Source organism: Hippopotamus amphibius, chromosome 7, assembly GCF_030028045.1.
Source record: "Hippopotamus amphibius kiboko isolate mHipAmp2 chromosome 7, mHipAmp2.hap2, whole genome shotgun sequence".
Lineage (NCBI taxonomy): Eukaryota > Metazoa > Chordata > Mammalia > Artiodactyla > Hippopotamidae > Hippopotamus > Hippopotamus amphibius.
In genome coordinates this window covers 17,996,058-18,263,883 of record NC_080192.1, presented here as the reverse complement: position 1 = coordinate 18,263,883, position 267,826 = coordinate 17,996,058, and the positions used below count along the sequence as shown (strand labels likewise).

Sequence of the window (267,826 nt, the reverse complement as noted above, 5' to 3'; positions counted from 1 at the left end):
ATCTCCTGCCCCGGATCCGCTCAGTTTCCCTCAGGAGGCTGCAAAAGATCAAAAGTTGTCAAGAGGTCACTTATAGAACGTGAATAACCTGGAGCATGTTTCCTGTTGAGACATAGAACAGAAACTCACTGTAGGATTCCGTGGATAGATGAATGAGAAGATCCCAGGTAGGTGGCCCTTAAATCAAGTGATCTGTACAAATAGCCCACGGCCTCCATCGTGACTTGATGACAGGAGTCACTTACCAATAATTGACCTGCTGGATATTTGAAAATAAGAATATTAGAATTTTTTAAAATTACTCCTGGCTTCACACATTTAAAAGAGAAGGATAAAAAAAAATTTTATAAAAGGTGTCATTGGAACATCACCTGTTGTAGTATTCCCGCCAAAAACACTTAACCTGAGCCTATCAGAAAACAGACAGATACACATTGAAGGACGTTGGGGCAGGGAAGGTAGAAACTGACCTAGGCTTTTCAAAAATGTCAATGTCATGAAAGACAAAACAAGCCTTACTTAAATGTTCTAGACTAAAGGAGACAATCAAATGCAAATGAAAGATCCTCAACAGGATCTGGGTCACTAAGTAAACAGCTATAAAGAACATCTCCTGGGACACTTGGGAGCATTTGCATGTGGACTGTGCATTAGGTAACAGTTTTATGTAACAGTTAAACTTTCTGGATTTGACAATCATACTGTGGTTATGTAGGGGAATGTCCTGTTTTCAGAAGACACATGCCGAAGTATTTAGAGGTGTCACATCTGCAATTAACTTTCAAATAGTCCAGAAAAATATAGACGTGTCTGTGTGTATATATGAAAGAAAGAACACAGTATGACCAAAATGTTAGCAACTGGTGACTACAGATAAAGGGTATATAGGTGTTCATTATACAATGCCATGTGCCATTGTCAATAATTTAATGTAATTCTCTAAAATGTGTGAAAGTAAAAAAAAAAAAAATTACAGTCAATTTGCAAGTGACACTCATTTGTTCATTTTACCCATTTATAAGACTGCTTTTAAGGGGCTAAATTTATACTGTCGATTAGAGACACAATGTAAGGCTGGTGCATTTCAGGCATCAATCTGGATGTGTGATAAGAGACTGCTGAGTATTTAAGGGTAAAAAACACTGACAAATGACCCAGCCAGCACTCCTGTATTAATATTAATAATAATAAACAATGCAATTTACATAAGTAACATCTATCAGGCCTGTGTTATCCTGTAAGGTATAAGCTATCATCACTTGTGCTTTTTTTGTCATTTATTCTTTTTAATAGGACACACATCCACATGATTCAAAAATGAAAATGTGTAAAGCTATGAAGTGAAAAGTGTCTCTCCCGTCTTGGTCTTCATCTGTGCAGTCTTCTCCTAAAACCTGTATCCTTCCAGCAAATTTTTTGTGTACATTCATTGACTTTTTTTTTTTATTTTATTTATTTATTATTTTGGGGGGGGTACACCAAGTTCAATCATCTGTTTTTATACACATATCCCCGTATTCCCTCCCTCCCTCGATTCCTCCCCCACCCTCCCCATCCCAGTCCTCTAAGGCATCATCCATCCTCGAGTTGAACTCCCTTTGTTATACAGCACCTTCCCACTGGCTATCTATTTTACAGTTGGTAGTATATATATGTTTATGCTACTCTCTCACTTCGTCTCAGCTTCCCCTTCACCCCTGGCACCCCCAAACCTCAAGTTCTCCAGTCCATTCTCTGCATCTGCGTCCTTGTTCTTCTCTTCTCACTGAGTACATCAGTACCATTTTTAGATTCCGTATATGTGAGTTAGCATACAATCTTTGTCTTTCTCTTTCTGACTTACTTCACTCTGTATGACAGACTCTAGGTCTATCCACCTCATTACATATAGCTCCATCTCATCCCTTTTTATTTTTATTTTTTTTAATTTTTTTAATTTTTTTTTATTTTTTGGGGGGTACACCAGGTTCAATTATCTGTTTTTATACACATATCCCCATTTTCCCTACCTTCCTTGACTCCCCCCCTCGAGTTCCCCCCACCCACCCTGCCCCAGTCCTCTAAGGCATCTTCCATCCTCGAGTTGGACTCCCTTTGTTATACAACAACTTCCCACTGATTATTTTACAGTTGGTAGTATATATGTGTCTGTGCTACTCTCTCGCTTTGTCTCAGTTTCCCCTTCACCCCCCGCCCCCTCCCATACCTCGAGTTCTCCAGTCCATTCTCTGTATCTGCATCCTTATTCTTGTCACTGAGTTCATCAGTACCATTTTTAGATTCCGTATATGTGAGTTAGCATACAATATTTGTCCTTCTCTTTCTGACTTACTTCACTATGTATGACAGATTGTAGTTCTATCCACCTCATTACATATAGCTCCATCTCATCCCTTTTTATAGCTAAGTAATATTCCATTGTATATATATGCCACATCTTCTGTATCCATTCATTTGTTGATGGGCATTTAGGTTGCTTCCATGTCCTGGCTATTGTAAATAGTGCTGCAATAAGCATTATGGTACATGTTTCTTTTGGGGTTATGGTTTTCTTTGGGTATATGCCCAGGAGTGGGATTACTAGATCATAAAGTTCTATTTTTAGTTTTTTAAGGAACCTCCAAACTGTTTTCCATAGTGGCTGTACCAACTTACATTCCCACCAACAGTGCAGGAGAGTTCCCTTTTCTCCACACCCTCTCCAACATTTGCGGTTTCCAGATTTTGTGATGATGGCCATTCTGATCAGTGTGAGGTGATACCTCATTGTGGCTTTGACTTGCATTTCTCTGATGATGAGTGATGTTGAGCATCTTTTCATGTGTTTGTTGGCCATCTATATGTCTTCTTTGGAGAAATGTCTATTTAGGTCTTCTGCCCATTTGTGGATTGGATTATTTGCTTTTCTGGCATTAAGCTTCACGAGCTGCTTGTATATTTTGGAGGTTAATCCTTTGTCCATTGTTTCATAGGCAACTATTTTTTCCCATTCTGAGGGTTGCCTTCTAGTCTTGTTTATGGTTTCTTTCGCTGTGCAAAAGCTTTTAAGTTTCATGAGGTCCCATTTGTTTATTCTTGATTTTATTTCCATGATTCTAGGAGGTGGGTCAAAAAGGATGTTGCTTTGATGTATGTCATAGAGTGTTCTGCCTATGTTTTCCTCTAGGAGTTTCATAGTGTCTGGCCTTACATGTAGGTCTTTAATCCATTTGGAGTGTATTTTTGTGTATGGTGTTAGGAAGTGTTCTAATTTCATTCTTTGACATGTAGCTGTCCAGTTTTCCCAGCACCACTTATTGAAGAGGCTGTCTTTTTCCCATTATATATTTGTGCCTCCTTTGTCAAAGATAAGGTGCCCATATGTGTTTGGGCTTACTTCTGAGTTCTCTATTCTATTCCATTGATCTTCCTTTCTATTTTTGTGCCAGTACCATACTGTCTTGATCACTATGGCCTTGTAGTATAGTTTGAAGTCAGGAAGCCTGATTCCACCAACTCCATTTTTCCTTCTCAAGATTGCTTTGGCTATTCGGGGTCTTTTGCATTTCCATACAAATAGTAAGATTTCTCGCTCTAGTTCTGTGAAAAATGCCATTGGTAATTTGATCGGGATTGCATTGAATCTGTAAATTGCTTTGGGTAGTAGAGTCATTTTCACAATGTTGATTCTTCCAATCCAGGAACATGGTATGTCCCTCCATCTGTTTGTGTCATCTTTGATTTCTTTCAGCAATGTCTTGAAGTTTTCTGCATACAGATCTTTTGCCTCCTTAGGCAGGTTTATTCCTAGGTATTTTATTCTTTTTGTTGCAATGGTGAATGGGAGAGTTTCCTTAATTTCTCTTTCTGCTCTTCCGTTGTTAGTGTATAGGAATGCAAGAGATTTCTGTGCATTACTTTTGTATCCTGCTACTTTACTAAACACATCAATTAGTGCTAGCAGTTTTCTGGTAGAGTCTTTAGGGTTTTCTATATATAATATCATGTCATCTGCAAAGAGGGACAATTTTACTTCTTCTTTTCCAATTTGGATTCCTTTGATTTCTTTTTCTTCTCTGATTGCTGTAGCTAAAACTTCCAAAACTATGTTGAATACTAATGGTGAGAGTAGACACCCTTGTCTTGTTCCTGTTCTTAGAGGGAATTCTTTCAGTTTTTCCCCATTTAGAATGATGTTGGCTTTTGGTTTCTCATATATGGCTTTTATTATGTTGAGGTAATTTCCTTCTATGCCCATTTTCTGGAGAGCTTTTATCATAAATGGATGTTGAACTTTGTCAAAAGCTTTTTCTGCATCTATTGAGATGATCATATGGTTTTTATCCTTCAGTTTGTTGATATGATGTATCACGTTGATTGATTTGCATATATTGAAGAATCCTTGCATCCCGGGGATTAACCCCACTTGATCGTGGTGTATGATTTTTTTAATGTGCTGTTGCAGTCTGTTAGCTAGTATTTTGTTGAGGATTTTTGCATCTATATTCATCGGTGATATTGGTCTTTAATTTTCTTTTTTTGTGACATCTTTGCCTGGTTTTGGTATCAGGGTGATGGTGGCCTCATAGAATGAGTTTGGGAGTGTTCCTCCTTCTGCAATATTTTGGAAGAGTTTGAGAAGGATAGGTGTTAGCTCTTCTCTAAATGTTTGATAGAATTCGCCCATGAACCCACCTGGCCCTGGGCTTTTGTTTGTTGGGAGATTTTTAATAACATTCTCAATTTCCATACTTGTGATTGGTCTGTTCATGGTTTCTATTTCTTCCTGGTTCAGTCTTGGAAGATTGTATTTTTCTAAGAATGTATCCATTTCTTCCAGGTTATCCAACTTATTGGCATATAGTTGCTTGTAGTAGTCTCTCATGATGTTTTGTACTTCTGTGGTGTCTGTTGTTACTTCTCCTTTTTCGTTTCTAATTCTGTTGATTTGCATCTTCTCCCTTTTTTTCTTGATAAGTCTGGCTAATGGTTTATCAATTTTGTTAATCTCCTCAAAGAACCAGCTTTTAGTTTTATTAATTTTTGCTATTGCTTCCTTCCTTTCTTTTTCATTTATTTCTGATCTGATCTTTATGATTTCTTTCCTTTTGCTCACTTTGGGGTTTTTTGGTTCTTCTTTTTCTAATTTTTTTAGGTGTAAGGTTAGGTTGTTTATTCAATCATTTTCTTGTTTCTTAAGGTAGGACTGTATTGCTGTAAACTTCCCTCTTAGAACTGCTTTTGCTGCATCCCATAGGTTTGGGTTGTTGTATTTTCATTGTTGTTTGTTTCTAGATATTTTTTAATTTCCTCTTTGATTTCTTTAGTGATTTCTTGGTTGTTTAATACTGAATTGTTAGCCTCCATGTGTTTGTATTTTTTGCAGTTTTTTTCCTGTAATTGATATCTAGTCTCATGGCGTTGTGGTCTGAGAAGATGCTTGATGTGATTTCAATTTTCTTGAATTTGCCGAGGTTTGATTTGTGACCCAAGATGTGATCTATCCTGGAAAATGTTCCATGTGCACTTGAGAAGAAAGTGTATACTGTCGTTTTTGGATGGAATGTCCTATAAATATTAATTAAGTCGAGCTGGTCTAATGTGTCATTCAAAGGTTGTGTGTCTATTTATTTTCTGTTTGGATGATCTGTCCATTGATGTAAGTGGGCTGTTCAAGTCTCCCACTATTATTGTGTTACTGTCGATTTCCCCTTTTATGGCTGTTAGCATTTGCCTTATGTATTGAGGTGCTCCTATGTTGGGGGCATAGATATTTACCATTGTGATATGTTCTTCTTGGATGAATCCCTTGATCATTATGTAGTGTCCTTGCTTGTCTCTTCTAATAGTCTTTACTTTCAAGTCTAATTTGTCTGATATGAGTATTGCTACTCCAGCTTTCTTTTGACTTCCATTTGCATGGAATATCTTTTTCCATCCCTTTACCTTCAGTCTATATGTATCCCTTGGTCTGAAGTGGGTTTCTTGTAGGCAGCATATAGAAGGGTCTTGTTTTTGTATCCATTCAGCCAATCTGTGTCTTTTGGTTGGAGCATTTAATCCATTTACATTTAAGGTTATTATTGACATGTGTGTTCCAATTACCATTTTCTTAATTGTTTTGGGTTTGTATTTGTAGGTGTTTTCCTTTTCTTGTGTTTCCTACTTAGAGAAGTTCCTTTAGCACTTGTTGTAAGGCTGAATTTGGTGGTGCTGAATTCTCTTAACTTTTGCTTGTCTGTAAAGCTTTTGATTTCTCCCTCAAATCTGAATGAGATTCTTGCTGGGTAGAGTATTCTTGGCTGTAGGTTTCTCTCTTTCAGGACTTTCAGTATATCCTGCCATTCCCTTCTGGCCTGCAGAGTTTCTGTAGAAAGGTCAGCTGTTATCCTTATGGGTTTTCCTTTATATGGTATTTGTTGCTTTTTTCTTGCTGCTTTTAATATTTTTTCTTTGTGTTTAATTGTCGTTAGTTTGATTAATATGTGCCTTGGTGTATTTCTCCTTGGGTTTATTCTGTATGGGACTCTCTGTGCTTCTTGGACTTGGTTAATTATTTCCTTTCCCATGTTGGAGAAGTTTTCCACTATAACCTCTTCAAATATTTTCTCAGACTCTTTCTTTTTTTCTTTTTCTTCAGGGATGCCTATAATTCAAATGTTGGTATGCTTAATGTTATCACTGAGGTCTCTGAGACTGTCTTCTGTTCTTTTTATTCTTTTTCCTGCTCTGTGGCAGTTATTTCCCCCATTCTATCTTCCAACTCACTTATTCATTCTTCTGCCTCAGTCATTCTGCTGGTTATACCATCTAGAGTATTTTTAATTTCAGTTATTTTGTTATCCATTGCTGTTTGTTTTTCTGAGTTCTTATGAACTGTTTCTTGTACTTTCTCTATTTTGTTATCCAGATTTTGCATCATTTTTACTATCATTACTCTGAATTCTTTTTCAGGCATTTTTCCTATTTCCTCCTCATTTATTTGGTCTTGTGGGTTTTTTTCCTGCTCCTTTGCCTGCATGGTATTTCTTTGTTTCCTCATGGTTGTCCAAACTTTTGGGGTTGCTTGTCCCGGCGATAGAGGTGTTTATAGAAGACTGTCCAAGCCTCAGACTAATGTCCGAATGTTGGGTTAAACAAATACTAAGTCTAGGAAACACATACATGTATAAGACACACAATTACTGAATCCATTAGGACATAAGGCTCTGGAAAGACCTGACAGAAGAACCCCAGTATGCTATCAGATATTCAAAGAGAAACCCAACAGAAATTGACAACCAAAACAGAAAAAATCAGAAACAAAAGCAAAAACAAACAAACAAATAACACCTTACACATACAAACACTAATCCAGGGAGATTTTGTAAGCTAGGATCACATATAAAAAAGAGCTAGAGTACCACCAGACAGAATGGAGATTCTCAGAATGAAATTAGACAATTGTACTAAGAACTAAGATAAAGACAAAAACCGAATATTAAATACCAAGGCAGTGCATCATCTGGAGAATAGAGCAAGGAGTCTGAGCAGATTGATAGTGTTGCTTATAAGTGTGTTAAGATAAAATAAACTAAAAATGTATGGAAGAAAGGGGAACAGAAGAGCACAGTGTGATTGGAAATTTGCAAATAAAAAGAAAGGAATAGAAATGTATAAAAGATAGGGATGAAAGGAAGGTAAGAGAGATATATTGTCCATACTACCAAAAACTTAGCTAGAAATAGAAGTATATAAAAAGGCCAAAAAATAAAAATAGAATAAAAAATAGAAAAAAATATGTTATAGAACTTGTAGATCCCTTAGGACTAAGATTGTAATAATAAAGGAAAAAAAAAATCCAGAACTTATCCCAGAATGGACCAGTTCAATAGGATTGATACTAATATTTCTGTTTCCTTAGAGCCTCAGCTGTAAGTGTTCTTCTACTCGCCTTGGGTTTTTTTTGCATTATTTTGTGGCCAGCAGAGCTTCCTTTATTGTTCTGTAAGCATTGGTGTGTGGGGAGGGAGAGGGTACAATAGTGGCTCCTTCCCCTGGGAGTGAGTGAGCAGTGGCGCACTGTTGTTTCAGTCGGACTTGGAGGTGCCTGTTGCAGAGGGACGCTGGTGGCTCAGGTGTAAACAGAAAGTCTCAGAGTTGGGCCTCTCTCAGGTTTTATTTTTTTTCTCAGCAGCCTCCCTGCTGCCGGAGTTCCAAGGGGTTTTAATATAGCCCTGCCTGAGTGCCTGAGAGTGCTTGTTATCCCTGAGCACCTTAGGTGGCCCACAGGGCGTCTCTCCACTGCCTGTTGTAGAGGTGCAGAAAGAGAGAGAGAGGCTATGCACACGGCTCCTCCCCCCCATCCGTGAGCCCGCAGCCTCCAGCCGCCATCATGGCCGGGCAGCTCTCAGGGCCGGGCACTCCTCGCCGCGGCCCTCTTCCCTCCTGTCCTCTCGGTCCGTCACCTTACTGGCAACGATGTTTCTCACCCTGAACCAGCTCTCCGGTTCCCACGCTCCCGCTCCTGGACCCTCTGTTCAGCTGTGAATCGATGTCTCATGGGAACACTGAGCTGCAGTGTGGACCCTCCGTGTGTTTCTCACTCCCTCCTGTCTGCCACAGCTCTGCTGCTTCACCCTCTTTGAGCCGTCGTAGGTGCCTCCCTACCGGTTATGTCGGGATCCTTGCGGTCCTTTCTGGTGTCCGAGGTCGTCTGCTGGTGTTCAGCTGGTTCTCTGTGGGAATTATTGCGTCCTTCGGTGCATTCCCAACGCATCTGTGGAGGAGGATGCATTCCACGTCCCTCTACTTCGCCGCCATCTTTTTCTCCCATTCATTGACTTTTAAAGATGAAGAAACTGAAAGAGGTCAAGTAACTCGCTCCAGTTTGTGGCAGAATGATCTGGGGTCAGCCTCATCCACAAGCCATGCCCTTGACTGCTACGCTATGCTGCCTCTTCACCCCATACTGGATTGTCCTCCTGAGTATCCGCGCTATGGCTTCTGTCTGCAGAGATGTTCTCAGTCTGCAGCTCTGTTCATGGGTCATAGCACAGATCTCACACTGCCCACAGCTTCTGCTGAAAATCTGATGGGGAGTTTCAGCTGTTGGCTCCACTTCTCAATCATTGGCTACTTGCCTTCTTTTTGAATTATCTTCATGACTTCCTATAAGGTTCTCAGTTGCCCCAACATAGCTCAGCAGATAGCACTTGTGAATTACCCTGCTCAGGATGGCCACAGTGTATTGGCCTTAACAGGCCTTAAAAGGTAAAGTGGAAAAGAACAGAGTCAGAATGTCTCAGGTGCTGGCTGAGCAAGAACTCATTCTCAGAGTTCCTTTGGATGCCAATAACCAGGCCCGCAGACTGTTCATTCTGCCCGAAGGCCCTTTGAGGCTCCGACTTGCTGGGAGACTGAGACTGTCACCCAGACCAGCTGCTGATGCCCCTGACACACACTATTTCAAGCTTGTGCTCCCCATACTCCCTCTTGGCCACATACCTTGATTCCTCGGGCCCCTCTGCTCTCATGACCCATTCTGGACCTATACTGATAGCTTTGACCTTAAACACAACCTGACTACCTCTTTCTGGCAGTAAGCACAGTAGTTGCCAGAAAAGGACATTCTCAGCTCAGGCTCAACCCCAGTCCACCCTGTCTTCCCTCAGGGTGGGTACCAGCTGGACAGTGCTATCCAGCCCCGTCAGTCCTTTCAACCTAGGCATGAGGAAAGACCAGGATGAGTTCATTTCCATAGGAAAGAGGTTACTGAACCTCCTTCTCACTTCAACTCTGCATTCTGGACGAGGCAGGAACCTAACATTTAATTACAGACACTGTTGGTTGTTTTGCATACAGCTAATCTCATTAAATCTTCAGAATAACCCTTTAGGCAGAGATTATTATCTCTTTTCAGCTACTAAGAAAACTGAGACTCAGAGAGTTTATGTCCACAAGCCCAGAAAATAGCAGAACTGAGATTTAAATCCAGGTCCCTAGATCCAAGGACCATAACTTCTAGAACCAGGAAAAGAGAACACTATTCTCCCTCTTACATGGTTTCCTTAGGAGATTTTCTATAAAACCACAGCTAGACAGGAACCATAAGTTATGTTTTCCATTTTCTACATCTGGACAGCCATACCTATCCTACTTCCAAGGGAGTGTGAATTGGGGATGAGAATAAGGGGAAGGTCCCACTAACTTCCTTGAAAAATCTGTTCTCAGATTTTAAATGGTAAGTTTTCCTAGTTTCCCCCTTTTTTTTTTCAGTGCTTAGTATTAAAAAATAAAGTAGTATGTTTATTATTTCCCCTGGAAAAAGAAAGCGAGATATTTTATCCAAAGACAGTCCTCTGTCCTTTTAAGTACTCTTCTAAAGTACAACTTTTTCTAACCTTTCTTCTACTGAAGTTTAAGCCTGTCCCTCTTGCTTCATATTATATTTGCTGTCACCTAGCAGGTGGGTTTCTACAGTGCCAGTCCTGTGCTCATTTCTTCCCCGGGGCCCACGACTGTAACTCAGCTTGTTGTCACCAGGCACCAAGGAAAATCGCAGGTGTTGGTGGAGAACCTCAGGAAATTTCCCTGAATGAGTTCAGACTCTGTGGACACTGCCCAACAATGAGCTTCCCCCCATGCTGGGAGTGAATGGGTTAAGACGTGGAGACCATCACAGCCTACATCCTCCATCCAGAAGACAGGCTGCCAGCGTGTAATGAGGAAGGAGGATTATGCAGCTTAAAGGTTCTTTGTTGAAAGTTTCTCTTTGTCTGATGAGCGCGCTATGTCTAAAGTTTGTCAGAAGTCCTTCAGTTTGAGAAATTAAGCTTGCTTGCCCGTTCCTTCCCTAAACCTGTGTCTATAAACAGACTGGGGAGGGGGGAAGTTTTCGATCATTGTCCCAAATGAAGTAAAAGGTTGCAATGGGATGTTCCCATGCGCCTGCAATTTCTGCCCTACAGAAAACAAAAGGTTATGGGGGTGTGGAATGGGGGAGGGGGGTGGCTCTTTCTTTTCTCCCCTTTCACTGAGACCATTGGCTAGTCTGCTTAGAGGGACCTGGCTGCAGATGGCAGTGAACTCTGTCTTCTGCCCCCAGTACTGCATGAGCTCACTCTACCAATTCAAGGGGCAGAGCTCTGCACTCCATCTTTGGGTAGAGAGAACAGATTCATCATTCTCTCTAACACAGCCTTTTGTCCCTAAGATTCCACCAAAATAATGACCGTTATGTTGCTAAATGCAATGGTCTGCTCTAGATCTGGTGGTCAGCTTTCAGCCCTCTCCTCTCTTGGCTGCAATGATTTTACTGATTCTCTGCCTATCTCTAGAGCCATTTCTCTCCTCTTGCTACAACTCTTTCCTCTGCCCATCACTTAAATACAGCATTCTCCCAAGTCCTATCTCCTGCCATCTTCTTGTTTTATATTATTCTTGGCTCTTTCAACTATTCTACAGGGTTGGGCCACCAACTGTGTACTAAGGACTCCCGAATGTTTCTCTCCAGTTCAGTCTTCTAGCTCCTAAGCACCAGACTCACGTATTCTTCTGCCTACAGCATTACTTTTTTTTTTTTTTTTTTTTTGGCACACGGGCTTAGTTGCTCCGCGGCATGTGGGATCTTCCTGGAGCTGGGATCAAACCCGTGACCTCTGCATTGGCAGGCGGATCCTTAACCACTGCGCCACCTAGGAAGCCCTCTTCTGCCTACTGAACGTCTCCACTCAGATAAGAGATTCAAATTCAACAGGCCCCAGATTAGCTCATCGTGGCCCCCATCCCACCTCTCAACCTGTGCTTCTTGGCGACAGCTCCGTCCACCCGGTCACACTGGCCGTGCATACAGCCATAAACTGGGGAAAGCCTCTGATTATTCCTTTTCCCTCACCTGATGTATCCAATCACGCACTGAGCCCTGTCAGATTTACCTACTTTCTCTCCGCTTCTACTGTCCCTCTGTGAGTTAACACAGGATAGTCTCCAATCTCCCCTCGACCAATTCCATCCTCTATTCAGCAAGAGAGTGTTGGATCTAAAATCCAAAACTACTCATGGCCTTAGTGCTGGAAATCCTGCAGCACCTCCCCTGACGAACCCTTCACCACGGTAGACAAGATGTGCCATGCCCTAAACCTTGCTGACTTCTCCAGTATCACTTCCCAACCCTCCACATTCCAGAGGTTCACACCACCGTGCCTCACCCTCCCTTGCCTTTGTTCACGCTATTCTTTCTTTTTGAAATGCTCTTCCTCACCTTCTTTACCAGACAAATGCCTGTCAGGACTCACAGCAAGGGAAGTCTTACTTGTTGCCTCTTTTATATGCTCCCCCCACACCCTCTACCAATGTCTGTCACCACACATACCACATTGGACTTCTGTTCTCTTTTATGTGCTTATCTTCCCAACAAGACCACAAACTCCCAGAGCACACAAATAATGGAAAGAGAACAGGATTTAGGGTCAGAGAACTGGGTTCCAAATCATAAGTCTAATACTTACTAGCTGCAAAGTTTTGGAATGTCACTTGGTCTTTCTGAGCCTCGATGATTCTAATATCTAACTGATAGGATTCTCTTAGCTGTACTGGGCTAAGTCATATGACATATCTGCTATTTCCCCAGCTTTAAAATAGCTGAGGGACTTCCCTGGTGGTGCAATGGTTAAGAATTCGCCTGCCCACTATTGACAATAACCAGGTCATGGAAGCAACCTAAATGCCCATCAACAGATGAATGGATACAGAAGATGGCACATGTATACAGTGGAATATTACTCAGCCATAAGAAGGAATGAAATTGAGTTATTTGTAGTGAGATGGATGGACCTAGAGTCTGTTATACAGAGTGAAGTAAGTCAGAAAGAGAAACACAAATACTGTATGCTAACACATATATATGGAATTAAAAAAAAAAAAAAAAGACAAAAAAACCCCCAAAACTGGTACTGATGAACCTAGAGGCAGGACAAAAATAAAGACATAGATGTAGAGGATGGTCTTGAGGACTGGGGGGCGGGGGGTGGGGAGGGGAAGCTGGGATGAAGTGAGAGAGTAGCATAGACATATATACACTACCAAATGTAAAATAGATAGCTAGTGGGAAGCAGCTACATAACATAGCAAGATCAACTCGATGCTTGGTGATGACATAGAGGGGTGGGATAGGTAGGGTGGGAGGGAGGCTCAAGAGGGAGGCGATACGGAGATATATCTGTAAATACTGCCGATGCACTTTGTTGTACAGCAGAAACTGCACAACACTGTAAAACAATTATACTCCAGTAAGGATCTGCCAATACAGGGGACATGGATTCAATCCCTGCTCCAGGAAGATCCCACATGCCATGCAGCAACCAAGCCCGTGCACCATAACTACAGAGCCTGCACTCTAGAACCTGCGAACCACAACTACTGAGCCCACGTGCGATAACTACTGAAGCCCAAGTGCCTACAGCCCATGCTCAGCAACAAGAGAAGCCACTGTAATAAGAAGCCCACACACCACAGCGTAGAGTAGTCCCCACTCGCCACAACTAGAGAAAGCCTGCGTGCAGCAATGAAGACCCGATGCAGCCAAAAATAAATTAAAAACAAAAAAAGCTGAGTAATCTCTAAAATCCCTTCCAGGTTTAAAATTTTTCTAAGCTTATAAGGGATATTTGAGATTTTCCTGCAACCAAAAGCATTTACAAATTTATCCTGTTAAAAATTATTAAACATTACACAACAAGTAAAAAGGAAAGTCTGCTAACAGACATAAACTAGACTGCTGGATTAACCTGGGTTCCCTATTTCCTCTGCAAAACTTCCTACCTGATGCCCAGTGCACACTAAATGCCTGCAGCTAGCAGGTTCATCCCCACTGTGCTGGCATACTTCTGCTCCTAACTATTAGGTTCTAGCATGACCAAGAGTCAACTGAATTTGTCAGTCTAATTTTGGTAATTGAATTAAGTATGGTACCGACTAGTAAGATACAAGGGTGAAATGAAAGAGTTGTTTCCTATGAAAAACAGGCTGAATGCTCTGGAATTCTTTCAAATTGTGAGTGAACAAGAAAACCGTAAAAGATTGACGGCAGAAAAAGGTAGCAATCTAAAGGATCCTGCCCAGAAGTATCACAATTGCCTAAGCTCTTACCCTACAGAAACCAAAACTAGAAATGGTGGGTGACGCATTTTGAGAAAGATGACATCCAATTCCAATCAAAGGACCCCTTAAAAACAAAGAACTTAACCCCAAATTTTAAAGTTTAGGTAAGGAACTGCATGCATATGTTTAAGTTAAAATGAAAATGTAAAGTTAGACTGTATCACTCACCTGACTTTTTGGATTAAGGGACCCCCTGCTATAGAGAAGAGGACTCTGGCTGAGCCAAGCATTTAAAAATCAAATGAGGAAAAAAGGACTGACTCACCCCACTGAAAGTCAGCGACTAGAGCCTTTGTTTAATTTCTTCTGTAAAATAATCCCAGGGAGAGGGAAGTAACATAATGTTCACCTACCATACTTCATCCAAAATAAACAGTTCCGTGTAGAACACTCAGCTTGATAGAATGGAATATGAAAAGCCACATTTCTGTGTTTTCCTCCCACTGTAATAATTTCTCAGTAGGCATATTTAAACACAGAGAAAGAGAACAAAAAAAAAGATTGGTCTGTGTCAGAGGTAGCAGAGAACATACCTCACAAAAACCCTCTTTTTACGTCAGGATTAGTACTAAAATCTCTAGAATAAGCAGTTTTATGAGGTTAAGATTTGTTCTTGAAACTGGATCGAAGTTGAGAGGAAACGAGCTGTAAAGGAAATACTGAACAGAAAGAGATTTCAATTTTGAATGAGTGTCTCATGAAAATGTGATTAGAAGAAGAAACAAATTTTAGGATTATCATCCACCATTTTACTATGTGCTTAGTATAATCTCATGCATTCAAATGTTGTGAGTTTAATTAAAACCTGAATGATTATTGCTGGAAGCCCACTATTTTTATACCCCTTGGAAGTTTATACCGTATTCTATACATTGAATACATGTAATAATAAAAGACTAAGGAAGGTGTAAGTGCCAAGACTCTCAAGCTGGCAATTACCATCATTAGTCTGTAATCCAAACTGATATCTAAAAAGCCACCTAAAGATTATTGTTCTCAATAGGCTAAAATACAATTTGGGTCACTTCTTTCAATGTTGTTAGCCTAGAGCAGAGCCATCACTTCTGTTGGAAAGCCAGGCAAATTGTGTAACCCCTCAGAAAGAACCTGTTTATCCACTTACCTCACCCTTCCTGCATTGACAGAGCACTTACCTACAGCTAGCACTCTGTGATGCTTTGAAGATACAAAGAATAAATGACAAGTCCTCTGCCTCTAGGAGTTCACAGTCTGTTTGAGAGGTCAAAATACTCACAATAAAAAGAAATAGAAATGAGGTCAAAAGAGGGTTCTTTGAGCCCCTTCATGACCCTGGATATACAAGATGATTTTAGCACGCTCTGTGAGAAATCTCTTGTGATGATGCTGCTGGAGGAATGAAGGACCCTACGTTCCTAACACTCCCTTGCTTTGTAAAAACCTTGCTCTGGCTTTCAACTGCTCTTTTTTAAAAATTTTTATTGGAGTATAATTGATTTACAAGGTTGTGTTAATTTCAGGTGTACAGCAAAGTGAATCTGTCATACAAATACATTTACCCACTCTTTTTCAGATTTTTTTCCCATATTGGCCATCACAGAGTATTGAGTAGAGTTCCCTGTGGTATACAGTAGGTCGTCATTAGTCATCTATTTTATATATAGTAGTGTGTATGTGTCAGTTGCTCTTAAGGTAACATCCCAAATCCCTGACTAGGCCTCAGAGCCTGTGACACCTCTCTGACATCCTCCTCGTGCACCCTCTCCCCCAACATTGGTCTCTGCATCCTAGGCCCACTGGCCCTTTTTGTTCCTTCCAGACACATAAATTCTGTCCTCACTGCCTAGAAGACTCCTTTCCCTCCCCACCACCTTATTTAAGAAGCAAATCCTCCTCTTTCAGATTCAGATTCAGCATTATTTCCTCAGAAGCACCCAATGCATCCCTCTCCGTCTAACAGATCAAGGTTCCCTGTTAGCACTTGTATTTCGCTACGATAGCACTTTGCACAATTGTGGTTCAGCCATTGTGTGTTTAGTTGTCCAGCCACCATCCCTATAGTGGCATTTTCCACAATTGCAGCTAAACAGTCTTGTATTTAATTGTCTGAGGGCTGCTGGTCTCAATGTGAGCTCAGTGAAGGCAGTGTGGGTCTCTGCCTGTCCTGCTCACTGCAATATCCCCAGGAACTAAAACAGAGACCATCACGCGACAAAGATTCTCTCACTGACCAAACTCTACTCAGGCTCTCTGAGCTCTTCTTCAACTAGGCTTGACTTTTGGGCTTCTATGCCTATCTCTACATAGTCCAATTTTAGCAAGAATCCTGCTAAGTGAGTTTAGCCCTCCTCAATACCTGATCACCCTCAAGTTTCTCACCCTCCACCATCCCCCAGGTGACATCTGATCACCCTGGCCTGCCTTCATAAGAATCCTGTTAGGTCCATTTATCCAGAATTCCCTTTATCCTTGGTGTTGCTTCTTAGTAATTTTCTACCCACTGACCCCCACCCTACTCCTTGGCTACAAATTCCCGCTTGCCTATGCTATATTTGAAACTGAACCCAATTCTGTACTAATGTCTCTTTCCCCCTATTGCAATAGTCCTGAATAAAAATCTGTTTTTACTGTTTTAAGGTGCAGTAAATATTTGTTGAATGAATTAATGAATAAATTATAATATAGGTAATTAACATTAAAATACCCTTAATAATAAATACTTGCTTTTCTAAAGTGGAAGGGTAAATCTGAATTAACTAAGACATTTCTTCCATTATACGTTCATTCACTTGGTAAATTTTTATTGAGCATCTACTATGTGCTAGCCACTATTCCAGAGGCTGGACATACAATGGTGGAAAGAAAAATCAAGTTCCTACTTTTTAACAAGAAAGGCAGATTTTTAAAAAACTAATAAGAACTAAATAGACATTTCTCCAAAGAAGACATACAGAAGACCAACATCGCTAAGTATTAGAGAAATGCAAATCAAAGCTACAATGAGATATCATCTCACACCAGTCAGAATAGCCATCATCCAAAAGTCTACAAATAATAGATGCTGGAGAGAGTGTAGAGAAAAAGGAACCCTCCTACGTTATTGGTGGGAATGTAAATTGGTGCAACTACTATGGAAAATAGCATGGACGTTTCTTAAAAAACTAAAAACAGAGTTATATGATCGAGCAATCCCACTCCTGATAAACCATTATGGAGAATTGTATATATATATATTCATATTTAGATAAGTGAATCACTTTGCTGTATACCTGAAACATTATGAATCAACTATACTTCAGTTTTTTTAATGGCAGTAAAAACTAATAAACAAATACATAATTTTACGTAGTCCTATGTGCTATGAAGAAAAATAGAGCTGAGTGAAGAGGTAATGAGGGTGGGGGTTCACTTACATAGGATGGACAGGGAATTCACTTCACTCTGAAATTGTAGGCAGACTTTAGACAGCTTTGCTGAGTTCTCAATAATTCTAAATAGTTTCCAAAACAATCTCCTAAATAGAATAAGCCCATGAGAGGGTCACTGGTCCCCAAGCCTTCTTCAGTCTTAAATCTCCACTCACCCATGGACAGAACTGCCTTCAAATCAGTGCACTGCCTCGATTCTCCCACCACTGCCTGTTTTCTTACCTCTTCACCTCCCATCCCACCCTTTCTCAAAGGCCCCCTGCCAATTGGTCTTCTTCACATCTTTGCTTATTCCTACCTCTGTTCATGCAGATTCCCTGCCTGGCCAGGCTCCCCCCTCTGCCAACTCACACCCCCCCATCTCCCTTAGGCATCCTTCCCAAGAGGCCCTCCCTGGAACACCTCCCACCACTGATCACTGTCTCCTTTAAATGTAAACATGGAATAGTAGCTCTGCAGAGAGCCTCAAAGAACTCTACACCCTTAGTTACAGATGGAGCCCAGAGACAGACCTGGGCCAGAGCACTCATGACTTGGCAAAGGCCACATAACTGACTATAGGCAGGCAAAAACTAAGACCCAGTTCAGTCTCCTCCAACAAGGCTGTGCTTTAAATCTTCCATGTGTTATGTATTTTGTAATAGGTTTGTTTTGCCTCCTAACAAAACAAGAACTTGCTTGAAGGCAGAAATTAACTTCGTTTGTTTTTGGAACCCCCAGGTACAAAACTTAGGATGGCTCTTTGAGAACAGAGACCTAGTTCCCACCTGTCCCATCCCATTTGTCTGTTTGTCTGTTACCGCATCCAGAAAAGACCAAGACAGACGGTCATTTGGATTGAAATACAGGCCATATGGCATTCATAAAATTCATGTTGGAGGACCTGGGGGACCATTTCAAAGTGGTAAGCAGCCCCTGCAGAGCACCCGAGGAAGTGCCCCCACAAGGAGAAAAACTGCAGACAAATCCAGAGTCACAAAGGCAGATGCAAGCAATGACCTGCGACTGGGTGAATGGGCTGCCACTCACATGGGCAGCTTCAGGCAGAGTGTTGGGGGGTGAGGGGTGCACAGTAGGAGGCTTGTTTACCTTAATAGGGTGAATGAACCTCCAAACCACCCCTGACCTACCAACCAGCTGGATTAAGATAACACATCGTTATAATTCCATCATGCATTACCATGTATAAAGCATTTAAAACAAATCCTTACTGAACAGATACAGTGTAAGCGTCATACACCATTGTTCTTTTCTTCCCTGAATGCAAAAATCCTTTAAGAGGATCGCTTTGATGACTAATGTTCAGGAACACTTTTACTACGGAGGCCCCAAGACTTCTTTACAAATGCCCGATGATGAGTCCCAGCTTCACGTGGTTCCAGCTTCCTTCTTATTTTATGGAGTCCCTCAGGTACATTCCACGTAGATAGACATTTTCCATTAAAGGTAGATAAAGGGGATCACGGTATGTCACCCCAAAGCAGGCCACGCTGACCTTAGAATTATTACAAGCCGAGGCATTTGAGTTCCTGAGATCCCTTATGTGCCTAAAAGCAGAGCCTCCCAAAAGGACTCGAGTGTTATAAGTCCCCTCTCCCAGGGGAAAGGAAGACAACACCACACTCAGACAGACACGGTCACAAACTGCCAGATCATCTGTTCTCCTAAGGGCTTGTTTATCCTTCCAAAGAGTCATTTGCTTTTCCATGAGTGCTCTTTCTCCCCCTCCCCCTCCCCTGCTAAGTTAGTATATAGACCCAAGCTCAAGCCACCCCTTGGAGTCGCTCATCTCTGAGTAGGTGTGTAAGTGTGATGCATACATGAGTAAATTTCTGTTTAACTTGTCTTTTGCTAATCAATCTTTTCTCACGCTAATTTTACAGGACACCAGCAGAAGAACCTAGTTTTGGTGACAAAAGTGGGATTCTATCATCTAGGACTCCTTGCTTGCTCCAGAAGCTGCTGTTAAGAGATCCTGGGCCTCTAACAAAAGCTGCAGGAGATAAGATTTCTTACCCAAGACAGCCTCTCAAATTTCTGCCTGCGGGGTCAGGTGGAATGAGGGAGGTGAAAGTCTGTCTTTTCAATTTAATTTTCAGGCTCAGCCAGGGACCCTAAGAGGACGGAGGAAAAGTTTTTCTGCCCCTACACAGGAAAATTAAAAATATGTCAAAGGACAGTTGATCCCGAGGTCTCCATAGACTTAGTCTACTTTTCTCTCCCAAGGCTCTGTACCCATCTTTCTGTACTGAAGATACCCATCAGCTCTCACCACCAGAGACTGAAACAAAAGCACAAGAATTGACAGCGTGACAGCTGACCTAACCACCCACGATGTTCCCGTGAACCTGGAGCGGGACTTATATGAAATGAATCAACTTCAATCACCACAGGGAGAGAAAAACAATAAAATGATGGCAAGAAAGTGCTCCTTACAGAAAAACACTTGATCGTAACCACACTGAAAACTGACGGCAAAATTGAAACCTATCATAAAGACTGATTTAAGAAGTCACCAAAACACAGTGGTTGCCAGAGGTCCTCTTACTGGAAAGTAAATGAATCTGTTATTCTTTCATCACAGACAAGCCACCAAAGCTGGGAACAAAAAATTAGGCAAAGCAACCAGATCAGGTAAACTAGTTCCTTTTTCCATAAACATTCTCTAGATTGCCTCTGCAATTTCTGTTTACAAACAAAATCTTTCATGCACTCAGCCTCAACACCCTTACTGGAGAAAAAAAATTCACACACACACACACACACAAACACACACACACTCCTAAATCTACAGAGTGAAAATAGAAAATATTCTTTCCCTGCAGACATCAAGTATTTTAAGCATTTTTCGTCAGCAAATGACTAGGCTGGAAGCAATCCTGTTTTACTGTAATACGGATGACAAATACACATGCTGGGGAAAGTGGTTGCTTTAGGTCCGGATTTCTTAGTCTCAGAGCTATTGACATTTTAGGCTCGATAATTTTTCATTGTGGGAGGTGATAAATGGAATATTTGTAAATGGAACGGAATATTTATAAATGGAATATTTCCTCTCATATCAATAAACAAAGGATGTCAGTCATCAATGATTGCAGCCCTCCACGGTGAGCCCTGAAGAAACTCAGGATATGAAAATACAGGATACTGGCCCCAGATAACTGAGGTGCATATCAAAGAAATGATTTCAGTGAGCCCAGACTCTTGCATCTTCCCATACATAGAAAAGCGCTAAATTCCTTAACTTGAGATACCTGGTTTTCTTTCATTAACAACAATCTTTTGACGTTCTGACTACATGCCCTTTGTTGCAAAACTCCATATATCCTGGCTTCTCCCCTCACCTCCTCGGAGCAGTTTCTCAGAGTTAACTGAAACCCTATCTCCTGGGCTGCAGTCTTGCATTTTTTTTTAAGTCAACAGGAGCTTTCCTGGGCATTGTAAGATGTTTAGCAGCCTCCCAGACATCCACCCACTAAATGACAGGAGCACTCCCCACCCCAAGCCGTGACAAGCAAGTTTCTCCAGGCTTGTTCTGAGGGTCAAAATCAGCCCGGGTTGAAAACGACTCTTTTAAGGCTGAAGTAGATTGTGCCCTGTGGCAATGAGATTTCAGGAGCCCTGACAGTGTCTCAAAATTTTTCTAGCTGTGGCATTTACAGAAAACAAGATTTCTAGTGTAGCCTACTGGAAGAAATAAACAAAGCTGCCCAAGGGCTGAGAGGCCTGTGTTTGACCCTCACTGAACCCTCACTTGATTTGAACCCACTCATTGGAGGCACAAAGGTTGGGAAGTGCTGTCTGGGAATCAATTCCTGACCACCCCCACCCACACCCCCCAGCTGTGGCCCATCCCCCGCTTCCTATCCAAGCATTATTTGCAGCCTCCAATTCAGCTTTCATTCTCCTCAATTCCCAAGTTTGGCAATGATGCTCCAGGCAAATGACTGGATGAATTCATCATGTGGCAACTATTTGCAGAACAAGCTAATGGGCTGCTGAGTCAAATAAGTACTGAGGCAGTAAAAGGTGTGGTCCTGCTATCCTGGTCCCTGGCAATAGCAGAGCCTGGAAAGCAGGACCCTTCCCTCAGAGGCCTCTGAGTTCTTCAACAGTGACTCTGGAGGACCACCCCTAAAATGTCAGTAAAGTCCACTTAACCAAGCTAGTACCAGGGATGAAGAGACTCAACAGTCACTATAAACCACAGGTAATAATACCAACATTCTGGTGGAAGAAACTCAGAGAAAGAATCAGAACTCCCCATGAAGGAACGAATCAGTCATAACAGAAGCAACGGGGAGCAAGAGGAACCAAAGGACCCAACTCCAATCCCTCCAAGTAAGACTGAAGGCCAAATTTTTAATTTCAATTTTTTAACTTTTCATTTTAAGTTTTAAATGTTTATCTTCAATCAGGAAATGCCTTTAAATCTCTATGCCAGATCTGAGGCACTGAGTCCTATAAGTAAAATCAAAGGTGGACCCATCTTGTTATTTCTGGTCACGTGTTACTTTAGTGACACAGGAGTAACTGTGAAAAGGCTCATGCTATACAAACAGCATCTTAAAACAGAACTGGAAGGAAGAGGGAACTTACACTGACAGGGGTGTGGTTGGACACAGTGCTCTGCCCACAAAAGAATGAGAAATGGGAGGGAAAAGACTTTGAAGAGATATCTTTCTGTTATGGACAGAATGTTTACGCCCCTTAAAATTCTTATGTTGAAATCCTAACCCCTGAGAGATGGTATTAGGGGGTGGGACCTTTGAGAGGTGATAAGGCCATGAGGGTGAAGCCCTCATGAATGGGATGAGTGCCCTTATAAAAGAGACCCCAGAGAGCTCTTAGCCCCTTGCTTCGATTGTGTGAGGACACAGTGAGAAAACAGCTGTCTTTGAACCAGGAGATGGGCCCTCATCAAATCTGTTGGCACCTTCATCTTGGACTTCCCAGGCTCCAGAACTGTGAGAAACAAAATTCTGTTGTTTAACCCACACATTCTATTCTGTTATAGCAACAGACTAAGACACTTACCTAATAAGGGAAGGTAAATAAGCAGAAAAAAAAAAGAGTTGAAAGTATGTAGAACAGGCATTGCTTGCTTCAAAAATGAAGACTTTTTTAAAATAAGCGAAGTATGCAGGTGAAACCGAGGTAAGTCATCTGCTTCTAACAGAAATACATCAAAGCAATTACCTAATTTACACAAGGTATCGCTTAGGCTAATGCTCAGCTGCTTCCTGATGAGCAAGGATTTGGCCAGAGTGCCTGCATTTTCCTTATTTTTATCACTTGTTTATAATATTCAATTACTTGCTTCCTTTGGAACCTAGAAAAGAGAAATTTAATTAAAGTTTTGCATCCAAGAAGCATGGCTTTCATCCATTTGTCCAACAAACATTCATGGAATGCTGGCGCTGGGGCTGAGATACAAAGATGACGAAGACTAGCCCTTGCCCTCAGAGAATTTCCTGAGGTAGGAGGAGAGATTGGAGAGTGAAATGGAGGACTGACCCCTTGTGAAGGGCACTGAGTGTAAACCTAAGGGTTTTGGACTTTAATATTGAAGAGTTTTCATTAAGAGAGTGATGTGATCCAATTTGCATTTTAGAAAATTCACCTGGGTGCAAGTGCAGAGGATAAACTGAAGCAGGTGAGGCTACGGGCGGGGAGACCAGTTGGTCCAGAGGAAGAATGATGGGGGTCTGAGCTAATGCAGTGGCCACAGATGTGACAGGAGACCGGCTAAGTCTTGGCATCACACGGAATGTGGTGGTCCTGGTGCTGGGAGCACTGGTACCTGCATGTGCAGCAGGATGACGAACTCGGAGGCAAGGCGGGCCTAGTAGTGACGCAGCGGTTAGGCACCAAGGCTCTGCAATCAGACTCCCCCAGCGCTAATCCTGGTTCTACCACTTGAAAGCTGGGCAAGCACCCTAATTTCCTAAACCTCGGTCTTCTCAACTTCAAGATGAGGATAACAGAGCTGTTGTGAGGATTAAGTGAGAAAGTGTATGGAGTGGGTTTAGCATGTTGACTGATAATAAATATCATGAAGATGTATTGTTAGATGGTGTCTGTACTGGGTGAGACAGGAGAAGATGTGTTTGGTCAGGGAGAGGGGTGAGTGTGTTCAGTCTTGAGAACATTGACTCTGAACTGCCGGAAGACTTTGGATACTCAAACAGAGATGCCCAATAGGCAGATGGATGCACACGTGTGCAGCTGATAATGCAGGTGAGAAAGAGATGGAGACGAGAAGCCATTGCCTTAGAGACTGACCGCTGAATCCCTAGGCACAGGTGAGGTTGTGGCATTATGAATGAAATGTGCAGGGTCCAAGAACTGAACCCAAGAGAACACCATCATCTGGATGAGTCAGGGAGAGAAAGAAGAAACCCAGGAAAGAAACCGAGAAGGCGTCATCAGAGAAGATGGCCATGAGGGTGGGTAGCTCAGAAACCAGGAGAGCGTATTTCAGGAAGGGAGCTATTGACATCATCAAATACTCCAGCAGCAGAGGACCAGCAAGATCCAAGTGCAAAGAGGCACAACAAGGATGTTCCTGATGATGTTCACAGGAGTAGACAAAATGGAGTTGGGTGGAGGGAGAAGGCGAGTGACATCAACGGGAAGTGAGGCAGCCGAGACACTTGTCTGTGGAGGGGATGCTGATGAAAGGACAGCTGCTGATGAATGGATACAAAGTTGAGAGAGAGAGCAATGACATTCGGTGATTTTACTGAGAACATATCCCTATTTCTCTTAAGACAGTTTGCTCATTCTTCTCTGTCCTGGGGGAAATGGGGGGAGGGTTACTTTTAATTTTGTAATTTGAACGGATGTATCCATCCCTACCTGTCCCCACCCTCCAAGGCCCTCAGGACCTTCAGATCATTTCTGTAGTGTGTGAGAGCCACCTCGAGTGAGGGCCTCTGGCCACCAGGACAAAGGATCTCCACATGTTTGAGAGGTGATTTCAGTCACAGCAAAATATCTCTGGGTTACCCTGAGAAAACCATAATCCAAAAAGAAACATGTACCACAATGTTCACTGCAGCACTGTTTACAATAGTCAGGACATGAAAGCAACCTAAATACCCATCAACAGATGAATGGATAAAGAAGATGTGGCATATATATACAATGGAATATTACTCAGCCATAAAAAGGAATGAAATTGAGTTATTTGTAGTGAGGTGGATGGACCTAGAGTCAGTCATACAGAGCGAAGTAAGCCAGAAAGAAAAAAACAAATACCGTATGCTAACTCATATATATGGAATCTAAAAAACTGGTACTGATAAACCCAGTGACAGGGCAAGAATAAAGATGCAGATGTAGAGAATGGACTTGAGGACATGGGGTGGGGGCGAAGGGGAAGCTGGGATGAAGTGAGAGAGTAGCAGTAACATATATACACTACCAAATGTAAAAATAGCTAGCTAGTGGGAAGCTGCTGTATAACACAGGGAGATCAACTCAATGATGGGTGATGACTTAGAGTGCTGGGATAAGGAAGGTGGGAAGGAGTCACGGGAGGGAGGGTATATGGGGACATATGTATAAATACAGTTAATTCACTTTGTTGTACAGCAGAAACTGACACAACAGTGTAAAGCAATGATACTCCAATAAAGAGCTTAAAAAAATATATCTCTAGGTCTTAACCAATGTGGAAGATGTGGGCACCTAAGGACAACCTTCAATGAAGAAAAAGGTTTCTCAGTCATTTCAGAAGGTTGACCGTTGACAATGAGGCCTGGGAAGAAGGCTGCCAAGTATGGTCAGCTCCTGCGACACAGAGGCCATGCACGTGGAATGGCAACAGTGTCGTGTCTCATGAGTCACATACTGCCAGCCCTGGGTTCGTGGTGGAGCCACCCGGGCCGTAGCGATGACTCAGTCAGTAAGCTACGTGTTTAGATTTCTCTTTTAGGAGGCAATGGTTCTACTGTCAAGCTTTTGGCTTCTCTAGAGAAAGTCCTGTTCTCTGCTCACAGTGCTGGTCTTAAGAGGAAAAAAAAGGAGGCTTCTGTGGTGTCAAGTGCCTCACAAATTCCCTACTGGGGAGCAAAATAATAACACTAAGAACTCAATTTATCAATTCAGTGTGCCAGGCATTCTCCTAAGCACTTTACATAGAGGATCTCTCCGTTCTCTCACCGCCATCCTGCGAAGAAGATACTATCACCACTCTCATTTTACCAACAAGACACCGACGCGTTAAGTATGCGCCCAGGTTCTCACTGTTACCGAGTGGCAGAGACAAAATTTGAACCCAGATAACTGGACCCCAGAGCCCCACATCTCAGCACTACTATAGAGTACCGGTAACTTTAACCTTAGAAACTCCTTTATTGGGACTACTCTTTTCAAGGTACATACTCTTGGTAAGGGTTAATACTGATCTGCAGGCCAGTGTTAGAGATGACTCACTCACATCACATTCTTCTTGGGAGCAAAAGCCAGAAGAGGTTACCTCCCTAGTGAGAGGAAAATTTTCTCAAGGATGGTAGAAAGTGGAAAGTGAAAGGCAGGACAGGGAATTGGGCGGGGAGAGGGAAGAGCTACGAAAACAAAACTGGGGGCTTCCCTGGTGATGCAGCAGTTAAGAATCCGCCTGCCAATACAGGGGACACGGGTTCCAGCCCTGGTCTGGGAAGATCCCACGTACCTCGGAGCAACTAAGCCCGTGCACCACAACTACTGAGCCCGTGAGCCACAACTACTGAGCCCACATGCTGCAACTACTGAAGCCCACGTGCCTAGAGCCCATGTTCTGCAACAAGAGAAGCCTCCGCAACTACAGAAAGCCTGTGCACAGCAACAGACCCAATGCAGCCAATAAATAAAAAATAAAATAAAATAAATTTTTTTAAGAAGTACTATACCCAGTTTCTGAAGATTTCTCCAAAACACAGTATCTGATTTCATCATGGTGTTTACAGGAACTGATGATTTTGCCTTAAATTTCCTGTATGAAGAACTGATACCTTCAACTTTTCCCACTAAAATTCTTAAACTATTAGTAGTTATAAAAAGTGAATGCTCACATAATGTGGTTTTGGGTAGGCGTGAGTAAGGATTAAAAGAAAATCTAGAGTATTATCTATTAGACCTGTGCTATGTGCTACACTGTTCAAACATTTTTGGTTATGAAATTCACTCATTTATAAAATGGGTAATTCCTGGACTATTTTCATCAAAAATTGATAATTCTGGGGAATAGAACTATTTATTTATTTGAAAAAGGTTCTACCTGTTTGATGGCCTTGTGAATGAAAAGGAATCATATTTCCAAGTTTGAATGACTATAGCATTAGAAAAAATGCTGTTGGTAGTTGTTCATATGAAAGCTCTGCCTTTATTTGGGTACTTGTGCATTTTGGAGAGGTAAGATGGGAGAGAAAAGGAATTCTGTGTTCTTCATTGTGAAAGCATGTATGCTTAGATGTTGCTAATTCCCTCAATAAGGAAATTGATTGGGAAAAAAACACAGACGCTGACCGTCTCTCCTGACCACACTCGCCTTGGGCTCTTCCAAGCAGTTTTCAGCTAGGCCTTAGCTTTCGGACTTCTGTGTTCAGCTCTGCATTGTCCGGCCCACAAGAATCCTGCTCGGTCAGTTTAGCCGTCCTGGATATCCGATCACTGTCCACATCTACTCAGGTTCCTCACCCCCACCCTCCCCCAGGTGACCTCTGATCACCCTGGCCTGCCTTCGGCAAGAATCCTGTTAGGTCTGTTTAGCCAGAGTCCACCCATCCGTACTCCTGCTGTTTCCTCTTAGTAACTTTCCGTCCACGGACACCGCCCCCCACCCCGCTGCTTCTCCTTGTATTGGGAGCTGGGTCCCATCTGTCTCCTCCGCTGCAGAACCCCACTGCAGGGGTCCCTACAGCTATTGTGAAGGGCCTGAATAAAGTCTGTCTCACCAATCTTCAACAAGTGCCACGATACTTTTTTCTTTAACGGCTTTAGCAATGCCTTGGGTGGGGAGCTGAGGAAACCCCCACACGTGGCAAGAGAGTGAGAGGTCTTCCCAAGAGAGGAGGGGTGGCAGGAAAGCACAGCCTGAGGCAGCAGGCCCTGGCCTAGGTCTTGCAGAAGATAGACCAGTGGATGTGGTACCAGAGACACACATTCCACAGAGGCCCGACGTACATACATCTTCCTCACAAGGCCCATGAGTGATACTGGGAGATGCTCACAATGGCATCATACTCCATTTTACTTTTCCTCCTGCCAAAACCTCTACATGGTTTGTGGGCTATGAGCTCCTTGCAAATACCTGATGGTCAGTGTCCTGACAAATAGGTCAGGGCAGAACTCTCAGGCATGCTGAGTCCCTCATTTTCTGCTCAAGGCTGGAGCCAAAGAAGTGAGACGCTCTGATGAGTGACCCCCGATCTCCCTGCCACTAGTGGGTTGTTTTTTTTTCTTTTTTGGGGGGTGGCTGTGGGAAAAGGTGACACATTACTTGAAACATTTCATAAAAACTTACCTTTCACTATGTCTCAGTGGGAAAAACAGTAAATCTGCTAAAAATTCCATAATTTCTCCAACTAGGATGTTTTTCTCACCAAACAATCTTCTCCTGATATTTAAGCATTCTTGAAGTTTCATTTTTGCAAGAGAAGTGTTTCCAGCAGCAAATCTGAAAATAAAATGCACGTGTAGGACTTGCTGGCACGATATGTGTTGGCTACCTTCACTGTGCTTTCAAAAACAATTTTCATCATGTCCTTTATTCTATATGTGAATATACAAAACAGCAGAGCTTTATATTAGCAGAGATTTGAGACTTTCAAAGTGATTGATAAAATGTGCGTACATCTTTATAAGAAACTAGGGCACTATTCTCAACCGCAGAACTATTGACAGGTGGGACTGGATAGTTTGTTGTGGAGGGTCCTGTGCAGTGTATAAGGTTTGCTATCACCCCTGGCCTGTACCCACTACATGCCAATAGCAACACCCCCAGTCATGACAGGTTAACATGTCTCCAGACATTGCCAAAGGCTCTGTGGGGGGCAAGATTGCCCCTGGCTGAGAACCACTGAACCAGAGGATAGAAATGCTAAAATTCAGCCTTTCTTAACCCAATCAGTTATGTGGGAAATGGATTAGCAAGTGTTGGTTAAGTATATTAATCATAAAAATAACAGCTAGTACAGAGAACGAGACATTTTCAAGCAAAAATACATGTTTACATCAGAACACCTTTGGTGTATTTCATGGCAGCCTGGTCGCAGGGGTTGTTGTCCAGTAAGCTGGAAATTTCAGTAGCACACTGCAAATATGATTTTCTTTCAAGTACTCCTCAGATGCTGACTTTGCCAGGTTGTTCAGCGCTCTGCCTGTGGGGAATAAATTTTGGCAAAGATGACGCTCAAGGCTCTTTTCCACAGAAGAGTTAAGACGTCACTAGGCAGAGCATTTAACCTCATCTCTTCATTGCTGTCATTAGCCGGTTTTTTTCTTAATAAATCAATTACTGACCTACATTGCGTGGGAGTTGGTTTTTCTATAATGAATTTGTGTATGTGCAGCAGTTATAGAGCCAAGGAGCTAAGACAATAGATTGAAACCAAATCCAAGCCTGTTTTGCAAATGAACAGGTCAGAAATAGAGTGAGAATATGGATGTAGGGAAACCAGCTATCACCATGGTCACTAAGTCCTACAGAAGGCAGAGCCTTACAATAAGAAACAGTAAAATGGGACAGCCTTACAACAAGAAACACGTGAAGAAGCCCCATAAACCTAATTGATAAGTAATGGGCTGTACCTAGATACACACTACCTTGGGAATGTACTCTTTGCAAAGGCCTAACATTTTGCTAGTTATTGAGAATTAGATAGTCTAACAATAATAGACTTCTAAAAAGTAGAAAGTTTTATGATTTTTCAAGCCATACTTTGTTATGGAAGGAGATAAAAACCATAATTATATTTCCAGAAAGTGTTATTAGAGCATTATTAGCAGTAAACAAAGCAGATTTAACTCCCTGTGCTAAGGAATTCAGTATTAATTATAAAGGGTTACCATTAAATTATCCTTCCCATCATCAATAGCACCCCCTCACTGACCATCACCCACTCCACCCCGACCCCCAACCAGGGCCTCAGGCCTGGCATCTGCACGTCAGGAAGGGAGAGCTGTGTACCTGGTCTCCCTACGTCCTCTCTTAGCCAGCCCATAATCCATTCTCCACACAGCAGCAAATGTGATCTCAAAACAGAAATCAGGTGATGTCATCCCCAGTCTAACTCCTGCAAGGCTTCCCCTCGCACTGATAATAAACTCCAAATGTTTCCTGGGGCCGAGGCCCTGTAGGATGTGAGGCCAGCTGCCTTCACAAAGCCTTCTTCTTTTTCTTTTTTTTAATTTTCTTATTTAAGTATAACTGATTTACAATGTTGTGTTAGCTTCTGGTGTACAGTAAAGTGATTCAATTTTATGTGTGTGTGTGTGTACTTTTTCAGATTCTTTTCCATTATAGGTTATTACAAGATAGCAAATGTTCCTGGTGCTAGACAGCAGATCACAAAGACCTCTTTTCAGCACTAGGAAAGCCAAGCCAAGCCAAGCCATTTCCCAGCTCAGGGCTCTGCACACAACATCCCCTCTGCCAGGAATGTCCCCCACTCTCACTACATGTGGCTCCTGCAGTCTGTTGAATCTCAGCTTAAACGTCCCCTCCCAGAGAGGCCCCTTGACCACCCTTTCACAGGGTCCCTCCCCCTGCTCACACTCTACCTTCATCTCTTGTTTGAGTCTCTCACTGCATTTAGTACAACCTGTGATTATTGCATTTTTCAGCTCCCTTGAGTGTTGTGTGTCACCTCCTTTAGGGGGCAGCATTGGTGACTCCGTCCTGTTCACACTGCTGGACTCAGCACACGCCTGGTGCACAACAGGTGCTCAGTAAACAGTGTTTGAACATGTGAGCCCTGGTCAGGCTGGAATCACGCCCCTCCCCTTTATCTGCTTGCCTAGGCCCTGAATCCCCACCTGACCCTTGTCACGAGGCTGGAAGAACAGTGTGCTCCCATCAAAGCTGTTGCCAGTGACACTTATCTACCTCTGAGCAAGTCTGTTCAACAGGACCCCAGCCCACCTGCCGAATTAGCCTCCTCGGAGAACCACGCTTGTCTATATCGAGCCAAGGTCTGCCGAATTCCTTGGAACTGTGTGCTCTGGACGGCCCAGCTGGCTCTAGAAGGCCAGTCCCAGAACCCACAGACGTGTCCCTAGTCCCACACTGGTTTCCTCTGCTCACCAAGGGCCCAGCACGGCCACGACCAGCCCTGCCTGCATTAGGATGAAGGCTGAGAAGCCGGTCTCTGTGTATGGAGGATCAGAGCTTCATAAACGCCAGTGCTAGAAGAGATGCTGCACAGCAAGGAGCTGTGCAGACAGGCTCTAGGGTCAGACAGGCCTAGCTCGGACTCCCAGCTCCAGAGGTACTAGCTCTGGGAGCTGATGTAGTTTATTTCAACTCTCCGACCTTCAGTTTCCTCATTTGTAAAGTGAGGGTAACAATATACACCACATGAGATCTATGCGAAGACAAAAGAGCTGGTGAGCAGAAAGTACATTGCACAAAGTAAGCAGGAAACAAGAGAGAACTATTACTATGAAAGTGGAATTACAGGTGAAATGCAGAGAGGGTAAGTAGATCGCCCAAGGTGACCTTTGATCTTACAGCCATGGTGGTAGACTATAAAAAAGCTGTAATTCTCCACACCAACCTGTACCCGACTCCCCTTTGCAATCCCACTCTGTACCTCCTCCCATCCAGAGGTCAGAATCTCTTCCTCCGTGCTGGAATGAAGCCCGGTGACTTGCTGTGACCAATCGAATTCAGTGGAAGAGGGTGTTGTGCCAGTTCTGAGCCGAGGCGTAGGCCTGCGCTCTCCCTGTTGGAATTCTGCGAGCCACCAGCTGAGCAGGCCCGGGCTGTCTTCCCGAAGGATGAGGAGCACGTGCCCAGCACCCTGTCCCCCAGCCAGACAACCACCAGACATCTGAGTGAGGTCCTCTGAGACCAGCCAGCCACTGGCCCTGCCAGCTGATCGCAGATGTTTGCCTGAGCCCAGCCAGATCTGCTGAGCCCACCCCAGACCAGCAGGGTCCCCTAGTGGCCCACAGACATGGGCAATAATACGTGGCCGTGGGTGTTACTTTATTTTATTATGTTTTTGCGTGTGGTTGAGATTTATTCTAAACCTGGTCATCTACATCCACCTAATTTGTTCCTTGTGACAATAATATGAGGTGACAACCAGTAGCATCTTCATTTTGGAGTTAAAGAAATAAACTGAGGTGCAGGGAGTGACATTACCTCGCCATGGGTCATGACCATGCAGCTAGGAAGTGGTAGACACTCAGGTCTCTCTGTCCTAAAGACTGAGCTCTACGCACCCATGAGTTAACTGGTCACGGAAAACTTCCGTCAGACACATATTCGTCTAGATAATGCGGCTGTTGGACTAGACGATCCCTTGCTTATAGTTCAAAAAGAGTAGGACTGTAGTTCAGAAAGAGTGTGATTCTTTGTTGGCTGTTGGTTTTAATCTGCTGAGTTTTGGGGTGGTTTGTTATGCAACATAAGATAATTGACTCAGCCGTTTAAATATGACCTAAGTCTAAAGTCCTTAATTTAGTCTGTCAATCAGTGAGTCGAAAATGCTTAGTATCTGTATTCACTGAAGGTGCTTTGTTCTGTGAGTGGTGTCATAGCAGCATCGGGCTTCAGATACTGGAGAATAAAACAACGGGCTACCACGAATGCCCGGCACCGTTGTGTGTGCCTCACAGTCTCCCACGCACACTTCTAGTCTCATAACAACATGCAATGTTGATTCTATTTTTATTCCTTCCTTGCAAATATGACAACTGTGACCCAGAAAGGCTAAGTCTTGTGTCTAAAAGCAAAGAGGCAAAAAAAAATAATCATAAATACATAAAAAAAAGAAAATTTTAAAATAAATAAATAAATAAAAGCAAAGAGCCAGTAAGTGGAGAGGCGGGATCTGAACCCAGAAAGGCTGGCTTCACGGTCGAGCTCTGAGTGGCCCCCTTCTGGCTCAAAGCAGTGAGGTGCATCACAACAGCCTTCGACTTTCTAAAAGGATGGTCTGTCACAGGAGGAGTGCTCATGGTCAACCCTCACACGCCCAGCACCCAGCAGAAAAATCAAGCGAACAAAGCACCCACGCCCGTTTCCCTTTCTTCACAGGTGGGAAGAGCCCAGGAGTCTGGCTCTGAAACACAAGAGGTTATGCCCTCTGCACGTGCCCACCCTACCTTTTTGCTTCACTAAGTCCTGGCTGTCATTTAAGTCGCTGGATGAAAATTTCATCAGGTTGGACCACGCTTTCTGGAAATACCGGAAGCCTTCCTGAGTCATCCCTATTTCCAGATAGAGCTCCCCGATAGCATTCTGTACTTTGGGAAGCATTTCTGTCATGGACCGACTCCATACAAAATGAGAGAGGACACATTCCTGAGGGGACCAGGCACAGCCACCGCACACCCACCCAAGAAAGGCTCATTTCATAATGAACTTGCAAAAGATTGCATGCTTTATAGCATGTCTCAGGGAATTCTAAACACATAAAATAACGCTTATAGTGAAACATTTATGGAGAGACACTGCAAACCAAAAATAAATTTTGGAATATGTTTTCACAGGTTGCTAGTTAATGGTAATAAAATTCTTTGAAAGTAAAAATAACACGATGATGTTTTGCACCTGTTAAAACTCCCAGAGGAGGGATTATCTAAAATCCAAGTGAACATCTAAAAACACCGTGTATATGGCCCTTGAATTCAAATGTGACCAGAGACCTGCTAACATTACGTTTGATTCATTTTTGTTTAGAGACTTGAATTTCAATTCCCTTTTCTGGTTTAGCATGTTTATTTCAGGGGTACTTAAATTTCATTACCTTAAGTCACGCCTCTATCAAAACCTTATCAATGTATAAGAATACACTAGTTGGTTATAATCTTTTAAATGAGAGCAAGTGATGAGTTATTATTAGTATCTCATTTCAGAAAACAACATTAACAAGACTATATGTGAATATGTTTGGTAACTAAGAAGGCCCTATTCAAATGGACAGTATTACCATCAGCACGGGTTATGTAGTACTTTACTCTGTACCGAAACGTTAGCCCAGGATAGGACTGACCAAGCCTGGCTCCCTGGCGGGAATTCTTTCTGCTCTCCTACACCTACTGAAAGTAACGGTCTGTGGCTTAACCCAGAGCTTTCCAATAAGTGTCTTGCAAACAGGTTACACCTACCCTGAGATACTGATCTCAGCCCTGGAGGCGGCAGGATGCGGTGTGGAATCCCTGGCCCCATACGCCCGCCGGTAGTCTTTTACACTCCCTCACAGGTATCTCTCTTGGCAGTCATCCTAGGTCTCAGCCCCAGTGCTCACACTTCCCATCCTCCACTTGAAGATGGCCTGCGTGCTGACTTCACTGAGATTAAACCTACTCTGAAAGATTGCCCTCAGGTATTAGGATCACAACTGGCTGCAAATAACAGAAAACCCATACTAACAGAGGCCTGATTTCTCTCGCATGCAAAAGTCAGGAAGTGGATGACCCAGGGCTATAGACACACCACAGTGTCAGAGACACAGTTCCTCTTATTGCACTGTTTGACCTTGCCTGACCTCCATTTCCAAGGACACCTCTTGGTCTAAAATGGCTGTTCCATCACCAGCCATCACATCTACAATCCAACCAGTGGAAAGGAGGAAAGAAGAGAGGGAGGGCACACCTTTCACTTCATGGAAACTTCTCAGAAGTTATCCACAGCACCTCCATTTACCTCCCATCAGCCAAAATTTAGGCATGTGCTCATATCTAGTTAGCTTCAAGGAAAGCTTGGAAATGTAGTCTTCTTTCCAAACAGTCATTTGCTGAGCTAAATATCCAGGAGGGGTTGGGGACATTACCTGCTATGAGAGGGACTAGATATTGGGAAATTATAGTCTCTGGTATACCTCACTTACCCTTTTCTTTTAAATATCAAATCAGCAGTGTTTTCATCCATTTTCTCCCCTCCTGCCTATCCCAGAGGAAGGGATGTCCAACCTCCTTACCAAGGACTGGCCCCTTTCCAAGCTCTTGGAGTCCTGTCTTCCTCACAGAGTCCCCACCAGCATCTTCAACCCGCTTCTCTCCCTGGCTCATTTCCTGCTCCACACAAACACATAAATCCTGGACCAACCCTAACTTGAACCTGATACTATCTTGGCTTTTTATCTTTCTCCTTTTACTGATACACTGCTCATATTCCATACTACATATTCCATACTACACATGTTAACATACATGCTTCCCCATTTTATTATCACACACTCACCTCTTAAAGCCCTACAGTTTGGTTCCTCCCACATATACTTAGGGGTTACCACTGACCTTCGCTCACCAGACCCAGGGGCCTTCTTTCAGTCCTCACTTGTCCAGACCTCTAAGCAGCAATTGATGCTGTTAGCCACTCCCTCTCTGAATGGGGAAACTAGGATATCCTGATGCTCTTCCAATCTCTCACTCCTGTACAGGTTCTTTTCCTCTGCTCCTTTTAAGGATAAGTAATGTCCCAATAACCAATTCCTATTGTCATTCAGAGATCTTGTTTCCTCTTGTGGTTTCAGGATTCACGTGTATGTAGATGTCTCTCCAGTCTCTTTCCAGATTTCCAACCCCGCATTTCCCCAGCTGACTGGGTATTCCACTTGGATATTTTTCTTGAGCTGCAAACTCAGGAGTTTAAATGTTAAAAATTCATCACCCTCCCCCCAAATTCAGGTTCCTCTTTGAATTTCCCCCACTTCCATCAACCAGACACAAATCCTCAGGGTTTCCTTGATTTCTCCCCATGCCATGGCCACATTTCCAATCAGTCTGAGTGAGACAGAATCCCCTGACACGGGGAGGATGACAGCTCTCAACCCACCACCGGGCCACAGTGGTCCTTTGACCCTTGAGTCTCTCTGCCCACATTGCCAGGAATACTAATCGGCATGTCAAATGCAGCCATATAGAGTCAGCAACCTCCCTACGAAGACATCTTTTATTCCCCTCTTACTCCAGACCGTCTGCTTCTTGAGGGCAGAGACCCCATGATCCAAGCACTGAGCTCTGTGCTTCATAGGTATTCAGTAAATATTTGTTCATATGCTCAGTGATTGTGAAACATTCTTAGGTCATGGTCTGGCCACCACCTATGGGGCCCCGACCAAGCCAAGCTCTTATCATGCGTGACCTCAATGGATATTTACAGAAGCCCTAGGAAACAGGAATTATTACTCCTCTATTGTAGGCGGGGACCCGGGCTCAGTGAGGTTAAATCAATCACCCAAGCTCACACGGCTAGCAAGTAGGAGAATAAGGGTCTCCAACCCAGACTGGCCTATCTCCAAAGCTCTGCTCTGCACATTTTCTTAACAAGTGAGCCTCTGATGCACAAACAGAGGCCCCTTCACAAAACTGTCCTTTGGTTTCTTGTAGCCTGGTGCACGTACTGTGAAATGTTAGGGGAATAGCCATGAGGCTCTTTTTTTCTTAACCAGCATACTTACTACTTTAAATCAGCGTTTCTCAGCCTCAGCGCCACTGACTTCTGTGCCATGTAACACTTCGATGTGTGTATGGAGGGTGGGGGGGAGAGGCTGGCCTGTACAATGGAGGATGCTTAGAGCATCCCTGGCCTCTACCCGCCAGAGGCCATTAGCGACGCCCCTCAAGGTATGACAACCGAAAATGTCCCTCAAGTTGTGACAACCAAAAATGCCCAAGTTGTCATAACCAAAAATGTCTCTAACATTGCTACACATTGCTTGAGAAACAAAATTGCCTCCCAGTTGAAAACCACTGCACCAAAATTTTAAAATAACCTAATCTGAAGAAATCACAAAAGTGGTTTGGTACAGAATGTATATAGCACAAATAATAAGCTCTTTCCCCTCAAGAATGTTCAGTACGTATTTCAAACAAGTGGTTATTGCCCAAAATAGTTTTAGAACGTCTCTTTTGGAAGTGCCTTCAGAGCCTAAAAGAATTCTTTTAATAGTCTCCATGGTGGCTAGTCCCAAAGAACTGCTGCAAAAATATTTGGAGAATAAAATCATGAGATTGATGCCCCCAGAAGGAGTGCTCGGAAGTGGGAGATCCTCCCTGGACGTCTCATCTTCGTCGTGCCGCCTGCGCAGCCACCTTCTCCCTCCAGCCTGCCCGCTCCACCGGTTACACGTCATCACTGACGGAGATGCCGCCAGAGGCCTCCAGCTAGACTGCGAGCTCCATGAGGGTGGACACTGTGCCTGCCTCCCCTGCTGCTGTCACCCCAACTCCCAGCACAGAGCGCAGCCTGGGCAAGGCCCCCGGTGAATGTTGGCTGAGTGAAAGACCGAGTGGATGGCTGAGTGACTGAGTGAATGAGTGAATGGCTGAGTGACTGGATGAGTGACTAGATGATGAATGAATGAATGAGGAAATGAGTGAGTTAATGAGTGAATGAGTGAGTTAATGAGTGAATGAGTGAGTTGTGTGAAAAATGAGTGGCTGAATAAGTGAATGAATGATTGAATGCTTCGTGAATGAATGCATGGGTGAATGAGTGAGTACATGAATGAGTGAATGGATGTGAGTGAATGTGAATGAGTGAATGGATGAGGGAATGACTGAGTGAGTGAATGAATGAATGAGTGATCGCCTAGGTGAATGGCTGAAATCAGGCACTCAGTGATAACCTAATAAAATAATTGGTGCTTTCCAGAAAGACACATGTCAGTGATGAAACTCTAGACCTCATGGAGAAAAAAAAAATATTGGGTGCAGGGGGAAATGCCATAATCATAATAAGATACCAGAGAATCACTGGACTCTGCTCTCTGAAACTGCAAGAGTGATCAAAATGGCTTAACTCAAACTCTAACCTAGGCCTCAGTTACTTTTCACCATGGACGGTAATAACAAAAGAGCTGAAGATCGCACCATGTGCCACGCCTTGTGTGAAATGCTTTGCGCAACCTGCTCACTTCACCCTGTTAACAGCCCCGTGAGACAGATCTCAGAAGCTTCAACAATGAGAACTCTGAGTCAGAGGCTCAAATTCTTGCCAAAGTTGCACAGCAGTAAGTGCCAAAGCTCTTTAAATCTGGGTCAGTCTGTAAATAGCCCAGGCTCATGCACTACTCCATACTACCTTCTAAGGACACAAAGTATTTGCAAATTCAATTGATTCATTGATTCACTTGTCACATTTACTAAGCACCCAAAGGTTGTAATACACCATGGAAGATACAAAAATTGGTAAATAAGCATGGCCTCTGCAATAAAGGGACTTACAGACCTTGAGTCTTATAAATCTCTTTAGAAAGAATTCCTTCTAGAAAGATGTACGTTGATGGCGCAGAGACAGAGCTTTATGAAAATGTGAAGGCCTTTGTTTTAAAACAAAAATAGCTTTGTCTTGGGTTATGCTATCCTTGGTCCATAAACTACTACAATCGGTAAAAATGTATAATTTTTTAAAGGGCAGTTAAAGGCCATCCTAAGAATAGTTACAGTTGTATGCTATGAGTGAAAGTTTCGTTGTATTCAACAAACCCAAAAGTTTATATTTCAGGAAAAGTAAATAAATAGAGGGACAAGATAACCAACCTTCCCCAACATCACTACAAAAATTATAACCAACTCATTAATCAGTCTTTTATTAGCTTATTTCAATCCACTACTCTCTTTCCCACTTTGTTTTTTGAACATTCCTTCCCCCCTCCCCCACAAAAACAATGACACCTATTGGTACCCGTGCATTCGTGACTCCCATCTATTTACTGCTTGTGTCACTAACATACAGTTTGGGGCAAGGATTAAAATCAAAGCTTCCTCACCGATGAACATAAGTAATGACTGTTTATTATTCATTAGTTCCTCCATTTGCGGACTAAATTATAAATGAACAAAGGTAAATGATATCTGAAAACACATAACACAGATTGAATAACATGTGAAGGATTTAAAAAATTATTTCCCAATTTACCTGCGCTAATATGTTCTCAACACTCAAGAATAACTCTTCTGCTTCATTCGTCTTGCCCAGAAGCTTGAGAAATCTTGCAATAAAGAACATTAATCGGCACTTGTCAGTGGCAGTAATCTCAAAAAGCCTGCATTCCAGCACTAGAATGGAAAGAAAAGTAAATAATCCTAAAACATATTTGGAAAGGAACAAAGAGTACCTATCCCTTAATCTTGATACAAGAGTTAAATATTAAATACATTATCTGTGTTTCACTCTCTATCTCAAAGGATCAGCACTTCGCTTTTATTAGTGTACATATATTACCAAGTATCTTCAATTACCACATGAAAGATAAGTCAAGGCTTTTAACTAATCCTCATATGTAAATTTTGAAAACCAGAGAGTCGAAAAGAGTGTTTCTATAGCTCAATCCATATATTGTTGTCATTTGTATTTGGGAGCGATTTTCAGGCAAGAAATAAAAGGTGTTTAAATTTCTTACACAATTCTGCCCTCTGCTGCGACTGTCTTGAATTGCTGGCTTTAGCAGAAAACAAAACCGGGAGCACTGGGGATACAGCCGTGAACGCTGGAGGTAGAGGCCTGCTCTCAACGAGCTTCCATTCCAGCAGCTGGGAGAGTCAGAGTCAGGGCAGGCGGGAGCAGAGACAGAGGATTAAAAAAGGAAGCAAGACAAAGTCTGGTGGCAGTAAAAGCTCTGCCAAGAATGAAAACATGTTAATGTAACAGAGGATGACTAAGTACGTTAGATTGGGAGGTCACCCTGCGAGGGTGGCGAGGTCTAAATAACCAGAAAGAACGGGTACTACAATGAGTGGGAAGAACATTTCTGGCAGAGGGAGCAGCTGGTGCCAAGGCCCAAAGGCAGAAAGTACCTGAAGGCACAAAGAAGGCCAGGGTGGCTGGCATCCAGAGGCCAAGAGGAAGAATCCTACAGAATGATGCTACCCAGGCATGCAGGGGCGAGACTATATAAGGCATTGCAGGCTAAACTGCGGAATTTAGATTTAGTAGAAGTGCCACGGCAGGCCAGTGGGGTTGTCAGTCTGTGAAGTGACACGATCTGGTTTGCATTCTTGAAAACTCATCTTGGGACATCCCTGGTGGCACAAGTGGGTAAGAATCTGCCTGCCAATGCAGGGCATACGGGTTCCAGCCCTGGTCCAGGAAGAGTCCACATGCTGCGGAGCTACCAAGCCCGTGCACCACAACTACTGAGCCTGCTCTCTGGAACCCGCGAGCGACAACTATCGAGCTCACGTGCCACAACTACTGAAGCTTGCGTGTCTAGAGCCTGTGCTTCGCAACAAGAGAAGCCACAGCAATGAGAAGCCCGCACACTGCAACGAAGAGCAGCCCCTGCTCACCACAACTAGAGAAAGCCCGTGTGCAGCAACAAAGACCCAATGCAGCCAGAGATAAAATAAAATTTAAAAAATAAATTTAAAAAACCCCTCATCTTGGCTACAGTGCAGACAGTGGACTCTGTAGGGACAAAGAAGGGAGTAGGAAGACCAGTTAGGAGGCTGTCACACGAGGCCCCGGGAGAAGCCGTGGTGGCCAGGGCTCACCAGAGTGATGCTGGCAAAAAGCTGACGCTAGTATGACCCCTCTAACCACCCCTCCTCACCATCAACCTGGGAGTCCAAGCTGCTGCGACAAGACAGGCAAAGTAAATAAAAGGTATACAGATTGGGGAGGGAGGAACAAAACAGCCTTTCTTCACAAATGATACGATTGTCTATGTAGAAAACCAAATAAATAAATGAATAAACAAAAAACTCCTGGAACTAATAAGCAGTTATAGCAGAGATACAGGATACAAGGTTACTATTCAACAGCCAATTGCTCTCCTAGGTACCAGCAATGAACAATTGGAATTAGAGACTTAAAACAAAATACTATTTGTAATAGCACACCAAAAATGAAGTACTGATACTTAGGCATAAATCTAACAAAATATGTATATGATCTACATGCATAACACTACCAAACTCTGATGAAAGATATCACAGAAGATTTAAGTAAATAGTACACCACATTGATGGACCGGAATACTCAACACTGTTAAGATGCTTGACCTATAGATTCAATGCAATCCCCCAAAAATCTACAGACGTCCAACTGGCTTTTGACAAAGCAGCAAAGACAGTTCAATGGAGATAGTCTAATTAACAAATGGTGCTGGAATAACTGGACATCCATGTGTAAAAAAATTAACCAGACAGACATACTTTTCACAAAAAGTTACTCAAAATGGATAATAGACCTAACTATAAAATGAAATACTATAAAATTTTTAGAAGGAAATGCAGAAGAAAAGCTACATAATCTTGGATTTGGTGATGAGTTATTAAATATAATACCAAAAGCACAATTCATGAAAAAATATTAAGTTAGACTTTATTAAAATTTAAAACTTCTGCTCTGTGAAAGTCACTATTAAAAGAATGAGAAGACAAGCCACAGATTGGGAGAAAATATTTGTAAAATATACATCTGATAAGGAACTTATATCCAAAATATACAAAGAACTCTTAAAACTCAACAATAAGATATGTAAAGATGCTCAACATTATTTGTCATTAGGGAACTGCAAATTAAAACAACAATAAGATATCACCACACACCTGTTAGACTGGCTAAATTTTTTTTTTAAATGACAATACTAAATGCTAACAAGCATGCAGAACAACAGAAACTCTCATTTATTGCTTGTGGGAATGCAAAATGGTACAGTCCCTTCAGAAGACAGTTTGGCAGATTCTTACAAAGCTAAATACACCCTCTTACCATGCCATCCAGCAACTGTGTTCCTAGGTATCTACTCAACTGATTTGAAAACTTGCATGCAAATGTTTGTCCTTCAATAGGTAAACTGTGGTACATTTATACCTTGGAATATTATTCAGCATTAAAAAGAAATGAGATTTCAAGCCATGAAAAGACATGGAGGACTCTTAAATGCATATTCTAATCACAGCTGTGTATAGCATCCCTGACTGCTTAGAGAAGGGCAGTGGTGGTGGAGGTGGACGTGTTTGAGAAGCATTTAGGAAGCAAAGATGCCAGGACTCAGTGACGAAATGTATTTGGGGAGGGGGTAAAGGAGAGAACAGTATCAAGGACTACTCCAAGGTAGTAAATTGACGGTCCCTGGAAAAGACCTTGTTTTGGAGGGATGTTCATGAGTTCAGTTTTAGATGTGCTGGGTTTGAGGAGCTTTGAAGACATCACTCAAGTGGAGAGTTAAGTAGCTAGTTGGGTATGTGACTCTTGGGCTCAGAGGATAAGTGTGGCTGGGAAAGTAAATGTGTGAATCATGTGCACGTGAACAGTCACTAAAACCTTGGACATAGATAATATTCTTACAGTGAAATTAATGCATGACAGGAGAGGAGCGTTAAGGAATTCTAACACTTAGAAGCCAGATAGAAGAGGAGGAACTAACAAAAGAGACAGAAAAGCTGCAGCCAGAGAGAGATGAAAGATGAATCAGGAGATTATATACCAGTAAAACTGAGACCAGAATGTTTACAAGAGGAGGGCCAGGTCAAAAATATTCATTGATACTAGGAAGTAAAGTCAGACAAGGACTGAAAACGTTCTTTGGATGACCTAGGCATGATCTTGCCTATTTTTATTGAAGTGTTCATCATTTTCTCATTGATTTTTTTTTTAAAGGAGAATCCCTTTTTTTTATTTTTTTATTTTTTTATTTTTGGCTGCGTTGGGTCTTCATTGCTGCATGCAGGCTTTCTCTAGTTGCGGTGAGCAGGAGCTACTCTTCGTTGCAGTGCACATGCTTCTCATTTCAGTGGCTTCCCTTGTTGCAAAGCATGGGCTCAAGATGTGCAGGCTTCAGTAGTTGCGGCACATGGGCTCAGTAGTTGTGGCCCACAGGCTTAGTTGTAGCGCACGGGCTTAGTGGCATGTGGGATCTTCCCAGATCAGGGATCAAACCCGTGTCCCCTGCATTGGCAAGCGGATTCTTTTTTTTTTTTTTAACTCTTTATTGGAATATATTTGCTTTACACTCTTGTACCTGTCTCTGAGGTACACCAAAGTGAATCAGCTGCATCTACACACATATCCCCATATCCCCTCCCTCCCGCAACTCCCACCCACCCTCCCCGTCCTGGTCCTCCAAGGCATCTCCCATGAAGTTGATTTCCTTTTGTTATACAGCAACTTCCCACTAGCTATCTATTTTACAGCTGGTAGTGTAAATATGTCTATGCTACTCTCTCACCTCGTCCCAACTTCCCCTTCGCCCCTCACCCCAGCCCCGTGTCCTCAGGTCCATTCTCTACTTCTGTATCTCCACTCTTGCCTGTCACTGGTTTCATCAGTACCATTTCTTCAGATTCCATATATATGTGTTAGCATACAGTATTTGTTTTTCTCTTTCTGGCTTACTTCACTCTGTATAACAGTATCCACCTCATTACAGATAGTTCAATTTCATTCCTTTTTATGGCTGAGTGACATTCCATTGTATATATGTGCCACATCTTCTTTATCCATTCATCTGTTGATGGGCATTTTGGTTGCTTCCATGTCCCGGCTATTGTAAATAGTGCTGCAATGAACATTATGCTACTTGTTTCTTTTTGGATCATGGTTTTCTCTGGGTATATGCCCAGTAGTGGGATTACTGGGTCATCTGGTAGTTCTATTTTTAGTTTTTTAAGGAACCTCCAAACTGTTTTCCATAGTGGCTATACCAGCTTACATTCCCACCAACAGTGCAGGAGAGTTCCCTTTTCTCCACACCCTCTTCAACATTTATTGTCTCTAGATTTTTTGATGATGGCCATTCTGACTGGTGTGAGGTGATACCTCATTGTGGCTTTGACTTGCATTTCTCTAATAATTAGTGATGCTGAGCATCTTTTCATGTGTTTGTTGGCCTTCTGTATGTCTTCGTTGGAGAAATGTCTATTTAGGTCTTCTGCCCATTTGTGGATTGGGTTATTTGCTTTTTTGGTATTAAGCTGCATGAGCTGCTTGTATATTTTGGAGATTAATCCTTTGTCCACTGCTTCATTGGCAAGTATTTTCTCCCATTCTGAGGGTTGTCTTCTTGTCTTGTTTATGGATTCTTTCGCTGTGCAAAAGCTTTTAAGTTTCATGAGGTCCCATTTGTTTATTCTTGATTTTATTTCCCTGATTCTAGGAGGTGGGTCAAAAAGGATCTTGCTTTGATGGATGTCATAGAGTGTTCTGCCTATGTTTTCCTCTAGGAGTTTTATAGTGTCTGGCCTTACATGTAGGTCTTTAATCCATTTGGAGTTTATTTTTGTGTATGGTGTTAGGAAGTGTTCTAATTTCATTCTTTTACATGTAGCTGTCCAATTTTCCCAGCACCACTTATTGAAGAGGCTGTCTTTTTTCCATTGTATATTCTTGCCTCCTTTGTCAAAGATAAGCTGGCAGGTGGATTCTTAACCACTGTGCCACCAGGGAAGTCCCCTTTCTTATTGATTTTAAGAGCATTTTTATATATTAGAAATATTAACCCTTTGTCTGTTGTGTATGTTACAAATATTTTTCCAGTTATGACTTGCCTTGTAGTTGTGTTTCTGACTTTCTCAGCTGATTTGTGTTATTTTACTTTACACATAGAAATTTCATGTATTTAGTTAAATTTATCAATTATCTTCTCTTTCATGATTTACTCTTTTGCTTTCTTGCATAGACTCATCTAGATTTTCTTATAGTTTTCTTTATATACAATCTCACTTTCTTGTATTTAACTGTAATCCTCCTGGAATTTATTTTGGTGCAACGTTTCAGGTAACAACTATTTTTACCAAATAGTGTATCATTATCACAGCACTATTTATCCCATAATTCATCTAATTTGAAAAGCTTCTATCATTTACTAATTTCTTATATCTGTACCTGAGTCTGTCTGAACATTCTATTTTGTTCTACTAAGCTATTTTTGCTCCCAGTAGTATTTCTAAAATTATTATTGCTTCACAATATTTTAAAATAACTTGACATTCAAATTGCTCTCATTATTTTAAACTCTTATTCTCACATATTTTTTCTCCAAGAACTTTGGAATCATTTTGAAAATTTAGAAATGTTTTTCTCCCGTTGGGGTTTCCGTTAGAATTGTCTTACATACGTCTATAAGCCAACGGGGGAAGAACTGACAGCTTTATAACACTGAGTGGCCCCATCCTAGGATACAGTATGTCTCCCTACACACTGAAATCTTATTTCCCGTAATTCTGAAGCTTTTTTATAAAAAGTAGAGTATGCACATTTCTTATTAACTTTATTCTTAGATATTTCATATTTTCTGTGGCCATAGCAAAATGTGTCTTTTATTCTTTTAATTTTTCCTTAGAGATATTTTGTCCCATTTACCCAAAATATTTTGAGATTCTGAAGGTATCAAAGGTAAAGCTTCATACATTAATCAGGAAAAGCTGGTGTTTTCCCATTTACTACAACCTTCTGACAAGATCCTGTAATCTAATGCCTTTACCCTTTGCCCTAATAAGAAAGGCTGCCCTTAAAAACAAGATGATTCTCCTCACCCCACCAAATCCACCACCTGGAGGGCACCCATCTGTCAAGATGCAGCCAGGCTGGGCCTTATACCTCTGCCACATCTTCTTCTCGCCTTTGACACTGTCTAAACACGGGGTGGCAGCCAGAAATGGGTTTTCTTCACGTTGATGTGACCCAGGGCTCCAGTCAAAACCAAAAGTATCGTGTCGAAGAGAACCTATAAAAACTGACCTGACCATAAAAGTTGTCTTCTTGACTGAAAGACCTCTCTACTGGCCCATCAATCAGAGATGCAGCTTCCCCAGCGCGCGCTGCGGGCAGGGTAGGGGGGTCAGGAAGCATCAACCAAACAGTGAGCTCCAAACTCAGAAGTGCGCGTCATTCCATCAAGCCAAGCCAGTAGGCTGCTTGTTCGCGTCGAAGCCACCAGGGGGAGCCAAACCACAGAGTTGGGAGGGAGAGCTAAGAAGCCGGGCACGTGCTCCTTACCAGCGCAGCAGACTGGTGGAGCCAGGAGAGATGTGACACTGTCTTCCACCTCCAATCAAACTAATGCCACTGGGCACTCTTAGAAAACTCTGGCTTTTTAAGGAACCTACCAGAAGCAGGTAGGGATCAAAAGTACAAGCAGCCTATTTACCTTTCTGAACAGAATGGAGGTAAGGAAGGATGAACTTCAAAAAGAGAATTCTTAATCAGCTCCCGCATGGGGAGGGAAGCTAGGCACTGCGGTTGGGAGGATGCTCTGGTGGTCCCCATGAAATCGAGGCTTTCTTGCTACTTGGAAGTGTGCCTACCTAGAAAGCTCCTCTCCACCCAGCAGCAGGATCTGGCCCTTCCTTCCTCAGGTCACTTCTCCCCACTGGGGGATTTGAGGAAAGGAATTTCTGTCCTACATCCACTTCCCAGCCCAGACAGTCCTGCTTCTCCAGTCATGCCTGGCTCTACCCATGCTCTTGGCCCTAAACTCCTGCTCCCACCAGGGCCCCTCATCCCACCTGGGCTTGCGCTTCTGGAAGGCGGTGGCTTCCCGAGGACGCTTGCTCTCTGCTCTCTGACCCATACTACCCTAAATGTGGAACACAATGGGTTCTCCTGCATGTCCCCAAACAGTTTGTAACAGACTTGCTAAAAATGTAGGGGCATCAGAGGAGGGTTTCAACATGGTGCAGAGAAGAAAATCATTTAAAATGGAATATGAGACACTGAATTAAATGCATTTAATTGATACCCACCCTCGCTGTGGGAATCTCTAACTCCCCAGCCTCCTGGTTCTCCCGCTGTCCCGGTATGCCCCCCTTCTCTTCTCCTCGCTGCATCCTCCTCTTCTGCTCACCCTCGGAGCTTTGTCCAAGGCCCACCTCCCTTCTTCCCGTCCCTGGATGCCCTCATCCTCTCTCCTGGCTTCAATGCCCACAATACACATGTATTCCTGGCCTAGCTGTCTTTCTCTGAGCTCAGAGAATATCTCTTCCCGGCATTCTACAGTCACTCCAAACTCAACACGGATCCCACCCCCTAGAGCTGCTCCTTTGCGAGTGTTTCCTGTTTGGGTCGATGGCCACGTCACCCTCCCAGTCGTCAAGTCAGAACCCTGGGAGTCATCTTTGACTCCTCCACCTCCTGTGCTCACCTGATGATCAAGTCCTGTGGATTCTACGTCCCAACCTTCCGCGGTGTCCCCATCGCCACCCCCTCGTCCGAGCCAACGTCGCCTCTCACCTGGGTCATTACCGCTATCAGATGTCCTGGAAGCCATGCTTGTCCCTTTTGCATTTCATTCTTTACACCACACCCAGAGTGACCTTTCAGAACCAAACCTGGCACCATCTTGCTTAAATCTCCGATGGCTTCCCACTGCGTTTAGGATCAGGGCCAGATCCCTAGCTTGACGCCCCGTACTTGGGTGCCCGCCTGCCTCTGCAGCCCCCAGGCTCCCTTCATGCCCACCCTCTCGTGTACCCATACAGGACTTGCTCAGTCCTTCACACTCACTCACTCTTCACACTCACATCCTCTCAGCTCTGGATGGCTGTTCCCACCGCCCTTTGTCCAGTTAGCTCTCACTCATCCTCCAAGTTTCAAATGAAATATCACTACTTCAGGGTGACATCTACTGTCCCCGAGACCAGGTCACACCTCCCCGCTCTAGGCTCTGTGCCACCACTGTGTACCACTCCCCTTAGGCTGAATTGCTCTGCAGTGTCTATCTTTTACATGCCACCCAAAGCTCCATTAAGGCAGGAACCGCATCTGTCGTACCCATCTCTGTATCCCTGGCATCTAGCATCATGCTTGGCATAACAGAGGTGCTCAGCAAATACTGTTGAATTAAGTTGGAGGAGTGGTAGCGCTTGCCCAGACCTTTTTATAAAGAGGGCAGCTCTCCTGAGATCGCAGACTATAAAACAGGATTTCTCGAAAACCTCTTTGAAAGAATATTCCAGTTAGGGACCTTACCTCCAGCAGAACCTGGTAGGGTAGATTGACTCAAGGTTGTGTGTGGCTGCATAACCACGGCAGAGAAACAAATGTCTGAGGGGGCCCAGACAGCCAAGCAGACCACTGTAACGCCTCCCGCGTCTATTACACAGGCCTCCTGCTGTAAGTAAACCTTGTTCTGACGAATCTAACACATCTTCTATTGCTTAGGTGATGATACTTGGCCTTGTGACTTGTACTTTTAGCAACCCCAAAAGGAGAAAAGGAGCCTACACAGTCCTGGAGGGACTCCAAGGAGCCCCCACCCCACCCCTAAATACACACACGGCCTTGCGCTGACTCTGCCATCCAGGGTGGGAGGTGAGACCCGAAGCTGGAGAACTACAACACGCAGTGACTTAATCACAGCTTTGCTTTAAGAAGATTGGCCAGAGGGGGGAATGAGGACCAGGTAGGGAAGAGAGAATGCACGTAAGAGGCTCTGTGGAAGTAAAATCTAAGGACTTGGCCTTGATTGAACACAAGGGGTGAGGAAGACGGTAGGTATCAAAGTCAGTGATGGAGTCCAGGACTCCCTGCTGAGCAAGCCCTGGGGGCCAGGTAACACAGAGATTAACCAGCAGCATCTTAGATGATTGTATAGACAACATCGTGCTTGCAGAATCACCAGACGAGCCCTGTGTATGGCTCCAGCCTACTTCAAAGGGACACATTCTGAACTAGGTCCATTTACATCCTGAAAATCCTCACACACAGAAATGTTAGGCTATTCCCTCCCACTTTCAACCTAGCCCCCAGCCCCTTCCATCACCATGACAACCATGGGATGACAAGCAGTTGTACCATTATCAGGAAGGACTTCTACCTCACCTTGAAGACCTGATCTTCCCCTAGCTAGCATCCAGCTTCCTATGATGCACAGAACTCCCCCACGCCCTCTCTCACCTCCTATCTCCTTCCCCAACCCTACGTCCCTAAGCACTGACACATTTCCTGATGGACTCCAGCTTTATTCAACACGCTGGTATCCCTATGAGTATCACTTGGGTCCTTCCATGTGGAGGATGAGTGTATCAGACAAATTCCAAAATTACATAAATCATACATGGACATAAGAATACACGTAAAGCCTAGAGGTCTAAGCACAAAAAGGGATGGAGGTACGGTATCGCCGAAATCCATGCCCAACTATCTGAGAAACCTTGGGCGACTTACCTCACTTCTCTAAGATTCAGTTCCCTTAATTTCAATAAAAATATTAATAGCATTACAGAGGTCTTAAAATATTAAATATTAAAATAATTCATATTAAGTACTTAACTTAGAGCCTGGAGTATGACAAATGCTCAAAATCTGTTATTGTGATCACTAGATGATAAACCCCATGGGTTTTTTTTAGAGCAGGGATTACTTTTTGAACTAGTTTTGAACTAGTTTGCCTAGTTCATTGCTATATCAGCAATGCCCAGTGAGTCCATGTCCCAGGGAAGGTGCACAGTTACTATTTGTTGAAAGAATGAATGAAGGTTATTACTGTTTAATAAGCAAGGAAATAAAGGATGAAAGAGGGAGAGAAAGAGAGAGGGGCAAGGGGATCTACTATGGAGAGCAAAGAGCAGAAAATTAACCAAAGTGTTAATTGCATGTTTCCAGCACTGAGTAATGGAGGGAGTTAGTGGCACCATCAGTAGACAGAGGGGCTATAGAATGAAGAACAAGCTTGGGATGGGTGGATGTGAAACAATTTAGGTTTTGCATCTGTTTAATTTGAAGTGCTCACTCAGGAAAGACGTTGATCAAGCAATAATACTAATAGTAGCTCTCGTGAAGTGGGCCATGGACCCTGATACTCCAAAAAGAAGTCAAGGCTGCAAACACAGATAAAGAAGGAAGATATCAGGGGTGTGACCGAGGCCATGAGAAAGTAAAGAGAACGAACACTATTGACGCTTGTGAAGCAGCCACCACAAGATGACAAAGAGCCCTTTAAAATTAATACTAACACTGCCTGTCTTCAGAAATTGTCGGTTTAAGTGGTGGAAAGGAGGACTCCGAGGTCTGGTGGACTAATCAGAATGTGTGGAAACAGAATAGTAACCTTGGGCCACTCCACATCCCAGCAGAATGGACTATTGAGACATTGCTACTCACTGTACCTGAGAGTGTACATCTCTTCCTCATTTTCTGGCGCTGATCTGCTTTGATCTTGGCCACTGTGAGCAAATAGGCCTTGGTAGCATCATATCCAACTTTTGATAATACATTCCAGTAGTGGAGGAGGTGCAGCCTTGTCCAGAAGCTCCGGCTTTGGGTCTTTGTTATAAAGTCTGTGATACTTGTAACACAATGTATTAATGGAAGTCATTTTAGTATTTCATGCCTTGAAGGCAGCTATTCTATTTACCACATCCCATTAGCCACTTCATAAACTTCTTCACTAATGTGACTTTAGTAGGTCACCAGATAAATACGAACCTGTCACTCTTCAGCTGTCAAAGCCAATGCCATTCCTCTGGCCAGGAGGTCCCTCCTCAAGGGCCAGGCTCCCTGGATCTGCCAGGCTGAGCCAGCCCCTCCCTCTTCTGAGCCAACCCAGGTCTGTGCCGTTGCTCTAGTGAAGCGTCTACCACCATGGAGAGCAATTCTCTGGCTCCACGGCTTCCCTACTAGAGGGAAAGCACCTAAGGCTTGGGGCCATAGCTCATTCACTTCTGCATCCCCAGGGCCTGGAAAAGCATAGGAGACAGAGTTTCCATCCAATGAGAGACGTTTGCTGAATGATTGCACAAGAGGACAAGAAGGAAAGGGAAGGAAGGGAAGGGAGAGGGGTGGAGGGGAAGGAAAGGAAAGAAGGAAGAGAAGGATGTAGGAGGGTCTAGCAGGAGGACACGGCCACTCCTTCATCCTTGCTCAACCATGAGTCCTCCTCTCCCCAAATGCCTCTTAACTTTGAGAGGAATCCAGTGGGAGTCAGGAAAGGAAAGAATGCTCTGCAGAGCCAGATGATCAAGTGGAGCAACCCCAGGGACCCATCAGCCATAGAAGTTGATGTCAAGTGATGGTCCAAATGAATGAACCAGTGGTTGAACGGATATATGAATGGATGTGTCTTGCTCAAGGGAACCATGGATATCTCAATGCAGCGCTTAGCAGAAGGAAAAGCGAAGTCTGCCAAACAGGACATAAAAACAATGAGACTTACCTAGGACTTGAGAGGAAGCTACACAAATCCTCCCAGCAGCCACTCATCTTCATGTGCCAAGGCAGCTCCTGATATACTCTCCAGAAAGCTGTTTGCCTTTGGAAGTATTTGACCAAGATCCAGTGGAAATATGTTTTCTTGTGATTCGTTGGGTCCTGAGAAGTGTATGGACCGCTCTCTCTGACAGGAGTGATTACACCTATTTAAAAATCACTTGCAGAGTCATTTTGCTGTACAGCAGAAATTAATAAAACATTGCGAACCAACTATGCTTCAATAAAAAAATTTTTTTAATAAAACAAAAAATCAGTTACAGTAGAATGCATCTGACTTTTTAGCCTACGAAAACACTATAACAAACAGATAACAGCTCAGTGGCCATAATTAGAGACAATAAAAGTCAAAGTAGCTGGAAAAAAAAACTGAAATATTAAAAATGTATCCTCTTATAAGGCAGGCAGAATTTATCAAAGAATTAGTTACAGCTATGATCACTAACCTAGATTTTGAGAAACTCTGTGAGCATGTTGACTTTTCATGTTGAGTCCTCCCCTCCCCCAAGGAATATTTGTAACCTACTTTTCTGTCTTAAATACAAGCCCTGGTTACTGCTTAAACAAGCACTTTGAAATATTTGAGGGCACGCATTTTGGAGAAGCATTTCTCTGAGATGCTGCCTGCATCTCATATAGGGCAAGGGGCAGCCGAGCAAATTAACAGCAAATTGGATGTTGGAGCCTATACTGTGTTTCCAAAGAGAAATGGTTCCAGTAGATCATACTACCCAGAAACAAGCTTCTCAGAAACAAAAGGGTTTTGTTTAATTCAATCTTGGTGATATATATCCTTGAAAACTGAAATAGAAGTATTTTTAATTTCCTGCTTGACACTTTTTCTTGCAAGATGAATGGGACGCACAGCTGGATGACACACCAAGCCCAGCTCTTCAGAAGAAATATAACAGAAAGGGAGCCCATTGTTCAAATTACCATTCTGCATTTCTGCTGAAATGGATTCTAGGTCATCTACCCACTTGGAGAGGCGCCCAACTAGATGGTCTAAAACGTGCAGATTTGCCCAGATGGCATGTGGGGTGCTTAAGAGATCCCTGGAAGACAACTCCGCTCCCCCACTGGGTGCAGCAAAGGCATTTTTGTGGGTAGTAAATTGGTAAAGTGGGTGGGGAATGAGACAAAAAGAGAACTGGGACAAATATTACTCTGAGTCTAGGACTGGGAGTGTTAAACACAAGTCTTAAAGTGGACAAAAACATTTTCGTATCAAACACTGCATTTAATTTTATCTTTTTTACAAAATAACCTCTTGAGAAGAATACAGAAACCCCTGTGCTGGTTAATTTTACATGTTCACTGACGGGGCTAAGGGGGGCGGGGGCAGATAGCTGGTAAACTTTTTCTCTGGGTGTGTCTGTGAGGGTGTTTCTGGAAGAGATTAGCATTTGAATTGACAGACCGAATAAAAAAGATCGCTAGCCCTCACCAGAGCAAGTGGGATAAGGGCCTGAATAGAAAAACAAAAACAGAAACAAAAAAAGAAAAGAAAGGAAAAAGCAGAGGACAGGCAAATTTGCTCTCTGCTTGAGCTGAAACATTTATCTTCTTCTGCCTTCAGGCATCAGCACTTCTGGTTCTTGGACCTTCACTCTTAGGCTGGGATTTATACCACTGGCTCCCCTGGTTCTCAAGCCTTTGGACTTGGACTGTAACTGTATACAACGTGGGCTTTCCTGGGCCTCCAGCTTGCAGACGTCAGACCACAGGACTTCTCAGCCTCCATAATGACATGAGCTAAGCCCCCACGCTGAATCTCTCTCTATAAATCTATGTGTCTCTGTATCGTCAACAACAAATTGCCACTCGCGGTTGGCTCTTGCCATCTCCCTCTACGAGGATGGAATCCTGTGCTGCTGCAGCTGCTGACCATCCACACCCCCTGAAAGGAGCTCGGGGTGGAGAGCAGGAATGAGGCCCTCTGTGCCCTGGGAAAAACTGGCAGAACAGGTCTGCAGATAGTTAGATATTTTCAGACCCGATTTTATGAGCCCAACTCTTGTATCTCCTCATATCTAGAAAAGCACTGAAATCCCTTATGGTGACGTCTGCTCCTCAGCACTAGCAGTGACCTTCTAACCATGAAAAATACATGCTTGGTTGCATGTACTCCCCCTTCACCAAAAGCACATACATACTGACCCTTCCCCCCTACCTCTCTGGAGCAGTTTCTCAGAGCTATCTCAAATGCTATCTCCCAGGCTATAGTCCTCATTTTGCCCCAAACAAAACTTGTAACTCTCATGTTGTTCATTTTTTTTTAAGTCAACAGTTTCACGGCAACCACAAAGAGACCCGGAGTGGACTTCTCTCCTTTGCTTGAACTTTACTAGGAACTGGAGCCTTGGTACCAGCAGAGGTCCCTTGCACCCAACCACCTCCTCGGAGAGTCCAGACTAATTTGGGTAAGTCTCTCCTGGTTCTCAAATCTCCCACGTTGATTGATGATCCTGAGTTTTATTGGCAGTGTATAGCAGTACCTGCCTCCTCCAAGTTGAAAGATACTGGGGGTTGGGAGGGGAGGCTGGTTGAAAGATACCAGGGTTTGCTCAGTTGTAGGAGACAGAGTGGTCTGCGCTGAGTGGTTAGGTAAGAGGCTGATCTGATGCTTTTCCTCAAATTGGCTGCCTTAACAGAATTTGTCAGGATAAAACTGAAGATATTACATGACAGCTTTGCTCCAAAGAAAAGGGACAAGACTCCTCCTGGCCAGTTATGGCTTTCTCAGGTGACTGAGAAATTTACAAGAGTGGTGGAGACAGAATCCTCATACCATGCAGTGGTCCCATAGGGAAACCCACTCATTAATTAAAACACTTGCTCATCCGGGGGTCACAGGATAAGAATTGGCCTTTCAGTGATCCAAGCACCCGAGGTGGTCTTAGATTATTGAAGGGAGAAACTAAGACACATAAGAGGGCTGAAACGACTCTAGAGTGATGCCTAGAGGAGTTAAGCTCACAAGCAGCACATTGGCCTGCCACACAAATTCATTAGTAAGTTTTATCCCTGACAAATTCAACTTTAAAGTGGGAAATAGAGCCTCTCAAACACAGAAATAAGGGGCGTCAGAAAGCCAGCGTCTGACTAACACTTCAGCGAGGTTTATACTTGCAAGTACTTACTTAATTGGGGAAATTATACTAAAGGAGATCTCAACCTAAAATGGCCAAACTGGGGTTCTTCTGATATTCCAAAATTGCTGTTTTTGTGCACACAGTTGGAAAAAGCTGGCTGTAAGATCAAACAGACCGAATGGAATGCTTACTTTGATTGGTATCTAGAAGCTTCTAAACTAAAAAGGCTGCTAACACTCTATCCCTGACTCTGTCTCTCCCTCTGCTCCTCCCACGTATCCTCTTCTGTCTGAATTGCCTGGCCCAGATGCTATCTTCTTTTTTCTTCTAACCCTTCTGCCTCCTGCTCCTCCCTCTTCCCCAGTAAAAGAAAAAAAAAATCAGAAGTGATTATAGCTCCCTTTAAGGAGAAACCTATTACAGGGAGAGGTGAAACGTCCTCGGTGTTTACATACACACCCTGAACCTGAGCAGAACTTAGGACCTTGGCTAAGGAATTTCCTGAACCAAGTCAGGATCCATTGGGATTCACTAAGGAATTTGAACTAACCATCCAGGCCTATGAGCCCAGGTTTTCAGACCTATATCAATTAATACAACTATTAGTTTCTGAAAGCAAAGCAAGGGAATGTATAGAGAAGGCAGAATGGAAATGCCCCTTAATGGATTTTGAATCACATAGTCCAGAGGCTTACACCAAATGCAAGGAATTAGCTCAGAAATTACTTGAACTTAACCCAGAGCTTTTTCCAAAAACCACAGACTGGGCAGAGATTCAACAGTGCAAGCAAAGATCAGATGAACAAATTCTGGACTATTATGAAAGGTTTGAAATAAAAAAAACTTTTAAGCAATATTCTGGCTCGACACCTGAATCATTCTCTAGCCACCAAAATGATCCTTTGCTTAACTCCACCTTTTTAGAAGGCTTAGATGAGGATTTGGCTACTCTATTCAAAAGACACAATCTAGGGTGGTCCACGTTACATAAAAACACCCTTGTTACATTGGCTGACCAACTTTCCAAGACCATTAAAAAAAAGGAAAAAAAGGAGAGGTATCTATGAAAATTATGACCCTTCAATTGTGCCAGTTGAGCACACAATGCCTGTTAACTGACCCCCATTTAGTTTCCAACTGGTAGAGAAAGCTAGCTTGAAAGATATATATATGTATCTTCAGAATTCTGACCCTGAGGGAACAAGTCCTACTAGGAGAACCTGATTTTCTCTCCCTGTGCCTTGAGACCAGAGCTCTCAGGACCACTTCTCTTATCTAGGTCATCTCTAATTCCTGAGATTGAGAAAGAAAAAAAAAATAGGGACAGAAGAAAATTCCTTATTCCAATTGTTATTTACAACTAGTGAGTCTTATATTGTGATATCTGATTCATGACTAAGTTTAGAAATATAAAGCTATGAGATTTCTCATTGTGTCTGTCTGGATATATGTATGTCTCAGTATGTGTCTGTCTTGGATAATATTACTGAAGTTAATTTGTAAATGAGCTCTATTTAATTGACTTGAAAAGTAAGCACTTACAAATCAAACAATTCTAAATACAAGAGAAATTAAGCTAAATGATTTTCAGGTTCACATGAGCTGAGAAATAGTCAGTATTAAATTACTACCTGGTATTAATATTTGTTTGCTGATTTAATTAATATAGACATGTCTTTAGCATCATCAACATTAAGTATAATACTTTTATTGTGCCTAGGTTAAATATAAGCTAAATAAAATCTTGTTATATTTGTTCCAAATTTGTCAGCAAGGAAAGTAACTTGATGTGAGAAAGCTTTAGGAAAGACAATGTAAGTGAGATAAGAGCTTTTAGATAAACTCTATCCAGAATAGTTTTGGTTTAGGAATGTATATCTAAAATAGTCTCTCCAGAGTAGCACTGACATATATATACTACCAAATGTAAAATAGATAGCTAGTGGGAAGCTGCTGCATAGCACAGGGAGATCAGCTTGGTGCTTTGTGATGACATAGAAGGTTGGGATACGGAGGGTGGGAGAGAGGTTCAAGAGGGAGGGGATATGGGGATATATGTACACATATAGCTGATTCACTTTGCTATACAGCAGAAACTAACACAACATTATAAAGCAATTATACTCCAATAAAGGTGTATAAAAAATGCCAAAAAACAAAATAAAATAGTCTCTCCAGGTTCTGGTAACTTGAAATTCTAGAGCTGTGCTAAACTAAGTCATGGAAGCTTTTTGAATAGCTATGTCATTCCCAAATAAAATAAGATGCTGAAACATTAATTACTGAACATTGGCTTCCTTTTCAGAGAAACAAAAGGTATTCAGGACTGTTAATGAATATGTTTGGTGCCACATCTTCTAAAGAAAGCAAATGTTTTTAGAAAATGTCACTAGTATTTATGCTTACCAATCTACAGAATGGTAATGTAAAGGACAATTCATAATTGCTTACTTCTTAGTTTTCACAAGAAATTGAGGTTTTAAGAGCTGAGGGTTCTAATTTAAGCATGTAATTAAAGCTAACAGAAATAATAAAGGAAACATTTCAGTACACAGTAGGAAAGTAGGATGTGTGTTTTCAGTAAAGGAGGTATGAGGAATGGAATTACATTTTATTAAGGGAAAAGGAAGTAGGTCTGACTTACAGGCGGCTTTTTCTGAATGGGAAAATAAAGTGATGGATACAGAAAGTGAGGAAAGGTTTGTGGAAAGTGGACCCCAAGAAAAGAGTTTTGTGCATGGTTAGGATTGACTAAGGTTAAAATAACTTTAACTGAGAAAAGGAATTTTAAAAGTAAGCTGGTGCAAATTTTGAATCTGACTTTTCTCTTGTTAAGAGGACAAGTTTTCTTAAGATGTTGACCTGCCTTTGATAACAGATTTTAAATTCTTTACATTTTAAGTGATCTGTTCTGTATTTGTCTTTGAAATCTTATATTTTTACTTTGGCTATGTGAATAACTGTTGTTTCACAGTGACCTATGATCCTACCTGACTGAGTGTTCTAAATCCTTTTGATATTTTTTGTTTGTTTGTTTGTTTTTATATTTTTTTAAATTATTTTTTTGGGGGGTACACCAAGTTCAATCATCTGTTTTTATACACATATCCCCGTATTCCCTCCCTCCCTGGACTCCCCCCCACCCTCCCCATCCCAGTCCTCTAAGGCATCTTCCATCCTCGAGTTGATGGCAAAACTTCCTAAATCAAATTCTAATGAAGTCCTCTTGACCTCTAGCTAACCTTGGGATGCTTCAAAGGGCCCCTGAAACATACCAAAGAGAGATATTAAACTAATTAGGTTAATTTGTTATATTAAATTACATGGGAAGTATTGTCAAATGAGTAATAAATCTTCTTAGGTTATATTGTATGGTAGTTGTCACTAATATAGATATCCTAGGAATTTTATGGAATTCCTAAAATTCTGGTATGTCCTGGTAAAATGTTATCAGTCATAATTCTCGTCATTATCTTAAAGTGTTGTATGTCACAGTAGTAACCAAGTTTCTTAGTCAATTGCATTGTAATCAGATTTTAAACATGGCTTCTTAAGTCTTTTGTCATTACAGACAGTTATGGTTTTATTTTGATGCCTTTGCAAAAAAATGCTTCCTCTTCAAGGTTTATAAAAAAGACTTTTGCATAAATACAAGTTTCTGACTTTCACACCATAATGCTGAACTGGGTAAGAAATTAAAGAATCCTAATGAGAAACCTGATGGCTTCAGAAACTGTTAACAAAAAGAGTTAGTTACACGAGACTGAGTGAACTGGTGAATACGGTTCTAATTTTTATGGTTTCTTTCTGAAAAGTTACTGGTTTAGATCTGTGTTTTCCAGGTATAAAGAAACATTTACCTCAAACTAATTATGACTTACAGTAATTTGGTAAATTATACCTTTGCAAGCAGAATTGAAACATTTATCTATTTTCTCTATCTGCTCCCTCCAGAGATTGTAAACTCTTAGATTCCCAGCAGCTTTATCAGATAAATTAGGAAGGCCACTCATTAACAGGTACAGAAAGCTCAAGGTATTTTGCGGACCTTAAAAAGGGAGAAATTCACCTAGACCTGTTAGGTGAAATCTGTGATAAGCCCTTGGTATGACTTTCCTAGCCCTGAGAGGTCTTTTAAAAGTACAGTCTGAGACTCCTTATAAAAGTTTCAGCAAAGCAAAAAGCCTATATGATCAATTATAATTATATAAGTGATCCGGCCAAGTTTTTGAGACCAGACTTATTTTGCAAACAAATTAGTCTTAATTTGGTTATATTTGGTAGAAATGAGGGTAATTTTAGAAAAAAAAAAAGATATTTCAATGAATGGTAAATCCCAGTCTTGTTAATGGAGGTTTGTATTTACCAAGACTCACTTCCTGGGTAGTTCCTTGCTGTCATGTTATATTAATATAAAGTCTAATTGAATTATTAAAAGGACACTCTAAGTTTGTTTCTGAAGCTTATCTCAGTAATCTATCTTTGGATGAAGATTGGATGCCCCATGACCTGCAACCAGGGGATTATGCATACTGGAAGAGACGAAACTTAAAAGACTATCTCCAACCTAGATGGAAAGACCCTTATCAGGTATTCTTAACTAGCTCATGCACAGCGAAACTGAAAGCAATTGACTCTTAGATTAATTCCCAATTATAAAGGGCCCCTGCACCAGACTGGTCTATAGAGAGGACTGCTGACCTCAAACTCACCTTAAAACAATGCTCAAACAGAGGAAACTTCACTCACACCAGGACAAGAAGAAGATGGTATCAGAAGTAGATAGCTTAACCAAGATGCTGGACCTGCTTTATCTGGTCCTTTATAATGTTTTCTTGACTTCTTGACTTCAGAATGTTTCTCTACCATGAACACGATCCTATGCTAGTTTTAAAAATCAATCCAATTATTGGGTTTGTGGCCAATTACCTGTGTCTAGTACTTCTGGATTACCTAGCTGGATTTCTCCACTCTTATTGGATGGTCCTTAGGACATTTATTTTAGAGGAAAGAAAGTTCAGTCCTGTTCAGGCTACTCTTGATATTACCAGATGGCATCCCCTCACCCCGCCAATTAATAATACCTGCTCCAACCCTGGCCATAAAAATGAATTTTCCTCTAAAGTTACTCAAGCTCAGTCAGAGCAACAAGCAAAATTTCAGCCAAGGAAAAAAACCTCCCACAATTATGGGATGGATTTCTGTGGTTAACACCAGGCTGTGGTCATTTAAGTTTTAAGGCCCCCCTTTACCTTGGGAACAATTAAATTATACTAAGGATAACCAGCCTAGTAACACTAGGAAATTGGGCTAGGAGCCTTATGGACAGTGCCAATATATCATTTCCCTGAAAGATAAGGATTGGTACAGAATAAACTAAGTCAGATGACCTGAGAGTATACTGGGCTGCACCTAATGGAAGTTCTTGGCTTAATCTTACTTATGACTTTAAGAATACTGCTAGCTATGTTATTTATATTTTGCCCATTTTACAAGATTGTTGTTTCTTGCATTACCAAATGTGTGACTGAACCTCTGACAAAAATATATAGTTTTATATAAGATCAATGATTGCAATAGTGTAGCTCTAGAAACGGTAAGATACAACAAAAGGGAATTTTCCTGAACCAAAGCAGATTAGTAAGACAGGTGATCCAGAGTCCTTAGCTACTGTTAAAAGACCTAGTGCAGTAATAGCACATTGAGTGGCCTATCAGCGAAATCTTCACCAGACCTAGGAATGAGCCTTCCTATCATCGTGGGATGAAATGGTCATGGAATGCCTCCCAAAGCATGGTCGAATTTATGGCCATGAGGGAGCCCTGTCAAAAATAAATTGGCTCTTGCCATCTACCTCTACAAGGATGAAATCCTGTGCTGCTGCAGCTGCTGACCATCCACACCCCCTGAAAGGAGTTCAGGGTGGAGAGCAGGAATGAGGCCCTCTGTGCTCTGGGAAAAACTGGCAGAACAGGTCTTTCAGATAGTTAAGATATTTTCAGAAGCCGATTATATGAGCCCGATTCTCACCTCTCCCCATATCTAGGAAAGCACTAAAATCCTTCAGTGTGACGTCTGCTCCTCGTGACTAGCAGTGACCTTCTGCAAAAGATATGGACTTGACTGCATGGACTCCCCCTTCACCAAAATCCCGTATGTATTGACCTCCCCCCTACCTCTTTGGAGCAGTTTCTCAGAGCTCTCTAAAATGCTGTCTCCTGGGCTATGGTTTTCATTTTGCCCCAAATAAAACTTAACTCATAATTCTCATGTTGTGCATTTTTTAAAGTCAACAGTATCTATCTATCTATCTATCTATCTATCTATCTATCTATCTATCTATCTATTTATCCATCTCCTATAGGTTCCATTTCTCTGGAGAACCCTCCTAAGACAATCCCCATATAACAAACAAAAACTACTTAAAATCAGAGACATCAAATGGCTTGTCCCTGGTCAGCACATGACCTGTGTGAAATAAAATTCATATTTTATGGCAAGACAAGAAAAATTTAAACATAAAAATTCTCCTCTGCCCCTTGGCCTCCTCTCTCCCCCTACTGTGCATTGTGTATCTGCATTATGCATTGACCAGACCTCCCCCACCAGCAGGAATACCTGCTCAACCATAAACAGCAACATTCTCCTGGCATCAACAAGACAACTCCTTACAAGACAGCATTCCTTCTTGATCTTATAAGGCGTCACACGACCCACCACGATGGCACTTAGATCTGGATTATGTAAACTGTCAATAATACGTCACTTGATGTACAGCCCTCTGTCTCAAAAAACTTATATAACCATGTCTTGACTTTGAATGGGTGGAACAGTTCTCAAAGATTTCTGAGATGCTCTTCCCAGGTTATAATCCTCAAATTTGGCTCGAACAAAATTTTCCAGTTCTTTCTTAGATCAACTAATTTTTCGTCATTACCTCTAACTGTAGAAGCAGGATTCAAACCTTCTGGTTTAATTCCAGTACTCCTCCGATTACATGTGGGGATGTGAGGAATGGCTTGACCATAGCATCATCTGTGCTACACAGTTCAGCGTAGTTCTCATGGACAGACTTACTGTCTGATATTTACATAGTGCTATTATCTCTCACGACAGGCTAGATTTCACTGTGTGGATGAAAAAACCCCAAGTCTCAGTGGCTTAAAACAGCAAAGGTTTATCATGTCCATCACGTGTTGGCTAGAGCTCCAAATCCAGGTCCCCTCACCCCAGGACTGACGGAACAGCCGCCATCCTGAACACGGCCAGTCACCACTCACAACTCGTTGGACAGAACTAGTCACAAGGCATCACCCAACAATGGGACAGAGTATTAATTTCAAAGGAAAGAAGCATGCAGATGTATGTGGCTAAGAGACCAGTTTGACTCAAAATGACTGATATAACATCTGGACAAAAAAATGTCAAAAAGTAGCCCTTTACCAAAATATCATAGCAGGCAAATCCTATAGCCCTAGCTTTGCAATATTTTTCATCCTTTAGGAATAGGCTTGCTTCTCATGCCAAGGCCACATGGAAGTGAATTATTGCAACTGCAATTCCTGGTGTCTCTAGCAAAGATTGGTATTCACAGCTTGATTCTGTAGCAGGAAAATTTTTTTTTCCCTGACAATAGTGAACATTACCAGCAGTGCTTTATTTGGGGGCTCATGTTACAAAGAAGGTGCACAGCATGAACCTAGAATTTTAACAGCGGCACCATGACCCTTTAATCCCTGCACCTCCAAGTGTTACTGTTCTTGGAAAAATGGAGAAATTGAGTGCATTGCAACTTATCCTAGACTAAGTGAACAGAAAAGCTATTACATTCAAGAACACCCTCATTCCTCACCCTGCTCTTCTCTGCACTGTATAACTTTAGAGATGGTGCGAATCTTTTCAATGTAGGATAGAAATAGTGAAAAGGATTTGTCTTAAAAAAAAAAAGTAGAAGAGAACTCAGTAAACTTAAATTCACACAGAGCTTAGAATCTTCCCAGAGGCTGTGACTAAAAGGTTTTTAGAGTCTTTAGGCCTGAAGTCTTCCGTGTGAGTAATTTTCAGGGAGTGCTCTGATTCCAGGTCAGGTGCCTGCGATTGCCATAGTTTCTCAGATTTAGACCTGCAGTTCTTTTCAGGAGGGGATAAGAATTTAATTTTAGAACTAGGGCAGAGATTGCTAATTCCTATCCAAAATCCATTTCCCTTACTTTTGTTTGTGGCAAATTCATGCCTTGGTTTAGGAGAGCGACACACCCCAGCTGAAACCTCTATTCCCCAAATTCCCTTGTAACTAGCTGTGGCCAAATGACAAAGTTCTGGGTCAAAGAGACATAAGTGAAAATGTTGGAAAACTTCTGGAAAATCGCCTTAAAAGGAAATGCAAGCCTTTCTCCCTCCCTTCTTCCTTCCTGTTGCCTGAAATGTGATGGCTGGAGCTCCAGCAGCCATGCTGTTTCCAGTAGTCATGAACATGAGGTAACCTTAAGAATGCAAACCAGTGTAGCAGATCAGGGACATTGAAGCAGACCAGATGACTCTGTGGAGCCAACAGAGCAGCCCTGGACTGCCAACCTCCAGAAGTCTTTCATATGAGAGAATAAACCTTGAGATGTTAAGCCACTGAAATCAGGTCTCTGTTACAGCCAGGTATAAGAGTTACTTTATAGAGCCATTTTTATACATATTTATAGACTCATTTCTACTTGAGAAATCCCACCAACAAACTTTCCCTTGAATGAGACTCTCACCTCCCCTTAACCAGCAGGTGTATGCACAGATTCAAGCCTTACCAAGCAGCTTGTGCTCCACAGCACTTCGCAGGGACTAGTGCCGGAAGTACAGGAGGCCGTTGGGCTTCTCCTGGATCCACTGCTCGGTGGCATTGCGGAAGGCAGCCCAGTGCGATGTGGTCACTTTGCAACGACCCTTGTATCCCAGCATGTCCAAAAGCTGGAGTATCTCGTCCTCGGCCAACCCACAATGTGAGATGCTCAACAAGCACAGGGTGTCGGCCACCCAGCCGTCCAGCCCTGTGCAGACAACACAGCGACGATGATGACAAAGGAGGGCTCACACATGCCAGGCCTTGTTCTAAATGTTTTATACAACGAACCAACTTGCTTTTTTCAGTCATCCTCTAGGTAGATACTGTAACTGCCCCGCCTTACAAATGAGAAAAATGAAGCACAGAGAAGTTAAAATACTTACCCCACATCACACAGAAATCAGTGCAGAAATGGGATTTGAACGCACACTGTGGCTACGGAATCAGTACTCTTGACCGTTAAGTTATGTCAGCAACAAACTGGCTCTTGCCGTCTCCCTCTACGAGGATGGAATCCTGTGCTGCTGCAGCTGCTGACCATCCACACCCCCTGAAAGGTGCTCAGGGTGGAGAGCAGAATGAGGCCCTCTGTGCCCCGGGAAAAACTGGCAGAACAGGTCTGCAGATAGACGTTTTCAGGAGCTGATTATATGAGCCCGATTCTTGTCTCTCCTCTTATCTAGGAAAGCACTGAAATCCTTCATGGTGACGTGGGCTTCTCATGACTAGCAGTGACCTTCTAACCATGAAAAATACATGCTTGGTTGCATGTACTCCCCCTTCACCAAAAGCACATACATACTGACCTTCCCCCCCTACCTCTTTGGAGCAGTTTCTCAGAGCTATCTCAAATGCTGTCTTCCTGGCTATGGTCCTCTTTTTGCCTCAGATAAAACTTAACTCGCAACTCTCATGTTATGCATTTTTTTTAAGTTGACAGTTATCACCTGCATTGTCACAACTAATGCATCCAGGTCAGCTATGGTTACAAACTGGCAAGCTTGCTAGTCCTGACACTTCGCATTTCTGCTGAGCAGTCTTTATTAAGATTTGCAGCATCAGATTTGCACGTATGGGTGTGAGAAGGTTTTCTCTCTGGTTGCTGTCCTGCCACACACACCATAGGAACCGGACACTCATTACTCACCTGACCCTCAGAGTTTTCCACCACAGCTGGATTTCCCACTGGATCAACCAACTCGAAAGAGACCTCCTTAAGACCATGGAGAGAAATGACAGCAAGGGCTACCATTCGAAACTGATTTCCTCTGCTAGGACTGGGGAACGAGCCCCCGTACCTGTGATCGTTCAGCAGAGGCAGCCTATCAGACCCAGCTGCACAAGTTTCCTGCGAGGTTTACCCCAGTTTAACCAAGCTCTTTCTGTAACTGTGGCTGAGCTCCCTGGGCCTGTTGAGGGGGAGGGGGTCAGTGGGCAGCACCGGGAGGAGGAAAGTCACCTGGAAAAGGAGCAGTCCCTAGGGGAGGAGGACCTGGCCTTTCCTGCACAATCCTGGAGACGTGGGGATAGCCAAGGGCCCAGCCGCAGGTGGTTCTGCCTGAATGATTCTTCCTGGGGCACAGAGACCTTGTTTCCACCCCCTTGCAGGTAGGGGAGGGCACAGTAAACTTGAAGTTAACTTTCTTTGCAGAAATGCAAACTCTAGAGCAAAAAATGGGACAGGACAATATGCTGAAGCACTGAACAATGTGTCTTTCATTCCCCGTATCTTCTGCTTCTCTCTCCACAGCCCCACTCCCAATTCCTGCTCCATTCTAATTCACTTAGAAGAATGTCATTACAGGAACTTCCCTGGTGGTGCAATGGTTAAGAATCTGCCTGCCAATGCAGGGGATCCGTGTTCAAAGATCCCACATGCTGCGAAGCAACTAAGCCCGTGCACCACAACTGCTGAGCCTGCACTCTAGAGCCCGTGAGCCACAACTGTTGAGCCCATGTGCCACAACTATGGGAGCCTGCGTGCCTAGGGCCCATGGTCCACAAGAGAAGCCACTGTAATGAGAAGCCCGCATACCACGACGAAGGGTAGCCTGCGCTTGCCATAACTATAGAAAGCCCACCCGCGTGCAGCAACAAAGACCCAACTCAGCCAATAAATAAATAAATAAATAAATTTATTTTTAAAAAAGAAGAAGAAGAATGTCATTACAGCAGAATTGAAGAGAGAAAAACTCACATTTCAGGAGACTTTTGAAGCTCAGAGTAGAGCCAATGATTTGCTAGAACAAACCTGGGCTCTCGAAAGCCTGATTGTTGAATATCAAAAGACATATTCCTGGCCAACTCCTGGAATAATTTTTTTTTTAACCACAAACAACAGACAATTACAGGAAGATCTAAAGAGGACTTTTGTCCCCCACCCAGGAAGAAAAGAGGTTTTGCTGAATTCAGACAGGTGTTAAAAAGAGACACAGAGGGACTTCTCTGGTGGTTCAGTGGTTAAGAATCCACTTTCCAATGCAAGGGATGCAGGTTCGATCCCTGGTCGGGGAACTAAGATCCCACATGCCACAGGGTAACTAAACCGGAGAGCCACAACTAGAGAGAAGCCCAAGCACCACAACGAAGATCCCACATGCCGCAACTAAGTCCCGACGCAGCCAAATTAATTAACCAATTTTAAAAAAAGTAACCCAGGTCGAGGCAACCTAGGATACTGAAGATAATCAGATTTAAAAAAAAAACAAAAAACAAAAAAAAAAACGAGAGAGAGAGAGACAGAGACACAGAGAAAGAGAGAGAGAAAGCAATGAAATTGCTCAAGTGGGTTTCTGAGAAGGGGCCTGTGCCCCGCCCCCCGAAGCCAAGCTAGCTTAGAGCAGGGAGAGATGGGCCTCTGGATGCATCTGAGACCTGATACTTCGGAGGACCTGAGCTCTGCTTCCCATCGGAAGCCTGGAAGGCGGCAGCTTTGCAGATTTCCCAAGGCCACCAGGAAGAACCAGAGAGGAGAAACGGCTGCGGGGACACTGGGGGAGGCTCGGGCCTCCGAGTGGTGCAGTGAGCGGCAACATTCTCTGTCAGGAGGGTTGAGTACCTACAAGGCTGCAGGCTCAGGAAGAGTCTGAAGTGAGCTGAGGGGTGCACGTGAGGCTGAGGGAACGTGGCAGCAGATGGCAGCAGAGATGGGACAACCTGAGAACAGATGGGAACACAGGCATCCCCAAGGATGCCAAAAATGGGGGCACATCAGGGTCTGTGGACCATCTGGAGCCATGACCACCTCAGGAGAAGGCAGCAGGGACAGATGACACCCAAGGACACCCAGCAGCAAGGCCCTCAGAGCTAAGCCCAACCCAACGGGGACACAACAAGGACACAGATCCTCACGACTGAAAAGAATCCTGAATTGACTGAAAACAAACTAAACTGACGAGATTAACCTGAATTAACCGAGTTTCTGCCATCAGTGGGACTGTAGGCTCAAAAGAGAGATATTCAATTGAATTATAGAAATAATAAAGGCTCATTCCTTAGACCCCTGGGAAATGTGACTGAAATTCGTGCTTAACACATTTCTCCTTACAAGCAACACACAGAGCTCCCTAGATAGGGCTGCCAGATTTAGCAAATAAAAATATAGAGCCTCAAGCTAAATCTGAATTTCAGGTAAACAAAACAAAGCAAAACAAAAACAACCAATTTTTGACATAATTATATCTCATGCAATATTGGGGATATACTTATACTCAAGATTAATTGTTACTTATCTGTAATTCAAAGAATTTTTAGTATAACTATTTCCCATGTAATATCCGAGATACACTTATACTAAAAGATTATTTGTTGTTTATCTGAAATTCAAATTTAACTGGGCATCCCATACTCTCTCTGACAATCCTCTCCCTAGACCTCCTCCCCTGGGTGGGGTCTTTCTCCCTGTGGACTCATACCAGGTTGTTAATACTGGCTAATGCCTACCTTCTCCTGAAGCCACAGTGTCGGAATTTGTCTTTTTTTGTTTCAAAGTCCAACTATAGTCTTCAATCCAGCGTTTCAGAATCAATTCCCAGAGCTCCTGAATCGAGACCACTCCCAAGAACTCCTTCAGACACTGAAACTCGTTTCGGTAGATTCTGCATTCTTTCGATTCATTTGCCAGGACTGTGAGTTTTAAAGGACTCAGGTTCGGTTTTTTCCTCAAGCTGCGTCTGCTGTGTTGGAAGGGGTCTCTGCTGGGAAGGGAGAGATACTGTCTAAAGATGTGTAGTTTCGCTTCTTCATCTCCTGTGCTGACGAGTTCCACCGTCCTCACATCTGGGCGGGCACACAGCGACTTGTAGGACAGGCTGGAGGGGATGGTGCTCGTGATAAACTTGCAATGAGGAGACAGCGAGCCTGGCAGCCAGGAAAAGTCTTTTGCCTGATGGGAAGAGTCAGAGACAGTTGAAAATTTCACGACTTTAAAACGACTTTGCTGATGGTTTTTAAACAGAGTTAGGTGGTGGAGAAAAAGGAACCCTCCTACGCTGTTGGTGGGAATGTAAAATTAGTGCAGCCACTATGGAGAACAGTATGGAGGTTCCCTGAAAAACTAAAAATAGAGCTGCCATATGATCCAGCAATCCCACTCCTGGGCATATATCTGGAGAAAAACATAATTCAAAAAGACACAAGCACCCCAACGGTCACAGCAGCACTATTTACAATAGCCAAGACATGGAAGCAACTTAAGTGCCCATCAACAGATGAATGGATAAAGAAGATGTGGTACATACATCCAATGGAATATTACTCAGCCATAAAAAAGAATGAAATAATGCCATCTGCAGCAACGTGGATGGACCTAGAGACTGTCATACTAACTAAAATAAGTCGGGCAGAGAAAGACAAACATCACGTGATGTCACATATGTGGAATCCAAAAAAAAATGATACAAATGAACTTATTTACAAAGCAGAAGTAGACTCACAGACATAGAAAACAAACTTATGGTTACCAAAGGGGAAAGCAGGGGAGGGATAAATTAATTAAGAGTTTGGGATTAACAGATACACACTACTATATATAAGATAGATAACCAACAAGAACCTACTGTATAGCACAGGGAACTATACTCAATATCTTGTAATAACCTATAGTGGAAGAGAATGTAAAAAAGAATACATATATACACACACACACATATACACATACATATAAGTATATATATATATATCTGAATCACTTTGTTGTACACCTAAACCTAATACAACATTGTAAATCAACTATATTTCAATTTTTAAAATTTGTTTTAAAATACACTTCGAGTAGGTGGAATATAGGGCAAGTGTTAGGGTTACAGTTATTAACAGTATCTTGGATAGCAAGCGATGTGGTGGTAAGACAATACCAATCCACACTCCATAGAATCACATTGACTGACTCACCTATCTGTTATGAATCTGACAGTACAAGTGCAGACTCTAAAGAGGTTCCTACAAGCAAGTACTTTAACAAAATCACAGACTTCTGAAGAATGACCTACAGTGATGGCCAGAGTGAAACCAAGAGAGTTTAAATTGAACCATCCAATTGAAAAAGACACTGTTTTGTGCTGAAAAATTGTTGCTTTGGGCAGAAATACTATCATAAGTTAAATGGTTTTATTTTGGAATAAAAGAAACACCTAATAAAATCTTTCTAGATTCCTTTAACAAACAACTTTTCCCACCCCTCTTTACCTCGTAATAGCAACTATCATATCCTGACTACTTACTCTGAGCCAGGCACTGTGTTGAGTGTGTCCTTAGGTACCAACTGCATTAGTTACATATTTTAATTTTCTGTATCTTATGCTGTTTTGATATCTCTTGGGGGGCCTTATAGATCCAGGGAGAGATTGCTCCTCCCAAGGCCAGCCAGTTCCTAGGAGTGGTAGACAGCTTGCCCAGAACATGCCTTCCATGTGCAGACCAGCCAACCCACAGCCACACCCCACCCACCTTCTTATTTAACTCTTGCCCACCAAGCCAATATTTCCCCTGCCCTAAATCATTCCAGGGCCAGGTACCAGACAACTAGGGAAAGCCCCTATGCCCAGAGGCCCACCGGAATTATTCAAACTAGCCAACCCTAGCCTTTCCCATGAAAACCCAAAAAAAGGCTTTGGCCTCAGCTTTCCCCTGGCTCCCGTTTTCTGCCTCTTGACCACCCTGATACTTCCCCTGGGGTCTTGTGTGGTGAGGCATGTCTCCTCTCCAGAAGTATAAATAATAAATTCTTCTCTCAATGCCATTGGTTTCTCCGTGCCATCACTCAGTCATCCCTCTATAAGTTAAATCCCGGGTATAATTTTAACTCATTAACTCATTCAGTCCTCCTAACAACCCTCCAGAAAGGCAGAGGAGGAAACTGGAGCAAGAGGTCCTAAGTGTCTCATCTAATTTACTCTGATGGTAAGCAGCGGAGCTGGGATTCAAACCAAGTGTCTGGCTGCAGAGGCAGACTCCTCACCACTGCACTGATGCCTCAGGGAGCTGCCTGGACAGTCCCTGCTCCTCCTGCAGAGCCCTGCCCGTGGCCCATCTTCCAGGAAGCCTTCTCCAAAGGTCAAGTGCCTGCATTAGAGGCCCTCACAACACTACATACTGATCTCTGGCAGCACTCATCACAGTTGTAATTTTATACCTATTTGTGTGATGATAATATTAATATCTGCCATTCCCTGCTAGAATGAAAGCTCCATTTCTTTGCAGGGACCATGTCTGCCTGTTTACAGTGCTTTTCCCATAGGAAGTGGTCAATAACTATTTGTTGGATGTATGGTGGTCGCCATGTATCAAATTAAAAAGCAGATTACAACATAACATGGTGTGCAATTTCACTGACATGAAGATATCCACAGGAAAAAGAAGGCTTAACAGTGGTGAGGCTGTGAGTATATTTAATTTTCTATTTTCTGCTTCTTTGTCATATTTTCTATGAGCAACACATATGACGTACATAATTTATAATTATGCATGTAGAAGTTTTAGAGACAATGCTTCACAAAGTAATGACTGATACTAAGAAGCATTAGAGGTGCCCTTGATCCAATATCACTTCAAACAGGAGAAAAACTAAAGATGGCAACCAATCAATGGGACTTGCAAAATCAGCATGGATAAGACAAAATATACAACCTAAAGAACATAGTAGGGGCCCAATACATGTCTGATTGAAGTATAAAATAGAGGGGCAGAACCATGCAGGAGTAAAGACCACAGTTTCTAGAACCACGCTGCCCATGCCCGAATTCCAAGCCCACTGTCATCTTAGGACCTTCGACAAATCATCTAACATCTCCAAGTTCAGTCCCCTCTGTGTAAACAGGGATGGTGATCACAGTCTCTCTATCATAGGGTTGTTGTGGTATCTCTAAAGTTGGTATCTGATCGCTTCTTGGCCTTTTGGCTAAGATCAAGTGTAAAGTTAGTATCTGTAATGTTAATATCTCTAAAGTTCCTGGAATGGTGCCTGGCCCATTGTAAGTGTTATGTAAGTATTTGTTCCATAAAATATTCAGCAGTAACTAGAAGCAGTGCTGGCTTAACTACAGATACACAATGCAATGGAATAGCGTTATGTACATTCTAAATTAAGGGGTTTTCTTTTTATTAAATAGTAATAAAATAGGTATTATTTTAAAAAGAGATTACCTTCTCTCCTGAAATCCCATAAATGCCAACCAATTCTTCGACTCCATCTACTACAAGTATGCATGGCTTTACACTGATGGAAGCAATGAACACTTCTACAAGAAGTGAAAAGACCAAGATATTTGCATCTTCATTGAGAATATCAGTTTCAAGCTGGGTACCTACAGCATAGAAACGTGCTCAAATTAGGTGAAAATGTTTCCATCATTGCTAAAATATGTTAATGGGATGGGGAGGCAGAAGGGGTTGGGAACAGTGAGTGCCCCTCACAGCTGCACAGCTGACACATATACATATGTGTGTGATTAACAGCTTCAAAATAGTCAGCCCCAAAGGGGTAATGATATTTACCACCAGATGTCTCCTATATATTTTCAGGATTTTATATAAAAAATATTTTGTATGATCCAAAGCGCTATTCTTATTTTTCAAAACGCAAATGTTGATCATGTTACAAAGAGTTGGATGGGAAGAAAGAAGTTGGGCGACGTGACCTGTGAAGCTTCTGCAGATCCTGAACATCAGGTGCCTGCTTAGGAGTCACAGACACCACCCTGGCTGGTCCCGCAGTGCACACGCACAGCATCTCCCACCCACCACCTCGTCTCTTTGGTCCTGACCCATTTTTAAACCTAACACAACCGATCCTAAATTATTCTACCCATAATAATGGACTCCAGGCCTTGGATTTGGGAAATTACCAGAGAGAATTAAGTTATGAAGCAGCAAAGAATAAAGGAAGTAATTTGAGAGGACCAACTTGCAGACTGTGATACAGTGACGTCGTAGCAGCAACCCAAAATTATAATCAACTACCTGATATTCTGAGAGCACTTCATTATTGATATATACAACTTCCACCTTGCTTTTAATTTTCAAAAGCAATATTTTTCGAAGAAATTTAGGCATGTTAAGATCTAGAAAATCAAGTTATGCAAAGACACTGGAATGGATTAAGTTTCTCAGACGTATGAAGATCCAGTTAGAGTCACTGAGAGCAATCATGTTTAACAAATATTTATTGGCTGCCTATTATGTACAAGGTTCTGTGCCAGATGCCTGGGAAACAGAAGAGATAAAATGATCTGTAGCATAAAGCCAAAAGTTAAAGGAAGTGGAAATGGGTTCCGTACACACGTTTCACCGCAGAATGTGAGTCTGAAGGCTACTGGAGTGTGAATGCAGACTCATCACAAAGAAGAAAATCTTCAAGCAGAAGACATTTGGGATGAGCCTTGGAAAACGAACAGGTAGAGGTGAGGGCAAGGGTAACTCAAGCAAGGCAAGGCAGAGCCTGGAGGTAGAAAAGCCCACCAACGTTCAGAAACCAGGAAGTCATTTAGAGCAGTGGTACTCACCAGGGGCAGTCAGGGATTCCGGATGCCTAGACATCCCACAACACAGGCCAGGCACACACAATGAAGCTCTGTCCCGGGGCCTGACTTTCAAAGTTCTGTCAGACAGTCACATGGCTTGGGGGCAGGGGGTGGGGGTGGGCGCCAGGGGGCCGGTACTTTATAATCACAAACCTAGAAACCAACTCTGTTTTACATGTAAATGCAAAGCAATGCTTTTCGCGTGGGTTTAAAACACATTGAATTCTGGGCAGTTTCCTGGCCGTCCAGTGGTGAGGACTCCGCACTCTCACCACCAAGTACCTGGGTTCAATCCCTGGTCGGGAACGAAGATCCCATGAGCCTTGCGGCATGGCCAAATAAATAAATAAACAAATACAATTTTTACACATTGAATTTTCTAGGAATGTAACTACCATGTAAACTGATAGACGCTTATATGTTGTGTTGTCTGAAATGATACCCAGACGTGTTCACCATTTCGGAAAATCACAACCCCAAGAGCAATGCTGCTTGTGATGTTTGCGCCTCGAATACAGCACACCCACGTCAGTCTAGACCATGGCTGCTGCTTTCATGGTCGTTTGCCACACACAGGCAGACACCAGCCTACACTGCTGCCTCTTCTACTGGAATCATGTCTGAGCACTTACATATTGAAATATATATTATTTTATAATAAATTACTTTGTCCTTTGTATTACAGTAGAGTTACACTGATTTTTTTATTGAGGTTAATTGACGTATAACATTAGATTAGTTTCAGGTGTATGATGTAACGATTTGATTTTTGTATTCATTGGGAAAAGATCACCACAATAAGTCTAGTTACCATCCATCACCATACATAGTTATAAACATTTTTTTCTTATAATGAGAACTTTTAAGATTTACTCTCTTAGGAATTTTCAAATATGCAATACCTTATTGTTAACTGCAGTCACCATGCTGTACTGACATCCCCGTGACTTATTATATAACTGGATTATTAATGTTTAGAGATTTTTATATCAGAAAATGACTACAAAATCAATGGCTTGAAAATTACATATGAATGTGAGACATAAAGGAGAAGGTATCAAAAAAGACAGAGTTTGAGCTTGGGTCACACAATAAAAGATATTTTTCAAGAATGGGAAGAAAAAAATTAATCTTGATGCTTCATCCTTTGAGTTTAAAAAAAATATTTAAAATATGGGCAATGTTGAGAAGTCAGGCCTTCAATGACAGGACTGGTTCTTGCAGATCCCATCTCCCTTCATGTTGGAGATGAGGACACTGAGTCTAGAGGTGAAGGGACTTGGACACACAGACCATCAAGAGCCTTCTCTTCAAACAACAAGGAATCATGTAAAGACTACTCCTTTTGAGGTTTCAAGCTGTGGGTCAGCATTTCTTGTGCAATCACAGATGGGAGGTGTGGATTGTCTGTCTCTTTCCCAAAGGTGGTGTAGAGGTTAAGTAACAAAATGGAGGTGAATGAATCTCAAAAAATACACACAGCCTGACAATCATAAAGCATAATATAGTCAATAATAACCAGCAAAAAAAAAATTCTAAGAAAAAAGTACTTAAGGATGATTCTAGTGGATTTCTATCTTTGCAAACAAAGGAAAACCTACGTTCGGTGTTTTTAAAATCACATTTTGGGTGATTAGAATTATTTCTCCTCAAAATGATGTTGAAGATAAAGTAAGCCAGCACCACTAGTATTGGAAAATGATCCTAAACATTTCTCTGGCAGAACCAAACTGTCTCTACTAAATCACAATGGCTTGTTGCCTAATTTAAATGGTAACAGTTCAAGTGTTTAAACACCCAGTCTGGATAGCTAAATTTATGGGGAAAGAAAAAAAAGTTAATTGATACAATTCCATGATATTTTATAACAAAGTGACGTGGTGATTGACTAACTTTTTCTCTTTTGGGTGGTGTCTTATTGTCTCTCATCATTCAACATGGATTTACTGACTTCTGCGTATCCGGCTCTGCGTCAGGCACCGAGTATGACAATGGCCAATAAGATGGACGTGGTCCCTGAACTCAAAGGACTATAGAGGGAGACAATAAAACAGAATGACAGGACCATGGGTGAGTCACCCAAGGGCCCAGAAGGGCAAGCTCACAGTACATGCAGGGAGACACCTACCACGTAGACTAGAATACACTGGGATTGGGGCAATCCTTGCCACCTTGTCACAGTTACAGATGAGGGAGAGAGGCACCCATCAGCCCTCCTTATACAGAGGGTGACCTTTACATAGGGCGGTAAGGGATGAGAAGATTTCCCTGCCCTGAGAAAAGGGGAGGGCATTTCAAGAGAAAGAAACTGAATGGGCAGACACAGAGCAATGGATGTGACTGGCTGCTCCAAGGAGACCATCGCCATGGAGCAAAAGGCTGGAGAAGTCAGCCGAGCCCAGGGCGCAAGGGTTTGGCAAGCACTGCCAAGGATTCCTGCATTTCCCTGGTATTTCCACCCGTTCCACACCACTGACTTGACTGCAGACTCTCCTGATAACTGATTCTGGGAGACAACCCTGATGGAAAGCATCCGAAAGGGAGAAATGTCCCTCTGTTGGCTCACAGGGGGCAAGACAGTGCAGTAATGAGGACTAAGGCTTTGAACTCACAAAGACCAGAGTGTGAACTCCCTGCTCTGCCCATGCGTTGTTGGATGACCCAGCCACCCTAAGCCTCAGTCTCCTCTGGGACAATAATGCTATCGGAGGGTTACTGAAAGCATTAAATGAGATGTCACTATTTTATGGTATATGACACTTAATAATACAGTAAAATTTACCAGATAGCCTTTTTTTCCTCTTAAAAATTAAGAACCTGGCTATAGACTATCACATGGCTTGAAATGCTATGTCTGCATGATAATTTAAAATGGAAAATTTACACTTTGCACTCCAAAAGCTTATTTGGACTTTTTTTTCTTGCATTGTTTTGTGTAACACAGAATAATGATCTTATTTTTACATCCTTATAGTCATCCTAACATTTATGTATCTATTTTCATATTGTACAGTAATTGTACTTTAAATGATTAGATGCGCTATTTTATTTCAAACACAGTTGAGTTGGTTCTAATTATTGAACTGTCCATGCACTGTATGTAGCAAGCATTTTTAATCTATTGTGTACAAGTGGACAGGGTAACTCTATTACACAGAAGTGTAACTGTGCTACTATATCAAAAAAGACCTCTTGGGGGGAAAAAATGAGAAGCTGATGAAGCCCTTAGCACAGCACCTGGCACTCAGAAAGCCTTTAATAAATGGAACGCCTTGTTAGTCAGGGCTGCCGCCGGGGTCCGGAATAACAAGGTGAGGAAACATGTAAGTAGGAAAGGCGGTGGCCCCACCCTGAGCTTCTGTGAAGCCTGTCGCAGCAGGGATGCCAGCTGCAGGGCAGGCAAGGGCACGTGGGTCGGGAGAGCTGGCTACAGGCGGAGGGCAGTTCTCCTCTGCTAGATCCCTTTGTCCTGGCCAGCAGGCGTGGGGATGGAGGAGCAGAAACGTCAGCTTCATCCAGGGGCGTTTTAGCGTCTCCACGAGGGAGGGCCCGGGCTCACAGCCCACGCAGGAGCTGCAGCTGCAGCTGTGCACAGCGGAGGCTGGCAAGGGAAAACGCTCTCTGCAAAGAAGCGGAGTCTGCTCGTGACCTCCCAGGCCCAGCTGTGCTCTCAGCAGCAGCTCCTCCTCCTCTGCCCACGTCCAACCCCCACCAGGTGAAAGCCAGCTTCGTAGCCAAGGCAGTGATGCTAGACGATGCTGGAGCCGGCCGGCCCTGCTCGCCCTGGCTTCCTCCTGGGCTGCCGTGTAGCAACAGCTACAAACTCTCCTGCTTTCCATCCCTGCTTATTAGTCTAGACAATGATTAGGAGTTTCCTGTTTCCCTCAGTAGTCCCCTACTCCCTGCCTCTTTCTGCAGCTCAGTGAGGAATAATAATAACAACAACATAATAACAGCAACTGTGTGCCAGGGACCCGTTTAAGTTCTTTACATGTATTATCTGTTAACTCTCACACAGCTTTATGTAAGTACTATTAATCCCATCCCCATTTTAGAGATGAGAAATTGAGGCACAGATTGCTTAAGTAAACTGCCCAAGATCACACAGCTAGTAAGCAGCAGAGCCAGAACTGAAAATACAGACGGGCCAACTCCAGAACCACAGCCTTTCCCGTTAACAAGGAGAGGCGTTGCCTGGCTGTCAAGCTGTCACAGGCTGTTCCTGAATTTATTCCACTTTATCAGCTTAAAGATCTGCTTGTTTGAAAGACAGCAGCTGTTTTTATTAGGAGCTTTCAGCGCCTCAAAAGACACTCATTAAAATAACAATTCACTTGGGGAATAAAATCACAGCTGGGCATGTGCAACTGAGTTTATAGCTTCAGCTCGGCCAGAGCGAACACCTTTGGGATGCGCCTGAGTGGGCTGAGTCGCTTTCTTTTAGAACCTGGTACACCTGCTGCTACTGATCTTGATTTTACCCACTTTACACACCCTGAGAAATGCAACCTTTGAGAACTCACACCCACATGTTCACTTTATTTACTCACAGACAACCCCCCCCCCCCCACACACACACACACACAGACAAGGAAGCTCAAATATCTGTCCCTTCACACGGAAATGATGTACATCCATCAAAACTCACCCCGGGCCTCACACGGTCACTCAGCACCCAGAGGCGCCCGTGGGTACCAGCCTCAGGTGAGAAGGGATGAATTTTCCAAAGCAGGCAGAGTCAGACACACACAGCAGGTGAATACACAGAAGGCACCTGATAACAATAATATCTAATATTTATTAGTGTTTACTATATGCCAAGTACTGTGCTTTCTCATACTTTATCTTATTTCATTCTCTCAACTACCTATAAGACACATTTTTTTTCTTATTATCCACATTTTACAAATGGGAAAATTAAGCCAGGAAGTGTTAAAAATAATTTGCCCAAGGTAACACAGCTAACAGAAGCGGTCGAACTCCCCAGCTGCTCCTAGAACAGAGGTAGATCCCACATGATTGTTCTCTCTCCCCGTATATACCTTGTATCTTCAATACCTCGTGTCCAGGTCAGAACTCTTGATTCCCCTCGAAACCTACTGCCTTTCTTTCTCTAGTTAACTAACTCCATGAGGGCGAGGCCTTCGGCCCACTGTGTTCACTGTCGTCTCCTCACTGGCACATGAGGTACCCGATTAACATCTGGGGAAGGAAGGAAGGAAGGAAGGGAGGGAGGGAGGAAGGAAGGAAGGAAAGGAGGAAAGGAAGGAAGGAAGGAAGGAAGGAAGGGAGGGAGGGAGGGAGAAAGGAAGGAAGGAAGGAAGGAAAGGAAGGAAGGAAGGAAGGAAGGAAGGAAGGAAGGGAAGGAAAGGAAGGAAGGAAGGAAGGGAAGGAAAGGAAGGAAGGGAAGGAAAGGAAGGAAGGAAGGGAAGGAAAGGAAGGAAGGAAGGAAAGGAAGGAAGGAAGGAAAGGAAAGGAAGGAAGGAAAGGAAGGAAGGAAAGGAAGGAAGGAAGGAAGGAAGGAAGGGAAGGAAAGGAAGGAAGGAAGGAAGGAAGGAAGGAAGGAGAGAGGGACGGAGGGAAGGAGGAAGGAAGGAGGGAGAGAGGGAGGGAGGGAGGGAGGAAGGAAGGAAGGAAAGGAAGGAAGGAAGGAGAGAGGGAGGGAGGGAAGGAGGAAGGAAGGGAGAATAGGGAGGGAGGGAGGAAAGAAATTTAATTCTGTGAGCGGAAGAGGTGGGTAGATATGTAGGCAAGACTATACAGGATTTAGATTGGAACAAGAGAAAAATAGCCACACGGGCAGAAGACAGAATAATCTAAATTTGTTCTGAATGAATTTCAGTGTGATGCCATTACCATAGTGTTGGCACTGTAATTCTGTGATGAAGTAATGTATCACCGACACGATGTCACTGCTTTCGCAGGTGCTGCCCACAAAATGAGGGATCAGCAACACGTCCGGATGTTTCTTTCTGAAATAGTTCACCCAGTTGGCAATTAGAGTGGACTTCCCACAACCACGTTCTCCAGACAAGAGCAAAATATGCTTGTAAGCTGGAAGAGGATTTATTCTGAAAAATAAAGGCAGAAAATGTAGTCAAGAATAAGTCCAGGGACTTCCTAGGTGGTGCAGTGGGTAAGAATCCGCCTGCCAATGCAGGGGACATGGGTTCGAGCCCTGCCCCAGGAAGATACCACATGCCGCGGAGCAACTAGGCCCGTGCACCACAACTATTGAGCCTGTGCTCTAGAGCCTGTGAGCCACAACTATTGAGCCCATGTGCCACAACTACTGAAGCCCACGCACCTAGAGCCCATGCTCTGCAACAAGAAAGGCCACCACAATGAGAAGCCTGCACACCACAACGAAGAGTAGGCCCCCTTGCCACAACTAGAGAAAGCCCGTGTGCAGTAACGAAGACCCCACACCCAATTGTTAAATAAACAAATAAATAAATAAATGTATAAAAAAAAAAAGAATAAGTCCAAAAAAAAAAAAAAAAAGAGGAGGTGGGGAGAGAGGGAGGGAGAGAGGGAGGGAGAGAGGGAGGGAGGGAGAGAGGGAGGGAGGGACAGATGGAACGTATTCCTGCATACGTCTGTCTCTAAGAGATACGAAATTCTAGTCTCTCAACTGTAATCTCACTTGCTTCAAATAAGTCATTCGCCCTCTGGGCTTCAGCTCTGTCCTATGTAAAATTAGAAGAGTGGGAAGATGGTAACCTGAGAAGGCTCTTCCAGCTACCACAGACTCTAGGGTTGTCCTATATGAACCTGGGATTACATCGAGGGCCCAGCCTGCCCAAAGGCCCAGGGAGGGAGACTCTACCCAACCAGGAGACAATAAAAAATTGAAACACTCATATGCCAAGGATTCCCGTAATCCTGATGACCATGCCATTTGAAATTCAACAAAGTGACCATAACTGTTAGTGACTCACTGAGAAGTAGCCTGCCGTCCTACGGGGGTGTTCTGACTTGTAGTAAGGAACAAGTATGATTTCTCTGAAGTGGCGTGAGCACAATATAACTTGTCCTGTTGCTTAATTTTTTTCAGTGAAAAGCTTCTGGAAATGCAGAGGAGTCCCAGGTCCATGAGTATCACTGCATAAAGACTCCAGCCCTGTTCCTCACCTAATTTAATAAACATGTGTCTAGTGATTTTCCCATTGATATAAGTTCCAAGTGAGCAGTTACCAGGCTTATCTAACTCACTATTGGATAGTTAGTGACTGGCACAGTACCTGATCATAAATTGTTGATTGAGTGAATGAAATAAAATAAATAAACCTGACACTCAGGTTCAGCAAAGAAGAGGATCAGTCTGAACACCTATTAAAATAGAAAACCTAGAGCAGGATCATTAAATAGAGATTACTCCATAAGAATTCCATCTCTACCGATATGAGTTAGGAATCAATGCCTTATTACTTGTCATTTCACCATCATATTTGAATGGCAGGATTTGATTTGATGCCCCAGTTTCACCTTTGCCCTCTTTCAGTCTATCCTCAGCCAGGCCAGCAGAGCAAGCTTATCAACTGTGATATAGGCCATTGCCCTGCTCAAAAGTAGTAAAAGTCTAAGTCCTTACAATGACGCGTGAGACCAGACGAGACTCTCCTCACATCCCTTACGTCTCCAGCCTCACTCTACCACCCTCCCTACAGCTCTGACTCCCTTCCAGCTGCCTGGCCTCCCTGCCGTTCCTCCAGCCTCAGGACCTCTGTGTTTGCTATTCCCTCTGTCTGGAATACTCTTCCAACTCATATTTGCAAAGCCGGCTCCCTCATCTGCTTCCAGGAGTTACCCAAATGCCACATTCTCTCCTACCAGATGGCCTGTTCCTTTTCAGGGTTTCACTTTGCTCCATGGCACTTACAGGCCCCTTAACCTACTCCATATTTTCCATATGTATCATGTTTGCTGCGTGTCTCCATAACACAAGCTCTGTGGAGGCAAGGATGTTTGTCCTTTGTTCACTGCTGTCTCACCCTGTTTCTAGAACATGTTCGGGGCACTTAGCAGATGAAGTCAATGAAGGAAAAATACAAATATAATACACCCGCACAATTAAGCTAGGGTCTTAATGATTTCTTCTCAAGAACAAATAGAAAATGAAAACATTGCAAAGCAATCTGTGGCTCCCTTCAAAAGAGGAAAAAAAAAGAGAGAGAGAGAGAGAGAACACTATTGCTCTAGATGGTTGGTTACTATGAAAATGCTTTGAAACTCCAAAAGAGCATGCTTTTTTGTTACCTGCACACGCTATTCAGGAACTTACAATACAAACTGCTGTTTCCAAATGGCAAAGCCCCATTTCCACACAGCTAATCTCAAAGGATTTATTTAATTGTTGTGTTTTGATTGGACACAATTGGAGTTGTGTAATTGCAATAAAATTTATTAAATTTCTCATCCACTCTGTAATACTTAAAATGATAACCTTAGTGAGACATAAGTCACATACCAAAAAAATCCACCATTTTAAAGTATACAATTCTGTGGGTTTTTGTATATTAATATAGTATATTTAGTACATAGTAAATATCACCACTATCTAATTCCAGACCATTTTCAGGACCCCAGAAAGAAACTCCATTAGGGGTCATGCCCCAATTCCTCTACTCTCCTCCCCTGGCAGCCACAAACCTACTTTCTGTCTCTATGGGCTTGCTTATTCAAACCTAAGCTTTTTAACAGGTGACCTATATTTTTCAAACTCTTGTAGTTTTGAAAACCTGACTGAGCACCATGTTGTCTGAACCAAATCAACTGTCTTCCTCTTGGCGTGGGTTCCCAGAACCACAAGAATGCTGGTAGCTCTGCACATCACAGTGGGTGCTGGGACAAGGGCAGCGACGGTGGAGCGCAGCCCTGAGCCAGTCTAGCCACTGTGGGTTTATTCCAAGTCCCCAAAACTCTCACGGACTAAGTGAGATCTGTGGTGAGAGCAGGAGGATGAGGATGGAAGCAATAAAACCATCCCAAGACCCTCCCAATTTCTAGTGCTGAGACTGGAAAGGACACCACAGACAAACCCAATTCTTTCCTCACACCACAGCCTCTTCATGTCTGTGGGTGGTGAACAGAGCACGTTACCACCCAGAACAGGAAAAGATATGGGGGTTTTAATGCAGAGGACACTGGATAAAACAGGGAAGGAGTGCAAACTTTGGGTTAGATAACAATTCCTTACACACAAACACAAATAATGCTATGGCCCGTGGTCGGCAATTAACAAGTGTTGGCTGAGTATCTTAATGTAATTAATAATGAGCTGATGATGTATGTGGAAGCTCTTTGTAAATTATATAATACGGTACAGATGCATTATTCATATTTCCTAATCCAACTTCTTCTCCTTAAAATCATTCCATCACTGTCAGGAATAACTTAGACCAACTTTGATCTATGGGGTTAAAAAAGGAAAGCTCTCTGCCCTCCAGGGTTTATAATCTTCCTGAGAAGACCAGAAGGAAGTAGCTGAAACAGTCAGGAAAACCTGGCAGTTGCAGAGTGATATCTGATAAGGAGATTCTAACCTGGGGGTGGCTTTTAGGGAGCCTCTCTTGCAGGCATGGATGGACATAGAAAGGGGGACGTGAGGGAAGAAATTCCAAATTTGGGGGATCAGACACTAAAGTCAGGCTGCTTTGCTTGGGATTTCTTGACATCTTACCTGAGAACAGAGCCTAAGCTGGAGCCTGCTGTGGCATTATTAAAGTCAAATTCCATATTCTTTAAGGCAAATCTTTCCAAGATTTCAAAGGTTCTGTTGGACTCCTTGGAGATAACAAACATTTCCTTGCACTTCACAGTGAACTCTTCGTGATAGAAATGTTCAAAGTTGTGCTTGAAGTCTTTAGACACAAAAAGCTATGTTTTAATATCTTAGATTTATAGTTTTGCATTTTCTGTTACACATGGTTATTATGAATACCCAGGAAAGTATCTCCTCTTCTTTCTACGTTAGCGCCATATTTCATAGCCCATTCTACGTTCTAATGAAAGGAAGCTATAGGCAAGCCATTTCATCTTCTTAATGCTATTTGTAAATGAAATCCTACTTAGGATTCCAAGTTATTTCATGACCTCAGAGTGACCAGGGCAAAAAAAAAAAAATACTGGATTTGCTACATATATCCTCTTGTATTTTTAGATTGTTAGCTAAGTATGAAGTTGCCTAACTCAATCTCTTGGCATATGTGTGTATTTCTATCCATGGCAATGGTTGGGAGAGTGGGGTTTATTTTCAGGATAAAATGCCCTAATACAATGACAACCATGGGAACAGTTGCAAATCTGACATTGGGCAAGTCCCTTAAACTCTCAGGTAAAATAAGTGGCAGGGCCAGACAACTGCATCTCTGAGATTCCTTCTAGTTTCAATTTACTGTGTTTCTAATAAACTCATTGCCTAATTAAAGTCAAGGTGTTCTGGATTGCCAAAATGTCCTCCTGTCTCTGGAGACACCTACATCTCCCAGAGTTTGGGGAGGAGGGTTAAATGGGGTGAGGCAGGAAAATGAACATTAGGTAGTTTAACCTGGTAAGGTCTCAAGATATCTTATACCTCCATAGTTAACTGGGCTGCCCTGTGGTTCAGGTTAGGGCCAGAAGAGACCTAGAGGATCAACAGTTTGGCAAAGGTCAGTTTCAAATTTCAAGATCTTACACAGGATTGGAAATGATCCCATAGTCTAATGAATCTCTTCAGCTCACCTTGAACCTTACCCACTAGTCTCAGGTATCTCCGAGGACCTCAGAAGTGCTTCTAAACTAAAGGTCAAGAGCATGAACTGATAGCCCTACACTGCCTTATGATAAATATCAGCTACCCAAATGGCCTATTGCTACCCCAGCCGTGAGATTTTGGAACTCTCTGGGTGATTAAAGGGTACTGAAGATCCGAAAGAAAAATAATTTAGCCTTTCTTCTAAAGATTTTTTAATAACCCATCCATTGTGTACCTTCTACTGCAGATACACAGTCCATATATCACACATTCAAAACTAAAGTCTAAAACAAGCTAATCTTTCAATAAAAACCAAAATCAAAGACTAAGGAGAATACTATGGAGAAATAATCTGTCTCTAACCCAAATACACAGAAAGGCTTGATTCTTGAACATGTTGGTAAATATCAATCGATGGATGCAGTTTAGATTGAGATTAGTCAAAGAATATCACTATTAACCATACTTAAGGCTTTAGCCAAATATATACTATATTCTTCCAGGACTCATTTTCTATTATTCATTCTCATTAGCCTAATACGTGTCAGGTACTGTTTTTAGGTGCTTTATACACGTTATTACTCTCAAGGTGGTTAATGCTAACCCAGAAAACAGAGGAAGAAACCAAGGCTTACCGATATGTCATTTTCTCAAGGTCACGCAGCTAGGAATTGAATAATCTCAGATATGAGAACATATCTGTCGTTGGACATTCTAAAACTCCAAGCCTGTAGTAAATATTCAAGATATTTCAGGTCTGCCCGACACCCACTCACCCTACCTTAATGCCAGTAATGGCCCCAGGTTATCATTTGGGGTCCCACCTTGTCTCAACTCTCACTGCACGTTATTGTAGTGGGTCTGAATCCCTCCGGCTCCAGAGGTGGCACACCACCCAGGATTAGCCAATCAGACATCACATTCTCTTGGCACCAGTGACTGAGTCAGATACAAGCATATAGTTCAAGTCCAGCTAATCAGAGACAGAAAGACAATGCTAGGGCTTTGAGCCATTTCTGCTGGACTTGAACCTGGAGCTGCTACAGCCGTCTTCCCTCCATGATGGAGGAGCCGAGGAGTTGAGGCAACATCAGGACAGCAGAGCCATGCAGAGAAACTGTGAGAAATCAGGGCCTGGTAACCTCATTTGAGACAGTGGATGAAGCCTGAGCTGAACACAGACCTAATCTTGGGCTTTAAAAGTTATATAAACTAATGAATTCCATTTCTGTTGAAGCCATTCTGAGTCACAACCCCAAGACTAATGATCGATACAACATTCTTTTCTAGGACCCCAAAATAATTTGGCTTGTAGCCAGAGCCTTGTTTGACCAGCATAGGTCACGCCCCAGCCCCAATAATGAGTGTGGATGACTTTAGGTGGGTCAACTCCCTTCCATTCAGTGGACCACAGGTCCATCTGCTCCCTATCATGTTACAAGGACTATGCCTACCTGGTCCCTGAAAGCATTTGAGAATGCACCACCTGCACTGTGCATTCCCACATTAATTGTGCCCTTACAACAGTAATTCATAATCTTTTGGGGGTCATTAAACCTTTAAAGAATCTGATCAAAGACACAGGCCAGCTTTCTACCCCCTAAAACACACATACACATATAAACATTCTATTTTTCATATAATTTTAGGGCATCACAGATCCCTCCCAAAGTCTGTCTAGGTGAAGAATCTCTGCCCTACTCTGATGTTGTCTTTCCATTTTTAATCTGTACATGTCCACGAGACACTATTTTCAGAATAAATGTAATCATTTCATTTGGAGGCAATATGATGTCAGGCAGTGCTTCTCAAACTTTAATGTGCATGCAACTCACCTGGTCATTTTTATTAAAATGCAAATTCTAATTCAATAGACCCAGAATGCATTTCTAGCAAGTTCCTAGGTGATGCCGAGGCTACTGTTTCATGGATTACTTACTCTCTGAGTAGTAAGAGTGAAGGCAGACGAGCATGGATGCTGGAGTCAAAAGGACCTGGGTTCAAATCCTAGAATGATCCCTCACTGGTGAAGTGACATTAAGTCACTTAACTGCTACACAGCAGCTTTCATTTGTTCATCTGTAAAACGGGAAGTATAGCATCTACCTTGCAGGGTTAAACCTTGAAGATTAAATGTGATAACATGCAAAATACACTTGACAATAAAAGTTCTCTTCCCTTTAGATCAGCGTTTCTCAACCTTGACATTATTGACATTTGGGGTTTCAAAATTCATTATTATGAAGGGCAGTCCTGTGCACTGTAGGACGTTAGGCAGTGACACTGACCTCCACCTGTTAGAAACTAGTACAGCACACCCCCAACTGTAACACCAAAAACGTGACACCAAAGATGTAGCCAAAAGTCCCTTGGGGGCAAAATCAGCCCTGGTTGAGAACCTCTGCTCTGGATCCACATGTTAACTGCCAGATATTTTAGGTCTTCTCTGAGCTCCTTGACTTCCTTAATCATCTTCCATGACCCACTAATTTGCTCTAATTCTCAGTTTCAAAAATCTTCAAATGAAGAAGCACATGTTAGAGGAACATGGTAATAATTTTAAATGCTTAAAGAATATTTTTGACCATTGAAAACTTCCTTTCACAAGAAAGACACACAAAACACATGGACCTGTGACAACAGACGTACCTATTTCCATATTTACTAACCTATATTTTTCATCATTAAAGTGGCCGGGTAAAGTTCTTCTATCACAACCAACCAGTCCTTGAGAAGTAGCTCACCCAACTCGTGGAGATCTCTGTACAACCTGACAGGGGGCCCTTTACTAATAATCTTAGCCTTAAGCTTTCCAATCTTTAGTTTTTCCTCATCGTTGGTCAGAAAACCTGAGGACAGCGTGTCTTCCTTTTCCTTGTCCAAAGTCTTCAGCATCGTGGTTCCCGTCCTGTAGTAAAAACATTGAAACTGAGACTCGTTGAGAAATGCTGCTTGGATGATCTCTAACTCCATCAGACTGCAGTTGGGATTCTCCAGGACCCAAGGATAACCGTTTTTTGCAGCAACATAGAGATTCTGTTCCACTACTGATAAACTCCACAAGTCAGTTGCCTTGGAGAACGTGACAGGTGAGTAGTCAGGGAGAAAGTCCCCGTGTGTCTGACCCAGCAAGCAGATAAAAAAGGGAAAGCAGCTATTCACGTAGTCGAGACAGAGCTTCAGATGTTGCGAGTGGAGACAAAAATGCTGTCTAAACAGATTGGAGGGTGAGGGCGCCTGGGCCTTCAACGCGGACCACCGCAGGTCCACAGCTTTGAAATACGTGCCCCGGGAACTGCAGAGTTCATTCAGCTGAGGGAAGATATATTTTGCCAAATAGTCTCTTTCTTCCTGAAAATCATCCAGAGTCGAGCAGATTGTAAGGCTGAATGGATTTCTGGGGCTTTAAAAGCAATTGGGCAGACCTGTCTACCGTCTCATTTGCCTCCTGGCTCATTTCACTTGGCTTAGAGATGACATCACCCTTAAAACAAAGCAATTTTCATCCTGGTGCAGCCACCGACCTGCACTGCTTCTTTGACTTCCTCCTAATTATGTTTGCTATAAACAGATTGAAATCTTTCCCCCAAACGCCTTCTTTCTTATAGATATCTGAAGGTGAGTGATGCCAACCAATGGACAGATCAGAGTTGAAAAACAATCTAGTTTAAGTTAGGGCTGAAAAAGAAAAAACCACATTCTTTTTAGGATTGCAGGAAGTCCACGGCTCCTCTGTTTCCCCAAAGCTCTTGCTGAAGAGCTGAGAACCACGGGTGATGAGTGGGCACTGGACACAGGCTCTCCCTCTTTTCCTCAGCCCCTCGTTCCACCTTCCCAGTGTTCCTCTGGCCACCTGCTCCTCCTGGCCCCCTGTGAATCTGGAAACCATGCAAGGGGACTTGGTAAGAGTGTGAAAAGGAAGGCAAATGCAGGAAAGGAGCCTAGCTTATCCAGCAGCAGAATAAGCCAAGAGCCGTGACTGTGACCAGAAGCAAGAATGAAAATAGGTATGAAGCTGAGGTCAGGACAAGAGGAATAAATCAAAATATAATAAGAGCCAAGACCAGTAACGCACCTGGCATCTGAGAGGCAAGGAAGTCTGGATCTAAGAATTTGATGGAGTACTGTGATTATCTGTATCTTAAGTTGTGCAGGCTCATACAACATTTCATTCACCTACGTGCACGGGGAATTTAATTCCACTGAGCTAATGGAAAAACACCCGTCCACCAACAATGATGTAGATATGCTTGCATCTTGCTCAGAAGCAAAAAATTCAATGAAAACTACTTAGCTTTATGAACTGTTTCTTGATGCAACTTATTTCCATACCAATTATTGCTTTATTGGTTATGTCTGTTGCTTTCACCTATAGGGAAACATACCATGTTATCATGTATAAGGCAATTTTCCATCAAGGCCACCTGACGAGAATATAATAACGCATTATCTTTTTTAAAAAAGTGTTAACCCTTTTGTATTTAATTGTCACAATAATCCTATGATAGATAATATTACAACCCTGCTTTTCTGATGAAGAAACAAAAGTTCAGACAGGGTAAGCAACATGTCCAAAGTCACCTGGCTAGAGAGTGAAGAGCTAGGACCTAAACACAGATCAGCCTGACTCCAGGACACATACATTATCCTGCCACCATGTAACAGAGATAAGACTCTAGGTCTTGAAGATACCACAAATCAATGGGTAGGAAACACTTATGCAATAAATGATACTGCAATAAATAGGTGACAATTCGAAACAATTTAATTTAATCTCACAGAAACAAAATCTAAAAGATGACAGAATAGGCATCATGGACACTTAATTAATAGACTTCTCGCCTGCCACGTAGGAGGCTAGAAGTAGATTAGCATACCTGGAAAACATCCACCTCTTCCTAGTCCCAAGTGAACGGAGGTAGTAATTTCTATCTTTGTCTCTACCAAGTTCCCAACACCTAGTATAAGGACTGGCTCAGAGGAGGTGACAGGTGAAGAACTGCTGAATGAAAGAATACAATTTTTAAATGAAAAGAAAACATAATTAAATATTTATCAAACCTGGAAAGGACTTCCAAAACTTATAAGCTGTAGAAGAAATCACAAAAGAAAAGATGGACAGATAATAACTACATTTTAGAAAAACTTTATGGCAAACAGCCAACTGCAAAAAACATTTGCCACAAATAAATTTATCTTCATTCTAAGAAAAATACTGATATCCTAGTAGACATATAAGCAAAAGATACAAATAGATAAAAAGAAAAATAATACAAGAATACACGTAAAAATAATACAATACACGTAACCTCCCTAGAATTCAAAGAAATTTAAAAGTAAGCAATGATACAGATTTTTAAAGTTTGTATAGTTACCTAAATATTGGTGAAATTTATACCTCACGTATAAGCTACGGAATTGTACACTGGCAATTCTGGAAAGCTATTAGAAGGTATATTTGGAAAGTAAATGGCAATATACTTCAAAATATATTAAAGTGTTTTTAATTTTTGACTCAATGATTCTACTTTCTGGGAATCACTCCAAGGAACTAATCAAAATACTGAAAAACTATAGCCATTAGATGTTCACTGCATTGTTTATGATAGAAAAAATAGTAAAAGAATGAAAGCAAACTAAATGGTCTTCACAAAGGACATAACTAAGAGAATAAAGGTATAGTCACTGATGGCAAGTGGTACATATATTAAAAAGACAGTTATGGACTTCTGCTTCCAGCCATGATAAAATAACAGGGATTAGACTTATCTACCCTCTTCAAAAAATTAGAAAACTGGACAAAATATATGAATTAGCTGTCTTCAGACATTATACATCAGTCTGTACATAAGTATGCAATCCCAGAGAGAAGTAAACTAGAGGAGCTATATTATTATCAGAAAAAGTAGACTTCAGAACAATTGTTACTGGAATAGAAAGTGACATTACATAATGATAAAGCAGTCAGTCTACCAAGAAGACATAATGATCCTAAGTGTGTACGCACCTAACAACAGAGCTTCAAAATACACAAAGCAGGGACCTCTCTGGTGGCGCAGTGGTTAAGACTCCATGCTCCCAATGCAGGGGGCCCAGTTTTGATCCCTGGTCAGGGAACTAGATCCCATCTGCATGCCGCAGCTAAGAGTTCACATGCCACAACTAAGGAGCCAGCGAGCTGCAACTAAGTAGTCTGCATGCTGCAACTAAGACCCAGCACAACCAAATAAATAAATATTAAAAACATAAAAAGCAAAAAACTAACAATCATTTATTAAAAAATACACAAAGCAAAACTGGTAAAATGAAAGCAGAAATAGGCAAACCCTTAATATAGAGATTTCAACACTCCTCTCAAGTAATCGATAGTGTAAGTAGACAGATAATCAGCAAGGATGTAGAAGATCTGAAAAACACTCAGACAACTTGATTTTTTTGAACATTCTACCCAACAACAGCAGAATACAGATTCTTCCCACATGCTGGTAGAACAAGCACCAAAATAGACCAGGTACTAGGCCAAAGGTCAGCAAACTACAGCCTAAAGGCTAAGGCCCACCTGTTGGCTGTCTTTATAAGGAACCTTTTATTGGAACATAGCCACCTGCATTCATATTAAGTATTTCCTATTACAACAGCAGAGCTCAGTAGTCATGACAGTATCATATGGCCCACAAAGCCTCAAGTATTTTCTATCTGGTCCTTTAAACAATAAGTTTGCCAACTTGCATTCTAGGCCATAAACCAAAACTCAACAAATCTGAAAGAACTGAAATTATATAAAGTATGTTCTCTAACCCCAATGGAATTAAATTTGAAACTGATAACAGAAAGATACCTGAAAAATTCACAAATTTTGGAAATTAAATATTACATTTCTAAATAACTCATGGGTTAAAGAGAAAGGCAAAAAAAAAATTCTAATGGTGACAGAAAGCAGATCATTAGTTGCCTGGTGGAGCATGGGGAGGACACAACTGGGGAGGGTCACAAGGAAACTCTTTAGGGCAATGGGGATGTTGTCTATCATAATTATAACGGTAGTTAGGTGTAGGCATTCATCAAAACTTACCAACTGATCACTTAAAATGGGTGCAATTTATTTTATAAAAAGTAGACCAAAATAAAGTTGATTCCTTAAAAATCTGAGAACTATACAGCAAGAGAAAAAGGTTTACAAGTAAAGGTTAGGTGAAAAGGAGAAAAAATAAGTATAGGCCATAATAATAACAACGGTGCTAATAAAAACGCAGCTAAATGTGGGAAACAGCACAGCGTAGAAGTGAAAGGTCCAAGTTCAGAAGACCAGTTCCCTGGATTCAAGTCCTTACAGTAAGTTTCTTAAATTCACCATGCTTCAGTTTCCTCATCTGCAGAACAGGGATTACAGAATCTATATCAAAAAATGATTAAGAAGATGAAACAAGTTATTGGACTGCAAAATGCTAAGAACAGTGCCTATAACAAATAGTCAATGAATGTTAACTCTCATTATCAGAACATTTCCACATGAGGTAAAAACAGGAAAGAAAAATGATATAGCAGCTGTGTTAGAATGGTGAGATTATGGCAGATCTGTTTCTCTAACCATAATAACTATAACTAGAGCTATATTATTTTATAATTAAAATTTTAAATGAAAAACTTATAATTCCACAACTTGCTCCACAACTGCTGATAAATAATCTTACCAGTTTTTGCAAAAAGAGGGGATTCATGGTGGGGGGAAAAGGAGGGGAACAGAGGAGACTTAAATAGAAGGAGTTATTTTGGAGTGGAATGAAGATAAAGAAAATTAGGACATGACTTTTTATTTTTCTTTAAAACAATGTAAGTCAAAAAATTTAATTAGAAATTTTTCATTATTACCGTAAGTGCAAAACCCTTATCACACGTCACAAACAGTAGCCATAAAAATAAATGCATTAAGAAGCAAACAGTGTTGAATACATTCTATTTAGATACATTTCTCTTTCTATGGAGAAGGTAGATTAACATGTACTTATTAGAGAGGCATTTAAGACAAACTCTGACCAAACTGACTTTCTCTTGGTATAGTCAGAAACACTGAAAAAGAACTGAAAGGGTCCAATATCTGTGCCAGAGAATCAAAGTTACTTAACATTTGTCCCTGGCCCACCTGATAACAGCAAGTGGTATCAAAGTGGCACCTCCCACATTGTCAGGGATACAGAGGTTGAGCATGGGGTTTGGAGTCACATAAAACCTGCCCCAAGATCTCACTCTGACACTAGTTCCTGCAGCTGTAAATCTGGAAACAATGACCACACACACATGGCAGGATTAAATGAGACTTTGCACAATAAGCACCTAATAAACATCTTTTTTAAATAAAAATCTGTTTTCTTTTAACACTGCTAAGTTGGACTTATTAAGAAAGAACATTCCCTAGTAAGGGTTGAGGCATCCTTTTACAGTGTCCTAAGAGAGAGTGTCCATGGCACTTGGACACTCACTGCTGCCCTAGGTCCTGTCGATCCTGAGGCCTGATGTCTAGCTTTTCCTTCCATTCTGTGACCTGCTTCACTGTCTCTTCACGAAGTCCCCTGCTCTTGAAAGAGAAAGGAACGAAGGGAGGGAGGGAAGGAGGGAGGGAGGAGAAAGAAACAGCCTTCCCAACAGATTTCTTAAGCAAGTTATCACTGTTTAGTTTACATTTTAGAATCTGCAAGGTACATATGAAGTCTTCAATCAATGTTTGCTATTCCTACTGCTGTTGTCAATGTTAACATTACCTCTACTGCAAATGTTTGACTTCAAATTTTGCGATAAAGTAGCCTCAATCGTACCACTATTTATCACTGCACTTTATAACTAGAAGTTGTGAGAATATCGGCTAACTGGTCAAAAGCTCTTCTGGCTTTTTTTCAGAAATTTCTCTCAATATTTTAAGGCTTAGAAATTTCTATATTCAAATGCCACCCCCCCAGCCCCACCCCCAATGAGCACAGCATCTAACTTGAGTAATTTCATTCTGACGACCCCAGGCTATACTTTTTCATTTCTTTTCTTCTCTTTTCTTTTTTTAAAGCTTTTTATACTTAAAATGTAAATCAGTGGGAATGTAAATTGGTACAATTTTCCTGGAGTGTAATTTGTCGGTATCACAACCCTTTTAAACACAAGTCATGTACTTTTACCAAGGATTTCAATTCTAAGAATTTGTTCTATTTATCTACAAGGACTCACATCTAAGAATTTTCAGTGCAGCAATATTTATAATGGTTTCAAGATTGGTAAACTAAAGGACTAACAATAATAAATTGATAATTATGGCATAGTCATGATATGAAACAGTGTACACCCATTAAAAGAAATCTTGAAAAAATATTTACATGGAAAAATGTTTACCATATATTGGCAGGTTAAAGGCAGTTACAAAACAGTACTATTGTGTGATTCTGATTGTAATTTAAAAATGTATATATTAAACATAAATGAAGATACCAAGATGCTAAGAGTGATATATCTAGTTAAGGCATATGGGTTATTTTAATTTTCTTCCTCAATCTTTTTTTTTAAATTTTTTAATTTCCAAATTTTTTCATATACACATAAAAAAATAAAATTTCTTTAAAAAGCCTTTTAAATTTTTTCAAGTAGCCAGGTGGTATGTGGTAGCTAGAACAATGTAAGAAATTTTTAAAATATGCGTCCCACTTTGTTCTACCAATAGCTAACTTTGAGACCTCCTTTCTTTTCCATGGAAGTCACATTTCCTTAGCTTTTTTTAAAAAGGGAGGGAGGAGGCTTCAGATGGGAGCATAGATTGATACAGCTTTTTTTTTTTTTTCCAGAGGAATTGGTAAAGATTCATAAACTTCTGAAGGCACATACTCTTTGACCTATTACAAAACTAAAAGTTTATCCTCCAGATAAACTTGCACAAATACAAAAACCCGTGCAGATTAAAGCATCCCCTACAGCATTGACTGTGATAGCAACTGGAAACAAGTGCCTATCAAATAGGGAAGCAGATTTTTAAAAATGAGACATCCAAGATGTATTAAATGGAATAGGCTGATGTGTATTGTTCCATTTATCTTTTTTAAAATTAACAATTTCATTAATTTTATTACACACATATGTACATTCACAAACACACGTGCGTGCACACACACACACAATTTCTGGAAAGATGCATAAGGAACCTCTATCAGTAATGACCTCTAAAGAATGGGAACAATGGGGTGGGGAGAATCTGGAACTTTTACCTTTGACCTTACACTTTTCTGTACCAACTGGGTTTTTTTTAAAAACCATGAACATATGTTGATTGTATAATTCAAAACCAAGAGGGAGAGTTGTGGAACTACATGATTTCTAAGATTCCTTCCAGCTCTAAAACTTCTATTAAGTCCCTAATGTAAGTTATCATCAACATGGCTGATTGGATCATGTAAGGTATCAAATTTATTTACCACTATTTAAAATTTAACAAATCTCTTATTTGAAACTCAACTCCTCTTGTGCTCTGCTGGTGTCCAAAATTGACAGAGGACAATTGGACATATTTTTTTAATGGAACTGTATTTTAAGGTAGACTTCAGGGATATGTTTTTTTTTTTAAGCTCTTTATTGGAAAATAATTGCTTTACACTCTTGTACCAGCTTTTGAGGTATACCAAAGTGAATCAGCTGTATTTATACCTATACTCCATATCCCCTCCCTCCCATGACTCCCCCCCACCCTCCCTGTCCTGGCCCTCTAAGGCATCACCCATCATCGCGTTGATCTCCCGTTGTTATACAGCAACTTCCCACTAGCTATCTATTTTACAGTTGGTAGTGTATATATGTCTATGCTACTCTCACTTCGTCCCAGCTTCCCCTTTGGCCCCCACCCCCCCCACCCCATGTCCTCTAGTCCATTCTCTGCATCTGCATCGTTATTCTTGCCCTATCACTGGGTTCATCAGTACCAGTGTTTTTTTGAGATTCCGTATATATGAGTTAGCATACAGTATTTGTTTTTCTCTTTCTGGCTTACTTCACTCCGTATAAGAGAGTCTAGGTCTATCCACCTCATTACATATAGCTCCATTTCATCCCTTTTTATGGCTGAGTAATATTCCATTGTATATACGCCACATCTTCTTTATCCATTCATCTGTTGATGGGCATTTAGGTTGCTTCCATGTCCTGGCTATTGTAAATAGTGCTGCAATGAACATTATGGTACATGTTTCTTTTTGGATGATGGTTTTCTCTGGGTATATGTCCAGTAGTGGGATTACTGGATCATATGGTAGTTCTGTTTTTAGTTTTTTAAGAAACCTCCAAACTGTTTTCCATGATATGTTTATTTTTAAGTAATAGAAAATAAAATGTAAACTACAAGACCACAAGTGAATTTAATTCAAACTTTCTGATTGCATGTAAGAGTCACAGCACCCACAGATTTTATTAGCAAATGCAGATAACCATTTTATAAACCCAAAGTCAATTCTCGAGTAGGGTAATGTGGTGTGAGCTGGGGCAGGGGCTAGGAAAACCACAAATAATCCAAATTTGTGGTTAAAACTAGTCAAAGAAGACATGACGTAAACTATAGTTATATAGTTACAATTATGTCAAATATTCAGAAACACATTTACTGTTCTCTAGTCAAAAATAATACACATTCCACAGTTTGGAATTATTAAACATCATATAGGACTTCCCTGGTGGCACAGTGGTTAAGAATCTGCCTGCCAATGCAGGGGACACAGGTTCGAGCCCTGGTCCGGGAAGATTCCACATGCCACGGAGCAGCTAAGCCTGTGTGCCACAACTACTGAGCCTGCGTACCACAACTACTGAAGCCTATGCAATCACAGCCCCGTGCTCCACAAGAGAAGCCACTGCACTGAGAAGCCCACGCACCACAACGAAAAGTAGCCCCTGCTCACCACAACTAGAGAAAGCCTGTGCACAGCAATGAAGACCCAACACAGGCAAAAATAAAAATTAAATTTAAAAAATCATATAAATTATTTGATGTAAAACTACCAAAAGCTTAACATGAGGAAATAGTTACGGTTGTTTAATGTCTTATCTGAAATACTGGGGTTTTTGAAACCCAATATTTGAACCCCAATATTAAAAAACAGGACCAAGGACATCTACACCTCCTATATAGATCTACATCTGCTTCTACATTCTACCATGGACAATTCGAAGCAGACCAACCCTCCTGCCAGAACAAATAGATAAACTGGATAAGATACCTGAGAATTTATCTAAAGGCATCGGACACCTACCCAGGCAACCAGGATTTGAGAAGACAAGATTCCAGGAAGGAAGGGTTGATAAGTGAATCCTACATTCTTCGTTGCTTCTCCCCTCAAAGTACTTGCTGATTCTTATACCATGCAGAGCCAGCAGTCTTAGAGGGCAGCACAAGACTGATAAGTTAGGCAAAACTCAGCAGCCTCATGGAGCTAGTGCTAGGACAGAAAGTGGAGTTCCGGGCCCCCCAAGGAGGAGCCTGGTAAACACTGTAGGCTTTTTCTTGTATTTCCTGGATGCTCGATCCTGGTTAAGCAGCTCTCCCCCATTCGTAGTGTGCACTCACAGGCTTTCTAATTTTCTCCTAAGCTGGATTTCTTTTTTTATATGGTGTAAGATAGGAGTCAACTTTATTTTTCTTTAGATGGATAACTAGTCAAGGCCAGGATCACTTACAAAACAAACTATCCTTTCTTCTCTAAACTGAGATATCACTTTTATCCTGTATTAAATTGAAACAATCTACCTCTGGATTCTATCTTTTGCTGCACTGTTCTGTTTGTCTATTCAAACGAGTGGTGGACATTTCTCATTCTTTTTGACTGTGCAGCATCTGAACCCCCTTCCTATTTGGGGGGAAATTCCCACTTCTGGATCTTGTCCCCCATTTCAAAAGCCTACTCCTTACAAATGAAGCTGAAGATGCCCGCTAAATCCTTTCTCAGCTTCCCTTGCAGCTAGGTAGCAGCCAACTTCTAAAATGGCCCCAGTGATCTCTGACTCCTGGTATTAACCTCCTTGGGTAATCCCCTCTTCTCACTGAGTAGGGTTATTGCAGAAATGATGGTGTGTGATTTCTGAGGTTGGTCACGAGCTATCAAGGCTCCTGCTCTGTTTTCTGACTTGGATCACTCACTCTGCGGAAAGCCAGCTATCATCCTGTGAGCACACCCAAGCAGCCCAATGGAGAGGTCCATGTGGTGAGACACTGAGACCTTCTGCCAATACCTATAAGTGAACCGTCATGGGAGCAGATCCTTTAGCCCCAGCCAAGCCTAAGATGACAGCAGCCCATGTGGACATCCCAACTGCAGCTTCATGAGAGACCCTGAACCAGGACCACCCAGCTAAGCACTCCTAGATTTCCCACTATAGATACTGTGTGAGATAATATGTGTTTATTGTTTTAAACTACACAGTTTGGGGGTAATTTGTTACATAGCAATAAATAATACCCTATAGGGTGTGGCATCATACTCATCCATTTTTTTAAATTCTTCAATAAGATTTTATAGTCTTCTTCATGTTGGAGCTATGTCTTTCTTGCCAAGTTTACCCCTAAGTATTTTATGGTTTTCGTCTCTAATATGAATGATATCTCATTATTTCTGTGTTTTTTGCAAGATTAGAGCAAGTCTATTAATGTTTATATATTTCTTTTCATTGGAGTATAATTGCTTTACAACGTTGTGTTTCTGGTGTACAATGAAATGAATCAGCTCTACCAATACGTATAACCTCTCCCTCTTGGACCTCCCTCCCACTCCTACCCTCCCACCCCCACCAATCTCACCCATCTAACTCATCACAGAGCACCAAGCTCAGCTTCTTGTGCTTTATAGCAGGTTCCCACTAGCTATCTATTTTAATATATCTCTTACAGTCAATAATTTTTTTCCCTAGCTAGAGTCTCTTGAGTTTCCAGATTGGCAATCATTTCACCAGTAAGAGGGAATGTCAAACTAAAAGACCTCAAGTTTTCTAAAATTATTTTCAATTACTTCATTTTCTGTCTTAGACGCTCTTCAACAGTGTGGGACAATGCTGACAATAGTGGGCATCTGTGCTTCCCGTCTCCTACCAAAATGGGTTTCAGTGTTTTTTGTTTAAATTAATAGCTGCTACTAGGGTTTTTTGGATTGTGGTATAACTTACATATGAGAAAATTCACTCTTTTCGAAGTATACAGTTTGATGAGTTTTAACCACCACCAAAACCAAGATCAACAGCATTTCCATCACCCCAAAAGATTTCCTCACACTCTTTTGCAGTCATTCTTCCATATCTTTGCTTCAGTTCAAATAAGATACATGCACTTATGCTGCAACTCCACTGTTAATATTTGCTCATGCTTTGCACAGAGACCGTATCTATACTGCTCACCCCTATACTGCCAGCACCTTGGCACAATACCTGAGTTAATAAATGAAAGAATTAATGAGCCAATCAACCAACCAAAAAATTGACCTTGGTGCTCAGCCCCATTCCTTAACGCTCTGCGATGCCCACTGCTTTCCTGCCTCGATCTCCCCAGTCTGCATTCACCCCGACTCCTCACTGCTGGACTACACCTGTCCACCAAGTGAGCTATCCACTGTTTCTAAGGGCGCCCCTTTGCCTGTCTGGTTTTTGCTGTTTGTTTTTTTTTTCCCCAGGTTCAACTGCAAAGGAGGGTGCTGTCTAGTGGGGTTAGCTGTTCTCAAGAAAAAGCTTAACAACAATAACAAAAAACAACAAAGGTAGCTGTTTCCGGTAGTATTCGTGGACATACAGCGTCAAAAGGGAAAAACTAAAATCAGGGAGCCAGGGAATCAGATCCAAAGGTCAGGAGCTTAGTAACAATCTGGGTAAGTTCTGGAGGAGCTAGGCCAAGATGGGACCTGAGGATCAATAATGGGTCAAAAGAGGTGGAGACTATAGGGGAGAAACAGCAAGGCTGGGAACTGGGTAAGCTGCCCACTCCTTTTACAGGGTGCACAGCCAGGAAGTATGTCTTAAAGGGGCAGAGTGCAGTCGGACCACAACCAGCCACCTTTTTCCGCCAGTCTACTGTCCTGTGTTCTGCCTGCCTCATACATTCCCACCAGCATCTGTAGAAACACCTACCCACAAGCAATGGATCTATTTTGGAGGGCCTGTCTCATTCTCAGTTCCCTCCAGGTGCAGCACAAACTACCCCCACTGACCAGTTAAGATGGAATTCGCAGTTTCAGAACTGGTCGCTTACTTGTTCAGAGCTAGAGAAAAAGGTGAAGAAATGTGAAATGCAGAGAAGTGAAGGAACTCTTTTTCTAAAAACAAAAAATAAACAAGAGTTAAAGCACACAAAAATGCAATTATTTGAGATTTACAAATGTAATTCACACCCTATTTTGCTCTTTAAAAAAAAAAGATGTAAGCACAGAAGCATAACAAAAGCTTTGTAAGCTACCCTTTTCTTACTAACAACAAATACAGGTAACTTCAGCAGATGTAAATAAGGCACTACCACAATGTGTAAGTGCTGACCACAGAATTACGACTGGCAAACCTAGACAGGGGAAGTTATAAATATATAGGATAGCCTGTCACTGAAAAGCTTGTCCTCAGGAATTCGGATGAGTATCTGAAAACAAATTCGAAGTTCAATCAACCTGTAGGAAGCAGTAAGGAAGGCAGTGTTTCGGTTGGAAACTGCGTGTGGGTCGGGGTGGGGGGTATGTAAAGACTAGGTTAAAGAGACATAGAAAATATTTCCAAAGGCGCAAGCTTTGGGTGAGGGACTTCCCTCACACGAAAGACACCTGGTGTTTTATGTCTTTCTGTATTTCTATGAAGTTACAAAGCTGTACTCCCTCTCTCATTAGCAGTCCCACACAGGTTTTGCTTTCAAAGATCTGCAGGTGTATCCTGCACCCGTCAAATTGAGAGTGCTTTTTTTTTTTTTTTTTTTCTTTTTTTAGGCTAGACTGGACTTTCCTACCATGCTCTCCCCCTGACTTACAGCAGGGACTCTGGGACCACCGGGTCTCCGCCTTTGAACTTCATGAGCGAGTCAGGGCATCGAAGTTGCTCGCAATTTCCCTCAAGGTAAGCGGCGGGGGGGGAGAAAAACAGCCCCCGCTACCATCTTCTGTAAATCGAATCAGCAGCCGTGGGATTCCGGCCATGAAAGGTGCACACGCAACAGGCGCTCCGCGGCGCAAGTGACGCACCAGAAGCCAGACTGGGAAAGGCGCGTTCAAGAGTCGGAGGCGGGGCCGCACTCAGAGAGGCCGACCGCCAGAACACTGGGCGGCCTCGGCCAAGGCCTGGCGGCTTTCTAGGCCCGCTTCTGAAGGCTGTGTACACTGGAGAGTCTGGAACACGGACCAATCTCTACGGCCGTGGGAACGCGATGTGAATCCTAAAACACGCAGCGCAGAGTTCCCGCAGAGACAAGTGGCAAAAATGCAGAAGAAACGGCCAAACTACGCCGCTGATCAAAGACTACGATTCCCAGCATGCACTACACGTTCCCCCTCGTATACCGCACGCCCCATCGAAAAGTGCTCCGGGGGATTTTCAACCTCTCATTGTGTCTCTTTTCCGAGAAGCACTGCCAAATAGAGAACCGACTGGGAAAAGGCGCCCTGGAATCGTTTCCAGCGTGACCCACGCGCGGACAGGGGAAAGGTGAAGAACGCGTTACCATGGCTACCGCTTCCCCTGTTCCCGGAATAAATGTTCTCTAGGATCCGGAAATGGTTCCGCGTGACCGCTCCACAAGGAGGGACGAGCTCTGCGCTGACGTTCATTGGACGGTTTCCCTTAGAGGCCAGAGCAACCCAGGCAGAGGGGCGGTCCCGCGTGAAAGGGGCCCGCGGAACCATTTGATTGGAGGAAAGGGGCCAGCACTGACCAATCGGAAGGAGCCACGCTTCGGGCCTCGGGCTCCGCACCTGGACAGCTCCGATTGGTGGACTGCGGTCCCCCCCACGAATCCCCATTGGGTACAGGGGGTGCGTGGTGCGGCACGATTGGTGGGTTCGTGTTTCCCGTACCCCGCCCGCAAGAAGTGGGGGTGAAAAGCGGCCGGACGTGCTAGGGGGGTAGTGGGCGGACCGCACGGCTGTAGGTGTGAGGATCCGAGCGCGGGGTGGGGGGGGCGGAGGCGGTTCCTGCGATCGAAGAGGACTTGAGACTTACCGGCCGTGCGCCATGAGGGCCCTGTGGGTGCTGGGCCTCTGCTGCGTCCTGCTGACCTTCGGTGAGTGATCCTGGGGGAGCGGGCACCCCTGGATGCACCCCCTCCTCCAGCGCGGCCCCTTCTCGAAGCTTCTGGGGGCGTTGAGCCTGGGAGTGGGGATAACAGGGCCTGCGCTGGCCCGATGGGGTGTCCATTGCTTTTCCTCGAAAGAGGCTCAAGGGATTTCCTTTACTCTCTCCTTCCTCTGGAGAGAAAAAAGAAGGGAGTCGTTTCAGTCCCGTACGGATCTAGTGTCCGCTCTTAGAGGTCTCAACCTCCTCGGGGTGGGGCCTCCCTCGGGCCCCCCCTCGCCCCCGGAGCATCGCGTGTGCTCTCTTCGGAGGACTTTTGTCAGATGCCGCAACCTTTGCCCGTCAGTTTGAGGACCCCCCCCCCCGCCCCCAGTCTTCGGCTCCTCGCCAACGCGAATTTCCTTTCTTAGCCTCTGGGCTGTGAAGCGTGGGTCCCTGGGGCAGCGGACCGGCAGTGTCAGCGTGTTTAATTCACTTTCACTCGAGCTCCTTTAACATCCTAAAATCTCTTAACATCTCTTCCCTTTCTCAGGCCTCTAAGCCCAATTTCAGTTCCCCTCGCGAGAGGTTGCACAAATCCTATTTGTGTTCTGAAGTGTGATCTTGAGGGCCTAAGTTTTGGCATGGTCAGTTCGGAGGCCTTGTCTCGGCCTGCGCGCAACACGTGTGAATGTAGAAGGGGCCTGGTATCAAATCTGCTAAACAGTACTTGTAGAGGATCCCAGAGCCACCCTTTGGAAGCGATGGCATCTTCCATATTTCAAAATCTCCCGGGGGACCTCAGTATCTGAACTTAAACAAGAAATAGGCAGATGTCGGTTTACATTGGATATTTAAACCGTTGGATTCATTCTTCCATGGCCCCTTCCCATATTGACCAAGTGAATTTTGCAACCCCGAGCCTGGCCCTGTTTTGACCTTGTTTCTTTCGAGAAGTACATGGAGCAGCGATGTTTAAGAGTTTTCTGGTGTTTGCCTTCAGGGTCTGTCCGGGCAGACGATGAAGTGGATGTGGATGGGACAGTGGAAGAAGATCTGGGTAAAAGTAGAGAAGGTTCAAGGACAGATGATGAAGTAGTACAGAGGTTTGTGTTCTGAAACTGTACAGATAACCCCTCAGGAACCTGGAATACAATAGCTTTTTGCTTTCTCTTCTCCAAAGGTCCAGGTGAAGTTTAATACTCTGAATTTAAATACGTAAAAAACAGAAAACGTGAGTGGTAGCAAGCGTGTGCGTATATAGTGTCTCCTAACTTTGCCCCTAAGAATGGCTGGTCAAGATGAGCTGAATTCCCTTGAAAACATTTAGTAACTCTATTTCAGAACACTAGCACTGTAGCCTTCCTAAGACCTTAGAAAAGACTTTTCCTTTGGTTTTATACTCAGTGTGTACACTTCATGATTTTAAAAAAGAATTCTGTCAGTTGAGCAGTGTTTTGATTTGGCTTCTTAGGGCTTAAACTTTTGCAGACCCTTAGAAGCCAAAGTTTCCCAGGCAGAGGGTCCCTTGTGAGGGAACATAAATGATTGTGACTTTGCTTTTTAGTAGAGGGAAGTTGGGTTTATTTTTGTGGCAATTTTAAGCACAGAGTATTTCCAGCTTGGGTGTTAAAGGTAACCTGTTACTGTGGTAAAATATTAATGAGATGGTAGACCAGTAATATAAAGGTTTCCTTTTTACCCTTTAGACAACCTTAAGAGACCACTGTGCTCTTGTCACAGATCCTATATTTTTGGAGGGAATTTAAGTAGTACAGTATTAGTTGATCAAATTTATTTCCTTAGAGAGGAAGAAGCTATTCAGTTGGATGGATTAAATGCATCCCAAATAAGAGAACTCAGAGAGAAATCAGAGAAGTTTGCCTTCCAAGCTGAAGTTAACAGAATGATGAAACTTATCATCAATTCATTGTATAAAAATAAAGAGGTAAGCAACACGTGGTTATGATAATGTTGTTTTGTTTCTGTATGGTAGCCAACTCACTTTCACAGTTAATGTGTGTGCTTACATAGCAATTCCAAGCAAGTAGTTGGCAAAATTTAAAAACCCAGTATGTACAAGAATTACTACCAGATACCTATTTGTGTGTGCTTAGGGGAGGAGGAGGGTTGTTAGATCCTCCCTTCTTTCTTTTTCCCTTTCCCCTCCAGTTGTGTTCACGGCCTGCTAAGTAGTTGTGAGTCAAGTGCAGTCATACAGACTAAGCCTCGAGTGTTGCATACATGAAGGTCACTAAGACGGAAAATAGACTATTAACTACTTTTACCAGTTTACGTGTTCCTTGTAGTTGCTACAGTCCTTTGTGTAAAGAGCTATACCTCCTTTTACCAAAAGAGTAGAGCCACCTCTGTACTATAAGAAGTGCAGTCCTTAAAGAGTGCTTTTTCAGAGCACAGAGGAGAAATAAAATGAGTTTGATGTTGGATTTAATGTCTTGTGTATCTTGAGGCTCATCTGAGTGGTGTATTAATCTGGTTTCCATTTAGATTTTCCTGAGAGAACTGATTTCGAATGCTTCTGATGCTTTAGATAAAATAAGGCTAATATCACTGACTGATGAAAATGCTCTCGCTGGAAATGAGGAATTAACAGTTAAAATTAAGGTAAGCTTAGGACAATTTTCTTTTTAAGTAGAAAGAATTCTTAGAGATAGGGAATGCATATCAGTCGAGATAGGCTAGGTTAGGGGCAGTGAAATTAATTCCCAAGCGTCAGGGACTTAATTCAGGGGTCAGCCAAATATGGCCTGTGGGTCAAATCTGACCTCCTGCCTGTTTTTATAGATAAAGTTTTATTGGAACACAGCCATGCCCGTTTGTTTATTATCTGTGACTACTTTTGACAGAGACCGTATGGCCCACAAAGCCTAAAATACTCTCTGGCCCTTTTCCAGAAAAAGTTTGCCAACCGCTGGCTTCAATCATCAATCACAGGCTGCCTGTGGCTTCTGCTTTGCATCACCCTCACTCTAGGACACAGGCTGATTGAGCAGCCGCCATCTGGAGTGTAGCTGGTTGCCAGGGTGCAGAGAAAGCTTGGAGGGTCTCACATCAATTAAAGGCTCCAACCTGAAAGCCACACTCCTGACTCCCACTTTCAACCTGTTGGCCAGAGCTAGTCATATGGCCTCGTTTAACCATAAGTGGAGGAAGTATATTCCTACTATATTTCTGGAAGGCAGAGAGCCAGGAATGTATAGTGAAGAATGTTGGTCACCACAGATTCCAAAGACAGAAGTCATTCAAGTTTTGAATCCTTTTATTTTCTATCAGAGAAATAGGTGAAACATAAACTTTTATTTTTCTTCATTTTTTTTTCCATAAATAGCTTGTTTTGTTTAGGTCTATCTCTGTCCTTGGACATTAGACCCGTCCTTGCCCTCTCTAAATCGATACCTTGTCAAATCACTGAACTTAACATCATTTTCTAAAAAGAAAGATGCTTGTGCTTAAGATATATGCCTTTTGAAAAGGTCATAAAACACTATATGGAGGAAAATATCTCACTTTTGTTTTCTGTATTGGAATTGATGAGGCCCAGAGCTGGTAGTTGCTCAGTTTATAGCTTGGTATTTCCTTTTTATATCATGAGTATTAAAGCAAGTCTAACTATTTTGTTCTTGTCTTGGTTTAGTGTGACAAGGAGAAGAACCTGCTGCATGTCACAGACACTGGTGTAGGAATGACTCGGGAAGAGTTGGTTAAAAACCTTGGTACCATAGCCAAATCTGGGACCAGCGAGTTTTTAAACAAAATGACTGAGGCGCAAGAAGATGGCCAGTCCACTTCAGAACTGATTGGCCAGTTTGGTGTCGGTTTCTATTCTGCCTTCCTCGTAGCAGATAAAGTTATTGTCACGTCGAAACACAACAACGACACCCAGCACATCTGGGAGTCCGACTCCAATGAATTTTCTGTAATTGCCGACCCCAGAGGAAACACTCTAGGACGGGGAACAACAATTACGTGAGTATTACTAATTCCTAATGAGAACTAATAGTCGTAACAAGGATCTTGACTCTCCAGTTCTGGCTCTCTGAACAAATGGCTTATTCTGGACCTTAATTTCTTTGCCTATAAAAACGAGGAACTTGAACAGTTGCTTGAAGTATTTTGAGGCCTTACTCAGGGCCACACCCAGAGTAATGGTGGCTGCTGTCCATGGAGGGCGTAAAGGAGGAAGGGTTAGCTCTTCAGGGAGAAGGCAGATTGGAGGCCTCACGAACAAGTGGCTTGTCCAGGTTTTCCAGGGAAGCAGGTGAAAGTGGTGTCAGTCAGCGGAGCATCATGGATAAGTGCGTGGAGGCACAGTGTGTTTCTAGGATTCAGGGAATGCCTTTCAGGTGGTGGCAGGTATTGATCGAATTTTTGGTGAACTGTTTTAAAGTTTTCTGAAGGTGGTGTGGAGGATGGCAGGACTGGAGGAGAAGAGACGCTTTGGGTAACTGGGGTAACCATTGAAAATATTCAAGATGGGAACCAGGATTGGGGGTGGGTTGGAGAGAACGGGTACAGATAAATGACTTGAAGAGAGTTATGAAAGTTCTTTGGAAAAAAATATCTCATTTGAGGGTAGTTACTAGTTACTGAATTTGAAATGGAGTTCGTTTTAAGCCAGTAATATTGTTGGTGTAGATGAGACAGATCTTATGCCCAGAATCTCCTGGTGCTTACAGCACTGTGAAGTGTGAAACAGACAGGCGACAGGGCAGCTTTCTGCCTTTTGTTTTTTTCTGCATCTTAGAGATAAAGGAATTCCAATTTAGAGGTCAGTTGACTTGCCTAGTTCTGCCAAAGTGAAAATGTGCCTACAGCCTTGATTTTTTTTTCTGAATTCAGTTTAAAATTTTCTCAACATTAAGAATTTTTAAATATTCAAGTAGGAAACAAACGTATATCTATCATTTCAACCAATTTTCTTCATCCCAGAAGACATTTTTTTGTCTTCCTTGTCACAAATTTTCCTTTAATGAAAACTCGACAACGGCATTTTAGTATTTTTACTAATTTACTGATTTACTGTTCTAAATTCCCCTTGCCCTACCTTTGTTATTAACGGTCACATCTCCTGATCTCCTTAGGAGGCATCACTAATAGTTATACCCCAGTTCCCTCTCTGTTAGGTGGTAGAAGAATACAGGTAAATCACATCTCTTAACTAGAAAGAGAGAGAAAATGATGTCCCAAGAGATGCTAATATCTTAGGTTGCTAAGAAACAGGTGAGACATCTAGATGGAAGCTCCATGTGACCAAACATTTTGTTGATACTCCACTCCAGAGCCTAACGTGTGACTGGCAGATATTTGTATGAGTGAAGAAGGGTCGTCAGGATGGTTTCATGCAGTAACATGGATGGTTGATCAGTAAATGAAACTTTACAATAGGTTCTCCTTTCCTTGGGCAAAATTGTCTTTTTTCTTGAAGCTCTCCTTCCCGACCATTCACTTAGCAGACTCTTGTTACCTGCTAGGGTTTAGGGCTACAGTGGAGAATAAGACAGTTGCTGTCCCTGCTTTCACATGGCTTATTTGACTAAGGAAAAAAAAACATGAAGTGATTTCGGAGTGGCAAATGCCAGAAAGGAAGCTAAGGGACACCTCCGATATCAGAAGGTCTTTCTGAAATGGTGACACGTTAGGTTCATATATCCTAGGCAGCAAGCGCACCATGTTGGAACTTCCAGAGGCAAGAGGCACATCTGAGGAACTGAAATACTAGAATGGCCAAAGGGAAAACGAGAGCAAAGGCAAGGAAGTGACAAGGTCAAGGTCTTGTCCTACATACATATGACTTCATCTTATATTTGACCAATAAAGTAAAAGCCATCAGACAATCCAATTTCCTTCTTAGTCCTGTTCGTACCTCTCAGTTAGCTGCCGCTCTGCCCTTATGAGAGATTTAGTGAGGATTAAATGAGATCATGAAATTAGCATCCTGTAAATGCTAAAATTACTTCTGTCCCTCCTACTGCCATGAGGGAGTATTCTCCATTTCTCCCTGAAGCTAGTCTCTGCCTCTCATCTGTTGTCTCCCATCCACCTCCTCAGAGACTAAGCATAAATTGATTCCTACCGCATCGTTTCAAGTCAGCCTTTCTGAACACCTTCCTCTTTCCCATCAAAGTGTAAATGTATTGAAGTCTCTCTGGGAGAAGGAGCAGAGACAGGTGGTGCCTTGCCCCCTTCTACTGTCAGGCACTCACTCTCTTTTTCTCCCCCATCTGCTGTTGAGCTTCTTGAAAAAGCATACTTGCCTTTGGTACTACTTCACCTTCTCTTCACACCTCAGTCCACTGTATTTTGACTTTATCCACCACCTTTCCATTGAAATAAGTCACCAGTAATCCTTGTTGCCAAATCCAGTGGATTCAGGCTTGTTTTAGTTGGTATGGCTCCCAGCAATAGATTCTTTTTTTTTTTTTTTTTTTTGTAGTTTTCCTCTTGTGTTTTCTACAAAACTTGCATTCTACTGCTCACACCTTAGAACAGTCCACTCAGTACCTAGCTTCATCTTTTTAAAATTTCCTTTGCCTAAATGTTGATATTCTCTTTCTTCAAAAGTTCAGTTTCAGCCCTTTCTCACTATCCTGTGTCCCTCCTTCAGTCTTAATCACTGTCATGCATCCAGGTTCTAGCTCCTCCTCAGAGTTCTCTTAATTTATATTCTTAGTCCAGATAGGAGTCAGCAAACTTTTCCTTAAAGGGTCAGCTAGTAAACATTTTAAGCTCGTGGACTATAGGATCTCTCACGTGTCAGAGCTCTCCTAGTCTAGTCTGAGAGCAGCCATAGATGATATACCATGAAGTTGTGTCCTGATAAAATTTCTTACAAGTGCCAGCCAGAGTTTGCCAACCCCTAGTCTAGATCTCTCTCCTGGGCTCTGGACTCATATGTCTAAGTGCCTGTTAAATACTTGTAACTAAGATATCGAACCGTCAGCTTTGATTTGCATCCAGAACTGATGCAACTCTCCACCCAGCCTGGATCACTAGTGTTTATGCTCTAAGACAAGAGATTTAGTCCCCTCACTAGGCAGTGTCATCATGCACCGTCTACTTGTTGGCAAGTGCTACTAAACTGTAAGCTTTCTGAGGCTGGGAGGGAACGATGCATACAACATTCCCCACGTTTACTGGGAGCACAAACACTAAGATACGGGCTACCCGCTGTGTTTGAGCGTGTGTTATCTTTGGTGGTTGGAGAAGGTGTTTGCAAAAGGGAGTGATAAGGAAGGAGAGTAATCAGTGCTGCAGTTTTTAGTATTGTAAATATCTAAGCCATTGCTGTCCAGTAGAACTTTCTGTGGTAGAAGTGTTCTATCACTGCTCTGTCCAATATGGCAGCCACTAGCCACATGTGACTGTTGACGGGAATGTGGCAATATAGCTAAAGAACTAACTTTAACTTTTATGTAAACAGTCACATGTGACAGGTGGCTACTCTTTTGTCTAGTGCAAACATAAACAATAGTTCAGATTAATTTTGTAGCTTTTTTTAAGGAACATGTTTTTATTAGGGATTAACTATCTACAATAATCACTTGATTTCTAGAGTAGCTATCTGAGTGCATATGATTCTACTTTTCTCCAGAATATTGCGGTGATTTCCCACCTTCAGCTAACTTAAGATTTCTGTTCTTCAAATGAAAAAAATCCAGCACATTGAGAAGGTTGGGAACATTTTCATTTTTAACTTGGAACTAAGAATATTTTCCACTTGAGGGAGTGTGAGGAAGATTCTTCCTTTTACCATACCCAAATTTGGCATTTTAGCTCACAAACCTTTATTGGTGGTGAGAGTTCTTAGCATGAATAATGAGGACTTTGTGGGTTATACACAGAAATGCTGGCTGTTACAGTCATACGTGTATTTAGACAAATTTATGATCAGATCTTTTAAACCATGATGTCTCTCCTTGCAGCCTTGTTTTAAAAGAAGAAGCATCTGATTACCTTGAATTGGATACAGTTAAAAATCTCGTGAAAAAATACTCACAGTTCATAAACTTTCCTATTTATGTATGGAGCAGCAAGGTAAATCTATAAGAATAAAGTTTGTATGTATTACCTTGGACATAATTAAATATTTAACACTTAAAGAATGAAGGTTAAATGTGGTTCTTTCAATACAGGATACTCAGTGTTTTTTTACTGAAGACCAATTTTTGGGGGCTGTAATTTTGTAATTTTGTTTCATATCCTATATGTAAAATCAGAATTATTACAAATGATTGTACCCATAATTCTACTTTCTCTTTCAACAGACTGAAACTGTTGAGGAACCCATGGAAGAAGAAGAGGCAGCAAAAGAAGACAAAGAAGAATCTGATGATGAAGCTGCAGTAGAAGAAGAAGAAGAAGAAAAGAAACCGAAAACTAAAAAAGTAAGTCTGGTTCATCCTCCTACTGAAAATATTGTTTAGATTATAAGGTACCAAACTCATAGAAAAAGAGATCAGATTTGTTGTTGTGGAGGCGGGGGTGGGGAGGTGTTTGAGGAAGGTAGTCAAAGTGCACAGACTTCCACTTACAAGGTAAATAAGCACTAGGGATGCAGCGCACAGCATGCTGAGTAGAGCTAACACTGCTCTGTGATGTATAAGGAAGTTAAGAGAGTAAATCCTGAGAGTTCTCATTATAAGGAGAAACTCTTTTTTTTTTTTTTTTGGTCTGTTTGTAAAAATTGTTTCTTTATTCTTTCATTCTCATCTGTATGGGATGATGGATGTTAACTTACTGTGGTGATCATTTTCACAACATGTGTAATTCAGACCTTTATGCTGTATACCTGGAACTCATACACTGAGGTATATTAACTGTATCTCAATAAACCTGGGGGAGGGGGAGAACTAAGGTAAAAAATATTATTTATGTTATGTTAGAAAAAACACAGAAACCTAAATATGCACAGACTGTTTTGAGGTAAGCTTCAGTTCTTAATGGTCTTCTTTTTTCAAGGAATCCATAGACCCAACTTTTATTACAAACCAAGGACACTGTGTGTGTGTGTGTGTGTGTGTGTGTGTGTGTGTGTGTGTGTGTGTGTGTGCGCGTGCGCTCTCTAGAAAGTTTTAAGTAGCAGATGCAGATCATTTTTATGAAGAGTTCTCTGACTTCTATATATTGCTCAGGACTGGTGGCTCATGATATGTTTTAAATTTTAAAATCTTAAAATAAGTCGTGAATTAGAAATACATAATATGGATATCCTTCTAACGTCAAAATAGATACATTCAAGAAATAACATTTTAGCTAGTTAAAAACCTTATTGGATTGTTATCAGTTATAATGATAACCATTTTTGCCTTTGTTGTATTAAATATCAGTCTTAAGTGTTGAGGGAAATACTTTTTTTAACTTTTTGATCCAATAGGCAGGAACCATACTACAATAGAGGTACCTCTGGGTGGTGCTTATATTATTTTGAAATGTCCTAAATGTCCTGTGGTTTCTGTAGTGTAACTGTTGATACCACCAGTATAACTGCTAGGGGAGACTAATCAACTACTGTAACTTTAGGTTGAGAAAACTGTGTGGGATTGGGAACTTATGAACGACATCAAACCCATATGGCAGAGACCATCAAAAGAAGTCGAAGATGATGAGTACAAAGCTTTCTACAAATCATTTTCCAAGGTAGATATTGTTTTAGGATAACGTGATAATGAAACATTGCCCGATCAAAAATACGCTTAAAAACAGTTTTATAACTATTTCAACACAACTGGTTTCCTTTTTATCCTGTGTATTTTATATCATGGATTTAAAAACTTTGCTCTTGAGAAGGAATCTGTAGGCTTCAGTGGATTGCCAAGGGGTCTATGCTACAAAAAAGATGAAGAACCACCTGTATAGGTAGATGCTTGACTTGTCCTACAGAACCTGTAAGACATGAAATCATGTTGCTGAATGGTTTTTAACAAAATCTTAAAGAGCTTGTTTATATCAGACATTTATTTTGAGGTCATATGCCTGGAATAATTACTAAATCTGTTTCCTTGCCTATTTCTTTTTCTTTTACTGATCATTTCTTTTAACTTAGAATCCATAACTAGCATTGACTACAGTTGTTTCAAGTTAATGTTTCCTGAAACATTTTGTACAAAATAGAATAGTTGAATGGATTTAGCATGGCTAGAGAAGACTTAATGGTCTATATTTGTATTTGTTCTCTACTCTTTATTCCATCTGCTGATTTGTTACTTAACTTTTGTTTTCCTTACCTTAACATCCAACCATCCTTTAAGCTTTACCTCTAAAAACTTTTCCCTTGGTTCTGCCTTTGCTTTCATTCCCCTAAACTCGAAAGTCCTATACATAGGAAGGTACTGTCATCTCAAGCAGCTGTATTAGCAATAGGTGAGCATATGTGATTTTTAATTCGTTTAGAGGCTACATTTTTTTAAAAGTTGAAACAGGTGAAGTTAACTTTTAATAATATATTTTATTTAACTCAACATACCCAATAGTATTATTTCAACAGATAATCACTGTAAAAAATTGAGTTGTTTCCTTCTGGGTTTTTTTGTTTGGTTGGTTTTTTTGTGAGCTGTTTGTTTGTACCATGTTGTCAAGGTCTGGTGTGTGTTTTACACTAACCAGCACATCTCAGTGTGGACTAGCTACATTTCAGGTGCTCAGTAGCCACATATGAGTACAGTAACAGATAACGCAGGGAATGTCTGTCCTTATGCTTTGTAGCTATTTACATACCTCTTTTTATCCACTGCTGTTCCAAATTTCATGGAAGAAATCTGTTCCTGAGTATTCTGTTGATTGAACAGTACGCTTACGAAATGTTGTATATTATTTTGTCATTTAGACAGGATGGTGGTTTTCCTGTCCTGTGGTCTCAGTTGTGGAACCTAGACTCATCCATCCTTTGCCAGGTTTAGGTGATAGAGTAGTGCTGTTGGCAGTCATCACCAGAACCACCGTGGCCAGCTAGTTAGGAATGCAGTCTTAGTCATTTCTTCCTCCCCCCTCGCCCCTCCTCACCCCTCACTTCCACTTTTTTGGTAAGGGAACTTGTTTGTTAGTTAAATGTTAAGCTGAATGTGTACCACATAATGAATTGCTTGGCCTTTGCACTGCCTTCTTCCTATGCCTTTTGAATGACTAAGATACCAACTTTCTAGGAAAGCGATGACCCGATGGCATATATCCACTTCACTGCTGAAGGGGAGGTTACCTTCAAGTCAATTCTATTCGTACCCACGTCTGCCCCACGTGGTCTGTTTGATGAATATGGATCTAAGAAGAGTGATTACATTAAGGTGGCTTTTTAAATCATATAAACTGAGTTTGAAATTTGAAAGTATGATTTCCAGAAAGTGACTTTTTTTTTTTTTTTGGTCTCCGTGTAGCTCTATGTGCGCCGAGTGTTCATCACAGACGACTTTCATGATATGATGCCCAAGTACCTGAATTTTGTCAAGGGTGTTGTATGTATCTGGAGATTATTGGAGTTAGAGTGGGGGTCTGGAAGTGGGGTTTTCTTTGGGTTGGTTGGTTGGTTTTATTTTTTTCCCAGTGTTTTTGTTGCAAACTGAACTTCCTTTTGCCACCTGAAGGTGGACTCGGACGATCTCCCTTTGAATGTTTCCCGTGAGACTCTTCAGCAGCATAAACTGCTTAAGGTGAGTGTCTCTGGGAGGAGACCGGCCGCCTTACTCTTTGGTTGGGCTTCAGAGGATAGGCTCCATTCTTGGAGGCCCCAGGTTTTGAGACTAGTCCTTGGCTTTTCACATAAAGAACTTAATTTTACTCTGGAATGATCAAATCCTGAGAATCTGATTGTTTTCCCCCCAACATTTTATAATAAAAACTTTTAAACATACAGAAAAATTGCAAGAGCAGTGAACACCCATATATAGCCAGCACCTAGTCTAAAGTTAGAATATAAACATTTCCGGTGACAGCTTAGTTTCTGTTCACTTTGACATAGGAGTACTCACCATTCCCTGCCCCTTGATAAATTCCAGTGTCTGTATCTTTCACCACTACTGCCCTGCTACCTATGTATTATAGGTTCTCAAGTTGGCGATGAGGTTCTGTAATCAGTTATTCTTTAATTTTGTTTAGGTGATTAGAAAGAAGCTTGTGCGTAAGACTCTGGACATGATCAAGAAGATTGCTGATGAGAAATACAATGATACCTTTTGGAAAGAATTTGGTACCAACATCAAGCTTGGAGTGATCGAAGACCACTCAAATCGAACACGTCTTGCTAAACTTCTGAGATTCCAGTCTTCTCATCACCCGAGTGATATTACTAGTCTAGACCAGTATGTGGAAAGAATGAAGGAGAAGCAAGACAAAATCTACTTCATGGCTGGGGCCAGCAGAAAAGAGGTGAGGTGAACTTCAGCTGGTCCTGGTGTGTAGCTGGGGATTTATAGCCAACTCCTGAGGACACAAAAGGAAAACTTACTTGTAATTATAAACTGAGATAGTTAAGAGGCCTGTCAGTCACTGACAGGGAAAAAGTCATTTCTATTCTCTGCGCCTCTTAATTCTCCACCTGTGAAATGGGTTGCTGGTGCTGTATAAATGTAACTGCTAGGATGAGCAAATGCACCAAGGCCAGCCTTGGAAAGCTTTGTTGCCTGATTTTGTAGGCTGAATCTTCTCCATTTGTTGAGCGACTGCTGAAAAAGGGTTATGAAGTGATTTACCTCACAGAACCTGTGGATGAATACTGCATTCAGGCTCTTCCTGAGTTCGATGGGAAGAGGTTCCAGAATGTTGCCAAGGAAGGAGTGAAGTTTGATGAAAGTGAGAAAAGTAAGGAGAGTCGTGAAGCAGTTGAGAAGGAATTTGAGCCTCTGCTCAACTGGATGAAAGATAAAGCCCTCAAGGACAAGGTATTCTGGAAACAGAGATTGTGAAAATTCTAGCATCTGCATTTTTAAAAATTATGTCAGCAGATTAAACTTTGCAACTGGTAACTTCTGTAACCATTAAAAGTTGTACAGAACATTTAATACCGTGGTTAAATTAGTGGGAAGATGAGAGTATTTATTTCTGACTGAAAAATTCAGATTATTAAATGACAGTTTCCTAAGAATCTGAATAGAGAGGTAGTTTTCTGATCCACCTCTGTTGATTATCTTAAGGCGATGAGTCCTTGAAGATTACTTAATGACCTTAGCTGTTGATATTTATATATATATATCTCACTTTTGGTTTCCTTATCCTTAGATTGAAAAGGCTGTGGTGTCTCAGCGCCTGACAGAGTCTCCATGTGCTCTTGTGGCCAGCCAGTACGGATGGTCTGGCAACATGGAGAGAATCATGAAGGCCCAAGCGTACCAAACTGGCAAGGACATCTCTACAAAGTAAGCATCCTTGGGGAAGTGCCTGCCATGGTGTTAGCTCTTGTCCAGCCTCCCTTTAGAAGATAATGCCAGCTGCTATATAAAGAACTGAGGTGTTTTAAGTGTCTACCACTGTCTATTATGTATTAGACAAGTTTACAAAGGGATTAGATTGCTAAAGAAAAGGTCTTGAACTTGTGATTTATAGTACCAATATTTTATATACAGATGGGAGTTTTCTTAATCTGTTACACATAATGTCTTTTTGCATTAGATTATATGCTTGGCCTGGTATCTGGACTTTTTTTACATGTTTAGGTAATAGTTACAGATGAAGTTAATGACAGTTACATTTTTTTTTTAATTAATTTATTTATTTATTGTATTGTCTGTGTTGGGTCTTTTCTGCTGTGCACAGGCTTTCTTTTTAGTTGCGGTGAGTGGGGACTACTCTTCGTTGTGGTGCGCGGGCTCTAGGTGCGTGGGCTCCAGTAGTTGCAGCACATGGGCTCAATAGTTGTGGCTCATGGGCTCTAGAGCACAGGCTCAATAGTTGTGGCACACGGGCTTAGTTGCTCCGTGGCATGTGGGATCTTCCTGGAGCAGGGATCGAACCCGTGTCCCCTGCATTGGCAGGTGAATTCTCAACCACTGCGCCACCTAGGAAGACCCCGACAGTTACATTTCTTAAATGAGTTAAATCCTTTTTAATCACCCCTTCCACCTCCAACCAGTATACTCCACAAAATAAAGGGTAGAGGATGCACAAGTTAACAAATATTTGAACTCAAGGGCCAAGTACTGGAGATACACTGGGTCTTTGGTATTCTTTATTTTCAAGAAATATGTATTTCAAGTTTATATTTTAATGTCACAGCAGTAGCTTTGAAAATGACTTCATCCTTGCTTTTATTATCTCTTCTACTTGGAATATTTTCTTATTAGCTACTGAATCATCATGCTTTTTTCCCCCAGGCCTAGCTTAAAGATTCTTCTCATTAGTTTCCACTGTCACAATTCCAAAACTCCACTTAAAAATACATCTTTATTTCATAATTAGCATGACTTACCAATGTGTGATGTTTATAAAATAAAATGCCAAAATGCTGTCTTTACAGTTACTTACATGTCTTGTCCCTGACTCGATTATAAATGTCAGGTAGAAAACAGGTTTCTGCTTATATCTCATTGCAACAGTATATAACAGCCATTTAAGAAATGTCCATCTGTTTCAATCACTGACTAACAGGAAGTTACCTTCTAATCAACCAACATTTGAGACCTACTGTGTCTATATCCTGGTGCTCTACAGTAGACATCGCTGCTGTCCTTTGTGATATCCAGACTAGTCGGGATGACAGATCGCACCCTCTAAGCCCTGTGCTGCGCGTATGATAGGTATACCAGGATGTAGGGAGAGGGGCTCCTCCCTGTCCTCAGCGTGCAGCTGTAGGAGGGAGAGCAGCCCCAGGACGGTAGGAGGCTAACGATGATGAAGGTACACTCAGAATGCATTGCAGCCGAGCTCAGAGAAGCCGTTTTTCTTAGAACTACGTAGGTTGAGGCATCGTGGGGAAGGTATTACTTGAGCAGCACCCAGAGGCTGTTCTGTCCCAGGACTCTGGGGGGAGACAGCTGCAGTTAAGATAGTGAATACGTTAAGAGGGGACGAACAAGACATTAGGTCAGTTCATCTGCTCAACAGGGGCACATTTATTACTACCGAGTTCTTTATCGTGCTCTCCCATCTAACCACACACATGCCCTTTAAAAGGGAAAGCATGATGTAACAACATGTGGGCACCTCTTGATTTTTCAAAAAGTTGTTCTCTGTAATTATGTAAGTTAGTAATAGAATATGGAAAATATGTGGACCCTAAAATTTGGTATGTTTGTTAACATTGTTTTTATTCTGTAACAGTTATTACGCCAGCCAGAAGAAAACATTTGAAATTAACCCCAGGCACCCACTGATCAGAGACATGCTTCGCCGCGTTAAAGTGAGTGATGTTACAGCCGTACTCCTTTGTCTTTCCGTTTGACTACTTTCGACCCTTTAATGTTGATCAAGTGGGACGTCTTCCATTTCAGGAAGATGAAGATGACAAAACAGTTTCGGATCTTGCTGTGGTTTTGTTTGAAACAGCAACACTGCGGTCCGGGTATCTTTTACCAGACACTAAAGCATATGGAGATAGAATAGAAAGAATGCTTCGCCTCAGCTTGAACATTGACCCTGATGCAAAGGTTTGAAATAATTTGTTGAATGTTTGAATCCCCAGTATCATGTGGTATGCTAGAAATTAATGAGAAATTCCCCCTTTTACACTTTTGTCTGTCTCCCCTTGTTAGCTTGACTGTTAACTCTAATTAGCAGATTGACTCTGTACAGTCCTGGATAAACCTGAGTGGAGTTATGATCTTACACATTTAAGTGAGCAAAGTGAAAACAGATCCAAGGTGTTCGATGCATTAATGGGCTCATAAATGTTGCCCTTAGGTTGAAGAAGAACCCGAAGAAGAAGCTGAAGAAGCAACAGATGATACCTCAGAAGACACAGAGCAAGACGATGAAGAAGAAATGGATGCAGGAACAGATGAGGAAGAACAAGAAACAGCAGAGGTAGAGCAAACCAAGAATGGGGCTTGCATTTTTAGTTCTTACAAAGTTAGGACTATTACAGAAGTCAAGAAATAGGCATCTAATTATCAAATTCAAAAGCTGAGCAAATCCCTCTTTTCTTTATCTAAAGTGTGTGCTTTGATCTTCCCACTTCCCTTAATGTAGCCATCCATTCTTGAGATATTTTTAAGCAGGTTGTTCCTTAGCCCACAGTGCTTCTATGTTCTTTGCCACTTGCTTCTGCCTTAACTATAGTAACATTAGGCTGTTTTAAATTTTTGATTGTTGGTGTTCAGGGGCTGTTGATCTTATTGTTGGGTTCTCAGTTACCTTGGAGATTAGCAAGGTGAGGTTCTCGTCTACAGCTCATGTAATGGAAATAGGCTGGGTCCATTTCAATTGTTGATTTCCGTACAGGAACCGTCTGTGAGCTAAGGTTTGTTGTGCTCATTTTTAAGGTCTTCTGCTTTTTCTGTTTTCACAGAAATCTACAGCTGAAAAAGATGAACTGTAAATTACACTCTCCCCATTTGGATCCTGAGTGGAGAGAGAATGTGAAATTTAAGTCATTTCTTTTGCGAGAGACTTGTTTTGGATGCTCCCCCCCAGCCCCCTTCTCCCCTGCACTGTAAAATGCTGGGATTTTGGGTCACAGGAAGAAGTGGGTTTTTTAGTTGAATTTTTTTTAACATTCCTCATGAATGTAAATTTGTACTATTTAACTGACTATTCTTGGTGTAAAATCTTGTCATGTGTATAAAAATAAAAAAGATCCCAAATATTCAGTGTCTTGCCTGTCTTTTCATAATTCATTGTGTAGAACTACCTGATACTTGATTTTTTTTTCCTTCCAGTAGTGATATAGTTGGCATACAGCACTGTGTAAGTTTAAGGTGTGCAGCACAATGACTTATGTATATCAGGAAGTGATCACCACAATAAGCGAACATCCATCATCTCACATAGATACAAAATAAAAGAAAAAAACAGTTTTTAGATCATGTGTCTTGCGTTTTCTTCCTTACAAAAGTAATTCATACTTAAGTGGTTTTTTAAATTATTTTTAAAAATCACCCACAGAAGGAAAACATACTCTTCCTTACAGAATTCCAAATAATGCATGTAGAAGCTCCCCCTTCTAGGAAATGGAGCTTAATCCTCTGTTTTTTGTTTTTTTTTTTTTCCTCCTTTCTTTTTTGAATGTGGACTGGGTTTACTGTCTTCTAGAGTTTGGAGAGGAGAAAACAGTAACCTGAGCACCTCACCTCTGGTATTCTTTCCAAAAACTCATAACTTTAACCTAACCTAGAATATGTGAACAGTACTCGTCAAAATTTTTTAAGGTCAAAACCAAGGAAAGAAATAGAGACTGGAGGAGACTAAGGAGGCATGGCAACTAAATGCATTGCAGTAGCCTGAAGTGACAGCTGGTGAAATCCAGAGTCTGGGACTCGGTTCATTGGTTCCTTAGCTCTGGCCTGTGTGATATGTACCATGGTCACATAAGATGAGGGCATTCATGGAAACTGAGAGAGGGATGGGGAACTATGCTATCTTGCAGTTTTCCTGTAAGTAAATTTATTCTAAAATTAAAAGGCTATCTTTTAAAAATCACCTATAATCCTACCACAAGTATAGATACTGAATGAAGATTCTCATTGAGCTGTTTAATTTTTCAAATGTGTTATGGGAGAAAGCGTTCCTCTAATTTCACTAGTCATACAGCCATCTAAAATAGTGTATTTTTATTTTTTAACTGGCCAGGGAGAAAAAATGTTACTCATTTGCATATTCAAAGATCATGGTGTGTGAGAAGATTCTGTGGAACCTATTTTTATGCACAATAATACAGTTGTTAGGCACGTCACAATTTTCCTGATAATCTAGGACCCTTTCTGGGCTGCTTGTAACTCTATTCATTATATGCTTCCTACCCCTCCCCACCAAGCTCTTTTTTTAGTTTGTAATAATCACTTTGAAATTACTAGATAACCCTACAATCATCTTTTTAAAAATCTGCCCTGCTGCTTTTTCCTGATAAGAAAATGGGAGTTCAGTTATAGAGAAACATGCTATCCTTAAGGTAAAGCTTCCTTTATACAGTGTTACGTTAGCTATTAGTTATATATTTGTTTCTTATTTTTTGGCCACTATAACTACTTTCAGTGAAGATTGTTATGACAGAAACTAAAGCCATTAGGTCGCATTAACTTTGTGACATCTGAAACTTTTGCTCCTCAGAATCTTCCAATTATAAGTTCTAAATTTCCACTGTTTCCATCAGGAAGCATAAAAAGCATCATACTCCCTGAGGTTTTGGTTGAAAAAAATAGCTATGCAGATATGTCATGTATACCCTGCACCATAACTGTTTAGCTGGTCTAATTATCCAACAGGTTGCAATTGGTCTATGGTGGACTCTTTTTTTTCCCCCCACAGCTTTATTAAGGACTAATTCGGTACTACTTTCAATACTCGGCTTTTGTCACAGATGTGGTTCTCCAGAAAGTGCTGAGATGGAGTTTAGTGTACAGGATGTTTATAAGGAGTGTCCTTTGGTCAGCACCTATGGAAGGAAAGGGAAGGAGGTTGAGCAGAGGGAGAAGTTGAGCGGCAACGCAGGTTCAAAAATGGCCTCCGTCGACCCGGTGGGGAAGTGAGCTGAACCAAGACCCCTCTATGCGGTGCAGCTTTGAGCCAGGCCACGCTAGCTGAGGCCAGGAGCTGGCGATTGAAAGTCTTTCCTTGGGAATCTGGAGGCCACGTTTCTATACCCACCACAATGTTTACTTTTCACAATGAGGGTCAACTTTAAAAAAAAGGAAAAGAAATATATAATTTACATCTTGGTTAAAGTTACTTAGAATCAGCACTTACTGAAATGATGGCACTTTCACTTTTGGTACATTTTAATAGCTATAAAATTAATTTTTCACCTTCATGAAGCCATTGTCTTACAGAAGATTTGGGTTCAAATCATGACTCTTTTCCTCAATAGCCAGACCACTCTGTACTTGTAAGAGTATGGGGGTGCTTTTAAAGTATGCATTCACTGTATTTATCCATAGCATGAGTGTCCCCCGCTTTGCACAAAGTGGCCCCAAGGGGCAGGTCCTTTCTTCCAGCAAAGCTTGAGCAGGGCCCCAGGCCTTCCTTCTGGAAAGTAATACAGGGTTCCCCACTGGTATCTACAAAATCCGTATCAAAGCTCACCAGTTCGGTGTTTATACACTAAAGTCAGTGGCAAACTAGAATTTGAAAATGTTAGTTTAGCAATAAGAAAAACTCCACCTACCAAATTCAATTGATGAAACTAGTTCAGAGTTTAAAAATTATTGTATTATTGATGTATACTAAATCAAGTATCCTTCCTGAAGCCTTTGGGAATTCCAACAACTTGAGGCAGTTAGAGTTAGGCACCTAAACTAGAATTACTGAATGAGCATTTAGGAAAACATTTTTAAATTCCTTTAACTTAAAAAAAAAAGTCAAACCTCATCCAGTTTGATATAAAGCCCTTGCCATGGCGGCTGTGGCAAGCTTCACCAATTGTAAGGTAGACAATTTTTTTCAAGAAAAAAAGGATTCAGTTAATGACAGCTATGAATTTTGATACAGAGGAGGGAAGTCTCATGCACAAGGTCACAGTCTATACAGCATCAGCAATCCGTCTCAACTAAAAACTCCACCTTCTAGCTCAGAATCCCAGGCCTTTTTTTAGGGTAGGGTACTGCTCATCTGTCACTGACAGAGTTGAAGACCCCCTTTGTGCCGAGACCATGTGACAGGGTAAGCAAATGACACGCAGTGGAAAAGAAAACTCTCATATATGAGTCTGGAAATAAACATTTCATTTAGTTGCTTTATACTGTTAAACTGAAAAGGGCACTGACTATGGAGAGTGAAATAAAAGCATTTTGTTTGCATTCAGGAATTTAACATTTTAACATTGACCCCAAAGATGTGTATCATATAGCAATCTGGTAACTGGCTAAGAAGTAATAAGCTTAGACATTAATCATTAAGGATGCAGAATTCTGAAAAACTTCTTTTGGAAAAACAGCCCTGAACACAAAGCTGACGGCTCTATAAATTACTTTCGTTCTGCTTTTACAGACTCAGAAAAGGGCTAACACATTGGTAATAGCTTTCCAGGGCCACCATAACAAAATATCACTAAGTGGATGGCTTAAAACAACAGAAATGTATTCTCTCACAGTTCTAGAGGCCAAAAGTCTGAAATCCAGGTGTCAGCAAGGCCATGCTTAGAGACTCTGGGTAGAATTTTTCCCTGCATCTTGCTAGCTTCCGGTGATGTCCACTGGCTTGTGGCTGCGTCACTCCAATCTTTGCCTCTGTTGTCACCTGGCATCTTCCCTGTGTGTGTCTTTACACGGCGTTTTCCTCTTCTTAAAAAAGACACTACTCGGACTTCCTAGGTGGTGCAGTGGTTAAGGATCCGCCTGCCAACGCAGGGGACCTGCGTTTGAGCCCTGTTCCGGGAAGATCCCACATGCCGTGAAGCAACTAAGCCCATGTGCCACAACTGTTGAGCACACGCACCTAGAGCCCGTGCACCATGAGAGAAGTCACCGCAATGAAGAGCCCACGCACCACAATGAAGAGTAGCCCCCGCTTGCCACAACTAGAGAAACCCCATGTGCAGCAAGGAAGACCCAATGCACCCAATAAACAAAGTAAATTAATTAATTAATTAATTTTTTAAAAAAGACACTACTCACACTGGATTAAGGCCCACCCTGATGACCTCAACTTTACTTGGTTACATTTGCAAAGACTCTATTTCCAAATACACACTCACAGGTACTGGGAGTTAGGACTTTAGCATCTTTGTCGGGAGGGATACAATTCAACCCATAACAATACTCACTTAAGTTTATCAGTTATTTTAAAATATCTTTTATAAGAGAAATGAAATGCCAACTGGTTTCTCAAATTTGGGGGTAGAGAACTCATGACTGTCCAAGTCACAATTGTTATAATTTTGTTATGTACACAATTCTAAAAGAATTTCAAATTTTAAATATTTCAACTGAATTCAGCTTAGTACAAATAGTACTTTCCAATATTTAGAGAAATATTAACTTCTCACCCTAAACATTCCTGGTCAAAGTCACATTTATTATAGTTAATTTATAATTCCCATCTGCCATTAGAGTCAAGCTTATTCAGAGAAATAAACCAGAATTATAAGGGCAGGAGACACTGCAAATACGCTCTCTCACATGATATTTAAGACTAGGTATCTGGGACTCCCTAGGTGGCACAGTGGTTAAGAATCCGCCTGACAATGCAGAGGTCATGGGTTCGATCCCAGCTCCAGGAAGATCCCACATGCCACGGAGCAACTAAGCCCGTGTGCCAAAAAAAAAAAAAGACTAGGTATCTATCAAACCACATTAGAGAAGCTGATCATATAAGCTTTGGCAGTTTTCAAAAAACAGTGGTCAAACCATAACTAATCTCAATGCATCAGTTAACATCTACTGAGCACTTCCTCTTGCAGCTGGCATTAGGTGCTTAAATACAAGTAGTTTGCCTCAGTAAATTCTAAAAATACACATTTAATTCTCATAATATTATTCACAGAGTTCTTGACAGAGCTGGATTTTGAGGTTCATGTTGTCTCTCTTTTAGTCCCAAAAGCTCTGTTTTGAGTTCTCCAGGCTTTGGTGGAATTTCGGGTATTGTCTATAAAAAACAAAAACAAACAAAATATATAGATACCAGTGCTTTAGACTGTAATTAAATGTGACCTGAAAAACATCAAAGAAAATAAAAAGTAAAAAAGAACAAAAAGCCCCTTGCTATTCAATGATAAATCTTTATTATGAGAACCTGCAGTTGATCTAAGTCACTTTCCAGCCCTCTAGTCACATGACTCTTATCATCTGGGCTACATGTTAAGTACTAAAGCACTCACAGAAGGAAAGCTTGCATCAATTTCAATTGACGGATCACACATTTGAACAAGGCTTTCCACACTGGGAAATTCATTCCTGCACTATTTACTGACCTCTCTACCATGTACCTGGCACAGAAAACATATATTAGCAATCAATTCATTTATTCAAAAACAGTAAGTGCCTATTATGTGCAAAGCATAGAGCAGTAGGCAAAAAAATACAAAACTGCCTTCAAGAAAGGTGACTTTTTTAAAAATTTGTAACAGCCTTACTCAGATATAATTCACACACCCTACCATTCACCTACTTAAATATTCAACTAAATATTCACAAAGTTGCACATCCATCACTATAATAAGTTTTACAATATTTCTCTCACCCTGAAAAGAAACCCCAAACCCATTAGCACTCATTCCTATTTCCACACACCACCACCATCACCAAGCCACTGCCCCGTCTCTACAGACTTGCCTCTTCTGGGTCTTTCATATAAATGGTATCAGACAACATGTGGTCTTTTGTGACTAGTTTCTTTCACTTAAGCGTGTTTCCAAGGTTCATCCATGTTGTCACATATATCAATATTTCCTGCCCTTTTAGAACCAAATAATATTCCACTACAAGGATATACCAGGAAATTCCCTGGTGGTCCAGTGGTTAAGACTCCATGCTTCCATGACAGGGAGCATGGGTTCAATCCCTGGGCAGGGAACTAACAGCCCACATGCTGCACGGCACAGTCAAAAAAAAAAAAGGATATAAATATCATTTATTTATCCACTCACCAGTTGATGGATATTTATTTGGATTTGTTTCCACTTTTTGGCTAAAATAACAATTCAAATTTAATTAAAAGAAAGGTAGCACTTCTTATTTACATACTAAGTATATAACCAACTTTTAAGAGTAATATGATTTTGGCATCAAAAGTTAGCAACGTCAGCAGAGGTTCTAAATAGCAGTTTGTGTGTATATGTGTGCATCTAGAGACAACCAAAAACGTGTGCTTTAAAATGAATCCAGAGACTGTGTCTTCTGGCCTTCTCTGCCTCCAATAGTAAACAGATTATAAATTATGAAAAATAGAACAAGTAAAAGTAATGCAAGAGTAAAAGGAAATGCAAAAGGGAAGCCTGGGCAGAAAGCACACTCTATTCCAGGACAGAGCATCCACCCTTAGTCTCTGCCTCCTCTCCTATTCTCATAAGCTGAGCTGGACGACTAGGAAAGGGTGCCCTTAAAGCTTCTCCTTTAAGACAGCACTGAGCATAAGCCCTAGGCAGCCCTCCCGGTCTCCTCTGCTCTAGAATCCACCCAGATCTCTAGCTGCATAGACAAAGACTCCTACAAAAGCTGGTGGTGGTTACAATAGTGACCATAATTGCTGGAACAATATCAGCAGACAGGTAAATTCCTTAAATGTTAGTAAAGCCAACAGCCTCCTACACACAGCCGGCCCTGGCCTTCAAGTCCCTACAGAGGTGCCCCACTGCCGATGTCACCACCCAATCAAGATGAGGTGGCCTGAGACATTTCGGTATGCCCCTTCTAGAGATTCTGGTTTCATGCTGCCTCCTCCCAAGGTCCAGGTAGTTTCTGGTAACAACCCTTGCACGTTCTGGCTTATGAGACGGGTGAATGAAAGGTCAAATCACAGGCATTCCTCCCTTTGTAAAGCCTGTCTGGTGTCTATCCCTGCACAAGCTAAAGACCAAACTGCACCTCTGTGGAGGGTTCTTACCCCTGCCTGTCTCCACTAAGTATCCTTGATGCTTCCCTAGAGTTCAAGAGAAGCAGTCTAAAGTGGTAAGAAAGAGCTACTGTAGCATTTTTTGTACAAAAAAACTAGATACTACCTAAATGTCAATAGGGAATTGAGGAAACACTATATGGAATATGAAATACTATTCAATAGCCAGAAAGAAAGGCTATTCAATATATACAAATCTACTCATACAGACATTAACCAAAACAAGGAAGCCACAGAGATATGTGTACATGAATTTCTAGTTATATGGGGAAAAACACCCCATAAACTCTGTGTGTGTGTGTGTATTCAACAACAGTAAAAAGTTTGGAAGGATATAAGGATATGCCAACCAACAAATGGTAGTTATGTTGGGGAAAAACGGGGTTGTCAGTGGGGAGATTTTCACTTTTTCATCTATGTTCTTGAATTCAACTGGAATGTTTTCCAAAGGTGTTGCGTTATTTCATTAACAAGGATCAAAAAGGAGAAATACTAAACAGAAAATTTGGGCTTCAAATCCTCATTAAGCTATGTGACTTCAGGAAATCACCCTCCCTTTTCTGAACCTCTGTTTCATCTTCCAAAAACAAGAATAACCACCTCCAAAACTGTAGTGTTAATTCAGTGAAATTAGAAACCAACAAACTGTTGGTTTTCTGTGTTACCTATCCAGAGTTCCAGCAGAAATGACTGCTCCCTACACTGTTTTCCAAACACTCTATTAACGCCCATAATATAACACCAAGTGCACTCTTGTAATTATTTGCAGTGTACTTCCTTTCCTCCACCTCCCCAAGACCATGACTCCTCAAAGGTACCTCTAATTCTCAGTTCTAATTCAGGGAATGCTTATTAAAAATAATTTAAATTCCTCCCTCCTTTGAATGCCTATAGTCACTCCTTCATTCAACAAATATTTATTTAGCATTAACTTCATTCTAAGATCTTTTCTAGATGATCGAGGTACAAGAGCAAACCAGACAGGCACAGTCCCTTCCTGGAGATTACATTCTAGTGGTGGAAACAAAGAACAAGTAAAAAGACAAAGGAATAAAATAATTGCAAATTGTGACAAGCGCCTATCAAAAACGAAGGACTGAGACAGAATAGCAGAGGAGGAATCCTTTGGGGGCTGTACAGAGAACCCTCATTGCTGGAGGACATATCTGAGGAGAGACTTGAAGCGCTGAAGAAGTAAACCAAGCCAAGATTTGGGAGAAAAGCATTCTAGAAGAGAAAAAGCATGACCTTTAGGTGGGGACAGGCTTGATGAGTTTGAGAAACAGCAAGGACGTCTGTGTGGCTGCAACAGAGGAAACAAAGAAGCAGCAGAAGCAGATAAGGCCACAGGCAGGCAGGTGCCAGACCGTGTACAACCTCCAGACTGCGAATGACTGTGTAAGAGCAGGACAGGTATTGTGCTAATGGCAATGAGATGCCATCACAAGGTTTTAGGCCCCGGGCAGACGTGCCCCTAATTTCAAGATCACTTCTGCTGCGGTGAAAATGAAGTGGTCCAGGAGCGAGGCGCGAGGACCCTCCTGCACTCACCAGGTCCGGCCGGTAGTACCTGTGCACCACCTGGGCGCCTGCGCACATGGCCAGGATGCTGGCGGTGAACATTTTCAGGTAGGACGTCCACGACACGCCCGCGGGCATGGTCGGCGGGCTGAAAGGGGAGGGAAAGCGGGCGGCGTTAGAAGGTTCCCAGCTCCTGACGAAGCCGTGGGGTAAACGAGCCCCACTGCAGCGCAGGGGCAGAGTCAGCACACGTGGGTCCTCAATTAGGAAACCAGGGCCCTGAGCGTGCGAACGCCCCCTGGAGGCGGAAGGCCAGCCGTCCGCGGGTTCTCAGCGCCGCGGCTGGGCCTTCGCAGGGGAAAGGCAGCGCCAGCGGAGCGAGCGGCGGGCTGCCCCGGACGGCTTCCCGCGCCCCCGCTACCCCTAGGATAAGAGGCACTACAGGCCGCACTGCCCAGCCTAGGGGTGCGCCCCGGGGAGACTGTACCGCGAGTCGCACCGGCGCTCGGCAGCGGGTCAGGGGACGACGGAAGGACGCCCGGGAGTCGGGGCGGGCGCCCTCGAGCCGGACCGAAAGTGCAAGGGAGGAGGCCCGCGCCGGACCGGAAAGCGGGGTCACTGCCGGCGCGGGCACGTGACCCGGACGGAAGTGGGGCTTTCGGCCGGAGCAAGTGTCTTTTTTTGTGTGTGTTTTTTAAACCAATACCCAGACCTTTCCCGGCCGCAGGCTCTCGGCGCACTCATCATTTTCTCTGTAGTTGCATTTTCCTGGCAGGTGACTAGTTTTGAGCTCGCTGGCTGGATTCTGGCATCATTTGTGCTTTGGCACGCACAAAGGACGTGGCTAACGTTTACTGCCTTATAGCAGCAGGTGGAGATTCGCACGCTGAGCCACGCGTGCTTAGGTGAGGTCACTCTGGAGTGAGTGAAGTTAAAAGCATTCGCTGTAGTTGTGCCCTGCACGTAGAATTCTCTACATTAACCCATAAAATGAACTCTGAATAAATACAGTAAGTTTTTTATAGGTATTATTTATCAAGTTGGGGAAGTTCCCTTCTGGTTTAGATTGCTTGAAGATTTTTTTTTTAAATCAGAAATGGATATTAGATTTGGCAAATCCTTAATCTGTAAGGTGATAAGGGCTTTTGAAAAAAATTGTTAGTTATGAATTACAGAGAATGATTTTTTTTCAAATGTTAAGTCAACCTTGTATTACAGTCTCTCCATATCCATGGGTTCCACAGTCAACCAACCTCAGATTCAAAATGTTACAAAACAAAATCCAGAAAGTTCCAAAAAGCAAAACTTGAATTTGCAGCACTCTGGCAGCTATTTATATAGTATTTACATTGTATTTACAACTATTTACATAGCATTACATTATATTAGGTATTGTAAGAAACCCAGAAATGATTTAAAGTATATTGGAAGATGTACATAGGTTATATGCAAATACTATGACGTATTATATAAGGGACTTGAGCATCCATGGATTTTTGGTATGGGGGGGGTGGGTGCTAGAATCAATTCTCCATGGATACCAAGGGATGACTGTACTTGCATAAATTCCATTTGGTTGTGATGTGTTATCCTTATTATATATTGTTGGATTTGATTTGCTAAATTTTGTTCAGAATTTTTACATGTACGTTCATGATAGATATTGCTTTGTAGTCCCTTTTCCTGTAGTGTCTTTGTCCACTTTTGGTGACAGGGTAATGTTGGTCTCATGAAATGAGTTAGAAAATATTCCCTCCTTTTCAGATTGTGGAAGAGTTTGGCAGAATTGGTATTCTTTCTTCCTTAAATATCTGCTGGAATTCACCAGTAAAACGATTTGGGCCTGTAGTTTTCTTTGTGGGAAGGTTTTTAACCACAAATTCAATTTCTTTAATAGATATGGGGAGGGGGGATTTCCCTGGTGGTCCAGTGGTAAAGAATCCACCTTCCAATGCAGGGGATGCGGGTTCAATCCCTGGTCATGGAACTAAGATCCCACATGCTGCGGGGCAACTAATCCGGCATGCTGCAACTACCGAACTCAAACACCTCAACTAGAGAGCCCGTGTGCCACAAGCTACAGAGCCCATGCGCTCTGGAGCCTGCGTGCCACAACTAGAGAAGAGAAAACCCACATGCCAGAAGCCACAACAAGAGAGAAGGCCATGTACCACAACGAAGAGCCTGCACACCACGATGAAAGATCCCACATGACATAAGGAAGATCCCGTGTACCACAACTAAGACCTGATGCAGCCATAAAAATTAACTAATTAATTAAAAAATATTTTAAAAAATAGATATGGGGCTATTCGATATATCTATTTATCCTGACTGGTCTTTGGTAGTTTGTGTCTAAGGATTTGTGGATTTCATCAAAGTTGCTGAATTTATAGAGTTGTTCAACATATTCCCTTATTATTTCTTTATATATAGAATGTATAGTTTTGACTTATGTCATTATTATGTTGTTAGTTTATGTCTTCTCTTTTTCTGTTAAATCTGGCTAGCAGCTTATCAATTTTATTGATCTCAAAGTACAACTTTTGGTGTTACTGATTCTATTGTTTTTCTGTTTTCGATTTCACTGATTTTACACTATATTTTCTTTCGTTTGAGTTGAATTTGTTCTTCATTCTCTAGTTTCTCAAGGTGGAAGCTGAGGTCATTGATTTGAGACATTTCTTCTTTGCTGACCCAGGCATTTAGTGCTATAAACATATGATGACCAGCACTTTGAGCTTTGAATATCCTTCTCTCTGAAGCTCCCCTGCCTCCTCATGCTCTGGTGAGGCTCACATATAGCTCTGAGAGGGTGGACTCTGGAGCCAGGTTGCCCTGGCAATACTCTTGACTCTGCCACTTAGTTGTTCTGTGGTCTTACACAAGTTATTTAACCTGTCAGTTTGTCTGCAAAATATAGATAATATTAGTTTGCTACCTCTGATGATTAATTTTATGTGTCAACTTACATGGACCATGGTGCCCAGATATATGGTTGAACATTATTCTGGATGTTGCTGTGTGTTTTCGGATGAGATTAACATTTAAATCAGTGGACTCTGAGTAAAGCAGATCCTCCATAATGTGGGTGGGCCTCATCCAATCAGGTGATGGCTTCAACAGAAGAAAAGACCTCCCGGAACAAGACGGAATTCTCAAGCAGACGGCCTTCAGGTTTGAACTGCAGCATTGGCTTTTCCTGGTTCTCCAGCCTCATAGGCTTCAAACTTAAGCTGTGACATCGGTTCATAGGGTTCTCCTGAGTATTAAAAGAATTAATATATGCAAAAGAACTTAGAGCAGCGCATGGTACATAGTAAACGTAAGCTGCTGTAAGTACTACCATCATTATTACCACCATTGCTAATGTTATGAATAGAACTGCTGTCTTTAGTATCTATTCTCCTTGTTACTATGAGCTATTGGCCTCCAAGTCCCCCATATTCAGTAGTGACACTAGCACATTATTTAATCTTCCTCTTCAACACCTGTCAATGGGACCAACTACATAATTTCCAGACCCCAGTTCAAAGTAAAAATGCAGGCAGTAAAAATGCAGACCCCTTGTTAAATAACTATTTAAGAACTTCAAGATGGCAGCGGCAGAATATTAAATCAACTAACTAGGGGGCCCTTATAAGAGTGGGGCCCTATTCAACTACATAGATCACACACCCATAAAGCTGGCCCTCCCTGCCAGCATCAGAGGCAATTTCATATCCAAGACTCTAGCTACCTACTTCTTGAGCTTTCCACTAGTAACTTTCACTTCTACCTAATTTACACAATATTCTCTCCTAATTCATGCATTTAAAAATGCATATGGGATAGGAAATTTTCTGGCGGTCCAGCAGTTAGGACCCTGCATTCCACTGCAGGGGGCACAGGTTCCATCCCTGGTTGGGAAACTAAGATCCTGCATGCTGCGGTGTGGCAAAAAGGAAAACAAAAAACATACAGGAATACATCAGAGATGTTGTTATAAAGTTTTCTGGACTGTGGTCCTGAGGGGTTAGCAAAACCAGAGAGAAAGATAGGATAGGCTGTTGTTAATTCATTCACTCAACAAATAGTTACTGAATACCAACTTTGAGTCAGGTTCCAAGTGATACCTACTAATGAGCAGAGTATTCATAGAAATTCTGAAAAGTTTAAAAATGTTAGAAGTTTCACTTAAGCAATTCATATAATACAAATCAATATTTCTGTATTTACTCATGAAAGCCCTTTCCTGGATCCTCGAATGAAGAAGACACAAGCGGCACAGAGCCTCAGCCATTTCCCAACTCGCATATTAATAAGTGAGAAATAAACCTTTATTGCTGTAAACCACTGAGCTTTTGGACTCAGCATAAACTATGGAAAGCTAACTAATACAGCAGCCATGTGTCCCATCATGCAAACTAGAGAAACAGAAAAGCCTATCTCTAGAGTTATTTAATGAAGTCCTTGTACAAAAACCAGTGATGACTTGACAACTAATGAAACAAAACCTAGCTTTAACAGCTATCCAGAAATAAAAGAGGGGTTAGTAGGGAAGATTGTAAGGAGGTGATGCTTGAGTGCCATCCATTCTCATAGACTGCAAACTTTTATATCTTTACATATTAAAAGTGAAGTAGCGCTTCCCTGGTGGTACAATGGTTAAGAATCCACCTGCTAATGCAGAGGACACGGGTTCAAGCCCTGAGCCAGGAAGATCCCACATGCCATGGACCAGGCCCAAGAGCCACAACTACTGAAGCCCGCGCGCCCAGAGACCATGCTCCGCAACAAGAGAAGCCACCGCAATGAGAAGGCAGCACACCACAACCAAGAGTAGCCCCTGCTCACTCTGCAACCACAGAAAGCCCCTGAGCAGCAATGAAGACCCAACGCAGCCAATAAATAAATTTTTAAAAAAACTAAAGCAGAAAACCGTTCATGTAAAGCTCCACATACTACAAAGCTGTTTTACAATCACCTCATTTTACCATCACCCTCATTTTACAGATTAGGTAACTACGGCCCAAAATGGTACACTGGCCAGGACGCGCAGGTTTTCTGATTCCAAAGTCTCTGCTTTCTCCTGCATCACAGTAATTACTTGGTAATCAATGCAAATCGCTGTTTTTAATTGGAATAAAATGTCTGGCGGAAAGGCCTGGATAATTCCGATAAGCATAACCGCCCCACCTACACAGAGCCCGCAGAAAGGACACCACCAACTTTCAAGCACCCCACCGACCACCTAAAAGCCTGGGCGGACAAAATCTTACGTCAGCAGAGCGCGCCCCCTCCCAGCCTTTTTACCCTCCACCCTTCCCGAAAGGCCAAGCGGCAAGCGGAAGAACCAACGAGAGGGGCGCGAGCGTGATTGGAGTGCCCTGCATCACGTGAAAACCGCAGGGCGTGGGATTTGGCTCCGGGGAGACGGAAGTGGCATGCGTAGGGTGGGTCTGGCTAGGGGGGAGGGGGAGCTGGAAGCGTGGGGGAGGAGCTTGAGCGCTATCCGCTGTCCCAGTTCTGCCAGCAATCGAGTCCAAGTGTCTGGTTATTACCGTACCGCAGGACGTGCGCCGCGGTACTACAGAGGTCCGTCGCTCGCTTGCCGGGCAGGAGTCCCTGCGCGCGCGAGCGGCCGCAGGGAATGGAAGCGGAGAACGCGGGCAGGTAAGACCGGGGCGGAGCGCCGCCCCTCCCCCCGCGCCCCTCGCCGCGGGTCAGGCCGCGGGCACGCGCACGCACGCACGCACGCAGGGGGTCTTTAAGGCCACGGCCCCGGTACAAAGGCCGGGGCCGCGCGTGCGCCCTGGTGGCCTGCTCGGGCCGCTCCTTGCCAAGGCCGTTCAGCCTTGGTGCCGCTTACATCTGGGCGCTTCTCCAGTCCTTCCCGGCACCTAGTAGTAACCTACCAACAGCCCCCGGTTAATATTTCTTTCTGGTTACCTTTCTTGGCTTCCTTTCCTTTCATCGTCCATTATCATGCAGAGCTGTAAGGATGGGGTATCACACGTGTCTCTCCAGGAATTTTCATCTCAGAGTTGTAGATTTACGGTGGCTTCCTTCCCCTAAGGTGTACGTCAGGGGCACAAGGTAGAAAACATTGCCGTACTAGAGCTCTTGAATTTGGAGACTAGGAATAACACTCCCAAGAAGTCGTCTGAGATTGTGTTCTAGTGCTCTTGGGGACATCTTAAGAATATACTTGTAACATGTCCTTTGGGAGTGTGAGAGGCGTGCAGAGTTTTGCAAAAGCAGAGATTTCGAAATTGGAACCTCTGACGAAAAGCAAAATGAAAAACTAAACATGGTAACAGAAGTCTTTAAAAGATAAAAAAAGGTTTACATTGGAATACAATACTGTTAGACCGAATGAAGAATTATCCAGTTATCCTGACTTTCTGGCCATTGGGCCTTGAACTTGGGCAAGACACCATACTTCTCTGGGCCTGTAAAATAGGGCGTCTGTGGAATCCAATTCTGACCTGCTGTGAATGGGTGTTAGGTGGAGGGGCTGTGCTTAAGTAGCAAACATACATTGTGTTAGAGTTTAGGGAAGGAGATACATGTAGATAAAGTGCAGAATTCATCGTGACATTATGAATCAAATCCTGAAATAAAGTCTCCCACTTCTTTCCCTGAGGAACTTAAAAATAAAAGCATTCTCCAGAATTGTGGAATTCACTCTCTTTGTGATCTTCAGATCAGAATTGAAACCTGGGTAAGGCCTACCATCAAATAAATTATAGTCATTTTTCCGTATCCTCAGGAGATTTGTTCCAGGCCCCTCGAGGACACCAAAATCTATGGATACTCAGGTACCTACCTTAAATAAAATGGCAGAGTCCGGTCCGCCGTTGTGTGGGTTCTCGAATGCGGATCCAGAGGGCTGACTTTTCACATTGTAAGACCTCACTCAGTGTCTTACAGCAAAGTAATAGGTCTCTCTGGTACAATGTTTAGCTCAAACTGTCTGATTTATATTTGGTCTTAATTTAATCCATTGGGTTATAGACCATTTTTTATTTTGACTTGCAAAGCTTTCAACTCAGGAAATATGGAGAATTCTGTCTTAGTACCCTAAAGAGTTTATCCTTGGGGATTCTGAAATGACTCAGGCCCCAGGTAATCCTGAGAAGGTGGTTCTCTGTCATTGTTGACTTTGTGCCAATCAAGGAATGGCATGGAATGTTGGGTATAGTGAATTTACCTTTTATTTTGGAAGATTAATTTCAAAAAATTCAAAGAAAAAAATTCAGTACAGACCCTTTTTTTTTTTAGAAAGAGAAGATAGTGTAAGTACTTACAGTCTAACCAGAGAGGAAAAAAGGAAGAAGAGGACCAGTATGTTTCTAAAGAGCTCAAGCATGAAAAGGACATTTACCAAAGATGGGAAGTAGGATGCCAAGTCAAAAATGACTGGAAAAGTGTGGCACGCACCACTGAGACTATAGACAGGAAAGATTAACCCTCAAGTGAGATCAGGCTTTCTAGAAATGTTAAAGAGACCAAAAACTTTTTTTAGTATGGACAACACAAAGGACAAGAAAGATTTGGGTTTTCTGCCAGGTTCGCTGATATGTTGTTAGTAGATGACAGAAAACATAAGCACTTAGTTCTGATTTTGATTTTTCATTTCATGTTAAGAAAAATGGTTGTAGCTGGAAAATGGCAGAATAAATGTCTGTGAGAGATTTAAAGCTCAAGATCAATGAGGGCATTTAAGAGAACTTTTAGCTGCTCTAAAGGAAATCATGTTTCCTGGCCTAGATGAGTTGTATTTCAAAGGAGAAGCCAGATTACAACATTCTTTAAGAACTTGTAGACAACAGGAGAGGGGCCTAAAACCTGAAAACACATGGGTCCCTTTTATTTTCCAAAAGTGGAGTCTGTTGTGGAATTTATTGACTTTGATCCTAAATAAAATTTTTACTTCTCAGTGGTTATTGAGCATATTTGAAAGGAACTAGTGACCACTAGGCTACCATAGAAGTTCAGAATAAAGCAAGACCTACCAAGCTAGGTTCATTCCTTTTTTGATAATAATACTAGGCTAGACAGCATCAGAAGGAGGATGACAGGGGTACCTTAAAATATTTAATAATCTCCTGCTGTCTTTATTTTTGTTATTACAAATGTAGTATATACTAGGCACTGGTTGGTTGGTTGGTTTGGTGTGGTTTGGTTTTGGCCGTGTGGCTTGTGGGATCTTAGTTCGCTGACCTGGGCCCTCAGCAGTGAAAGCACGGACTCCTAACCACTGAACTGCCAGGGAATTCCTTATCAGGCACTGTTTTAAGTGTTTTATGTGTCAACTAATTTAATTCTCATAAGCAATGAGTTAGGTGCTTCTGTTCGCATTTTACAAATGTGGAAGCTGGGACTTAAAGAGATTAGGGAACCTGCCTGCAGAGCTAGTAAATGGCAGAGCTGAAATTTGAACCCAGGCAGTGTAGCTTCAAAGTCCGCCTCCTTAACATCTGTGCCATACCACTGCGCTTGGGGGCAAGATGAGGATGGACTGGCAGTCCTATCAGGTGAAATCAAAACTGCCTTACTGCTGGGAGTCGAGGGCAGGCTGAAGAGAGGTCTGCACTGATGTGCCGTACCCCAACTTCTCACAGCCTAACAGCTTCAAGATGCTGATGGCCTGGTGAGAAAATATTTGAGTGAGCCAGCTCTGTGAGGGCTTTGTGGAATTGATAGACTGAGTCAGAATCCGGGTCAATCCCAAGTGCCTGGAATGTGAGTCATCCTTTGCGAGAAGGGGCACAATCCTGTGCTTAGGTGTGGAAAGAACAGTGCTGCGAGTGTGAGATGAGGGAGCAGCGACGTAGGGCAGCTTTCACTGATGTGAACTCGGTGTGAATCAACAGTATAATGTGGGTGCCTGGAAAACCAACGTGATGGATTTTGTAATATGTCTCCAGAATGAGGAAGTTGATAGCCCTGCTCAGTTTCAAGATAATGAGGCTGTGGAGTATTTTTATTTTGTTTTATCCAAAGCACCAGAAAAATGACCAGATAGTGAAGAAACTTGAAATTATACTGTGTGCAGAATAGTTACATGAGTTGGGAGTTCTGGTTCATTCTCAATTTTTGTGTTTACAATTTCTAGTCGACCCTGCACAGTAAGTACCGGTAATGCAGGCGAAGACACGCACTTCCGCTTGGCAATGTTGAATGCAGGCTTTAAATAGTGACGATGGTATTCCATCATGATTTAGGTAACTAGTCCCTTACAGTTAAGCATTTGGATTATTTAGCCTGGATCGTTATTTTGTAAGTATTCACTGTTGTATATGCTTGTTTAAATGGAGGTAATACAATGTTGCTATGTTGTTTGTGTCCGTCCAAAACTTATATGTTGAAACCTACCCCCCAATGTGGATATTTGGAGGTGGGGCCTTTGGGAGATGATGATGTCATGAGGGCAGAGCTCTCCTGCGTGGAATTAGTGCCCTTGTAAAAGAGGTCCCAGAGAGATTTCTCACCCCTTCCGCCGTGTGAAGACACAGCGAGAAGTCAGCCTGAAATGAACCAAAAAGCAGGCCCTCACCAGACACTAAATCTGCCAGCGCTTTGAACTTGGACCTTGCAACCTCCCAAACTGTGAGAAATAACTGTTGTTTGTAAGCCACTCAGTCTGTAGTGTTTTGTATAGCAACCTGAACAGACTAAGACAAATGTATTAGAAAAAAAGCAACTTACATCTTTAAAATAGTGGATAATAACTGAGGGTTAAAGAAGTTGCAGTTTTTCATCTTAGAGAAAACTTAAAGAGTTAGTTTTTTGAAATACAGCGAAATCGAAATTAACTGAACTCCTCAGTCAGCTCTGTGTGTGTGTGTGTGTGTGTGTGTGCGCGCGCGCGCGCATGCCTGTGTGTGTTTTGAGAAAACGGATCAGAAAATACACACGCCATCAATTTCAGACAGCAGTCCTTTGAGCACTGCTGTTCAAGGGAAGGGGGTGTAAATGGAGGCTAGGAGAGAGGAGAGGGTTAACTGCAGGAAAAAGGGAGAGGTAGTGCAGAACAGCTGTGGGGACAAACACAAAAGATAGGGGAGAAACGTCAACAAGAGGAGATAAAGTCATTTATCATGTTGGTAAGTTTGATGTCAGGGGATTTTAAAAAATTAAGATGCTCTGGCATCTTTTCTGAGTGGACAGATTTGGTCTTTTTTTTTTTTAATTAATTAATTATTGGCTGTGTTGGGTCTTTGTGGCTGCGCACAGGCTTTCTCTAGTCGCGGTGAGCCGGGGCTACTCTTAGTTGCTGTGGGTGGGCTTCTCATGCAGTGGCTTCTCTTGTTGCCGAGCATGGGCTCTAGGCACACGAGCTTCAGCAGTAGTGGTGCATGGGCTAAGTTGCTCTGTGGCGTAATATGGAAGTCTTCCCGGACCAGGAATCAAACCCGTATCCCCTGCATTGGCAGGCGGATTCTTAACCACTGTGCCACCAGGGAAGTCCCCAGATTTGTTCTTATTTCCTGTACTTTGTCCATATATGTCCGAATCACAGAATCTCACTTCTCATTTTCATGGCATGGAAATTGAAGTCCTGAGAGGATGAATGACTTAAAGTGCTCTTTTGCTGCCTCTCAGGCAGAGAAAATTATTGTTCATAAACTTGCAGAATTCTGATATGAAGCGACAGTTATCTTCTATAAATACAACAAATGTATTTAGGAAATATATATTTTTTAACAGGTTTTTGTTTTATATATTTTTTTATTTTGATTTTTGGCTGCATTGGATCTTTGTTGCTGCATGGGCTTTCTCTAGTTGCAGCAAGCAGGGGCTACTCTTTGTTGCGGTGTGTGGGCTTCTCATTGCAGTGGTTTCTCTTATTGCAGAGCATGGGCTCTAGGCGCATGGGCTTCAGTAGTTGTGGCACGTGGACTCAGTAGTTGTGGCGCACGGGCTTAGTTGCTCCACAGCATGTGGGATCTTCCCGGACCAGGGATCGAACGCATGTCCCCCGCATTGGCAGGTGGATTCTTAACCACTGCACCACCAAGGAAGTCCCTGTGTTTAGGAAATATTTTCATTAAGGTTGAAATAGGTTCATGCTGCTTCCAAATTTAACCATTATTAGATAATAGAAAATTAAATTACCCAGAACTCCAGCTTCCTAGCATTCAAGTTTGTGAAGGTTTTTGTACAGATGTAATGCTCTCTTCTGCCAAGTATTAAGAATGTTCTGGATGTTAGGAAGCTGTTAAGATGATCAAGCTAAATTGAATGCTCAAAATAGTATATTACCTCAGAACTTACACATTCCATTTTTCCATAGCTTTCTCTATTTCTGTTCTAATTACTTACTGTAAAGTGCCAGGGATAATTTTAGGAAGATTAAGGGACATATCCATATTGTAGGCAAGTTTCTGGATTTTTTTTTTTTTCAAAATTGATGCATATCTCTAAAATAAGACCACATTTTCTCTTACTTATTTTTCACTTTTTCTTCAGCCAGCTCATTTCTAAAATTTTGATTTTCAGTTTTTGAACCTCAGAATTTAATGACCCCTAAGTACGCTAAAGGAGCCACATTTTGGGAATTTATTTTTTAAATTCAGAATCCTTTTGTAATGTGAATGGTGTTTTCCTTATTTACATATTAAAAATATAAAGTGTGGATTTTTGTGAAGTACTCAAAATGGGACAGACCTGTGAGACTCTGAGAGCTGTAACAATAAACACAGGGGAGAGTGAGTTGTTGCCTTCCCGACAGTGCAACAAAGAACAGACCTTCCTGCTGCATTCTTTTGGCCACTCACTTATTGTGACCACATGAGTTTGCTTTTATATATTCTAGCTGAAAGGGGCTGTTTGATCTCAGGAAACTGTCAGTGGCCACAGTCTAGAGTTACAGTGCATTTTACTAGAATTTCCAAGGGGAGCCGCACGAGATCTCTCCACTAACCTAGTTATATCTAGCTCCTCATTAGTGTATCTCAGTTATAAACACCGAACAACCAGTAATTTGACAATTTATCCAAAAGTGCTATGAATATTATTAAAGAAAAGTGTGAAAAAAGAGAACATTTGACTTTGTGCCAGGCAAGGTTTAAGCCCTTTGCTTCTTTTCAATTTTACAGCTTAACTTCTAGTCCTTGTCTACATACTTTCTCCATGTGCAGCCTTAGCTCACAATGTTATTTTGTATTCTTTTCCACTTTGCTATATATTAAACATTTTCTGTGCTTTTACATATCAATAAATTTAATTTTTAGTGGCTGCATAGTAGTCTCAGGTTAATGTGCTATAGTTTACTAAATCATTGTATTGTCTTTATTTTTTCATATAATTTGAAAACATATTTAAAGAAATAGTTTAATAAAGATATAGTTTAATATCTTTCTCACTAATTCTTCATCTTTTCTTTATCATCTTACCCTTAAAGATAGCTTGAAGCTAAAATGCTTCTCCAGTGGTTTGTCCATTGAGATCGGGCCCCTGTCTTCCTTTGTGCATCCAGCGTTCTAGCCTAGCCACCCACAGGTAGTCTGTGACCCTGTGTCTGCCTGGGCTGTTTGCGTTTACCCTGGGAAATGTTTTAGTTTGCCCTCTTTTTTTAAAAACCATGTTATTAAGATATGATTTACATGTTGTAAAGTTCACGCATTTACTATGTTGTAGCTTGCCGTTTTAACCTTTGCTTTCTGAACACCCTGGTTTCTTTCTCCACACGTCACAGAAAAAGAAAATTATTAAGTAGACTACCTTGCCACAGAAAACATGGCTTTTCTCTCCAAACAGTACTTATCCATTTTATTTCCTAGTGTTTTTCTTCCTTCTGCATACTTAATGGTATTTTTTGGGGCATCAGCTGTAACTTGAGTTTCATAAAATATGTGTTTACTTCCCTAGCTTTGTGCTGATAACAACAGCTTGGGGTTTATAGTCACCAGAAATATTTGTTAGCATTTGTTTTCTGTGAAAGCCTGTGTTCCTTACATTGAACAGAACACTTTGAACAGAGTTTAAATCATGTTCAGAAGAAAGGTTTAGAGTAATCTTTTCCATAAGTTCACAGATATTTATGGAAATATCCATTTCTGGTCCTCATTTAGTGGCAAAAAAAAACAACAAAACCCAACAACCGTTAAGAAAAGCAGATCCATGAATACATAAGTAAACAGGCAGGCAAATCAAGAGAGAATGGTAAGTTCTTAAGGAACGGGGAGATGTTGGTCAAAGGGCACAAACCTCTGAGTTTTAAGATTAACAGGTTCTGGGGATCTAATGTGATTATGGTGATTAGAGGGGATAGTGCTGAAGGATATACTTGAAAGCTGCTGAGAGAGCAGATCTGAAATTTTCTCACCACAGGAAAGAAATGGTAATTAGATGCCCTGGTGGAAGTGTTAGCTAAGGCTGTGGTGGTAATCGTTTTACAGTGTCTGTATGTCAAATCAGCACTGTTGTACACCTTAAACTTATACAGTGTTACAGGTAAACTATACCTCAATAAAGCTGAAAAAAAAAGATTACATTGCAGGGGATCTTTGTGACAAGAGGATTAAATACTGAAGGTAGAAGTACAAATAATTTTTTTGGATATTTCAGCCCTGTTTGGGCTAGTGGGCCTTTCAACTCCCTACTGGAAAATTCCCATGATCTCATTTCAGGGAAGCACAGGCTTACCTGACAGGACTGGTAAGTTTTACTGATGACACATCTTGTCATTAAAACAGCGCGAGAGTTAATTTTAGTTGGTTAGGAGGCACCCAGTAAGGGTTGGGTAAATGTGTACATTCTGAAATAGATCTTCCTCCTCTCTTTGCTCCTGTTGTCAACTCTAAATAAATACTATAATCTGGTTACAAATAATTGGATCCTGGGGGTTTTTTAGAGCTGATCATTTAAACTTACATTTGGGTAATTTTGTCTTCCTTTCATTTTCTTATTTGTTCTTTCAGCTATTCCCTTCAGCAAGCTCAAGCTTTTTATACATTTCCATTCCAACAAATGACGACTGAAGTTCCTAACATGGCGGTTATAAATGAACAAGAAATGGCAGCAGACGTTCCAGCCCCAGCTCCTGCTCAGGAACCCACACAAGGTAGTTTTCTCCAGGATAGTTTGGAAAATTAGCTACTGCATTAGGCAACTTATTTAAGAAAGGGTTTAATGATGAATTTTAACTCTGCTTTTGTGTTAAAAATTTTAGTCCACTTTTTAAGTACTTCATATGTTCCAGGCACCATGATAGGTTCAGGGGGAATAAAAGAACGTGGATCCTGCCCGCGGGTATCTCCTAATCTAGTAGGAGAAAGTATAAGTCAACGTAACTTCTCTGCACGCTAAGTGGTGAAGAGGGGCACAGGATGCTGTGGGGCTGGCACTCAGACTGAGGCTCAGAGGCAGCTTCCGGAGCTCTGAAATGCACGGAGAAGGGAGCAGCACACGAGGCACGTGACGAGTGGGTTGGGGAAAATTCCAGGCCAGGGGAGCAGTGTGTACCGAAGCACAGACGTGAAGAAGCATGACACAGTTGAAAAACCGTGATTCTGCGTCATTAGAGTCTGGAGTACAGCAAAGAAATGGCAAGAGATGAGGCTGGATAGGGGGCAGTTGAGGCTTGTTATTTAACCTAAAAAATGTGTGTTCTATTCTGAAGGCGATAGGAAGCTGTTGAGAGAAGGAAGTAGAGGGTGACTTAAATAGATTGACATTTTAATATCATAGAAGATAGACTATCATCGAGATATATAATGATATATATCTAATAATAATAATATATATGTGAGATAATATGGTAGAGAGCAAGGCAGAACTTGGAGGGAAGGCCATGGTTCATGGATTTCCTGTGGGAGGTGAGGGAGAAAGAAGAGTCTGGCAGTTGGATGAAGGAGGTACCATTTACCAAACAGAGAATTAGAAGAGAGGAGAACAGAGGTGGGGGTGGAAGGTGGAGAGAGGGTAACGGTTTTCTGCAGCGTAGCAGCGTGGTGTGAGGAATGTGCTCAGTTTCCGTTCACGGTTGCAGGAGCACATGTAACTCCCCTGCATTGGAGAGCCCCCCTGCCCTCGACGCTTCTGTTTTCCGGGGCAGGGAGCACTGGGACGTCTCCAGCCACAAGCTGATGGAGGTGGATCCCTTGGCGTGGGGAGTGGCTGCGGCAGTGTGAGGAGAAGAGAGGATGGATGGGAGGCTCAGCTGAGGAAACACCAAACAGTAGCGGAATGGGGTAGGGGCCCGAGAAATGAAGCGCCACGTTAAAGAGTTAAGGGTGACATGACACAACCAAGGCTTCCTTTGGGTAGTTTCATGTCACTGCTTCTTGTCCACAGGTAATTTTCCCCCAAGGAACATTTGGCATTGTCTGGAGATACTTTTGATTGTCGTGACTGGCATGGTGCTACTGGCATCTAGTGGGTAGAGGCCACAGTTGCTGTTAAACATTGTTTAATGTACAAGGACAGGCCCCCACAACCCCAAATTATTCAGCCTAAAATGTCAGTAGGGCAGGATCGAGAAACTCTGGTTGAGGTCCTGAGATCAGAGTCCTGCTATTAGCTTTTGACAAATACCGCCAGTCCATGAGTGCATCTCCAGCTTCTCTCAGTTTAGCTCTTCAACCGTGTGGGGAACAGAATATGCACTCAGTCCCTGAAACAAGCCCACAAGCCTTTTGAGGTTTTCTTCTGCTAGAAATTAGAGGAAACTGAGTTAAAATGTTTCCCTTCCTCCCTGTTTTTCTTTCTATTTATTCTTTCATTTGTTTACTTAACTGTTTATGTATTTACATTTAGAATTCTTATAAAAAGGTACGTAGATCCTTTGTGTCCCTGGGGAGGTCAAGATGGCAGGTAAGATTGTATGGAAAATAAGTCTATGATTGTTAAGGGCTTTTCATCCCTAGAACAGCTAGCAGAGGAAGGAGGAGTGGGGTTGGGGTCACATAGACTCAGTTCTAGGATGAAGGAAAGGGGAGGCATTGCAGGGGAGAGTGATGTTGGGAAACAGAAGAGAAGGGTAAAAAGGATGTTGATGGAGTGACTTTTCTGGGAAAGCTGCGTAAAGCTTGTAGGTTAAGGTTTTCTGCATCTACATCTTAGAAATCATTGTGTTTCAGAGACTCCGAAAGGAAGGAAAAGAAAATCCAGAACAACAGAACCAAAAACACCAGTGGAACCCAAAAAACCTGCTGAGGCCAAAAAATCTGGCAAGTCCACAAAATCAAAAGAGAAGCAAGAAAAAATTACTGACACATTTAAAGTGAAAAGAAAAGTAGATCGTTTCAATGGTGTTACAGAAGCTGAGCTTTTGACCAAGACTCTGCCGGACATTTTGACCTTCAATCTGGACATTGTGATTGTAAGGATTTTTTTGTCCTCCTTTGGTTTTATAAATAGCATTGGTGGATTAGCTTTACTTAACTGTGTCCTTGCAAATAGCTTTTTGCTGACAAGAAGCTTTTCTAAGAATCCTTTTGGTAGTAAATGGTTTACCCTCTTAAGGTTGTATTCCATGGGTGTGTTTAAGAGGGTGGGCTCCCGGGGTGGGGCTGTCTGGTTTCAAATCCTGTCACGTGGATATGACCATGGACAAGCATTAACCTTCCTAAACACCAGTTTCCTCGTTGGTGAAGCAGGGCTGATGATAAGTTGGAAGTGGATCCTTTGGCTAGGGATTGCAATTACATAAAATAATCCATGTAAATCACTTAGGTTGCCTGACACCTGTGGGTTCTCCGAAAATGACAACACTGATTTTGAACTTTGATTTTTGTCAATAACTGTAAGAAACATCAGCTTGGAAGCAACTGTGTAGATGCTGTGGAGTAAGCTGCTTGTTGGGAGTTGAGAAGCAGACTTGTGGCTAGACATGGGCTCAGGTTGATTGATGGCTCCAAGACCTCTCTCTTTCCAGCCCAGTTGCGGGGGAGGGTGCTGGAGATGTGAGGGAGTCAAACTGGTTTTTAAAAACAACAGCAAAACTTTTAATATAAAGGAAATCTCTTTCCTCAAAATGGAATACTCTGTTCAGGTCAAGAATTAGGTAATTGATAAAGCAATAGCTTCTGATGCTGGATTAAATTTTTATTTTAATCAATTCATTTTTGTCCACCACTCCTCCACAGAAGCCCTAAGATTTAAGCCTACTTTTCAAGACTAAAATCTATAAACATTTTGTTTTGTAGATTGGCATAAACCCAGGACTAATGGCTGCTTACAAAGGGCATCATTACCCTGGACCTGGAAACCATTTTTGTAAGTGGTTAACTTTTTTTATTATTTTACTTTTAAACTAGATATCCTTGTTAATAGTTTGGGTTTTGTTTTTTGTGGGTTTTTTTATTTATTTATTTATTTATTTTATTTTTGGCTGTGTTGGGTCTTCATTGCTACACGAGGGCTTTCTCTAGCTGCAGAGAGCGGGGGCTACTCTTCATTGCGGTGCGTGGGCTTCTCAGTGCAGTGGCTTCTCTTGTTGCGGAGCACAAGAGAAGGGCTCTAGGCGTGCAGGATTCAGTAGTTACAGCATGCAGGCTCAGTAGTTGTGGCTCGTGGGCTTAGTTGCTCCGCAGCGTGTGGGATCTTCCCAGACCATGGATCGAACCCATGTCCCCTGCATTGCCAGGTGGATTCTTAATCACTGCACCACCAGGGAAGTCCCAGGTTTTGTTTTTTTGAAACAAAATTGTGCTTTTAAAAAGAAACTATATGGTTGAGTAAATATACATACATCTTTTCTGTGTGTGAGTACGCAAAAATAAAAGGTTTGAAATGACCTGGCCCTGTTAACATTTTGGTATATAAGAGTGGAGAGGCATGAAAAGGAGTACTTTCTCTTTTGTTTGAGTTGTTTTCAGTGAGTTTTAGTACCTTTTTTTTTTTAATGATTTGTCTTTTTTTAGTTGTTATCTACAGAATAGTAACAGTAGTACATCATTGTACCACTACAGACAGAATACTTACCTTTCCAGATTTCTGCTGATCTCACTTCCTAGGAGAAAAGAAATGCATTGGCAACTAAGTTGTAGTAGTTAAAAAATGCTCTGATTAGAGACATTCTCCACAGATACTTTGTATCTAGCAGAAATTAGTAGTAAAGAGTCTCATAGTTACAGAGTGAGCTTTAAAAGCAAGTGTAACTCCTGTTGCATTGTCCTATATATAAATCATCTTCTCTAACACTGCTTAATAGACAAGGCAAGCAGTAGACAACCAGGAAGCACTAGCTGATTATCTAAGAGCAGCATTAAAAACCTTTAGGACAAATGATAGTAATGTATTTTTGGAACTAACAACGTGTTGTTGCGATTATTAGAGAAAAAAAAAAAATCCAGAGAAGTTTGAACTTTGCATTCTCTCCTCTGTCAAGATGTTTAATGTCTTGAGTCCCTCAGTGTATGTTTAATGTTTGGGGTTTTCCAGGGGCAGGTGGTGGTACTTCCAGTTATTAAAAAGCTAAACAAACAGTGTCAAAGTTTACTACACTGACTAGCTGTGTACTCAAGAAGCGTTTACTTTGACCCCCTGTAAAAAGGAGGTAAATAATAGTAATATCTCATAAGATAGTTATGACGATGACGTGAGGTAATCCATGTGCAGGACTTAGCATAGTACCCAGCACATATAATTGCTTGGTACGGTATTTGGCCTATGTTATAATTTTTGAAATATCCTAAATCTCTTTTTTTAATTTCAAGATTAGACCCACATTAATTCATGGGGTAGAAAAACCTTTGACCTTCTAGAGAAATAATCTGAACTCTCTTTTTCACAGGGAAGTGTCTGTTTATGTCAGGCCTGAGTGAGGTCCAGCTGAATCACATGGATGACCACACTCTACCAGGGAAATATGGTATTGGATTTACCAATATGGTAGAAAGGACAACGCCAGGCAGCAAGGATCTTTCCAGGTGATTATGTAACATTTGGTTTTATAGGTTGGAACCTTGGCCGTGCTGGTGCCTCATATACTTTAGGAGCATCCTGTGTATCTATCTAGTTCAAGCTGAGCTTAACAATTACATGATTGGATCTTTTATTGAAAGCTGTCCGAATTTAGCATATTATAAATACTGCCATATTTATATCTTGACTTTTTAATTCAATTTTAGTAAAGAATTTCGTGAAGGAGGACGTATTCTAGTGCAGAAATTACAGAAATATCAGCCACGAATAGCAGTGTTTAATGGAAAATGTAAGATTTACTTTTAAATTTTATCTTTTTTCTTTGCTAACATTATGGGCAATGTAAATATGTTTGTATTTAATTTTAGGTATTTATGAAATTTTTAGTAAGGAAGTTTTTGGAATAAAGATTAAGAACTTAGAATTTGGACTTCAGCCTCATAAGATCCCAGACACAGAAACTGTAAGTCTTTACAACTACATTTGTAAATCAACTGAATATGAATTTTCTCAATATCTACATATCAACTTGAACTAATAGTTGCAAATTAATTCAGATACTGTTATAGTTTTATTAGAAAAAAACATTTGTCAGGTAAATGTCTTTACAATGTTATGTTATTTAGCTAAAATATTGAGAGGAGTTGGCTCACAGGCTCATTCAAGATATATTTAACGGCATATTCTTGGCAAATTCAAGTGGGTTAGCCCTTATTCAGTTACGAAACAAACATGTAAATATAGACATAATCCTGATTAGTGAAACTGCTAATCACCCCTTGTTTATGTATCTTGGCCCGGTCTCACGTTAGAGCCATAGAAACAGAACAGCCTGGTAGCAGACAGGCATCCAGCCAGCCTGACTGGCATTTGGTGCTGTTGTCTTCATACATACAGGCACCATGAAATGACACATTGGTTTTCAAACTCTATAATTTCTGTGGAGTTTCTGCAGACATTTGGTTCAAATTTTGCTACTTAAATGTAGTTTTAAGTTTTGTTTACAACTTTTAAAATAGAAATACACAGGCACAGGCCCCTGTGTCATAGACAACATTTTAAATGATGAGAAGCCAGTGTGCTGACAAGTTTTTGTGGAAACCTCAGAATAAAGTTTCTGCCGCCAGTATGTATTTTAACTTCTTTTAAAATTTCTTCTGTTTTAAACTAATAAATATGTGATTTATAAAGTTAGGTTGTAGCACTGGTCATTCTTTAAATTGAAGTCTGCCCTTGTCTACTTGGGTAAAATTGTACAGATGAGTTCACTGCTTCCTATAGAGTGCTGCATTACTGTCCTTGAATAATGAGGCCAAATGAAAGCAGAGGAGGCTCAGGTGTGTGTCTTGGATGTGTGATCCTAGGAGTGCAGTAGTAAGTGACCCTGAATCTACAGAGAGGTAGCTTTAGCTCTTACAAGAATTTATTCTTTGTCATGAAATAGTCACAGGTATTGATGGTGTTAGTGATCCAGCTTTGAAAAAAATCTACATTTTCAAGTTTCTGGATCACTTTGATTGAAGACTGTGTTGAGATTGGAAACTGTGCTATTACAAACCCACTAGCGTTTGCACCTACTTATCCGTATGAATCAGGATTTTCTCAATGCTGCATAAACAAAATAAGTCAACGATGGCTTGGTTTTTTTTCTGTAATATAGAGGCCAATTTGAAAATTGCAAAATTTGCAATGGGAAAGTCCATAATTCAGCAGCCTTATTCTTCTGTATATAAGACATATGTGCCCTGATATATTTTGTTATGCTCTATGAAGGACAGTTTGTCACCATCATCCAGAATGATAAATGCAAATATCTTCCTAGCCATTCCACTTCTAGGAATTTATCCAACAGATATACTCACACATATTCAAAATTAAATATGTACAAAGTTTTCCACTACAGCTTATAATATTAAAGTATTGGAAACAACCTAAATGCCCACAGGTGAGCTCTGGTTAAATAAATTATAAAACTACTACACAGCTATAAAAAAGGAAGCTTGTTTTACTCTGGTATAGATACTGACTGATACAGAATTATCTGAGATGCATTGTTGAGTTCAGGGTGCAGGACAGGGAATCTAGCATATTACCAGTTGTGTGTTTTTTAAAAGGGGTGAGGGAAAGTACATATATCAGATACATTTGATTGTATATTCATGGAATACCTTTGGAACTAGCAATTGATTGTCCTTGGAAAAGAGTACTAGGTGGATAGAAACAGAATCAAGAGGAAAGACTTTTCATTGTACAGTTACAATGAAACTGTATGAACACTGGGGGGATAAAAGCCTCACTGTTTTTGATTTATTGACTTTGTAATAAGTATTACAAATTTGAACTCACACCACTACTTTTATTGATTTTGCATATATTTATATGTGTTAAGTATCAAGTTATTAACCCAAAGAAAGATAAATTTTCTAATCTCAATATGAGTGGGTTCCGTAGAATTGTAAGATTTCTGTAACTGTAAAATGTTATGATTCTAGCTCTGCTATGTTATGCCATCATCCAGTGCGAGATGTGCTCAATTTCCTCGAGCCCAGGACAAAGTCCATTACTACATTAAGCTGAAGGACTTAAGAGATCAGTTGAAAGGCATTGAGCGAAACACAGACATTGAAGAGGTGCAATATACATTTGACCTGCAGCTAGCCCAAGGTATGTTACCACTGTCACTCCTGCTGTTCATTTTGTGTATATCTACATTATAGACAGTATGCCCCAAATTTAAAATTAAGCAGGAGAAAACACTTATATTGGCAGCCAGAGTGCTCTGATAACTGGTGTTGGCTCCTGTTAAAAATCTCCTTTTACCAAGGATTGCCAGTCTAATCTGGATGCTCCTACAGATGTTGAGGAGCCAAGGAACAGTGCAGCTCACCTAAAATTAAATCTGATAGGTTTTGACAGTTTTTATGAGTTAATTTGGTTTATGTTACTAAGAGTTTAAAGCGAAAGTTGTCTCAGATGTGAAATTAAGAAAAAGATTTGTTCACGATAATTTCTGAATAAAGCTATCTTCAAAATTGTTATACAAAATCAGTTTTAAATCCCTTTTACCCTCCTCACAGAGGATGCAAAGAAGATGGCTGTGAAGGAAGAAAAATATGATCCGGGTTATGAAGCAGCATACGGTGGTGCTTATACTGAAAATCCGTGCAGTAGCGAACCTTGCAGCTTCTCTTCAAATGGGCTGAGTATGTCCCCTCCATCTGCTTGTTCCTTTCAAAGACTTGGTTTTGCCAGGATTGGGGAAAAGTTTTTTTACAGTAAATTACTGAAGAATGGGAATGGAAATACAAAAATCTGTTTAGTGACTTAGAGGGAAAATTCAATGGTTATTTGATGTTTAACTTCACAAGCTTTTTACAGCTCATTTTCTTAAAGTCAGTGACTCTGAGTCATCCTAGGTGCACTTCCCTCCTTGAATAACAAATTAGGATTTATTAGTCCTGTATCTTAGAATAGAATAGAAATTTACAGTTGTATTCAAGAAGCTTGCTGAACTATTTTAATAACAGCTCTCCTTTACTGGACGGTTAAAATCTCCTACTTAGATGATTTAGTGCTTTTAAATAGACTAAACTAACATTCTCCTCACCGCCCCCCACCCCAAACAGCTGCCGGTGGAGAATCAACTTTCAGTGACATTCCAAACGGGCAGTGGATGACCCAGTCGTTTACAGACCAGATTCCTTCCTTGAATAATCACTGTGGGACGCAAGAACAGGAAGAAGGAAGCCATGCTTAAGAACGGTGTTTCTCAGCCCTGCTTAAATGCTGCAGTTTTATTGCAGTTGTCAAGAAGTGGCCCTCGGTTTGTTAACTGAAGTTTTTTATTCGTATTTTACTCTGGTGATGTAATCATGGTACAGTAGAATCAACTGTACGGACCTAAGTAGCTTGGAAGGAAAAAGTAGAGTTTCTTGTAGATGAGTTTTTGTATTTGAATTAACCATCATTCCAGCTTTTTATAACCTAGAGTTCATTTATGAAGAAATTGATTTTCTTTTGGGAGTCACTTTTAACCTGTAATTTAAAAATGCAGGAGCCTGCATATTTACACTTGCTTATTAACTGTGCATAAACCTAGATGCACCGTCTTCCCTTTCACGCATAAGGAGGACATGCTAATGAGAAGATTCCCACGGTAAAGAGGCAGGTGTGCTGATTTTCATCTGTGAGGTTAACCCTCAGTGGAGTCTCACTTGGTAGTTTTTAGCGGTGTTTGATGAGGTTCCTGAGTTGTATTCACACTCAGGCCTCCTTGTTTTACCAGTGGTGCGCATTTGTGAGAGTCGCTTGGTAGTAGAAACAATACGGTATGGCCTTGCAGCAGCAAGGCTAACCCGACCTTACCTGTCAGGGCTGTGAGCACTGGCTTTGGCCCTCTCACCGCCATGTGCTGATCCTCTAGTAGGCAGAAACTCTTCTGCTGGGATGGGATGTTCCAGAGAATGCAGAAGACCTTTTTAAAGTTTGCTCCTTCATGTGTGTTTTACTTGAGCGAGATACATTTGATAGGGAAGGAACTGAATTTCTCTCTCAGTATCTATCACCATTCTAATTTTATCCTCCTTGGCTTTAAGCATGTAACATGGAAATATGATGAGAAATGAACTTTCAGGTTGAGTAACAAGATGCTGGAGGTGTTTGATAATTTTATTTAAACTGGTGCTTTAAGTACATGAGATGTACTAAAATAAATAATACAGGATTTTTCTTGCTAGGTAAATCGAATAAGCCAGTAATTTTTTAAAAGTCTTTCTCTGCATCATTGCTGTTTGTTACTGTGGACTAAGTGAACCTCATGGCAAGGTTAGTTTGAAGTAATGTACCTTTGTGATTTTCTAATGCGTTTTCCATGGTGCTATAAATAGTCCAGACTACTAGGCCTGGTGGATATCAAAGCTTGGTATTCAGAAATGCCATTTGCATTTACTCCTGATCACTTCTGAATATTCTGATTTTATACCTACCCAGGGAGCATGCTATTTCTTGATATAAAAATATTTATGAGGTTTTGTTTTTTATTCCTGAAAGTTTATATGGCCTGTTCTTTTTGTAATAAGAGATAAATTCTTGTTGTGACTCTTAACCATGCTTTTTAGCTATGCTGTGATGGATTTTATTTGTCCTTTAGTCTAGGTCAAGCTGTGTAAAAGTCATTCATGTTATTTAAATCACGTACTGTACTGCTGTTTACATGGATGTTTTGTTCAGGTGCTTTGAAGTGCCTTGCATCAGGGATTAGCAATTTAATTATTTTTTTCATGGGACTATGTAAAGCATGCAACTAAGTACTGCTTTGGTTTTTAATGATTGTAGCCTTACACAGATTTTTTTTTTTTTTTTTTTTTTTTTGAGTGGAGAAACTACCCTTTAAATGGTGGTGGCCACTCAGTAGAGAATGGGTTTGAAGATTTTTCCAAGCATACAATAATGGTGTTTTTCATTAAATATGACAGATGAATAGTAAATGTTGATATACCCTATACACAACAATATGAGACTTTTTCATTAAATGATATCGAAAAAGTTTTTAAATTCATTTGAAAGTCTGATGGTTTTTACAGTAAAAAATATTGAGGATGATTATCCTTAAGTTGCAGTGTTTTCTGTAGCAAGACTTACTGGTATTCTTTCCCCCGCCAACCTGTGATCAGCTTACCTTCTACTGTATTTAACACGTATAATAATATATAATGAAAATCATTCAAAAAAAACCTATGAATGTTTTTTTTCAGTCATGTTTTAAATGTAACATATTGTTCTATACAAGACTGGCAACCTGTTAAAAAATATCTACATGTGAAAAATACATTTAGAAATTTCTTTAATATGTGGCCATAATTTTCATTCAGCGTTAATAAGCAAATTGATTGCTGAAATCTAGCTGGGTTTATTTTATTTTCTTTCCAATAGAATATTTCACTCACATAATCCTCTATAATTGCCACCTGTACTTAAGGAAGTAAATCAATACCTATATGATTCAAGGTCCTGTTTGTACACAGTAGGGTTTCTTGTTTTTGTGGATCGTTTGTATCAAAAGTACTGTCCATGAAGAACAACGGTATAGTAGGCTACAAATGGGCACCTCCACATTATTTACACAGGAAATAGTTAAAATGTCGAATTGTATCAGCTGTTGGGAGAATGTAGTTTAAATATCCCTGCAGGGTCAGGAACAAACCAGCTCTCCCATAAGTCGTTGTGGACACTAGGGAAGTCCCAAGGTTTATGTCTTCCATTCCAGTGAAGTAGTTTTGCTTCCTGCAGAAAATGCTCCGAGTATCTGGTATCTGGATTCCAGCCTTCATTGTGTTTAAAGGAAAATAATAGGTTTGTTAGAAAATTAAAGTTTTACATTAAAAATTTGAATACAAGGTCATCATAAAAAAAAAAATTGGACAAACCAATGTGTATATAATGAAAAATTTACCACCTACCCTAATTTTCCAAAATAACCACTTTTAAAGAGTTTCTCATGAAATTCTTCCAGTAATGTTCTACCTGCGTACCAGTGCGCGCACGTGTGTGTGTGTGTGTGTGTGTGTGTGTGTGTGTGTGTGTGTACCTTGCCTTTTAAAATTACTGTCTTGGAAAACTTTCCACAGCAGCACATGTGAATTTAGTGAATCATTTTTAATGACTGCATGGAATGGATATGTGATTGTTTGTTGAGTTCCTTATTAAGGACATTTACGCTGTTTCTAGCCCTTCACAAGCATAAACAATGCTAGAATGAACAGTCTTCTATGCATATCTTGTACAGATATATCTGTAGGATAAAATCTTATAGATGGAACTGCTAGATTGAAGGGTCTGTGCCTTTTAAATTTTAATAAGAGATTGTCAAATTGTCCCCCAAAGATTTTGTGTTTCCTTTCTGCCCAGAGTTTATAGTCCTTGTTTTTCTGCATTTTGCATCCTTAATATGGCAGCATTTTCTTTTAAAGTCTTGTTTTCACCGTATAAAATGTGACTGAGAATAAGATGTACTTTTTAACAAACAACTGCCTCTGTTTGAATATTACTTCCCTCATAAGTAATCACTTAGAGACTATGCATTTACCCTGATATTTTTATCGATCAGAATATTTTTAGAATATCTCTTCCAGATCTTACATTAAGCTCTTGTGAATATAAATTTTTTTTTAATATCCCCTATCATGTTACATTTTCTTTCTAGGAAAGAGAATGTGATATTTTTTAAAAAACAACTGAAAGTCCACTGAGTCAAGAGAGGATGAATAGCTAGAATGTTGTTATTCTAGTTTAATGTATGTTGTTAGGGGGGAAACCCTTCCCCTCTCCCTCCCCCCAAAAGATGTCTTCTATTACTCATAAACATAGCTGTGTAGGGAGTTGCAGAAGAGGAGCTAGGTGTTTGCGCTATAGCAGCATAATTGGAATAATTATCAACTTCCAAAGAACCTATACAGAGGAGATCCTCATCTGGGGAGCGGAGCCTTCACGTGAGAAGTCTCCACAAAGTCAGACATCGTCTTTCAGCCCCACGACTGAAGGACTCTGTAGGAGCTTGCAGTTTTGCTTTTAGCTAAATAAGCTTCATAAGTTTTTTAAAATCTTCAGCCTACCTGTTTAGACCCAAACTTAATACCCATTAGTGTTACACTGCTTTCTGCTTTCAACACACTCTAAAATGGAATCGTTTTTGAAATGATTTCTGTATAGCTTTACTTTGCAGAGCATCCCTGATTCCAAAACATTCAGCACAGATGTAGGCTCTGTTCTGCAAGGAAAAATGACTTCTCTCCCTTGAGAAGATTCTGCCCCTTCCTGCTTGTCAGTAAGTTAGATGGTTCATAAAATGTAATTCCGAATCTCTGTTCCAAGATCATAAACTGCTCTAACCTTATCGATCTAAGCTCCACACAGCTGTTCCTACACATTTTTTATAGGTATTCTACTTTGAAGGGATTTTCTACACACTCGTCACATGGAAATGTTGATATTTGACCTAACAGTGATCCCAACATTATTATAAAGTGAATCATACGAATATTAGTGTCCTTAATGTCCCCGTGTCTCTCTTCTGTGTGTACAGATGCTCAGGAAAACCAGGGGAGGTTCTGGGGAGGCAGAAGCAGATCTATACAATGTCATTCAGAGGAGACAGTAACCCAGCTCCCACAGTTGTGTCTGTCCTTCCTTCTGCAAGGGAGAGTAGGGAACATACCACCTTGCAGGACTGTTCTGAGAGTTAGAAGTAATGTTCACATGTATCCCTGTAGCCTAGCCCAGGGGTTGGCAGTGTATGGACACCTGGTAAATATAAGTCCACAGTCCATTGTCTCCAATTCTAAAATAATCAATCCCCAAATGTCTGGGAACAAAAGCACTTCTAATAACTTCTTTGGCAGCAAAATCCATAACCCTCTCAGGGTATTGCATAAGGTAAGTACGTGCACAACATTACCTTTTAAAAATTCAAAACCTTTCTAAATTTCTAAACAGATCTGTCCCAGTGGTTCTGGCTAATGGGTTGTGGCCACGTGTTTGAATGCATTGGAATGTCTTCTGTGCCAGGCTCTGTTCTAAGCAGTTTACACATTTTAGGTAATTTATTCCTTGTAAAAACATAAGTTTCTGTTAGCTTCCTTTTGTAAGTGAAGAAACCAAAGCACAGGGCGCTTGAGTAAGTTGCCCAAGATCACAGACAACAGCAGGGTTAGGATTGCCGTCCACACCCCAGAGCCTGTACTCCTGCAGTGAAGAGTGAATGAGAGACCTGAGGGACTCACGTAGTGCAGTCAGTAAACAACTTCTTTTTAAAAGACAAATTGCCAGCCATCTGAGTTCATCACAGACTGTTACGCCAATTCGTTTGGTTTTGTCCACTATAGGCTACTGCACGAGGGCAATAAAGGCATGTGAAAAAGGTCTGACAGTGAAAGTTCTATCTTAACAATAGTTCGTGTTTACTGAGCACATACCATATGCTAAGCATGAGTCTAACTGCGTTTCCTGAATTCCTAGAAACACACGTCTCAGGTCATTTTTGTCAGCTGCATTTGCAGAATCTGAGCAGTGAGGCTTAAATTACGTGTCCAAGGTAACCTCCAAGGTCACCTGGGAGAGTTGAATTGAGGAAGCTGGTACAGTGGTGCATTGCCTCACACCTTGGTGCTCACCGGGTCTATAAAATGCACATTTGTGTTCTGAAATACTTACCCAGGTGTCTTATGTGCCACAGGGGGTTGATGGTGGAATATTTCCCGTGAAACACAATCAGCATTGGCGAGGTGGCCACCCCTCCTCCCAGGGAGCTGCTGTAGAGATTTTCCCTAAGAAATGGAATAGAAAAGCAACATTTGGCCTGGAGTCCCACGGACTCAGATGGTGTAGAATCTAATCATTTTAAAAGGTGTAAGACATTCCCTCACTATATATTAAGCCTATGGCCTTTCATTTTTCTCCACCTTTTTATTTTGAAAATTGTTAAACCTACACAAAATTGTATGAAGAAGACCATGAACTCGCATATATTGTGTGAGTACTTTGCCATGATTCACAGTGTTACTATTTTGCCATTTTACCTCTCAGACTCTTATGGCAAACATCAGAGATCCCAAATTCTGATCATACATTATTTAGAATGACTTTACTCACAAATTCAAAGTTATGATAATATTAAAAATACCCGGATTAGAAAGACGGACAGGATGTACAATGCCATGATGATAGTGGTTGTGTTATTTTTGTTTTCTCTCTTAAAACTTTGATGATGAAAAATGATCAAGAAACTCAACATTTTATTTTACTTTTTTAGCTTTAAGTCAGTGAATGTATTATGCATATTTGAAAGTTGATTTAAAAAATTCAGTCTTTAAAAAGTTGACTTTATAAAATAGTTCTTAAAAACAAATCTATGTAAGAAGGAGAAACTCGATAAGATAAATGACTTGCAGTTGAAGACATTCACTAGAATTCTGGGAGAAGATTTAAAAATCACGTTATTAAACAGCTTATTAGAAAATGTTTGCATAAAGGGATTGCACAGGATCTCACTTCCTATGACATATCACTTGAGAATAGATTTTTCATCCACTGCTCCCTTTTTTCGCAACAGTGCCTCTGTAAGAAAATCTGACCCCAGATGTCTGAAATATTTCTAACCCCTGAGCTATGCATAGAAAATTAATGGAATAATTTTATTCCCAAGCATGGAAAAAATGGTTGAGGCCCACACATACTCCACATTTTTTTGCATCCATTTCTCCAGTTGTTTGGTGATACGCTGGTGCTTCCATTCCGTCATGTTGGCAACGATCACACCAGGATTGAACGAGCAAGTGCTGGGGCTGATGCCAAGGTCTTTTATCGTCTTCTTCCGGTAGTCCAGATAGCCCATGTATGTGTTCTGTAAAGGAACAGGATGTACATGCTTTTGACCAACGAATCTTTTATTTCTGGAAAATAAACCACTTTCTTGAGACCATTGTGCAGTACCTGGGCTTCCTCCTATGTCACTGGCCACCGCCTAGAATCCTCTCCCAGTTTTCTCTTGTTTCCACAACCTCTAAAAGCTGAGTGCCCCTGGTCTCATGCACGGCATCTGCTCCTTTCTCCAGCATGAACTCCCTAGACAGCCTCTGCTAGTCTCAGGGCTCCAAATCTCTCCATGTAGACAGCCTGGATCTCTCCTCTGGATTTCCAGTTCCACTACATCTGCCAACTCAAGTCATCCTTCTGGATGTTTAGTAAGGCAGCTCTCCTTACATCCCAAAACTGATCCCAATCCTATCCCAAACCTGCTCTCCTACAACCTGCCCTACCTCAGTGGCAACGCCATCCTTCCAGTTAGAAAACCTAGGGTCATTAGGTCATCCTAGACTTCTCTTCCTCACTCACTTTTCATCTAGATCTCAGCAAATCCTGTTGGTCCCGTCTTCCAAAATATATTCAGAAGCCAGCCACTTCATCTTTTTTTTTTTTTGCCCCTGACTGAGCCACGTGGCTTGTGGGATCTTAGTTCCCTGACCAGGGATCAACATGGACCCTCAGCAATTAGAATGCAGAATCCTAACCACTGGAGCACCAGGGAATTCCCCAGAAGCCAACCACTTCTTACTGTCTCTACTACCTTCCTGGTCCAGATCGTAATTACCACTCACTGGATTTCTGCCACCTCCTCCAAACCTGTGTCCTGCTTCCACCCCCACTCTGTCTCAGTGTTACTCCTCTGCTCAAAGCCCCTCCAGTGGCTTCCGCTCTCAGAGTAAAACCCAGACTCCCTAAAATGCCTGCCATGCCCTCCACCATCTACCACAACCCCATTACCTCTCCAACTTCTATTATTCTCCTGCCTTGACCCCTCTGCCACACTGACCTCCTTGTCCCTTTAATACACCAAACACATCCCTGCCTCAGGACTTTGGCAGTTGCTGTTAGCTCTTTTGAAATGTTTTTCCCCTAAATATCTGTTAAGATAGTTCCCGCCATTCTTTCAGGTGTGGGTTCAGAAACATTTCAATGGAGCCTTCCCTGATCACCCAACTTAAAATCCAGCCCCTCCACCCTGATCCTCTGTTCAGTATTTTACTTCTTTGCTGACCGTCTCTTCCCACTAGAATGTAAGCTACACAAAGGCAGGAATTTTAGTTTTGTTTACTGTGTTACTAGCACCTAATACAGTGTCAGGCGCATAGCAAGCACTCAATAGCTAGCTGTTGAGTGAATGAAAAATGAGGCAGGACCCATCGTTTCACCCACAGGAGAGCTGCCATTATCCACCTCATGTGATACTCAAATACAACCTGGACATAATGGAACTATTTGAGCACTTTTCTATGTGCAGGCACTGTTCTAAGAACTTCACACGCATCACCTCATCAGTTGCATGCGGTAACTTTACATGTATTAACTAATCTAATTCTCCCAATAATCCTACCAGGGAAATATCAATGTTATACTATTATTACCTCTCTTTGGCAAATGAGGGGGAAAACGACTGGTTAAGTAACTTGCCCAAGGTCACAGAGCTACTAAGTGATGCGGCCAAGATTTTGACAGAGAGCTCTGACCCCAGGGCCTAGGCCTTAAAGTGTGTCACATCTTAAATGTCACACATATAAAATTATTTCCTGGAACTTTTTTTTGAAGAACAGCATTCAATTCGTAATAGCATCTTGTATTTTAAAGCCATTCTTTTGGTTTCATTGTTACATCTGGGTTCAACTTCCTTCATTTCTACCAGGGTAAGGAGCTCTTTACCTTGGAACAAAATCAATATTTGTCATCATGTTATTTCATCACAGCTCACAGAAACACGACCAAATAGATGTTATTGTTGCCCTGTTTCAGATAAGGAAAGCGGCACTTGCAGGGATGAGTAACTTGCCCCAGAGTCTGTGGGAGCAGAGCTGGGATGTGAATGGGAAGCCCAGGCCCCCGTGCTGTCTGTCTCCTAGCAGTTCCGACCGGCCGTCCTCTCCAAGGTGAGGCTGACACTCGTTCTGAAGTGCAGGGAGGAGAAGGGGCGAAGGGAGGATGCCCGAGACACGTGCCCACCTGCAGCCCCACGAGTCTGTGTATGTCCTGGGAGGAGGGCAAATCGCAGTCATCCGAGAAAGCCGCCGCATGGCCCAGGGCCAAGGTGGTGTCGTACAGCTCTTGGATGTCCCCTGAATTTACAAACATGAGGAGTTACAGTAGTATAGCACTCATTCTAGGGCTAGATAGAGCCTTAGAGCTTAAACAATCCCTGATTTTGCTGTTGGGGAAAAGTATGTGATCCGTGCTTTCAAGTGGCTTGGCAATTTGCTTTATAAGAATAGCTCGTATCAGTTTAAAAAGCCACTTGATAATAAGCTCAGATCAGCATTGGTCAGATTTCTTTATTTCTGCTGCTGTGTAGGTACCACACCAATGCTCATCTTATTTTGCATGCGGGAGAGAGGCAACATTTAACACCAAAACTTAGCTCGCTTCTAAGAATGTTATCAGTGAGGCTTTATCCCCCTACATTTTAGGGGTGCAGGGAAAGGAAAGGCTACCAGCCTACTGGTAGGGTGGTTCTCAGAAAGTCAACTGGATTGTCCTGGAAAGTATCAACCCGTTTTCAAAATATTCCCTGGTTTACGACAATACTATACTCCCAAATTTAATAAGCAATCAAAATCAGTGAGCTGCTAGATATTTCAAAAATGAAGAGAAACGGTCATTCTACTTATCAGCTGCTCCTTTTCCGTGTGTTGTTGGCATCGGTGAGTGTACCTTGTACGATTACATCATCGTCCAAATAGATGACTTTCTCGTGTTGATGGATAAGCAGAGGGAGATAAAATCGAACAAAGTTCAGCTGTTAAAACAACAAAAGTAGTGATGGCGGGGAAGGGACAGAAGGTTCGGTGGCTAACAGAGGTGCTGGGGGGTCAGCTTTGACCATGGCCTCTGCTCAGCTCCAGGTTTGGAGCAGAATAAAACAGAGGCTGCAAAGAGGCCTCATCTGAGCTTCCTGGTACCCAGCTTACCTGAGCGCTGGGACTGAAACCAGCGCTGATCAGCGGTGCTTCTACATCCAACCCCCCCCACTGCTGAGACTGTCTCCACTTCTATCTCTGTGAACTGCTGCAGCGGGAGTCACAGAGGCTATCAACCTTTCTGGCCACAAATTGCCTGCCTTTCTCTACACTCAGTAATTTGACTACTGCCAACTAAAACAGCCTTAAACACACACACACACACACACACACACACACACACACGTGCGCACATCATCTCACACGTCATCACATCACACACACAAGCTCAACCTCTTAGCTCCCTGAACCAGAAAAAAAGCCAGAGAAGCATGGGCTGAGGATGGGGGGGTCTTAACATTTTAATAGCTAAAATACTATGTAATGCAAAGTCCCAAACCAGCTAGCACGCTTGATAATAAATATCTGGAATTGGGAAAAGATCATATCATTAGAGGGCTTAGAATTTAGTTAATTTTCAAGGATGGATTTCAATAATAATCACATGTAGAAGGTGTCTGCATTTTCTGTAAACCTGCCATCAAAAATACCACTCTTTATGCAGAAGAGGGTCCCTTTTGTAAGAACCGTTGCAGTAAAACACCTTAAGATTCCCAATGCCAAGGAAAAAGTTGGTGACTCCTGAAAATACTAGTAGGTACATGAAGTATATAATCCATCTTGTTACTGTTTTTCCTTAGCTGCTGGGATATTCTAAGCTAAATGTAATGTCCAGTCACAGGACACACAACTGCCTGTGTGTTGGGAATATTTTTTCCTGGCCTCACTACCTGGCCCCTCCCCTACTCCACAGGTATATTTACACACATAAATGCATCCTACATTTTCTTATGGTTCATTTCTTCTTCAATAGCTTCATTATGTTTATGTAAACCATCTTACATCCTTTCTGCAGCAAGTGACTCATAAATTATAAATAAGCAAAGTTTGGTGGAGATGTAACACTGCGAGGCTTCAAAAACATCCCGTGTGCATCCCGGTAGCTGGTGCGCCACACTGAACAAGGTCTCGCCAAGAACTGTCCCCACATGTGCAATCCCTACTCACGGGCTGGAGCAGTTCAGGCCTCGAGGAGTCTGGTCTGATCTTCCCTTTGAGGACCACAGGGTTGAATTCCACGATTTTAAAGTTTATTTCTCTCAGTTTAGAATGTTCGATCCATTTTCTAAACAGATGACAAAAACAAAAACAAAAAACCTCTAGCGCACACCTCCAACCTTTCCTCAATTTGCCTATTGCCTCAGAGTCTTGCCTTCTTTGCAAGTTAAAATGTGTGTAACCTTAGTAGAGTCTAGTCTATAAATCCTTCTGATTTTTTCCCCATCTGGTTTGGCTTTGAATCTTTTTTTTTTTTTTTTCATTCACATAACTCTTTCTGCAAAGGAAATGAAGCAAAATAGTAATAACTATCTCCCCAGATCCACATAATCTCCACAGGAAACTGGAAGAACAAAAAGTGTTCCTTCTTTCTTATAAAGCAGCGTCTGGGACTGCCGGCATGCTCTTTGCCAGGGGCTAACAGCTCTGGAAGGAAGCAGGGCATCCTGAACTTGCTACTTTGACTGAATTATGTTTACTCTGCTGTTTTGACTCCAAGTATGACTTGAATTTACCTGTCTCTTAATCTTCTCTCCTCACTCCGCACCTTCTCCTCTTTTTTCTCTCTACCCTCTCCCCTTACGTTTTCTCGGTCTTACAGAACTTGTGACTGTATATATATTTTTAATATTTATGGATGTATTTATTTATTTGGCTGCACCGGGTCTTAGTTGCAGCACGTGGGATCTTCCTTGTGGCATGCGGGCTCTTAGTTGTGGCGTGTGGGATCTAGTTTCCTGACCATGGATCGAACCCGGGCCCCCTGCATTGGAAGCACGAAGTCTTAGTCACTGGACCACCAGGGAAGTCCCACTTCTGACTAGCTTTTATTTAATTCATAACATGATTCTTGGTAGAAATAATCCCAAAATTAAATTTCCAATTTTCTTTTTAATGTGGGTCACACATTTTAAAGCCACACAGGGTAGCATTTTTGCTGATTAAAAATCGACAAAAGGATCCAATCTTCCAAACAAAACTTAGACCTGCAAAATTTGAACCATAAAAAGCAGCCTTTTACATAATGTTCTATGTCAATTATATCTTAATAAAGCTAGGGAGGAAAAACAGTCATGTCAACAGGAAAAGGAGAGACAACCAACAGAGAAATAGGTAAGACACTTGAACATGCACATCCAAATGGTCAGGAAATGTGTGGGGAAAAGGGTTCAACCTCATTAAAAATCAAGGAACTTCAAACTAAAACCACAGTTCAGTACCCCTGGACACCCATCAGAATGGCAAAGTTAAAAAGACTGACTGAAATTCCACGAGCTACTAAGCCTGTATGCCATAACTGCTGAACCTGTGCTCTAGAGCCCAGGAGCCACCACTGTTGAGCCCATGTGCCACAACTACTGAAGCCCGCATGCCTAAAGCCCATGCTCTGTAACAAGAGAAGCCACCACAATGAGAAGCCCGTGCACTGCATCAAAGAGTAGCCCCCACTCTCTGCAACTAGAGAAAGCCCACACGCAGCAATGAAGACCCAATGCAGCCAAAAATAAATAAATAAATAAATAAATAATTTTGTAAGAAAATAAATATTTTTTTAATTAAAAAAAAAAAAAAAGACTGGCCATGCCAAGTGTTGGTGTGGTGGGTGTTACAGGGATGTGTTTACTTTAGGATGATCACTAAGCTGTACACAGGATCTATACAATTTTCTGTTTTTGTGATATACTTCAATGAACAGAGTTTTTAAAATATTTTAAATGGGGTGGTGGAGGAGACAACTGAGAACTGGGAAACAGTCCCTGCTTAAACATCATAAAGTCCTGCAGCTCATGTCTCTTGTTCAAGTACAAACCCTCACTCTTATTACACATGCCATCCTTTTAGGTTTGGTTATCTGATTTTCCTACCCACAGATAATTAAAGGGCTGTTAACAGCAGGCTAAGTGAACAGTCTGCAACAATAAATGATAAGAAGAGTGAGAGATGAGACAGAAAATCCCACAACAGCCAAGGACCATTTAGATTAGGAGCAAATGTCTTCCATATCTCAGTACCTCCAGTGCTGTTTCCAAAAAATCTAATTATAGAAGTCAAATATAAATACATTCTCCTTATGAATGATGGAAATAACACTTGAAATACCTTGAATTTCCCTTCATCTCCGCTCTCTCTACTTCCTCCATCTCCTTAGAAATAGTCACTGTTAAGAGCTGGGGATCTTTCTGGGTCTTATTCTTTGCAGAGACACATGCACACATTTATCTTTTGGGGGTTTTCATTTCATCGCTATAGACTGAATGCTGTGTCTCCCGTAGATTTGTATGCTGAAACTAATCCCCAGTGTGATGGTGTTTAGACGTGTGGCTTTCAGGAGGTGATTAGGTCATGAGGGTGGTGCCCTCATGAAATGGGATTAGTACCCTTAGAAAAGAGGCCCTAGTGAACTCCCTTACCCCTTCTGCCATGTGAGGACACAGTGAGAAGGCAGCCTGCTATGAACCAAAGTGAGCCCTTACCAGACATGGAATCTGCTGGCACCTAGAACTTGGGCTTCCCAGCCTCCAGAATGTGAGAAGCAAATTTCTCTTGCTTTAAGCCAAGCCATCCAGCCTGTGGCATTTGGTTACAGCAGCTCAAATGGATTAAGGCATTCAAAAATGGGTCATACTATATGAGGTATACTGCAACTTGTATTTTCCACTTAATAACATGCCTTGGAGATCTTCTATGCCTTCTTTCTTTGTTAATAGCTGGATCATATTCCATAGTTCATTTAAATATTCTTCTATTCATGGACATTTAAGCACTCCACAATATTTTTACTACTTCACATAATGCTGAAATTAACATTGTTGTACATATATTTTGGTCATATGTACTAGAATTTCTGTAGCATGAGATTCCCAGCTGTTGAAATGGAATGGTGAGTCAAACTATATATGAATATACCATTCTATTAGATATTTCCATATCACCCTCCCAAAATTACTTTGCCAATTTATGAAGTGTACATTGTGTAAACAAAGAATAAGCATGTCCATTTCCCTGTACTGCACAGTGTTGTCTTATTTAATTTTTACCATCCTGATGAGTGGACATTTATATGTCATTGTTTTCATTTGAGTTTCCCTATAACGCCTTTTCATGTTTGCTGGCCATTTATTTTTTTTTTTCTGTGAATTGTCTATATTCTGTGCTCATTTTTCTACTATATGCTTGTCTTTTAAAATTTTTTTGGTAAGAATTCTTTATACATTTTGCATAGTAATCCTTTGTCTATAGTACATGTTGAAAATATCTTGCCCAATCTGTTTTGTGATCAATTTCACTTAGAGTTTTTCATCAGTTAAAACTTTTTAAATATTAGCAGTCAAATCTGTCAGTTTTTTTTCTCGGGCTCAAGGAGTAACTCTCTATACCAAAATTATATAATTATCCCGCATTTTAATACTACATTTAGAATTTTATTTCCTGTTTATTTCTTTTAACTCCAATTCCAATTTATGTTTCAGTATGGTGTGTGATAGGAAAGACACCACTTTGCAGTTTAAAAATTATAATTAGTGATGACTCTGAGCCATACTAAATGATTATATTATGAGAGTGAGTCCAAAATTATGTGCACTCTGGCGTAGAATTTATAGAAGTTTTAATACAACTGGAGTGTGGATAAGTTTTGTCTCACCCTCGTATGTTAATAGTCTCTCAAGTTAAGAAAGCAGAGAAAAGAGAAACTTTTAGAAAGAAAGACTCATATAAACTGCCTCAGGATTGGGTTTCCGCCATTCATGAGATAACTCCCTTCTGCAGGATGACGCACTGCCCTACCAGACCAGCGAGGCTTTGCTGAGATTTCCTTAGCTAGGCAGCACATCTGTCTGGCCATCAAGTAAACCACACGCCATGCCCTCGTTAATTTGAAGGACATTTATCAAACCAAAGGAAGAAGGGAATTCACGTTAGGAAAGATTAGGACAATCAAAAGAAAGTAGAAAACTCCAAAGTCTGTAGTACACAGATTACCGTATTCGGGACAGAGTGTTCCGGAGTCCAACTACATAGAACAAAATGTTGGCATCGGTGTTGCTGTAGACGCTGTTGATGGCAGCCATCGCAGCACCCATCCTCCCTGCTGCTGCACAGATCACCACCGGAATCTCATCCTCCATGTCCTCTGGAGCCTCAGAGTCGTCATCTGGAAATATCAAATTCAGAGTCTTGGAACATGAAGGAATTTCACAGTCTGACTTATCTTCCACACGCCAGGGGGAAGATAGCAAAGCGGGGAAGAAACTGGATATTCTTCAATATTCAGTCTCTCCTTCTTCTCTTAGAACATTGTAAATTTAACTGGCACCTGGCCAACCACTAGAATATTTTCCAGACACCCTTGCAGCTCTTTGTGATCAAGTGCTGACCAATGGGATGTTAGCACCAGTCTATATGCAACTCCTGGGTTTGCCTTTAAAAGTAATGTGCTTACCCTCCCCTTTTCTTTTCCCCCTTCCCATTGGCTGGAATGGTGATATGATGATAGGAGTTAAAGCAGCCATCTTGGACCATGAGATGGAAGCTACCTCTTGGGGACACCACAGCTGTAAGATAGAAAGGATCCTGATCTAGGTGATTATGGAACTGACACATCAGACTTTCATTGGAGAGAGAAAATAAACTTCTATTTTGCTTAAGTCACTATTACTTGGTAAAGAAGCCAATTGGATATCCTAACACATATACACAGTTGAAATATATGTGAAAACCTGAAAAGCCTCATTTGATTCAACAGTCCTCTTCTCTGAATTGGAATATTTACCTTGCCTACACTGCTACAAAATATACTGCTTGTTGTTTTGTTTTGTTTCTCTGCACTGTGCAGCTTGCTCCTGGACCAGGGATTGAACCCGTGCCCTTGGCAGTGAAAGTGCAGAGTCCTAACCACTGGACCATCAGGGAATTCCCCAAATATACTGCTTGTGATCTTCCTTTCTGTCATCATCCACCCCCTTGTCTCAAAGCTGATGGCAAGGAAAAGGAGATTAATGAAAAACTATGACTAATGCATAAGATGAATAACTGATTATTCTTCCGAGCCTTGGCTATGATATAAAATGCTAATGTCAAAACATCATATTTCGGTACCACAATACAACTTTTAGGTATGAAGAATGACAATTATCAGGATGTAGCGTATTCACTGTCAAGTGGCCATCTGATTTTCACTTAAAGCTCTCTCTCTTTCTTTGCAGATACCTTTTTGCAAAATCCTATTATTCAGACCCAGGGTAGTTCTAGCTGATATTTAGTCTGACAAAAATGTATGAAACTGTGCTTTGTGTAATTTAAGAACTATTGAAAGGCCTCCCCCTTTGTCTCCTACATCTCTTCCACCACCTTGCTACCATAACTGAAATTTCCACCACTACAATCTTTTTTTACAGTATATCTGCTGGCATGAGCTAATACTCACAGCATCATGTTAAAGGTGGGGGGAGACTACAAAAGTCTCTCTAGTATCTGATCCCAGTTTGATACATACATACTTCCAAAAGGATCTTTGTGTATTTATATAATTATAAGTAATTTTCATTTCCTTATCTGTGTTTCTTGTATTTTCCAACTTCTCCAAAGTAATTACAGGTTGCTTTTTTTTTTTTTAAAGTATTTATTTATTTTATTTATTTATTGGCTGCGTTGGGTCTTTGTTGCTGCACATGGGCTTTCTCTAGTTGCTGAGAGCGGGGACTCCTCTTCATTGTGGTGCGCGGGCTCCTCATTGCAATGGTTTCTCTTGTTGTGGAGCACGGACTCTAGGCGCGTGGGCTTCAATAGTTGCAGCACATGAGCTCAATAGTTGTGGCTCACAGGCTTAGTTGCTCTGTGGCATGTGGAATCTTCCCGGGGCAGGGCTCGAACCCATGTCCCCTGCAGTGGCATGCGGATTCTTTACCACTGCGCCACCTAGGAAGTCCACAGGTTGCTTTTATAAAGAGAAAAAAAAAATCTTAAGGGATTGTTCCTTTTGGACTGAACTATCATTTTGGGGAGGTCATCTAATCATGTAGTATGTTGCCGAGTCACATGGTACCTGCAGGCCTCTAAGTGATCTGCCTAAATGCAAGTTTGACTATGTTTCTTCACTGCATAAAGTTGTCCCATGGTTGCTATAGGATAGAGCCACATTCCATTCCTGACACACACAGATTTAGTCTCTGTTCAGTTCTCTAGCCTTGTCTACTTCTATTCCAGCGATGCAAAACTACCCGTGGTTCCCTGAATACTGGCACCATGTTGTCCCTTATCTCAACGCCTTTGCACAGACTGTTCCTGATGTCTGGAACACTCTTCATCCCCTGCCACATGGCTAACTATTACATATTCATTCCAAATGCAGTATAGACATCAGAGCCCCCGGGAAGACTTTAACAGCTCGCTAACACAAGTAGCTCAGCCCTCACCCATGCTCACTCTGTCCTTGCTTGTGGGTGGATTTACCAGCTGCACTGCAATTTATTTGGCTGCATGTCTTTCCTTTCTCTCCTGTAACACTAGGAGCTCTGTGGGAACCGGTACAGTATCTCGTTCATCTCCATATCCTCTGCAGCTAGCCCAGTGCTTGAAACACAGTATTGATAGATTCTCAATACATTCTGGATGGATAGATGGCTGGCTGGCTGGATGGATGGATGAATTTATTAGAAACCTCTATTTGAGCACTTACCACATTGCATGGGAAGAAGCTATTCATGTGTCTGTCTCCTTCACTGGGCTGTAAGCTCGTATTATCCCCACTGAGTCTGGCACCTGGCAAGCACTTAAAGAAAGTTTGCTGAAATCAGCTAAACAGATCTGATGCATTGGCCTCAGAGAACAGAGCCCTCGAGGAATAATTCATGGGCTACTTCTAGGGGCAAAGAAAGAGGGAAGGGTTAAAAATCTGGGACAGTAGCTGGCTGTCAGGCTCAGAGAGAGGCCTTCATCAGGCAATGGGCAGAATGAGGTTAGAGGAACAGGTCCCCATGAAAGAAGAGCACCCCAAGAGAAAGTCAAACACTGAGTTTACAGCTCTGCTGTGTACCCATCACACCGCCATACTGCTTAGGAGTCTCTGCCAGTCAGAGAAGCTGGGAGCTAACCTAAGCCCAAAATACTGCTCTCTGCCTAGACGCCTTCCCTGGGAAGAATGATAGATGAAGGCACATTGGAGAAAGGGTGGGAAGATGTTTCAACCATAACTCTTCACCAATGCCCCTTCCTAGCAGATTCTTTGGGAAGCATCCACTGTACTACTTGGATCTGTTATGCCAAGTGCTGCCTGAGCCAGCCCATTAAAAGGTCTGGTTATGAGATGCCATTTGGTGCCCATAAAATCTCATCATGATGGTATATGGACTGGAAACTTATTATATTGCCTTAGTGCATTCTCACAAGTAACTTCTATCAAACCATATCCATTCCTAGAAAAGGTGAAATGTCTGCTCTCCCAATGCCAAATCTCTGAATCCCACTTCAAATTAAAACTATTTTAGCCAAACATATAAACTTGCTGCATCCTGAGTGGGCCAGCAGTGAATCACCAGCACAGGCTGATTACAAGGAAACTGTCAGGAGATTCCATGGAATGTTATCATTAGGAGATTACATAGAATGGTACAATGTTTTTCTCCAGTACATGACTTTCCAGGGCCTCTGAACATTACCTTATGACACTAGTTCTTTGAATTAATGTTTTTAAAATTGTGAAAATTAATATGGAATACGTGAGGCACAGAGGATTTTTAGGGCAGTTAAACTATTTTGTATTCTACAATGGTAGATAAATGTCATTATAAATTTCTCTATTGTAGAATAGGAAAGAATGCATGAAAACTTGGATGAGTTGTTCTCCTAATAATTTTTGTTTGTTTATTCCTTCTCAAATAACCTTCCCATTTAACTCTATAAAGAATATTATAAGTCTGCCCAACCCAAAAATAAATAAATAAATAAATTTCTCAAAACCCATAAAATGTACAACACTAGGGGTGAATCCCAATGTAAACTATGGACACTGGTAGGACTTCCCTGGTGGTCCAGTGGTTAGGATTCCACACTTCCACTGCAGGGAGTGCAGGTTTGATCCCTGGTCAGGGAACAGACCCTGCATGCCTCACGGCACGGCCAAAAAAAATAAATAACTATGGACACTGGTGATGTGTTAATGTAGGTCCATGGATTGTATCGGGCTGGCCAAAAAGTTCGTTTGGGCTCTTCTGTAACATCTTACGGAAAAACCCGAATAAACTTTTTGGCCAGCCCAATAACATGTGTACCACTCTGGTGCAGATGTTAATAGTGGGGGAGGCTGTATGTGTGTGATGGAAGAGGGTATGGAAATCTCTGTACCTTCTGCTCAGTTTTGCTGTGAACCTAAAATTGCTCTAAAAAATAAAGTCTATTAAAAAATTAATATGCACTTCTTGAAAAATTCCAGCCAAAACAGAAGAGTATTCAGTAAATGGTGACTGTTTTCTGCGATCAGACCCCATTCCAAAGGTAGACCTATGTTACCAGTGTGATGTGTGTGCCTCTCAAACCCTTCTTAATCTACATACAGAAGCATATAAACTACTTATTATACAAATATTACATGAAATTTGTATTATTTTAAAAGCAAAATAAAATTGTACTTTTCATACTCTTCTGCAACTTGCTTTTTCCACTTAACATACGACAGACATCCATCTTTCCATGCCGACACTATATCTTTTGAGTGGTATTTCATAACACTGATTCTTTTTTTTAATTTTAATGCTGAATGGGATAAAAATGTGTTATTGGATCCATTCATATGGTCCACACACTTTATTACACATAAACATACAGCCAATTAATCCGTTAGGATGTGCATTTCCTAACAGTCCTTTAACAGCTATTATAAAAGCAACTCATTTCTTTCCATGGAGAAAGGAGTTTGCAATGAGACTAGCTGACTGAATGTATTGGTTTATGGGCAGGAAGTGAAATGTGAGGAGTAAAAACCTTGAAGTTCAGACAACATTTGACCTTATATGACCCTCTCTCTCCTTCTTTCTCAAAGCAATTTATTGAGTCATTATTTACATACTGTTATGGACTGAATTGTGTACCCCTAAAATTCATATGTTGAAGTCCTAACCCCCAGTACTTCAGAACGTGACTGTATTTGGAGATAGAGCCTTTAAAGAGGCAATTAGGTTAAATGAGGCCATCAGGGTAGGCCTTAAGTCAATATGACTAGCGTCCTTATAAGAAGAGGAAAGGACACCAGGCCACGTGAGAACACAGAGAGAAGGTGTTCCTCTGCAGAACAACCCAGCCCTGCCAGCATCTTGATCTTGGACTTCCAGCCTCCAGAACTGTCAGAAAATTAATGTCCATTGTTTAAGCTACCTAGTCTGTGGTATTTTGTTATGGTAGCCTAGGCAGACTAATATAGATTTCTTTTTTTTTTTTTTATAGATTTATTTATTTATTTATTTATTGGCTGCATTGGGTCTTTGTTGCTGCATGCAGGCTTTCTCTAGTTGTAGAGAGCGGGGGCTACTCTTCTTTGCAGTACACGGGCTCCTCACTGTGGTGGCCTCTCCTGTGGTGGCCTCTAGGCACACGGGCTTCAGCAGTTGTGGCATGTGGGCTCAATAGTTGTGGCTCATGGGCTCTAAAGCGTAGGCTCAGTAGTTGGGGCCCACAGGCTTAGTTGCTCCGTGGCATGTGGGATCTTCCTGGTCAGGGCTCAAACCCGTGTCCCCTGCATTGGCAGGCAGATTCTTAACCACTGCACCACCAGGGAAGCCCTAGATGTCTTTAAATTTACCTAATGTAAATACAGAGTTCAATGATTTTTAGTAAATTTATAGAGTTGCACAACTATCACCACAATCCCATTTTAGAACATTTTCATCCCCAGAAAATTTCCCTTCAGCTGGGTTGCAGTCAAGCCACTCCCACTCCCACCCCCAGGCAACCACTGACCTGTTTTCTGTCTCCATAGATTTGCCTTTTCTAGAAATTTCCTTTAAATGGAATCATACAACATGTGGCCTTTTGGGTCTGGCTTCTTTCATTCAGCATGTTTGTGAGGTTTATTCATATCATATCACATATTAGTAGTTTGTTCCTTTTTATTGTGGAAAAGTACTCCATTGTCTGGATATATTTATTATATTGTCCGGATATATTTATTATATTGTCTGGATATAGTATGTTTCATTCTTTCACTACTTGATTCACATGTGGATTGTCTCCAGTTTGGGGCTACTATCAATATTGCCCTATAAGCATCTGCATACACATCTTTGTGTGGAAATCATTCTCTTTCCAGATGCACTTCTTGTTCATTTAGACCAGATTATACATGTTTTTAATTGTTTTTCTATGATTTTTTTTAATATTAAAAAAATCAGCTTTGAGAAAATTCCCTGGTGATCCAGCGGTTGGGACTTGGCACTTTCACTGCCAAGGTTCAATCCCTGGTTGGGGAACTAGGATCCTGCAAGCCCCACAACACAGCCAAAAAAAATCAGATTTGTCAGAGCAAGGACATTATTTATTTTGTTCCTTGTAGTGAGTCTACTGCCTAAGCCTCTGGCTTAAAAAAAGTGTGAATATAAATGTATACGATGCACCAAAATATTAATTGTATGTCTTTGGCTGGCACAGCTACAGGTAATATTTTTCTGTTTTGTATTTTCCATAAATGCTAATACAAAAAAGTACATTACTTAAAAATAAAACACTACTGGTGCTGCTTAATTTTCGTGTGGGTTGGGTTTGTATGTTTGGAGGTCGTGAAGGTGCCATCTCGTGCAGTTTACCCCTGAGGAGGGAAACCAGGCTTCTCAGTGCAGCTGGAGGAGGATGTAGGGTCAGTGCAGCGATTTTGCTCATAGGCGAAATTACTGAGAGACTTTAGAGGGACGGATGTAGAGCCGACCACGAACCAACAGCCTGGGCATCAACTGGGAGCTCATCAGAAATGCAAATTCTCAGCCCCACACCCAAACTACTGATTCAAAACTTGGGGCCAGGATTGTGTTTGAACAAGCCCTCACATGATTCTCATATGTGCTCAAGTTTGAATGGCACTGATCACTCTGGAATACAACTGAAAATTTGGCCTTGCGTGGATATTCTACAAGCAGGTGCTTGGAAGCAGACCAAATTTTTGTTTGTCTCTGAACCCAGCTATTGAAAGGACTCAAACTGTGTTCTTACATATCTCATCGAGATGGATCAAATGCCTGCTTATCTGATTCTTTTTTTTTTAATGTATTTTTTCATTGTGGTAAAATATACAACATGAAATTTACTCTCTTAACCATTTTCAAGTGTACAGCTCAGTGGTGTTAAATACATTCACACTGCTGTGCAATCACCACTATTATCCATCCCCATAACGCTTTTCATTTTGTAAAACCGAAACTCCATACCCATTAAACAATAACTCCTATTTCCTCTCCCCACCCTGCCCCTGGCAGCCGTCATTATGCTTCCTGTCTTTATGAATTTGACTCCTCTAAGTACCTCACATTAGTGGAATCACACAGTATTTGTCGTTTTGTGACTGGCTTATGTCACTTAGCATACCTGTTTCGTTCCTGAGCACAGTCCCCTTATGAACTTTCTTATACAGAATCCCACAGATGGTCACAATCAGAAGGAACAGCAACACCTGGTTAACTGAAATTAAAAATAGAAACACCCTGAAGTATAACTATCACACTGAAATTGTGGAATAAGTTTAGAAGAGCCAGTGTGAGTAGATGCTCTCCCTGACATACACAGGAGTGGAGGTCTGGAGACTTTCTCTAAGCAGATAGCACACAGAGTAAAGAGTTCATCTGTGATATTGCTGATACTCAAGGACACAAAGATGTAGTTTAAGGACAGCCAGGGCTAAACCCAGGCAGTCTGATGGCAGAGGCTACAACCTTGATGACTACATGCTACTGCCTTTGGAGCCACTTTGTAGGAATACGTTGTTTCAAATAATAGTCAACATTTATATAACACTTTTGAAGAGCCAGTACTTATTATGAATACTTGTTCTTAGTCATTATAACACAGCTGCTTCTCAGTTAATTCTATCACTAGTCAAGGATGACGTAAAGAAAACTCTTGCCCTGAGTAAGAGGTTAGAAGATCCCAATACCTATTCCCAGCCTAAGCCACCAGGGCCATCCTTTCCAGAACAGTGATGCTTGCCCTTAGGATCTACTGAGAAGTAGAATGGTGTCAGACAGTGTCTTCCTAAGTATGGGGCCACACATCACTGGTTGTACATGGGATGGTTTTGGAGGCTTGTGTTCATAGCATTAAGTAACATCAAATCACAGTGTGAGAAATCAGTCCTAATTTCATATGCAGGCAGGTAACAAAAGCTACCCAGAATTGAATAACATTATTCTAACCATATATATTTGTACAATCACCTTCTTTTGAGAGATAACTGTTATTCTATTTACAGTAAGGATATACACTTTCGATTACAAAATACACTTAAAATTTTTTAAACGAGTCAATGTAAAGAAAATAGTAAGTCATGCACAGAAGAGAAGGAACACAGACGATGAAAGGTTGAGAAAGTGGTACATTGTCACATGCGGTACAAAAATGCCTGCAGTTTGGCAAACAATGGTAGAAGGGGAAAGGGCTAAGATTTGAAGTCAGACTCAAATCTCATTTTACCACCTCCTAGCTGTGTGGCCTTGGACAGGTTACTTAACCTCTCTGAGCCTGTTTACTCATCTGCTAAATGAGGATTGTAATAATAACCATTAACTTACAGGGGTGTTTTGAGAGTTAACAAAGGCAATGTAGGTCCAATAAAGACTTTTAAATTGTTTTGTATTATTATTTACTATTTTTGTGTGTCAAGATATTTATACTTACTGGCCTCATACTGATCTGTTTTCTGGCCCCTAGGCCTTTGTCTTCTCATTTGTAAAAGCAAGGTGTTGGACAGTCTCCATGGATGCCTTCCAGAGCTACGTCCTAAGGCTCAATGGTTCTGCCTTGCTGACAGCTGTCTCCTCTCTGCCTTTCTGGGTTATGAGATTCAGCCACAGACAACCAGATACTACACACAGATTAAAACAAAACTAGAGAAAACCAGAAGACAAGGGACAAAGTTCTAGCGTTTATCAACACAAGTGATTAACATTCGCTTCCCACAGCCAGTTTGAGGAAGCAGCCCAATGTCTACTACCATCTGACCCCTTTTTTGTATGTCCCATGCAATGTTTGGGATATACTTCTACTAAAAAAAAATTATACTTTATTAGAACTTCAAATCTAACTGGATATCCTCTCTTTTCATCTGCTACACTGGGCAACTCTACACTGAGGGTAACAGTAACACAATTAGGTTATTATTTTCCCTCTAGATTCACAAACAACTGGAATAAAATCAGAGGCAAATCCAGGTTTTGATAGGGTCTGAAGATGACACAATTTGAGGTGAGTCTTTAAGAATAAGAATACAAAATTACAAATGCTAATTAGGCAGGAACATGAATACTTATTTAAAATGAGAAAATCAATAATATTTGGAAATATTGGAAATATCTGACCCCCTCATGAAAAATCCACCTCTGAACAAAACACTCAACAACTTTTGATGGGAATCATCCTAATCTAATGATGCCAAGAATTGCCTGTGAGAAAACTATCCATGAAAACCAAAGAAGATTTAAAAAAGAAATAGGAGAAGAAGAAGGAGAAGGAGGAGGAGGAGGAGGAGGAGAGGAAGAAGAAGGAGAAAAGAAAAAGATCCAGCATCAAAAAAACCCTCTACAAATATCTATTTTTAATTATAATTTTCAAAAGTTTGTAATCTTACTTTTTCGTAACAAAGCCATGTGTGTTCACGTGGATAAAAACTGTGACCTGTGGATTAAAGAATACAATTTTTTAAAAAAGAAAATCAACCCAAAAGTCGTAATATAATTATTAAGGACGATGTCTTTGACTATTTGCTATGTGGCAAATTTTGCAATCATTCTTAACTGTTCTGAGTCTAGAATTTTGGAAACTAAATATTTCTTGAATTTATCGCTCACCTCTTCAAACTGATTTCTCTGGCTGTACAAAATGTACAAAGGGATCCCAAAGGGTAATCTTTCACCTTCTCCAAAAACAGCCCTGTCAGCCCTCTGGTTAGCAGATCAGATGGCACTAACTGGAAGAAATGTCACATAAGAAGTTTTACTTGATGTAAAATATCAATCCTATGCCTTTTTCCTTGCTATCATAACTTCATTACTTTGATAAGGAAGCTTCTACATCTTCAGGAATCCCTTGCGAAAACAGAACCATCCTGAGAGGGGCACACTTTACACTTTATTCAATCATTCATTCAGTAAATTTTTGTTGAGATCCTATTAAAAGCCCAGCACTGTGCTAGGTACTGAGGATGCAGCAATGAACAAATCAGTCCTGGTCCCGATCAGCATGGAGCTGTTTTCATAGCAAAAACAGATATTAAAATGTAACAGGTAAAATAATTATATTACGGTAAGTGATATGAAGTAAACAACTGAGGTGCTGGGCTAAAGCTGAATAAAGATGGGGGGGCATCTTGAAGAGAAATCAGGAAACGCCTCAATGGGGAGATGACATTTGATCAGAAGAAAGAGCAGAAGCCAGTGGAGAGAATGCAGCAGAGATCCCAGGCAAAGGAAACAAGTGCAAAGGCCCTGGGGCTGAGGATTCTAAGCACCACAAGAAGTTCCATGTGGCTGGAACAGAGTGGACTAAGGAAGAGACTGGCTACAAGAGGCTGGAGACAAACTGTGGGGTCTGTAAAGGAGTATGGATTTTATTTTAAATGCATGTAACCCCCTTCATCAGCTTGTGTCTTCCTTAAAGCCCCAAACCAATGTTTTTCAAAATTCCCACAGAAATTCTGATGATAAAGGGGAGCGGACACTCAAAGTCATCCACGGTGAATTCAAAATACCTTACAAGTTTCTTGTTTTATCTTCAAATTCATGTAAACTGTACATAAATATAGGGGAAAATTGTTCCTTTTATTTTCGCAAGAGCTCTTCTCGGGGTAAAAACTCTTCATTATGAAATCAAGGTCTTCTGTGCATAGATGGGATAGACAGGGGTGACAGCAGGAGAAAACTGAGGGTCCGAGTAAATGATGAGCTGGAATCCCGGGGTCTGGCAGCAGCCCAAGAAGAACAGCATGTAAGGGGGAGAAAGATCCCAGGACAGGAGCTGCCTATCACCCATGAGAACGTCTTTCCCTGTACAGATGGGCCCTAGGGACTTTCCCAGAACTGGGATTTCCGATATTCAGTCCACAGCCTCTGCCATGCCCTGCACCTTCTAATCCCCACCCTACCTCCACAGTGCTTTTCCCTCTGGATCTAAAGGCACTTGTTGCTGTATTTGAGGGAAATCAAGGGAAAGGGGCCACCTTCTTTATTTTGGACATGGAGGATGGGGGAGAGAAGCAACTGAGCTAGAAAGTTCTATGGGTACCAGACATGAGAACGGACGTCATCAAGAATTGGTATGAAGTTTGGGGGGAATATTGGATGGAGGAAAGGTGAGTTAACTTCATTCGGATCGCCAAATCTATGGCATATGGCAGGAATCTTAACCTTTTTTGACATAAACATCTTAGAAGTCTGGTGCATCCCACAGACCTCTTCCCAGAAGAATGTTTTTAAAAGCTTAAAAGATATACTGTGTTATAAAGAAAACCAATTACAAAATTTTAAAGAAAAGAAAGCCCTCAGACTATTGGGGGTAAAAACTAAATTTGTGATATAGCAAGAAACATGCTTCTTTATTAAATAACAAGGACTATTAGCAGGTAGTCTTAAGAGGCAAGCTGACTCTCAAGGTGACTGCCAGGAGTGAGGAGCACAAATGAAAAAGAAAGCCCTCAAAGGAAGGCTGGAGGGATGCCAGAGACTGATTTGGGATAAGATTTGCCTGTGTTGCATTGCTGTACACTGCCAGAAGTAATTAAAATTCCCATCTTTTCACAACTTCATATAGACTAGTATTGAAAGGCCCTTCTGCCTCTATACCAAACATTAAAGAAAATAAAAAAGGATCCAGGGCACAAAACAGAGGGAGACTTTTCACTTGATACTCTTACAGGACTTATATTAAACTTATTTAATAACCAGTATGGCTCTTGGCATCAATCAATTAAAATGGGCACCTCTGGTGTCCCACCGGTCTGTTCTGACTAATAAACAGCCTTGGCACCCACCAAAGCTCAAATCATGTAAACGTGTTATCTAGTCAAACAAAGAAACAAATAGTTACATGCAAGAGATTCTAAACACACACACACACACACACACACACACACACACGACAGAGAGTTGCTGTCATATCATCAAACATTCTCATCTTCTACCAGACCAGCTTTTTATTTTTTATTTTTTTTGCTTGAGACAAATTCAGGGCAAATTCCAAGAGACCTATCAACTAGATGTATGCCAGGAACAACTTCTTTTAACAGAAGAGGCAACTACTTCTTCAGAGAATAAAGAATTGGCCTTATGAGAACTATTTTTCTGCCAAGACATTTGAGAGATGTTGACAAGGTAATTTCTTTGTAGTGTCCTGGATTTCCATAAATTTCCTATTGTGAACTTCCATAATCAGAAAGGGTGCTTCACTCAGGGAAACACAAATGGTGATGTATAATAAATATTCAGTATATATGCTTTTTTTTTTAATAGGCTTCCTTCCTGTGACACATGTAATTGATTAAAGGCATATCATCAGGTTAGCTTCAAAATTCGACTTGATTGTTTTGTTTTGTTTTTTTTGGCCGCGCGGCATGTGGGATCCTAATTCCTCAACCAGGGATCAAACCTGTGCCCCCTGCAGTGCAAGCACAGAGTCTTAACCACTGGACCACCAGAGAAGTCCCTTGACTTGTTGATTTTTAAATGTTTGAATTTTTACATATAGTAGAATTCACTTTTCTGGTTGTATCGGTCTATGAATTTTAACACATGCTTAAATGTGGTGATCACAACAAATGAGATAAAGAATAACTCCAACACCTCCAAAAAATTCTCTTGTGCTGACCTTTTGCAGGCAAACCCAACCTGACACCTAGCCCCTGGCAACCACTGATCTTTTTTCTGTGCCTATACTTTTGTCTTTTCCGGAATGTCATGTAAACGGAATCACACAGCATACAATCTTTATAAAGACTCTCTTCTTTTACTTAGCAAGGTGCATCTGGGATTCATACTTACTGTTGCATGAATCAATGATTTGTTCCTTTTAATTGCTGAAGAGTGTTCCATTACAAGGATGTATCACAGTTTATTGATCCATTCACCCATTGAAGGATATCTGAGTTCTTTACAGTGTTTTTTTTTTATTATGAATAAAGCATCTGTAAACACTTGGTTAGAGCTTTCTGCGTGATTTTAAGTTTTGACTTCTCTCTGGCAAATACCTAGAAGTGGGATTGCTATGTCATTTGGTAGATGTGTGTTTATGTTTATAAGAAATTTGCCTGAATTTTGCCCATCTGTTTTCCTGAGTGGCTGTATCATTTTGCACTCCTACCAGCAATGGAGAAGAAGTCCAGTTGCTCAGCACTCTTGTCGGCACTTGGTATTGTCAGTATTTTTTATTTGAGCTGTTCTAATAGGTATATTTCATTGTGGTTTTAATTTGCACTTCTCTAATTATTGATGTTGAGCATTTTTTAATGTGTTTATCTGTCATTTGTATATGGTTGTGATGGTTAGTTTTATGTATCCACTTGACGGGGCCATAATATTTGGTCAAATATTATTCTGGGTGTTTCTGTGAGGATGTTTTTGGATTAATATGAAAGCAGTAGAGTAAGTAAAGCAGATTGCCCTCTCTGATGTGGGTGGGCCTCATCCAACTAGTTGAAGTTCTAAATTAAACAAAAAAGCTGACCTTCCCTTGAGTAAGATAACTTCTCTGGCCTGACTGCCTTAGAAGTTGGACACTGACTTTTTCCTACCTTCAATCTCGAACTGAAACTCATACTCTTCCTGGGTCTTGAGGCTGCCAGTCATCAGACTGGATCAACACCAGCAATTTTCCTGGTTTTTAGACCTTCAGGCTCACACTGGAGCTACACTCTTGGCTCTCTTGAGTCTCCAGTTGCTGACTCAGCCTGCAGATCTTGAGTCTTGTTGGTTTGCATAATCACATGAGCCAAATCCTTATAAGTCTCTTCTACATACATATACATCCAATTGGTTCTTTTTCTCTGGAGAACCCTAATACAACTGTGAAGTGTCTGTTTAAATCTTTTGCCTTTTTTTTTTATATTACTGACTGCCTTTATTTATTTTAAATTTTATCTATTTTTTGGCTGTGTTGGGTCTTCATTGTTGCATGCGGTCTTTCTCTAGTTGTGGCAAGTGGGGGCTACTCTTCCTTGCTGTGCACAGGCTTCTCATTGCAGTGGCTTCTCTTGTTGCAGAGCACAGGCTCTAGGTGTGTGGGCTTTAGTAACTGCAGCACATGGGCTCAGTAGTTGTGGCTCACAGATTCCAGAGCGCAGGCTCAGTAGTTGTGACGTGAAGGCTTAGTTGCTCTGCAGCGTGTGGGATCTTCCCAGACCAGGGATCGAACCCGTGTCCCCTGCATTAGCAGGTGGATTCTTAACCACCGCGCCCCCAGGGAAGTCCCGCCAATTTTTTAATTGGATCATTGCTTTCTCATTTTTGAGTTTTGAGAGTTCGTTACATACTCTGGATAGAGGCCTTGTGTTAGATATGTGATTTGCAAACACTTTCCCCCAGTAGGTGGCTTGTCTTTTCATTCTTTTAACAATGAATGTTGCAGAGCAAAAGTTTTTAATTTGATGATGTCAAATTCATCAATTTTTTTCTTTTACAGATCATGCTTTCAGTGTCATATCTAAGAATTTTTGCCTAACCCAAGGTCATGATGAGTCTCTCCTATGTTTTCTTCTGACAGTTTTGTAGTTTTATATTTTACACATCCATTTTGAGTTAATTTTTTTATCTGGCATGAGGTATAGGCTAAAGTTCAATTTTTAGCATAGAAATACCCAGTTGTTCTAGAACCATTTGTTGAGAAGATTGTCCTTTCCATTGAATTGATTTTTTTTTTCTTTAATGTTTCATTCCAATTTCAAGGTATCCAAAGGGAGACTTCAGATTTGCCAAGGAGTTTGAATCTAGAGGATGATGTGTGTCCCAAAGAAGGTTTCCGATTCTCTCCTACACTTTCTACAAGAATTATAGCTATGGATAGCAATCAGTGGCTGAAAAGTAAGTTATGTCATCAAATAAAGATTCAACAATGTTCTCAAAGTAGCACCAGGCTTAAGGAGACAAGAAAAGGTCTGATATATTATGAAAAAGTTTCAACCAAACATTTCCCCAAATCCAAATCCTATCTTTTCACAATATTCTGGAGTATTTTGTTTGTGCTCTGAAAATCTAAGAGAGCTAACAGACTCTCTGTTCTCAAAATATGCCTGTTATAACTCTGCTTCCTGGTTGTCCCAGTTCATAATTTATTTATATGCCTTTCATAATACCTTATATATTCATTAGAAGCAGCAATGGGCATTAAGAGAAGCAGCGGATAGCAGGATGAGTTTGATGAAAAATATGAAGCTTAACCATTAGAAGAGAATTTTAGATTATAAAATTCATTTTAGTTTGGAAATCCAAAATTAATTTTGTCACATATTCATTCAGTTTTTGGTGGCATCTTCCAGGAGCTGGAAACTCACTTCCTTTATCTTAAAAAAAAAAAAAGCTAATTTGCCATAAATAACAATTTATCTTGAAAACTCACAGTTTATTTTAAACTTAAATTGATGCTTCTTCATTACAGTTCTTCAAAGGAACTTCTGAACTTGACATCTGACTAGAGGCAGCAGTCAGCAAACAGGGAATAATAACCTTTAGAAGTCAGCAACATGACAGAGACAGCCTGCGGGATGCCATCAGAAAAGGCAGATAGCTTAGTACCCCAGGGTTTCTTTATGAACCAAAGTGTTGTGAGAACTTGTTGGCAGTGCCCTAGGGAAACTCTTCAATGGGGATTTGATTCAAGCCTTTAATTCACTGTAAACAGCCGGCTACAATGTGCCTTTCAATTACCTGGGATGTAGGCTGTACACCCAGGAGCTCTGGGTGCATTTACAGCAGTCCTTCTTTTCCCCTTTTGCACTTGGGAAAGAATAGAGTCAAAAAAGCACGTTACTTACAGATCTTCTGAGATTGGTTCCAGGGGCCTTTTATTCACTTCCTATTCTGGATGATATGTTTTCAGCTAACTTTTTGAGGTGATGTCAGCCTAGAATGGTCTTTGGTCACATGTCTGTCCCCTTCCAAAGACCATCTAGTACCACAGGAGAGAATGGGGGGAGACCAGAAGGCTCTGGGCTCCGAATCCCTGAGGCCAGCTCCTTCCTGGATATCCCAGTCAGCCAAGCCAATCAATTCCCCTCTTTTCCTTAAACTTCTTTGAAATGAGGTTCAATTTCTTGCAAACAAGAATTCTTACAAATACATTCCCTGTGGCCAGAACAGATGGATATATTACTAATTCCATTTTTCAAATGAGGAAATTGTGCTTCAGAGAGGGTCAGGTAACTTGCTCAAAATCACACAGCTGGTAAATGGTGGAACAGGGATTTGAAACTAGGGGCCCTCTGACTTCAAAGCCAATACTCTTTAATCACAAGGTTCTGAAACTCGTGAAGGGCTTTTTGGCTACCCTAAAGGCAGGGGAGGTGGGCTCCAGGTAACAGACGTCACTGTGTGCTGATGAAACTTCACAGCTCCCAGGCAGAGTTGGTCTGCTATCCCTTGAAGGACTGGGTTATTCTAACTACTGAGCTCAAGCCAAAGAGTAAGTGCTGACTCATCTGAGAAGGGGGCTCATCTTTCCCCTGTCCGGCATGTTGCCAACTCTAAAATCTCTTTAAGATAGAATAAGAGGCTTCGGGAAACTGATATGCACATCTAATTGCAAGCACAGCAGTGGTGTGCCAATGAAGGAAACTTCTGAAGCAGATTCTCATAGGAAACCTTCTAAGGCACTTTTAGAATACAAGGCAGAGAGGAGTCCCTGAGAAACGTGTACTTCCAAGAGAAAGCCTGTTTCACTTACTTTTTGGTCCTCCCTCATGGCATGCAGGATCTTAGTTCCCTGACCAGGGATAGAATCCAGGCTCCTTTCAGTGGAAGTGCGCAGTCCTAACCACTGGACCGCCAGGGAATTCCTTGTTTCATTTACTTTTAAAAAACATGTGAAATTGTATAAAGGTTCAGTATGCCTGATTGGCATCCTTCTCTCCCTCTTCGCAATTTCATCTCATCTCTGATGGTGGTATGTTCTATTTAAGCTGCTGTAAACTGGTGTTTCCAATGCCTGCAGTTAAAAGCATTCTCATAGATTAAGTAGGTGCACAAGCGATGATTGCAGCTTCTAGAGAGGAGCTAATGGTGGATTTGGCAGAGGGTTCAGAGTTGTAAAGGGATAGAAGCCAGGGACGAGAGCAGGAGGGAATGGCTGCGGGACATCTTAAGAAGACATAGAATAAGAAGCAGAGACCTGGGGCCAAGAGAAACTGGAGTGTCTGGGACAGAGCCTGGGAGGGCAGAGCGCATCTTCTGAGTTAACGTGGTTCCTGCCTGTGAGGAAATGCAGCACAGGACTCATTCCTGTGCGGGTGAGGCCCGTGTGCACGGACATGCAGACCACCTGCCTGCCCTCTCCTCCTCTACATACTCCCCGTGCGTAGCCTATGGGACTCCACACTCGCCTGCTTTCACACCACCTTTGTGGCCGCCCATTCTCAGTCTCTTCGGCGATTCCCCATCTCTGGAACCTCTAAATGGTAGAACACCTCAGGACTCAGTTCTCGATTTCTTCTCTCTCTAAACTCTCTCCTTAGGAGGTCTTATCCTGTCTCCTGGCTTGAAATACCATTTATATGCTGACAACTCCCAAATTACGGTCCCTAGCCCAGACCTGTCACATGACTCCAGACTCTTAAAGCCAAGTGTTCACTGGGCGTCTCCACTTGAAGGTGTCCTCATGTCCAAATCTGAGCTCCTAATATTTCCCCAAAACACGTACCTGCCGTTATCTTCCCAACTTCATAATGGCAACTCCATTTTCCTAACTACTCTGGCAAAAATAAACTTGGTGTTATCCTTGACTCTTCTTTGTTTCTCATTCTCCACAGAGGGACTGACAACAAATCCTGTCAGTTCCAGCTTCAAAATGCATCTAGGATCTTCACCACCAGCATGGCCTTCACCCTGGCCTGATCACCATCATCTTTTGACTGGATGATTCTGCCTTTGTCTCCTTTCAGTTGATTATTTCTGTTCAAAATTCTGTTTTCTGTTCAAAGTTCTCCAAGCCCTCCCTATTTCTCTCAGCATGAAAGCCACAGGCTGTACAGTGTCCTACAAGATCTTACCCGATCACACTGGGCTCCTTGCCAGACACTCTCCTGCCTCAGAGCCTTTTACACTCATTGTTCCCTCCACCAGGAATGCTGTTCCCTTCACCTGGAACACTCCTCCCAGATATCCACTGGCTCACACCTTCATGTCCCTCAGACTCGGGCAAAACCCCCTAATCCCAGCAACACATACATCACTTCTCCTCAGCAGTGACCACCATCCAACATAGTGCCCATTTCATCACTGGTTTATCATCTGCCCTCCCAATGATAGGCCATAAGCTCCTTGAAGCCAGGGCATTTTGCCTGCTTTGTTCACTGCCATATGCCCAGAAACTAATATAACACTGTAAATCAATTATACTTCAATCAAAAACACAAAACACAGGGACTTCCCTGGTGGCGCAGTGGTTAAGAATCTGCCTGCCAATGCAGGGCACACGGGTTCGATCCCTGGTCCAGGAAGATCCCACATGCCACGAAGCAACTAAGCCCGTGCACCACAACTACTGAAGCCTGCATGCCTAGAGCCCACGAGCCACAACAAGAGAAGCCACTGCAATGAGAAGCCTGTGCACCACAACAAAGAGTAGACCTCACTCACCACAACTAGAGAAAGTCCACGGACAGCAACAAAGACCCAATGTAGCCAATAAATAAATAAATAAATAAAATTTAAAAAGATTTTAAAAACCACAAAAAAACAAAAAACAACCCACTACTCTGAGTGTCCCTTTCCTCCCTAAAGCCCTTCACTCGAAACCCACAACCAAAAGGATAAGATTGGAGCTTAAGATTCCCCCAGGTCCTCCATGCCATGCCTTCCATTCAAGCTGAACTGCTTGAAGGTTCATCTCCAGCCCTCCACTATTCTCCACACCCAGGTGTATGCTTTTCTTGTCTCTGAACTTTGGTTCATTCGGTCCCATCTGCCTGGAATGCCCTTACCCCTCCTCTTTCCCCAGTAAATTGCTACTTGTGCTTTAAAGACTCCTCCTCTTTCAGGAAGCCTTACCCGATTACCCTGCCTGGGTGCTCCCCTGAGCTCCATTCCGATCCCTATTTCTGCACTCAGAACACTGTGTTCTAACATCATGGGTGTGCCTGTCTCCTCCACTAGACCATGAGATGACTGAGGACAGAACTGTGTACCTCAATAAACATGTATGGAATGAATGAGTAAGAAACAGGAGAGAGGAAGAAAGCGCTCTCGTTGTTCTATTCTTCAATCCCAGGAAGAAAGGGGTCAGCATACCCTCATTAAGGAAGAAAGTTAGAAGGAGGGGAAAGCCAGGTTGATGGTCCTACTCCAGGAATAAAAGCAGAGGGCTCGGGTCTTCCTACTGGCCTTTCTCTTACCATCACAACAAGGAGCCCCAGAACCATGTCCCCTGCACCTCTGTAAGCTTTCCTAGGCTGAGTGACTTCTGTGTTGTGGTTTCCCTGTAGTAATAAATAGTCGCACCTTTAGCATTAAGAGCCCGTAGGACAGCAAGAAAGATGCAGCTGGGGTATCACCTCAAAGTCAGTGTTGGAAAGAGGAAATCCCTAGGCAAGTCCCTGGATAGTGGCAGCTGCAAAGAAGAGAGGTCCTAGGGCCTGTAACTAGGAAGAAAAGGAGAGCTTAGGGAATTGACCTGTACCAGAGCAGTGTCTGTTAGATTTAAAACAGGTCCTGGAATATGCTGCATGGGGAGTTGTTCTACAAGATGCCAAAAAGTTTGGGCCTGTGGCCAAATCTGGGAAGAATGTCTTAAGACCTGGCAGTGACTAAGCAGATTAACTCTTCCTTAGAAGAAAAGGCAAAAGTGGGAAGGACTCCAGAAAAGTATTCCAAAAATCAGAGCCCATAAGTTTTATTTTACATGCCAACTCTAATCAGCTGGTAGGAGCTTTCAGGGTTGACAAATTGAGAAGGAGTCTAAAGCCATTACCAGATTCAGTAAAAGGAAGGAAGGCAGGAAGGCAGGAAGGCAAGCCGTGAGGCAGGGAGGGAAGGAGGAAGAAAGAAAGGAAAGAAAGAAAGAAAGAAAAGAAAGAAAGAAGGAAGGAAGGAAGGAAGGAAGGAAGGAAGGAAGGAAGGAAAGAAAGAAAGAAAGAAAGAAAGAAAGAAAGAAAGAAAGAAAGAAAGAAAGAAAGAAAGAAAGAAAGAAGGACGGACGGAAGGAAGGAAGGAAGGAAGGAAGGAAAGAAAGAAAAAAGAAAGAAAGAGAGAGAAAGAGAGAGAGAGGGAGGGAGGGAGGAAGGAAGGAAGGGAGGAAGAAAGAAAGGAAGAAAGGAAGAAGAAAAAGAAAGAAAGGAAGGCAGGAAGGCAGGAAGTGAGGGAGGGAAGGAGGAATAAAGGAAGGAAGGAAGGAAGGATGAGTACTGTGATTGATTAATCATGTCTGCCACGGGTTCGGGTAAGGAGGAATAGGAAAGGACCTGGGAATCAAAAAGGAAGATAAAAGAGGGGGCTCCTAAAATGTATTTTTGAAGGACTTAAATCTGGCAGGGCATGTACCTGAGTGGAAATATCATGGGCTTTGTCATTAGACAGAGCTGACTTTGGATCCTCGTTCTGCCTCATTTCTTATTGTGTAATCTTGGGCTATTTACAAAACCCAATCTGTAAAATGGAATTGTTTTGCAGATTAAATTAAATAATTTATTACAATGATAACAGGAAACACTTACATAGTAATTTCTATGAGCCAGGCATTGTTCTAAGACCTTTATATGTATATTAATTAATTCGATTCCCACAACAACCCTATAAGGTTATTCTTCCCAGTTAACTGATGAGGAAACTGAAGTTCAGGGAGGTTAACAGACAAGCCAAGAAGCTCTGTGATTTCACGGAATTCTGTAAGACTTGACCCTGAAGTTCACACATGCATAAAGCACATTTAATAGAGCACTTCAGCTTAAACCAGGCAGGCTACAGAGTCATGAACAGGACAGGAGCATGGGTTCACTTGAAGAAAAGAGAAAGAAGGACAAAACCAGGACTCAGGGATTTGGCCTCCAACAAAACACCTCTGGCCTTTTTACTTTTTGCTCGAGCATGACAGGCTTACTCTAGATCCACCAAAATACACAGGACGGGGAAGTCTTCAGTTTGCGGAGGACCTATCCCGCTTTCTCCTGTGATGGACTGAGGCATTCTTTCACAACATGGCTTTAGACCAGGTGTCGATAGACTACAGCCAGATCCTGCCCATCACCTTTTTTTAAAAATAAAGTTTTTTGGGGACATAGCCAGGCTTATTCTTTGATGTTTATGTTTGATGTTTTTTCCATGGCCATTTCCACACTACTTCCGCAGAACTGAGTCGTCATGATGGAAACCATATGGCCTGCAAAGCCACTTATCTAGCCCTTTACAGGGAATGTTTGCTGATCCCTGCTGCCCACCTCAGGCCAGACTTTCTACATAGCAATATGGCATGCATGATCAATCATCCATCCTTAACGAAGGAGGAAGAACAAGATGTCCCTTTGGGTGTTTGCCAGGGGAGGTATGAAGTAGGATGTCCATAAGAGGAACCAAGATGAAAACAAGGTGTGGTCAGAAGAGGATATTGCAGGGATTTCCCTGGCAGTCCAGTGGTTAAGACTCTGTGCTTCCACTGCAGGGGCGGGTTTAATCCCTGGTTGGGGAACCAAGATCCTGCATGCCACGTGGCATGGCCAAAAAATAAAAATTAAAAAAGAAAAAAGAAGAGAATAGCATATTGCAGAGTGATAACCTATGTTAATCTATGTGATGTGATCAAATGGCTCGGTGTCCCCTGGGAACCACAGTGTAAAACAAACAAGCAGATTTCTCTTCTGCAGGACTTCTCAGGACCTTGAAAATGCCATTGTGCCTTGAGAGTGCTGAGAGGGGCATATGGTTCACAGAACGTATTTTCCCCATGGGACTATCTTCTTCAGAACATTCTTTGGCAGATGCTGAAATAAAAGAAGACTTTAGAATCATGCTCCATAGGAACTAGGAATGAAAAGGGTGAGGGCTGTGGCTTGGTAAGCATGTCTTTCTCTCAGCAAGGGAAGAGGCAGGAGAACTAAAGAGAACCAGAGTGGAAAAAAGAAGGAGAGGTGTCTGAAGAGAAGAAGGAAGGAGGCAGAGCCCTGGAGAGACAACTTGGACGACTGGACTATCGGAGAGAACGATGTGTTGCGAGCAGGGCTGCAGCCCAGTGCAGGATGTGTGGTCACCTGCACCCTCCCCATCATTATCATCACCACCACCAGAGAAGCTGACCTCCCCTGAGAGCCTGCTACTCTGCAGATTCTGCATTATGTTCTTTAGACACATGATATCACTTAATTCCCATTTTACAGATGAGATAGAGTCACCAAGAGTCAAAGTTTATACAACTTATATGTGGCAGTGCATAGACTCACCTCTGTGAGTTGGACCGCAGAGCCCAACGTTCCCACCACTGCCCCACACTGCTCTACGTCTGAGTTAGATGAAGGCCTGGAATTCCATCAGGCAGCACACAAAGGATACTGTATACAAATGCAACACCAAAACATTCAGAGGAAAAGACAAAACAAACAAAGCAATGTCACTCTGGATATTTGGGTGCACAGGGCCAAACAGCTAGAGGACTTTTTTCCACAGCACATTCAGATGTTTGGATATCATATTTTCTTCCTCTCTCTCTTTTTACTCTTGTATTAACTATCCCTTAACTTATGTCATAAGTTATATATCAGGCTTTATCAGGCTTAGCCAATGTATTATTAAACATAAGAAGACTTTTTTTGAATGTTAAAAAGCATTTTCAACCCGAACACTATGACTACTGTATTTACAATAAGCCTCATTTAGATTTCACACAACTGCCAGTTCTTTTGGTGGGACTGGTGTTCTCAAAACAGCTTCCTAGGACAGATTCCGAAAACATGAATCACAGCTCAATTAAATCTTTTATGCCTCAGAAACATACCTGCATTAAATGCTAGCATTTATCCAGTCCTGGCTAACCGATGATTTCCACACTTAAAATATGATGAAAATAGTAAATCACACTATTCGGGGGTAGGGGGGCGGAGATAAACCCAGGTCTGGAAAAGCAATCCAGGATGTGAAAAACTTGCACAATGAGTATTTTTAATTTGCGGCAATGACAAAAAAAAAAAAAGAAAAAAGCAGCAGCAGCAGCAGAAGATTCCATTGGCATGCTACAAACATCAGCTGAGGGCAGTCTGTTTGGCACAGTCCACCTCTGATTTACTTTCTTGTATCTAGAGCAAAATAAAGGAGAGCTGCCAGGGGGCCAGGGTGAAATAGAAAGGCTGTCACCCTGTTGTAAATTTCTGTTTACCTGGTGAGCGGTGAGGGCAGGGCTTTGGGCTCCTCCGTCCAGAAGAACTGCAGGGCAGAGCGTTCAAATCGTGGTCGGCCCCAAGATGCTGCCCTTCACGCTGCTTCGGCTGCTTCTACAATCCCACTGGAAATCCCAAAGGGCTGGAGAGCCTCAAGGCCAATATTGCGTTTCCAACACAGTCTTCCTCCCCTACTGCACCCCCCTTGCTTGTGTCGACTCTGGAGCAGCTCAGGTTTCTTCCACCCCTGCTCCAAGCAGCTGGGAATCCAGGCGCTGTGCTGGCTGAGTGAGGCAGCCCCTGAAACCACTTCCAGATGTGCTTGGCAGGCTGGCTTCGATGGGTCAGACTTCCTCTCACAGCCTCCTCCAGCAGCCCGCAAATCATTTCGAAAACAAGGCTGCTCTGGAGGAAAAGATTCAAAACCAGAGAAAAGCAGATGCTTGGAGGGTGAATTTCCACCACACATTGGGTCTAAGGTAAACTTTTAGAGGGCAGAAGTGAAAAAATTAAGTTCATACTGATTTTAAGAATATCTTTCACAGCCTCCAGCTTCTCCTGAAGTCCCCTAGTTATTAAAATGCTGTCATCCCCAAATCAAAGCCCAGACAGCAATTGTGGTCTCCTTCTACAAAGCAATGATAGTGACAGAAGTTTCAAGATGGTGTGTTTTGTGCCTGAACATGAAAAGGAATCAGGCAGCGAGTCAACCCCACCCAGCTCTGTGCTGTTCTGTGTCCCTGCCATCGATTCTCAGAAACCCAGGAAATGGTGCCAGCACTTTGCCTGGGATCATGGAATTTATTCAGCAATGGCCTCTCTCCCTAGTTCCTATAAGGAAATGAGTTTGCCTCCGCTCACTGCCTCCTTCTAAAGTGGTGTGGCCCAATAGAAATATAATGCAAACCACATTATCACTGAAATTTTTCTAGTAGTTCCTTTACGAAAAGTACAAAGAAGTAAAATTAATTTTAATGATAAATTTTATTTAACATAATATATTCAAAAATATTATTTCAGCATGTAATTGGTATAAAACTTATTCACCAGACAATTTACACTTTTTGTTTTGTATGAAACCTTTAAAATCTGGTGTGTATTGTACACTTGCAACACACCTCAATTCCAACACTAAATTTCATTAGAAACAACTGATGTGTATCTAGATTTCCTAAAATTTACAGTTTAAAAAAATAGATTCACATACTCAGGATGCTCCAAACATACTTCAAAATTTTCTAATAACTGAATTGTAAATCAGTTTTTCAATTTAAATTGATTAAAACTAAGTAAAATTTAAAATTCAGTTCCTCAGTGGCATTAGTCACATTTTTTTTTAAAGCCATTTATTTATTTATTTGGCTGCGCCGGGTCTTAGTTGAGGCACATGGAATCTTCGTTGCAGCTTGTGGGATCTTTAGTTGCAGCATGTGGGGTCTTTAGTTGTGGTATGCAGGATCTTTAGTTGAGGCATGTGAACTCTTAGTTGCACCATGTGGGAATCTAGTTACCTGACCAGGGATCGAACCAGGGCCTCTTGCATTGGAAACACAGAGTCTTAGCCACTGGATCACCAGGGAAGTCCCACTAGTTACATTTTTTTAAGTTCTCATAGCCAGTGTGGCTAGTGGCTACTGTAATGAACAGTGCGGCTCGGAAGGATGTAGTGGGGGGGTCTTCAGAGTTGAACTTGGAGAGTGGGAGTATGCAGACCAGCTTCCATTTGTATAGAACGTTGAAAACTGACAAAGCATTTTCACATCTATTTTATTTTACTCGCATAACATTCCTGTTAAGTAAGTTGAGATGTTTCTTGCCCCAGTTTACAGATTAGCAAACTGAGGCTCTGAGCAAGATAAAATCCAAGTTCCCAAAGCAAGTTAGTGATGAAGCCAGGACTGGAAGTCTTGTTCAGTGCTTCACAACTGTTTGTTACTTGAGGAGTGTTTCAAATACTGGAATTTTGGGCTGCAACTCTGGGGTTAAATTGTATTCACAGTTATTTCTCCACTTGGTCATCCTTCAAGGGAATTCACTGGTGGTCCGCTGGTTAGGACTCAGCACTTTCAAACCCGAGGGCCCAGGTTTGATCCCTGGTCAGAGAACCAAGATCCCACAAACCACGTGGCATGGTCAAAAATTAAAACAAACAAAAAAAAGGTTAACCTTCAGCATCGAGTCACTGTATAGAATGACTGGTAGCCCTGGTAGCATTCCCTTGTATACCCCATCCTAGAGCCTTCACACCATCCAGCAAGTGTGTCATCTTTCTTTGGAGCAGACTCGACTTTATGCCATTCCTCTTCTCTCTTTACTTCCAGGAAGCTGTTTTAAACCACAACTTGACAATATTTTAGCTAACAGGCACGGTTGTAAGATATTTATCTTTGGTTGTGGCAAAGACATATTATATACATCGATCACCTGCAGGAAGTCAGAATATTGGGTGGTAGTAGCACAGGGTACTGTGGGCTAAGTACTCCTGCTCCAGTCCTCACTGTACCCATAACTCAACGTTTCCTGGCTCAGCGCTTGCCACTGCCCTTCCAGAACTATGTGCTATCAGGAGCAGCAAGGCAATCCCTCGGACGTGTCCCAAGGCACTTTGGTGGAAAGCACTCCAAGCTGACTCCTGCTCAGTCCAGTTTCCTCCAAAGGCTGGATTTTCTCCTCCTTCCCACCTCTCATACACTTAGCAGAATGCCTGACCCAGTGTAAGAGGTGGTGAATAAGGAGGTTCAGAGAGTAGGACAACCAAAGCACCCAGAAGGGGACTCAGAACTGAAATAATAATTACGTAGTTTTCATAGACCCTGCTTGCTATTCATATTAACTTCCATATGGACCCAAACCTCTCTGTCATTGTTCTTTGCACACTTTCTCCCTGACCCTTCCCTACTGCCTCTAACTCCAGATTCTCCTTTATTTCTGCTGGGCCACATTCTGAGCTGCAAGAGGTTTACTGTCTGTGACCTATATTTCCACAATGGATGCACAGATTCTCCCCTGGGGAAGAAATGAAAATAGAAAGAGATGCAGGATATAAGGGGCCCCCTGATAAGTGCTATGGCTACCAGTCTCGGCTCTGGAGACAGACAGACCTTGGTGTTAGCTCAGATGTTATACTTACACATTCCTAAAAATCTCACCTCCAATTTTCTCATCTATAAGGTGAGGAAGCGTCTTGTGAGGGTTAGAAGACATCATGCACTTAAAGCACTCAGTAAGGGCTCAATACATGGAAGTTACTATTAGTGTTGTTGCATGAAGATAGCCCAAGGTAAAAACAAGAGAAAGAAACTGTAACAAGAATTGGCAACTTTTTAAAAAAAGTCCAAATGAGTTATATGCTGTTTCCAACACTGGCAGCCTGGTACTACTTAATAACCTCTCTACTTTTTCCCTTAAATAGAAACACTCTTTCGTCCGAGGCGGCAATTGTCCAGTTAAAAATACTCACCTCCTTAGAGGTCCTGCAGCTAGAGCGGCATGTGAGCAGAAGTTGGCTGTCTGTGACTTCCTAGAAAGCTATTGATTTCCTGGCAAAGAGCTGTTTGCTGCCTTTTGCCCTCTCCTCCTGTCTGAAATCCAATTTTGGTGCCTGGAGGCGAAGCAGCCATCCCACAGCCCTGTGGGTGAAAGGCCCACCCTGTGTGCACAGGACCTCCGTGGCGAATCAGTCAGGGTCCTGGCAGGACACAGATGGCTCATTCTAATGGGCAAATGATGGAGACTTTGAAAACAGGCAATATTTGAAAAGGTGCAGTCAGTGTTAGGGAAACATGGTTAAGAGTTGATGCTGTAGCCTGGGGTGAGCAATGCACGTAGCCTTCAGTCCTGAGGGCAAGGGACGGGAGTGGTACCAAGAGTGGGAGAAAGCAGCTGCAGGGAAGGGCTGCCCAAGAGGAACAGCCTCTGTTCACCCCCACAGAAGGGGCTAGGAGGTTCATTACCCCAACCTTACAATCTGCTCTTGGTGGCACCTCCCATTGGCCAAACCCAACTGGAAGTCAGAAACCTGGAGAGCTCAGGTGATGTAATACCTTTAGGTCAACCTCAGGGCACTGAACAAGTTAAAGAACAGTAGAGACTAGATCTGTATAAGCAAATGGAAAATATCTGTGCCCTGGCGTTGGGTGACTTAGCGGCCCCACACGTGTTAATTAAGGATGGCAATGTGACAGCATTAGAGGAGACACAGTCCTGACGCCACCAGGAGCCACCACAGCAGCCTGAGCTGACTACTTAGGGAGCACCTAACCATGTGAGGAAAATAAACCTGGATGTGGTTAAGTCACTGTGGTCAGGTTTCAGTTATCTGAAGCATAGTCCTGTGTGATCTATATGCATTTTTGATTTGTGTATCATTAGTCAAGACAATGGATATCTGAGTCATCATCATTCCATGTTTATTTCTTATTGGTTAAAAGCCAAATGTTCATCATTTCTTACCCAATGGGCCTGCCTTGGCTGAGCATATTACTTTGTAGCTAAGTAGGTAAGATAAAATCGATTAAGGCTGATAAATGTGACTGGAAGGAAAGGAAGCAGCATTGTGTAGCAGCTGTGAACCACTGTGTTGGGTCAAGCTGACAAGCCTCTATTCACTGCCTGGGTCTCCCAGGGCTGGGCTCCAAGATCAGCCACACGAGACAAGAAAACTACAGGAGCCTCAATTCCCTCTCTGTGGCTGATGGGGCTCAGTGATGGGTCATCTCCTTGTCCAGAGCTCAGCTGTTCTGGCTCTTCCTTGCTACCCCCTGAGCTGCAGCAATTGCTCCTGCACCTGACTCTTTGCACATGGGGTCCCTCTCTCCCACATGAGATGACTGCTTTTCCTCCTTGGCCTTTGTGCCGATTCCCTGCTCTGGTAATTGGTGTAGGCTCTACCTGGCCTGGAGTCCTGCCTTGCTCTGGCCTGCCTCTCCATGCCTTGGCTGCAGCTCGAGCCGTGGCTGGAGCCCTGCAATCTGGGAGCAGACCTCTCAGACACCATCTGCTTCCTCTGGAACCACGCCTGCCTAGGCTCTCTGCTGTTGAGCTCTGCCTACCTGCTGGCACTCCTCAAAACCCCTTTTCAGACTACTGCCAATAAGCCCTTGGCCTGAGTCCTCAACTGAGATTAAGGCATCCCTTAAACATGGCAATTTTACACTTTTGGCTGAAAACACTGCACTGTCTGCCACCTCCCAGTACCAGCCCCTCCCTCTCGGGCTGACTCCTCTGTGGCCTGTAGCTCAGGAGTAGAAATGGTAGTAATATAATGAAAATGATAGAAGTTAAACAATCTATTACTTACTAAATGCTAACCGCATGCCAGGCATTGCATAAGTGCAGCACTGTCCTTGCTCTGCGTGGCATCAGCACAAATTTCAGTCACCAGAACTGTTCAATTATAACACAGTTCAAATGTGTTACCACAGTATACCGACTGTGAGTGACTGGATAATTACAAACTTTGCTGCTAGCTTTTTAGAACAAAATTACTATGCTGATAACAGACCCACAACACGACCAGTGACCAATTATGTCACTTCTTTGACAGTGTGTCAGTGATTGGTCACTGGATATCTGTTATTCCATTTATGTACATACAGCATAGCATGTAGTTGTGGTGTTTCCTTAATCCCCAGTGATAAAGCCATGTGACATCTACAAAGATGGGTAACAGAATTGGCCAACAAAGAGAAAAATTAGCAAAGAAACAAAAATTGATAATAGTGGGAATGACATTCAAATCAAAGGTAAATGGAGGTAGAGAAGAAATTAGTTAGCTGTGGGATGATATGATAGCTATTCAACCCTAGCTATGCAGCCAGAAAAACCTAGTAAAGGTGATTTTATGAACATAAATAAGGAAAGTGGTTGTGATGAGAAGGATGGAGATGTACTAGAGGAAATGCCATGCGCACAAAATTCACACTAGAGGAACTCTCAAAGGTATTTTATGATGTTGAAAGTGCAAAGCAGGACTTCCCTGGTGGTGCAGTGGTTAAGAATCTGCCGGCCAATGCAGGGGACACAGGTTCGAGCTCTGATCCGGGAAGATCCCACATGCCACAGAGCAACTAAGCCTGTGTGCCACAACTACTGAGCCTGTGCTCTAGAGCCCGCAAGCCACAACTACTGAGCCCATGTGCCGCAACTACTGAAGCCCATGTGCCTTGAGCCCGTGCTCCTAGAGCCCATGCTCCTAGAGCCCATGCTCCACAACAAGAGAAGCCACCGCAATGAGAAGCCCACACACCACAACGAAGAGTAGCCCCCGCTCACTGCAACTAGAGAAAGCCCGTGCACAGTAACGAAGACCCAACTCAGCCAATAAGTAAATTAATTAACTAATTAAATTAAAAAAAGTGCAAAGGATGAAATATGGGAAGCTGATCCAAACTTACAAGAGAGTATGACCATTTTGCAAGGCACAGAAAAGATGCTCACTCCTTACTGTAAGTTATATGGCAAGAAGGTAAGCACTGCTCTGCTACTCTTGGTAAGTTTTATACCAAAACCAAAACCAACCCTAAACATTTAATTTTCATCTTCAATATGTCCAATGTTTTAAATTATAGTAGAACAAATAAATAAAGTCTACTATTTTTTGATTTCTCTAGACATTTAAAACCAACAGTGAAAGAACTTTAAATATTTTGAAAAAAAAATTTAAAGATCATGAACAGACAATTGTAATTCTTCCCATTGAGAATTAAGGTCGCTTTGCAGGGTTTCAACTTGCATGGTCATTTTCACAGAACTGCACTCTCATGCAAAGCAAGGACAGCCTGTACTTTGCATATATTATCTCATTTGAGCTTCAAAATAACCTTAAGAAATAGATGCTATTATCATCCCCATTTTATAGACAAAGCATCTGAAGCTCAAAAAAAATAAATAATTTGACCAAGACCATGTAGCTAGTAAACAGCTATGCCTACTGAATTCTAAATCCCATGATCTTAACCCCTATGCTATACTGAGACTCCAGGTAAACGATGGTGTTTGATATGGGGGAATGGGAGTGAAGGAGAGACAGTGGTGACAGGTGAAGGCGTCTTCTCTGACATAACTTCAAAAGGCTAGAGCAGCATTGTCCAACATAGCTTTCTGTCTTCTATTACATTTTTATAGAATATAAACATTTATATAATCCATGATATAGAAATATAATATATTCAACCCTAGTACTGAAGCTAAAAACAAACAAACAAAAACACTTTCCTAGACTCCTATAGCTACCCTCCTGCAAGAAGACCCCCACTCTGCTCTTCTCTTCTTTCTCTGTAATGGAACCTTGACTATCACCTAGGCACTTGGCCATTCTAAATAAAAACTACATTTCCCAAACTTCTTTCAACTAGCTGTGCCCTTGTGACTAAATACTGGCATATGGGATGTAAGCAGAAATAATACATATAATTCCAGAATGTGTTCTGGAGAGAGGTACATTCCTTTCCCCTACTCTTTCCTGCTGGCTGGAGTGTAGATGCAATAGCTAGAGCTGGAGCAGCCATCTTAGATCATGAGTTGGAAAGAGGAATTCCAATCCACAGACTCCAATCCACAAAGCCTACAAATTCCTGAAGATGTAATAGAGCTGCCATGTTGGCTTTGGACTGCCATTCCCATAGTTCACTTACATGGGAGAAACATAAACTTTTAAAGCCTATTTCTGTCAGTACAGCTAACGTAATCTTAATATACCAAATGCCCCACTTCTGGCCAGTGAAACCTAAGGGCAAGTGTGCTGTGTGGCTTTTGGGCAAGATGCTTTCCCTCCCCGTAAAAGGAGAGTACTAGTTCCCCATCCTGGCTGTCCTCCTGCTTCATGCTTTTGGGCATGGTTGCGTGGGGGACACAATGTTCAAATCTACAATAACCTTCTTTTGACCACAAAGGAAAGGTCACAAGAAATTCAGAGCTGCTACCTGGAACCATAACACCATTGAACTGCTGAACTAACCTTAGACCTACCTACTCCAGATTTCTTGTGCAAGATAATTAAGTGCCTTATCACTTAGCCACACGGTGTTAGGTTTTCTGCTGCTTGTAACAGAAAGCATTTCTGAATGACATATTCTTTTGCTATAATTTAAATATTTGTGTCCCCCTCCAAATTCATATGTTGAAATCCTCACCCCCAAGGTGATGGTGTTAGGAGGTGGGGCCTCTGTTATTTTGGTGCTTAGGTCATGAGAGTGGAGCTCTCATGAATGGGATTAACGTCCTTATAAGAGACCCCAGAGAGCTCCCCCATCCCTTTCACCAGGTAAGAATACAGTGAGAAGTCAACAGTCTGAAACCTACAAGAGGGTTTTCATCAGAATCTGACCATGCTGGCACCCTGATCTTGGACTTCCAGCCTCCAGAACTGTGAGAAATAAATTTCGGTTGTTTATAAACCACCCAGCCTGTAGTATTGTGTTATAGCAGCCTAAATGGACTGAGACATCTCAATTGCTTTCTCAGTCTTAGCTTTTCAACTGGATCCTTCTCCTGGGCCCACAATTATGTTCAAGTCCCATCCCTGGAAAAGAAGAACAGCTTGCTCTGTACCCAGCCATTTCTCCCCTCCAGCCACTGTTTTTTCTTTCCTTTCAGGGGCAAGTCTCTGTAAAAGTAGACTGCACATGTTATCTGTGCTTCCTCACTTGTTATTCATTCTTCGATCTTTTGTGGCTTCCCTCCTCCCACTCCACTGAGTATTTTAATCTAGGCCATTAATAACCTCTTAGTTTGCAAATCCAGCAGATGCTGTTTCTTCTTCTTTTTCTTATCTGACCTCTGTATGGCTCTTGGCTTTGATAACCACTTCCGCTCTGTGAAAGCCCCTTTGCCTGCGGCTTCTTTGACTTCGCCCTCACCCAGTTCCCTTTTGACTTCTCTGGCTATTCATTTCCCATCTCGTTCAAGAGCGTCTCCTTCTATCTTTACGTCTTAAAAGTTGGCTTCTTCAGCATGCTATCCCGCCTCACTCTTCTCTTCCCTTTCTACACTCTCTTCCTAGGTGGTAACTTCCATTCTTAAAGTTTCAAAGATTGAAGGTAGCTTTCTTGAGAATTGGGGACTTATTGTAGACTCCTCACTTAGAGTTGAGTCAAAGGTGCTCTGGTAAAATATCTTTCCCACTGGATTAAGCATCTTGTCATGTATTGAACTGTCCCCCAAAAAGATATGTTGAAGTTCTAGCACTTGTGAAGGTCTAATCACAAGTTCTACCTGTGATTGTGACCTTATTTGAACATAAAGCTTTTGCAGATGTAAATAAGTTAAAATGAGGTCATTAGGTGGACCCTAGTCTGATATGGCTGGTGAACTTATAAGAAGAGGAGAAGAGACACAGACACATAAGGACAATACTGTATAATGATGGAGGCAGAGGTTGGAGTGATGCAGCTACAAGCCAAGGAAGGTCCAGGACTGACAGCCACCACCATAAGTTAGAAAGAGGCAAGGAATCATTCTTCCCTACAGGTTTCAGAGGGATCACATCCCTGCTGATACCTTGATTTAGGATTTCTAGACCCTACAACTGTGAGACAACAAGTTCCTGTTGTTTTAATCCACCTGGTTTGTGGTACTTTGTTACAGCAGTCTTAAGAAACTAATACAGACCTCCACCTCTGTCCTGAAGCTTCTAACCTAAGCAATCAGTTATCATTTGTAATCTCTTTTGTCTTAACATTTTGCCTTTCATCTTTCCCTTAGTTCAGAGAGTTTTAGGCTTTCAAATATCATGTACCAGCTTTGATTTTTTTAAAAATTTGAATATCAGCATTGGATTTGCAATTTTTAATTTTACCCTTAGTCTTTTGCTATAAGGATATAAAAACAAAAACAAACAAACAAAAAAACCCAAAAAAACCCTACCATCCATTTACAGCATCATTCATAAAAGTTAGGACATTTTAACACTAAACGCTCAGAATACAGTTCTTTAAATGAAACATCTAAGTTTTATGAAAAACTCATTGCTCTATCCCAACTATTCCAGTATTGTTTCAGATACATAAAAACTTTATAACCGAAACATTTAACAGCCTATGTCATGTATGCGACCAAGAAAAATATCAGCACATAAATATTTAAAGTTTTTGTTTCCTGCCATTTTCCTATTTCAACTCCAAATTCTCCTTGACCATATTATGAAATTGGGGCATTAATCAGTGAGAGGAACAACTTGAAAAGCAGGAGCTGGAAAGAATAGTAAGAATTCCTTTTTAAAAGGGAGAGAATTACCTCTGAAAAGGAAATTTAGATGAATGAGAAGGTGGGAGAGACACGAGTAGGGCTGAGGGAGTTAGGGGAGGGGAGATGAGCTAGGCATGTAACAGAAATTGACAGCAATAAGATGAAGAAATTGAAATTTTAGGAAATTCGGTCTACATTATGTGTATTCCCTCTTTGCTACCTTCTTGAGAGTGTGACGTAGGGATTTTAGTTGCTTTCAATTTTCCCTTCTCTGCTGGACTTGTATCTCTTTGAGTGTGATTCTGTGCAGGACCAGATCACAAGGCAGCCCGGACTTAGCAGTGTTACTTAAGACGGTACTCAGAGGAAGTACGGTATAGTGGCTAGGGGTTGGGGCTCTGGAATCAGAAGTTCTGCGTTTGAATCCTGGCCCTAATTCTTTTCTGCTCTGTGCCCATGAGAAAATTACCTTCCTTTCCTGTGCCTCATTTTTCCATCCACGAAACGGAGATAACAGTACCCACTTCACTGGATTGTTGGGCGAGCTGATGATCATCTCTGCATATAAGGCAAGGAGTTCAGTGCTTGTCAATGAAAGATCCTCAAATGTTAGATAGTAAATGAAACAGATCTATATATAACCTCCCACCTGCTTAAACAAAAACAAAACAACTTTCGCGGCTCACCGTTCCTAAACTTCTTGGCGTGTCACCCTCCAAATCTGATCTGCCTGATTTGCCTTTGAAGGCTAAACTCCGACCTTCTCAGCCGGGGGAGTTGGGGGGGGGAGGGGCCACGCAGCGCTCGGGCAGGTCCATCGCGGTCCAGACTCCCTCCTCCGCCGTCGCCGGCATCCTCTACGCCCCGGCGGCGCCTCGGCGCGCGGTCACGCCCTCTGCGGAGATGGACTTCCCTCTCCTCTCCCCGCGCTCCTCGCACTTCGAAACCTCTACGCGAGTTTTTTTCTTGCTGTGTTGTCATCGTTTAAAGGCCCTGACCCGCCCGCGCGTCCTAGATGCTCAATGAAAGTGGCCGTAAAGGAAAACGCTGTATCTTCTCCCGCAAACACAAAACTGGAAGCTCTGGGTGGGGAGGGGAGACGGGCCTGTAGGAAATCTCCTTCCACCCTAAAAGCCGTTGCCCGGGGTCCCGAGGCCAGCCACGTCGCCCGGGGGTGGGGGCCGGGTTCCCTTCCCAGGACCTCGCTCCGCTCCCCTCAGCGCTCCAGCCTCGCCCCGGACGCCCGCGGTCACGTGGCCAGCACCTTCGCCCGTGGGGTCCGCCCCCCCCCCCACCCCGACCACGCGCCCACAGCTGGAGGCCGGTCCCCGCCCTCCCCCGGGAGCAGCGGCGCCAGAGCTGGCGCGGTGCATTGTGGGCAGAGGGGCGGGGGTTGGGAAGATGGCGGCTCCCAGCCTCCTCAACTGGAGGCGGGTTTCCTCCTTCACGGGGCCGGTCCCCCGCGCCCGGCACGGACACCGAGCGGTGGCCATCCGGGAGCTGATGATCATCTTTGGAGGGGGCAACGAGGGCATCGCGGACGAGCTGCACGTCTACAACACGGGTAGGCGCGGCGGCGGGTCTTCGGCCCCGCCTGTGGGAGTCGCGGAGGGGGAGGGGAGACGAGGCGGCGGCCGCGGCCCTGACAGCTGTCACCGCCGGGTCACTACCTCCTCCGGCGGGCGGCGGGGAGCGGGTCTCTGCCTGGCAGCCCCGCTCCCGCAGCGTCCCGGGCCGTAGCGCCGTTTCCCCGGCGTCCGCGCGGCCGTACCGGCCCCAGAGCGCGGCGCGTCGGCCCTCGAGCAGGCGGTCCCGGACCCCCCCCCCCCCGCCGCCCCAACCCTGCTGGCGGACGTCGGCGAGAGAGACCGTTTCCACCGGCCTGGGCCTCTTCCCGAAGTTTCGCCCGCGACGCAGCCCGGAGATCCCTCCCTGTCAAAACCCAGCTCCAAACTGGAGCTCCTCCCGGCCTCTCCTGTCTTTGCCTGCCTTCCCTCCTTGGGAGGAGGAGGATACAGGGGAGATGAGGGAAAACGAGAGGCCCCGTATCTGGCAGGTGGCAGTCAAGATCCTTACCCCGCTGGTGGCCCACTTAACTGTCGGGGAAGTGGTTCCTGGGTGAGACCGGCGCCCGTCTCTGCGCGGTTGGGTGTCTGTGCCCAAGCTCGGGGAGGACTGTCAGCTTGAGCCGCTGCTGCAGATCAGAAATGCCCCCGGCCGCGGAGGCCCTCCTTTGAGTACCTCCGTGGAATAGAAAGGAGGTTGGAATTTCATTTTTCCCACTTGTAAACGCTCCAGCTATCATAAGGAAGCTGTTTTCTTTTAAGGCTAGTCAGTGAGCTTGAGGTCTGTGTCGTGACCAGTAACTTTTCTTTGAGCAAACAACTTAATCGTAGTCATCACTTAGAAATTAATAAAACGGTGGAGTAGGGGAAACTTTATTTTTTTCACCTTCTCCTCCTTCTGGCACCCCAGCATGAAAAGTTAAAAAGTTAGTCGACAATTTGGTAGAGTGTAAAAACCTTAACTTTGAAATAAGTTAGACGTGGCTCGAATTCTGCTCTGCCGGTTGCTCACGATCAGCGCTAAAGTTACTAAGCCTGTGTCAGATTTTTCACTTGTAAAATGGAGAGGATGATACTCCCCAAGTAGGAATTTTGTTGAGAAATTAAATGATATAGATCAGGGTTTTTCAACAGCAGCACTGTTGACATTTGAACCCCATAATTTTGTTAGTTTCAGGGGGCTGCACTGTACATTGTAAGGTGTTTGGCAGCATCCCTAGCCTTCTACCCACTAGTTGCCAGTAGCACCCCCACCTCCCTCCAGTTATGATAACTGAAATTTTTTTGTTTGTCCCTGGGTGGGGGGTGGAGGGACAAAATCATTCCCAGTTAAGAACCACTGATATAAATGATCCATGTAAAAGTACATACTCACAGTTGATGATAACTGTTCATTATAATTGGTTTTAATTTTATTTTGGCAACTAGTCACAAATCAGTGGTTCCTACCAGCTGTTAGAGGAGACATCCCTCCAGGCTGTGCTGCCCATGGATTTGTCTGTGATGGTACCAGAATATTAGTATTTGGGGGAATGGTTGAATATGGAAGATACAGCAATGAGTTATATGAGTTACAAGTAAGTGTATTTCAAATTTATTATCTCAAGCTGAAATTTTAATAATGATATTGCTCATAATTCTTTGAAAGGTTGCAAAATATTTTATTAGCATGCTTAAAATAGTGTGAGCTTCACATTTTATAGCTTCAAAGAAAACGTTTCCACCTCACTAAAAAGCCAGTTTCCTTTTTTTTTTTGTCTGCTCAGTGTGGCATGTGGCATGCAGCATCTTAGTTCCCTGACCAGGGATCAAACCTGTGTTCCCTGCATTGGGAGCACAGAGTCTTAACCACTGGACCACCAGGGAAGTCCCAAAGCCAAAGTTTCTAATGTAAGTCTTTTCCAATACCCAGTGCAACATTTGTAACATTAAGATATCTGTTACTTAGCATCAATTGTACAAGTTATATATTGGGCTTTTGTATCTTAGTGCCCTCCTTCTTCAGTATTAGCCTGCAGCAGAAGCACCTGGAGGATTTATGAAAACACAGATTGCTGGGCCCCAGAGTTTCTGAATCAGTATTCTCTACAGAGAATTTGCATTCCTACTAAGTTCCCACCTGCTGCTGCTGCTCATCCCCAAGCAGTTTTCTCATCCCCAGGAGTTTTTGAAAACTTCTGCCTTAGGTATAGAAGTTGTTACCCTCACACTAATAGTCACTTTTTTTTTCCTTTTCTGGCAGTACATACAAAAGGGGTAACAGTTTCAAATAGCCTTTCTAAATTTGACTCCCTCATAAACCAGCCTCAGCTCTGTGTGACAACCTTAACTGACTTTTATTCCTGAACTGTGCTTATATTGCCAGGGCTGTGATCATAAGGGTATCTGGTAGTTGGCAGATGTAGGTGGATTGTGCCTATTTACAAGCAGTTCATTTCAAAAAATTTCAAAAATAGTTTTAGATAGAGAAAGCATCCATGGCTAAAGAGTAAGTTTTGGAGTTTGGTTTATTAAATGATTTCTCTGTTGGACTTCCCTGGTGGTCCAGTGGTTAAGACTCTGAGCTTCCACTGCAGGGGGCACGGATTTGATCCATGGTTGGGGAACTAAGATCCTGCATGCCACAAGGTGCGGCCAAGAAAAAAAGAATTTTTTTTTAATGAGCTTTATGTTTATTTAAAGGTTAAAATATAAGGTAAATATAAAATCCATGGATTATCTAATTTCAAAAAGTGAGAGTACATAAATTACACTTAATCTTTTTTTCATTTTGTTTATTTATTGTTTTTTTTGAGGTACACAAAGTTCAATTATCTGTATGTATACACATATCCCCGTATTCCCTCCCTCCCTCGACTCCCCCCACCCTCCCCGTCCCAGTCCTCTAAGGCATCATCCATCCTCAAGCTGAACTCCCTTTGTTATTACACTTAATCTTAAAGGTATAAAGAATGTTGAATTTTTCATTTGGAAAATATTTTATAACTGCTAGTGTTTATTATTATAAGCCTAGTTTGCCATTGTGGAAAGCTGTGAATATGGAAGACTAGACTGAATTTCTATTGGAACACTCATTTTAATTCCAGAAGTTATCTGGTTACTTGTCATTTGTCCCAGAAGTAGCTTATTGAAGCCTTCTGATTGGATTCAGATTAAAATGTGTTGGTATGATGTTACACTAGTGACAATATAGGAGTGCTTTCCTGATTTTGTCTGAGTGTATTTATGTTCTTTTTTAGGCAAGTCGTTGGCTATGGAAAAAAGTGAAACCCCAACCCCCTACTTCTGGTTTACCTCCTTGTCCTCGGTTGGGACATAGCTTCTCTTTATATGGTAACAAATGCTATTTGTTTGGTGGCTTGGCAAATGAAAGTGAAGATTCAAACAATAATGTCCCCAGGTATGCCAACACTTTTTCAGACCAAATGTTTATTTTATGATTTAGATTAATAACATTTAATTTCTTCCATCTTTAATTATTAAAAGTGATGAAGCTTAGCCATTTGCATTTAAACCTAACAGTGAACAAATTTGTGTCCGTTTGTGCTTTCCTTAGTCCCTGGGTATATCTGTTTTCAAAACTGTGCCTTTTCTAATAAGAAATCATCTTATTAAATTGATATTAATATAACTGCTTGTGGCAATATATTTGTATATGTTGAGCCATAATGAATTTTAGTTGTCATAAGTGATAATGAAAAGTAACAAATGATTATCTTCAAATTATATTTCTCTGGGAATTTGGTGACAAAAATCTGAATATAAAATGAAGGCCATCATTTCCACTTTTCACATAGGAAGCTGTTAAGAGTGGTTCACACAAACAAATACTTCTAGAACCAATTCTCTCCTCCTTTTTCCAAACAGAATTAATCACTACCTCTTTTCTTTTTGATAATGTTTTGATCACATGGTCATTATAGCATTCAGGATTCGGAGGTTTAGAATCCAAAAGCTGTTTTCTGATTCACTGCTTACGGTGTATGTGTCCTTCAGTGGAAGTAATCTAAGCCTGTTTTCCTTCACTGTGAAATGAGTGATTAAATACCTACCTTTCAGTGTCATTGTGATTGCTAAATAATATCATTGGCATAATTTTCAAAGGACTTTCAAGTTGCCATCAGCAATACAGTAGTTGTCATCACCATTATAATGTGCCTTTTTACCTACATTAGATTGATATTAGAGTCTTAGCTTTTTTTTCTCCAAACTTTAAAAAATAACATATACTAAAACTACACGGAAAATTTGGAAACTGGAGAAAAGGAAAAAAAATTTATCCCACTGCTCTAATCCAGATACTTTTAGCATGTCTTTTTTCTTTTTTCCGTTAAACAGATTTTTTTTTCTTCAGATACGGACTTGTAAAATTCAAGAAATTAGTATACGAAGTTCTTTCTCATAGCATCACTGTTCCCCAACATAGGCAAGCACACCTAATTCAATTTGGTGTGTATCTTTTGGGACCTTTTTCATGTAACACATTGTATTAGCTTTTGTTGTATGGAGGGTCAGCGTCTCAGATTTATGCTGCTTGAGGGAATAAGTAGATATATGTGATGCTTTTTAAAGCCTTGATTAAAGCTAGCACATTCATTTCTGTTGACATTCCATTGGGCAAAGCACACCTTAAGGTGAAGACCTGAGTCGATGATGCAAGGATACATGTTCTGCTTTCTGGGAGAGGGGACTTGGGAACATTAATCTGATTCTATGCAGACTTTTTTTTTTTTTTTTAATGCAAGTGAGATCTTTCTTTCTGCTTTATGACTTTGGGTGTGTTTACTTGTTTGGGTTTTTTGTTTGTTTGCCTTTTACCTTCAGTATATCTTTACATGGCAGTAGATATGGATTGACCTGTTTTTTAAAGGCTGAGAAGTAGTCTGAATTATGCAAATTATTTAACCATTCCCCTACAGATGGACATTTAAATATTTCCATTATTTTGCTGTTACACTTTTCGCACATGTATAAATATTTTGTAGGATTGATACTTATAAATGGAAGTGGGGAGACGGTGGTGGTCTAAGGATACATTTAAGTTCGTTAGGTACTCCTGAATCAATCTCCAATGAGATGGACTTAATAACAGTGTACAAGAGTGCCTTACACCCTTGGCAATACTGAATCATCTCACTCTTCTTAGTTTTTGCCAGTATAATCAGTGAAATATATTACATGGGTTTATTTTGATTTATTTTTAAACTAGGAATGAGCTTGATAAACAGTGCTTATTGGAAATTTACAATTCCTTTTCTGAAATTGTCTGTTCAGGTCCTTGTTTATTTTTCCTCTTTTAAAAATTGAAGTATATATTATACACCATAAAAGTAATCATTTTTATATGTACAGTTCAATGATTTTTAGTAATTTATAGTGTTGTGTAAGCATCACCACAGTCCAGTTCTAGAATATTTCCATCACTCCAAAAAGAAACATCTTTTTCATTTGCAGTCAGTCCCCATTCCCATACCAATCCAAAGGCAACTACGAGTCTACTTTCTGTCTTCATAGATTAGCCTTTTAGGAACATTTCATATCTTCTTTCACTTAGCATAATGTTCTTAAGGTCCAACCATGTTGTAGCATGTATCAAATATTTCTTTTTATTGCTGAGTAATTGTTCCATTATATTGATATATCATATTTTGTTTATCTGTTCATCAATTGGTAGACATTTGGATTGTTTCCAGTTTGGGGCTTCTATGAATAATGCTGTTATGATCATTTGCATATAGGTCTTTCTATGGACATGTATTCATTACTGTTGATTAGATACTTAGTAGTAGAATTGCTGAGTCATGTGGGAAATTTATATTTAACTTCTTAAGCACTACCAAACTGTTTTCCAAAGTGACTACCCTTTTATCTTCCCACCAGCAATGTATAAGGGTTCCAGATTTTCCACATCTTTGCTAACACTTGTTATTGTCTGTCTTTTTGATTGTAGCCAATCTAGTGGGTATAAGATCATATCTTATTATGATTTTAATTTGCATTTCCCTAATGACCAATGATGTTGAGCTTCTTTTCATGAGCTTTTTAGCCATTCATGTATCTTGTTTGGTGAAATTTCTATTCAAATCTCTGTTCATTTTATTTATTTATTTATTTTTCCTCCCTTGAGTTCCCCCCACCCTCCTGTTCATTTTAAAATTAAATTGTTTGATACAGATGACCAGCAGGCACAAGAAAAGATGCTGAACATTGCTAATTATTAGAGAAATGCAAATCAAAGCTATAATCAGGTACCACCTCACACCAGTCAGAATGGCCATCATTAAAAAGTCTACAAATAAGAAATGCTGGAGAGGGTGTGGAGAAAAGGGAACCCTCCTACACTGTTGGTGGGAATGTAGATTGGTGCAGCCACTATGGAAAACAGTGTGGAGGTTTCTCAAAAAACTAAAAATAGAGTTGCCGTATGATCCAGCAATCCCACTCCTGGGCATATATGTGGAAAAAACTGTAATTCAAAAAGACACATGCACGCCTATGTTCATAGCAGCACTATTCACAATAGCCAAGACATGGAAACAGTCTAAATGTCCACTGACAGATGAATGGATGAAGAAGATGTGGTGCACACATACAATGGAATATTACTCAGCCATAAAAAAGAATGAAGTAATGCCATTTGCAGCAACATGGATGGACTTAGAGATTATCATACTAAGTGAAATAAGTCAGAAAGAGAAAGACGAATACCATATGATATCACTTATATGTGGAATCTAAAATATGACACAAATGAACTTATCTGTGAAATAGGAACAGACTCACAGACATAAAGAACAGACTTGTGGTTGCCAGCTGTGGGGGGGAGGGATGGACTGGGAGTTTGAGATTAGCAGATGCAAACTATTATATATAGGATGGATAAACAACAAGGTTCTACTGTGTAGCACAGGGAACTATATTCAATATCCTGTGATAAACGATAATGGAAAAGAATATGAAAAAGAATGTATATATTTATATGTATCACTGAATCACTTTGCTGTACAGCGGAAATTAACGTTAACATTGTAAATCAACTATACTTCAATAAAATAAGTTAAAAAAATAAAATTTAGTTGCTTGTATTCTTATTATTGAATGGTAAGTGTTCTTTATACGAGGGTGAGTCAAAAATTGTATGCACTCCGATTATATTAAAACTTCTGTTAGTCGCACTGTCTTATCAGTGCTTTCTGTTCAAGGCTACTGTCTCCCCAGTCACTGCTGTGGATATGAATGTGTTATATCAGTTCATTTGTACTGTGATGTGAGCAAAAATGGATGCCCCACTTGTGATTTGCACGAAAGAAGAGTAGCGTGCAGTGATCCTTTTTTTGTGGTCTGAGGGTGTGCACATCTGCACACTTCTGCCCACACTGTCGACATTCTGCAAAAACTTCGTTTTGAGGTGTTAAAGCATCCTCCCTATTAATCCTGATCTTGCTCCATCAGACTTTCACCTGTTTGGTTCCCTGAAAGCAGCCCTACGAGGATGAAGATTCACTTCTAATGAAGAAGTGAACACAGTGATGCATTCATGGCTCGCAGCTCACCCCAAAACATTTTTTAATCAAGGAATATGAAAGCTTGTTGACAGATGGACAAAATGTATTGAAAAGCAAGGAGATTATGTCAAAAAATGATGTATTGGTCTTTTCTAAAAGTTAATTAAATTCTACAACCAGAGTGCAGATAATTTTGACTCACCCTCATATATTCTGGATACAAGTTTGTTTTTTAGACCATTTTTTTTTTAAAGGGTGGTACTTTATTTATTTATGTATTGGCTGTGTTGGGTCTTTGTTGCTGTACATGGGCTTTCTCTAGCTGCAGTGAGCGGGGACTAGTCTTTGTTGTGGTATGTGGGCTTCTCATTGCAGTGGCTTCTCCTGTTGTGGAGCACGGGCTCTAGAGCACAGGCTCTACAGCACAGGCTCAGTAGTTGTGGTGCATGGGCTTAGCTGCTCCACGGCGTGTGGGATCTTCCTGGACCAGGGATCGAACCCATGTCCCCTGCATTGGCAGGTGGGTTCTTAATGACCGCGCCATGCCACGAGGGAAGTCCCAAGTTTGTTCTTTAAAAAATCAAATATGTGATTTGCAAATATTTTCTTCTAATCTGTAGTTTGTCTTTTCGTTTTCTTAAAGGTATCTTTTGAAGCACAAAGTTTTTAATTTTGATAAGTTCAGTTTATTCATTTTTTTCTTTTATGGATCATGCTTTTAGCATCCCCCTTTTAAGAACTCTTTACCTATCTCAAGGTTATGAAGATTTATTCCTCTCTTTTTCTAAAAGTTCTATAGTTTTAGCCCTTACGTTTATATCTGTGATTCATTTTGAGGTAATTTTTATGCCTGGGGTAAAGTAAGTGTCTAAAGTCATTCTTTTAGATGTGGATGTCCAGTTTTCCCAACACCTTTTGTTGAAAAGACTACCCTTTTCCCATCGTATTGCTTTGGCATCTTTATTCAAAGCTTTTTTATCTTGTGAAGCTAGGTCATATCAACTTCTGAATGACGTATTAAAATCTCTCAGTGTGATTGTGAATTTGTGTTTTGTTCCTTATAGATATAATTTCAACCTGTGTGTATTATTTTGTTATAGACTTATCTTTTGTAAATAGGACTAACAACTAGTATAAAGTGGTATAGCATACTGACTGGCATTCATTCTGATCTGTTTAAGTCTATGCCATATCAGTTGTTAAATAGTTTTAATATCATCCTTGCTATTAATAGCTTATAGTTGGATTCGGAGTTCTTTTATTTTGTTTTCCCTGCACACTCCCTACCTCCAAGACACTTTGTCTTAAAATAGAGAAATTTTTTCCTGCCCTTGTAATTTTATGTCTTCCGTCTACTCTGCTTGTTGTTGCTTCTCCACACCCCTTTTCCTGCCTTTGCTAGATTTGTAAAAATTGTGATGAGGTTGAATATTTCTGTATGTGTATGTGTGTTTATATATTTATATAATTTTTATTTCCTAGTCTGTGAACTGCCTGTTTATATCCTTTTGTCTGTGTCTGTTGTGTGATTGGTCATTATTCTGTGATGTTTACTAATTTTTTTTTCAGTTTTTCTCTTCTCTTTTGACATTGTTTATAGTTTTTTTCCCTAACCATCTTATTTTCATAGACTATGCCTTGCTTTTTTCTCCTTCTCCTTCCTTTTTCTTGATTTATTGTTTTTCTTTTTTTCCTTTTGATCATTTGAAAATTATACATGCTAATTCTGTGCTTCCGTTAGTTGCTTGAAAATTATCACACACATTTAAACTGAAGATGCCTTGTCATCTGTGGGAATAGATTACTATCTTTTTCTTTAGCCTTTTTTAGCTTACTCCCTTTTTATATGTTTCATAGAGTCGTGAATCTTATTCCAGACTACAGTAATGTTTAGAAGTTAATTTTCTGATCAGTCTTTCTCAGTGATTATTTAAATCTCACAGCTACAGTTATCAACTTTAAATTTAATTATAAATTACTAGTTTCTTTGCACACCATTTCTTTTGTTCATTGTAATCTTTCTTGGATTTCTTTTTATTTTTCCTAGATGATCTAGGATCATTTTTTCACAAAACAATTATGTGGCTAAACTTTGAAATTTTATATGTTCTAAAATACTTAATTTTGCCTTCATATTTGAGTAATAATTTGATTACTCAGTTTATTTAGAGATAGATTCCTGTAAAAGTCATTATGCTCAAAACATTGAAAACCCCACATCACAGATGAGACATTTAATGCCAATTTCTAGAGTAAAGAACCTATGTAGGACATTGCTATGACATTATAGAGTGAAAATTTAAAAAGAAAAAAGTTTCAAAGCAACATTTGTAATATACCTCGCTTATACATGTATGGGTATCCATAGAGAGAGAGGTCTGAATGGGTACTTACTAATTATTGTCAATAGTGATTTTTCTGGTTAGCTAGTACCAAGTAATAAACTGCCCCAAAACCTAGTGAAACAAAATAGCAACCATTTTATTGTGCTCACGGATACTGTGTATTGGGAATTCATACAGGACACAGCAGTGATGACTCAGCCCTCAGGTAGAAAGGCTTGAACGGTCACTCCCATGTCTGATGCCTCAGCTCAGATGGCTGAAGGATGGACTCAACTGGGACTGTCATCCTATGTGCCTACCTGTCCTACGTGTCCTCTCCAGATGGTGGTTTTGTGACAGTTGTACTTTCATGGAGGTTCAGGATTCTAAGTGCAAGTGTTCAGTAGTGAAGCTGCATTGGCCTTCTGTGACTGAGCCCTGGAAGTCACAGTGTCATTTCACCACACTCTGTTAGTCGAAGCAGTCACAGCCTGCCCAGCACCAAGGGGAGGGGACATAGACCCTACCTCTTGATGGGAAGAGTGTCAGGCAATTTGAGCTATGGTTTGAAACCATCATGGTATTGTCATGAACTAGAATGTTGGCTAAATGATGGCAGGAATTTTTTTAATCTCTTCTGTTCACTACTGATCCCCACAGGAGTGCGTGGTACACAGTAGTGTTTGATAAATACGTATTGATCCTTTTCTCCCTCCACCCCTCCCCCTAAAAAAAAAAAGAAACCTGTTGAATGAATGAGTTATGGGGTTTCTGCTCTCCTAATACCTTTCTGTACTATATGAATAAGCATATATTATTTTTATAAATAGAAACAAAAAGCAAATAAAAAGTGGATATCATGTTAATGTTTTAACTTCTTCATTATATCCTAGATATTTAAATGATTTCTATGAATTGGAGCTACAGCATGGTTCTGGTGTTGTGGGTTGGAGCATTCCAGTGACTAAAGGGATTGTACCTTCTCCAAGAGAATCCCACACAGCTGTTATATATTGCAAAAGAGATTCTGGAAGTCCTAAAATGTATGTTTTTGGTGGAATGTGTGGTGCTCGCCTGGATGACCTATGGCAGCTTGACTTAGGTGAGTTTAATTTGATTCAGGCTCAGGAATTCGTTATGATTGATAAAGGCAAATATAAAAATTGCTTTGAAGAATATTTTTGATTACAGTATTTATTGAGTTGTTCTTAGATTTGATATGAGTGGTTGCTGATCAGTCAAGTTGAACAAATGAGTGTTTGATTTATGACAGTAACTCTCCTGGGCTCCCTGTAAGTAGGGTCACCATATGTTCTGGTTTGCTTTGGATGGTCCTGGTTTATGCTTATTGTCCCTGTAATTATCAGTGGTACCCCTTTCACTCTGTGAGCTATCCCAGTTGAGGATGATTGAATTCATGTGGTTACTCTGTCTACAGGAAATGTGGCATTAGTAATGTTACTGCTGGTCAGTGAAAAACCCCCTTGGCAGAGCTATTTTAAGGGATCTTAGGAATGAATACTTGGAGGGTATGTGTGCTCTCACTTCTGAGTGTCTTCTGCACAATGTGCGCTTACTTAAAATGTTTAAGTCCTTAATCTGGTCTGCATTCAGAATTGGTAGCACCTTAAATACACCTCTCCATTACAAATACTAACATTCAGGTGTAAATAGATTGCTGTGATTGGCAATTTATGCCAGCTGGAATTGTTTATTTTAAGATGAAATTCAAGTAATGGTTTTGAAACATTTTTGCTTCATTTTGGTAAGTCCTTTTTTTTTTTTTTTTTTAATTCTGCAAGTTGAGGTAATTTGCTGTTATTAGAATAAGTTGCTAATATACTTATTTTTACTTTTAGAAACTATGTCATGGTCAAAACCAGAAACTAAAGGGACAGTGCCACTTCCACGAAGCCTTCATACAGCCAGTGTTATAGGAAATAAGTATGGTGTTTTTTTGTTTTTTGGTCTTACTTTTTTTTTCTTTTTAACAAACAACTGAGATACATGCGAAGAAGAGTGATGCTACTAGTTTCTTGAAAATGGTTTAGTAATGTTTGATTGTGCTTAGTGAAGATAAAGTAATATGCCCACTGGAGCTAAATTACTTACTGTGCCATTTTCTTGTCATGCTGCCTCTTGTACTTCTTCACATTCCTTACAGTGTCACACATAGAGTGGGTATTACATAAGTGTAAGGTAGAGTGTTGTCAAACTGATCTGTCCTCCATCAACAGATTTGACACATCTAACTCACTGTTTCTTTTTACATATTTTTAGTAGTGCTTGATTTGTACTCAGGTGTGTATTCAGCTTCTGTGCTTAATGATTATACTTTGGATGGTGTTATGGATAGAATGTGGACTCTGAAACTAGATTGCCCAAATTCAGATCTCAGCTTTGAAACTTGTCCTGTCTGTTCTGGGGCAAGGAAACTTAATCTGTCTGTACCTCAGTTTCCTCAAGTATATTATGTGGATAATAGTAAAACCTCCTTCACAAGGCTTTCATGAGGACTGAGTGAATTAATACATATAAAATGCTTCAGACAGCATTTTGAAGCCTGGTACATAGACAGCACTCCGTAAAGGTTAGCTGTTGCTATCAACAAGTTCCCTTTTTTTGTGCAACACTGGGCCAGGATTAGGAATATCATTTAAATAGAATTTAAGTTAAGTATTTACCTGTGTAGGGACTTTACCGTAAAAGTGATGTTTTAGGAAACAACCAGTGATTAAGAACCTCATTAGTTCTTCTTAAAAAATAGCCATAAACAAAATCTAAAAGATATTCCTTTTTTTATTTATTTATTTTTTTTTTCTGGGCACACGGGCTTAGTTGCTCCGTGGCATGTGGGATCTTCCTGGAGCTGGGATTGAACCCATGACCTCTGCACTGGCAGGCAGATTCTTAACCACTGCACCACCTAGGAAGCCCGATATTCCTTTTTTTAAACAGCAGAATCCTTTTATTAAGTGTGGCTTTCCACTGGAACTGTAATACATAAAATAGATTTAAAAAAAAAAATAGAGCTTCTCTGATTGGCAAACCTGATGAGCCTTTCTTCTTCAGCAGCCATTGGGCATGTCTCAGGAACCCTTAGGGCCCTGAGGAACATAGTTTAATAGTTTGTATTTGATGATATCAGTGACCAAAGTTATATGAAACTTAATTCTCTTTGGTTACTATACACATAAAATTCTGCTGACTTTGGATATCATAGATCATTTGAGTATCCTTCTGGCTGAGGTATCCCTTAGTATATTGCAATATTGATTTTCAAATGTATTATAATTGAAATATTTCCCACTTTAAATAACTTGCCAGAGAGAAATAATTTTGATTCTATGTTGCTTCATGAAATTATAAACTCTTGAAAGAAGATCACTGTATTCACTATTGTATTTCCGTTACCTTGACAGTGATAAACGATTTATTAGTCCTGAAGCTTTGAGTCAAGAAAAAAGAAATTTGTCTGTCCTTAGCATTTTAAGTCTAAAAAATAAGATAAAACTTTAGGAAAAAACCCAGCTACTTTATGTTTTCTTTTTTTATTGTTCAGGATGTACATCTTTGGTGGATGGGTTCCACATAAGGGGGAAAATATCGAGACTTCACCTCATGATTGTGAATGGAGATGTACCAGTTCATTTTCTTACCTAAATCTTGGTGAGTCTTTTAAGAGTTATTTATTAAAACAAAGTTTATTAATAAAATATTTTCATTTTGTCATTTAAGAAAAGTAGATTAGTCATGGATATTTATATCTTTAGACACAGCAGAATGGACCACCCTAGTATCAGATTCTCAGGAAGATAAAAAAAATTCAAGACCAAGACCAAGAGCTGGACACTGTGCTGTTGCAATTGGCACTCGATTGTATTTTTGGAGTGGAAGAGATGGCTACAAAAAAGCACTGAATAGCCAAGTTTGCTGCAAGGATCTTTGGTATCTTGATACTGGTAGGTAAGAGTATTTAACAAATATAGTTTTTCCTTTAGATAAATAATCAAATAACATCTGCCTTTTGAGACTTACTGTAAAGCCACTACCTCTCTTTTTCATATTGGGTTGCCCAAAAAAGTTCGGTAAGATCTTATGGAAAACCCCAAACGAACTTTTTGGCCAACCCCATAATTAAAAATGAATGGAAGAAATGATATATGTAGATACTTCCCATTCTAGGGGAATTTCTTAATTTCCCTCTCCTTGAGTTTAAAATGGATTTAGTGACTCCCTTCTAAAGAATAGAGTATGGAAAGGGAAACCTAGTAGCTTTGCAGTGTAGAAACCTGGCAAACATCATCTTAAGTAATCAAGGTCAGTATCACTAGTGATAAGTTATGTTGATATCATTTACCCCCGCCTCCCATATCATGTGATAAGAAGAAACTTCACCTCTGTGGTACTTTTCTCCAAAATGCATAACACCGTTGAAATATGAGAACATATCAGACGAACCCAAATTGAGGGACATTCTAGATATTTTACAGAATATGTGAACAGTACTCTTCAAAAGTTTCAAAGTGATGAAAAACAAGGAAAGACTGAGAAATAGTCACAGATTGGGGGAGACTAAGGAGATGTGATGACTAAATGTAAGGTGATACCCTAGATTAAATCCTAGAACAAAAACCATTAATTGAAAAACTGGTGAAATCTGAATAGTCTGTAATTTAGTTAATAAATAGTATTACTCCAATGTTAATTTCTTTAGTTTTAACAAGTGTATTAGCATTAGGGGATACTGAGTAAAGGGTATATAGGAACTCTGCAATTCTTCTGTAAACCTAAAATTATTCCAAAATAAAAAGATTTTTTTAAAAAGTCTTACAACACCAAAAAAATTTTGTAGTATCACATTCATTTTTCAATAAATATTTCTTGGTTGACAGCTGTGTACAGGAATTGTTCCAAATGCTGAGAATACAGTAGTGAATAAGACTCATAATGTCCCTGCTGTCAAAGAGCTTATATTCTAAGAGAGTATGAGGGCAGGAGGATGATGGGCAACCATCAAACAAATTCACAAAATAAGTTTAGTTTTGGGTAAGCATGTGAAGACAGTAGGGTAGAACAATGAGATAGTGATGGGAGGTGCTAGGAATGGGGTGGGGGAGTGGCTACTTCAGAATGGGTAGTCAGGAAAGTGTGAGGCAGCTTTCGAGATGTAGTCCAAATGACGAGACTGTGCTCTCCATGGAAAAAGCCTGGCGGGTGGGGACACTGCAGGAAGAATGAAAAGCAAGTATGAAGGCCCTGAGATGGGAATACTTGGCATGTTTGGCAGCAGATTTGAGCTGAGTAAAAAAGAGTGTAGGAATGAAGATTAGAGTGGTGGCCATGGGGCAGATCATGTAGGACTGGAACATCATGGTAGGGATTAAATTGTTTTTAAAATACAGTGATAGGTTATTTATTAGTTTGAAGGAGGGATGGGTCATGATCTGATGTACATTTTGGAATGGTCACTGCACTTGAAGGGGACAAAAGTACACACAGAGAGACAAAAGAAGGTTTTTGCAGTCGTCAGAGAAATCTTCCACTGTAGTGGTGACAGTGGAGACGGAGAGAAGTGGATAAATTCAGGATGTGTTTTGGAGTTCTTGTTGACAGAACTGACTGATAAATTAGGTATGGCAGATGACAGAAAAAGAGGAAAGAGGGTGAAGTTTTTAGCTTGAATAATTTGGTGGTATTTCCTTTTACTGACATGGGAAAATTGCGGAGAAAACAGACTTGTGAAGAAAATGAAAATTTCTATTTAAACCCTGCTAAGTTTGAAATGAGATCAAGTAGGCAGTTGAGGGAATAAAGAAGTCTGGAACCCAGTAGGGAAATTGGATCTGGAGACGTAGTATGTGTTGTTTCGTGAGAAAAGCAAATTATAAAACATACCTGAAAAATCTGGAAGGATACACTGTATACCAAAGTATTATCTAAGAGGTGAGATTATGCATTTTTAAAAGGTTTTCTCTCTTATCTGTATTTTCTACAGTAGCATGTGTTGTTCTTACAATGTAGAAAGTTTAATTTTAAAGTTAAGATACTTGAAAAAGTAATAAATGGAACAATTAAGTTAGAGACTAAGTGCTTTCTATGCAAGAAGTACATACCAGCAAGTAGGAAAAAATATAGAAAATTGAACTTAGTGATTCATCTTTGAAATTGGGAATTATGAACTGAAGTCCAGAGATAAGCTTCTAAACAATTTCTGAGATTAGAAGAAAAAATGTGCACATATAAATTTTTCTCAGTAACAAATATGTCACTTTAATGAAATTCTCTGAGAGATCTGTGACTTTTAAAAGATTAGAAATCATTGTCTCTGAATGGCCGGTTTTTCCGTAAACCTTTCCATAAAAGGCTGTGGACAGGAATATCTGTCTGAAAGTAATCATGACCACTGTCATAAAAGCAAAATTTAGATTTTGCTTTTCCTCTTGATAACTTTGCCTCAGTTTGGGTGGGGGAGGGGGGGATAAGGGTTCTTCATCTTGCCATTTTTCACTTTTAGTTAAGTTTTGTGCATTTGAATACCTGTAAAGATTAATGTACTTCCATAATGAAAAATAGCAATCTTTTGCTCCCACTTTCCTCACATTTTCCTTGCTTCACAAGCATGTGCTTTCAGCTCTTTTAAACAATTCTTATGGTATTTTCTTCCATATCTCCATATAATATGAATATATTACTTTGATTTTTTTTTTTTTTCAGTTTAGGCATAATATGCTTACTTTCTACTGTGGACGTTAAGGATTTCTCTCTTCTTCCCACCACTCCTCCCCTCTCTCCTATGTACCTTCCCTAACCCCTACTCTCTCAGTATGATTGATAATTTTGTTAGATGAGTGTTCAGTGTTTACATTATAACCATAGAAACAGTCTTCACAGATGAGCTGTATAGAATATTATGAATACCGCCCATGCACAATTTTTTGTTTGCCGTGGATTAGTAACGGTCACTTTGTTCGTTTTAGATTTGTATGTATTTACCACTAACTCAGTCTGTGCTCTCTTATTTGTTTACATCTTCTCTCATTATGGTTAGATGCATCAGATATTCTATCAGATTTCCTCATCTTGAAGAGATTTCTCCTCCTCCAATCTGGGATGATTGCCTTCCACAAATCGAGCACACCATCATCTTGGAGTCTCCCTTCATCATCTTCTTGGGGATATCTTTTGCCTCTCACCTACGCTGGATTCCCTGTTTTTTGGATCTCATATTTTTCCCTTTGTTAGTTTACATCCTCATTTTTCTTAGAACACATCCCAGGAAAAGGGTGCATAGGTGATAAATTTATTTTGAGATCTTGCATTGTTTGAAAATACGTTGTCTTCCTTCCCACTGAATTGGCAGTTTGAGCAGAAATAGAATTCTATATTGGAAATCATTATCCTTTAGAATTTTGAAAGCTGGGAAGAAATTTTTTTCAAAGTTGTTACATTGTATTCAAACTTCAAGTGTTTTTGTTGAGAAATCTAAACCATTTCTGATTTTTGGTACTTTTAAATGTGACCTTCCCCCTTGTGTCTGATACCTTTTAGGATTTTTTCTTTGTCCCTACTGTTCTTAAATTTTATGATGATGTGTCTTGTTGTGTGTCTATTTTTTGTGTCTATTTTTAATCCCTTGTGTTGAGTATTCGGTGGGCCCTTTCAGTCTGGAAATTCACGTTTTTCAGTTGTGGAAATTTTCTGGATTTATTTTACTGATTTACACCCTTCTCTATTTTTCTTCATGTAACTTCTGTTATGTGGGTGGTGTACCTCCTGGACTTGTCTTATTTTCTGCTTTTGTTCAGGTATGGGTTGCCTTACTTTGAGAAACGTAAATAAACTGGACTGTGAATAGGATCATGGAGGACTTTACATGGGAATAGTTGAAGGAATTCGGCTTAATTATCCTCTAAAACAGGGTCATTAGACTTTTTTTTTGTAAAGACCCAGAGAGTAAGTATTTTAAGTTTTGTGGACCATAGGGTCTCTGTTAAAACTACTCGACTTTACTGTTGTAGCATAAAAGGAGTCATAGACAATACATGAACAAATGATCATAGCTATATTTCAATAAAACTTTATTTACAAAAATAGACACACAGACTGGATCTGACCCATGAGCCAAGTTTGCTGACCTCTACTCTAAAAAATACAAAGAGATAGATATTAGACTTGTTCTATAAAGATTACATCATAGCATACAGATTTCAACTCACCAGAAAAATACATTTTCTTATATAACTGTCCAGAGATGGAATGTACGGCCTTGGGATTTGTGAGTTCCCTAATTTGGTAGGTAAATAAAAAGAAGACAGAGATGTTTTAGAAATAATCTTAGGTCCTTTTTTCCATTTCTAAGAGTCTATGATTGTTATTTGTTTTAGAAATGTTGGTAATATTTTATGCCAAAATTACCTGTTTTGGGTAGTACAAGTTTTGATAAGAAGGTATTAACTTCAAAGAAGTTATGTTTTTCCAAAATATCATGTCCAAATCATCTTTGCTAACGTTAACAGTATTTCTTTTATTTATTTATTTAGGCTGTGTTGGGTCTGCGTTGCTGTGTGTGGGCTTTCTCTAGTGGTGAGCGGGGGCTACTCTTCATTGAGGTGCATGGGCTTCTCATTGTGGTGGCTTCTCGTTGCAGAGCACGGGCTCTAGTCGTGCAGGCTTCAATAGTTGCAGCACTCAGGCTCAGTAGTTGTGGCTCATGGGCTTAGTTGCTCCATGGTACGTGGAATCTTACCACACCAGGGATCAAACCCATATCCCCTGCATTGGCAGGCGGATTCTTAACCACTGTGCCACCAGGGAAGTCCCAACAGTATTTCTAACATGTAGCTTTTGGCTCAAAATTAGCTCCTAAGATTAAAAACTTACAAAGAAGGTAAAATAGTGTAGCTGTAACTATAAAGTACTTGGTTTCCCGCTCCACTTCTAGGATTAATTTTTTTTTTAATTTGATGACTCAGACAGCTTAGAACTGGATTATTTTGCTTGTAGATTTATTTGTATGAGGAATTAGATAAATAAATAGGATCAGAACTCCAAATTATTTTCATTTGACCTACTATAGCTGTGTTTATCTGAGTAAATTTTTTCCTCTTAGTAAACAGATGAAATATTCATTACTGATGTTTTCAGGACTCCAGGTCCACATAAGCTATATAGGCAAACTGTTGACACATTTGAAACTTAAATACATAATACCAATATTTTTCTTTAGAGAAGCCACCGGCACCATCACAAGTGCAACTGATTAAAGCCACTACCAACTCTTTTCATGTCAAATGGGATGAAGTGCCTACAGTTGAGGGCTATCTTTTGCAATTGAATACAGACTTGCCATACCAAGCTGCATCATCAGATTCTTCAGCGTCACCAAACATGCAAGGTACGTAATTTTCACACTTAAAGCGTGTATGCTCATATGCTTTACGAAAAAAGATACTGTAGAAAAGCCTGTGATTAGACCTGGTTTAAGAAATTTTATGCTATGATGTTTCCTGCCTGGTAAATCAAATATGTTACATTTCAACTTTGAAACTTGACTGTATTACCATTATGATGTAATAGAACACATAGACATGTAGGGTAGAATGTTTTTTCTGTAGTTCATTTTGATGTACTTTCTTAATTTGACATGCTGCTTGACTTTAGGAGATGGTTTTAATTAGTTTTCATAAATATTCCAGCTTCTCTCAAAAGTATGTTTTTAACAGGCACTTGGAAAGTAAAAGCAAATTTAATTTTACGTGTTTTTCCGAAAAAGATTTCAGTCAGCTATTAATCAGACTATTAAGAAAACAGATAAACTTTGGTAAAGATACTACTTCTTAAACCTTTAATATGTAACTTTAAAAAATATTTGATAGTAATTATTTTCTTGAAGCTAATTTAGAGCATATCAGTCTGAACTTTCCCATTCCTACAGGAGTCAGGATGGACCCTCACAGACAAGGCAGTAATAGCATCGTTCCCAACAGTGTAAGTTGAAAAAATTTATAATGGTAAATGATGTTTATGGTTACAGTCCCAATTTTTCTTAATATTTTTAGCATATTACCCTAGGACAGGGGTTCTCAGCCATGGCTGCACATCACAATCACCTCTGAGATTAAAAAACAAACACAGATTCCCATATCTTTCCCCATATCTAGTGAAGCAGAATCTTTAAGATGATGCCCAGGTAACTCTGCTTTTAAGGAAAGCTCCGTATATCATTGTGACAGTAGCCTGAATTAAGAATCCCTGGCCAAGAGATTGAAGTCTCATTACACATAGTATCAGAGGCTAATACACACACAAACACACATGCCATATAAATGTATTTTTAAACAAATTTAGGTGGTACTACAGGTTTATAATGGCGAGCAATAGTTTCCTGCTCTGTTCCTACTTGCTCTTGATCCTACCTCTCTAGAAATAACTACTTTCAAATATTTTAGATTTCTTCTGGCATCTACCTTTGTGCTTTTAAATAAAGTCCTTGTGCTGCCACTTCTTGACTTTCCAGTTTTAGATCAATTGTCTTCAATAATGGAAGGTGAAGATTTTATGATCTCTTAAAATATTGCTATTTCCTTTCCTTCCTCTTCCCACATCCTTTAAATATTTTTAGTTGAATCATTATTTGGTATTTACGTTGTCGTGATGACATATTCATAGCCGAGCCACGTAGTGCGCTATGAGCATTGTTCCTTTCCCATGTAATTTTTTTGGGTTTTTTTGCATTGTTAACTGCCTCACTTTTTTATTTGCTTGGTTTTCTTCTTGCCTATCATTAATTCATACTCAGATTCTCCAATAAAATAATACAACTCTTCTAAAAATATTCAAACATATAAGGTAGTTTCTTTTTTCTTTCTTCACCACCCCTTGCTTGCAGAATCATCACTCCCAAGGCCTCTGTCTTGATGCTGTAGTCTGTACTAATTCTTCTCTAAGTCTGCTACTCAGCTGTCATATTAGAACTTCCATTTGTTTTGTATTGGAAGTTTCTTTTATCTCTTTTCTGTGTTACAGTCCATGTTTCTTTTTTTTTTTTAATTTATTTATTTTTATTTTTGGCTGCATTGGTTCTTTGTTCCTGTGCGCAGGCTTTCTCTAGTTGTGGCGAATAGGAGCTACTCTTCATTGCGGTGTGCAGGTTTCTCATTGCGGTGGCTTCTCTTGTTGCAGAGCACGGGCTCTAGGCATACAGGCTTCAGTAGTTGCAGTGCGTGGGCTCAGTAGTTGTGGCTCGCGGGCTCTAGAGTGCAGGCTCAGTAGTTGTGGCTTAGTTGCTCCATGGCATGTGGGATCTTCCCGGCCCAGGGACCAAACCCGTGTCCCCTGCATTGACAGGTGGATTCTTAACCACTGCGCCACCAGGGAACCCCCAGAGTCCATATTTCTTGGTCTCATTTCATTCTCTTTGTCGGTGTTCTCCAGTAGTTTCCTGAGAAAGGGTTTATGAAAGGTCAACTTTCTGATATCTTAGATATCTGAAAATGCTTTTCTCTGTTCACATTTGGTTGGTAGTTTGGCTGGGTTATAGAATTCTATATTGGAAATTTTTCTTTAGAAGCTGAAAGGCATTTTCCTACTGTCTTTTAGCATTCAGTGTTGCTGTTAAGAAGTCTGGTGCCACTTGGACTCCTGATCCTTTATATGTAACCTAATTTTTTGGTTTTAATCCCCAGTTCTCTGAAATTTCAACAGTGATGTACCTTAAAGTGTGTGTCCTTGCTTCGTTCACTGTGCTGTGCACTCAGTGGGCTACATCATTCTGGAAACTCATGGCTTTCATTACTGATTATTTCTTCCTTCCACATCCTCTTTCTCTTTTTTGGTAACTCTTGTTAATTGAATAATGGTCCTCCTGAACTAATCCTCTGATTTTTTTATTTTCTATTTTCTATCTTTCCTTCTCTCTGTTCTTTCTGAAAAGTTTCTTCATTTATATTATAAATCTTCTATCCAATTTTTAAATATATTCAACCACATATTTAATATGACCTTATTCTTTATTTCTTTTATGGCATTTTATTTTTGCTTCATGAGTATAATATTTTCCCTTATCTCTTCAAGAATTATGCTTTTTTGAAAAAAAAAGGAGTTATATTCTGCTCTCAGCATTATTTCTTTTTTTTCAAGCTCCTTTTAAAAAAAGTTGTTTCGGTCTTGGATTTCCATGTTAGAGGCTGTCATCAAATGTCTGGTGATGTTTGGCAATCCTTTCTTGTTTGAAGTGAGGCATTAACAAGGAGCTTGGAAGATGTCTTAGTCCATTTGGCCTACTGTAACAAAATACCACAGCCTAGGTGGCTTATAAACAATAGAAATTTATTTCCTGCGTTTCTGGAGGCTGGATGCCTGAGATCAGGGTGCCTGCGTGGTCGAGTTCTGGTGAGTAGCCTCTTTAGTGTTGCAGACTGCTGACTTCTCATTGTATCCTCACGTGGTGGAAGGGACAACGGATCTTTCTTGGGCCACTTTTATAAGGGCACTAATCACAGCCCAAAGGTGCTGCTTTCTAATACCATCACCTTGGGGGTTAGGTTTCAAAATATAAATTTGTGGGGGACACAGACATTCAGACCATAGCAGCTCTATGCATATGGGCATGCTTGATTAGTAGACCTTAATGAGGATTTTTGGGTGAGGACCCACAAATATCAGTATCTTTTCCCTTGGAGCAATGGGTTTCCCCTGAGACTTTTCCAGCCTCTTGCTTAAGGGTTCTAAGCCTGGCTAGGGAGCTTAATGCATGGTGGGTGGTGTCTCTCTGTTCAATATGCAAACTTTCACTTAATCCCCATTTTTAGCATGGGTGCCCCTCCTCCATCCCCACCATAGAGACACTGTACCATGGTCCAGAGCCTCCCATTTCAATCTTTCTAGCTATCTCCCTTCTTCAGTTAGAATGGAGGTGAGGAATCTGTCTGCCTTTGTATTCTGGAAGAGCAGAGCTGGGGCAACAACCACTTTTTGTATAATCTTCCATATGGCGGTCCTCTGGTGTTTATTTGCATTCTGCACTTCAGCCTGCAAAGAACCTGATGCCTCGAGTTTCCAAGCCATTCTGGGCTCTTCAGTGGAAATGGTTTGCCTCTCAGTGACTTTCCACCCACAGGCTCTTAGCTTCAGCTTTTTCTGCTTTATAAAGGCACACCTCAGTTTTTTCACTTCGCTTTATTGTGCTTCCCAAATAGTAAAACATGGAGACTGTGTAGTGAAATAAACTTAGGGTCAAACTCTAGCTTTGCTTCTTGCTGGCTGTCTGACCCTGGGTATGTTATTTAAGGTCTCTGAGTCTCATTTTTTTCCCATCTATAAACTAGGGGTGATATTATCCGATTTATAGAATTCTTGTGAAGATTAAATGAGATACAGACTTGATGACTATGTAGCACGAGGCCTGTCACATAGCGTCATGCTCCCCAATGGCTGTGGCTCTCATCCTCATCCTCGCTTATTAACACCAGCACAGTCACCATCAATTAGAAGGGAAGTGGAGGGCCTGTTAAGGACAAGTATCCTTAGAGCCATGAGAAATTATAATCTTCAATGTAGTTATAATTGACATTAAAGGTAGAGACAGAAAAGTAACAAAAAACAGGTAACCAAAAAGAGGCAGCAATAGTGGGGTATTTGAATGAAACCAGATCAGTTTTATGGTTCAGTAGACCTATACTAATTGCTGTATAATAACTGATGTTCACATTGGTGATTTGAATTATCAAAAGGTTTAAGTGTGTTTATTATAGTATCTTTAAGAAGACAAACAGAAATGTAATTAGGAAGATTCCTATCTAAAATGTTTAATAGTGAAGAATATTGATATATATGTATTAAATCTTAATGCCTGTATAGAAAACTCAGTCATACAGAATAATTCATATGGTTGAAGGTTTCATATAGCTGAGATTTTTTTTCTTTTAGGAGTCATAAGATCTTTAGTATACGTGTCTATCTTGTTAAGAAAATTTGACCATGATGTTAAACTCAGTAGCTTGGATGTGGTCACCTATGTTACATATGTATTTACTTGAATACTAACTACCACTTGTAAAAATGTACATTTTTTTCTCCCTCAAAATGAACTGTTTCTTTTCCCTTTAGAACTGGTCTTTTGAGAATGAATATTAAGTGAAAAGAAATTTTCTTAAACTATTATAAAATTTAAAGAATAATGCTATACAAATTAAGAATATAATTTAAACTTTTATATTTTGGAAAATTTATTTTAAGACATTTAAGTTGTAAATTATTTTGCTTGTTTTTTACATGTATTTCTATTTAAGTGAACATTACTTGCTTCAATAAATTATTTTATTTCTTGTAGATCAGTGATACAATGAACAGTGCAAAATCTGAACATACAGCTATGAAAGGAACTTCAGTGAAAAACAAACCAGATCTTAACGCCACTTTACATTCATCTTTGGCAACTAATGCTTCTAATCATAATAGTTGTGTGGTGGATATGCTAAGGAAAAATGAAGGTATAAAGATGGCATTTTAAATAAAGCTAAAGCTTTTCATAATAATGGTAGGAAATTTTAGAGTCTTTGAAAAAGTAAATGTTATGTGGTGTGGATCCATTTTCCAAATGTAATCTATACCTACCATATTGACCCTAATTAGAATGATGTCAAGATATATTGTGTTGCCTGTGATTTCAATATCTAAAATTACTTTATAAATCTCATTCTGATATATCCCTGATGTAGGAATATGTGACTTTATTGTTAATTTAGTTTAGTCAGTGAATAACAAGGTGAACATTCTTTTTATTTCTGTTTTTCTTTATGAGTCCATGGTAGATAAAAATATTCAAGGAAAATAATTTCCTATAGTTTTCCTAATTTCATTACTTGTGGAAGAGGAGAGCACTTTTGTTTTGTTGATTTTCTGAAGGGAATCATTTGGTCAGAATTATAAAAGCTTGGTCCTGGATGTCAATTTAAATTTCCTTTTCATAGTGATTTTCTATGTCTATCCTATAGAGAAGTTTATACTCTTGAAAACAAATATGAGCTTTGAGATATCAAAATCTTAATGTACTCTGAATCCTACTTGTAAGGCAGTTTGGATAAAATTAATATTAGTCAAATGGGGAAATGAGAATGGTTATACAATGATAACATCTGGCACGTTGTAGATATTCAAATATGTGAATGAATGGCTATCCAGTCTCTGGTTAACAAGAGGAGATTGGGCTTTTTTTCCATAGGTTGAAGTAGCTGGTATGTTTCAAAAGTGAAAGAGTGACATGATTAGTTTTTGTTTTTTATTTTGGAAAGGACATTCTAGGCTCACCATCAGAAAGAACTATAATAGGAAATGATTGGGAGACTTGTTAGGAGGTTCTTTTAGGGCTCCGAGAGATGCATAGAGACTGAAGCAGTGGGTGGGATGGAGAGGAGAGAATACATCAGTTCAGAGACTTTTAGAAAGTAGCACCTATTAGACTTGGAAACCAGTTGGTTATGAGAAATAGAAATACGTCAGACATGACTCCCAGTCTTGTGGGTTGGACATTCAGTAGATGATGGTGCTCTTCATCAGGACAGCAAATATAGGAGCAGGAACAGATACAGGGATAAGATAGGTTCAACTTTGAACTTACTGTTTCTGAAGCACTTGAGGAACATATTGGTAAAGGTTTCTAATGGGCAGTTGGATACTTAGGTGTGGAGTGTAGGAGGCAGTTCTTGCCTGGAAGTATAAATTTAGAAGTTGAGTACCTAAAGTGTAAGTGCCACAAGAGCAGGGACCTTGCCTCACTTGTTCACTGCTGGATTCTCAGGACCTGGCACTGCGCCTGGGGCATATGTATTTGAGAGATGTATGATCCATGAATGGTGGCTAAAGCACCAGGAACATATGCAAAGGGAGAAAAGAAAAGGCTTAGAAACACATGCATTTAGAGAGTCATTTGAAGAAGAAAAGCCAGCTAATGAGATTGAAAAGGCATTCCAAGGAGGTTAGGAAAAGAACCAAAAAGATTGGTATCATATTTTTTACCTCTATACTGGGCATCACTGTTTATGACTATACATTTATGATGTATGCACGAATGAATACAAGTCATAGACAGAAATAGCTCAAAAAAAAAAGTATGTGATCAGCACTGTCTACATTGCAGAGAGGTCAAGTAAATGAAAATTGATAAGTATCCCTTAGAAATAAGTATCCCTTTGATATGTCAGAGTCATTTCATTAGAGTTGTGTGCCAGATCAGATTTGGGGAAGTCAAGGAAGTAGAGATTGCTCTGAAGGAAGTTAGGAGGGTAGATGGTACCTGGATAAGACTTGATAATGTTTATGAACCGAGGGCCAAAACTATTGAAGAAGAATTTGAAAACCCTGAAGAGAAAGGAATGATTGATAAAAGAAGGTTCCAAAATATGGGGGAAGAAATGGGAACAAGAGCACGGGAGAACAGATTAAACTTTCTTAGAAGTCATCCTCTGAAATGGAAGAGAAGACAGAGGGGCTGGGCACGATCATAAATACATTTCTAGTTTAGAGCAAGAGAAGGCAAAAAATCGGTGGCATTCATGCCTGATGACCTATTTCTTTCCCTAAAGAGGGAGGCAAGGCCATTTGATCTATGACTGAGTAGAGTTTAAGAACAATGATTCAGTGTTTAGAATGGAAGAAGGAGCTGAGAAGTTGGACATCCATTATGGATATAGTGCACTTTATTTTTCTAAATATTTTATGCCTAATGGTTAAGTCATATGACTGACATTTGTGGTGCTCACATTTAAGATTTTAAAATTGAAAATGCCAAGAATTGGGTGACAAGAACTATAAGATACAGCAGTTATTTGCAGGTATTATGTGAGTAATTAATCTTTTCCCTTTAATTTTAGGTCCTCACACTTCAGCAAATATAGGTGTTCTAAGTAGTTGCCTGGACTTAAGAACAGTAACCCCTGAAACTTCTGTATCCAGTACTGTTTCCAGCGCACAAACTATGGTAACCCAGCAGACCATTAAAACTGAATCATCCAGTACAAATGGGGCAGTTGTTAAAGATGAAACTTCACTAACAACATTCAGTACCAAATCTGAAGGTTTGAAATGTGTTTCACATACTGTATTTTGAACCATTTTTGTATATAAGTTCATCAAACTTGTTTGTTTTAGATGGGAATTGCATTTCATCTTGGGTTGAGTCAAATACAAAAAGATAAGGCATTTCAGTTAAAATCGTTATGTAATATATTCTCTTCTGCCTTATATAAAATAGTTAAATTAGCACACACTGTAATATAATCAGAATGTATCTTTCCTACCATGAATTTATTCAGCAAAATTTTTTTTCCTTAGAAAAGATTAGTTCTGGGCTGTGGAGTAACAATTCTCCCAGTTTGATTGATTTCTGATTTTGTAAATTCTCATTTTATTCTTTTGCAATAGGAATTGTGTTTCATGTTTGGTGAACATTCTCTGAAGTTCCAGCTAGTCATCAAACCCTTGAAAAAATGCATTTTGTGAATTAGTTCAAGTTAGAGGGTCCATATTTCTAATTACCATGATTTTTTTGTATATGTATAAATTATATTTTAATGTATCTGTTTGATAAGTGATTATATATCTTATCTCATGAATTGTTTAATTTTTAGTTGATGAAACATGTGCACTACCTGCAACTAAGATCAGCCGTGTAGAGGCACATGCTGCAGCAATGCCATTCTCTGTAAGTATATGACCTGGAGATGATGTGTGTTTACAGATGGCTAAATATGCTTTACATGCTGAGCAACTTCAACATAAATTCGGGAAAAGGCTCTTGGGTATCCTCTAGTAATGACTTGACATAGATTGAAAAATGAAGGGTTAAATAAGAAAATGTTCACAGTGTAATGTTAAGTGGAAAAAGTTGGATAAAAAATAGCATATATACTGCATTCCCAATTTTATTAAAAAACACATACAATACATACATTCACACTCTCACATGAGTCCACACATATCTACACTACAATGCTAGATGACTTTCTTCAAGTTGTGGGGCCACAGATAATTTTTACTTTCTTCTTTGTGTTTTCAGTATTTTTCTATAATGTTACTTTCATAATCAGAAATTTGTGTGTATACATACATATGTGTATATATGTAAATTACTTTAATGGTTTAAAGAGTTAAAGGACATGTTATAGAACATAAAACTTGAATGGCTTTATTGTTAGCTACTTAATAGGAGAACAACAGAATATTGCAGTATTGAGTTAGACATACCTGTAGGTTATCCCAGTAATCTCTGAAATTGGGTTTTTTGGTGGAAGGCCGGAATTACTCTGCCTGGTACCAAACTTAAATGCTAGGAATGTGCCTCACAAATAGTATACTAAGGTTGCCTCAATTAGATGAATATAAGGATACTACATATATGTGTTTGTATATATTTTATTTGGTTTTTTTTTTTTTTTTTTTTTTTTGGCGCACGGGCTTAGTTGCTCCGCGGCATGTGGGATCTTCCTGGAGCAGGGATTGAACTCATGTCCTCTACATTGGCAGGCGGCTTCCCAACCACTGCGCCACCTAGGAAGCCCCTGTATATATTTTAAAATTTTTAAATTATCAGTCATTTCAGCTTTATTGCTATGAGCAAGAGTTATTTGACCTAAAATTTACCTTTTAGAATCTTCAAGAATAGTCTGTAGTTTTAGTTTTCTTTCATTCATGATTTTATGGATTTTGATCATATATTTACCTTCATCAGCTTTCACCTTTCCAGAATGAAGAATTATTAAAACGATTTTTGTTTCTCTTAAATCTATTTTGCAATGCGTCAGCCAGAGTGCTATCTGTTATTTCAGTTGGAGCCAGTTGTTTTATAAAAGTTGTTGAAGAGAGTTTTTACAACTTTAAAATGAAAACAAGTTTAAAGCTATTCCTTTTTTAAAAACCTTAAAGACTCTTCTAGTTAGCTCACTTTGTCATTGTGATAGTCTAAATAACAAGTAATGTGAATTATAAGCATGTACCTCTGCTGTTATATATTTAAGACAGAAATAAATAACTGAAGTGCACATTTGTTTTGAGCTTCTGGAAACAGTGTCTCATTTATAAAGAAGATGGCTTAAAAAGGTTAGTTCCAGGCATAAGTATAATTCACTTATCACTAAAAGTAGCTTAAGGTAGAGGAAGTTTATTTGTCTTAAAGCAAGGTAAAAATGTAAAACTGTTTAATCTGCTCCTCTTTAGTATAAACTAAATTATATTCAAATTGCATTTTAGTTTTGAATATTTTTTCTCCTTTTAGGTTTGGAGAATCACAGGTATTTCAAGTGCAAAGATCACTGAATTTCTGCTAGTTGTTTTTGAATCTAGAAATAAGCCAGCTTGGAATGAATTTTTCCTTATTTGCTCCTTTTGGAGCAAGTTGTAATGTCACACTAAAGAGATTATTACATTTTCTGAGAGAGTCTCTGAAATGACAATGTTCTATAAAACAGCTGGCATTTTAACGTATCACTGATTGGAAAGCATGCTAACTCCAGCTAGGTTGATAGCACAGAGCTACTGACTTAGAGAATGCCTGTCACTCCCTATGTTTGAATTGGCATCCCTGTTTCACTGTCAGTTGACCTAATCTGTTAAGAGTTTATTTACTGATGAGCTATTAATGTTGTGGTGTTTATCCATATACCTACTTGTAGATCACTGCATGGATTTATTAAATCTTGAAATTTCTTGTATGTTCAGTAAGAGTCTACATAAATTTTTCTTTCTCTGAAATTAGAAAGAGACTCCTTCAAATCCAGTGGCCACAATGAAAGCAGGAGAACGACAGTGGTGTGATGTAGGAATTTTTAAAAATAACACAGCTTTGGTGAGCCAATTTTATTTGCTGCCAAAAGGGAAGCAAAGCATCTCAAAGGTAGCTATTGACATATTTTCTACACTGATAGTTATAAGCTTAAAGAATGAGGTTTTAAAAAATAATCCTGACTCAGGACATTAGAATGAGTGAAATTGGGATCTGTTTACAATCTATAATTGCGAGTTCTATATATGTAGTTATCTTGTATTCTTTTTTAAGGCTTTTTTAAATAGAATATATCACAAGCAGGTTATTTAAAAAATCTTATACAATCACTGGGCGGATTTTGAGTCATAAATAATATAGTCTGGCCACTACAGATAAAGATTGTTTGAAATATCTCTAATTTTGTTACCTGGTGTGTTTAGACAATGGAATTTTTTTTTTTTTTTTGGGCACACGGGCTTAGTTGCTCCACGGCATGTGGGATCTTCCTGGAGCTGGGATCGAACCCGTGATCTCTGCATTGGCAGGCGGATTCTTAACCACTGCGCCACCTAGGAAGCCCTGGAATATTTTTTTTACTTAGAACTTTTGTTATTCCTAATTTCACAATTTAAAAAATTTAAAAGCCCCTATGCTATTGAATACAATCTAATTGCCCTTAATTCTGAAGTCCTTTAAAGAGGAGCTCATATATATAGATGAGACATTAACGCTCTATGAATTATGAAATAGATAACAGGTCTAAAGCATATTGAACTAATTTTTTTCTGGAATGGGGAGTCTCAGGAGGGAATTGCCAAAGAAATAGATACTCAGTTTGAATCTCCCAAAGATCTTACAAAATGAGAATATATCATTTATCGTTATATTTTAGTTTCTCTAATATTACTTCTGGTGTCCCACTTTTGCATATTGAGTTCTTCCAATTCTTGACAAAAATAGATGCCCTGGTTAATAATTTGTTAGTATTATGCCTAACAAAATTTCTGCCTGTAGTTTGATTTCATGTATCTGGAAATATCCATATCTAAGGGCATAGTAGCTATCTGTTTTTCCCAAAAGAAAAAACCATAAAATTTAGAGCCAGTAAACTTGAGTCATTAGTTCCAGCACTTGACAGTGTGACCTTGGGCAAGTCACTTGTTTAACCTCACTGTGACTCAGTTTCCTTATCTGTGAAATGGAGGTGACCTAACTCCATTAAAAATGGGATGATACATTGGCACTACCTGTCTCACAGTGATGTAGTGAATTAGGGAGAATATGTAAAAATTGTTTGAAGATTGTGGATGTTATGATCTTCCTACCCAGAGTATGCAATCCAGTTATTTAGTATAGCATTTATTCAGCATCTGCTGAGTATTAATTTTTAAAATGCTCTGTACTACATGCTGGTTGTTCCTTTTGCTTGCCTATGTCAAAAGTGTATTGTTCCTGGCTAGACTGTTTGACAGTAAGTCTTCTGAGATTTCTACTCCAAGTTAAGTTTATATGGAGATAGTTGTTACTTTGTTTATAGTGGTCAATTTTTTCTATGTCTGTACTCTTCATGTGCAGAATATCCTTATATTTCTTTCTATAACCAGTGATTCTCAACTTGAAAGGCACTTTTCCTCTGGATGAGAATCACCAGTTTATGGGTTTAGTTACTGTTGTATTGGGGGAGTTCATTCCATGTATGAAAGGAAAATAAATAATGTGTACTGCAACCCTAAGACATAATTCATTCTTTAAAAGTTTTGTTAGTTAATGAAAAAATAATTAATTGCATCTTTTCTTTGACTTTTGCATATGTTACATTTTAGATAGGAAATGCAGACGTACCCGACTACAGTTTACTTAAGAAACAAGATCTTGTTCCAGGCACAGGATACAGATTCCGGGTTGCTGCCATCAATGGTTGTGGAATAGGCCCCTTCAGCAAAATCAGTGAATTTAAAACTTGTATTCCCGGTTTTCCTGGAGCTCCTTCTGCAGTCAGAATTTCAAAGGTGAGACATCAGATCAAGACTTAATGATTTAAATTACTGAAACTTTGTACATGAAGTAAAACTATCAGTTTGGAGATTCTTGTTAGTGTCTGATGAAATGAGAGATATCTAAAAGGGGTGGATTAAAATTTTTTTAAATATTTTTTGCTAATCATTCATGATATTTTTAAGAACCAAACTTTCAAGCAGAATTACAGCATCCAAATTTTAGAAAGTCAGGGAAATCTGTGTATGCTTCTTAAGATTAACTTTGTTCTTTTTGTTAATGAACCAAAAAGTTTTGTGTTGGAGAATTTTAATAGAATACATTCAATTGGATTATATTTTATCCTAAGGTCCTATGCCTATTTAGAGAAGAAAAGGTCTGCTTTCAGATAAGAAAAATTCCTTTCTTGGGGTTGTACAGGCAGACATTTAAGCCTAGTTATATTTTTTAATTCAATCTACAATGAATTAAACATTGTAGATCCAATTAAGGTAAGTTTTTAAAAATCAGTAATAATGGGGGGGACTCGAGGGGAGGAGTCAAGGAAGGGAGGGAATACGGGGATATGTGTATAAAAACAGATGATTGAACTTGGTGTACCCCCCCCCAAAAAAAATAATAATCTTGGGGAGCAGAGGGAGATTTACAATAAGTCATAAGCTGGGCTATACCAGGAAAACATTATAACTAAAATTTTCCTTGCCATTTTGATAGATTAATAGATGTATTCCAATTTTCCATTCTGAATAATAAATTGAAGTTTCACAATGAAAAAAAAAATCAGTAATAAAAGTTCTAACATCAAATGCAATTACTTTAGTGAAAAGCATCTTGTGTTCTAAAGATAGACTCAACATAATAAGTGACATTAGAGAAAACTTCAGAACCTTTATCTGTTTCTGTTTTTGTTTTTCCCCTCTCGTCAAGAATGTTGAAGGTATCCATCTTTCCTGGGAACCTCCAACTTCACCTTCTGGAAATATTTTGGAATATTCAGCCTACTTGGCTATCCGCACAGCACAAATACAAGATAATCCAAGTCAACTTGTGTTTATGAGGATTTATTGTGGCCTAAAGACATCATGTGTAGTAACTGCTGGGCAACTTGCAAATGCACATATTGATTATACATCCAGGCCTGCCATTGTGTTCAGGATATCAGCGAAGAATGAAAAGGGATATGGACCAGCTACACAAGTTCGATGGCTTCAAGGTAACAATAAAAAAGCACCTTTAAATTGATTTTTTTTTTTTTACTGAAGCTATTGTGATGATTATTTATTAGTAACTGGTTTTGAAGATTTGTCATTTAAAAAAGTATTCTCTGACTGTATTTCTAGCAGTTATGGATTTGAGTTTGTAAGTTGTTCTGAAAATGTATTTGCTCAATTCTAGATCCAAATAAAAGTAGAAAAGAAGCAAAGCCTCTCTGAAAATTAGTATATGAATTCTTCCCTACAGTTATAGCTCTTTTATAAAGGAAAATAGTAAAATTAAGATAAAAGCTAGAAGGCTTTATTACCCCAGTATCTTTTATACAGGCCATGTAACTCAGTCATCCTAGAGTTATTGAAATGATTCTAGTAACTGGCTGTTGTACACTGTGCTGTCGTATATAGTAAACATTCTTTACATTGTAAAGGCCCTGTCTTTGAGTACTCCCTCTAACTTTATTCTATACAAGCAGTGGTCCTCTAACAACTATATTCTACTGGATAATATTTGTAATACTGATTTTAGTAGCCATTTGATTCATTTCTTTATCTACAGTTAGCACAGAGCTTAAGAAATTAAAAAAAGAGGCAAGTTCAGAAATTCTGCTCTTGAATTTTTATCATTTTCCAAGAATCATGGCAACATACAAAAAGAATAATGGGTTTTCTTGATTCAAACCATGTTGATATATTGGAATATATTTTTGGCCAAAGCACTTATCTGGCCCTCAGTCTCCTGATTAATAGATGAGGGAGTTAAAAGACCTTTAAGGTCCCTTTCAGCATATAAAATTCTGTATGTTCATCAGAAGTGAAGTATATCCCTAAACATTTTAATGTCTGCCTCAGTGGATCTAATTTTGGTTTTGCTGAAATTAAAATGTTCATAATTTAAAATTCAAAGTTAAAATACATGTCCTCCTTTTGAAGAAAGAAAGAAGCACCTTAACGGGACATGAGTTTTGAAATAGTGTTTAAACATTTGTAAGATTTTTGTAAATGCTCTAAATGTTTTATTTTTGCATTGTTTTTACCTTGAAATTGTATAAACTTTTTTACAACTGAAATATAAGCATTAGACAGCTTACTCAGGTTCCATTACAACCTTAAAGATACATATAGGCATTATGGATACTCTGCTATAGGTAACTTGTTTTAAACCTTTTAGAAATTTCATGGTTCCACTGCCTATTCGAATCTGGAATGAATATACAGAGCAATAATTGAAGAAAAGATATTTCAGACTAAGAGCTGCAGTAACTGCAGGAGCACAGGTCTTTTTTATACCATGCGACCTTATGCCAGTTTAGGTTGACTGAGTAGCTATGTCGTCAAACGTCATGTATAATACTCCAAGCAAAGATGGATTTAATTGTGCAAAATTGATATATATGTATGTTCCAGTTACTAATTTAAAGTGTATAGAATATTTTAATATATAATTTTTGTAAAGAACTGGGATTTTTATACTACAGTATTTGTAATTAATGTGTCCACTAATTGAGTTTCTCTTGAAGAAAATATGCAAACTGTTAAGACACATAATGAGTGATTTCCAAACTCTAAAGGTAAAATAAATGCACTACTGTGGTGTTAGAATACCTTTTTTGTGGCTATATGAATCCATAATCTTTAAATGTGTACTTTACAAACATTGTTTACAAGGAGCTTCTCTGGTTTGTTATCCCAGCACCTCCCTTGGTGAGAGCTTCATTCTGCATTTGTTAAATTCATATGCTTTGCTTTTGGCATATGCTTGCTTTTTGCACTAGTAGAATTTTAACTTACCTCATTACTATGTTTGTAATCATTTGTATAGCTTCCATAATATGTCTGATATATAGGCTAAAGAAGTACTTAACCAAAGTTAAAATAAATGGTAAGCAATTTTGCACATATTAAATGCTAGGGTTTGTTGTGTGTATGTGTGCATTTGGTTATAAAAAGAGTAAGAATGGAAAGTTATAGTAAGTATGTTTCGAGCCCAATTATTTTAATGATCTATTTGCTTTATTAGGAAAAGGTCTGGCTTTTAACCCCTTGTTCTCTGTATTAACAATTTTCATCTTGAAGCACTTCTCTTAATGACAAGGAAAAAGTTGACTTTAAGCAAAGAATAGAATATTTGTTTGAGAGTGTACATTTATACCTATTTAGTGTTTTGTTTAGTTTACTTTGCTTAATGCCTCTTCTGTTCTAGATTAGGAGGTGAATATGAACCTGTGGTTCTAAAATATGTCTTATTTTCTAGAGAGAAAGGCAGTCTTTCTGTACCACGGGATTTGTTAAAATAACAAATATTTTTACTTTGAGAATTAGCCCAGATTCTTACCATTTTTTTACATTTGTACATTAAGTACTAGTCACATTTATCTCTGAAAAATGATTGGTGACAGAAAAATGCCATTGAGAAATCGCTGTGGCTTTGACATTAATAGTTAATAAGAGATCTTTGATCTATGTGTTTATGAATAGAATGGATTGGGGTAAATACAAGAGAAGTGCATTTAGCTTCTTACGATTTGCACATTTTCTAAGTGAAGATCCCTTTGCATAGCAGTGGGTTATAACATGCAGAGATCTTTCATAAGAGGATTTACACTGAGCTAAATTACTTTCTTTACTTCTCCCAGCTGGATAAGCAATTCAGGTCTTTGTGCCACAGTCCTCTTCCTGGACTCTGCAGCTGTGGTTCACATAAGTAGTAAAAAGATTTTGCTTTTGCATGCTCTTAGAATTATGTTTTCTAAAATATTGTATTGGCTTCATTTTAGTTTAGTAAACTGGCAACTTAACTAGAAATAGGGTATTATAAACTCGCTTTTATCTGCATTTAAAAAACAACAACAACAGAAATAACCTATTGCATGTATGAGGCCCCTGGCCCTATAACCCAATTGGATAAATATAATCATCTATATAAGAAGGTAGAAGTGTTGATCCATTTTTTCAAAGGTTTGTAGACTAGCAAAGATTTGTTTCAGTTAGAAATATGGCCTACTATAACTGGAGATGTTTTTATTTTTAAAAATTGCAGCACTTGTAGCATAAAAATAACTTGTAACATTGGATATGAAGAGATTATTAGTATTTCAAATCATAGTCCTCGGATCATGAATGAAGTAGGTTACAAAATAGACTTGGTCCTTGATCATTTAAGGTATAACTGACAGTTATGTTTTCCAAGACTAATTTTAGGCAGTTTTATGTATTGTGTACCAATGACATGTAAAATAAAGCACCTTTTCTATTATAACCAATTACAGGTGTTATTTATTTTGAACTACGTGGAAGAAAAATTAGTGGTGGCAGAGTAAATCTAGAAATGTTGATTTTGTATCATTCACTTAAAATGATATAGGCAGTCTCATAAAGAATGAGTTGTGTCTAAAAACTTGTTTTATAAGTTAGTGGATTGTGTTCAGGAGTCATTTTCTGATAGAAATGCAAAGTGTATCTAACCTTTATTGTAGCTAAACTAGCATGCTTGAAAGTAAAAAGGCAAATGGCTCCAAGAAATAGACTAAACCTGTTGTCACCTTTTTTTGGTCTTTTTTATTCTTTTTTTTTTTCTTTATGCTTTTCATTTTAATTCACAGCAGCCGGTCTTATGTCCTACTACTCCATCAAAATGGCTCTAGCAAAGGTCAGAGATAACGTCTCATTTCCCAAATCCAGTGAATTCTTTCATTGTACTTAATCTTGTCATTTGAAACTTTAACCACTCCCCTGACACTTTCCCATGTTTTTAGTTTCTGTTAGACTGTGCTCTCTGTCTTTTTATGCACCTCCTTCTGTCTGCAGTCCCCTTTTCCACTCCCATCTTGTCTCCATTCGTATTTTCAAGATTCATGTAAATGTTGCCAACCTGATGAAGCCTTTCCTGACATACTTCATTTCTGGGTAGACTTGACGCATTTTTCTTGTGCCCCCACTGCCCTTAGTTCAGTCTTCTGTCATAGCAGCTATGCCTAAAAGATGTGTGCCCTTATTTATTAGCCTTGTTCTTCTCCCCGTGCCAGATGGTAGGTCTTTAAGGCAGGGGTCTTAAAGACTGGGTCCTTATCTCTCTTCCATATCAACCATTTGGCTGGTACTTAAGTATTTTAACAAATGATTAAAGAAAATTGTCACCTCTACATCTCTCTTTGAAAGGAAAAGAGATTTTAGCAGATTTCATAAGCCTCTGGGGGAAATACAAGCTCCTCCTTGGTCTTACCCTCCCCTGCTGTTACATAGGTTCCTAAGAGAAGTCCTGGGATAAGTAAGAGATATGTCACATATTTACTAGGCTAAAGGGGATTTAATGTGGGTGTGTATAGGTCTCTCGAGAGGAATTCTTTTGATCTAAAAAGATCTGAGCATTTAGTGAGATAGGTGGGCATTGCTGAATAATGATTTTTAACTTTAGAAATATTCTTAGCTCATTTTCCTGATCATCCAAAGTCAGTCTCTCTGATTTTCATATAGGAAAGCCATGGACAATTGTCTAACTTTAGAAGAAGCTACCTACCTATTTAATATGTAAGCACAGGGAGCTGCTGGAGGACACAGAACACCAGCATTGGAACCACACTGGAGTCTGTCAGGTCACTGTTGTCACCTCTAAGCTTATAGGACAAAGGATTCTTACACTACTGAAAAACAGGGTAACGTTGGCACACTTTCCTTCCAAGTTTCCCAATTATAGTTGGGAGTCCTTATACTTACATATTTCTGTAACTCAGAAAAAGGCTCTTTAAAAATCATGCCTGGAAAAACATGAACTGACATTCTGGAGAGAAACAATTCTATAAATTGAATGATGAAAGAAAAAGCTATACCAGCCTCCTTATTCAAAACAGATTTCTTTACCTTCTATTTCTGTATCTGTATAAGGTAGCAGCTAGTGTTTGTTTTTGAACATAGACTAACTTTGTCCACTAGTAAGTCATGGTCCAACAAATGTGTAGTTCTGTCCATTCCTCCTCCTCTCTGAAAAGATAGAGCGGAAGTTCCCTCCAAGCTTAAGAAAAGTTCTCTCCCTATTTCTCTGTTTCTTATGGGAGAAGGTGGACAGAGCTACAAGTATAAGTATATGCGATGTAACAAAGGTGTGGGTGTGCCACTTAAGGCAGCACAGCCTGTAAGAGAGTGGGCAGGGCTCTGGTGGTCCAGCCAACTGCTTGATCTGAAATCATCCTGCTGCCAGTTGTGGTTTAGCACCTCCTGGTGGCATTGTCCATTCCAGCTTACATATGGGTAAGATTTTGGGTCTTGTAGCAAGCAGCCTAGGATTTTAAAGATAGGATAGTGATTTCTGGAACTTTCTGAATGTTTGGAACCCACTTGAGGAGATTGGACCTGAAGGACGCACTGTCTACTCTCCATTTCTTGGGAATGTGTTGCCAGACATTTGCTGCCAGGCCTAGGTTACCTCTTGCACCACCTTGCTAACCCAAGATAGTAACTTTAGCCTGCCTTGTTGGATACGAGGGATGGATCCAATGATTCAAGATCCTTTTTTTTCTAATTTCTAAGTTACATACCACAATGTATAGCTAATCCCCTGAATCAGGTGAAATTGCACTGTGACTGTGCCTTGTTTAATTTGCAAAATGGCACTGGTGGTGATGACCCTGGCAAAGACATGATTGCAAAATTGTTATGACACTTGTGTCCAACCTGGGCACCTGTTATTGACCAGCATGGGGAAACAGTCAATAGCCATCATGCACTTTCTGTATTTTGGGTTGCTTAACACATAAATGCACTATTAGGAGAATGTGCCAAAGGGAATTTGTACTTTTGAAAGTCAACAGAATTCAGTAAAGAGGCAGTGTCTTTCTCAGTTTACTTTGGGCTTTGTATCACCTATCATTTTATTCTCCACTGTATACAAATAATTATATCCAGTGAACAAAGTAACTAATGAACCAGAATCATGCCAGTGGCTGAACCAATTTGGCAGAGGAGTACTGTAACACTGCCACCTCGTTAGCTGCTGACTCTCTGGGAACCAAATTAACTTCTGTGAAGAATAGCCCTTATTAATTCCTTTTTTCATATTAGTATGTACTTCTTCCCCACCAGTTACAATAATTGGCTGATATGTGATTCAGGACAGTGGCTGAAATATCAGATACTCCCTCTCTTTGTTGATGAAATTATATCACATAACCTTATATCTTTTTTCTTTTAAAATGTTTGTTGAGAATAAATAAAATGATCACACATGTATTCAGTCTTCAGCTTAAGAACTAGAATACCCTCAGACGTGTAGAATTCCCCCACTTTGTCTTCCCTCCACACATACCACATGAAGCAAACATTATTCTGGATTTTTTTGGTAATAATTTCCATGTTTTCATTTATGGCTCTGCCATCTGTTATGTATCTCTAATAATATATTATTTAGATTTACCTGTTTTTGAACTTTTACGTAAGTAGTATCATGCTGTATGTATTCTTCTGTGACTTTTTTCTGACATTGTTTTTGAGATTCTTATCCATGTTTATGCATCTAAGTGTATTTCCTTTGTTTGCACTTCTGTATAGTATTCCACTGTATGACTATACCACAATTTATTTATCAGTTCCCCTGTTCATGGAGATTTGGATTGTTTTCAGTTTTTTGGCTTTTCTGAATGATGCTGCTGTGAGCATTCTGCCAATTACAGTGTAAGCTCGGTGTGGGCAGGGATTTCGTCTGTTTTGTCTGGTTTTGTCTGTTTAACACATTCACAGTGTCTAGAACAGTGCTGGCACGTGGTAGATAATAAATATTTGAGGAATGAGTGAATTCTCCTGGTGCACATGTGCAAGAGTGCTCTAGGGCAATTGTGTTTAAAGTATGGTCCAGGGACTCTTGAGGGTCCTTCAGACCCCTTCAGGGGAGTCTGAGGACAAAACCATTTTCATAAGAATACTAAAACATTGTCCTCTTCCCTCTCATTTTTCACATTTAAATGTTTTCCAGATATATGATGACATCATCACTCTGACAGCTTATCAAGTGTGTACCTGTGTATTTTTGTTTCGAAAAGGTCTGTTTTGATTTCTAATATGGTAAATTTTGGTAAATATAACCTGCATGAACAACAGCTGTTTCAAGTACTCAGTGATTTTTAAGGATGTAAAGAAATCCTGGACCAAAAATTTGAGAACTAATGCTCTGAGAAGCAGGTTTTACTCAGTCACGCAGAACTATTTTCTACAGCATTTGTACCAATTACACTCCCACTGGCAGTGGTTGAGTGTCATTGCAAAAACAATTATATCTCAGCACTTAATCTTGACTATCTTTTATATTTGCCAATTGGATGGTGATTATATAGTATTTTACTGTGGGTTTAATTTGCATTTCCCTGGTTACTAATGAAATTGAGTGGTTTTTTTTATATGAACATGTTTCCTCTTATGTGAAATACCTATTCATGTCTTTTGCCCATTTTTCTATATGGTGTGTCTTTTTTTCATTGATTCATATGATCTCTTTATATATTCTGGATGCCAGTCCTTTGTCAGTTAAACATGTTGTATGTGTTTTCTCCCAGTTTGTGTATTATCTTTTGTAATTGTATTGAATTTATTGATTAGCTTGGAGAAAATTGATAACTTTTCAATAATGAGTCTTCCCATCCAAAAACATTGTGTATTTCTCCATTTGGTTTTCTCTTAATATCTCTCAATAAACTTTAACAATTTTTCTCCGTAAAGGCCTCCACGTCTTATATTAGTTTTCTTTCTAGGAGTTTTATATACTTTTTAATGCTGTGGTAAATTTCTTAAAATTACACTTTCTATTCTAAGTGGTTGTTGCTGATTATAGATATATTGTTGCTATGTGTTGATTTTGGATCCAGCAACCATGCTAAATTTTTATTAGTTCTAGATGTCTTTTTGAGTTTTTTATATAATCGCATCATCTGAAATAGTGGCAGTTTTCTTCCTTTGTGATCCTTCTACCTTTTAAAAAATTTCTTCTTACATTTCTGTACTTGCTAGGATCTGTAGTACAATGTTGAAAAGAACTCATAGTGAACATCCTTGTCTCAGCCCCAATTTAAAGGAAATGCTTTTGACATTTCAGTTGAGTATTCTTTTTTCCCCACAAATGGGCTTCATCAGGTTAAGGAGATTCTCTTCTATTTCTAGTTTGCTAATAGTTTTATATGAATGAATGTTGAATTTTATTGAATGCTTTTTTCTCTTCTATTTAAATGGTTGAATTGTTTTTTCTTTTAATGTTGGTGTATTAAATTATGATAGTTGACTTTTTAATATTGAATCAATCCTTAATTCCTAGGATAAAACTAATTTGGTCACAGTGTGTGTACATTGCTGGGCTCAATTTGAGGATGTTTCCTTTAGGATTTTTACCTTTATGTTCATGAGTGAAATCAGTTTATAATTCTTTTTTTATGTCCTGTCATTGTCTGGTTTTGGTATCAAGGTTATACTAGTCTTATTAAATGAGTTTTTCAATTGTCTGGAAGAGTTTAAGATTGGAACTAGTCTTTAAAGCCATTTGGTCATTAAAAGAAGGTTTTAAACTATTGATTCATTTCTTTGAGGGTGATAACATCATTAGGATTTATTATTCTTGAGTCTGTTTTGTTAAATTTAATAAATTCTTGTGGGGATGTCTCCATTTCACCTTAGTTTAAAACTTTTTGATGTTGTTACCCATGTTATCTTTATATTGTTGTCGTTTCCACAGCATATATACTTGTGACTCTTTTTCATTCCTATTAGTTCACTTGTGCCTTCTCGTTTTCTTTTCATCATTAATCCTTCCAGAGGTTTGACTCTTTAACCCATTAGTCATTTTAAAAGTGTATTTGCAAATGCTAGGGGTGGGCTATTGTTGTCTTAATCTTTATTTCTAATGTCATTTTTCCAGAGAATATGAGCTATAAGACTTTTATCTGAAATTTGGACTAGCTTTATAATTTATCTTGTGATCAGTTTTTATACATGCCTCATGTGTACTTGATAAGAGTGTATATTCCTTGATTGCTGAGTATAGTGTCCATTAGATCAAACTCGTTAGTTGTGCTGTGCAGATCTCCTTACTGATTTACCTTATACTTGATTTCTTATTTACTGAAGAGTCTCAAGATCTCATTATGATAAGTATATTTCTCAGTTTCTCTTGAAGTTATATTTGCTTTCTTTTTTCTTTGGGCTTTATTATTAGATGCATACCAATTTATAATTCTCATATCTCCCTGGTGAATTGAATTTTTTATAATTATGTAATGACTCTGCTTTCATCTTTTTGTTGTCTTACTATACCAATGTTTTGGTGTTTATATGAATATCTTAGATCTTTCTTTGGCCTCACATTTTGATACACACTTAAAAGATAAGGCCACAGGAAACATATGAATAATTTGGTACATCTTTTGTGATTACAAATACAATTTGGATTTATGTGATTTCTATTTTTATATTTCTCATTATATCATCTCTTTTAAAATTTTTGTCCACTCCTCCCTTGCCTTATCTTTCATTTTTCATTTTCTTATTTTTTCTTCTCCTCTATTTGTTGGAATTTTTTTTCAATTATATTTTTTCCTTATGAGTTCTGTTTGATTTACAAATGTACTTGTTTTTTCTGTGTAATCTTTTGCTCCTTATTCATATTTTCCATGCTTCTGTTCCTTTATACATCAGTAATTCTTCTTGTGTTGATACCAGTATTCTTTGTGGGTAAGTCTACTGTCGTATAAATTGTGTTGTTTTTCATTTATGGTGCCATTTCCCCTTGTTTTGTGATATGTGAAATTTATTTTCCTTCGAAAAAATAGGAATTACTTTAAGTATGGACTGAAATTGAAATCCTGAAGAGAATTTGTTTGTTCTGCCAAACACCCAGGGACCACGAACCTGAGACCACTTTAAATTATGAGCTTGAAGGTTCTCTGATTTTAGATCACAAACCTTGAGGGCTCGCCAGTGATTATGAATTTGAGGGTGATGGTGATTCATCCCCCTCCACCCAGCACCAAAACTGAGACAGTCAGGGTTCCTTGCTGTGCACTTCTCGGTGATGGCCCAGCTAGACTCTAGCGTAAGTGAGCTTCACATCTAGTGCCCCGGCTACTGGTAGCTCCTGGTCTCCAGGTAACAGAACCCTCATGGCAAAAGCAGGCTTTGGTGCTGGCTTACCTCACCGGTTTCCTGTTTCCACTTCATTTTTGGCATTTTGCAGATGCCTTATACTTTCATGTCAACTCAGTGATACATTTAAAAAGATAATTTTATTTAATACTACTTTACATTGTTTCTTACATTTTGTTCAGCATTTGATTTTTTAAAGCAGGAGTTATTGAAGGTATCTAGACTGCCTTACTCTCAGAAATGAAGTCTAAATTAAAATTTGTTTTACTTTGCCCTGATGTGAGTAGGAAACATAATAGTTTGTAGTCCATACAGAATTATAGGGTGCCTCGTTCTCTCCTTTGTACTGTCCTGCAAGACCGCACTTTTATGGTATGGGGACTGCTACTTGCAAGGTTGGAAATATATAGAAAGCCACTTTTTTAAAGTTACACTTCAGTAAGGAATGGCTTTAGTAATTCCTTTAGTAAGGAATGGCTTTTAGCCCAAACATTACCTGTGTTCTTTGATTAGTTATTGCTAAGGTCTGAAAAAAAAGGACTTGAATTGGTTTTCTTGTAAACCTAATATCAGGCATTATATGTATATACACATATTGCATGAATGGGCCTTCCTGGCATACCTGTCCTGGCTGAAAGGCACTGTCTGTTATGACTTGTCTTTGCCTAACAACTTGTTTTCAACCAAATACTCAGTGTTTAAGGTTCAGAACTATCTTTCACTCAGATGTACTCTGAAATTGAGCCCTGGAAAAGAAGTGTAAAAGTAAGACACAAAACTGTTACTGTTTGCACTTACAGGACAATCAAGGAAGACCTAAATTATGCCTTTTTAAAAGAGGCAAAAATTTATGCTGTAGTGTCAGAATTTTTAAATCTTATATATTTTTGTGGAAGATGGAAGAATTACCTGTCAACTTATAATTGCTGCCCCTAAAACCAAGGCATGGCCATTAGGACAGAGCCAGCACATATTTTACTGACTTTATTTGGCATGCTTGGTGGCATTAAACTTGGCAAAAGGAGTTCTTTCAATACACTGTCTTGCACAGGTATCTATTTAATATGCAGTGTAAAAGGAAATTGTCTCTGGAGTAAGGTCAGGGAAAGCTGTAACTATATTACTAGGCAAGCTTGTATCTCAAAATGTGATGCCCAGAAGCCAGAGATATGAACCCATCCCAATGCCATCTGTGACCCATGATTTGAAAGGATTCTGCCTTTTGGTTTTAAAATCCTTAAAATCAGGTATATAAAGCCGCATAGTCTTGAAAGAAATATCCAAGGGACTACAGCAGCCAGCATATCGACTGTTACAAACCGATTCTGGCTGGTGCTGTTTTCTGTATTTGATGACAAGTACAAAGTTTTTACAAAAGTTGTAAAGGCTTTCCTGATGAAGTTTAAGCTGAGACCTGAAGGATGAGCGGGCCTTAGCCAGGCAGAGGAAGAGAAAGAATGTTTTAGGCAGAGGGAAGTATATGTGTTTAAAGCTATGGCAGGGGTTGGGAGGAGGCAAAGAACATGGCACAAGAAGCCAAGGAGCCAGGTTGGCTGGAGCAGAACGAGCAAGAGGAAGCTAAAGCTTGGTGAAATTAAGCCGAGTGACATTTCTAGGTGTAAAAGGAACCATAAATTGACACTGAGTGTTTTTTAGACAGTATAATACAACTCTTTGAAAAACAGTAGGGTTGTTCTATTTTTTACTCATGAGCACACTATATTACTGAATATGAGTTTAATGTCAATATATATATAAATATTACATAAAGTAATATATAAATTGTCTAATTCAGGGAGACCAAAAATATACATTTAAAATAGACTAACTTTGGGAATTCTCTGGCAGTCCAGTGGTTAGGACTTGGTGCTCTCACTGCCAGGGACCCCGGTTCGATCCCCGGTTGGGGAACTAAGATACCGCAAGCCCCATGGCATGACCCAAAAAATAAATTAAAAAAAAATTTTTTTAAATAAAATAGACTAGATTTTGGTATAGATCTCATCCAGTATCACTTTAATTTGAGTGACTCAGAAGTGTATTTTATCACATAAAGCAACAAATATTGTCTTGTTTTTGAGTGATAAAATAAATTTCCCTAAGAGAAAATATATTTTCCAAAAAAATCTTACACTGCAAGATTTCATTCTTGGCGAGTGGTAGGAACTTTTTTTTTTTTTTCCATTTTTCATGCCTAATTGATACTGCTGTGAAATCCTTTTAGTTGGGCCCTCATAATAACTATGTTCAATCAGCATTATTAAAGGTGACCCAGTATGGCAATCCAGAAAACAGGCAATAAGGCATGTTTTTGAAGAAAGAGGAAAATACTGCACAGATAGTATAAGAGAAAAGAAATACAAATGGCTTAAAACATCATCATACCCAAGCGTATGACACTAGGAAGGTAGCATTTAAAAAAAAATTCTCTCTGGACTAAAGCATCTCCATTATAATGAAGTAGTGAGGGGATAGAGAGAAGCTGCTTAAGTCCCTTCTTCTGTGAGTCACTGAAGCCCATTTCTCTTAGATACTCATAAAGCAACATGTACAAAATTATTTTTACAACTCCCTTTTAGGTTAATGTAGGAGCTTATATACTTAAGAAATTCCAGGGAGAAGAAAACATGACATTCAGTTATGTGCAGCATAGCCAGGTAAGAAGGCAATACCACCTCTCCCGTGCATCAGAAGGGATCACGGACCTGACACATGCAGGTTGCCAGTGTTCTTTCAGAGCACCCGTATAATCCAGTGCTGACCTACTTTTACCTAAAGGTTTAGTACTAACAGCAAATTATTAAATTTAGAATTTTGTTTTGGTATATATTGATACAAATTTTAAAGTTATCTAATTCCTTTCTTATCATGATTCTTAAGCATAGCCCAATCTTTAAGTTTAGAGAAAGAACCTGATAACCAAAGATCAAGTGCTTTCATCAGTTATATAATGACAATACTGCCTGGGTCAAATAGAAGATATTTCAAAAATACAATTGTATATGTATCAAAAGCCTTAAAATTTTGCATATCTGTTAAACCAGCAATTCTACTAACAGAATTTATTTGAAGAAAACCGTCATGGATGCATACAAGATTCAATGAAGTGTTGTTTATAACTGTGAAAATATATAGTGAAAATGTCCAATAGAGGATTAAATAAATTATGTTTCAGCCATACAACAGAATAATAAAGAAATAAAAGTAAAAGACTATGTAATGACCTGGAAAAGATGTTCACAATATATTGTTAAGTGAAAAAAGCATGTTACAAAACAGTATGCAAGTTTGAGCCCATTTTTATAAAAATATACATATTTAGCAAAGTAAAAGGACAAATCATATTTACCAAAATATTAACATTGGTTATTTTTAACATAGTAGGATGATGGTTGATTTTGCTTAACCACCCTTTTTTGCCTATTTGAATTTTCTGTAATGAAGATTATTTTTTACATGGGAAGGTAGTGAGGGAGTTATTAACTTCAGATTACCCCAGTTGTGCCCGCAAAAGCTCCTTCTAGCAAAGTAAATGTTTCTGTCCAGCTTGTATCTGGGAAATTGCTTCTCCCTTATAAATTTGAGTGTCCTTCCAAGATGACATTCACTCAAAGTGCCTTTTAGGCAAACTATACAGGAGCAATTGTTGATTAAAAAAAAAAAAGCAACTCAATTATCACCAAAAAGAATAGGTGAGAAAATATAAATCCTCACTTTAAAAAAGGAAACAACTCAAGTACAATACTAGTAAATTATACAAAGTTACATTATCTAAATTTAGTTTATTGCAAAGATCAAGACAGCACACTAGAAGTTGGCAACTTCTTTCACACCATTCACAGCACTCATTCTGCTCTTCATTTCATTCACTCACCCATGCAAAAAAAGGTCTGTATACACACAATGATGTCTGACATTTCCTGGTTCCCATAGTATAACAGGAAACTTGACATTTCAATTAAAAAGGTAAAATGAGGACATTTACCATCAGACTACAAAATTCCTCTTCTGGAAGAGGATACTATATAGTATTTGAAGATATGCTTTGGAAAAATCATATACAAAATGAAAGGGGCACCATTTCAAGAGCACTAGGACTACAGTAAACTTAAATGAATTCCAACATTCATAATAATGTAACTCAAAAACAAATCTAGTCTTAACAAAAGCTCCAATAAACTAGAACTATCTTAACAGGCACAATGAACAGTGTAAACACTGTTAACGGGCACCAAGTTGAATAGGGCAGACAATATTTGCTTCTGCATTCACACTTAATTTCTCAATTACATTTTTTTTAAAAAATGGTGCTGCTTAAGCTATCAATGTTTTACAAAAAAAATTAATTTTAATAAATATGGCAAACGCTAAAAATCTAGCTAGGTTATCATGCAAGATATTATATAACCAAGACAAACTCAAATTTATAATAAAGGCAACTTGCATTCAAAATGAACTCTACCCTTTTATTTTATTAAAAGGGCAAACATCATGAATTAACCCAGCTGCTTACTTGAATTATTACAAAAGTAACATGATTCAATATGAAAATAAGAAACTGTCTACAAATCTCTGACAGTAATAAATTGCAATATACAATGCATACAGGAGTCATACAGAGCAACAAACTCTCGTACAAAACAAAAATATTTTAATACCTTTAAAATCCAAATTTTTCTTTAAAATCATTCATGAAAAAGATTCTCAAGTCAGAATTAACACCTCAATTAGTCAAGCATTGGGAAGCTACATTACAGCTATTTAATATACAAAGAGACATCTTTTCACCAGTCAGTTCCTTCTAACGTCTCTGTTCCGGAATCATACAGACTCAGTTCTCTACACTCTTCATCCCATCATTTCTTCAGATCATGAAAACTGAATTTGTTGAACACCAGAAATCTAAGATTTGAACATTTAAATTGAGCAGAATTAAAGAAAAAATAATTTAAAAGTAACATAAACACTGAAAGAATAAAAACAATAAACAATGAAAAATAAGTCTAGTTCCCACCCCAAATCTCCACTCTCTCTACCTAAGGGAGCTGCTTTAATAATTTCTTGTGTATCTGTAATAGAATTCTATGCAAATACACTCATTCCCTGAATATCCACAGGGGATTGGTTTCAGAACACCCTGTGGATGCCAAAAACGCACAGAAGCTCAAGTCCTTTCGTTGGCCTTCAGTATCTATGAGTTTTGCATCTGCAAATTCCATCTGAGGATTCAACCAACCACAGATCAGAAACATAGCATATGATCTATGGTTGGTTGAATCCATGGGTATGGAACCTGTGGATGCAAAGCGCAGACTGTATGAACATCTGTGTATATATTTATAACCATAAGAGAATACTATATGCAGTTATATATTTTGAGAACGCAATTTTTAACAACCTTCTTTATCAGGTTCTTAATGTGTTGAAATTAACTACCTGTGATTTTTTTTAAAAATCAATGAATATAATTTTTAAAATAATTTAAAATATTAATACAAGGAAGGTACTGTACCTGTTGATATGATGTTGTGTAAACCATAACATTTTGTTGCTGACCATCTGCAGTTATTAAGCCAGCTGGTAACTGGTTAGCTAAGACAAAAAAGAAAAAAGTTTAAGCAGGAAAAGATTGTATCTGCTTTCTTGACCTGAACCTTAAGGCTGTATGATTTTTCCATTTAAAAAAAAGTTCCCTAAAAAGCACACTTTTTCCCTATAGCATTTTTCAATCTTCTGAAGTGTACTTTCACTAATTGCCCATGGGCATAAAAGACTGGATGGAATTTCTGATTCATAAGTAGACCTACACTGTGAGGCCTGGCTGGGAGCAACACTTACATAACTAAGCAGTATATATTTTAAATATGAGAAATATAAAATATATACATATAAACTTTATATGAGAAATATAATCATCATAGACCTTTTATTTCACCAATATGACACTCGATTTTTAAGAAACTTTCAGTTCAAATTTATTTAAATCACAAAATTTTATATTATAAACAACAATTCTCAATATTCCTATCTCATGTGAATCTTCAACCAAAAACTAGGGACTATGGAAATCAGAACTATTGGTGATAGATTATAATCTCTGCAGAATTAAAATTTATTTGCTTCTCTCTCACCTACTTCAAATATAAGGGCATGAACCAGTAAGAACTATTCAAAATAGTGCTATGTCAAAACAGTCAATGCTAATCCAAAAATTCCACTACAGACATATAGTATTAATCACTGCCAACAATCTACATAACTTGTAAGAAAAAATTTAGTTGCATAAATGTATCATAACTGCTTACTAAATGCCTCCTCTGTAAGCTCTTCACTTAGTCCATCTGTAGCTGTGACTGCTCCACCAATTCCTTTCTCTCCTTTCATAGCCTGGGGAAGGAAAATCAAACAAGTAATCACTTGCATTCAAAATGACAACAACAAAACCCTGTTTCCTAAATGAGAATGCTTACTTATTTCCTAAAATTAGGAGCTTCTATTATTATAAAACACAGAGCATTTATTAACGCTTCTGGTTAATAACATATGGAGAAGTCCTTCAAAATGCTGCTATATACACAGTAGTCATTATAAGACAGTGTAAGTAATGACCTAGAAAATCTAAAATATTTACGAGTAAAAATAAAGAAGTTATTCTAATTCCACACTACATCAAAAGAAAGAGAGAAGTCTATTTACAGTTGAAGCAGTCTGCAAAATACTATAAGTACTCAGCTTGCAAATCTACTAGAAGTGATCCAAGTTATCATTTAACTATATACACAGCTCTCGGCCAACTGGGAAGCACTGTAGCAGCCAGTCGGGAGTTTAAAATTCCTAAATCAAAATTACAGTTTGGATCAAAGACCTCTAAGTTTCTGTCCACTCACATTCTAATGATGCTGAAGATTTGGAAAAGTTCTGCAAAGAATTTACACATTCTCTTCCTACTCTAGTCATTCCATGCAGATATCACTAATTTAATGGGATTCTAACACTGAAGATATTAAAATATTTTGAAAACAATGTGAATCGGACACCTAAGTTGGAGTGTAGAAATAAATATGCTGATCTCAATTCATTTTCACAACATTCATACCATAGGCAAAGAAAAATCAAGTAGGAAATGTAGAAAAATTCAATCTATAATAAGAAAAGGATATAGTTATAATTCCCTTTTTCTTATCTAAAAGGCCCCAAGCTTTGAGATGCTACCTCTTTTAAATTAGTAACAAACAATATCAGCATGCGCTAACATTATCGAGCACTCAGTATGTGCCAAGCCAAGGGCTGTACATGGATTCTTTTACTTAGTCCTTCTCAGTAACTCTGTGAGGTAGGTCCTATTATTAGCCTCACTTTACAGACCAGGAAACCAAGGCCTAAAGTACTTAAACAGTCCGCCCAGGGTCACAGAGTTCAGCGTCCAGGTGGTCTGAATCCAGAGTCCATGCTCTTAATCATTACATAACTATGCTGTCATTAGTAACATACAGAGGAAAGAAGAAAGGACTTACTATTTAAGTTCAGTGATATAAGTGATTACATACTCCTGAGAAATGATGAATACATTTAAAAAGTTAAAGTGGATAGTGTATCTTATTTTCTTAAAAGCGTAATGGGAGACACTTTACTTACCTCTCTGAACTTCTGAAGGTATAATTTCAGAGGTTCTACATAACTGTCGAAGCCTAAGGTAGACATAGCAAAGAGAATATCTTCTCCGTTGATTGTCTTCCGTTTCTCTTGATGGCATCTTTCACTTGCTTCAGATGTTATAAAGCTGATGAACTCACTTACACATTCTTGAACACATTCTTTGGCATCTTTTGCGATCTGAAGAGAAAAATCATAGGTAAATCTGCAGGGACTATAACCACCACTTTCCTAACAACCTGCAAAAATAAAAGGCTTTATAAATTTAAGCCTTTTACAGCTGAAGAATATAAATTTCAGTTTATGACTGTTAACCTTTAATCTTTAAAATATATGCTAATAACACTGATATATGCTATCAAAATTCCAACCCTCAGAGTGAGACTTGAAAACTCAAATACAAGTGAGAGAAGCCTTGAAAACTATGCACAGGAAACAAAATTTAGGTATAAAAGCAACCACTGGATAACCCTACCACCCCATAAAGATGGAAACTCTTACTAACCAAGTGCCCCAAGAAAATCAATCCTGTTATGTCTGGAGTGTACTGTGGGCTAGACTTAAGTACCGCTTCTCTGTCCTGGCATTTCCACCAATGAGGACACCAGAAAGTTTTTAAAAACAAACTAAACACTAAACTCATGTAAGACTTACACGGGAGTGAAATAATGATATCTGGTGACATTTTTATTAATAAAGATACAAAGTGTTCGGAATAGGTTTTGAGTTTATGAAAAAGCCTACCAAAAGAAGCACACACCTGCCACCTCATTATAAAAACAGTTCTTTGCTTAGCAGTCTAGGGTTTAAAAGTGAAACTCTAATAGATTAAATCATGCAATTCCAAAGCCACTTCTAACAGGAATGACAAAATCCTTGCTGAAACATATTGTCTTTCACCCCCATGCCTATTTTACATCCTGGAGAAAAGTAACGAGAAGTTAATGCATACTGCAGTCAAGCAAAGTATACATCACGTTAGATTTTCTAGCAGCTACGCTAAGGAAAAAAAAACAAAAACAAAAAGGTGAAATTACTTTCAATGTATTTTGCTTAACCTAATAAATCCAAAATATTATCAATTAAACACAGAATCCATTTAAAAATCAAGATATTTTAAATATTGTAAATCAACTATACTTCAATTAAAAAAACATTTTAAAAATTGAGATATCTTTATTCCTTTTTTTCATACTAAGCCTTCACAATCTGGGTGTTTTACATTTACAGCACATCTCAATTCAGACTGGCCAACATTTCAAGTGCTCAATAACCACGTGTGGCTAGTGGCCACAGTACTAGGCAGCAGAGGCCTAGCCTAGTAAGCAATTATCAGCAGTTGTGCTTTTTTTTCCCCCTTAAAACATGAGGACCACTCACAATGGAACTTCCAGGCTTAGTGACATATTTTAATAACGTATTTCTTCGTAAGCTTTATTACTTTCATAAGTATTTTCTAAGCTACAATAAAACGAGATAAAGCTTATTATGCAATATAAAACAATATAAAAAGTGTGGACTTTAGTTCAGACCAAGTGATAAGTCGAGTGACAATGAGTTTCTAAAAGCTGTTATAAGTAACTGTTTATACAGCTGTTTCTCTCACAAGACAAAACTACTTTAAAAAAATCATGCCAATTGAATTTAAATGTATGTTAATATTTATAATTACAGACAAAATTTCCAAATATATAGATTTGGGGGGAAAATCCTTCCTACACCCATCAGTCCAACAGGATCCAATTTTGCTGCAACATTATGGAAGCTGCGACTTTATATGCCCAAAACCTGATAGTTCTGACAATGCACCTATTTTTAAAACGATTCTTAATTCTGTTTTATCTGCTTCCAGCAAGTAGGGAAATGGGAAGCACTGGGGGACATGAGAGAACTGAAGTTGGAACTCTGCTCAATAACCAAGTGTGTACAACTGAAATATGTGTTTTGCTGAAAGGCTGAATGACTGAAATCAATAGATAACTATATTCATGAACTATGTGTTCATGCAGTTTTACATTCCTCCCTCCCCACCCCTGAAAAACAAAACCTAGCTGAATTTCTCCTCTGCATTACCTTTCCCGTCTGAGGTATGGCATTTTTCATTATCCTTGCAACATTTGCAATTGGAAGGTATATATCTTGTTCTCTAAAACTTTCTTTTGAACCATTTGTATCTTCGTGATCATTCATGCTGTCCTCAGTATCTAAATAAAAAAAACAGGTTTATAGCTTCTCATAATTTTCACTTCAAGATAGAGAAGACTACCTGTAACAATCTAAGATAAGAAACATTCTGGTTCATTTCCTAATCATTTTTAGGGAACAGGATAGCAATTATTTTCACAATTTTCTCAGGGCCATAACTGAACCTCCTCATTAATTTCAAACCCACTGCCTAGAATACTTTTATCCTCAACTCTGCCTACTAAACCCTACTTACCCATTCTCCAAAAAAGCTCAAATACATCTCCACAGCACCTTCAGAAGTGATCTCTTCTTTCACAAAATATCATAAGTGCTTCTTTGTGTCTCCAACACATTTTATAACTCTTATTTCTCATTCCCTCTCTTAGATTTTTGCTACCTGAGGCCAAGGATCAGCTTTGTGTCCTTCCTAGGACCTGGTATGACACCTTCAACAGAGCAGGTGCTCATAAATATTCATTACATAACTTAGCTGTAAAACATAAGAGACTATGATCTATGGCTCCATGCATATAGCTAGATTAAGAGGGTGTATGTTTTTTTTTTTTTTTTTTTTTTTGGGCACACGGGCTTAGTTGCTTCGTGGCATGTGGGATCTTCCTGGAGCTGGGATCGAACCTGTGACCTCTGCATTGGCAGGCAGACTCTCAACCACTGTGCCACCTAGGAAGCCCAAGAGGGTGTATGTTTATCCAAAGCCAAGTTTGTATAGAATGGAAAAACTGGACTTGAATATTACTAACCCAGTTAGATTATTACTAATGTAGTAACAGTTTTTGAACAAAGCTATAGCAGTAATCCAACGTTCTTACAAAAAGTAAATTTTCAAATATATATTTAGATATAACTGAAGCTTTCATAGAACAAATACTATCCTTTTATGATTAAATGCAGCATCTTGTAAGTAAATTTTCCACTCTTTTATTAATATATGTATTAAATAAGAAAGGTACTTAAGTTGATTGTTTGCATTTTTATATGTTTAAAATGATGTTATCAAAATTAACTTGTTTGAATATCTGTTTTAGGATGAAGTAAATAGTCACCCACTCCCAACTGCCTTCTGCAAAAATATATGTTAGTGTTTTTTAATCTTACACATCAGAATGCCACAAAAGCAAATTATTTCTGATAGGCCAACATAATGCTGCCATTCTAATACATAGTTCAAACTTAATACTGAATAAAAAACAAAACTAAGTCTGTTCATAAGTACTAGAAATATAATAGCTAGCAACCACTCTCTAAAGAACTACTCAGTTTATCAATCGAATAGGAATTTGCTATATTTAATACTTAAATAGGAAATCAGTAACAAATCATTAAAGAAACTGCACCAGCTTAAAAAAGGCATACTTTTATAGAATTCTTTTCTAAAACCCATCATTCTTTTGAAGATTATTTCTAACAAAATACCAAAGTATATCTTTTTAGACTATCACTGAACTGTGACACAAGATGGCTAATTTTCCTGTAAAGATAAGAGTAACCTAGAACATCACATCAATAAAATCTCCACTTTCTAATTTGTTCCTACTGTGTATTTGTTTCTAATTGTGGCTTTCTTACCATCGTGAGGCTGTATAACATAATGACTTCCTCCAATATAGTCTGCAGAAATTCCTAGTTGAGAAGCATCTGTGGTAGAACTGTCACCATCCATCTATGAGGAAAAAAAGCTTTTCAGTAGTCTTCAACAAAACTTGTCTAAAAACTAGGTATCGAAAGATTCAGTGCTCATAAACTGTCACAGGATGAGTCAATTACATTTTTCATAGCCTTAAGCTGACTAAAAGAAAACATTTATATTTCTTGATTTGGAAATCTTTCAATAATTTGCCAATGATTCAAGATTCCCCTCCCCACCCTCCATAAGTGATAAGCCTAAGACCAACAGGGAAGCAAAACAAGGAAATGAATCTAAAAAACACACGTCTTTCTTTTCAATTGCATAATCCTCAAATATAGTACAGGCAACCCTGACTCACAACCTAATTTATCCCTGGAATGACAAGCAAAGCCAAAATCAGCTTAGTAGTTAGTCACCTGGAAGTCACCTATACCAGCATGTTCAGCTCTCCTGCTAAAGCTAGGTATTCATATACAAACTTTCTTTGCTATCTCACAGAAGTTCCACAATAGACAATGTCCTGGTTCAAACTGTTGTTTGGTAAAAGAAGCACATGGAGGGCTTCCTAGGTGGCGCAGTGGTTAAGAATCCGCCTGCCAATGCAGGGGACACGGGTTCAATCCCTGCTCCAGGAAGATCCCACATGCCGCAGAGCAACTAAGTCTGTGCACCACAACTATTGAGCGTGCGCTCTAGGGCCCTTGAGCCACAACTATTGAGCCCATGTGCTGCAACTACTGAAGCCCACATGCCTAGAGCCCGTGCTCCGCAACAAGAGAAGCCACGGCAATGAGGAACCTGCACACCACAATGAAGAGTAGCCCCCACTCACCACAACTAAAGAAAGCCCGCACACAGCAAAAAAAGACCCAACACAGCCAATAAAATAAATAAATAAATTTATAAAAAAAAGAAAAAAAAAGAAACAGCATATGGATTCCTTGCACAGTTCTGTACCCATGCAACCCAAAAGTACACCCACATTTTGAACAAGCTCATCCCTTTAATTCTTGTCAAAGGTTAATTTTCTCTTCTCCCTACCCTCAGACCTTTGACTCGTTAAAGAAAAAAGGAAAGGAAAGGTCAGGAAGATTGGACATCTGCATACAAAAACAGGAAAATGATAACCACAAACAAAAGTGAGAGATAAATGACTATTTTAAAAGAACCCTGGGAGTTCCCTGGTGGTCCAGTGGTTAGGATTTGGCGCTTTCACTGCTGTGGCCCAGGTTCAATCCCTGGTCAGGGAACTGAGATCCCGCAAAGCTACGCAGTGTGGCCAAAATAAAAATAAAAGAACCCTGCTTAATTTTGCTCAGAGGTAAATGATTTCTAAGAAGGAAAATCTAGAAAAAACAAAACAAAACCATAAGCCCTGGACTGTCTCCATTCCAACATGGCAAATCCTGGAAGTCGTTCTGCTTTGCAAATAACACTATTCAAAATAATAAAGAACTGGCTATTTGTGGGTGGAAAAATTTTGAATGCATCTGAATAAAAAGCATAGCAAAAATTAAATGTAATTTATATATACTTTCAGACCAAATCAAGAAGAGACACTTGATCCTAAATGTTTATCAAGGCCCAGGACCCAGCACAAACTTAACGTTATTAAATGCAGTATTTGAATCCTTACGTAACACCTCTTCTTTCCATCTCTCTGTTGGATTTTTATCTAATACTAAAATACCAGGCTAGTTTCCAAGTCTTCAATAACATGACATTTCTTTGATGCATCTGTTGACTGTGGTGTCTAACTTAATTGTAAATACAGATATATTTCCATAATTTATATAGCTGTTTTAAGGGGGTAGAGAATAGAATTCATCTACTTTTAATAATCTGTGAAAGTACAGGGTACCTATTTATGATACTTCTTAGTGCCCTCTACAAGTAGGCAAACAACAGTCAGTGAGCTCTCATTTAGACTCTCTTATTGATCCCTGAGAACAAGCACCCCTACTGGTTAAATGTATTTCTATATAAAATGGAAATAATAATTTCACCTTCTCCATCTTAAACAGCCAATATATGTATGAAACATTACCCAAATATAAAAGGTTATTTTGATCCTAAAATGCTAAAAAAAAAAACACTAGATTAGTCTTTAACAGATATGATGATGGATTTATTAGTCATGAAAAGAGAGCTCCATTAGGCTAGCTGTCAATTGACTGATTTTTACAATCCCCGAGGGGAGATCAGGGTGCAGGAGACAGGACCAAAGTGGTTGTTTAGGAGCCTACAACTGGAAACAAATCCAGTTTGGTTTTTTGGGAAGAGGGGAAGAGGCAGTACCAGAAATCCTTTGCTGAATCAGTGTCCACAGGACAGCCTGAGTCTTTTTTAAATTAGCTGATGAACAAGACTCTGTTAAAATAACCATGATCTGAGATTAATTAATTTATAAATATAATGTAAAGAAAGTATTAAAGGCAAAAAGTTTAAGTCACATTATCTTGTCATGCACTGGAATCAGCAGCAAGATTATCACTGGGATTACCAGCATTAGCCTCTAAACCTCAGTCTTCTAAAAAATCCTTCTGAAAGTATTTCACAGAGTTGTCAGAATTAAAGAATAGAAACCTGCTAAGGACAGAGTTTGGCACATAGTGTACTCAGGAGACGTCAGATCTCACCCTCCCTCCTTTGAAGATAAGCCACACGTCATCTGCTTAGCTGTGTGTCTTTGGTTCTGCAAGTTTTAGCTTTTCTGTCATCTCACCACTCATGTCTTCCTCTCTTCTAGCTTTCTGCCATTAAAACCCTGCCCGATACTTCAATCCCAGTGTTACCCATCCTCCTGAAATCCTTCTGATTTACCTTATTCTATAAGCCAAAAATTAGTGTTCCCATCTTTGAAACCCCAAGGCTCTTAGAATCTTACATTCAACAAATTAGCCTCATCTTTGATGCTTACAATCTGCTAGCTATTCTCCTATGTGTATAAGAAATGAGGGGGGTAACTTGCTAGATACACATCCCAAAGGCTTTTTCTAGGTCTAAAACTTCCTATTAAAATTTACAAAACAGCCTGTAGATTGTAAGTAAGCCAGTAACAAATATTTACCGAGTAAGCACCTAGTATTTATCAGATCTGTGCTACGGGCTGACAACGTCACTGGTCAACAACAAAGACAAGGTCTCTGTCCTCATCTTGCAGAGAAGACAAATAATACGTAAACTAGGGGCGGGGGAAGGGATGGCGAGCACAGCCTATTATTATTTCCAAGGCACAGGCTCTGGAAACAGATCACCTGGTTTGACTTCCCTGCTACTTACTGGCAAGTGGGATGAGAACAGTACTTACCACACAAAGACCTACCATAGTACAACAGGAGTACTCAGTAAATGTTATATATAGCTATTAAATAACTACAAATAATTAACTAATTGCTAGTGTCCAGTGCTACGGAAAATAAAGGTGTTTTGTTATATGCTTTGGGAGTTTATTCCATAAGGGACCTCACTAATCTAAAGAGTCAATGAAGGCTATCTTAAGAAAATGACATTTAAACTGAGACTGAAAGATGAACAGCAGTCAGGCAAAGGAAGATGGGACAAGAATATTCCAGGCAAAGGAAACTGAGAAGTAGTACTGGTGGACTGGAATGAGCTAAGCAGAGGCTGTACCTTGTAGACGAGAGTAAATCAAAGAAGTTTTAGCAGAAGAATGCACATCAGATTTCTTTTTAAAACAATCACTCTGGCTACAGTCCAGTGTAGAATACGAATGGGAGGGGAGCAAGAATGGAGGCAGAAGACCAGTAAGGACCATAATGCTGCATTTAGGGCATGAGTTCAGGCAAGATGATGAACACTGCCAGTATCAACAGGACAATAGCACTGGAGAGCAGAAGCAGAGAGACTACAGAGCTTTTCATTGGTAAAATCAACAGACTTGGCGGCTGACTGAATAAGAGCTGGAGGACGAACTAAGGATAATGCTGGGATTCTTACAACTGGGGAGACATACGGCTTTTCCCCAGAATGCAAGAGGAAGGGAACAGCAGTGCTGGGTGATGCCCTGAGCCTAGCTGAAGTTGGTGACCAGGAATGTTTTGTCCAACCAGTATGTCCAGCTGTGATACTTAAATGCCTGGTAAGAACAGAGAAGCTAAAGTGTTGGATGCCATCCAGACAGCAAAGAGGAAAGAGCATGTAGGATAATGACGAGAATGGGTAAGAGGATCAGTCATTAGATCAGAGGGAACTGAGAAACATGGACAAGGGGTAGGTAAATCCCATTAAATTACTTTTATTGACTACTCTAAGTATTTAGTTGAACTGATAATATTGTTCTCTAAAATGTGTGAAATGGTCAGCTGGCTAAGCTAGTAAATTTTATTCTGTAATTTTTTGATGTAGCAGTATTTTAACTATACTAATAATCTGTTGCACAAATGCAGTAAGTAGTGCCCTCTTTAATGTGTTTAACATTTATTGAACACTTTGTAAATATCTTATGCATTGTTCATGAATCCATGAAACAGGTGAGAAAACTGAGGTTATATAAGGCTAACTACTTGCCAAAGGTGGCAACCTAAATGAAGTCCAGGGTCTCAGATGCCAAGTACTTTATAGTATTTGTTCCTGATAGTTTTTCAGATAGTCCTTAAGCCTATATCTTTAATTTGCCCCCTCTAAATTCTGAGTCTGCTGATTGTATATTGAAAACATTCAAAGATGCTTCTCAAGCAAGGACAGTATTAACGTCCCCATTTTCAAAATGAAGTTGCTATGAGAAGTGAAGTTATTGTATAAAAAGCACTAGGCAAAAAAAAAAAAAAAAAAGCAGTAGGCAAAGTGCATGACACATAGTAAGAACTCAACAAATGTAACCTAGTATTAGTACTTCACTCACAGTTCGCATATTCTCCCCAGGCATAAAGAGTTTTCTTACTCACACGACCCCTTTCACCTGTTCTCTGAATCAATTCCTTTTCATCTCTCTGAGGATAAGGAATAACACAAAGATTCCTCGTCTCTAGCACCAGCCCCATCATTCTTCCTTAAACATGCTTAGTCTCCCTCAGGAAACACACCACAGTATAGGGACACATTCAACCTTAATTCTGCTCCACTGTCTGCCTCACTCTCACTCTGACAGTCCTTACACGTAGCTCTTCATTCCTGTGAAACTCCAGGACATGTGCTTTTCCATCCCAAAATGATACTGAAACTGCTCTCAGAAGTTACCAAAGATCTTGCCTTCAACCTGCCTGATTGTTCTTTGCAGTGCTGGCCACTGCTGACCGCACATTTATGCTTGGAATTCTATTCTCCCCTGATTTCCAAAGCAGTATTCTTTCCTTCCCACCTCCTAGTTGTTAGTTTTAACCAACAACCATTTTCTCTTTCTTCCCTTACTTTCGTAATAAACTCATTAAATATCACTTCGGTGCTCACAAATCCCACCTCTACAGCCACATCATGACTGCCACTCAAGCAAGCCAGGCCTGTAGAGTATGTCTGATACCCCCCACTGCACACTTAAGATACTGGAAAATGAAATTCACCTCCCCCATCCCCTGCAAGGAGGCAGTGGATGAGAGCTCCTTTTGAACTGTTGCAATTCCATTAAAAATAATGCCATCTCTCTCTACTCTTCCAGGCTAATTATACCAGTGTCATCTTAGGTTCTTCCATCTCCTCCAAGCTCAACCTAATCTGTGACTTCTTGTTAAATGTTTCTGGATATGCCCTTATCTATTTCCACAGATTTCTATCCAACCCATCTGGGTACATATAGTTTTAAGACAAATCTCACTGAAACATTGCTTCTGTAGCTCTCGAACCTACAATGGTTCTAAAAGTCTTCCACATCAAATCTAAACCTAGTTTCCATGGCTTTACATGAATGGTTCCCCTATTTAGTCTAACTAAACTGGTTTCCAACTCTATCTTCAGGGCTGATAAAAAGCCTTATTTAGGGATCACCAAATGCAGTTCTTTTGTTTTAGGAGTGAGGCAATCATGTCTCAAGAAGTTGTGACATGCCTGATGTCACAGATATAGTATCAGATTCAAAATTAAGTATCCAGACAGGCCAAGTGGTATCTCTTCACTAGATTATCCTGTGAAATCCCCTCCTGGACCATGCAGATCTACTTCCCAGCCACTAAACATCAGTCACTCACCCCCTGCCTTCAGGCTTTTGCTTCTGGTGACAGCCTCCACCTATCCAACCCAACTCATCCTTCAAGGTTCAGTTCGAGCCCTACAGGCTCCCCCCATGACACTCCCAACTACCCAGCCCACCATACCTCTCCTTTTCACTTGCGCTGCCCTTAGAACCAGCATTTTCTGTTCCACACAAAACTCACCTGTAAGTATTCAATCTGACTAAAGCCCTACCAGCTAAACAGACAGCCTTTTGAGAGCTGGAACAGCTTTTTACCCTGTAGCCTCCACAACACTTAAGGGCCCAGAGGAAACACTTAATACATGCAAGTCACTAAAAAGAAGGAAGCAACAGGAATGAGAGGTACTGTCCAGTCTTGAAAGGCATTCATTCTATCAGGAATCTCCAGTACAAATCGGTTATAATTTTGTTTCCAGCTAATTACAGTTCAGATCTAATTAACAACCAAAATGATAAAACATACTTACTGTCATGAAATACTCTGAGAACGGTGTTGTCAGTGGTAATCAAGGACACCTGTCTAAAAAGGTGTCTAATCTCTGCCCAATTTCAACCTAGAAGATAAATATCTATTAGGAGTAAAAAAAGAATAGCCTATAGGCTTTCTTCCTAGTAAAATTTTAAAAGGCGTGTATAATTTTACCTACTATTCTTATTTAATGGTATACATGGCTATAAAACAGTGCAAAAAGCAAGCACCCAATAAATGTTTGTTAAATTGGAAGATACATTTTGGAGGACTTACAAAAAAGGTAATGCCATCGGGGGGAGGTACTGCTTTTCCAACATAACCCTATATTTAGTCACGTTCGTCATAAATATTCATCACAACACACCAAATTACATAATATGCAAGAGACCAAAAGTCACGTAACGTATCTAAACTGTTTAAGATATCAACACCCAGACACAAACACCCCGTTTGTCAACTTAATTTTTTGGTGATGGTTTTCTTAATGTTTTAGAGTGAGATTTAGGGTTCAAAAGCTCATAAAGGGAGACAGATTTATCTCAGAATATAACGCTTTTAAATATCTCAGATTATAGTGGGAAGAAGATACATGTTGCCCAGAGAACAACACAAGCAGTTAAGACCTTTATTTATCATTTTAAGGCACCATTTTGGACTAAAATTGCATCTCAATAGCACTTCATTCTCACTGTAAGGCATAAATAGCTGAATAAATTGCAATGTTACCATCTCCCTTTCTCATTTGCTTTTCTCTTTCTCAAGTGAAACAATTACATGGAGAGTGGGGGAAACAAAAACATATCCTTCCAGTGTTAATTTCTAAAAGAAGAAAAAATACTGATATGCATTCAAGCATGAAATCTAGTAAATAGCAGAAAAAAACTGTAACCACTGAGTATAATTTTAAAATGCCACTACAAAGGTCCAGGCAGCAAAGACTGGCTGACATTGTCTACTGTGCTATGATCTTAAAAGCAATTTCTAATTTCTTTCCAAATATCCTCTTCCTAACTCAAAGCTGCCTGGAAAATTCCTTCCTTGTAGCTATGTTATTTTTTTAAAGGGGGCGGGGGGATCCTCAGATTACTTAAAATATAGGAGCTGTATATATTTATGTATTTTTAAAAGCTGGGGCAGGGGGTGCCACACCTTACCACAGTCACTCACCCAAATAGTTGAGTCAGTATATATTTAGATTCGGTATATTAAAGCAAAACACTATCACCTCATATGGTATATATTTTCTTAAAGGCAGGTTATGATATATGGGAAAGCTCAAGGGAATGCATATATCTGTTTAATGTTTAAAGAAATGCAAATCTGCATCCAAGAAAAGCAGCAGACCCTTCCTCCACCCTCCATTCCTTGGCATCAAAACCAGAGTTTTGCATCAATATAATCCTTGAACTACAGGCGCAGTGTGAGGAAGGAATAATTGCCTTTTAAGGTATTTGGGTAAAACTTTCAATACTTTACAAATAAAATCCCTATTTGCTAACGCCACCGACATTGATCAGTTTACCTCATCACTTTATATTGCTTTTCAGTTTCCATGTAAGGCAGCCGAAACCATGTCAGCGATTCGCGGCATGAACCGTGGAGTCCATGCAGGTTAGTGGGATGCTATTTTTTTAAAAGGTCATATGCCACCTAACGTAACCACCTCATTAGAGTAACTGTGGGCGAGATTACGACTTGTGGGTGCTCTGTAATTCTTTGTTCTCGGAGACTACTACTGCCAAAGCCCGGCACATCCTCCCCGCCTCCCACCCAAGATTAAAACCTTAGTCCAATCCAGAAGGCTTCCTTCCCACCTTCGGGGCAAGTCCAGGGACCGCAAGCCGCCAGATGGCTGCATTCTTTACGCGTACACCCGACTGCGGGGAAACCAAATCCATTCCTTCCTCCCGGGGACCTCGCTTCCTCCCCACGAAGGGGCGAGGGCTGGCCCCGGCCCCACGGCCCGCGGGGCCGACCTGTCCGTCCCGCCCGCGCGGCGCAGACGCCCCTGGCGCGCATCCCCCCGGCTCGCCCAGCGCAGGCCCGCGCCCAACGCCCGCCGCGCGGCGCCCGGGGTGCCGGGGCGGACAAAGCGGCCCGGCCACGCCGTGCCCCCGCGGGCGGGACGGAGCCAGGGGGCGCCCCCCGGGGACCCCGCGCGGCGGCCAGGCCCGGGGCGTGGGATCGGGGCCAGGGGTCCCGGCCTCGTCCCCCCCCGCCTCCCGGCCGGCTCTCCGCACAAAATGGAGCCGGCCGGGGCGCCGCCGAGAGCGGGGCCCGATGGTGCCCCGGCGCCCCCTCCTCGGCCGAGGGCCCGGAGCGCGGCGGCGGCGGGCAGGAGGCGGCCTGGCCCGCGTCCCGCCGCTCCTCGGCCCGGCGCACAAAGAGCCGCGCCGCGGCCCCGCGCCCGCTCCCCGGCCGGGCCCGCAGCGGGAGAGGCCTCGCAGCGCCCACCCGGCCCCGGCCCCGGCCCCGGCGCGGGCGGGAGGGAGGGAGGCGAGTGCCCCCGGCCGCGGCGGCGTTGGCGGCGGGGACGGCGCCGGGAGGAGACGGACATTTCATTCGAGCTAAAGTGGAGTCGGTTTAGGAGCGATCATTGGCCGAAGCGAGACACAAACCTCCAATGCAGCCCTGGTTGGCTCCCGTCTCCAATCGGCTGTTTGGTTGGACAGAAAATGGCTGCGAAGGAACCAGTCCCAGCGCGGAGCTCCGCTTCCAGGACTCGGCCTCCCCTCCCTCCGCCGCGGGCCGCTTCCCTCGGCGCGACACCCTCCCTCCGCGCCTCCCGCGCGCCCGCCCGGCGCGGCCCCGCCCCGGCCCCGGCCCCGCCCCGCGCGCCGCCCCGCCCCGCGCGCCGCCCCGCCCCCGCCCCCGCCCCGCGAGCCGAGAGCTGCAGCTGCACACGCCTGCAGAACGCGCCGCGGGTAGCAGCGGACGCGCCCTGCGGGCAGGGGGAGCCGGCCAGCGGCTTCCTCGCTCGGCAGGGGCTTCCAGGGCCTGGGCGCGCTGCTGCCGAGGACTTGTTTCCCGCGGTGTTTTTCCCGGGGCCTTGAGAAGCAGGATTTCTCTGCCCTCCCTCTCTTTTCAACCCCCTCCCTCCCCCACGTGGAAGCGCCGCACCCGCCTGAGTGCAGCCTGCCAGCGCCTGGATTCTTAAGAAGGGGAAACCAAGGGCAGAAGTCGCCGGCCAGTGCGACACCCGAGAGGCAGGGTGGATCTAAACGGCGGTTGCCTCCTGGAACGCTTTCGGTACCTCGCGTCCGCCTTGTGTTCCTGTTGATGTTGCCACGTGCACAGCGCTCCTTCTCACTCGGCCGCGGAGCTCCGGTGTTCGTTTTTCAGATTCCATCTAAAGATATAGTCCTCTCCTTCAGGTTTAACAAGCTGGTCAGTCTAGCCAGCCTTCGCCCCAGCTTAAAATGTTGCATATCCGCATGGTACTTGTACCATGACGTGGGGCTTTTCCCCACCAGATGACATTTGGGCTGCAAGAATGCATGGCCCGTTCTCGCCTCGGTGCAGCCAGACTCCCTCGCTGTCTTTCCCTGAGTGCAGTCTGGGTCGGACTTCCCTGGGCTGTAATCATCACAGATGGGCGGTGAGCCAGACACCACTCACTGCAAAGGGGGCAGGATTTTTGCAATGGGAGCCGGGAATCGCCTTCCCTTTATTTCCACTAAACAAGTGGCCCGGTGCCACATTGAACTTTCCAGCTTTAATCATTTAAAAATATATAGCCATGTTTTATTTATAAAGCTGCTACTGATTCTCTGCATATTTTCACATTTCCAGAGCAAATAAGGAAGCAAAGACAAGTGAAAGCCTCCAAATCATTCCAAGAGGAGTCAATAGCAATACCATCCCGGAATCAGACAATCTGGTTTGAATTCCAGCTTCCCTGTTACTGGCTTGTGACCCTGGCCAGATTTCTTTACGTCTCCGTGAAAATTTCCTCACCTCTATAACGGGAGTAATGCTAGCTCCTTCTTAGGATTGTCTGGAATTCACTCAAAGTAAATGCACAAAGAAAGCCCTAAAAAATAAAAAAAAAATTGGCCCATTAACTTGAGATCTTTGTATCACATGAATTTCAATCTCCATCAAACTTTTTTAAACTTATTTGCTGAAAAGAAGTAAAGTTGGGGACTTCCCTGATGGCGCAGTGGTTAAGAATCCGCCTGCCACAAGAGAAGCCACCACGATAAGAGAAGCCAGGGCACTGCAATGAAGAGTAACCCCCGCTCACGGCAACTAGGGAAAGCTTGCACACAGCAACAAAGACCCAATGCAGCCAAATAAATAAATAAATTTATTTAAAAAAAATAATAATAATCTGCCTGCCAATGCAGGGGACCCAGGTTTGAGCCCTGGTCCAGGAAGATCCCACATGCTGTGGAGCAACTAAGCCTGTGCACCACAACTACTGAGCCTGTGCTCTAGAGCCCGCGAGCCACAACTGTTGAGCCTGTGTGCCACAACAACTGAGCCCACACACCTAGAGCCCGTGCTCTGCAACAAGAGAAGCCACCGCAATGAGAGGACCGTGTACCTCAACGAAGAGTAGCCGCTGCTCAGGCAACTAGAGCAAGCCTGAGCACAGCAAGGAAGACCCAACACAGCCAAGAGTGAGTAAATAAATAAATAAATAAATAAATAAAACACATAAATCTTGATTTTTAAAAAAAAGTTGTGTTTCAAAAAGTAAATAAATAAATAAAAAGAAGTAAAGTTGGCCTGCATTTAACTTCTCCCTTCCTTTGTGATTACCCTAAGGTGGAGTTTTAGAAGTGAAATGATGTACTCAAAAGCAGAAGATGTATAAAAGGAAGTAGTAGAACTGGGAGAAGTATGATGAATCCACACACTGGATGATGAATCAAAAGATGCCAAGATAACCAACTACTTTCCCTGAGTTAATATGGTTTTATTTCAGTGCCATTGATCTAATCCACATGCTTAATTTGGAGTCAACAAAGGATTGTTCAGATCCTACTGCCCACCAGGCACTGTGCTAGGAGCCTCAGGGCTACAAAAGTAGAAAAAGCACTCTCGTTACCCTGGTAGCTAACTCTAGGAGACAAGAGACCTAGTCCACACCCGCTCTGGAGTTGAATCCCAGTCAACCTGCCTTGACAACCTATGTTCTCTGTGCCTTTAATGCCTGTGTTTGGGAGGCCCTGCAATAAACGTTAACTGTTTTTCATGATCACATGGTGAAAGAGAGGGATGTAGATTACAATTTAATGTCTTGGCAAAGATATTCTCTAGACTAATCTAGACTTTGTATTAAAGGTCAAAGGACAGGTGATTGTCTTTTTTCCTTCCCGAATCCTTACACCATAGCTGCCTTAATTTATATCGCCATATATGAGTCATAATTCAGCAAACATTAAAACAGAATCCTCAGCACAATGAAGACTTCTCAGCTGGATTTTACTTTACTACTTTAATGAGACATCATCAATTCCCATGATGACAGTGTCTGTTATAGTATTGTCTGTTTCCAGCCTCCTGGTCTACTCTTGCCCCTGCCTTCTCCATCCATTCTCTGCCCTGAAGGCCTGGAAGGATGGAGATTCGACTTCCCTCTCCCACCCAAGCTGTGACTGTAGGCCCACCCCCATCTCACCACCTTCTAGGCACACTGGCCTCAGCTCTGCTACACACACACACACACACACACACACACACACACTTAAGGTGTTAACTGGCTCCTTTTCATCTCTGAGGCCTCAGCTCTTCAAGAAGCTTCCCCCTGACCCCTGACCTCTTTTAAAGCCCCACCCAGTTACTCTCTATAATGTCATCCAGTCATATCATAAGTATTATTATGTTCACTCCAATACACTTAGCCTCCTTGGATTATCTTGGTTATTTGTTGTCTATCAATATATCCAAAATGAGAACACTTCTCATTCCATCTCCTCTCACCAGGGAAGCTGCAGTAACCTCCTAACTACACAGCAGGCAGGGTGATCCCCCAAAAATGGAAGTCAGATCCTTTCACCCCTCTGCTCAAAAATTCTCTTGTACCTCCCCATTTTCCTCCAAGTAAAAGACAAAAGACTTTACACTGGCCTTGCCAGCAGAGAGTGACAGGTTTTTCATTCTAAGTTGAACAAAGGAAAAGACTAATTGTTCTTTGGCCATGAAACAAGCAACCACCAGAATCTTTTTTCATCAATCAGTGACAACCTCCCAATCAGTGACAGTCCCTGGCTTCAGAAAGTTAGCCAATCAGCAACAGCCACACTCCAGTAATCCTGCTTCTTTCGCTAAAGGTCAATTCATCTCTGAACACTCCAGCTTCTAAAAGTGCCAGTCTCTGAACCCTGCACCTCCTGAAACACTGTATCAGACCACAGACCTCTTTGTTCAGAGATCCTCTGCCTTACAACACTTAGCAAGAAACATATTCAGCACTTTTTATTTGCTTCTTTCAGATATGAAGACGGGACAAGGCCTTATGGCATTCTACAATCTATTTCCTCTCCACTCCCCCTCTAACTTCATATCCTATTTTCTCCTTTGCTCGCTCCACTTCCTTTAGTCCTTATTTCTGGCAGGAATGCTCCTGCCTCAGGGCCTTGGCATTTGCTGTTCCGTCTGCCTACCACATTCTTCCCTCTGATATCCAGAGCTCACTCTCTCACCTCCTTCCATTTCTTAGTGACACCAACGTGATCACTTACCTAAAAATTGCAATTCTAGTTCCCTGTCCCCACTCTCCCTTAAATGCTTTATTTTTTTTTTTTTCAGTAACACTGATCACCTTCTGACATACTGTAGTGCTTCCTTATTTATTTTGTTTGTTTTGTCTGTCTCTTCCCACTAGAATGTAAGCTCTATGAGGACAAGGAGTTTTGCTTGTTTTGTTCATCAGTGCATCCCAAGCACATAGTAGGTATTCAAAAAAATATTTGTTGAATGATTGGACTTTTAACATTTCACCTTATTACAATATACACTCCTTGAGTGCAGAGACTTGGTACTCACTGCTGTATAGCCAGGGCCTGGAATAGTGCCTGCCTGTAGTAGGAGCTCCATAGACATGCATGGAATGAATTCACGAGCAGGCACTGGGTAACACTGTAGGTCGTCCCCGGGAAAATGGTTCAAGTTATGATTTTTCAACTTTGCAATGGTGCAAAAGCAACATGCAGTCAGTAGAAATTATACTTCAAATTTTGAGGGTTTTTTGTTTTGTTCTGTTGGGTTTTTTTTGTTTGTTTTGTGTTTGTTTGTTTGTTTGCTTGTTTGTTTTTGCCCGTGTGGCTTTTGGGATCTTATTTCCCTGACCAGGGATCGAACCCCTGCCCCCTGCAAAGGAAAGCACGGAGCGCTAACCACTGGACAGCCAGGGAATTCCTGAAATTTTGAGTTTTGATCATTTCCCAGGCCGATGATATTCGGCACAATACTCTCAGGATGTGGGGCAGTGGCAGTGAGCCACGGCTCCCAGTCAGCCACGGCTCCTAGTCAGCCACGTACTCATGAGGGTAAAAATCGGCGCACTTACAACATTTCTGCCTCCTCACAGCCATTCTGTTTTCCACTTTCAGTACAGTAGTCAATAAATTACATGAGATATTCAACACTTTATCATAAAATAGGCCTTGTGTTAGATGCTTTCGCCCAACTGTACACTAAGATAAGTGTTCTGAGCATGTTTAAAGTAGGTTAGGCTAGGCTGTGATGTTTGGTAGGTGAGGTGTATTAAATGCATTTCGACTTAACGATATTTTCAACTTCCAGTGGGTTTATCTGGACGTAATCCTATCATAAATCAAGGAAGATCTGCATCTTAATTGATAATACAAATCCCTGAAATTACCAAAGCCTCATGTGTCATCTTTCTCCAGAGAAACAGAGTTAATGAACATATTTAAAATTCCTCAAGTTATTATGAAGTGCTAATCAAAATACATTCATCACTAGTTCCCCATGGTTTACACGAATTAAAAGCAACAACTTCCCTCTCCTTTCTAGGGCTGCCCAGGCCAAGAACTGGAGGTAAAAGTTGTCTTTAATAGGAAGGAAGGCCAAAACATCTTTTTCCTATTTCATTCGCTTTTGCTTAAACTGTTGTCTTCTCTGAACTGGTGGCCCTGTCTGCAGTCTCTCTTTGATCTATTTACCATGACAGGTCCAGATTAATCTTCCTAACGCAGCTCGTATCATGTTATTACCTTTTAAAAATCATGACAATAGCTCCCACTTATTGCTTGTTTACTGTGTATTGGGTACTCCAATAAATGATTTACACGTGTTTTCTCATTTTAGCCACACAGTTACCTTAGGAGGTAGGTATTATTATTTCCATTTAAAAGAATTGAAAACAGGCTCAGAGTTTAAGAAACCCAGAAATCACTCAGCTAATAGGTAGGAGAGCCAAAGCTAGGACCCCCTCTTAGTCTTGCCCCACTGCAGGTTCATTCTGGCCCCAATCTCTTTTGTAAAAAATCCTGTTTACAAGATCTGAATAGGCATTTCTCTAAGAAGATGTATAGATGGCTAATAAGCACATGAAAAAATGCTCAACATCATTAATCATGAAGGAAATGCAACTGAAAACCACAATGTGATACTACTTCACACCCATTAGTTTGGCTATAATAAGAAAACAACTAATAAGAACCTACTGTATAGCACAGGGAACTCTACTCAATGCTCTGTAATGGCCTATATGGGAAAAGAATCTAAAAAAGAGTGGAGATATGTATATACATAACTGATTTGCTTTGCTGTACACCTGAAACTAACACAGCATTGTAAATCAACTATACTCCAATAAAAATTTAAAAACAAAAACAAAAAACCAACAGCTAATGACAAACATTGTCAAGCATGAGGGGAAACCAGAATCCTCATACACTGCTGGTGGGAATATAAAATGGTGCAGCTGTTGTGGAAATGGTTTGGCATTTCCTCAAACAATCAAACATAG

The 267,826-nt window shown here is 40.7% G+C and overlaps 6 protein-coding genes across 26 annotated transcripts; 3 read left to right on the top strand and 3 right to left on the bottom strand.

The window, feature by feature from the left end:
• The first annotated feature begins 99,540 nt into the window (after positions 1 to 99,540).
• Positions 99,541 to 116,488, top strand: HSP90B1 (heat shock protein 90 beta family member 1). Its single transcript, XM_057741131.1, has 18 exons — positions 99,541 to 99,754; positions 100,748 to 100,850; positions 101,551 to 101,692; positions 102,253 to 102,369; positions 103,400 to 103,731; positions 107,688 to 107,799; positions 108,030 to 108,149; positions 109,285 to 109,401; positions 110,904 to 111,041; positions 111,132 to 111,209; positions 111,339 to 111,404; positions 111,850 to 112,119; positions 112,386 to 112,631; positions 112,969 to 113,105; positions 115,006 to 115,084; positions 115,176 to 115,331; positions 115,585 to 115,707; positions 116,192 to 116,488. Exons 1-18 carry the CDS (start codon positions 99,706 to 99,708, stop codon positions 116,219 to 116,221), a joined length of 2,415 nt encoding a protein of 804 aa, XP_057597114.1. The 5' UTR covers positions 99,541 to 99,705; the 3' UTR covers positions 116,222 to 116,488.
• Positions 116,489 to 116,562: 74 nt separating this feature from the next.
• Positions 116,563 to 130,901, bottom strand: LOC130856600 (ubiquinol-cytochrome-c reductase complex assembly factor 6). Of its 4 annotated transcripts, none has more exons than XM_057741142.1 (3): positions 130,837 to 130,901; positions 124,936 to 125,053; positions 116,563 to 121,419 (listed from the first exon to the last, which is right to left on the bottom strand). In XM_057741142.1, exons 1-3 carry the CDS (start codon positions 130,872 to 130,874, stop codon positions 121,312 to 121,314), a joined length of 264 nt encoding a protein of 87 aa, XP_057597125.1. In that variant the 5' UTR covers positions 130,875 to 130,901; the 3' UTR covers positions 116,563 to 121,311. The 4 variants fall into 4 exon arrangements, with proteins under 4 accessions (XP_057597125.1, XP_057597126.1, XP_057597127.1 ...); XM_057741143.1 differs by lacking the exon at positions 130,837 to 130,901 and adding an exon at positions 125,618 to 125,713; XM_057741144.1 differs by lacking the exon at positions 130,837 to 130,901 and adding an exon at positions 125,393 to 125,493.
• Positions 130,364 to 149,367, top strand: TDG (thymine DNA glycosylase). The gene is made up of 10 exons (XM_057741132.1): positions 130,364 to 130,560; positions 138,819 to 138,961; positions 140,979 to 141,220; positions 142,047 to 142,116; positions 143,636 to 143,771; positions 143,973 to 144,055; positions 144,135 to 144,229; positions 146,259 to 146,430; positions 146,844 to 146,969; positions 147,393 to 149,367. Exons 1-10 carry the CDS (start codon positions 130,538 to 130,540, stop codon positions 147,521 to 147,523), a joined length of 1,221 nt encoding a protein of 406 aa, XP_057597115.1. The 5' UTR covers positions 130,364 to 130,537; the 3' UTR covers positions 147,524 to 149,367.
• GLT8D2 (glycosyltransferase 8 domain containing 2) lies at positions 149,312 to 197,588 on the bottom strand. 9 transcript variants are annotated; one of them, XM_057741134.1, is made up of 14 exons: positions 196,992 to 197,588; positions 196,775 to 196,863; positions 186,120 to 186,525; positions 185,191 to 185,298; positions 172,418 to 172,536; positions 172,198 to 172,244; positions 169,944 to 170,036; positions 162,363 to 162,534; positions 158,331 to 158,448; positions 157,018 to 157,102; positions 156,313 to 156,425; positions 153,996 to 154,162; positions 152,974 to 153,086; positions 149,312 to 150,089 (listed from the first exon to the last, which is right to left on the bottom strand). In XM_057741134.1, exons 6-14 carry the CDS (start codon positions 172,214 to 172,216, stop codon positions 149,917 to 149,919), a joined length of 1,053 nt encoding a protein of 350 aa, XP_057597117.1. In that variant the 5' UTR covers positions 172,217 to 172,244; positions 172,418 to 172,536; positions 185,191 to 185,298; positions 186,120 to 186,525; positions 196,775 to 196,863; positions 196,992 to 197,588; the 3' UTR covers positions 149,312 to 149,916. The 9 variants fall into 9 exon arrangements, with proteins under 9 accessions (XP_057597117.1, XP_057597121.1, XP_057597118.1 ...); XM_057741138.1 differs by lacking the exon at positions 172,418 to 172,536; XM_057741135.1 differs by lacking the exon at positions 185,191 to 185,298.
• A 111-nt stretch (positions 197,589 to 197,699) lies between these two features.
• On the top strand, positions 197,700 to 238,354 carry HCFC2 (host cell factor C2). Of its 6 annotated transcripts, none has more exons than XM_057741887.1 (16): positions 197,700 to 197,869; positions 199,299 to 199,447; positions 201,110 to 201,270; positions 208,593 to 208,801; positions 209,559 to 209,643; positions 211,262 to 211,368; positions 211,473 to 211,661; positions 216,929 to 217,096; positions 217,637 to 217,689; positions 222,032 to 222,191; positions 224,571 to 224,774; positions 225,327 to 225,400; positions 227,450 to 227,587; positions 229,282 to 229,467; positions 230,381 to 230,666; positions 237,626 to 238,354. In XM_057741887.1, the coding sequence occupies exons 1-16, from the start codon at positions 197,707 to 197,709 to the stop codon at positions 237,631 to 237,633; spliced, it is 2,340 nt and encodes a 779-aa protein (XP_057597870.1). In that variant the 5' UTR covers positions 197,700 to 197,706; the 3' UTR covers positions 237,634 to 238,354. The 6 variants fall into 6 exon arrangements, 4 of the variants coding, with proteins under 4 accessions (XP_057597870.1, XP_057597868.1, XP_057597869.1 ...); XM_057741885.1 differs by having other exon boundaries at positions 234,267 to 238,354; XM_057741886.1 differs by lacking the exon at positions 237,626 to 238,354 and having other exon boundaries at positions 230,381 to 234,259.
• Positions 238,355 to 243,996: 5,642 nt separating this feature from the next.
• Positions 243,997 to 261,640, bottom strand: NFYB (nuclear transcription factor Y subunit beta). 5 transcript variants are annotated; one of them, XM_057742543.1, is made up of 8 exons: positions 261,498 to 261,640; positions 258,875 to 258,961; positions 252,202 to 252,295; positions 250,501 to 250,631; positions 248,410 to 248,607; positions 247,080 to 247,161; positions 246,287 to 246,366; positions 243,997 to 245,676 (listed from the first exon to the last, which is right to left on the bottom strand). In XM_057742543.1, exons 2-8 carry the CDS (start codon positions 258,878 to 258,880, stop codon positions 245,644 to 245,646), a joined length of 624 nt encoding a protein of 207 aa, XP_057598526.1. In that variant the 5' UTR covers positions 258,881 to 258,961; positions 261,498 to 261,640; the 3' UTR covers positions 243,997 to 245,643. The 5 variants fall into 5 exon arrangements, with proteins under 5 accessions (XP_057598526.1, XP_057598530.1, XP_057598529.1 ...); XM_057742547.1 differs by lacking the exon at positions 261,498 to 261,640 and adding an exon at positions 260,663 to 260,917; XM_057742546.1 differs by lacking the exon at positions 261,498 to 261,640 and adding an exon at positions 260,694 to 260,917.
• Positions 261,641 to 267,826: the final 6,186 nt, after the last annotated feature.

Excerpts from the sequence above, each read along its gene's own strand:
- GLT8D2 (XM_057741134.1), bottom strand. Across the intron at positions 158,449-162,362 it reads AACACTCTGTCCCGAATACG|AAAATGGATCGAACATTCTA; the intron begins GTAATCTGTGTA and ends TCATCTGTTTAG. Across the intron at positions 156,426-157,017 it reads CGATGATGTAATCGTACAAG|GGGACATCCAAGAGCTGTAC; the intron begins GTACACTCACCG and ends TTGTAAATTCAG.
- HSP90B1 (XM_057741131.1), top strand. The coding sequence starts at position 99,706 with ATGAGGGCCCTGTGGGTGCTGGGCCTCTGCTGCGTCCTGCTGACCTTC. Across the intron at positions 100,851-101,550 it reads GATGATGAAGTAGTACAGAG|AGAGGAAGAAGCTATTCAGT; the intron begins GTTTGTGTTCTG and ends TTATTTCCTTAG. Across the intron at positions 115,332-115,584 it reads ACATTGACCCTGATGCAAAG|GTTGAAGAAGAACCCGAAGA; the intron begins GTTTGAAATAAT and ends TGTTGCCCTTAG.
- LOC130856600 (XM_057741142.1), bottom strand. The coding sequence starts at position 130,874 with ATGATAATGGACGATGAAAGGAAAGGAAGCCAAGAAAG. Across the intron at positions 125,054-130,836 it reads AGGAAAGGAAGCCAAGAAAG|CCCGCCGACCATGCCCGCGG; the intron begins GTAACCAGAAAG and ends CTCCCCTTTCAG. Across the intron at positions 121,420-124,935 it reads GGTACTACCGGCCGGACCTG|ACAATACCCGAAATTCCACC; the intron begins GTGAGTGCAGGA and ends TGTTTTTTATAG.
- HCFC2 (XM_057741885.1), top strand. The coding sequence starts at position 197,707 with ATGGCGGCTCCCAGCCTCCTCAACTGGAGGCGGGTTTCCTCCTTCACG. Across the intron at positions 197,870-199,298 it reads GCTGCACGTCTACAACACGG|TCACAAATCAGTGGTTCCTA; the intron begins GTAGGCGCGGCG and ends TTTGGCAACTAG. Across the intron at positions 211,369-211,472 it reads ATTTTCTTACCTAAATCTTG|ACACAGCAGAATGGACCACC; the intron begins GTGAGTCTTTTA and ends TTATATCTTTAG.
- TDG (XM_057741132.1), top strand. The coding sequence starts at position 130,538 with ATGGAAGCGGAGAACGCGGGCAG. Across the intron at positions 138,962-140,978 it reads TGCTCAGGAACCCACACAAG|AGACTCCGAAAGGAAGGAAA; the intron begins GTAGTTTTCTCC and ends ATTGTGTTTCAG. Across the intron at positions 146,431-146,843 it reads TGACCTGCAGCTAGCCCAAG|AGGATGCAAAGAAGATGGCT; the intron begins GTATGTTACCAC and ends CCCTCCTCACAG.
- NFYB (XM_057742548.1), bottom strand. Across the intron at positions 250,632-252,201 it reads TGTTATACAGCCTCACGATG|ATACTGAGGACAGCATGAAT; the intron begins GTAAGAAAGCCA and ends TTTTTTATTTAG. Across the intron at positions 248,608-250,500 it reads CCATACCTCAGACGGGAAAG|ATCGCAAAAGATGCCAAAGA; the intron begins GTAATGCAGAGG and ends TTTTCTCTTCAG.